Source organism: Labrus bergylta, chromosome 11, assembly GCF_963930695.1.
Source record: "Labrus bergylta chromosome 11, fLabBer1.1, whole genome shotgun sequence".
NCBI classification, from domain to species: domain Eukaryota; kingdom Metazoa; phylum Chordata; class Actinopteri; order Labriformes; family Labridae; genus Labrus; species Labrus bergylta.
In genome coordinates this window covers 2,995,314-3,215,808 of record NC_089205.1, presented here as the reverse complement: position 1 = coordinate 3,215,808, position 220,495 = coordinate 2,995,314, and the positions used below count along the sequence as shown (strand labels likewise).

Genomic DNA, 220,495 nt, shown 5'->3' with positions numbered 1-220,495 from the left:
TAATTATATCAGGTTTCAGATTTATAAAACTTGTAATAAAAGCCCATCTCAATTAAAGGCTCAGTCCCTTTCACTAGCTTTGTGTTGCTGCACATTTAGAATAAATGCAGGTCTCAACTAGAGACAGCTATTTATCATATTATTTTGAAATGCATCAGGTCGTGAATGAATCCATGATCATTTATTTAACTTTTATATAAAGTTCTACACCACTGGCTCCTCAATCTTCATCATCCTCTTCTTCTTACCACCAATCTTTGTTTGTCCTCGGATAAAAGCCTTATGTGTTAATATTTGTTTCTGCAGACTGTTTTAAAATCAATTGTACTTTATTTCAGGGTTGGTTGGATGATATTTGCCATGTAGAAACAGACCTTTGGCGTCTCTGCAGCTCAGCAGTGAACAGATTTTGGTAAAAAAAAAAAAAAAAAAAAAAATCAATATTCAGCTCCCCTTCAGCACCGAGCCGCTGCACCCGTCAGCAGATATCTGACTCCTCCACCACCCTGCAACTTCAGTAATGTCGGGTCCGACATAGGCAATTTGAATGCATTAATCTTCCATCATGCCTCAGGCGCCTCACTCAGAGGGATGCAGCTACTGAGCATGTGCAGAAAGCATCAGCAGCAGAGGAGTTAAATAAGGATAGAAAGTGACAGCAGAGACAGAGGAGGCATACAAAAAATGTAAACACAGTTCAAGTTTGTATCATGATAACAGAAAGTCACACAGAGGAGGCTGCAACTTTTAATTATAGAACTATTGATACATAAGAACATATAAAACCTTTGAAATTAGCCAAAATGTGAAATCTAGAGAGACTTTATTATTCATGTGTGGGGTGTTTTTCTACATGAGGAATGGTTTTGTTAATTATGTGTCAAAACATCATGTTCAAAGTCTTATTGTATCTTTACAATGTGTGACTTTTTAGTGTTTTAAACCACAGCAGTGAGAGAATGTGATCACTTTACTCTTTACTGTTTGACTTAATAGTTCCAGGATAACACGTTAGATGTGACTTATTACACTCTTTCTTCAACAGTTGATCAAATTAACATTTTAATGTATGTGCACCCTGCATGTTCAAATGTGATTTTAATCCAGAGTGTGAGATCAATTTGAGTTTGTTAAAGAAAACTTTCAACAGAAGTTCAGAAAATTAAAAACAATGTTTTATTGACATTTTAACTTTTTTTACAGTGTGAAAAGATCCACCAGTCACATGATAAAATAAAATATACAGGTTTTTTTTTCCTGATTAAAGGAGCACTAAGAGATCAGTAAATTTAATCAATTATAAAGTATGACATCGTTGAAGCTAAACACCCCTGGCACGAAAAACGGTGATATATTGCTCTCAAAAAAAGTACATAATTCATTGTTTTCATTGATAAAGATCCAACACAGTAAGCACATACTTTTCTTACCATAAGACCTTTATATATCCAGGATGTGTCATGAATTTTGTAAATAAGTGCAAATCTAATTTTGACAACCTCAAAGCGCCCCCCCGAGATCTTTGCTACAAAATGTTCCAAAGTTTAAGCGAGCAGCTTGAATCAGATATAAATACCTTCAGACACCGAGTCAGTCTGACTCAGTTTAGACTAAAAATAACGATTTAAAAATGGGTAAACAATCAGCTGTTTTCATGAAGCTTCATTTAAAACTTGGACTCTATTATTTCATTTCTCTCAAATGTCTGATTTTCAACCCTGACCTCTAATATTTGAGTCTAACCCTGAACTCTGTGTTTATGTTTAAAGGGTGTGGACTCATTGAACAGCCTGCAGAGAAAACGTTGTCTCAGACACTTTAAAACCACGTCAGCTGTTTTAAATGAATGACTTAAAGTCAAAACAGAGGATTTAAACATGTTCATTTCTGCTGTAAAAAAAATTGGCATTTTTGAATGTGATGTGTATATGTGTCTTCTGGGGCTCTTGGAGGTGTCAAAAAGCTCAAGCAACCCTTTAGGTGTTAGGTTTAGATCCAACTTGTTAATAAAGTTGATCTTCATACTACAAGTTTTGCTGGAGCTTTTTGACCTCGTCTAGTTTTCACTCTCCATGCACCTCGGTTGGTGAAGTCGACAAACTGCAGGATCTTGCACTTTGGCATTGGCTTTATTTTTCAACACCTAAGGTTGCCACTTGTTTTCTACAATGATACATAGTCATTGCTAATCTAATGCTAGTTTTAGCTGCACCTGCTAACCAAAAATTTGCTGCAATTTTTGATAATTAAAATCAAAGAATTACCCAATAGTGGGTTCCTAGGACTTCTATTTCCGTTGCTACTTTCTTTCAAACAGGTATCAATATCATTTGATGTTTACTAGAATCATATTGAACATTAAAATTCTGGTATTATGAAGTTGGTTTGTTGTTGAAGTGTTAGTTATAAAGATGTTTCTGTAAAAGAAAGTGAAGAATCTCTTTAAAACATCACTTAGTGCTCCTTCAATAGGCTACATCTTTTTTGTTTATCTTTCACAGCATCTATATTTAAATATGCACAATCATCATCAGCATCTTCATCATTTTTACCAGCAGCAGTTTCTCAGTCTTCATTATCAGAACATTCCTCCCAAATCAAAGCATCATTTTAATACTGGATCATAAATGTCATGCACATTCTGCAGCAGCGTGTCAGCTCTGCAGCAGCGTGTCAGCTCTGCAGAGCGAGCTGCACCCGCTGCTTTTACTAAGATAAACTGGATAAAAAGAGTTTTATTCACAGGTGTTCAGGAAGCTTTTAGCTGTCGTGTTGACGTGATTGGGATGAAATGCATAGAGAGATTCTCATCATTACTAAGATTCAAACTTTACTAAGATAGTTACCTGTAAACTGCATAAGTACACTGTCAGCCGGCTGCAGAGACAATTGTGCTTTTAGATGCCATCAAGAGTGTTTGATGACTTCATGTTTGGCCTAAGAACTGAAATATCTCATAGATACAAAGTTTACTAGAACTGAAGGTGTGTTCAAATTGAATCTGAAGCACTTATATAAAATATTCCTCCTGCAGAAAGTGAACACACCATGAAGCTGCATCATCAGCTGATGAGTCACCTTCAGAGTGGAACTTATTAATAACAAACCGTTAACCCACCACAGCCTTCTTTCAGCCTGTTTTTCTTTTGTTTTTTGGTAGAATCTCTTGAAATGAACATAAATCAGGCACTAATGGAGACGTCCATTAGACATTTGAGGCATCGACAGATAACAAAGTGAAGGTTCATCATGCTGCAGTGCATTAATTCACAATCATCATAAAAAAGACAAAAAACTGTTCTAAAGTGAAGCTTTAAAAACATTTGGTGCACAGTGTTCATTACTAATACACAAACCCAGCAGGACTCCATCACATTATACTGTAGTCATTCATCTGTCCGTGCCCAACACTTTGTAAGACATCTCGCCAAACAGGAGACACCCTGAGGTGAACAAACATCATCACAGGTTTGAGTACAGGGCTCAGTTTGGTTTTTAGAAGTTATCAGAAATTATTGGAGCAGGGATGTCTCGACCATGTTCACCGATCTGAGTCCTCGTTCATACAGCTGCAGTGTACAAAATGTAAGTGCATTACAGTTATTAAAAACAGTCTTATGTATATATTTAAAAAAAAACATTTTTATGCATTTTTGAGTTTCCTTCAGTGATCACTGCTTTGGTGCAGATTTGGTGTTTGATTGAACTGTATTCTATGGAAGCCCTAAGCGGACATACACCTTGTTTTTTTTTTCACTCTCCCCTGATATCAAATTAAGTTTTCACTGTTTTCTTGAGATCTCTAGAAATGAACTTGTTATCACATAAACTAGCATTGTTATCCCGTGATAACGGTAAAAATACATTGGGATCTCAGAAAAGCAACTAAAATGAATTCGTCTTCACAGGGAAACTGATGAGTAAACGTATTCTCTACCGATCAGAGAGAATATTTCCTAATGGGAAACCTATACTCACAGTTCGGGATATCCCTTCCTCAGTATTAAAGCAGGTTAAGATCAGAGAACAGAAATCAAAGCTTCAAAATGAGAGTGTAAAGCAGGTCCCTAAAGGCTGAGATCTTCATGTCTTGAACATGTCTCCTGGCTCCACATAGGGACCTTTCAAGGAACCAAAGAACCTTCATAAGAAATCACAAACTTCTTCTGCAGTTTGACCAGAGGAGATCGATTCTCAGTCTTGTTTTCCTGGTCTCATTATGAGCCTTCCTCTGGAGGCACCAGGTAGACTCAAGAACTTTTAGGGGCAGTTAGCATCGTTGCTTCATCAAGGGAGCACTGGAACCACGCGGTGTCAGTGTTTGCACGAGGACTAAAAACTTTAATGTTCAAAAAGTTGTGTCAATTGACAAGACATTGCCAGATTTAATTAACATAAAAAAAAAACGATTTAGTAGTTAGTAGTTGGTGCAACTACACTGGACTTTTCAAATATGTGTTAACATAGTAGTCTGACAGAAATAATCAAACTTCTTGAAGATAATGTGTTTAGGGGTCGATTTACTCTTGAGTGTAAACACCTCAATAAAATTAGCCTATATGCTTGTTGAGCATGCTCCACAGTTCCTGTACCGGGCTTTGACCTTGAAATCCAACCGCATAGATGCATAGAAGAAAACAGGATGAAGGTATCAACATGGAGTTGAGAACGCATGAAATGAACAGTTTGCTGCTTGCTAGCTTGTTTGTCGATTGTTTGGTTTGTGACGTGATGGGTCAACATGAAGAAGGTCTAATGGGGGCATATCACCACCTATAGTAGAGGAGTCAGACAGACTTCTGTCAATAAATGGATTCTCCCTGGGTCATCGAATACTGGGACATGTACAGAAATCCAATCCATGGAATGGACTGTCAAGTGTCTGACTTCCAGGCAAACAGGATTACATTCATCTCATTGATTCTGGTTCTGTTGAAGTGTTTCAGATGTGATACAAAAGCAAATAGAAAAGAATGAACGGGACATTAGTTCCTGATTTCTTCTCTGGTTCCTTGGTTCCTGAACTCTTTGGTTGAAATGGGGAAATAGAGAACATTTACTATCCTTGGAGTCTGAACAGAAGTGCAACTTAAATAAAAAGTTTTAAAAACAACATAAGAGAAAAGATCAAAGAGTGTGACCTGATTTCAAGCAGGATGTTTATATCAGATCATTCTGCATCACATCAGATCACATTCAATGAAAGCATGAATTAATCCAAACTGATTTTTTTTTTACGTTTCTTTATCAAAACTTGCATCTAATTTTCCGTCTGTATATCACCTTGCACAGCGTCACTCCAGCTTCATGTGTTTGATCTCACTGTTGGCACTGAATGTAAACTGTGAGCTGCAGAAACTCATGTTAAATATCAGAGTAGTAGGTGAACGTGCTCAGTACATTTAATAACAATCTGATGGTATAGGATTCTCACAGTTTTGGGAGTATTCAGTGTAGGAAGTGTCAGGACTCATTTCACAAACAGAGTCTACATCTGCTGCTGTGAACTTCAGTAACAGACAAACACATCTTCAGGTGTTTCAGCTCCATGGAATCTTTTTTCACAGACTTTCATCCCCTGAAGCCGACTATTGCTTATTTTGTTCTGTTGGCATTTTTCTCTTCACTCTGTCAGGGGAAAATTAATCTAACGTTCAACCTGCGCAAACCGAGCTGAGAAAAGTTTGAGGCATAGAAAGAGAAAAAAACACATTTAAGATACTCTTTATAAAACAGTCAGATTATAATGTAGAACTGAGGAGCCTTCAGTTAAATGAATGGCACTCAATAAAGAACACAAAGTGTATTTATCTTCCTCTCTTCACTCGCTCTGCAGACTGTTCATGACTTCTGCCCCTCAGGTGAGCAGTCAGAGGAGGAAGATGAAGAAGGAGGATAAACACACAGAGAGTCAAAGAGACTCTCCCTTCAGCTGCTCGTTGTTGTTCAGTCCTCGGGAGGGTTTGCTCTTCATGGCCTCGGTGCCCCCCCTCGACGTCTCCTGGAAGAACAGGTGAGGCATCCACACGGACATGACGATCCGCTTGTACTCCCTGCGGAAGTTCTGGTTGAGCAGGCCGTAGATGATGGCGTTAAGGCAACTGTTGAAGTACGCCATGAAGTAGCTGACCACAAACAGCCACTCGGGGATAAGCGGGGCCACGGCGTCCGGGTTGATCGCCACGGCGAGCCCGATGAAGTTCAAGGGCGCCCAGCATATCGCGAAGAGCACGAACACCACGAACATGGTGATGAAGTTCCTCAGGTCGCTGGGCTTGAGGCGGGGGCGGACCTCGGACTTCACCCGACGCCGCACCTGGATGACCAAGATCCAGATCCGAAGGTAGCAGAAGGTTACCACGGCGATGGGCACGAAAAAGTGAACGACGACCACGGTGATGGTATAGGAGGTGCTGACGGTCTGGGCAAAGGTGCAGGAGTAGACGCGGGGGTCATACTGCAGCGAGCCCACAAAGAAGTTTGGCACGATGGCGACGACGGTGAGCAGCCAGATGAGCGCCACCAGCAGCAGCGTGTTCCTGTAGCTGTACAGCTTGTCGTAGCTGAAGCTGTGGCAGATGTAGCAGTAGCGGTTGATGGCGATGCCTGTGATGTTGAAGATGGAACCAATGACACTGAGGCCCATCAGGAAGCCGCTCACCTGGTGGAGGAAGGGAAGGGGGGAGACAGAGAGAGGAAGACGGGGGGGGGGGGGGGCAGGTCAGTGTGTTATTAATGAAACCACAGAATAAGAAGTGGATTATTTAAAGGATAATGCTCAAAGTGTTCCACATTATCAGCAGTTATTGAACCCAAGAGGGCCTGCAGAGTCCATTTGGAGAAAAAGAGGATTTTCTGGCACAAACTTCATCAACTGAGAAGGTGCATGAAGAGTGAAAGGCTTAGAAGAGGTCAAAATGCTCCAGCAACACTTGTAGTAAGAAGATCAACTTTATTAACAATTTAGACTAAATTGTTCATTGTCTAAATGGTCTAAATTGTTAATAAAGTTGATCTTCTTACTACAAGTGTTGCTGGAGCATTTTGACCTCTTCAGAGTCCTGAAAACAGACATGCTAAAGGCAGTGTTGTAGTGCTCCAGTTCCGGATTTGAACTCAAGTCTTATAAACTATCTTATAGTGTAATTAGCTTCAGTTTAATTTTAAATTTTAAATTTTTAAATTTTTGTATTTTACATTTTTAAATTATATTTTATATATTGTAATATCTTCTTATACTGTATTATTTAAGTTGTTGCTAGTTCTGCTTTATTTCCTTGTTAATTGTTTAGCACCAATACACCAAGTCAAATTCCTTGTTTGTGTAAATGTACTTGACAATAAACCCAGATTCTGATTCTGATTCTGATTTAAGAGGAGCTTACTCTGCAGCTAAAAAAAAGGGAAGAAAAGGGTAAAAGTTTCTGAACCCTGAAGACATTAACAAATCAATGAGTAATTATCTTGGCAGCCAATAAGGAGGTCAATCAGTGAAGATTTCATTTTCGTCTCCATGATGATGAACTGTGTTTCTGTCACCGAGGGAGAAAACTTGAATTTAAGTCTGACATGATTTTCTGAACTTGTGACTCAACCTGGATTCATGCCCTGTGTGTGCCGTCTAGTTCAGCCACAGTTTGTGTGTTGTGGTGACATGGATTACTATGATATGATCATAAAATCATTTGATTGGGCAAACGGTGTCATAAAACGTTAAATTCTGATTATTAATAATGGGTGTGTTGCTGGTATTTTTGGACTTTACACCTGAAATGATCCCACCAGCAGAGAAGATCCATGAGTCTCCTTAAGAGGGGCACGCTGCACATTGTTGCACGATGCACAACGCTGTAACTTCCTTCATACTTTAAATCTCCACACACACCTACAAGATCATTAAATATCTTAAATTGATACATTTGTTTTCTATACATCCAAAAGGTCCCACAGTTGAGGTTCAGTGATTTTGTTAGCTAATACCAGGTGATAACAACACAAAGTAACAAGACATGTTATACAGAGAGAACTTGCACTATGCTATTGGTGTGATAGATTGAAATATTAAAAACAAGACAACTTAAATTTTATAGTTGACGTACGTAGCAGCCATGTTGGCTTTTTAGCTTGGGCTGAAGTACCACCAAGTTTCAGAGTCAGAGTTCTGACTTAAGGGGTTGTTCCTGATGACGTTATCCAACTGGCAACTCAGAATTATTCCTACTTCCGAGGTCAAATGGGACGCACCGAGGGATCTGAATGGTCAGCCATGTTTACTTTGGTCAGTCTGGAGCAGAGAGTTCAACAGTGAATAGGATGTGAGATGAGGCTGATGTGTTCCCCTGTATAACTGCGTATAGAGGGGCAGTTACTTCCTGCAGAATCCCTCATGTGGTCATTCAGAGGTACTGCAGGACGACGCTCTCTTCCCATTTTAGTTTCTCTCTCCTCATCAGAGCTGTCATTTTCTACAAACAGGTTAAAGAAAGTCACTCACATTTCAAATCAGATGTGAGCTTGTGTGCACGCTTCATTAATAAAACATGGAGGCTTCAACTGCATCCCTGTTTCAATAATTAGTCACTTTAGATACAGACCAATGAATAGTTGGACCATGATTCAGAGACTACTTACAACTACTAAGTGTCCATTGTCAAGAATTATTGATATGCTGCAACCAATTAGAAGTTAGTATCCCAGACCAGAGTGAACAATGGATGTTCCCTGATTGGTTAAAAAGGATTGAGCTGTTTTTTCTGACAACAGCCTGCAGTTCAGTGCTGCTGTGTTTAACAGCTTCCATTATAGACTAGCTTTTAGCATCATTAGCTTCAGTTTAAGAGGAGCTTACTCTGCAGCTAAATAAGGAAGAGGGAGGGTAAAGGTTTCTGAACCCTGAAGACATTAACAAATCAATGAGTAATTATCTCGGCAGCTAATCAGGAGGTCAATCAGTGAAGATTTCCTTTTCGCCTGCAAGATGAGGAACTGTGTTTCTGTCACCGAGGGAGAAAACAAGAAGCAAAAGGCAGATTTAAATCTATAAAGAAATACACAGTGATATTTCTAACATCAGTGTAAAGCTGAGGTCAGACATAAAGCAGTATAAGTTAGTTTGTTTAACGTGATTATTAATTCTGTCTGCTCTTTAAATCTGCATTTTCTATAAAGAAGGATCCTTACTGAGATTCTTACACATTTGAATGTTTCTAGCTTTTTGAGGTTTTCTTCATCTGATCTGAATGTATGACTTTCTTCTAAAACGTGACTTTCACATCACTGCATACAACCAGTATTCTTATAATATCTTTTAAACAGAGTCATCATCAGGTTTTACATTTCTAACTCACTTTGCACTGTGTGTCGCCCAGGGACCAGCCGTCGTGGAAGATGGCGTACAACACCAAAGGGTAGGGATAGAATGCGACCACCAGGTCAGCGAAGGCCAAGCTCACCACAAAGACGTTCCCTAAGAAGGACACAAGGAGAGGAGACAAGAGGAGAAATGTGAGGATTGACATTAAAACATGCTGAGTGCAGCAGCAGCTAGACATGTGTGCATGGACACACTTGAGCTACCTCAGATCCAAAAGAAACACACACACACACACACACACACACACACACACACACACACACACACACACACACACACACACACACACACACACACACACACACACACACACACACACACACACACACACACACACACACACACACACACACACACACACACACACACACACACACACACACACACACACACACACACAGAGCTCATTACACTGTATTCATCTGTGGATTTTGGCGCCCTCCGGTGGACAAAGTATGTATACTGTGAAGTCTCTGTAATATCCAAAAGGGGTAATTAATTAATGCTTGCAATATAAGATTTTACCCACAAATCTGAACAGGTGAGCAGGACTAATTGCCGTTGGTGGCTTCTGATTGGCTGAAATAACAGTCACCCTGTTTTCAAACGTTTCTATTGGGTGAAAATACGACAACGAATATTTGATTTAAACAAATATAAAAATATAAAATACACAATAGAAATATTTTATTTCACACCATTTCTTAAGTAGAATTATTAGGGTATAATAATTCAAAATGTAATAGTCTGTTTTTCTCAATATGTAGTCCTTTATCCTACATGTGTTCCATCTCCTTTAAAGCTTGTGATCCGATTAAGGAATCCTTATGAAATATGAAATGTCTGTACCTGGACCAAGGTGATCCTATCTGTTTTTTCTTTGAACAACTCAGACAAAAGTGATCTGAATAAATCTGTCTTTCATTTGGATTACATTTTTGAACATCCAGGCCCTGATGATCTTTATTTCTAATGAAACTTTAACACCTCGTGTCAATAGGACAAAGAGAGAAATTACAATAAAAATGAAATAATGGAACATCACGTGATGTTTCAGGCCCTATATCTTTTCATAGAAATGTCACATGTGGTGTTTGTTGTGGTTCTGGATGGCAGACAGTGTGAGTGGAAAAAATAAGCAACAACCAGGTTGCAGATTTCTCAGTGGAAAGAGAAATTGATTCCGACTGGCCACATACACAAAAACATCATGTAAAAACACTTCTTTCCTTTAGCAAACGTCCTCTGCAGACAAAAACAAGAAAAGTTGGGCAATCAGAGAAAACCGGCCCTCCACACAGCCTTCTCAAAACTGACACACATTGACCTTTCTGCTGTTCTCACACACATTAAATCCCCTGATACCTGTCCTCTTGGACCAATCAGAGACGAGCTCAGTAATCAGTACCAGATTGACTGCAAGTGTAATCAACCTCACCTGCCCTGAAGTGAGTAAGAAAAAAAAAATCCCAAACTTCCCTTCTTAAGTCCAAACAAAGCGCACATTTCAATGAAATATACACCGTAAACATTCAGTTTTATTTTACTTTAAACTGAAAAAAAAGTTTCATTCATTAATTAGTTTAGTCATTTTAATGTTGTGATAACCAAATACTTTTAGAGAACAGAACTATTTAAACATAGACTCTTGAGCTAGAGGAATGTACACCTTCCTCTCGGCCTAGACGTCAACATTTATCCATGTAATCTACATTTTAGCAGGGGAGACAGTATGCTCCATGACATTTCATCAAATGTGAATTGGAGCAGCTTCTGGTGTGCAGACTCACTCTTCTTCTTGTCTATTTCTTGTCCAGCACCCAGTTCTCATAGCTTTAGATGTGCATGCTGTTTGATATGTTTTATTGGGCCCAGAAATCCTGCACAGGTGACACTACTGCCTGTTAAAGCTCGCTAAGACATTAAACATGATGATGGTTTCTTTCTAAAGGTCAGAAGTCTTCCTCTCTCTCTGTCCTCAGGTGTACAGCTAAAAGCTCCATCTTTGTCCTTCAGGTTTCACTTTATGCTCCTCCAGAACTTTCCTCCGTCCTGTGACCTGCTCAGAGGACTCTCTCTCTCCTGCTCGATGTGACCTCCATCTATCATCAGACTGATGAGGAACCACTCGCTCGCCCCGAACATGAAAAGCAGCTAAAGATAGAAAACAGCTCAGTAATCTCTCATCTCTAATCTAGTTTCAGGTGTCACAGAGAGACTCTGTACTCTGACCTGAAATCTTCACATCAAGCTGGATGTGGAGGGGGGAGGGGGGTGTAGGTGGGCAGAATCATAGCCTGAAGGTCAGTACGTGTTTTCTGTTTTGTGTAATATTCCTCGTCACTTCTTCTGTGTTTTTTTAATCTTCCTGAAACCCACTGTGAACCAATCCCCGATTGGTTGCACAGGAGATTCAGCCCATGCCCTCCCCCAAATGAGCCACAGTGCCAAGAGAGGCTTATAGGCTGTGGGTGGCACAGTGCCGTGTGTGAAATGTAAACTTTGGAGCATGTTTTGAAGGGCTGGGTTTTTGTCAATGGCAAACTCCTAGTGTCAAGAATATATATCACAGATTTGAGTTATGAATGGCACTTTGCCATTTTGCCCCCGCGGTTGCCTCAATGACCTCCCATCTGATTTGTTCTGACGCTGGCTCTGGCACAGACTTAGTTGTCTCTTTCTTTGACTTTAAGAACACTTCTAAAGCTGCAGGTGTGTTCATGATGAAGTTTCTCTCTCTCTTCAGACGTCCTCTAAAAAAACAAAAACATCAGATTTGGGCACACTTTCTGTCCTTTCATCATGATATTAAGTCAAAGTATACTGATAATTACAAAAACAAGTGTTGTTTATTGCATTTTTTTCCTCCAAGCATTGCGTTCCCATACGGCAGGGCCCGGCAACCTTTTCTATCAAAACAGCCATTTCTGCCGGCAGCTGCCCCCAAAAAATGACATCTCTCCAGCCGGAATTTCATCCATGACACGCCTTACATTTGTAAATCAGGGGTGAGTTGAGTTGACTTACAGGTGTGTGTGTGTTGTAACTGTTTGTCAGGAGGCTTAAGGCCCGCCTCAGCTTGTTGGGTTGTGTTGAACGTTAAATGCTTGGGCAACCATTTTGTTTCTTTTAATTAACAGGCAAAGATTTGAATGACACTTTGATGTCATGGAAACAGATTGTTGGAAAAAAATAAATAAACCAATCAAGACACTGATTCAACTTAGAACAGCAATGGAACAATCCCAGAGCTGGGGAGATGTCATGGAGAAGGAGATGGGAGATGAGGAGGTTAGAGCTGATTCAGATTCAGATTTTTTTTTTTTTGTCCCAGTTGTTTCCCACAAGGGGAAATTTGCATTGCAACAGGAGCACACAGAAGTCAAGAAACACAAGAACAACATCACCATAAAACAGTGGTTCTCAAACTTTTTAGACTGCGTACCACCTCCGAAAATATTTGGCTCTCCAAGTACCACCATTATGGTCGATGTTAAAATACACTGTAGGCCTATTTCTACACACATTTTACACAAGAGGCAAATATATTCATAAAAAGAATATTGTTTATTATTGACAGCTGGCAGCCACACTGTAGGTCGACTAAGGGCTAGTGTTAGAACTTGCACACACAAAAGTGCAGCACAATAAAAATGACAACTTTATACCAACAACCTGTTTGGAAATATTTAGTCTCCAGTGTTTCCCACACAAACACGATACCTAAGTATATTTCCAACCTGTTCTCAATTAATTTTTCATTTATTCATAAAATTGCTGCATGCCTGAGAGAGCGAGCAGTGGAGAGAGAGAGAGTGCAGGTGCGCGCTCAGCAGGCTCTGTGCAACCAGAGCCGCTTCATTATAAATCTCTGCATTCAACATAGCAAAACTGCCTTTTTTAAAAAATCCCTCTCAACTCCTGCGGAGTGTTAAGACCGCAAAAGAGAGCAGAATCACATCAGCTTCAGAGCGAGAGAGAGATAGAGAGATAGAGGGAGGGGGAGCGATAAGGTCCACTGTCCGTACATACATCAAAACTGAAGCTTCTCCTGGCTCCGTTTTAAAAATGTTAATGTAAAGCTGCCTGCTGCGGATTGTGTGCTGAACTCCAATAAATGACAGAATATCTGTTAATGTAGGCCTACATTAACAGATATTATGTTAATGTAGGCCTACAATGTAATGATAAGCTTAACAGATATTATGTTGCTGTTGTTTCAGTACTGAGCTATAACGGAATATCGAGTGGAACTTTTCAAAACGTGAGGTCTACTCATAGGGCGGCTGTGGTTCAGTTGGTCGCCTCTCAACCGGAAGGTCGTGGGTTCGATCCCCAGCTGAGCAACATGTCTGTTGTGTCCTTGGGCAAGACACTTAACCCTGAATTGCTCCCACTGCTTCAGTGGTGGTGTATGAATGGATTAGTTACTTCTGATGGATGATACTACATAGCAATCACTACCATCAGTGTGTGAAAGGGTGTGAATGGGTGGGTGTGACATGTGGTGTAAAAGCGCTTTGAGTAGTCGGAAGACTAGAAAAGCGCTATATAAGCTCAAGTCCATTTACCATTTACTCCTGTTGTTGTTTATGTCTGTGCGCGAGCATAAATTGAGCAGATTAAAGTTGTTTGTTGAAAAAACTAGATTAATTTAGAGGGGAAAACACATTTGATATTAATACAGCCCAATAGATACAAGACAGATAAGATAAGAGTATGACAAAAAAAAGTGTTGTTTTATGCTGAACAGGTTTTTTTTTTATATTGTGGAGATTTCTTTGCGTACCACCACAGGGAGCCCGCGTACCACCGGTTTGACACAGTACCACAGTTTGAGAACCACTGCCATAAAACATGAACCAAAATGAATTTAAAAAAAATCAGACAACACAGCAAAATATGTGCACAGCAAGTGCAAAAAGAGCAACAAATAGCTCATTGTTGTTTAACATATTAATTGCACTTGGTAAAAGACCTGAGACCTGAGGAGTTTAAATACCCCATGCAAGGAGCCAACCGCAGGAACCGCCACCAAAACAACAATAAGCAGCTTCTTCTCAGCCAGAAGGTCAAACTTTCGCCCGAAGGAGGGAGGAAGGAGGGAGGAAGCCTACGGACAGCACCACTGGAACCAGGATGTACGAGATCGCGCACTGCCCAATGGAAGGTAGTTGCAGATCTCAGAAATGATCTGGAGGGAGTGGAGGTTCTTCTGAAACAGGAGAAAAATCTGAGAAAGGTGAGCGATACGCCATTAGCGAGACAAAGATCCAGGAGACAGAAGAAAGGTGGAGGGTGGAGCGAGAAGAGAGACTCCAATGCAATCAGGAGATCAGGATGCTCAAAGAAGAACTGAAGCAACTGAACGTCATAAAACAGGACATGTCTGGTTATTCCCTCAAAACCAAAGACGAGCTTATAGGTGTCATTTCAGCGCTAAACGAGAAGCTCCAGGAGACAGCCTAAAGTGACCCAAAGCTGTAAGAAACTGTAAGAGCTGAAAAGGACGCCCTGCTGGAAAAGATTAAGGTCAAGAAGAAAGCTGGCTTCAGCAGGGACCTCAAGACCGCCAAGCAGACCATCGCCTTAATGTGTACAGGTTTAACCAAGAGTAACTTGATAGTTTAAAGAACCAGTTTGAAGAAATGGCCAGCAGCAGACTGGAGCCGGCCTCCCAACTCAAAGCTCAGGAGGAGGCCAATCTGGTGCTGCAGAAGGAGTTGAGAGACTCCAAAAAGAAAAGGCAGCACCATAAAACGATGGCTGACAACCTCCAGAGAGAAATGGAGTTAGTCAGGCATCACCACCTGGAGTCACCCAACAAGGACCTGATGCTGGTAGAGAGACTGACAGAGGAGAAAGAGTCCCTGGAGCAGGAGGTGAAGGTCTTGCAGAGACAGCTCCAAGGAAAGACCAGCAGCAGCCTCAAGCTCGTCTCCAAACTGGAAAGACAGGAGGAGATCAATTATGCTCTGCAGAAGGAGACGGAGGAGCTTCAAAAGGACAAAGGGTACCAAACGTTGAGGGCTGACCGCCTTCAGAAACAGCTGGAGGAAGTGTGCTACCAGTGAGCAGATCACTATGTTGAGGAAGGCTGAGAAGTTCTGCGCTTCAGAAAGTCACCACTGATACAAGCGGCAGAGGACGCAGAACCTGGACCAAAAGTGACGGCCCCAGCCCCTCCTCACACGATTTATTTAACAAAATGAGACTGGAGAAAAAGTATGAGATGACTGAAAAAGAGTCCTTTAATTTTTTCATGAAAATACCAAGGCACCTCGTAATCTCTTTGGCTCTTGCAATCGTTTGGGCGAGCGGGGCTGCAAACCCACTGATCAGTGGAGTTTGGCCTTGGTGTCGACTAAATGCTGCATCATGTTGTTTGTGCTATTTGTGTCGTTCCCTGTCTTCTTGCAATATTTGCACACAGTTTTTGTCTTGTCTGTTATCTTCTCACTTCTTTCCTTTTCTGTCTTGGGGAAGCCAAAATGCTTCCACACCTCCGATTTAAAAAACGGTGGTGCGTCCTCGATTTCAAAATCTTGTTCTGCAGCTGCCAACCCCCACTGCTCTAAAGCTGCTGACGCTCATGATGTTATTGTGATTCTTTTTTCAGAGTACTGATGTGAACCTTTACTCCTTTGAATCAATTTTTAACTGCCTCACGATTAATCTTTACATCCCTACTTATTGTTGTTTGCACACTGGATATGTTAATCACATTGGATATCTTTTATTTATAATTTTTAAATCTAAAGTCTGTGTTAAAAACTGATTCGACTCATTTTGATGTCTTGTTTTTATGTGTTTGAATGTTCTTATGGCATACGGGAAAAATGTCTACATTGGTTGTGTGTAATGAGGTTGATGAGTTTTTCATCAGAGTATTGAAGTCATTTTGAGAAAAGCAAAGTGTACAGATAAGTCATGCTGCCCTTGACTGGGTGTAAACTTCTGTTCAATCAAAGTTGAAAACGACGCCTCAATCTTCAAAGACTTTACTGACCAAATCTTTATTGTTCTGCATAAGTACACATAATCTGTAAGTGCAAGACCAGGTCATGATATTTTAAAAGCCACATTAAGTCAATTACAAAGTAATCCTACCATCACTTGAAGAATATATCAAGAATTAGAGGACTTATATCCCAGCAGGACGTGGAAAAACTTGTCCATGCCTTTATCTTCAGTCGTCTTGATTACTGTAACAGTGTCTTTACAGGTCTGCCTAAAAAAATCAGTCAGACAAATGCAGCTGATCCCAGTCAGTCAGAGAATAGATCTTAAAATCCTGCTGCTGGTTTATAAAGCGCTTAATGGTTTAGTGACCTCCTGATTAACTATGAACCATCCAGACAGGTCTGCTCTCTGTCTCAAGAGTCACCATGTTTGGTTCTACTTTCACAGTTTTTCTTTCAGTTTTCTGGGACAGAACAGTTTTTTTTTCACTCTTTTCTGTGGGTCAGGCAGGTGGAGAGGATCCTGGACTGTATCCAGAGGTCTGACCTGTCTGACTATGTGAGGACATTTACCCAACAGCTCTGATGAGCAGGAAAGCTGCACACATCCGCTTCTGTTCTTCCTTAATGCATCTAAAATGTGGTGTATGCTCAGGTTCAGTTTTCAGCCGGTCACAGGAGGAAACAGAGACTGTGCACCTCCTGATATCAATCTTCCGTTTCAGAACTGAGAGAAAAAGTTCTTCGTCAGCTCAGTCCCTGAGAGAGGTCAGCCCTATTATGTCTTCACTGCCATACTGTATCTGTAAAACTGATGTGAGCTCTTTAAATCACTCAAATGCAGTGTTGCCAGATGAACGATAACTATCATATTTGTACCATAATTTTGCCTTCTGTACGATCAATAATTGCAGAAAAGGCTAAATGTATGATAATTTGGCAATTTCAATGTCCCCATAACAAAACACTGTATGTGATTTGAGAGCAACCAATCAGCATGACTGAGGCAGCCATCATATGCACCATTCAGCACCTTACCGGCACGCCCGCCGTTCTGCTGCCAGGCTCTAACTGCCAATCAGATCATCACCTGATGCCCTGCTAACGCCTGTGGTTCATTATGGCAGACTTTAGATAAACACACGTCACAACAACTTAAGATGCTAACTAACTCAGCTACACAGCGGCTGGAGGCAGAGCAGTTTGCAAACAATTTACACTTCAAAGTTTTTTCTTTGTTTATTTAAATTAATGTGGTATGCAGGGCATAGTTTTGCCATTCAGTGTGGTATTTAGGCCCCGTCTGTTTTTTTTAATATGTACGATAGTTTTTAGTAAAATACAATAATTTTTAAAGCTGCAGTACAATATTGCTGTATTTTCGATCTGGCAACACTGCTCATATGGACACACATGGTCCTCTGTCCTTTCTGTCCACTCCATAATCTGTATACAATATGGCTATAGTCTACATGACATCACCCATTGGTTTCTGATGGGCAGTTTTGAAGTCACATACACATGAAAGGCAAATTAACATGTTTATAGTCTGGTACAACAAAAAAGGTCGGATTAGTTATTGTCATATTGACATTTAAAAAGAAGAGAAACTGAAGAAGAAAAACTTTGACACATCCTCTACATTGTTTCACATAAATCTAATGTTTTACACACTGCTCAGTGCAACAGATCTGCTTTAAAAACACGATTAGATCTTTTGAAAAACACAAACATGAATCCAAATTTACAGGTAAAATATAAAGGCACTAGATAAAATTCAGAGCAGATATTCATTTTCTCATTAGAGACGCATCAAGTGGACGACACATGTAATCATCTTCCCCCTGAAAGGAGCCAACACTCCCACAGGGCGAGCATTAATAATGTAGCTGCACGATGCTCTGGCTCCATATTCAACCATCTGTCTTCACTGTGCATAGCAATCTTTTTCCTTTCAGTTAGTTTAATAATATCATAATCAAAGTGCACACATTGTTCACTGTGCATGGCCATCTTTATCTTTACACCTGGTTGAATAATACCATCATCATTGTGTGAGGATCAGAAGCTGTTCAGCACTTTTACCTCTAAAAATCACTGAGAAATCACGTTAAATATTTGTGATGCTCAGAGAGCACAGCCTGCTGCTTATAAAGTTTTCAGGTTATATTGTGTAACGTTTTATATAAAATTGATGCTGTGACATCAGTGGTGATATCATTGACGTGTCCGCTGAGTGAATGGGTTGATCTCAGGGAAACCTCTCACTCAGAACTTCCACAATAGATGTGTGGAAGGTCCGTTAAGGCTCAGTGCACCCTCGTCCGAGACAAAAGGAATTCTGGCGGTATTTTAAAGATTAACTCACTACAGCGCAAGATAATGGAACGCATCTGGTGGAATTTGGCCGTCAGCAGCTCACAGAGACGTGAACTTCAGAGATAAACTGGAACTGTCTCAGAGAACATCACTTTCACTCTGTGTGGATAAATAAATGTATAAACTCACAACATTAAGTGAATTATAATGAGGCCAATGCAGAAGTGCAAAAAAACAGAATTTCTTCCAGTGTCACAACTTACCAATGTGCCAGTTTTTACATAAGAGGGGGGGGTTTGGGTACTACTAGCAAATGTATTTGTATTATTTCTGAATTTCCTGATATGATCAAATGATCCAAATGATCTGTGACCTAAACCTGTGATTTGATTTAAAGGAACAAAATACCATAATAACTCAATTTAATGTGCTGAAACGAATGTGAAAGAAAACAATTTATTATTTTGTAGGAAGTCAAAGCAAAGGAGCAAAGATTTCCAGATTTAATTGGGGTTTTATTTACTCAAGGAAAATTGCAATTTTGTTTATAAAAAGGTCAAAAATAACAAAATGCAGAGATTTCTGTCACATAGGTTAACACAGACTCATAGACTATAAGACGCGGGTTGAATGCTTACTATAGTGCATATTGATTACCAACACTACTCAACAAGCTCCACAAGCAAAACGGTTAGCCAGCCTCTCTTCTTCTTCTTCTTCTGCTGATTTGAGTTTTGATGTTGCCTCTGCTTTTTCAGAGGGAGGGGGGGGGGGCACAGTGGCTGAATGTAGCCCCCCCCCCCCCCCAATGCCAGGGAGGTTTAATTGAAGTCATTCATCAGAGAGCGTGGAGCTATTAAAATCCCCAGAGGCTGCACACATGCACACATGCACACGCACGCACACACATACACACACACACACACACACGCAAGCACACACACACACACAGGTCTGAAGTACACAGACTGCCCCCTACCGCTCATAAAAGTCACTGTGACCTACGGTAACCTTCAAACCCCCCCTCCTTCACTGTTATAAATCACCTTCTCCCCTTTTCCCCTGATTACCTGACATTCATCCCCTATTCCATCATCTCATCTGTCTCCCCCTTCCCTTTGTTCCCTCTGCTTTCACATTCTGTATTAAAGCCTCCCCTCCTCTCCCTACCTCTTCCTCCCCTGTTCAGAGGGAGCCGCTTCTGAAATGGGGGCCAGTTGTTGGGAGAAGAATCTCTCCTTCAATCCTTCAACACCTCAGCTGGCAGGACGAGCTGGGATGACGAAACTCGCTGCTGATGGATGGTGACAGTCAAGAACAAGGAAGGAGAAGGGGAGGACACACACATGCACACACTCTCCTGGGCCTCTTTGACGTTAAACATTTTTAAATGAAATTAATGCTTTTTATCTTGTGCAAAAAATGCTTTTAATGTTCTCAGTTATTGAAATTATTTTCAAAACACATTGAGCCATTGTTGGTTTCCACCCTGTTGAGCTCCTTTCCAACCTGTAAGTTCGATCTGCTTTTTAATAAATAAATACATTATGTAACAACTACTGGTATGTACATTTTTTGTGTATATCTTTTTATTTATTTTTATTTGCTATTTTGTATCTATTTTTATTTTTTGTCTTTGTTTGTTTGTTCTCGCTTTAGTTGTCATGTCTATGTCATGTCTATATATTCTTTCATTTTGTTCACCTTATCACCATTTTTTGTGTGTGTATCTAAATTTGTGGAGTTATTGTTTATCATTCTGGTTTAATGGGAGCAAAAATGTGACATTTATAAATAAGTAATGTTCTACTGAATATTTTTGGTTTGTTATAATTCTAAGTAAAAAAAAAAAGCTTGCATGATTGATTAAGGGGCACAAAAAGGTTAGAAAAGCTAAGTGGCCTATTAGTGAATCTTTGCAGTATTATACCCACAGTGTGGAACTCTCCCACAGTCTGAACAAGTTGCCCGTGATTTATTATCGAGGGTTAAATGTGTATTTAAATTTCATCTGAAAATCTCAATTAAGTATTATTTTTTTCTTCAAAAGCATGCTCAGAGAGTCCCCCAAAAAAGTGCGGCTGCCTGCTGCTGCGAACGCTCTACTCATTGGAAACAATTGAAAAAAGGCGATGACGCTCAGAAAAAAACGAGTTGGACACAAGGCCTTAATTATTTATTGTTGTTATTTGAGTTCCTAACATGTGTTTGTTGTTTTTTAAATGTTGTTTACCTTAGAATGCTGATCTGCCTGTGGGTGGAGTACTGAAGTTCACAGTCTCATAAACCTGAATCTGATTTGAATCATCTGCAGCTGTTTGAAGGTCGACTTTTCAGGTTTGAAAACATTTAACAAAAATGTCCACAGAATTCTCCTCTTGGTCTGAACAGGGGCTTGCAGTCCACTGGGCACCTGCAACAGACCACCTGTACAGTGCGTTTGGACCAGCCAAAGAAGGTCTGTATAAGAATTTAACAGATCTACAGCTTCATCACACACAGCTGCAGACAATGTATACAGTCCTGAAGATGGACATGGATGATGTGGAGAAAGAGAACAGGGGGCTCAACAATAAGTTGTCAGATTTCAAGAAAAGTGACGAAGAGAAAAGACGAGAGATCGGACAGCTTCAAAAAGAGAAAGATGCTCTGGAGAAAGAGAGGAAAGAATACAGACTTTTAAACTCTCAGTTACTCAAAGTCAAGGCAGAGTGCAAACATCTGCGAGACAGAGTCAGAGAGAAAGAGGACGAGCTGGTGAAGACGAAACCTGTGCTTCAAGAGAAGGTCAGAGCAAATGCCGTCCTGCAAGAAACTATCACACAGATGGAGGGGAAACTTAAGGAGAGCCAGGGATACACCAAGAAGATGAAGGAAGAAGTGGACAAACGGCGGACCTATGAGATGCGTTTAAAGGATGACCTGAAGACATGCATTGACGTCATCGATGATCCAGGTGCACTGAGAAGCAGAGTGCTCAAACTAAGAAGATTCTACATCCAGGGCGAGCTCGAGCAGACCAACCAGAAGATCCCGCGGCTGCCTACTAATCCTAAGGCCGAGAGGAAGAAACAGAGAATGTTTGTTCCCGATTATGAAATACAGAATCCTGAGCATGATCAGAAGTTCAGGCTTGAACTTCAGCAAAAGCGTGCAAGTGATCGTGGTAATCAAGTTAAGATGAACATCAAGCTGAAGGAGGATATGCACATCCGGAACAAGATGGAGAGAGAGTACAAGCGTGCACATGTGTGGAGGAATGAGCCCACATACAGAAATTTAATTGGCGAAAATGAAGACGACACAGAGGAAGAAGAGCCACTTTTCTACAATGAGCAGCAAACAGGCCTGCAGGAGGACGACGTGTCAACCGTGCCTCACCTTGGGGATGCCATGACGTCATCACCTAAGCAGCCTCCCACCTCGCTCAGCAAGGGTGAGACCGACGTGAATCGATGTTCTTCAACGCAGTGGAACACACACCGCCGGCACACCGTTCTGAAAGAAGACGCTGTGAAAGGCTACATCCTCACCCCACCCCCTCGTGAAGAACCAAGAGTCGGTGACAAGGTCATCAAAACCCGTTGGGCCAAGATTACCTCTAATTTGACGCACTCCCCGTCACTCCTGGTGGTTGGCGAGCAGAAAGGCAGGAATCAGAAACAAACCGGCTGGGCGCTCAGGCGAGACGCTCCAGGAAATAGCTCTCTCCCGTCTTTTAACCAGCTGATCAAGATGGCCGAAACCACCAACAAATTCCCCTTAAGACCAAAACAAGTTCACTTCCCCCCCAACAACGCACGCCACACCAACTAAACACAGCATCTCGTCCAGGTTCACCTGAGCCACCATCACCGTCCCCTATTTCAACCAGTCACAGCAGGTCCTTCACCTCCATACTCCCCTGATCTCGACCTATGGGCTCTGGTTCCCTCACTGCCCCTCAAATATGAATGTGTCATCAAAATAAAAGAATGAAAATGAATAAAAACATCTGGTCATCATATTTGCTTTTTAATTATATGATTAATTCTCATACCCATCTCACAGGGCTACTGGCCAACATTTATTCACCTCCTTAAAAGGGATACTTCACCCATTTGCATTAAGCTTTGTATCATTAGAAACCTGGTAGTATTTTTGAATGGTCATGCATCCCGCCCTCATTTTCCCCTGAGATGGGAAATCTTTGTATTTCTAAGTCTGAAAAGGAGCTTCCAGTGATGCAAAAATCGTCATTTTGCATCATCGCCAGCTGTTGCGATTAGCGGGGTGAAACTACAATGCTCGTTCCTCATATTTTCCACCACTGAAGCTACAGACCAATCACAGATCAGTTGGGTGGGAACTCACTCCCAGAATCAAAACTTTTAACGTCCGCCATGAAATGTCTTTAAATAGAGCAACCTAGCTTCAGCGGGAGTGGCCTGCGGTGCTGTGCATTCTGGGAGTTTTTCATCCACATGACCCAAAAAGACACTTTCTGCCTTTTCTCGGTCAAGAAGGCACCAACTTCTAAATTTATTTCACATTTCTACTACATATATGACCCAATGTCAATACAGATTCATGTTTCTATGGGTGACGTATCCCTTTAATAAAATAAGTATATCTGTCCTTTATATCGTCACAAAGAGTTGAAAAATAGAAGGACTATAGGACTTTTAATCAATCTTGTTTCATCAATCTAAAGTTTAATGTTTTTGACATCTGTTTGTAATATCCTGTCAGTTTCTGTTCATTAGAAGTTATTCAGTTTGGTTATGAAGCCATAAGCTCCACCCCTCGTACTCTGATGACCGCTGTCAGTGCTCAGTTTCCTTTTTTACTTTATTGTAATCGATGTTATATCGGTACATTTATGAACACACATACATACCAGAGGTTGACAAAGAATACCATTAAGTAAAACTTAAAGAGGAGTAAAAAAAAAAAAAAACAAGGATCAGCAGTTAATACAATGAAACCCGTTACACATTTTAGATATTTTGGGGTTTTTAGATTGTTTAATTTTTTTCTTATCAGACACCAGTAAGAGGGCTAAAATGTTTTTGTCACCCACATATTTCTACATGTTCAAAATTAACAAAAAACAAGAAGAGAGTAAAAAAAAAGAGAAAACTTATTAATATGGAATATTACTGTGAATTGTTGAAACTGAAAAGGTTTTCTGCTGGAAAATGAACTTTTATGGATGAGAAATTTCACCAATATTATGAAAAGATTGAAAATATGGTATTATTTAGTTCTGTGTTGCAGAAAGTTTTTAGGTTTTGCAAAGAATAAACAAAATATTTTTTTCAAACCAATTTGGAATTATTCTGTTTTTTCTTGAACAAGATATCACAGTGGGTTCAGATAAAGCCTGGCTCACATTGTGCAATTTTTCTACCCATTGTTTAAAAGTCGGGGTGGCATGTCAGCTCACACTGTACGACTGAATCGTTTACAACGCCCGACCAAACCTTGAGATTTACAATAGGATCTCACACTGTACGACCCAATTGAGCGTTGACAATTGTTAATAAAGTTTAATTTGTAAAACTCCAACGGACAGCGGTTGGTGAAAGAGAAGGAAGTGAAACTTGTTGTAGGATATAGAAAGTTGATGCAATCGTAGCTATATGGATACCAGTTTCAGAAAAGTGCTGCACTGATGATGTGTGCCGTCCTGTGTACTGAAACCTAAATAAAAAAGAAACACCGGCCTGTATGGACTCGCAGCAGACGAGGACTTTACGGTTTGTGAGTTTTGCAGAGAGAATTGAGTATATCATAGTCGTGCGTGACTTCCACCAGATGTTTTCATGGCGTAATCGTGAAGATTTTAGATCCTAAATATCAAACATAAATAAATCGGTGCTTCCCCGACGGTCGCAGAGCAGATCGGGGACGTTAAGATTGGAACTTTATGCCACTCGCACTACAAGATAATCTGAGCAGATAATCGGTTCAGAGCTGCCTTGAGTCGGGAGCGACCCTGCAATTGTCGGGAAGGAAGAATCGGAGCTCAAATCAGCCAGATTATCCCGCAGTGTGAGCCAGGCTGAAGGTATTTGTGAAGAGAGAAACAGTAATTGACCAAGCTAAGAGCATTTGTTTGTGGAGCTAATTTAATTGGTCATTTTTCAATAGGCTACATTTAAGCACCAAAGATTTTGAAATAAAGTTCCAGGTTGATCCCATGGGTTAATTAGAAATGTACTTATCCAGTTTGACTTTAAAAGTGTTGTTTAAAGTTGTGAAATTCTTCAGATCCCAAGAGTCAATAGCATTCATTATCACAATATTCTTTATAAGGGGAGTTTTGTTTTTCCATAAAAATGTATAAAGAATCCTTTCAATACTTTTACACACAGAGGAATCAACATTGATGGCAAGTCTGTAGATACCTTCTGCTTAAAGTCAGATCTCTCTTAAGCCACAGATCGAAGCTTTCTTTAACTTCATCAATGATTGGGTTAAAGTTCAAACATCAACAATCATCTTCATTTATTTTTATTGTCATAATTAAATATTTTACTTGGGATTTTACAGTTATTTCAACTGAGACTGTATGTTGAGCTCACGTTTACTTATAATTAAACTGAATCCTGAGGCAGCAGAAAATGTTTGAATGAGTTTATTGGCAACTGTAATTTAGTCTATATCCTTTGAAAACAGTGTAGTGTCATCAGCCACCTGTATTAAGGTCATTTGTCTGACAGAGTGTCGTCTTTCAGAGTATGTGCTGTGAGAAACAACATATGAACCTTGTCCCCACGATAAACCACGATCCACCCAGAAAGGTGTGCATGTATAACAGTCTCATGTTCTACCCCTCTACACACCCACATTCAACAACAAGTGGTCAATGCAAAGCAACTCATGGATTACATTGCAGAGCTGCAACCTCCATTGTTGAAAAAATTAAGCAGATGCGGAAATGCAAAATCCTGCAGTTCGTTGGCTGCAGAAGCACCAGAAGTCACATACACACCACAGCCAAAAAAGTCTGTTTTCACAGCAGAAATTAACATGTTTACAGCCTGGTACAAACAACAAAAAAGGTGTGATTAGTTACAGTCCTCATGGGCACAAACTGTACCCAGGTGATTTTTTTTTTAGAATGCATTCTTTTCGATTTCATGAACGATGTGCGTTAGGCGTGTAGCTGACCTGATTGACCGGTGGGCGTGATTTAGCTGTTAGTCAAGAGACTTAAAACCCGCTCTTAGCTTTTCATAAGGTTGACTGAAAGTTAAGTTGAGACAGCATGATTAGTGAATTCCCTCTTCTTTCATTCCATTTACATCGTAATTTGGCCCATAGGTTAGAGCATGTGGCATATTTGTATTAATTTGCATAGTCATTAATGAGAGGAGAACCCAGGTGTATCAAACATGTTACCTGCATTCATGATGGTTAAATTCATATGGTGCAGGCAGTCTCTCCCTCTGCTCTCTCTCTTTTTGTTTAACTAAAGTTCTTTGTATCTCAGTAAATAAAGATATTTCAGGTGACAGCTCCTGTGAGGTCTCTGCTGAGACAGGTGTGACCCAGGTGAACTTTACCTCTGTCCCTCTGTGCTCCTGTTGTTCTCTGTGCTGACCTTTATCAAAACGCTGTTCTGAATAGAAATAAAAGTTTGAACTTCATGTTGGAGAAATGAAAGACTTAAGTTTATGTGATGGTCACAAACTTTGCTAAAAAAATAAACCAGGAGATCAACTGTTAGTCATCGAGATCATGGACTCTTAAGGAAAGCGGATTCTGTTCCTCAGTAGGATAATATATTCCAGGTAAATAAAAGTTATCAGGATTAAAAAGATATATCACATTGGGGCCAAGCAGCAACCTCTGGTGGAAAAAAAATGAAGCCAATTCATATAGAGCTCAACAGTGACCGCCCACTTTTTAAGTAAAGTAAATTTACCTATTCAAAACCTCCCTTGATTTTTCACAAAATCCTTATATCAAGAGATAGGCGCCTGGAACAAAGTCAGCTAACCGATAAACCTGATTATAGTACATTTAATTTAGCACCAAAACGGCTGTGTACATAACTTCCATCCAGAGTCAAACCCATCCCACAATCCATTGCGATTTATATTGTTTCTTCTTAAAAGTAACTTTTGTCGTTGTTATAGTGTTTATACTATCTTATAGTTTGTGTGGTGGAAAATTTAAACTACTTTCACTGCACCATGACAAAGTTATTATTACATTTCATGTTAGCTAAATAACTAGCTAGCCTGCTAGCAAAACTTATCTGTTTGTATACGGAGCAAAGGGGCGGGAAACATTGCCATGGTAACATCAAGCTCAACCAATCAGACGTCACTGTGACACTCTATGATTGTGGGGAACGTAGTTCTTTGTCTATACAATTTGGACTGAAAGAATGATCCAACTAAAAGGAAATATAAACAATATCACCTTTACTATAGATATGATGAATTAAACTAAACATAATATCAGTAGTACATGACAACCATCAACCATACAACCAAGAGGCACGTGCAGCTGCTCTCAATTTCACATTCATTGGGATGTATAAAGGAAAGGTGCGCAGGAACAGGTGTATGCATGGTTTTGTGCGTAAGAACTTTTTAACATTTTCTGAGTACGCCATTCTTCAGTATAAAAGCTGCAGTCTTTTATACATGAGGTCACAGGACAAAGAAAAACGTTCAATCTAGGCATTCCTTTTCAATTAAATCAATATGTAATGGTGAGGCTGGTTTTTCTCAAGCATATGTGAACATCCTCTGCTACAGACACAAGGTCACCTCTCTTTCAGTCTCTCTCAGACACACGACAAAAACTCTTCACTAAACATTTTAATGATTTTCTGGTGCTGAAAAGTCTCTGTTGACAGAAGAAGCACTTTGAAGACATAACAATCAATTAATCAATCTTTTTCCTCGAGACACTTCAAAAGCAGCAGGTCTAGTCTGAACATTTTCTCAGGGAAACGTTAATGAGGATATCACAGCTTTTTTTACTTCTAAAAGAATGAACGCTTAATAGATTAATCCAAAATGGGGCAGATTAATCAATAATAAAAAAGACTTATTTGTTGCAGCCACTCAAAGGGTGTACAAGGTTCATTCCTTTAAAACCTTTTTTTCGCTACTACCAATCAGAGTGCGTTTAACATTCAGTCCACAATATGCAGACAGAGAGCAGACCAAGGTCAGTGTGTTTTACAGAGCAGCTCTGCCTCCTGATGTCACCAATAAAAACATTTATCAGTCATCATTAACCAGAGAGGACTCACACACACACAGTTTCCCTCACAGGTGTGTTTCCAGCTTGGTGAGTGAAAACCTTTATGACAGTTTGAACAGGAGCTCAGAGGAGAAAACCTCTGACACAGACATAAACATGATGAGGAGTCTCTGTGGAGGAGCTCCATCACTCCTCTGTAAGGAGCTGAGGAGGAGACAGAGAGGCACGAGGAGCTCCATCACTCCTCTGCAAGAAGCTGAGGAGGAGACAGAGAGACACGAGGAGCTCCATCACTCCTCTGTATGAAGCTGAGGAGGAGACAGAGAGACACGAGGAGCTCCATCACTCCTCTGTATGAAGCTGAGGAGGAGACAGAGAGACACGAGGAGCTCCATCACTCCTCTGTATGAAGCTGAGGAGGAGACAGAGAGGCACGAGGAGCTCCATCACTCCTCTGTATGAAGCTGAGGAGGAGACAGAGAGACACGAGGAGCTCCATCACTCCTCTGTATGAAGCTGAGGAGGAGACAGAGAGGCACGAGGAGCTCCATCACTCCTCTGTATGAAGCTGAGGAGGAGACAGAGAGACACGAGGAGCTCCATCACTCCTCTGTATGAAGCTGAGGAGGAGACAGAGAGACACGAGGAGCTCCATCACTCCTCTGCAAGAAGCTGAGGAGGAGACAGAGAGACACGAGGAGCTCCATCACTCCTCTGTATGAAGCTGAGGAGGAGACAGAGAGACACGAGGAGCTCCATCACTCCTCTGTATGAAGCTGAGGAGGAGTGTTGTGGATTTTTCTGTTGGTAATAAAAGATCTCAAGTTAAAGTATTTTGTCTTTGTGTATTTTATTGCATATAGTAAAGAGTTCTTTTGCAAAAGGGGTAATCAGCTACAAAAGTAACATCAGTCACAACAAGTGCATCAAAGATTCCCTGGGCAGTCCCGGCTGCAGAGCATATTTATACTTTCACAGTGTGTAGGTATATTACATATACATGAGTAAAACATCATCATTGGTTTCATTTTGCCCTAGTGACTACGCCTTCTGCTAGTTTGCCTGATGATTTATCTATGCAAGCTTCTTTCTATAAGGTACCTGGTACGGAGGAACACCAACAGAAACTCCTTTGTCAGGAGGGCACTGATTTAGGATCATGCTGTACTCAGTTATAATATAGCTAATACAGTTCTGCTAACTTTATTCCTGTTGTTTCTTATCCATCATTGCACTACGGTCACTTTATTTATCTAATTTTTACCTTACAGTTATATTGTATATATTAGTTCTGTTGTTCCATTATTCACCATGCACCTTAATAACTTATCATTTAGTATTTGCCTACTTACACATAGCTCTGTATATACATATTTATTTCTCGTTTACTGCATATAGTTCTGTTTACATCTGGTCACTACTGCACATAGTACTGTATATATATATTTATTTCTCGTTTACTGCATATAGTTCTGTTTACATCTGGTCACTACTGCACATAGTACTGTATATATATATATATATATATATATATATATATATATATTTATTTCTCGTTTACTGCATATAGTTCTGTTTACATCTGGTCACTACTGCACATAGTACTGTATATATATATATATATATTTATTTCTCGTTTACTGCATATAGTTCTGTATATATATATATTTATTTCTCGTTACTGCACATAGTTCTGTTTACATCTGGTCACTACTGCACATAGTACTGTATATATATATATATATTTCTCGTTTACTGCATATAGTTCTGTTTACATCTGGTCAATACTGCACATAGTACTGTATATATATATATATATTTCTCGTTTACTGCATATAGTTCTGTTTACATCTGGTCACTACTGCACATAGTACTGTATATATATATATATATTTCTCATTTACTGCATATAGTTCTGTTTACATCTGGTCACTACTGCACATAGTACTGTATATATATATATATATTTCTCATTTACTGCATATAGTTTTGTTTACATCTGGTCACTACTGCACATAGTACTGTATATATATATATATATTTATTTCTCGTTTACTGCATATAGTTCTGTTTATATATATATATTTCTCGTTTACTGCACATAGTTCTGTTTACATCTGGTCACTACTGCACATAGTTCTGGTTACATCTGTTTACATCTGTTAGTCCGATCACTGTCCACTTATATCTACTCTTTTATATTTTGTATTTTTAAGTTAAGTTTAAGCTTTAAGTTGTATTTAAATTGACACTTTATATTTAGGTTAAAATGTTTTGTTTACTTGCACTGTTGTTAATTTACTGCTCTGTGTGCCTTTGAATTGCCCCCCGGGGACAAATAAAGTTTTTTGAATTGAATTGAATTGAATACTCAGATAATGAGGAGAGTTCCTGTTGGAGATACAGACCAAGGCCATACAGAGAAACAGTTTTTAATTGCTAAATGACACATGAACATATAAATCTTTTATGTTCAAACGAAGACGACAGACAGATAGTATTTTTCCACTACAGGAGACAGAGGGGGAGCTCCATGAGACAGGAAGGCCTCTCAGAGACTCCATGAGAATGAAAATCAGACTGAGAGTGCACTCACACTAGACAAAGTCATCCCGTACCGTGAATTGTAGAATTGTGAAAGTAGTGTACAACCAAAGGTCAATGTCCAAGCAATAAATACCATCATGCATTGTGCTTTAAAGATCTTTATGAGCAGAAAGAGGCATTTAAGAAGAGCGATTAGTGTTAACACACAACACAAACAACAAAAAGTTCATATTTGGGAGCATCTAGAAGTTGTTTTACTAAAGACTAAAGGATTATCAACAGAGTTATGAAAGTTTTTACTAATGATGATGAACAAGACCAGAGTGTGTTAGCACAAATAGAGCTCTGGGAAAATACGTTTAATTATTTATTCACAATTCTGCCGAAAATACACTCAGTTAAATATAAGTTACCACTGAAATTCATGAAGTTATTTACTGTGAGTGATCTATTTATTTATTGTTATTATTCATCTAATCTGTCCGTGGCCTGCAAGTGAGTTTGTAGTGTCTGAAATGTTTTTTTTTAATGTTGCCAAATGAGTGTACTATGTAGTTAGTATCATATTACTCCCTTTAACTCTCAGGCATCAGTTTAATCTACTACTCTCTTAAGTCACTAAGGACAAAAATGTCCACTTCAAAGAAATGCTATAAAAATAGAACAGATTGATATTTTTTTCTGCATAAATCTCTTAAACAATTCCAGCCCTGCACAAAACTACCAAACATTCAATCATTTTTAGGAATTTAACCCTTTAAATGCCAGTTTGATTACATGATGTCACTGTTGTTATTTAAGAAAATAACACAAAAATGAGTTATTTTCCATATAACAAATATTTGGTGGCTGGGGGATTTTTTTTAAAATCAGTCTTAGATATGTCAAAGATTATCCAAAATATTGTCTTTGATGCATTTTTAGTTTTTGTGTAGCATCAGTTTTAAAATATAGTTCCCTGTTTGGACATTGGAGGGTGAAAATGTCCAAAAAACTGCTATAAAAATAGAACAGATTCATATTTTTTTTGCACAAATCTCTTAAAGAACTCCAGCCCTGCTCAAAACTATCAAATATTGAATAATTATCAGGAATTTAACCCTTTAAATGCCATAATCATATAATCAAACTGGCATTTAAAGGGTTAAATTCCTAAAAATGATTGAATGTTTGGTAGTTTTGAACAGGGCTGAAGTTGTTTAAGAGATGAGTGTGCAGAAAAAAATAATAGGTCGTAAACATGTTTCTCAGTGTTCTATTGATCTGTTAATAAAAATAAAATTGTCATTCCAAAATTTGTCAAGAGAGAGTCTTTATTACAAAAATGTGTGCCATATGCACTAACACATCCAAAATGATGGCCAGATGAAGAGGAAACATTTGCCCATATGGACAAAAATATCCATAACGATGAATGAGGGTTAAAGGGAGTATAGGGAATGCCGGACACAACCCTTTAGGAGACCCTGAGGAGAGAGGAGACTCTCCTTGTGGTCTGTCTGCTCTGTGTGAACATCACAGCTCAGTGTGAGTGTCACTCACAGTCAGCATCATCCATCAAACTCCTGAACACCTGAGCAGGTAAACCCTACAGACACACAGCATCATGTTAGCGCTGTCATTGTTAGCACGTTAGCATTGAGCTTAAAGCCCCTGAGCTACTAACTGTTTGGTCTGAGGCCGTTTTCCTAGTGTCAACATGAGCTTTGACTGATCCAATCGCAGGTGGACATCCGACAGGTGTAAACAAACGCAGGCTGCATTGACACTGATCACTCAGGACACATACAGAGAAGGTCTGGACGGCACTGAGGGAGCGTCTACTCTACTTTTACCCATGAAATGATAACATGCCGAGACAGAGCGGCTCTCATGCTGACACGTTCTGTTTTGTTCTCCTATACATGATGAGCTGGAAAGGGAGGGAGATGTCTTTTACTGTTTACTGTGAAGTTAAGACTCAACAGATGTGATGCAAGTTTTTTCTGGGTCCCATGAAAAGATATCACACTGTGCCGCTCCACCACAGCCTCAGCCAACCCTGACATATATTACCATAAGCACGCCTCCATTACACAATAACCAATTAAAGATTTAAATTAAGGTCAACAACACTTTACTCCTTCAATACTTGTTGATACCACACATTTTGAAGTGATAAAATCCCTTTATTTTAATTAATGATGACACTTGAAAAAAAATAACATCTATTTCACAAGACATGTGTCGGTGAAGAATTCAGTTCATCAAAATGTTCAACATACTAATCCTAACGTTACCGATGTGCAATTTACACAGTGTAGTGTTGCGATTTAAAAAAATTAAAAGCATGAAACTACCGTTGAATTAAACAGGTACTGATGGTGTTTAAACAATAACAATGAATTAGATGTTGTATTAGAGGCATCTTCTTGACATTAACCGTTTGAAAGCATCCTAAAGGTTTTTACTTTTAATTTGAAAAATGAGTAAAGAAAGAGTTTGATGTATTCGTCCAGTTTTCTCTTTTACTCCGACAAAAGAGAAACTACAAATCTATTTCAGGGCCATTTCCTCCATTGGGGCCCTGGGTAGTCAGCCCCACTCCCCCCCTCTACTAAGCCCATGCCTGTACTTAGCAGGCTGAGCAACTGGTTGAGCCCAGAAACCAGCGCTGGAAGGATTTTACAATAAATACAACGTCATATTTATGCACTTTATTTCCAGATCATGGTGGATTTGTGTTTTTCTGATCACTGGAAAGTTTGAATGTGTCATCTCTTATAATTACCACCAACTCTTAGCAGACGGTTATGTTTTTACTCTAACCGGGCGTGGCTGTTAGCGCAGGCGTTTGTGAATCAGAAGCACATTACTACCCGAGTTTCACAAAAAAATTTAAGTTTGTGTTTTGGTGAATTACACTGTGCTGTATAATCCCTCCGGGGAATGAGACCCTGAGTGTTTGCATTAAAGTGCACTCTGCATTACAGCTCAGGTCATATAATGCTGCTGTTTGATTAAGTGAGGGAGAGTGTGTGTTTGTTTTTCAATGACGGGAAAAGGGTGAAAGATGTGACTCAGCTGCTCATCATTATAACTAACACAAACAGATGTTAGGTCTCTGTTAACAGACTCAGTCTTCAGTTCAGACGGGAAGATTAAAAAGTTCAAAACCTCCCTCTATATCAAGTCTGTCTCTCTCTCTCCTTCCTCTCTCTCTGCCTCTGTGTTCATCAGTTTTTGAACTTGTTATGATGAAGCTAGTGAGGCCCAGTGTTTTTTTCTAAACAGAGTGAGGAAGCGAGATCTGATCACAGGTGACATGTTCCAAAACCAGGTGTGAACAGCTGCACTCAGAGCTGTTGGCATGTGATGGACACACATTAACACAAGGTGTAAACAGCCTCGGAGTGTTTTCACACCTTCCATGTTGAGTATGGATCATTGCAGTACAGGTGTGAAAACTGTAAACCGACTCTGATCCAGACAGAAACAATCAATTTCAGATTGTCACAGAGCACTGTATCTGTACAGTGTGAAACAAAAAGGAACCTTAATTTATGATGTTTGATTGAAGCAGGAGTTTAAATGAGAAACAGCTTTTGAATCTGTGAATCAGAAGTCGTCAACATGCAGGGGGGAGAGCACAGCTGTGTTTGTGTTCCTCTTCATTCACACACACATGAATTCTATTCATGAATTATACACAGCGTGTTATATAACTGTCTCATTATAGTCCAGCTGCACTGAGCTCCAGCTGTGACGTAACAGCTGATTAAGGGAACTCCAGTTAATGTCTGTGAGCCCCACAGCTGCTTTTAGCTCCGCGCTGCTAAAAATACTCTGCTGCTCTATTTTTAACTGAGACGCTGCAGAGAGAAGACGAGCGGGGGCGAAATCAGACACATCTTCTTAAATATAGATAGTTTTCGAACAAAACACCCTGTGCTGACGTATATTTGAACATACTAGGTAATATACTCAACCTTTAATGATGATGCTGTGATGGTAAAAGCAAAAAAGAAGGTAAGCAAAGTCAGTGAATCATGCATTAGAGATGGTTTATTCCTGAAATAATCATTTGGAGCTGCATTGAGAATGAAGTTCAGCCCATCAAGGTGATAAGAAATGAATGGTTGAATCTCAGTGTTTAAATATCTCAAAATAAATAAATGAGAAGCTTTACAGGACAACCACAGTGCTCACATAAATGAGAGGTTCGTAAGTCATTAAAAAGAGAACGATGCAACAAGATCGTTAAAGCAGAGTCTTTGTGATTTGCAGTTGATCAAGAGTCACAGACGTCATCACCAAACTGTCACTTCATGAGCTTTAGGTCCACTTTCAAAGACTGAAACACAAAGGTTACAGACCTGTTTGTATTCAAGCTGAAGTTTTGTTTTATGAATCAAACAGTTAGCAGACTTTCTGAAATCTTTTTATCATAAAACTTCAATTAGCAGCTAAGTCAAGTGCTCCAAAACTCAACCTGATTTTAATCCAGACAGGCATCTGAATAGGACAATCACATTCTTACACCAAACTGCAAAGATTCTACAATTCTACAATTCACTTAGCAGACGCTTTTATCCAAAGCGACGTACATCAGAGAGTAAGTACAACACAAGCAAGGATCTAGAAAAAGGGAACAATGTGAGTAAGAGCAAACGATCAGCTTTGAGTCTGATTGGACACACAGGTGCTGACAGGAAGTGACCAGAGACAAAGCACAACACTGACGGCAGTTCTTGAGAGCTCTAATCAGTATAGAAACCATCTTGTAAGTCATCGTTATCAAACAAAAACCATCGTCATTATCATCATCATCATCATCAATGATATGGAGACCATCATCATTAAGTTAGTAGGTATTCATGAAAGAGCTGGGTCTTTAGCTTTTTCTTAAAGGTGCAGAGGGACTCTGCAGATCCAATGGAGTTTGGAAGTTCATTCCACCACCGGGGGGCGACAGAGGAGAAGAGTCTAGTCAGAGACTTAGGACCCTGTTGAGAAGGTTGGATCAGACAAAGATGGATGAACACACAGTCTCACGTCTTCTACGGACAGAAGTTGAAGCTGAGCTTTGATTTATTCCCATTTATCTCTCAGTCTCTTCTGAACAACAGAAACATGTCTACCTGCCGCTTCTGCTGAAGAACCTCCAGTGTTCATGTGAACATATTTTACTTTTACAAGGATTAATTTGTCCACACATGCAGCAACTGGGCTGGTTAAAGAGAATCATGGTAATCTGAAACTAAAATGTCTCTTCTTTTTGCAATGCTCAGATTTATTCTGGTTATTGTGTAACAGCAGATGAAGCTGAGCACTGGGCTATGATGTGTGTGTAGATGAATTATTCAGGACAGGTTGGATTTACAGAGGTGTGATGAGTCAAAGACTGAGTTCTACCTGCATCATGGCAGGTGGTGTTTGATGCAACAGGTGCAGGTCACACTCTGCTGTTTGGATCTGCGTGTGTGTGTGGTCATCACAATGTGAAGATACAAACGGTGTGTGACCACAGCCTACACTGATTCAGATTAACGTTAAGGACTCAAAACAATAACAAACCAAAAAAATAAAAAACACTAAAAGCACACAAATACACACATACCAAGATCACCACATGCTTCAAAACACCAAAACACCATAATAAAAATAACTACCAAAAACAACAGACCGCCAGAGCATTAAGTCATCAAAAAATCTAATCTTCTAATCACACAAAGCCCTTCAAATCATCAAATCACCAAAACAACAAGAACATCAGATCATCAAATCACCAAAACTATCAAAAAATCTAATCTTATCCAAAGCCCTAAAATCATCAAATAAATCACCAAAACGCACGCACGCGCACACACACACACACACACACACACACACACACACACACACACACACTGAAGTAAAGCAGTGTAGTATATTAACTATCTACAATGTCATAAACAGTGCTGCATAGATGTGTGTGTGTGTGTGTGTGTGTGTGTGTGTGTGTGTGTGTGTGTGTGTGTGTGTGTGTGCTCTCAGTGAGTATATTTAGACTTAAGACTGAGATCCATCAGCCTGCAGACACACTGATCACATTTACCTTCAGAGGACTTGGTCTGCACTCACACACTCTCCTCTAATGGAGCTAACAGAACTCTGAAAGCATCAGACGGACGGCTGAGCATAAAGCCAGCAGAGGAGCAGGAGTCTCGCTGTGAGAATACAGACTGCATAAATAATGGACCTCGCCAACATTACATCACTTCGTTGCCTACCTTCTTCCACCATAGTTCAGTATTCAGTGTTTGTTTTCCTGCAGTCGTAATTGACTTTATTTTGAAGAACAGGGTGGAGCAGGAGAGGAGCGAGGGACTCTTGCTCCTCTCCTGCTCCACCCTCTTCGGTTGTCATTCTGTTGTTCTGTAATGACAAACAAAAAAAGGTCCTTAAATCCTTGAATAAAGACAAATTATACCACAGTCAGACTACCTCAAGAGGAAAATTAGCTCCAACCAAACCATATAAATTCAGTAAAGCAGACGAATGAGTGGATTCATCTTCTCCTTTGTAATGTAATGTACTGTTTCAGTCATAAAACAACTTCATGACTCAACTAAATCACCGTCTGAGCGTGGAGGGAGACAGGGGTGAGAAAGGGGGGGGGGGGGGGGGGAGGGTCACTGAGGAGTAGAGGAGGAATAAAAACAAGAAAAGAGAAATAAAAAAGATGAAGAACCTGCAGAGAGGGGAGTGGGAGAAATCAGGCGGGAAGAGGAGGAGGGGGGGCAGATACAGCACACTGAATGAGTAGATAGATTTAGGGGTCATCTGAGGCTCGTCTCTGTTTCTCGGGGGGGAACTCTGAATATAAACTCTCTCTCTCTCTCTCTCTCTCTCTCTCTCTCAGGGTGATCCAGAGGCAGATAAAGGTTATATAATCTGTCGTGGGTAAAGACTGAACGTTCCCCGAGCAGCAGGTTTTTAAAGCGTCAAGAGTGACCCGGAGACTAAACACTGAACTGAGTGTGAGAGCGACGCACGCAGCACGTTTATCAATTATACATACACACACCACCTCTCAGGTATTAATAGAAAGGAAGTCCGTCGTATCGTTTTGAATATAGAGCTGCTGGTCCTGTCTGTGTGTGAGTTAGGGTTGTCACAATACCAGAACGTCAAACCTATATATGATTATAGCAAAAATTAAATATATTGATACCTGTTTGTTATTCTTAAACGCCCAATATCAGGTTTTTTTTTTTTTTTTAATTATCAATCATGACGAGAGCCCGACCGATTTATCAGGTAGCCGATAATATCAGCCGATATTAGCACATCAAGTGACTATCTGTATCGTCTAATTTAATCGCAGATTTTCACCGATATTACCAGATTTATTCACCAGTTAAATAGCATTTCATCAGAGTTTCACTGTATTAAACAAGCAGTTCTCTTACATCTGCAGAGTGTGCTTTATGGATTATAACAAGTACTATCACTCTCCAGGGTGTCAGGCAGAGATGCAAGTACATGCGCAGTAACTTTCCAGTTGAGTGACCATCTTGTCTACGTCTTTTCCACGTGTTTGATAACTGCATTTTAGGGATAAACACAATAAATGTGTGTATATATATATATATGTATCTCTAAAGATCAAACATAGTTCAAAGAAAGGTATCTGCCGATATGATTTTTTTAGAGTTTGTGTTCCTCAGTCTGGGGGCGGGGCTTCTGTGTCTGGTGTTCTTCCATTGGTCAGATAAACTGTCAGTTACAGCAAAAAAATAAATAAAGGTCTTACAGAAAGTGGATGTTATTTATCATGCAGTCAGCATTAATGAGCCTTTATCACATTTCTGTTTTGAATTAGAGCAGGTGATTTGTGTTCAGTGTTTGAGGTGATGAGCAGGTGAGTAAACAGCTGTACAGATGTTTGACATGGAGGGACAGAGGAGCAGCTGAGGACACAGACACACACAGCCAGCACATTAAATTCATAATTCATAAGTCAGAGCTGCGCCATCTGAAAACGACAAACCCACAGGCTGATCTGAATCTGCAGACACAAGGACAAACTGTGTTTCTCATGTTTCACCTCTGTCTCTGTTATTAACTGCACATTATGTCAAATATAATCTATAAACCTACAATATATAATCCTGAAATATTACAGAGCATAAAATATATATAATACGTGAACTATCACAGAGAAAAAATATTTATTTAACAACACCTGTGATGGACCTTAGAGGTGCTTTAATGTGTGTGAATGTAAATGAATCACCTGCAGCACATTAGCTGTGTCACAACATCTAGTGGAAACTGTGTGTAATATGTCAACTACACAATTTAACCTCGTCCCACTCATAATTTCCGGTTGGTTAAACTTATTGTTAATATTTCAATGATGCAGACCAAGAATTCCAAATGTTGTTTCTAAGCTGTAATGCAGCCACCCTCCACTGGTGGGCGCTTTAGCTAATGTGCCTCCTTTCCCCCGGTTATAAACGAGCACAGTGAACAGATGACATCTCGTAGGAGCGCCAGGTAAACTGTCACATAACCAGTTAGTTTGAGAGAAGATCTCCAATGTGGTGACTGCCATCTTTGAGGGTAAAAACACCTCTTCAGAAACCAATGTGGGATGTCACTGACTGGAGGTTTTCAACAGGATCCAGGTCTGGCAGTGCGCATTCCCTACCCCAGCAGCTGGGCATATTGGTTCACAAGATGGCAGGTGAACTACAAGATCACGCTGGAAAAAAGACACAAACAACACATTACTTTTGTCTCTCCAAGGTGGATATGCTGTTCATTTGGTGCCTGTTTTGACATAATATTGATAAAGTGATAGGATATATGAACGACAGTCTGTATATTACTTTATGAAATTGACTGGATGCTCTGTGCGTTCCCTTGTCTGACTTCCTGACTAGGTCGATCTGCTCTGTTAAGCTTGTTGGAATGAGACTCAACGTGTATTTGGAGCGGTGCTGCTGGCACACACTGGATACAGTCCGCAGCGCATGCAGTGGAAATATGAGCATTGACTTGAGAGGGCACAATCAGCTCTGGTGTACAAGGATCCTGTGAAAACTGCCAAGTGACACTACTTCCATGTTTAATACAGTCTACGGTAAAACAGGTACATCACTGTTCAAATTTAATGTATAAATGTGTTTCTGAATGTTTGGCTGTGAGTTCACTTATTCAAACTCCACGAGGAGTAAAACATAAAGAAACTGAAGAAGGAAAAAGGAGAGAATCAGACAGAAACATACAAGAGGAGATATGAAGGTTCCCCCCCTCTCTCTCTCGCTCTCTGTGCCTTGTATTAAATCTCTCTCGCCCGTGTTGCCTCAGGAGTCCTATCTCTATCTCTTTAATTGGCTTGGTTTCATTATAGCTCAGGGATCTCTGGGACTGTTTGGTGCTATACCTGCATATCAATGAATCCCCGCCCCCCTGTGGTAAACCACCTGCACCACAGAGGGCACACCTTTATTATTCATGGTCTTTATGTAAAACCTGAATCAGAGGAGTCCCTCACAAAGGTACCTGAGTTTTAAACACTCACATGAACATACAGATTTTTCACCTCTATTCCAATAAAATAGTTTGATACCATGGCAACCAAATAGAAGTTCTAGACACCCAATTTGAGGTTTTTATTGCTAATGATGAACACAGATTGCAGGAAACTCCTGCAAACTGTCTTAAAAACACAAATACATAGGCATTGTTTTGGTACCAAGAATATCATACATGTTTGATATTTACGATTCCAGATTGGGCTTCCTCCTCCGACGGAGTACCCACAAAAGTCAATGAGAGCAAGCAGACCGGGAAGCATCACCAACTGGATGTTGTATACTAGTTCACAAACATGGCAGTTAACATAAACACAACCGTGCCCTGAGCCAAGTGGAATTTAGAAAAAGAAGACCAGCTTGTGGATTTATGACAACAACACAAGTACCTTCATAATGTCTCATTAGATTTTCTCCTGAAGGCATGTTTGATGACGATTTTCTTTGAGATCTTCACTGTGAAGTCGTTACTACGTAGACAAGTGTGTTATGTCTTGCGGTCTGGCCAAAATGCGTTCTTTTTGCGTTCGGTTGAAACCTTCCTTATATCTGTGGTCTCTGCATGTTTTTAAAATCGTTAAGATATGAAAATCGTCTAGTAGTGTGTAGCCAGAAATGTGTAATGGCTCTATACCTCTCTTATGCACCTTCCTCTAATACAAATGTAGTTTCTTTAAAGTCTTTATATGTGATTTTTTTGATCCAGCAGATGTCGCCCTTGAGCACCAGCATGAAACCAAAACAACTTGCGCTGCATTGTTGTGTTAGCATGCTAATGCTAGCAATCTTTATTATGCTCGTATCTTCACACTGCATGTAAATTTACTCGAAATGAGCGTGATCTAGAAACACAGTTAAGCAGTGAGTACAGTATGTTATTCTTCTTTTCTCTAGTCCCTCAATTAAACAACTTTGATACATGAGGGGAGGAGCTGGCCGGCCGTCCCGGCGATGTAAACAAACTGAAGATAGGACTCAGAAAACTCTGAAAACATCACAGACAGTGGGACTCGGGTGTTACACCCATTGTAGACAGTCATGACTCACAGAGTTATTTTCAGAGGATATACTTGATTTGTATTATATTTAAGTGTGAAAAATCACATATAAAGCCTTTAAAGGTTAAGAACTTTTGATGCTATGGATGATGGAAATAATGGAGCTTGTATCTTTTTTAAACATGTGGTATCAAAAAGTGTTGAATAGTTCAACAATTTTACTTAGATTTTTCAGACATGCAAACATCTGGTAGGTCATAAAGGGAGCAGGGGACCAAACTTCCCTCTCAGTGTTTTTCTGTTGCTAACAAAAAACATAATTTAAAGTCAATTCTGACTTTAGTCAAGGTTAGTATGTCAAGCAGTGACCAAACCTTTCAGTTTTATGCCCATTCATACACCAAATGCAGGTTTCAACAGTCCCTCTATCAGAATCGGCCAGCAGATGTGACCTTCATTTACTCAGTTTGTTCCCTCTTTGTGGTGCAGAGTGAAGCCAGTGTGTGTTTGGGGAATATAAAACTTCTGTTGGCAGGACTGTTGGGATATAGGACCTGTCTCTAAAAAACACTGAGATGAGACTTAATGTATGTGTTGTCACTCTATAAAGAAAAGACGATGCATCATGCGGTCCTCTGCAGCAGAATCACAACACACAGCTCGGCCACAGGAGAGCAACTCAACTGGGTCACAGAGAGGGTGTGAGGCAGATCTGAGAACAGCTACATGCTGACAGGGTGTGTGAGGATAGAGAGTCTAAGCAGGAAGATCACTGTAAGTCTCAACCTCCAGAACCCCCCCCCCACCTGTGGTTATTATACTCTTAACAAAGAGGAGTTGTCTCTGTTACAGAAACAGACGCAACACCTAAGTTAGAACGGTTTGTCTGGGTTGGTGTGAAAGCTGTCAATTGAACCCTGAACAACTTGAACAACTTTATTGAGACCGCTTGAAAAGGTGGGTCTCATGCGGTTAGTTTGTATCAAGAATATTAACCGACCTTGATATGACCTACCTGCAGGAAGCAAATACCATGCACCTTCTCTATTAATCATTGTGTTAAAGAGCACAGGCATACCTGACAGGAAAAACAATTTTGATGATTGAGCAGTTCATGGTTCAGGATCATTAACGTGCATCTTCTCCTGAACTGTCTGTTGATAAGCGCCCTCGGCAACTCCAGTACATCATCATAACATTTCTGAGCTGCAGTTGTGCCTTATTTTTCAAACTGTATTGTTTGCTAACAGTGGTAAATGCAAACAATATAAAACATTATTACCAGAGCCAACCATCAAGTCTTCTGTCCATTTTGAAAATGAAAAGTGGCTTTGGAGCTGCCACAGACAGGCCACAAGAAATTCCCAACAATTAGAGATCATTGTCCCCGCGCATCACACATGTTGGTCTGCTACAAATGTCCCAGTACAGACCAAACTAGAGGTCAATATAATGCAACAATGTTATTATTAGGTCTATGATTCTGACAAGAGCAAACAAACTACAGGTGTGAAAACACCCTTAGAGATTAAAAAATATGTTACTGTTTTTTTTTTAAATTTATTTTTGTGCTTCTTGTGCCTTTAATGGAAAGACAGGACAGTGGATAGAGCCGGAAATCAGGGAGAGAGATTGGGGGACGACATGCGGGAAAAGAGACACAGGTCGGATTAGATTGGAGGACCACAGCCTTCATAAAAAAAAAAATATGTTACTGTTATGTTGCCGATAGAGTACAGAATTATTACTGGGTGAGAAAATATGTCTTTGTCTTTTTTTGTTGACAAATGTATTTTCAGAGAAATTCTGTTTTTTAACATGCAGCTGTTTTGTTCAGTGTACATGTTTTTTTAATCACGGGGTCAGTTAGTTTTAAAGAGAAGTAGACTTCTGAGGATACTTCAGCTTCTGTTAAAACAGTCAGGAAAGATGCCCGGAAAAGGATCCTGACATGAAAACAAGCAGAGTGTCTAAAAACAAGCTAAGGTAGTGTAAGCAGCAGCTCAGCGTGCAGCCCCTCTGACGTGCTGTGTCTTTCATGTAAGTATCAGAGAGGAGAGACCTCTCAGGATAGTTTGACTTTGTTTAAAAGTTGAGGAACTCTGGGTAAAATAATTCAAACCTTAAATCAAACTAAGTATCACAAATATCTGATCCAGCATTTTATCAATGTGATGTTTGATTATTTGGCATTTAAATGCAGTTTGGATGTTGACATTAAAGTTGTTAATCTACCTAAACTGAATGGGTGTGGCATGTTGTGCAAAGAAGAGAAGCGTTTATCATGAACTGAGAGCAGTCTCGCTCTAAAACCAGCTGTTCCATTGTTAAAGAAAATTCGTACATTTTTTGCAGGTTACACATAACTGACTGCCATCGTCTCTAAAGCAACAGGCACTAAGGATTATGGGTAATGATGCTCTCAATCAATCAGTACTGACAGGGAAACCTTTTATTTTGAGGATTGGAGGAGAAAAACTGAACACTTATGCTTCTAACAAAATAAGCCCAGGCGAAGGGGGAACTATCATCATAAATATCATTAAATTAAAATACACAGAGAGGAGAAACATTCAGCAGCTCATTACAAATATGTTAATTAAACCATGAAGTTTGTACTGTTATGTAGTGACCTCTGGTAATAGAGCTGAGAGACCCCAACATTAACATAAATTGACCAAATAATGCTCCCTGGCTCCAGCAGCAGGATTTGTAGTCAGCTCAATAAACAGTTAAACTTGTTTGACTGAGTAAATGAACAGTGAATTTCTGGAGCATCAAACATGTAACGCACGTAGACTGTAAAGCCTGAGTGATGTCACCCATCTGTTACTGTAGGGGGCTTTGGAGTCCCATCGATGGCTGTCTCCCTGCTGTTAATGCTGTCTCATCCTAACTTTCAGTCAACCTAACAACAGGTTGAGAGCCGGAGCTGAGGCGGGATTTGCCTCTTGACAAACCGTTACACCGCGCCCACCTGTCAATAAGGTCATCTTCATCGCTTAATGTGAATAACACTTATCCTTCATAAAATCTAAATAGATGAGTTATCAAAAAATTCACCCCCCGTACAGTGTGTTCCAGCGGTGGAGTCAGAATTAATCAGATCAATTTTGATTTTAAAACCAGGACGTAAACATGTTCCTTTCTGCTTTAAAAAACGTATTTTTTTGGGGGTGCTGGTTGCGCAGTGGTTTGTGCATGTTCATAGGCTAATGTACTCCAAGTGGACAGCCCAGGTTCAAATCCGACCTGCAGGCTCCCTTCCCGCATGTCATTCCCCACTCTTTTCTATCTCTCCAATAAAGGCACAAAAAGCACATGAAAAACATGAATGGGTGTGTATGAGATTTCTAGTGCTTTCTAGCGTCTCAAGCAGGCACTTGACAAACTGCAAGTTTTTTTTTTACTTCCACATCATTTTTCAACACTGGAGGATGCCGCTTGAGTCCAAACACACAATTCCAAACATTGCATATTTATTTGTGCAATTTATACAGTAAATTTGCACTTTTGATATAAAAACAACACAAGAATTGACACTATATTGGTTGTCTATGACTTTTTTGTTGGTATCATAAAAGGTATCAATATTGTGTGATTTTTCCATGATCAAATCAATGTTTTAAATTTTGTTTAAAATGAAAACATTAATTTAGGATTACACTTAAAAAACTATTTTGTTGTTAGGCCTCCTTTGGGGCTTCTTGGTGGTCGGCCCACCTTCACCCCCAAATAGTATACGGCCATGGTGGACAGTCAGACCTTCGTTAACCTCATCATCATTATCACAGAGGAACAAACAGAAGCAGCTCTTCAGATGTTTTAATAAGAAAATCCAGATGAGATATGCTGCATGAACAGGCATCCCTCTGTGAGCTCACTGCTCTGACAGAAACACAGAGGAGTCTGACAGCACACGGTAAACTGTCCCATTCATCTGCTGCACCACCTGCCCCACCTTAAGCACCTGCACACCCTACACTCATTCCCAAATGTAGTATTCACAGGGTTGGCTTTTAATTCAGCTGCAAGCTCATACTGAAAGGACGAGGGGGAAAAATCCACAAACCAGACGCTGACAACATGGAATAATAACAGAAATGAAATGAAATACCAATATGAGCTGCACTGAACAGTCATACAGATGATAATCCTGTTTGTTATCCCTAATTATACTAAGTAGAGAACTTGTATGAGCCACTGATTATATTCAAGCCATCTGATCGTGCACTATCATATAAATGTTCAGAGATCTGACAAAATGAAACTCTGACATTCAGGACACAAAAAGGGATCCAGCTACAAGCTACACAGAACTGACGGATGGATGGATGCAGGGATGATGGATAATGAGGATGGATTTAGGCATGATGGATGTATGAGGATGGATGCAGGGATGATGGATGGATGAGGATGGATGCAGGGATGATGGATGATATTTGGATGATTGATGGATGATCATGGATGATTGATGTATGAGGATGGATGTAGGGATGATGGATAATGAGGATGGATGTAGGGATGATGGATGGATGAGGATGGATGTAGGGATGATGGATGTATGAGGATGGATGTAGGGATGATGGATGGATGAGGATGGATGTAGGGATGATGGATGTATGAGGATGGATGTAGGGATGATGGATGTATGAGGATGGATGTAGGGATGATGGATGTATGAGGATGGATGTAGGGATGATGGATGGGTGTATGATGAGTGGATGATGTATGATCTGAAGTAGAGACAGCAATGATTGAGGAGGAAACATTGATTCATAAATCAGAGAATAAATGAATGAAGTTATTTTTAACCATCTTCGCACACGTGCAGCAGCATTCATTCACACAGTCTGGCTCGTTCACGTGCACACATTCACATTTGTTTCAGACAGCACGTGAGCGTGTTTATGATCAGACGGACACGCCCCCTCTGTGACGTATGATCGATCATATCAATAACAGATCAGCTACATCGCACAAATCATCATGTATGATCAACTCTGTTTGTACACACACACACACACACACACATACGCACACGCACGCACACACACACACACACACACACACACACACACACACACACACACACACACACACACACACACACACACACACTACCTGCGTTCCGTAGTTTCTTGTTCTTGAGCACGGACATGATGACCAGCAGGTTTCCCAGCACGTCCACCACCGTGGTGAAGATCAGCACGCTGGCCAGCGCCGTCACTGCCCAGGTAGGGCGCGCTGCTCCCGGGCTCGGCTCCGGCCCATGCCCGGTCCAGTTCTCCAGCACAGCCTCCTCCGCCGGCGGGTCCATCCCACCCGGTGTTCCCTGTTCACACCCCGCGGTGTGTGTGAGGGCTTCCCCGCATGCTGTCACGGCCCTGTCACGGATCTCTATGTGGTTCAGCCTCCTCTGCTCTCTTGTGTCCTGAGTCCGGAGCCGCTCTGCTCCGCTCCGCTGCTGGTCCCCACGGAGCGGCCCGCGGGTCGACCCATACACCGTCAGGAGCCTGATGTTGGACCTCCTCCTCCTCCCGCTCCTCCTAGTCCTCCTCCTGCTCTGCCTCTCCAGAGCTCCTGCTCCTCATCGCTCCTTTTTCTGCCTCACACACACACACACACACACACACACACACACACACACACACACACACACACACACTACCTCTCCTTCCCCCTCCTCTGTTGTCTCTGGGACTGGATGAAACTCTGAGAGCCTGCGCTGCATCCTAATGTGTCTCTACGCTATCTGAGATGTGATGTCTCTTCACTAGAAGGATTTTTTTTCAATGCGCTGATACTATTTTAGACATCACAAAATAAATAAATTAAATGTTTGAGGTCTGTTTTTCTTATTATGTTATTGTAGTTATGAATGTTAAAACAAAGAGTTTTGAAAACATAATATCTGGTTCAGGTTCACATTAGAAAATAAAACACATGTCTGTCCCTCAAAACCAAAAGTGAGTTCTAAAATAATCACAGCCATGATCTTAGGGAGAGGATGCTCCGCCCACTGCGTGTGTGTGTGTGTGTGTGTGTGTGTGTGTGACATTGGATCTAATTAGGAGTGTCTTTTAAACATCAGCAGTGCCCTGTGCAGAGTCACACCACAAAATCCACAAATATGAAGAAAAAGAGATAAATAAAGAAAACAAAAACAGTCACAGGAAAAGAGATTGATGGCGGCCCTTAAGGTCAACCAAAAAAACATTGAAATTAAATTTAAAAAATTGGTCAGAAAAACATTTCATGAAACTCAAAAACATTTATTGAAACACAAATACATTTCCCTAAAGGCAATTTTGTGAAATGAAACAACAGCTGTATTGAACGTTTTTGAGTTTTATGGAATGTTTTTTCCATTTTATGAAAATACGTTTTTCATTCAGTGAAATATTTTTGCAGTTGACCTTCAGGGCCACCAGAGCGACCAGATTATTATAAATTACCACGATTGGATCTATTTACAGGGTTATTTACAGAGGTCTTATGTCCAGTAAAGGAAAACATCAGCCATGTGACTTTCATAAATCATCCAAAGAGTTCTTAAACATTAAGTATGTATATATTTCAGTCAGACAACTCACATTTGCGTTTGATGTGACTAGAGATGGGACAACATCTTAAAGCTTCAGTTGGAGTCTTCATGTGGATGCTGGGGCGCTGGTGGGGCTGAGCTGTAGAGTGCAGTACTGGTGCAGGTCAGAGGAGGTAATCAAAGAGCTTTTAGGAAGGAGGGGTTGTCAGGTGATTGTGGATAATGATGCATGTCAAAGTGTGAAATCAGTGCAGCTCGAGTTAACTGTCTGAACTAGCTTGCAGGGCGCTTGCAGGATCTTATCATTCAAACATTTGGGGGATAAAGTTTGTAGAGTATCCAGAATACTTCCCTTTTATTGAGAATGTGCTCATTGTTACTGTCTCTTTAAAACAGAGCTTACATTGAATTAAGCTATCTCTCTCTCTGTAGTTGTGTTCTGCTCATTCACATCTTTTTGCTCTCTGTTAATTGTTTGGTTTTATCCCACAGTATTCGCTCCTGTTTTATAAGCCTGTTTTATCATTGTTTCTTCACTTTATTGCCAACCTCTTGGAGCTTCTCTCCTGTGTTGAAGGTGCCACAGAAATAAAGTTTTATTGTTATTTTTAAGACCTACAATAAAGAAAGGATGTTATGAAGACAAAAAAGACAGATAACACAGATAAACAAAAAGCGGATCAGCTGGTTCTAAATAAAGATGTTCATTCAGTAAATTAGGGTCCCATGTAGAGTCAATTAGAGAAGAAAAGAAGGGAGGAGTTAAGCGGGGCAACCTTGGAGCGAAAGGTCAAGATGAACTCTGACCTTACACAAAGCAACATTTCAAGTGGTTACGGACAAATTTCAGAAGTTAGAATAAAATCCTGAGGTATCAACTAGAGGTGGATGCGTTCCTGTGATCTTGGTCGTTTGGCGTCAGGCGGTCATAAAACTCAATCCGATCTGTTTTAAGGAAGTCTTTTTCTCATTTAGGCGTTTTTTTTGGTTGCACGTAATGAAATGGCTTCATTTAGTTTTCTGTTCACCAGTACAGAAAGTAAGTCTGTTGATATTGTGAATATGTTTAACGTCACATTTCATTGATATAAAATGATGACGGACTCTCTTGCCTTTGCCACTTTGTCGTTCTTTTCACGTCATGTCCTGCCTCATGGGACTCCCCTCCATCAAACAGGGGAAAAGGGGTGCACGTGTAAATAAACACCTCAGGGAGATTTCAGGAGCTGCCTGCCAGAAATTCTAGAAATTTTCAGGAATGCATGTGAGTCCCACACAGGCTGCAGGTTTACAGTGGCGCACACACACACACACACACACACACACACACACACACACACACACACACACACACACACACACACACACACACACACACACACACACACACACACACACACACACACACACACACACACACACACACACACACACACACACACACACACACACACACACACACACACACACACACACACACACACCCCTGTTTGGGAAAACACCACCTGACAACTTGGCTTTTGGCAGGTATGCAACCCAGCTTCCTCTAACGGTCAATATGAGCTCCTCTCTCCTCGTCTCATCATTGCCTCCTCAAAAACGTACAAAGCACACACACAAACACACACAACACACACACACACACACACACACACACACACACAGTCTGGACATGAGCCAGTTTAATTCATTTACAGCGAAATTGGTCGCTCTCTGTGGAGCTGCTGAGTGTGCAAGGCTTCTGCTGCTGAAGACACGAGGGTGTGTGTGTGTGTGTGTGTGTGTGTGTGTGTGTGTGTGTGTGTGTGTGTGTGTGTGTGTGTGTGTGTAAGTGAGTGAGTGAGTGAGTGAGTGTGTGTGTGTTACACAGGTGTGTGAGTAATCCAGCAGGTAACAGTGGGTTGGCGTGCTTCCTCTGTGATTTAACACCATGTGTTCTGTAACAGATGACAGCATTAAATTATTTAAATCTAAAAGAAAGAACAAAGACTCCTGATGATCAGACATCTGCTCTCTGTCCATGATGCTGAAATAAACAACAAACTCAAACTAAACAAAAGCAAGTCTGTTGGTCCCGTTGTGTTCTGCTTAACATACAAACGTTGTCAATATGACAGGGAGGTTTATGTCTGAGTCATTACCCTGATGTCACAATACCATACCTTAGCTTTAACTGAAGTATATCCTGTTTGCACTCAGGTTACAGATTTCATCAAACAGTTACTAACAAAGCTCATTTAAAAAAAGAACAACTTGACACAATCTGGTGGTTCCAAACTGTTAACAAGCTTGTTGTATCTGGCATCAATCAATGATCAATTCTATTAAAGGCAGGGAAAAATAGACCTTATAAGGTATGACAGAATGATGCCTGCCAGCCGGTTCTGCTCTACCTCTACCTGTGCTTCACTCTTTACACACCTGACATGTGTCCAGGGGCATTTTCAGGATTTCTAGGCCCATGAAAAGATTTCACATTGGTACCCTCCACCACAGCCGCAGTCATCCCTGAAATATATAACCATACGTCCATAACACAAATGATGAAAAGATTTAAATGAATTCATCAACACTTGGCACATCTACAAGAAAAGGTGCAATGTGAGAAGAAGAGCCCAACAGTAATCGTATTGAAACTCCTACACACCCACTCAATTGCAGAAAAACCATTGGCACTGTGGGATTTATGTGTTGGACTGTGTGAACACACGTGCAGTCCAAAAGGCATAAATCCCAGAGTGGCCATGTTGCCAATGTCTGACACATAAATCCCTAAGTTTTTGTGTAATCTAGAGAGTGCGCAAGATTCATTGCATGCAATTGTATCAATCAAAAACCATAAATTACTCTTCCTCCATTGGGGCCCTTGTTAGTCACTACTTCGCCTATGCAGGTCTCACCCTCTCCACAGTACCCCTAAAAACACACCCTCCCAGTTTGGAGGTGATGGATAGCTGAAACAGTGAATGTGCCATAACTCCCTCTGCTGCCCTACAACAGTACTGCACTGATACTTTCACTTTAAGATTCAAGATTTGTATTTGTCACATGCTCATACAGATGTGCAGTGACTGTTCCGTAAGGCCATGCAATAAACACTCAAATTACTAAAACACATAAATACATTAATATATAAATATAATGTAAAATTAAAAAATAAATATTTGAATATACAAAATATAGAATAATGTAAACAGTGTAAAGTGTCAAAGTGCAACGTGCAGATTGGAGTGTGTGGTGTGTGTGCATCATGTAGTCTCAATTCTGTTTTTTATTCATGAGGTGTTTTTAACTGAGGAGAGTGGAGTTAACAGTCCGGACAGCCTGAGGAAAGAAGCTCTTCCTGAGTTCACCTTGATGTACAGTATTGCTTCCACCACTACACCCAGCATCCACCTGCAGGCTGGAGGTTTACTCCTCAGATTTCTGCATGTGTGGTTCATTTTTATAAATAAATCAATGTTGATAGGTCTCTGGAAAAGTTTGTGTCCTCAAAATGTGCAGACTTTTAAACAGATATTCATACGCTGACCTTCCTGCTGTGTTGCCCATTAATGTGCTCATAAACACTCCTACATGTCCCAACCCCCTTCTCCTCCTCCTCCACCACTTTGTTCCTGGTAGCTGCAGAGGGTAACTCCTGCAGGGGTCGATCCTTGAGGCATCTCTGTGCCGGTCCGTGTTTGTATCATGTCAAAGAGTTCACACAGCTCTTTGTGTTTTGTGCATCTGTGGCATATTTTCCTCAACCTCTTGACTAACTCTTACTTCTCTCCTGCTCCTGTCTGTTCTGTCTGTCTTTTGTCAGTGTTTGGTTTAACATCATCTGCTTTGCATCCGTATTGTCTATTTTGTATTTTTGTATTTTATTTGTCATTTTAAACATCATTTAAATCTGTGTTGCAATATGTTCCTGATATTAAGAGGGTGTATTAAAAAGATAAGCAGACAGGACTTCCTCTCTGCCTTTAAGAAACACAGAGACGCTTAGCGCTCCTTCAGCTCAGTTAATCATATTTTCACATTTTCTGTTACAAGATTCAAGTTTATTCATGTTGCACCCAAAACACACCCTGTATGTGCAGCCTCTTTGCACAATGTGCTTAATTTAGCATCCAGATTTTGCACATCGTTAATAGAAGAATGTAGTCTGACATGCACCAAATCACTTTGCACTCGGTCAGAACATGGCCGGAAATATTTTATTGATTTCTCATCAACAGGGTGAAGTGTTAAAGTCTAAAAGGTATCAGCTTAAAATAACTGGACTGAAAAGTGATTCCTTTTCTCCTAAATCCTTTGCTGAGTGGTGCTTTTATAATCTTGATTCTGACTCTGGATCCGGGTCTTGTATTGAGAGTGTCTCAGTGTGATCACTTTAGATCTGCTGCAGCACAAACACCTTGAAGGTGAGCAGGAGGCAGCAGCTTTATGAATATATATGAGAGTGCTCTAATGATAACGCTGCATTATTCACCAAGTCATCTCCATAAATCACTCTAATGACATCATTACACCACACACACTCTGCTAATGCACATGTCTAATCTCTCTGTGTGTGTGTGTGTGTGTGTGTGTGTGTGTGTGTGTGTGTGTGTGTGTGTGTATATGTGTGTGCGTGTGTGTGTGTTACACCCTCAGTATTAACCTGTGACAGTCTGCAGGTGAAACATGGTCACCCGCAGGTTCCAGGCAGCACAGGCTCATTAACACTTGACATGATGCCATTAATGCTGATTAAAATGCAGGTGACCTTTGACCTGCTCCATCAGGTTAGTATTAACCTTGGGGAGCTTTTGCTTCTACATTAGCATACTGTTTTTTTAATCTCTTAAACATTCAGCGAACTGTTAATATAAACACAAACATCAACTCAACAGACACAAACATCAGTCTGGTTCTTCACATGTAACAAACTCTGCTCAAAGCAAAAGAAGGATTTATGAAAACCTAATGAATCCATGTACATGTACCAAAGGTTTTTATGACACTAGAATGTTAAATTATGATGTGACTCTAGTAAATCAAACTGTATCAATACCTGTTTGAAACCACTGCAACAAAAGCTTTAAGTTAAAATATAACTTGAAGATCTATAAGAACCAGAGAAACACAGACACCTGAGAATGCAGACTCACATGAGTTCAGTAAAAAGCAGAGTTTTCATTAAAACAGTCCAGGTCGGTACACAGGTAGGCAAAAAGCGGTGCAAACAAATCCAAAAGGGCAGGAGAAATCACTCCAAGACTCACAGGTAGAACAGGCTGAAACAAGGGAACACACAATAAATGAATAACAACAGGGAGGACACAAGGGGATCGTATACAAAGACAATTAGGGGGTAATGAGACACAGGTGAGCACAATCAGGGTGGGGGAGCACAAGGGGGTGAAAACAGGGGAAAGGATCTGAAAGACAGTGGCCCTTTCTGAATTGTCACAGTTCAGTATACAGTACGTACTATTCAGTATGGAGTTTCAGTATACTGAACATTTCAGTATGGATACTAACTTCCTGGTTTCATGCAGTATGGATCGGATGCGTGCTTTCAGGAAATGAATTGTATTTTACCACCCACAATGCTGTACGAAATTAAATGTAAATCGTCATTTCACGTGCGCCTCCAAATCAAAACAAACGAGCGTGGATTAATTTAGTCAATTTTTAATCTAGAGTTAAAGTCCCGACTGAAATCACTACTTTTAATTAACAACAGAAAATATAACAAATATCTGCATTATTATAAAACCTTTCCCACTCTATTTAAATAATGATTTCACTATTTAAATGTGTCTTTATTGGTTTATTTTATATTCTGTATATTACTGTCTTTCATTTGTTCTTTTCTTTATGTACTGTATGTTATTTAGTTATTTAATCTGCCTTTTACTTGATTTACATTGTGATATTGTTTTGTTTGACTGTGACTGACTGACTGTATATGCACATTACTCTTCTTGAATAAAGCTAAGCAAAAAAAAATGGGTGAATGTGGCCAGTTCGGGAAACGTAAATGATGTCACTTCCATACAGAATGAATCAGACGAAGTATTGAGTATGTACTTGGCAATTCGGATACAGCCCCTGGCCGTATCCAAATTGCCAAGTACATACTCAATCTTTCAGTAGGCAGTAGGCAGTATGCAGTACGTACTACCCGTGCTGCATACTGTTAGTACCTACTATTCAGTATGCACACACAGTAGGCAGATATTTGTGCCTACTTCGTCTGATTCATTCAGTATGGAAGTGACGTCATTAGCCCACCCCATGTTATTGACACTCCAACTCAGATGAGGGCACTAATGATCCCTCTGGCCAAATCATGAATGGCCCCATGGCTGACAGAATAAAAGTCAGCTGTCAACATCCGAATTCTGAGTTGCATTCACCATGTGGACACCGCAGCGTGTTGCTATGGAGTTAGTGCTAGGGAGAAGAAGGCGAGCCAGGAGAAGAGCTCGGAGAAGACACTTTTTTCTCCTCCTGGCCTTGATGGAAGAGGTGAGTTCATGTCATTTTACAGGTAGTAGTGAAAAGTCAGGTTAATCATTGAATTGGCGCTTTGGTCACTGTGTGAAGGTGCAATACAATGAGTTTACATAAGAATGAATATAAATAAAGTATCATGAAGCTAACCACACGTAAAACACTGGAGCAGGGTAACTTTAGCTATATAGTCAGCTGATTAAAGTTTGTTATCTTATTATTAACCATAATGCAGTTAGTTATATAGTGTTCATCTTGTACTTGACCATACATACATGTAGCTACCGAAAACATTTCCATGTAATACACACCAAATGCATATTAAAACTGTGTGGCATTGGGAAAAACTGTTTCTAGTTATTAATAGTTTGCAATTGACAAAGAATGTAAAATAATGCAATGTGCAATTATTGTCTGAGTGAGTCCAGCTATGTAATGTTTCCAGTTATTTGGTTTTGCCGTTGATATGATCTACTTGCATTAACTGAACAGCCTATTGTAAACTGAATTACTACACAGATTCTAACTCAGAATCAGCGTTGCGCGTTGCGCCTCCTGTCAGTACCTGTCAACAGGGAAGCTAATGATCCAACACAATTAACATTGTATGTAAACAAAACAAAACATGGCTGGGTGATAATAAAGACTTTTCTTCAGGAAATTGCATGAATGGAGTGTTGTTTTTAATCATTTAAAGTTTATGGTCATTGAGTATTTTCAGTGTAACCTAATTTACAATTGTCATCTACCTCCTTCTCAAGGATGACATTTAACATGTGGAGTTTGCGTTCCACTTACCTTAACCTCAATCACAAGGACAACGGATTGACCTTTGTTTAGAGATTGAATCTAATTATGCTGATTGGGTTGTTGGGCAGCAGGAATTCTGTCTGTATTAAGAACATTGGTGATTTGCTTAGCTCTACAGCAAAAGCTCAACTTTTCATGTGCTATACACGAGGTGTTACTTCCTACATGAAGATTTTGTGAGGGGAGAAAGCCAACTTTAGTTCCCAAAATGATTTAAAGGGTCCTGACATATCTCCCAAATGAAACACAGTCCAGAAACACTGTTCAATCCATTGTTTAGAAATGTCATGCTAAGAATTAATGTGTCAGATGAATTGACACATTTGCTTTCATTACTGTAAATGGACAAAGGCCCCAGCAAAGATGAACAATGAGATTCACCATGAAGTCTAATACTGGCATGTCCTACATTTGTACAATATCTTTCATTATTGGAGATGTCATTTATAATATACAATGAAGACAAATACGAATAAAAATAAAATGTACAAAATAAATTCCTCAGTTTCACTGGATGAATAAATAACACAAAGTGGCTTTAAATGAAAAAATAACAAACAAACAAACTTGCCAACATAAACATTATTTCAGAAATCTAGACAAAATATTTAAGAAGCGCTCCTCACGGGCAGCCGCTTCTCGCACAAACCGCTCATCCCTCTCCCTGCTTTCTCTGTCCCTCCTCGCCTGCTCCTCTCTCCTCTCCCTCTCTAATCTCTCCTCCCTTTCCCTCATCTCATTGAGCAGCCTCTCCTCTCTCTCTTCTGCTTTCCTCTCCTTTTCCTCGTCCCTCCTCTCCAGCTGCTCAAACAGTCTCATCCACGGTGGTGGTCTCCTGCGTCTTTTGGCAGGTGGAGAGGAGGTGGAGGAGTGGGAGAAGGAGGAAAGAGAGGAGGTGCTGGGTTTGGGAGGAGAGCCAGTGGCAGGAGAGGAGATGGAGGCTGAGGTGGAGGTAGAGGTGGAGGCTGAGATGGAGGCAGAGTCAGAGGCAGAGGTGGAGGCAGAGGTGGACAAAGAGTCAGAGGTAGAGGTGGAGGCAGAGGTGGAGAAAGAGTCAGAGGCAGAGGTGGAGGCAGAGTCAGAGGCAGAGGTGGAGGCAGAGTCAGAGGCAGAGGTGGAGGCAGAGGTGGACAAAGAGTCAGAGGCAGAGGTGGAGGCAGAGGTGGAGGCAGAGTCAGAGGCAGAGGTGGAGGCTGGGGTGGAGGCAGAGGTGGAGGCAGAGTCGGAGGCAGAGGTGGAGGCTGGGGTGGAGGCAGAGGTGGAGGCTGAGGTGGAGGCAGAGGTGGAGGCAGAGTCAGAGGCAGAGGTGGAGGCAGAGTCAGAGGCAGAGGTGGAGGCAGAGGTGGAGAAAGAGTCAGAGGCAGAGGTGGAGGCAGAGTCGGAGGCTGAGGTGGAGGCAGAGTCAGAGTCAGAGGTGGAGGCTGAGGCAGCAACTCACTCTTCAGAGGGAAAGGACATGACAGCTGCTCCCTGGGAGGATGACAATGCCAGGGCCAGCGGGGTGATGATGTGGCCCCAAGCACCTCATCCATAAAACTGTACCACTTCCAGGAAGCAGCTGTCATCTCCCCTCCCTCTGTACTGACCCGTGTTTTAGGGGTCCTCAGCTCCTGAGGAAACATGAGAATACACAATATTTTAGTGAACAATATCCATTCAAATACACAACCACATGTTTCCATTGTAATGTTAAGCAATGAGGTATATTTTATGTTGTTCAGTTCAAATTCTATTGGCATATTGAATATTCTCAATGTTGCAGTGTGAAATGTGTCACAGGAATCCTGTGTGCCACAGTTGGCAGTGCCTCCTGGACCAGTAGCATGAATGGTCAAATAAACAGCATGTCAGTCTTGATCATGTAATGTGCAAGTTGTATGAGTTACATACTTTGTACTTCTGCTTCAAATTCTCCCACCTCTTCTTCAGGGCGAGGATGGGGACTATCCCCTCCACCCCCATCTCTTTTGCACATGCTCTAATGAGAAGTGTAGTGTAATTGTAATTGGTAAATACCAGGATACAATCACTGTTAAGCTTATCTTCGAGTTAGATCATCACACAACATAGCACTGACATCGACTTTTAAGGCAAAATGGTATAGATTGTGAGCCCATATAGCCTGTCGTAGCTCTCGACAGCACCTATCCATGAAATCTACAGATGCAAATGGTATAACTTACTTGAAACCCTTGCGGGCAGCGTTCCGCTGTCCGGTGAACAGATTGACGTTCTGGGCTCTCCACCGGATCAGCTGCCGCGTGTGGTCATCTGTCCCTGTACAGCAAAAGCACTTGTTTTCAACATCCATACAATAATCATGAGTAAATGTTTTTTAGCTTCTGATAACTCATTGCAGAGACTTTACGTGATATGCACTGTGGCTCAGTGAATAATACAAGACATCACATTGCATATAAACAATTTAACAACTTCACATTTGAAAGGCACGTTGCCTGAACCAGCTGCATCCATGGTCATTTGTTTTGCTTTGGAAGCGCACGTGAAGTGACCATAGGAAGTGACGTTTTATATTTACGTTTCTCACACAGCATTGTGGGAGTTAGTATACAATTCATTTCCTGAAAGCACGCATCCGATCCATACTGCATGAAACCCAGAAGTTAGTATCCATACTGAAATGTTCAGTATACTGCGCGGACCCAAAAAATGCATACTGAATGACCACGAAAGTTCAGTATACTAAAACTCCATACTGAATAGTACGTACTGCATACTGAACTGTGACAATTCAGAAAGGGCCCCGGTTTCCGGTCCTGGAATGCGGAAGTAAAAAACAGCCCATCTGGAGGCAATTAACATAATTAAAATAAAACAAGTCTACAATCTCTCATATATTCTGTCATTTATACACAATGCCCTGGGTTGAAATATGATTGGCATGCTATTAAAGTTGTAGTATACTTTTCAGACATGCAGGTTTAACTTTTACTCAGCTGTGAATAATATGAAGAGCAAGCCAAGGACCCTGTAACTGCAGCTGCTTGTCCAGCTGTGGCACATGCACTGTATAGTCTACAAAGCAAGGCAATCTGAGGTGGTAAGACTTATAAATATATGAACATGTCATATTTGTTATTGATTCATGCCCATAATGTCATTTTGGTCTCTGACCTGGCACTTTGCATTGTGGGAAACAGTACACGAGGTAGACTGGTCCAATGCATACTGTAAATTTTTCCCGAATCAGTATGACATCCTGGTATTTTTGGCATACTGCGGATCTTGCATTTGTTCGCATAATGCATACTGCATACTGCATACTGCATACTGCATACTGCATAGTATGCGGTTTTGAAAAACAGCCAGAGAAAAGGGTAAGTACAAAGTAAAACAGGAAATGATAAATAACTAAAATACCATAAATGACCTCAAGTAGCTTGACGTGTTGTGTCAAGATCTGAGTATGTTTTCTTTTTCTTCTAAAGCGTTGGTCCTTTTATGCTGTAGATCATTAAAAAAACAGATGGTGTCATATTAAACATGTGGTATAAAAATGATCAAAGTATTGAGACATTTGACAAACTTTTGTACAAAGACATAAATAAACTTGAAGCAATAGTTCAACACTTAATGTGCATTAATTCTTGTTTTTTTTAATATAATTACCCCTCGCTCTCTGTAGTTTTCTGCTGTGTGACAGAAGCAGCTCTTTGTTTTAAGGTCACTTCATCTCATGGTTTAATCAACATGTTAAATTTCTCTTTTACTTTCACATCTTCCATATTGAAAGTTGAGACATCTGCCTCTTTGTTTCAAACAAGCTCTTCAAATTAACATTACCATATCACCAGAGGGCGCTCACCTCATCATAGTCCACGCTGTAGTGGTTTCTTACTCCACTCTGTCCTCTCCATATCTGATAAACATGTTTAGGATAGATACAAAACATTTAGAAGTTGGTGTTGTATTGCATCAGACCCTTCAGGAATAAATAGTTCAGTAATAGCAGTTTGTGATGAAACACAGGACTCTGTCACATTTTGAGCCTTAAAACATGAAAGTTAATACTCACCTGGTGTTGTTGAGTGTGACACAAACAGCCGCACACACAGACACACAAACAGAGACCAAACCTGCAGGGATCAATGTGAGGGTCTTACAGAGATTAATGTGAAGACCCTACAGAGATTAATGTGGAGCTGTTTTTGCTGACACTGCACTTTATGCCCAGATGTATGCAAGGAGCTGCATCCAGATACACACACACACACACACACACACTGAAGATACATTCAAACTGAAGATAAGCACTGTTAGATATACAGATAAAAACATCTCACATTGGACCCCTCCACCACAGCCTCAGTCATTCCTGAGATATAACCATGACCACACCTCCATTACACAAACGACCAACCTAAATATTTAAATTAAGGTTGTGAAAATTTTACTCCTTCAATACTTTTTGACACCACTCTTTGATACCACACATTTTAAAGATAAGATCAGACAAGATAAGATAAGATCATTCTTTATTTATCCCACAATGGGGACATTTACAGTGTTACAGCAGCAAAGAGCAAAGATTGCAAACAAAAAGTGAACACAGTACACAATTTAAATAAAAAAAGAAAAATTAAAAATGTACAAAAAAAACAATCTCGCTATTTTGATGATTGATGGTATCAATAAGTACTGACGCTTTAATAAACGGTATGTATTTTATAAGACATGTTTAAGAGAAGAATGAGTCCATCAACAATTGTATTGGCAATGTTGTTATTTGTGCAGTCCAACACACAAATCCCAATGTTGCCAACGTACTTGTGCAATTTAGACTACAAAGTGTATATCTACAATTTTTGTAAATCAAAAACAATTTACCATCGATCATTAAAAATACAGAGATTGTATAAAAGTATTGGGGCGCCAGTAGCCGTTAGTGCGTGCACCCCAGGTACAGAGCGGCGCAGGTTTGAATCTGACCAGTTGCTGCTTTCCTGCATGTCATTCCCTTCTCTCTCTTGCCCCCGATTTCTGACTGTGTCCTATTTCTAAACAAAAGCAACAAAAAAGCCCAAAAATAAACCCTTTATTCATTTTTGACAACATTAAAGGTGTTAACGTGGGGTTTTGTGTGTGTCATTTATGAACAAACAGATCAGTGATCAGAGACACAGACTGAGCTGATTCTGTTTCTCTGTTCAATTCAATCTGAAAACTTTTTGATTCAGTTCTGCTCCAGAGCCTCACAGGCCATATGTACAGCAGGCAGATATGAACTGAATCCATGAACGCTCAGTTTCCATGGTAACCAGTACGCCTGGGTCCTCAGGTGTGCGTGCTCTGAATGTGAACGAGGTGAGGCAGAAGTCTGCGAGTTAGGACCAGTTTGAACCTTTACATCCTACAAGCTAAAGAGTGACATGTTTTCATGTTCCCAGGATGCACTGGGGTTACTGTACTTATTGTGGTGACCTGCTGTGTGTCACAGTCGTTCAGCTGTTTGAAAGTATAAGGTAAGCTGAGTGAGTCCTGCTCAGTCTGCTGCTCCTGATCTCAGCAGGTCCTCACCTGAGTGCACATGGTGTCACACCTGAACTCTTCCTCTCTCTCTCTGATGAGCTCAGTTCATGAAAGTCATCTGTTGTGTTTTCACAATCTTGTGTGTGTGTGTGTGTGTGTGTGTGTGTGACTGAATAAAGGGATTGGTCCCTTCATCATTAAGTTCACTAAGCATCCTTAGAGATAAAGCTTTTTTTTCTATTCAGTGGTGGTTCTAGACCACTTTTACTGAGGGGGCCAAACTGGGGCCAGTTGTTTTGTCAGAGAGGAACATTAAACCCAGGTGAAAAATAGACAAAGATGATCACTTTAAAAAATGTATATTATGCCAAATAATAGCGCACATCATTAAATACCATGATTTATATTTGTTTCAGTAAGAGTATTTAATACTAGATTGTGAGGGGGGGGGGGGCTCTTCCTTTTGGAGGCGTGGCCACATGGGGGACCAAGCTCAGTGTTTCAGGGGAACTGGCCCCTGTTGGCCCCTGCCTAAAACCGCCCATGTCTCAAAGTAAGAGATGTATTTCTTTTTTTTTTTAAGATTTGATTTTGGGCATTTTGTGCCTTTATTAGAGAGATAGGACAGAGGACAGAGTCAGAAATCAGGGAGAAAGAGAGTAGGGAATGACATGCGGGTAAGGAGCCACAGGCCGGATTTGAACCTGGGCTTGCCCGCCTGGAGGCCTACAGCCTCCACACATGGGGCACGCACTCTAACCACTGCGCCACCAGCGCCCCAAGAGATGTATTTCTGTTTAAGTGTTGATGACAGTCATTGGTTGCTGAGTGGATCCAGCTTGCAGTATAGTTGTTCTGACTGTGTTAATGTGAAGATCAGCAGGTTTCTGTTCAGCCTGAAGATGTTTCTCTGTCAGAGGAGCAGAATGAACTCAACAAGCTCCACACTGTTACAGGACAAACACCGGAGCATTTGTGCTGAGCTGAACAATAACCTTGGTGGGTTATGATTCATTATTCTACAGATTATCCAGCTGATCAGAAAAGTCTGTCACAGAAACACTTCAAACAGTCCCAGTATGAACCAGATATCGTGAAACTGTCCTGACTACTGCAGCTAGGATTCAGATACAGAGAGGGAGGGGCCTAAACGGTCAATGTAGAATTAATGTGATTACAGAAAAGGAGAGGGTCCAAACTACACAGAAAAGTGATCAATGTAGAAAGGCAGAAAATCAAGAGCACTGTAACCAGCACTGACAGGCGATGACGGACAGGCAAGAGGCCGACTCACACTGTCAGGAAACACGCAATGAAAAGAGTCAAAACTTTAAAAAAAACAAATGAAAACAAACATTAAGAAAAGAGGATTTCTGTCGGCTAATAGCAGAGATAAAACGGTGTCAGTGAAGAGAGGGAGGGACAGTTTTCTGTATCATGTTTACAAAGCTGCTGCTCAGCTCCTAACAGGAACACACAAGCGAGAGCACATCACTCCTGTCCTGGCCTCCATTCATTGGCTCCCTGTCAATTTTAGGATCCATTTTAAGATCTTGCTGTTTGCTTACAAAGCATTGAACGTGCTTGGTTCCATCCTCCCTCTCCGACCTTCTACAGCCGTGTGTCCCATCAAGGTCTTCGAAGTCTGCTGATCAGTCACTTCTGGTTGCACCTAACACTAGTGCTGAAGCATAGGGGAGACCGGTCCTTCTCAGCCGTAGCCTGAAAGCTAAAAAGCTAAAAGCTAAAAGCTGTATGCTTTGCCGTTCTGAGACCCAGTAAAAGGGTTTGTTTGTTTCTATGGTTTTTGTTTTGTCTATTGTTGTTTTTTCTTTTCTCTTTTAATGCATTTTATCTATTTGATGTAAAGCACTTTGGTCAACTCTGTTGTTTATCCTACAATTCTACAATTCACTTAGCAGATGTTTTTATCCAAAGCGATGTACATCAGAGAGTAAGTACAACACAAGCAAGGATCTAGAAGAAAGGGAACAATGTGAGTAAGAGCAAACGATCATCTTTGAGTCTGATTGGACACACAGGTGCTGACAGGAAGTGACCAGAGACAAAGCACAACATTGAGGGCAGTTCTTGAGAGCTCTAATCAGTATAGAAACCATCTTATAAGTCATCGTTATCAAACAAAAACCATCGTCATTACCATCATCATCATCAATAATATGGAGACCATCATCATTAAGTTAGTAGGTATTCATGAAAGAGCTGGGTCTTTAGCTTTTTCTGGTGCAGAGGGTTTATAAATGTGCTCTATAAATGAAGTTTGATTGGATTGGACACAAGGGGATAGTTCAGTATATATTTAAAGTGGGATTGTATGAGGTACTTGTCAATAGTGGGTGTGTTAAGCTACAGGAGATGTGGGTCAGCTCGTCCTCTTGAAGGTGAGACCGGTCAGAGTGCCAGTGTTCTGTTGAGATGTGTTGCCTTTTAGAAAAATGCTCCCATAGCACAAAACGATAGCAGAGGCTATCCGTATATCCCCTATCAAATGATGCTGCCGGAACAAAAGAACTTCATATGAATTCTCTACTCACTCACATATATGCACGTCAGAGTTTGGAGAGCAAGTTTTAGTGCTGCATTATTTAAGATTTCAGGGAAAGTGTGTCTCCATGGGCAAGTTACCCCACAGCCACGTGGTAGCACATGTCAATGAGTAGGACTTTTTGTTAGATCACTGGCACAGAAGCTATAACTGTTATATATCACTGCGGACGGGTCTGTTTGTACCACATCATTTTGATAATTTTACCTCAAACATACTTCATCATTGATTTTCAGACCTAAAAACCAATGATGACCAATTCATCAATGAAGCAAACCTATTTGTTGCAGCCCTATTTGTGCTAACATATACGTGTTCATCCACCTTACTGGTTCATTGACAAACTCTTAGAGGGGCCGAGCTGACCCACATCTCCTGAGGTGGCTGTGGATCAGTGGTCAGTCATCTCTCAACTGTTCAACCAGAAGGTTGGGGGTTTGATCCCCAGCTCCAGCAGTCAAATGTTGAGGTGTCCTTGGGCAAGAAACTGAACCGCAAAATGCTCCTGCTGCTGCGTTAGCAGCGTGTGAATGTGAATAAATGGATTTTATTTAACAAAAAACTGACACTTTGCATAGCATCAATCAAATGTGTGAATATGGTGTGGAGGGGTAAGTGTGATCTGCTGTGTTAAAAAGCACTTTTTTTGTAAGAAACCTCTAAAAGAACTATACAAGCTCAAGTCCTTTTACTGTTTACTACTCAAGTGCCTCATACAACCTCACTTACCCAACTGTCCCTTTAAGTGCTCTCTTTTATAAGATGTGTAACTTTGTAAAGCTGTGCCTCTTAGTGTCGCCCTTTAAAGATTTGAACCTGAGAGGACTTCCTGATTAAACAAAGAAAAAAAAATAGATAGGTCTATACCCTCTCTTTAATTCTTCTCTGATGTTTAAAAGCTACTGCTGGTAAAATCACAGTTTTTCTTAATGAAGTCTTAAAAACATCTTCCTCTTGAACAAAAGGGTCTACCTCTGTAGGGATCCTTTCTGTAATGTTGTCCGACAGTTAGACTCACAATCTGAGTCTGTCAGTGACAAAAAGCACTTTGATCCATGAAGGATTATGTAGCAGACGTACAGTAACAGCCTGTTTCACTGCTGCAGGGTGAACTGAGCGACTGGAGACATCTTTGTACCTATTTGTCATTTAGTAGTAGTAGTAGTAGAATCATGTTCATTTAGAGCCAGAGTGGATAAACACAGAAGCTCTGTGACATGGCAGCCGACATGATGATTCATCAGGGTAGAGTTTATTAAAAAAATAAAAATAAAGACGGTGACTCTGTGAGCAAGAACCTTTTTTATTGTCTGCACTGTGTTGAAAAACAGCACTCCCTTTGTGCAGTCAGTCTGCAGGTAGATGGCATACAGGTGACACTGCCTAATGCTGGAACATTAGGAATTCATTGAAACATTCCTGGTGAAATAAAAATGTACAAAAAGATCCCTCATGACCTGAAAAAAGTTTAACAAAAGGAAATAATAATAAAAAAAAAAGTCTGGATTTAATACTGTGCAAAACGTATCTCTAATATAGACATGGTATTCAGTCGGTCAGTGGGAGAGAGGAATGATGTGATAATAAATCAAGTCTCTTTGCGTCCACATTCACATCAAACAGTACAACTAAACAAAAAGAAATAACAAAGGCAGTTCAGATTGCATTTCAGTATCTACAAAATCAGCATTTTAACAACCTAGCTATGTACACTGTACAGGTTTAACACAAACATACATCTTTACAAAGAGCAGGAGCTGTGTGCAGATATCACAGGACTTCCCAGAGGACGTGCTGATCAGTGACCTGCAGTAAGGTTCCTCTTTGATACCAAAGATACAATCTGTAATTGCAATGATGGATAGCATGGAAAGTACCGAAGCTTTAAAAAAGAAAACTACATCTATTTCATAAGACCGATGTGTAGGAGAGGAATCAGTCCATCAAACATCACAGACAAACTCCTGCACACTCTCTAAATGTGTTGGCAATGTTCTGTACTGACATGCAGGAGTTTGTCTGCAATTTTTTGTTAAAATCAAGAAATGACCCAATGTTGGGTGATTAGGACATCTGTTGTTGTTGCCATGGTATCAAACAGTTGATTTTTTACTAGAATCATATCCAAGTTAATAAATTTGGTATCTTGACAACCCTAGTTTGCATACATGTTGAAGATGCTACAGAGGAACAGGAAACTGTGGATGCACGTGTTTGCTCCTCATGGCTTTAGAGACGTGGCGTGCCAGCATTAAACACATCAGCTGATCAAATTAAAGATCAAATATGGACTCAGGCTCTCAGAGCAGTGCAGCTGGTGCTGGCCAATTATTTTTGGCAAAATATTTTAAACCTGCAGTCTCATCGTGTGCTTTACAAAGTCTCTCCCCCATGACACACTGCCACCTGCAGGCTGTTAGTGATATGGCACAAAATTTAATTAAAAAGAAAAAACATTGTTTAAAAAAAACAACAACAAACCAAATGTAACCAGTGCAACAAACACAAAACAAACGCTGAAGCCAAGAGCAGCTGCTGTTACTCAGTTTTATCTTAATATTATTTTAATTCTTTTAGATCTTAGCGCAGCTTTTGATACTGTTGATCACACAATTTTAACTGATCGTCTCAGACATTGGGTTGGTTTAAAGGATACTGCACTTAGCTGGTTTTACTCTTATCTTTTAGAAAGAACCTTCGCGGTCACCATCGGTAACTACTCCTCCTCTACCTCTAACATTACCTGTGGTGTACCGCAAGGTTCGGTTTTAGGTCAGGTTTTAGACAGGAAACATTATGAGGAGAGAGTGGAGGATGACGTGCATCAAAGGGCCCAAGAAGTGCAAGACAACTGCTCGGCTATCTGGCGCCCCAAATATTATTACTATTAATCAATTTGTTTTCTATACAGGATCAGGTAATCCAGATCACTTTAGTCCTGGTTCTGTAAAGAAAAAGTCGATACGATCACCATGATCCAGGTACTGACTTTTAAGGATTTCTAAATCCAGATCACCAGCTTTAAAGGAGACACTACATATTTTGTCCACAGGGGGAGCCAAAGTCCACATGAAGAGGATGATACTCACAGATGCTTGAAAATGTTTGATATTTATGCTGTTTGGTGAAATATTTCATGTTTACTCTGCTAATGTGCACCTTAACTACTTTGTCCCTGAAGAAAAAAAAACATTTTAGCCCAAAATATGTTTAAAAAATATCTGAGTATATCAACTACACTCAATATGTTGTCTTGGTTGTCCAATACATTGATTTTCTTCTTCTTTTTCGTCTGAATCAGCCCTCTGCTGCGGTCAGGGTGATCCTGATTTTTTTTGAGGAGGTTTGATCAGGATAAAAAAAACAAAAAACTGAACACTCGATTACATAATCCTTTTTTTCTGTTGAAAAACAAGTTCACAATACTGGATCCAATCTGATATGTTAAATCATAAACACTTGGTCTCTGAATGTTCACTGATTTTTTGATGACAACATGATGATGTCAGTTTTCTGGATCAAATCTGTTGGTGTGCTGCTCAGATTTATTTCCAGGACTTCCTGTTATCTATTGATGGATGAAGCATTCAGACCCTTTACTTTAGTAAAAAATTATAAAGTCAATCCAAACCTTATGTGTGTAAACATGATTTAGTTTTCATTTTACATTATGATTCATTTTTAACCAAGGATCATAGTCTTCAAATATTAAATTAAGAGTATTGTGTATGTTTTTTTAATGTATTCTTGGTCTGATGAGAACATCCTTAAAGCAGACTAAAAACAACAGCAGCTCTTGACTTCTGCACAAACGTGGTACAAACATACCAGTGGAAGCTCACTGAACATTATGATGGCTGATGTTTCATGGCTTTGCGGGAACTTTATCTTTTTTTTTCTTTTTTGGACAGGAGCGAGCACATTCCACATTAAACACATACATGGCTCTCTGAAATGTGTCCAGAACACACTTTTTTCATCAGTAAGCTCGTTCTATTTTACAAAGTCTGTACAATCTGGAAGTGCTACAAAAATGTACAAATCCAAGAGGAGGGAACAGAAAAGGAGGATTTAGTTTTTTCTTATTTTTTTTAGAAAGAGGAGGTGTGATGGACGTTTGAAGGAGCAGGGAACATTACAAACTGTTTCACTTTCATGATTGTCCTTCTCTTTCCTTCACTTTACCACATCTGTACATGTCATCTCTAAAGATCAATCTGTCACATTCTCTAAACCGCTCTGAACACATGTCCATGACTCCCTACTGCAGCAGGGAGGACACTTCTGATTGGTCTGTACAGCGGGGGACACTGACATCACACAGACTGGTTTCATCATGGTGGATGTTGTGTGTACAGTGTTTGTTTTAGTTGGTGTAATGTCTCCCTCTGTGTTGACATTCATGTGTCCTGCCGTCTGCTCCATGTCATCCTCCTTCCTCCAATCATCTGTCTTACCATCACACCTCTGTCTGCTGCTGAGAGTCTGTGATGATGGTCACTCCTCGCCGCAGCTCATCCATACTGTCAAAGTCACTGCCGTGTTCCGAGTCGTCCAGCCCACAGGGGGCAGACATGTCTGAGGCCGACGACGCCCCGACAGACAGACGTATGTTCACAGACACAGAGTCCTCGGTGTCTCCCCCGTTTCCTGGGGTGACCCCGCCCCCTGACGCACCGAAGTCCCCGTGGGGCTGCTCACCCAAGGGCAGCTGGTGGGGGGGCAGGTACTGGCTCGGGTGGAAGTGCGGCCTGGCGTTCTGACGGCCTGCGCTGCCCGAGCTCAGGGTGCTGTCCTTGGACGCCGGGGGATTGGCGGCCAGCGGCATGTAGGCCTCGGGGTAGTCCTCAGCTGTGGGCAAGGGGGGCGGGAGCTGGTCCTGGGACAAGAACACCTCATCGTGGGGAGGCGGGTAGTCGCTGTCAATGTCGTAGCCCCCCAGATAGTAGTCTGACTCCAGTTCACGCGTGCTTCCTGTGAGGCGGGGGGCCGACCCTGCCGCCTCACCGCCGGGAGCCTCCTCGATGTCGGACAGCCGTGTGCTTGGCATCCAGTCCGACGTGTCCCAGTGATACGCTGCACGACAGAGAGTGGGGGGGTTAGTCATGATCAGGACTGTGACAGAAGACAGCGCCCCTGTGGGGGTGGGTGGGTCACACTATGTTCCATACATACATGCCTTCCTTTTAATAAAAAGGTTCTGCAGGTCAGCCACATGACAGGAACAACCTGAAACATGTTTATTTTGGGTGGGGGGGGAGGTCACATGCAAAGCAGGAGCCTCTGAGGGAGGGGGGTTAAAGGTCACAGCATGCTGAAGAATATCAGACCCATGATAACAAAACAGCAACATGTGACTCAGACGTTGTGCTGGATGTGGTGGATTGTCCCGCTGCTCAGTGATTACACAGACACACTCTGATGTGTTGTCATGGAGATGATGGCTCAGGTGTCCCCTGTCACCTCTGTGTCCCATTTTAGACACCACGGCAAGAACAGATCTTTCTCTGATTGCTACTACTGATTCGATACTACTGAATGATGCACCAAAGGGGATTTAGAATTGGAGACTGAAAAATAAGCAGCTATATGGCGTATAATACCTTTACTTCTTAGGTTCAACAGAAGTGGTATGAAAGTCGGGAACCAATCCCAAGTTTGGAAGATGTTATGACCCTACTTTTTCTGGCTTTACCCATTGATAAACTTCACCAAACTGTTACCATCAACGTTCGGATCATTTGGGGTTTTTAGAAACACAGACACAAACTATGACGGCATCTTTGGTGCCGAATCATGAAGATTCTCACATATTCTCATTTTGACCATAAAAGTGATGATGTGTGGGAAACAGCACTAAATATTAAATACTGTTTTATACACATAGGGTTGGTTATTAAGGATTAGCCCAGAGTACTGGCAACAGCAAATTGGACATTGGAATATTTATCTCCTACAACCAAAAGTCATACTTTATAGGAAATGAGTCAGAGCTTTTAAATCCTGAAGGCTTTAGGCATCGATGCATGGAGCATCAAACAACTCAATCAAAGTGAAACATTTTAGATTTTCAAGTTAAGAGCCACCCACTACCCTGGTCCTAATGAGGAATTACCTCCGACTCACTTCCTTTAAAGAATGTATATGAAGTGAAAAGTATCACAGTATCAAAGTATGTATATATATATTTGTGTGTAGGCTTCTATATTTCTGGTATGTGTGTATAGATATGTTTATATATACATATACACTTAGATTTTTCACTTTTAATTGTCTTTATTTGTACATAAACTTTATCTTAAGTGACTTTGAGTATCTTTTTGACCATTAAATTCATTTCTTTAGAAACTGCTCCTTGGGAGGGAGTCTCTTATTTGCAGGTGAAGGACTAATGGTGCATTTATGTGGTGTCAGACACATCGGAAAAACAAGTTTCCCAGTTGTATGCCTGCTCAAGTCAGAACAACAACTGGGAAACTCTGGAAATAATAAGGTGCCCGACTTGCCTACTTGACATCATATTTGTTGTCAAATATGTTCTGTTAAATTACTATCATTAATTCACATATTGCACATCAAAGTTTTTCTCAAATATGTATTGTAACACATACATGTACTTGTAACAGTGACATTCCACAGATTTTCTTCAGAGCATCCACGTTGTTTTTTGCTGGAAGAACGACTTCCCACCTTGTAAACTGGGACCATCTGAGGAGCACATGAATGCAGCATGAAGTGATCTCTTGCTGCATTCATGTGCTGCTCGGGTGGTCCAAGTTTCCGAGTTTGGAAATCGTTCTTCCGGCTTTAGTGTGTTCAAGTGATTTCAGTTTGGAAAATCGTAATGTTGTAACAACAGCAAAAAACAGCGTTGATGCTATGAAGAAGAAGATCCGTGAAATGTCTCTGTTAAAAGTGATATTTGAGCAAAAAGTTAATGTGCAATATGTGAATTAATAAAAAGTATGCTAAAATTAACAAAACATGTTATGCCCCTCGACGATGACGATTCTGACATCAAGTTGGGCACCTTATTATTTTCCGAGTTTCCGAGTTGTTGTTCCGAGTTGTTGTTGAGTCTGCATTTTACAACCCAGAAACTTGTTTTCCCGATGTTTCCGACACCACATGAATGCAGCATCTGTTACGGACTGATAGACTCTGATTGTTAAACGCTTACACCTGTTGATTCACTCGCCCTTCTGTTTCACCACTTGTTTCTGTAAGTTCCAAAAGAAGTTTTTTTTCTTTTTATTATCTCGTTCTACCTTTAGAACTTGTCAGTTTAATGAAGGCCTTTCAACATTTTTCTTGGTTTCTTTCCAGTTTTTAAGACCTTATTATGACCTTTACCAAAAAGCTCATTTTGTCTTGTATTATTACTAGTTCTACGAAGCTCCCTTGTTCCTGGATTTGTCTTAAAGTAGTGACTGGTGACTCTGGCATCATTCAGAAATACTCTGTATGTTGTCTCTTGTGACAAAAACACTTCACCAGTTGACTAAAACTGGCAGAGCATTTGGAACAAATCTGTCTCAAAAGGAAGATTTAAGACAGTGCACTTCTAAAATGGGACCATGCTAGTACTTGCTAAGGCGTTAGCATTGACCCCTTGGAGCCAATCATCTCCTGACCCATGATAGAAGATGATTCTCATCACTTCTGACCAACCAGCAGGACAATCCCACAAAACTCTGAAACACCATATTCAAAAGACAAAGTGAGTGGAGTTAAACAAAGCGATGACAAATCAAAGAAAGAGGCGTCCATGCATCGCAGCAGAACACAAACCATGATTCAGTGAAAACCTCATCAGAACAAACTGGAACAGAACATCAGCGAGCTGCAGATACAAATCATAACAGTGACGACATGGTGGGATGCAGGAACGGTGAGAGCAGGCAGAAAGCTGTTGGGGTTGTGGGAGCAGAGTGTCAGCCAATCAGCACAGCAGAACAATGAGCGTCCAACAAGCTGTGGGAGGGGCTTCACATCACATTATATGTGCACACAGAGCTCAGACTGGAGAAGGAGAGCAGAGACTTTTCATGGACAGAGAGTGGAGGAATGACGGCAGAGCCAGAGAGAGGGAGAGAGAGAGAGAGAGAGAGAGAGAGAGAGAGAGAGAGAGAGAGAGAGACAGAGAGACAGAAAGTCAGAGGCAGAGAGAGTAGACAGAATAACATCAGTCAGCAGAGACTGCTCTTAAAGTCTTTATATGTGATTTTTTGATCCAGTAGATGTCGCCCTTGAGCACCAGCATGAAACCAAAACAACTTGTGCTGCATTGTTGTGTTAGCATGCTAATGCTAGCGATCTTTATCATGCTCGTATCTTCACACTGCATGTAAATTTACCTGAAATGAGCGTGATCTAGAAACACAGTTAAGCAGTGAGTACAGTATGTTATTCTTCTTTTCTCTAGTCCCTCAATTAAACTACTTTTATACACGAGGGGAGGAGTCAGCCGGCCGTCCAGGCGATGTAAACAAAGTGAAGATAGGACTCTGAAAACTCTGAAAACATCACAGACAGTGGGACTCGGGTGTTACACCCATTGTAGACAGTCATGACTCACAGAGTTATTTTCAGAGGAGATACTTGATTTCTATTACAGTGTGAAAAATCACATATAAAGCCTTTAACAGGAAACGTTTTAATCTAAGATCTGCTTTGTTCTCTATCTTTGGGTGATGTCTGACTGTGGCTCTGATAGATGGTTAAACCAGCCGGTTGTAGAGTGTGTGCTTCAGGTTGAGGAGATCAGAGTTGTGTCTGAGTCTCTCTTTTCTTTTGCCGCAATCAAGACACACAATGTATTTTGTAGAGCAGAGAGGGGCCCCCCACCACTGCCAAGGGGGTTCTCAACTTCGGCAGCAAACAGCACCAGCAGGGTGCTGTGGCCTGTTTGTAATGTCACTGATTCCACCTCTTAGCACCCCCTTTGCTGGGCCCCCGCTGCTGTCTGGAGTTTTAAAAACCTAGTCGTCTGTCTGCTTTAATTCTGTTTACCTTGCAGTTTTTCATAACATTAAAAGTGTATAAAAACTAAATAAAAAATGTTTTCTCATTGACAACTCAACCCTCAACAACTCAACCTGGCAAGTCTCCTCCCGTTGCTAGCTCCACTAACCTAAACGCTACTAGCCAAGCAAATAAACATGTTAGGAGGAGCACCCAGCTAGCTGCAGGAGAGGAACAGTGCTGATGAAAACTTCATTGGTAAGTTGTTTCATCATTATTTGTGATTACGTTTAGATGCTGGTCTTTTGTTTGTGGGTGCATGTGTTGTAGACCGCCGCGTCTGCTTGGTTATCGTACTGTATGAACGGCAGGCCATTGCTGTCACACTGTTAACAAAGTTTGTTGTGGTGCGTGGGTTGATAATGTGTGGTTTCATTGTATTGTCTGTTTGGCTGGATGAACGTCCAACTTCACTGAATGTCAAACTGTAGTTGCCTTCTATTTTGGGTTTCCTGTCCGGCTAATGAAGTCTGCTTTACTTGTTTAATCGGTGGAATATGCGCACAGACATATCAGCACTTGTTCTGCTTAAACATCAGCAGGTCACTCACTGATAAGTCCCTGTCACTGTAATAGCACCCTTTGTAATCTGCAGCGACATTTCTCTTCGTCCCGCCATGTCTTGTATCTCCATACAGCCGATATTATACCATAAATGCTATACTATATTACTTTATAGGCTACAGCATATGCTATATAGCCTATAGACAGTTTAAGGGCCCACTATTGGTCCCCGCCCCCTCTGCAATGAGCCACAGGCTCCGCGCCTGGGCGTGATTGTTTTGTACTGTGCCTGAGCACAATTGTCCCCCACCCCCCCTCTACCCCACTGGCCTGCGTTCACATGACCGAGTAAACTTGCGTACGTACACATTCAGATGCAGCAGGTGGCAGTATGTACATAGTTGGTTTGCAAATCCGCCAAGAAGCAGAAAGAAGAAGCAACCATGGCAACCACTCACAGGCTAAGCCTATCCTCATAGCTGGATGTTTTTAAAATGTATTTCTGAGACGCCAACAAACAACCCTCTTCCTACTTCCACCTCCAGCCTGCAGCTCAGAGGACAAAATAGTCTCGTACTGTGCGTATATGATGGTTTTTAAAGCAACAGGAGCCTCATACTGTATAGAGGTACTCAAGCACTCCTGAATCATGCTCGAGTTCGACTGTACTCGGATCCTGGCCCGTGTCCCTAATGTTAAAACCACCCATAGTTATTTTGTCTACTCCCTGCATAGAGAGATGATAGAAGAAGAGACAGAGAGAGACAGGTGATAGAGGAACAGGTAGGTGGTGGGGGGGGGGTGAGGGTTGAAGTACCTCTGTTGTAGCTTTGACCGTGATCCATAACAGAGACTGTCAGATGAAGAACAACAGAACAAACAGTCTTTAGATTCAGATCATGACTAAATGTTCTCAAAGTGTTCTGACAGGACAGAAGAAGATTCACATGCTGGGGGAGTTAATGTGAGTCTCTCAGGTGTTCTGTGTTTAAGGTGTGTGTTTGTAACAAACTGCATGAATAAGCATGGTATACTCTCTGAATGTATCGTTTTAATAATCTAAACGAGTACAGTGTGTGCTAGTGATGACAAAAACTAATCAGACCTATTTCATTTTTTGTACCAGGCTGTAAACATGTTTATGTGTATTTGACTTCCTGGAGCCAGCCTCAAGTGGACACTCGACGAACTGCAGGATTTCTTAAAATACAAATGAGCTGTGTCTGACCACGCCCCCTCTCTTAAAGGGGACTCTACTCGGGCTTTCTCGCTCCATGTCCTATTGTTTACAGTGGGAAGGCAGACTCAGAGGGCAGAACAAACACCTAGCTTTGGGAGTGTCACCCACCTGGGGGAGGAGTTACTGCCCTTTGTGATGTCACAAAGGAAATATCACAATGATTATAATGAGTTAAAATGACAAGGTGTCTGATTTTATCTATACTGGGACCATATTAAACAACAGATATTTGACAGAAAGAACAACTGTCATGTCGGCCACTACCCTGAAGATCCAACAGTCTGCAGGTTCTTACTCTCACCTCAGACTCCCTCAGTGATCAACTCTGTGTAAGTAACACAGAGGAACTCTTGAGTGAAATCAGGTCATCGAGGTAGATCAATACCTGCAGACTGTGGGCTGTCAAGGGGGACGAGGCTTAGTCACCAACTGCTCCCTGAAGTCTGTGTGTACTGAGAGCTAATGAGAGAGGAGGTGTGATGGACTGAATGACCTCTGAGGAGTCATAATCTGTGGACATTAATCTCAACATGTCAAACTGTGAGAGAATGAAACTGTTCTACACACAGTGTCCCAGTATACAAGCACCGAGGGAGAATCTTTTTATTAACATAAGTATGTCTGACTCCTCTGTGGTAGGGGGTGCTATGACCCCCCTTTCTGCTAGTTACCATTGGACCTTCTTCTGGTTGACCTCGCTGTGGAACGCTGAAAACTTTAGGGCTGTACATTTCGTACATACGCTAACTTTTGGTTCTTTGTGATGCATGCTATCTCTTTAGTTTATGGTGATATCTGAAGGCAGACAACAACACAACTTCTGCTGTGCTCTGCATTTATGTCGTTAAACTTCCGGGTAAAGCCCGGGGCTGTAACTGTAGAGCATGCTCAGGACACAGAGGCCAGTTATGGTCTGATTGAAGGAGTGTACATGCAAGAATACATCCACCTTAACCTCATTGTGTTAGTCCAACTTTGAGAAATTTTACTTAGCATGATTTCAGTCAGACTAACATGTTTACATGCATCTTAAAAGTCCAGTTTTAGTCGCACTAACACAGAAAATCTTTTTTTTTCTAACTGCATGTAAATGTAATATATGCAAGTGTGTTCAGCTCTGTTAGAGGAGATTCTGCAGAGACAGAGTCAGATCAGAAGCGAGCAAGAGAGAGAGGGAGAGAGAGAGAGAGAGAGAGAGAGAGGGGATGAGACATGGTACCTTCACTCTCGATTGTGTCGACTGCATCATTGACCAGTCGAATGACAGTCACTATGGAGGCTTGTGGAGGGAAAAAAGGACACAAGTTTTCAAAAACAGTCAGTCAAAGTGAAAAAAAATCTCATCATGGCCGCCTGCTGCTGTCAGTCCTGTGTGCAGCAACCTGCTCCGCTCCTGACATAGGCAACGTTTCAGTCTGATGATAAGGGGCTGGTTTGCACAAAATATTCTTCAGTTTTAGTGAAAAACACTTAAAATCAGCAAAGAAAAAGACAAAGAAAATGACCTTCATAGATGCAAAGAAAGCCACATGAGAACAAAAACATATCAAAGCAAAACAACAACACATTCCTGCAGGTTTCTGACATTTTAGGCACAAAAAAAAATCAAATTTTTAATCAACATGATCGAAGGCAAAAAAGGGGATGTTTTAATTTACGACCATTCTGAAAATTAAAACATTAATGATTGTCATGGAATCGCAAATAAAGTCCAGAGCAAAGAGTATGATGTGATGATGAAAAAGATGAAACCACAAAAAAGCTCCTGCACGAAGACCACAAGCACCAACAGCACGACCGTGAATCAGCCAAAACCTCCAACAATGTAGCGGTGGAATCTAAACCATATCAGGCACAGAGGAGAGAGAGTTTGTTCAACTCTGGGGAAACATTTTTTTTAATTGTTGGGGCAGAAATAATAAGTAATTAGGTCATTCATGTTCAGGGGATTATTGTAGTAAAAACATAATTTGAGTCTCTGTGGTACAGTCAGATCTTTTCTATGTGACTTTATTAAACTTGTGAAGCTTTTAGAGTAAATAATGCAGATTATTTGAGGTGGTTCAATTACCCACAATGCACTAGCTCTTTAACCATCCGGTCTGAAGAAAAGCACCTGGATACTGAGAAGAAGAATTTTAAACCAATGAAGTGTGTCTTACCGTTATCGTCACACGAGTCAGACTGGAAGGAGCTCAGTGATTGGACCTCTGAGTTGCTGCCTTTGTTGCTCCCTGAGAAACAGGTCACTTCCTCTGCCATGTCGGCCATCTTACCTGTGTGTGTGTGTGTGTGTGTGTGTGTGTGGTGTGGGGGGGAGGGGGGGGGTGCACACATGTTACATGTTTTAAATTTTTTTTATTGCGAGACAAGAGACAATACACTTACGATACAACACAAGAGACAATTACAGTAAGCACAGGCCAGAAAAGAGGTATATTCATGTTTTACTTGAGTGTGTGTGTGTGTGTGTGTGTGTGTGTGTGTGTGTGTGTGTGTGTGTGTGTGTGTGTGTATGGAAAGTCAGCCTGTCTCCATTGATATCATAAAAATGCTATTTTGTTTTGTTGATGGTGGTGATGACAATGGTGGCAATAATTACGATGAATTCTGGATGAATATTGTTATAATTTCTATCATTACTTCTTTAATCATCTATTTTTTATTATTTTTTGTTTTGTTTTTTTGTTTCGTAGTGAATTTGTATTTGTTGTCCTCTTTTTTCTCACTCTGACTTTCCATCCACACATGTTTATATGCTTGGACACAGATCAGATGCTGCTTGTGTGAAGATAAAACAGACACTCACCCTCGTCGCTGTCCCAGGGACACTTGCGGAGGGAGTCGCAGTCGGAGCGGCAGGGGGACACCGCCGGCAGGTTTGGGGCCACGCTGCAGACCACCACCCCCCTCCTGGTGGTCCCCGACAAGATCCTGGGGGACTCTGGGTGGAAGGTGCTCATCTCTGTGTGCTCCACCCCCCGGCCGTCCACCATCTTCTCCAGCGTAGACCGCGGGTCGCCTTGGAAACAGGGTGTGTACGCCATGGGCCTCACGGGGACCTGCGGGGGTCCCAGCATCCCGCTGACCCCCACCATGGTGGGCTCTGAGTACAGGTTGAGGGGGTCTCCTGGTGAGCAGTGCAGGGTCTTGAACTGGACGCCGTTCGCCTTGTTGAGCAGCGCGGCGGTGGCGGGGTCCTGGACCAGCGACAGGTTGTTCCTGGAGTAGTTCTTCTGGAACACCTTCTTCCTGAAGGCGATGAAGAGGATGATGAGGGTGACGATGACGAAGAGCACCACAGCGATGCCGATCAGCTCCTCCTTGCCCACCACGGCGTGTCCCGCCTGCATGTCGGGGACGACGACGGGCCGCAGGCTGCAGCGCTGACCCACGAAGCCTGCCGTGCAGTTACAATAAAATGAGCCGTGGGTGTTGACGCACACGCCACCGTTCTCACACTCGCCCTCCGGGTTGCTGCGGTCACACTCGTTCACGTCCTCCTCACAGCTGGAGGGGGGAGGAGGGGAGAGATCAGAGTGAGAGAGAGTGAGGACAGTTTGAAGGAGTAGTTCCTGTGTGTCTGTCTTTAATCAGCTGCTTTAAGTTCAATATAAACTCTGTAGAGCTGCTAGCTCTAACACACTCAGAGAGAGAGAGAGAGGTATATATAACCTTGGTATATTCAAGGTTCTTCATGTCACAATACATGACTGGTTTGTTTGTAAGGTATTTGTATTCAATGTTTGATATCCTTAAAGAGAAACAAAAAAAAAACAATGTCTGAGTTTACTGTAATTGTACTTTTCTTCATTATTTAATTTCATATGTAAATGATTATAATGTGTATTGTATATTTTGCTTTGGCAACATGTTTAACCCAAACGTCATGCCAATAAATCCATTTGAATTTGAATATGAATTTGAGAGAAAGAAAGAGAGAGAGAGGGATAAAGCTTGTCGTTAGGGACTATGACCTGAGGTCGTGAAAATGTTGACTACTTTGATACTTTTTCAAACCTTGTGTTTTAGAATAATCAAACCGGTTGTTTAATTTATAATAATAATAATAATAATAATAATAAATTCAATTTATATAGCGCTTTTCTAAATACTCAAAGACGCTTTGACAGGAAACAACAAAAAACAAAGCAAAAACTAAGAGAACAATACAACATAGAAGTAGTGTAAAGGGATGAGGATGAGAGTCGGTGGTTGTAGGCGGTGATGAAAAGGTGAGTTTTGAGGGATTTCTTGAAGGAAGTGAGTGTGGGGGAGTCTCGGATGTTTATAAGGAGAGAGTTCTCTCTCCCTAAAAACATCCCAGATGGAGATGGAGATGGAGAAGGCCCTGTCCCCCCAGGACCGAATTTAGAATAGTACGGTATTTAAAAACCTATTTAACTAATAAATTCTTTTTAGCATCTCATAAGGAAGCATATTATGTTATGTTTATGTCTCTTACAAACAGACAGAGGAGAGGAGCAGACTCTTTTTAAATTGCAGAAATACGTTGGCAACAGTTCCGTACCAGGATTGCTGGCGACCTTATTTTATATAATAGGAGAGTAATAGAAGAATAACTCCAAATCCCAATGTTGCCAATGTATTCATTCGATTCAGACTGAGTAGTGTTGTAGTTTAGGTGATGATAAATAGGAAATTTCCTGATAGTAGGTGTCTATGACTTCTATTATTGATGCAGTGCTATCAAACAGGTGGTTCAAACTATGGTTGGATTTTTACTAAGATTATATTGAAGTTTAAAATTCAGGCATCGTGACAACCCCTACTTGGTCGAGCCCCTAGTCATGCTGCTTTAGGACGAAGATTTTTTTTTTCCCTAACGACAGAAAAGTTTTCTCTTCATCTCCTCTGATCACACTCAGCACAAATATAAATGTGTGATCATTGAATATAAAGTTGAATAAAGTTAAATTGATTTTCTGCAGCGTCCAATGACTGTCAGGCTGTTTGTTTGTGTCAGTGACTCAGAGCTGCAGAATGTGAGACACACACACACACACACACACACACACACACACACACACACACACACACACACACACACACACACACACACACACACACACACACACACACACACACACACACACACACACACACACACAGTGATTCATGTGTTTGATGGTTTTCAGATCTAAACTGCCCCCTGCTGAGAGTCCTTCACATTGAGAAAAAGAGGATTATAATTCAATTATAGAATTCTTCAGATGTGATTTCATAAAGAATCAGTCTTTGATGAAATCAGTTAATCAGCTGGTGTTTGTGTGTGTGTGTGTGTGTGTGTGTGTGTGTGTGTGTGTGTGTGTGTGTGTGTGAGTCGCCCCTGTAATAACCAGTTTGAGTTCATGTTTATGTGTGTCAGACTCACGTCAGGCCCTTGAATCCTCTCCTGCAGCTGCACAGGAAGGCGTTCCCGATGGTTTTGCATGCTCCTCCGTTCTGACACGGGTTAGGAACACATGCCGTTATCTCCATCTCACAGCGCCCCCCCGTGAACTGGGGGTTACAACTGCACGAGAAGCCTGCAGAAAGAGAAAAAGAGAGAGAGAGAGAGAGAGAGAGAGAGAGAGAGAGAGAGAGAGAGAGAGAGAGAGCGAGAGAAGCGATGTCAGACTTAAACCAACAAATGGATTCATCCAATGCAATGCAATGCACAAAATAGTCCCTGAAACTAGAGTGAGCTGTTTAAAAAGACTATTTTGAAAACACAACATTATATATTTCTGGTGTTTGTAAAGACTTCAGTAAAAACTTGGAATTTGAAGCTCAGAGAACATTTAGGATAAATGAAACCAGTCGCATATGTTTTAAACATTATTCTATTAAGACATTCAATTCAAGAAATTAAATAACCCATAATAAGAAAAAGAGTGTCTGAAAGTAATATCTTAACTTAGACGTTTGAACCCTTTGAAAACAAGTGTTTGTCCAAATGTCCTTTAATCTATTCATGATATAAACTATTATTTTAAATGTTTGGTTTTTATTGTGCAAATCTTTTAATAATTGGTACTTTCTTATGGTATACAATTTCTATCCTAAAAAGCTTTTAATAAATTATGACCTGACCATAATATTCATCTTATTACACTTTGATGGCGTTCCAATTTTTTCTTTGAGTTAACCTTTATTAAAACTAATCCCATTTCTAAATACACTCTGTATCAGTCTCAGAGATAAAGTCCTGCAGAGTACAGGTCCTGAGCTGACTGCTGTTGTCCCGATACTCACCACCAGAGGGCAGGCCTGTGCAGGTGGCTCCATTTCGACAGGGCTGCTGCAGACAGGCGTCTGGGTAAAGGATGCAGCCCAGCTTCATCTCGGTCAGCCCCACCACCTCAGCGTATCGGGAGCGTTTGTTCTGCAGCGGCAGCTCGTTGTTGTTGAGCATCACAGAGTCTAGACAGCCCTGAAACCCCTCCAGCACCCGCGGGTCCTTCTGAGACTCCATCAGGCTGCGAGAGTTTGGGTTCTGCACCTGAGGAGTGATGTCATCAAAGACAGAAGACTGTGTTCAGGTTTTGAAAGGTGGGCGAGAAAAAGTTTTAAATCATGTCATCAGAGCCCCCCCCACACACCCCCTCTGTGACCCCCCTGAACTGACCAGAGCTCCAAAGTAGATGGTTCTGTCGGGAGCCAGCGGCTGGATGAATGGTGGTCCGCGGCGTCGCTCCACGTAGCTGTCGTCGAGTGCTAGGCTGCTGTAGTTCCTGTTGATCTCCAGAGTGACCGTGTGCCAGCCGCCGTCATTTATCCTCCGACCAGAGATCCCCAACATGTCATCAGAGGGTCCGTCAGAGAGAGCGCAGGTCAGCTGGAACCACAGCTTCCCCTCCTCCAGCTGATCACACACACACACACACACACACACACACACACACACACACACACATTATGGTCTCTAAAGGTTCAACACTCTGACGTTGATGATTTGTTAACTTTCCTGCAGCCCCACACTGAAGCCTACATTTGTGTTTTTGTGTAAAACATTTTACTTTTGGAAGTTTGAAACAGAATATGACGAGTGATCCCTCGTTATGAATTCATAGACGACATGAGAACAGAACAGTCTGAGGCTGATAAATTCCAGATTACTGACACTTTCTGTTGTAGGATACTGATTTTAAAATGATAATAACATTATTAATGGTCTAATAACTTTTTAACCACCACTCACTCTGTTTCCCTGGCAACCCATAAGGGTATGACTAATACCTGAAACAATCATTCCACCTGCCATCCCAATATTCTTTATGTCCACTGAATCTTTAACTCAGCTGTTAGCCAGAAAGCTAACACTACGCTAACAAGATTCACTGACATGCATACAGTGAATACAAATTTGAAGAATATTGAACACAACATAAAACTAATTCAGGGTTACGAGTAGTTAAAAGTAGGTCAGGAAATATGTGACACTGCAGCCAATCAGAATCCAGGATTCACCCATCCATGGTAAACACGATGTTTTCTATCCTGCAAGTCAAATTCTGCTTTTGACTATTTCCACCTCAATTTCCCTCAGTGTTTATTTGATTATTCAGCCTGGAGAGAAAACAGTTTAGTTTAATACCACAATCACCATCTGAAATGTTCTAATAGTGTAAATGTCCCCTGAAAATGTGTGTGTGTGTGTGTGTGTGTGTGTACGTACGTGTTTACCTTGAGCACGGTGCAGGGCTCTGTGTGTGTGTGTGTGTGTGTGTGTGTGTGTGTGTGTGTGTGTGTTTACCTTGAGCACGGTGCAGGGTTCAGTGTGTGTGTGTGTGTGTGTGTGTGTGTGTGTGTGTGTGTGTTTACCTTGAGCACGGTGCAGGGCTCTGTGTGTGTGTGTGTGTCTGGTGTGTGTGTGTGTGTGTTTACCTTGAGCACGGTGCAGGGTTCAGTGTGTGTGTGTGTGTGTGTGTGTGTGTGTGTGTGTGTGTGTGTGTGTGTGTGTGTGTGTGTGTGTGTGTGTGTGTGTGTGTGTGTGTTTACCTTGAGCACGGTGCAGGGTTCAGTGTGTGTGTACATGATGATTCCTCGGCTCTGCAGCGTTCTGATCCTCAGGCTGAGCTTGAGCTCTGTCTGAAGGCGCTCGGAGAGACGGTACTTAATGTAGCTGTTACCTGAGAAACTCAGAGACGAGTGACCTGTATACACACACACACACACACACACACACACACACACACACACACACACACACACACACACACACGCACAGACAGACACGCACACACAAACACACACACAAGTTCATTAAACAATTCTTATATCACCTTAAGAGTTTGTATAAATGACACAGTCAGTCGTTGAAAAGACAGACACACAAACCTGCACACTCTCCCAGTTTTCCAGGGGGACACTGGCAGGCGTAGCGCCCTCTGCTGGCCTCGATGGAGACACACTGCATGTCTGCGGGACAGGGCTGGTCCTCACACTGTTCAGAGAGCACAGCACAGCTGGAGTCTGCTCACACACACACACACACACACACACACACACACACACACACACACACACACACACACACACACACACACACACACAGAGGAGGAGATATATTTTATATTTATATTTATATATATATTTTATATGAGAAAGTATTTTAAGTCTTTAATTTCATAATTCTGGTAAACACATTTATTTTATGACCCTTGAGGGTTTCCGTAGACCATGACTGAACTATGTAGAAAAACTACAAAAAACAGATTATCATTTTATTTTTTTTCTTCATAAACACTCAGTGGCCCCTCCCCTCTGTGACTCACCGGTGCAGGTGCAGCGCGAGGTGCGGTGGAAGCGCGGGGACACGAAGCTGATGCGTGGCGTGCTGTACGTTGCGAGGTTGTGCGAGTCCAGGATGATGCTCTGCTCGCACTGCGCGCCACGACACTCCAGCCCCGAGCAGTTCTTATCCAAGATGGCCGACACCCTGAGCACCTCCTCGAGCCGCCGCCGCGACGCGCTCAGCTTCTGCGTCAGGTAGGCCGCCTTGTAGTAACCCTCCCCTGCCGTTTCCACGGCGACCAGCATGTCCAACTGCTGGGTCCCGCCCACCGGCTGCAGACTGAGCATGTGCAGCTTGTCCTGCTGCTGCGAGGCGGCGGCCTGACGCAACACCTTCAACACACTCCGCATGTGCAGAGCCACAAAGTCCTGCGGCGCCACGCTCTCGAAACGCACGGTCACCGCTTCGCGCAGCATTTCCGGGGTCGCCTGCTCTACGTGCACGCTCACAGGCACGGGCACAGCAAAGCGGCCGTCACTCACGCTGGCGTTCAAGTTGTAGCGGCCAGCGTCCAGACCCCCCAGAGCAATGATCTTCCCATCGCGAGGATTGATCTTGAAGAGGCTGCGCTGGGCCGGGGGGGCGTGGCCAAAGGTCAGAGCGTCATAGGGATCAGCATCGGTGGCGTGCAGTTGGCCGATCACACCTCCAGGAAACTCGTCCTCCATGGTGACGATGTGAACCTCTAAAGGTAGAGCTACAGGGCGATGGAGCGACTCCTCAATCACTCTGACCGTCAGCATGGAGGATGAAGAGAGGCGGGGCTTACCCGAGTCTGACACCTGCGGGGGGTGGGGGGGGGACAGTTAAATATCTGTACATGGGGGCGCGCTGGTGGCACAATGGTTAGGGCGCACGTCCCATGTATTGAGACTCTCGTCTTGAGCGGGAGGCCCGGGTTCACTTTCACCCATGGCCCCCCTCCGCATGTCATTCCCCGCTCTCTCTCCCTGGTTTCCAACTCTATCCACTGTCCTCTCTCTGCATTAAATGCACGAAAAAGCCCCAAAAATAAATCTTAAAAAAATATATATATATCTCTACATGATCTTCAGTCTGACAGGAAGTCACCTGCAGAGGTGAATCTGATCAGGTTACATCCACTCCGTTTCATACCATTTAACTTGTTTAAGGTTTCAGCGTCTAGAGCAACAGTTTGTAAACTTTCAGACATAAAATTGGATTCAAAGTGGATCTAATAACTTTCAAAGGGAGAATGGCATCTCTCCTATGCACATGTCATTTTGGAACAGTACTCTTAAGCCTTCTGTGTGTTTTATGACAGTGCAGTTGCATGCATGGACCTTTGGTGGGCGCTAATGCACACTAAACCAGATTCCCACATATTGTTGCTTTAAAACGAAGAGAGCAGGCAATTACAACTCAACATGATTGAACCTCTGGATATATTAATAACAGCAAATTGATATTTACAGACTTTATTAAATGATAATTTTTTAAAGTCATACAGAAGTGGAATTATTTTTCTGATAATTTCACTGACATCTCTTATAAATACTGCCCTGCAGTTAACACCAACTCCCAGCAGACAGTACATTTTCACTACAACTGCGTGTAGCTGTTAGTTTGTAAATGAAGTGCTTTCTGCAATCAGGCTTATTTGCATTAAAAGGGGTCCCAAATTACTGCATATTGGTTCATTTAAATACACACAGCACCAGAGCACAGAGAATCTGTTTGCCCTGCAGCGCAGTTACGGCAGCATTTAACACTTTATCTGTTTCATAACATTAGAAGGTGTCTTACTGACTCTTTTGCAAAGGTTTTTAGTAATTTATTCTTACATGTACCTGTATCGGTGTATCACACCTGTACCTGTATCGTTATATCATTACCTGTATCTGGATGACATATTCAGTAGCCAGGTCTCTCCTGAACACCTGATTGGCCACCAGCGTCCCATCTTTCTCCAGAACAAACTCTCCTCCTGAGTTTCCTGACAGGATCTTGAACTCAAAGGGGGGGCCATTGTGGGAGGAGTCCTGGTCTGTCACCGACAGCTGGAGGATGGTGGTCCCAATAGGCTTGTTTTCCTGGGGGGGAGGGGCATGTTTGTCTTCACATTAGGATTGGTGTAAATTTCTACAATTTAAAAAGAGGATGCTTTTGTCCAAATTGACAAACATCTGAGAGTAAGCGCAACACAAGGAAGAATTTAGACTGAAGCAAACAGCGACAGTAAGAGATAACACACAGGTTGAAGACACAGGTGCTGACAGGCAGAGCACAGAACACATGTGCAGGGTATATAGAGGGGTGTATTATAAGTTTTAGTCAAGATGGTGCTTCTCACTCAGAAATATTTCCCATTTAATCACCATAAAATACTTTTAAAAAGCTATAAATGGCCGTCCTGACCATATAACTCAGTTAATGGTATCAATGATTCCTACATCATCAAATGTCTATAAAGACTTAATGTTATTAAAAGACAACATGGACTCATGATCTAAAACGGATGCATGATAAAGGTGAGATCTCTGAGCATGGAGGGGGGAGTTTTATGATTTTCTTCCTGTCCCGTAGGACTCTATGATGAAGTTCAGGCAGAGAGATGTGTTGCTTAGCAACAGCCGAAAAGGCACATGATCTGTGCCTCTAAAAGCTACAAATCATTACGTTTCCTGGTGTAACAGCGCCTCCTAGTGGGTGAAAGTGTAAGGATTTAAGAGCATTTTTTATTTAAAAAAAATCAGATCCTGTCCCAAATCTCACACAGTTTTTCATTTTCTGCACTTATAAAGTTTAAACTATTGGACTTAATGATGCGACAAACCATTGCACTATGACCTTTGACCCTTCTGCTCTCCAACACCCAGAGAAGAAAGGAAAAGATGATTAAAAAGTGGCACCAACATGTTTTGTGCAGCGGAGCGGCTGCTTGCATGCACAACAAATGGGGGCAAATTTGAATCGGGTGACGGTGAGTGCAATGTGTGATGGGAGTGGCTGCACTTGTGGTCATGACGGTGCGTGTCTCAGCCTTTTATACTGGTATATTAGTTACACCAGTAAATTGGACACAGCCAACTTTTTAGATGAAAAAAAACCAGGTATTAAAAGTTTGTCTCACACAACAATGTGACTGTAACTCACAGTGTTGTGTTAATCTAATCATAAACTCCATCATCATCCTCACCTGTATGACTGTAGACAAGTTGGCGGGGTAGAAGGTGGGCGGGTTGTCGTTGACGTCAGAGATGTCGATGTTGACCATCACAGTGGAGGACATGGGCGGGGCCCCGCTGTCCAGAGCCCGGACTGATAGAGAGTAACTGGGGACCTGGAGGGAGTCAGAGAAACAAGTCATGGACTCAGGTTTGATGGACAGACAGGAAGCGTTAATTAATCAGAGATATTTAAAGGAGATTAGAGAGAATTCAGCCAGCAGAGAGAGTCGTCTTACATTTTGAAACAACTCTGAAAACAGCAGAATTATAATTTTTTATTCTTTGACAGTGAAGTGTAAAGTTTATCCTGAGGGGGGCAGTAGAGATCAGTATGAAAGCCAGGTGTATAAAGGTTTTCCTGATGCCTACCTGTTATTTTGACTTCACTGTTAAAAAAAAAAAAATGGATCGATGTGTTTTGTCTTGAAGCTCAGACTGAATGACGAAGTATTCCGTGCATCGTCGCTCTGTTCTGTTCTGTTATTGGTATTTCTAATTTAAAGTGAGTAAGTCATTCTCCCAGAAACTATACATCAAGATTAAAAAAACCTTCAAAATATGTTCAAGAGATTCTGTTCTCTGATATTTTACTTGCTTTATTTATTTGCTGCATTTTCTGGTTTACAGAAGCTCATTGCTTTATGTATTATGACTGCCTGATTCTGTCTGTAAATGTCAACTACATTCTTCTCCTTCTTCTTCTTCTGGTGTTTATTTGCTGTTTGTAAACTATCCCAGAGGTGGGTTACTGCCTCTAAACATCCTGACTGGATTGATCAGGAGGAGAGGATTTAGAGCAGGCAGTTCAATTTGGGAAGAAATAATTCCAAGGGGAGCTGTCTGACTCGTACCAAAGAGCTGAAAACAATCAGATTACACACAGACTGAAACTATAAGACAGAGTAGAAGCAGAGAGAGAGTGACTCTTTAGGATGTTAATATTAACAGATGATTCTCTGTCTCTCTCTCTGTGTGCTCACAGTCAAACACAGAGCGGGCAGATAAAACGCTTCTTGATTGGTTTCCGCTCTTTCATGCTGCTCTGAGACGACACACACTCTCTGGATTATGAACTTTTTATCATATAGAGAAAGAAAGAGAACATTAGTGTATGTTCCTCTGCAGCAGGGCTGAGAGTGTGTTTCCTCTGCCGCAGGATATTTCTCTGTATGTATATTTGTGTCTGTATGTTACTGTGTGTTACGCAGAGAGCTAATGAGCAGCTTAGCAGGAACGCACAGAAAGCAAATAAAGTCGGCTCTGCTGCTGCTGAGACGTATATGAAGTACAGCTCTGCTATGAACAAGAGAGAGAGAGAGAGAGAGAGAGAGAGAGGAGAGAGAGGAGAGAGGGAGAGAGAGAGAGAGAGAGAGAGAGAGAGAGAAAGAGAGAGAGAGAACATTGAAATGAGGAGGAAACACACACACACACACACACACACACACTCTCTCTCTCTCTCACACACACAGCAAGGAGCTGCTGCTCTGTGTGATCACCCCAAACACACTTTCATCAGCCAAAGCTTTGATCCCCCACACGCCCCTGCACTCTTTCTGAGCGCGCTCAGACGGCTCATCTAGCTCTCATGAATACTTTATGACACGAATATGAACATTTCTGAAGTTTTGGAGCACTGCGGAGGAGAAGAGATGAGGAAGAAGATGAGGAGTACGGTGGAGCTCTCAGGGGGAGGAGGGCTTCATGCTGCCTGTTTCTCCTCCTGCTGCAGATTGAAGCTCTCACACTCACAGTGACTGTGGTTCCTGTTTAACCATCATTAGCAGCCATCTGGTCAGAAATCCTGCAAGAGCCGCTCCTCTGACCGGCTAACACGCTCCTGTGATACATTACAGATCCTAACACTGAGAGCTAACACTGAGAGCTAACACTGCAGGAATCTCTCAGTGCTAACACTGAGAGCGAACACTGCAGAGCTAACTCGCACAGGCTGCTCATATCTGCATGCAAAGTATCCTCTGATACAGCTGCATAAAACCAGGACTGCACCACTGATGGTGATGGAAACGTGAGGCAACAATCAGACAGATTAAACCCAGAGGTGATAGGTGATAGATTTATAGGTATTTTTTTTTTTATCTGGGGTATATCCGCTTCTCCTACTGAGTGAAATATCTCATGAAAACTTCATTCAAACATTCATCTTTTCCAGTTTCATTTATATCAAATATACAGCTATGCTCAACAACCAGCAACATGAACGACTACGTCCAGTGACAATTTTGAGACCTTTTTGGAAGGTTTTGCAACGTCAGTTTTAATAGCTTTGTGTGCTCAATATTTTGTTTTATTCATCACCAAGAAAACATGGAAATAATGTCAATGAATCGTGTCCTGGCATCAAGCAGCCCCTCTGGACCTGAAATTGTTCCCGAGTCAGATTAGCTTCTCCTCCATCATTGTTGATGAAAATGCTTCATGAGTTTGATTGGTCGCAGAGGGAGAGGTGACATTGACGAATGTGAAGGAGTTCCAAAAGTTCTCAACTGAGATCACTGACAGAGTTTTTGCACTCAAATATCAGACAAACAATCTCTCTTGCTGTTCGCTTCATCGTAATAACAGTCTGAGCTTCACTTCTGATAACCAGTCACATTCTAAATGTATTTTACTTACATTTATTTTAAAGGTGCACTATGTAGATTTGGTATTGAAATTTGAAAGTTGGAGAAGCGAAACAATTCTATGCTATAGTTTCTGAACTATATACACAAACTTTACTCTAAGAAAAAATGGGTCCCTGAACACAGTTTGGAGCTTAAAAGCTACCAGTAGAGTTACTGTTTCACTGTTGTGGACCCCCCACCATAACTTCTCACTCAGCATTGTATCTTCAAACAGTCTTACAGGGACCAAATTTTCCTCTGAGGACAGTTTGTGTATAGAGTTATTAATATATATCACAGAATCTGTGAATTTCTCCAATCTTCACATTTCTTTACCAAAACTCCAAAGTGCACCTTTAAGCAACAATTAGCATCTATCTTTGATTGTTAGCTCGTTAAAAAGCAATTTTTTCAGTAGCAGATTCAGAGTGTTTATATTTAATAACTTAGGCAGAAGTGACAATATTTGGAGAAGAGGGCGAAGCGAGCTTCAGAAGGCACTCCGCATGCACCAATAAATGACACCAAAGTGGTCGCCCTTCTTATAATAAGATGCTTCAATAAGAATCTTCAGGATTTGGATTAAGAAGTTGAATCCAAAATAATCTACAAATTTAGTTTTAATTTAATAATTCTAAATATTTAAAGTGAACATTTCCTCTACTGCTCATCTCAGACTCTGATTGATCGATTAACTCAGATATTAAATATTCAATGCTGCACTTCACTGCAGCAGTGTGAAGCTTTACTTTGTGTGTGTGTGTGTGTGTGTGTGTGTGTGTGTGTGTGTGTGTGTGTGTGTGTGTGTGTGTGTGTCTCCTCACTGTCTCTCGGTCCAGCTGCTTGTTGACCTTGACGATCCCTCGCAGTGGGTCGATGAAGAACGAGCTGTCCCGGTCTCCACTGATGATGGAGTAAAGGATGGCTCCATTCTGCTGACTGTCAACATCCTCTGCTAACAGCTGCACACACACGCACACACACACGCGCACACACACACACACACGCGCACACACACACACACGCACACACACACACACGCACGCACACACACAGAAGCAGAGTGTGTCATCACTAAACACTTTTCTCTATAAAAGCTAATGTGATGAAATATTTCCTCCATATCTCTGCACTTCCTAATAAGCAGCACAAATGTGAGGCTTGTCAGCCCATGCACCGGTTTCCATGGTAACAGGCTTTTTGATGTGTGACTGCACCGATTTGGACTCCATCATGGAGCTCAGTTTGTTCTGCTTCAAGTCGCTCCAAACTTCACCAGAGACCAGAGGAAACACACAGTGCTGAGTTCAAACATCCACTGACTGTCTGTCTCTGAATGTTGTCTTATTATGACATGTCTAAACTTGAAGACTGAGTGTATGATTTAAATAATGAGCAGAATCATAATCTATTGAAGGTGAAGTTCTTCAGTCACAGTCAGGCAGCGCAGTGATTGAATAACGAGAGAATATTTTAAACCAGCAGTGTTAGGAGGACATTAAAGATGAGCAAGCAGATTAATAATTGTTCATTATATAAATATAATTGTACAGTTTCCTCAAAGGGAGGGGTAAGGTTGTCAAAATGTCAATACTTCAATATTCATTGATACCAGGTGTTTTAAAAGCATGAGATCTGAGTAGAAGAGGAATGCATACATACAAAAATAATTCTAATAACTTTCTAAAAATTCTAAAAAAATAACTCCTGCACACCTTCTAAATTGCAGAAAAAACACTGGCCACATTTCAGTAACATTGCAAACATATTTGTATAGTTTTGTTTTTGTACAACAGTGTGCAGGAGTTTGCTGCTCCAAGAAATATACCCAATATTATCGAGGACTTCTATTTCTGTTGCTTTGGTATCAAACATGTCAATATTATTTGATTTTACTGGCCTCATATCAACGTGAACATAATGGTATGGTGACGACCCTCAGAGGGGGGTGACACAGATCAGAGCAGACACACTGTATCTGCTGGCTGTTCACAGAAAACCACCAACAGAAACTCTGTGGAGGCTTCTGGAAAATATTCAGCAAAGACGCTCTCATGTCACAAAGATTTAACTTCTCTGTGATTGAAGGTCGGTAAATAAAAGTAAATACAAACATGAAATCAAACTTTGAGGTTGTTTGCTTTTTATTATTAAATAAGGGTATGTCGGTATTATAACGACACAAACTAGTTAAAAGCGAAGATTTAAAGAGAGCCATGCGCTTATCAAACAGCCATGCACACATTATATTTTTTTAAGCGTCTTCACTCATGTGCAACATTTCTCCGTGCATTATTGCAGCCTGTGAGGAGAGAACGATGTTTTGAGCGTGTGCAGAATCGGACTCAGTCATAGATTGTGTTTGTTTTTAAAATGATTTGCTGTGCTAAATGCTACATAGCAGCGTTCAGTCATGGTGTTCATTATTTCCTAAACTACCACCAGTGCTCGCACAGTGCTTGTTTTCACTCATATGGGGGACGTGGACTTTTTAACAAATGGGAGGTGATGTATGGCTGCTCTCGTCTTCACTCGTAATGTCCAATCAGAAGAGAGGAGGACTGTATCACTTTAGCCAATCATATTCAGGGACACCATGTGACTAGGTTTTGTCCGAACCAAGAAATACTCCCATTCCCCGGGACTTCTGGTTCATGCTGCGATTTTAATTAGTTAATTACATGTGGGTCTGTTATTTCTAATGCAACGACAGTGTGCAATTTCTTTGTTAAATTGTCTGTGAGTTTTTTGTGCATGTTGTTCTGTTCAAACTGTTGTGTAGTTGTAAATTTGTTTTTTTTGTTATTACCTGCTTTAGGGCTACAAATAAATGTAGCTTTTGTGCTAATTCCGGCATATTTACATTGTTAATATTTGTTGATATGATGATAAATGTGCACTTTCCTAATTAAATAAATAATAATTATAATTAAAAAAATACTGTTACAGAGAAGGAAATTAAGAGCTGTAAGCAGAGGATTTTGGATTATTTTTCTATAGAAATTACCAATCACTCAATAATCCAAATAGTTTGAGATTAATTTGTTGATTCAAATATCATATATAATATAATAATAGTAAATTATTCCATAATCTTTGTTCATAAGGACATCAAGTTATTTTTCTAAACTGTGTTTGGCGACATGGACGAGACACAAACTGGAGTCTTAGATCTGAAGAATAGCAGAGTGAGATCTATCCTCTGGGGATCAGGAATATTCAGCCCAAAGCTAAGTGATCGTCAAAGGATTTCTTTGGACCATGAACACATCCCATACAGGTGTATCTGAGGACATACCTGGACCACAGGCTCTCCGATGGTGGCATCCTCTGACACCAAGGCCGTGTACAGGTCTCTGCTGAACATGGGTGCGTTGTCGTTGATGTCTGTCAGGTTTATGTTCACCGTGGTGATGGCGCTCAGCGGGGGCGTGCCACCGTCACGCGCCTCCACCGTCAGGAAGTAGTCTCTGCAGGTCTCGTAGTCCAGAGGATGGGCGACAAGAATCGCTCCTGAGGAGGACGAGGAGAGATGGGAAATGAGACTACATTTATAATCGAAGTGAAAAAAGGAAAATTTAAATCTGAATATCAGAAAAAGAGGGATAGATATTGGATTGATGGAAGTTTTATGTCTCCAGAGGCTAAGAGGCAGAAAGCACTGAAAGCTGGACAAAAAACAAAACAATCCTTTTTTCTAATTCAGATAAGTCCCTATCAGGATTTGTAGATTCCACCTGCCTGCACACACCTGAACCAAATCTAGTTATTCATGAGTGCAGAACAGGAAGACATTAAAGTGGGACAGGAAATGGCTGAGAGGAAAATGTGGTAAAAAACAGCCAGCAGAACCAGAGAGAGAGAAAAGAGCAGAGAGAGAGAATAAGAACGCTCTGAGGAGGGCTCGTAATGGAAATGATACATTTGGAGCTGAGAGGACTCCAACAGTTTCTGATATACAGAGCAGACGCTGCTCGTGATGAGAATCCACACAAACATGAAGGAGAGAGAGTTCAGCAGCAGATAGATTAACAGATCAGAGGACACGATTCCAGACAGACAGACAGACAGACAGACATGCTCTGACAGGATGAACTGATCTCAGGTGATCACCTGAACAGAATGATATCTTTAAATTCAGAGGTTTACAGCAGTGATCATCAACTGGCGGCCCGCAGGCCACACCCGGCCCCCCACAGCTTGCCATCCAAGAATAACTTCTATAATAATAAGAATGTTTGATGTGTCTAACAGAAATCCACCTGTTAGCTGTTATTGGCAAATATTCAACCAGGAGTAAGCTACAAGTTACTGCACACTTAATAGTGGTAAGGCCAAAAACAAATCCCCATAACACCTCTGTGTTAGTCTGTCTACATATAAGAATGAGGACATTCTTTTATTTTCTCACATGCTGTCCTTATCTAATGTTATTATTTTTTCCGCATGCTGTTTGTTGAACATTCGATTTTTTTTTATCTTAAGACAAACCTTCAACATAACAACCTTATCAGTCAAAATAAGGAAAAGAGGAAAAAGCATTGTAAATGCTCGTCTCTTGTTAATAGAATAGAAATGATTAAAAACATCACAGGCTTTAATTAGCCAGAAATCAAATGTTGCTCTGCACATCAAATAAAACGTTAAGAAGCCCAGACCTGTGATTAAAAAATAAAAATAAAAATAAAACTGCAAGGCTGAAATACTCACATTAGGTTATTGAAAAAAATTACATTTCCCTTCTGACACTTCTTTACAGTACATCGGGCTTGGATGTAGTTGATGAACCCTGTTTTAAAGGTTTTAAAGATACCCCCCCCCCCCCCCCCCCCCCCCCCCCAAAAAAAAAAACCCATGTTTTTTGGGGACCATTTTCACCTTTATTGGATCGGGCGGCTGAAGAGAGACAGGAAGTGCTGGGAGGAGAGAGTAGGGAATGACATGCAGCAAAGTGCTGTGTTGGATTTAAACCCATATTTGTGTTGAGGTCTAAAGCCTACATACTGTACATGGGCCACACGAAATAACTGCTAGGCTATCCGGCGACCCCGGTTTTAAAGATTTTTACGCATGAAACAGTATCTATATGGATGAATATAGAGAGCCAAGAGGGTATAATAAGTTGAAGGATGAGGGGATATCCAGGCCACGCCCCCTTTTCTTTTTACCGATCATGTTTTATATGTTTTACATGTGTTACCTGAGATGTTAGATGTAAATCACCTGACACTTAATGAGCTGCAGTTATCGGATGATTTGAAGAGGATGTTAAATCACTGTAGCTGTAAATGTCTGATTGATCACTATTCCTCTCTTTTCCTACTGCACCTCCTTTAGTACACTTCCTGGTTTCTCATTCTCTCCCCTCCCCCTTGATTGGTTCTTGTTTGCAATCTGTCACTAATTAATTAGATTTAACTGCCTACTGCTTATTTAAGACTGCACTCATGTTTTCATCCTCATATGGGCCGGCAGTTCAGCAATGGTAAGGTGGCGTTTACTCCTATTTTAGTTACTATCTAGTCCATTTGAATTTGTCCTAAGTACTTTATTTATCTTTATTTCCTTCAGAAAGTAATCTAATTTGACTTGTGTTATTGTGCTAATATTATTTTATTTTGTCTTTCAGCATGGATGTTCAATCCCATGTGTGTCTTCTGTTACCCTCATGATTTACCTCATCTGAAGAAATAAAACTGTTACCTAAACTCAAGTCTTCCTGCATCCTGACCCGATGCCCCCATGGTGATAGCACCTCAACTTTGAACCCTTCTTAACAGCCCATTTTGACAAACATTTACTGTTTTCATTGCTGCTTATGTCTTTTAAGGTGTCTATGAATGTATGGCTTCTCATTGTTTGTCAGAAACTTTAGTAACTGTGCTGCTACCTGTCGGTGTCCACACAAGGAGATTTTGAATCCCAACAAGTTCCTGACTAATTAAAGGATAAATGAACATGGACACTCATAAAACAAATTAAATGGACATGAAGGGAAGATAAAACACGAGAAGTGATCATTAATTAGAGGTGAAATTGACCTGTCAGTGGGTGGATGTGGAACTTCCCGTGCTCGTTTCCTGACCGGATGCTGTAGTTGATCTCTGCGTTGGTGCCGATGTCTTTGCTGGCAGCGTGAACCCTCAGAACCTCCGTCCCCACGCCCACGTCCTCTGGCACCGTGGCCAGCTGGTCGCGGCGTTCAAAAACGGGCGGGTTGTCATTGATGTCGAGCACGGTGATGGTGACATTGACGAGCGAGGAGAGGGTCTGCGGGGAGCCCTGGTCCGAGGCGTGGACTGTGATCTGATAGGCCGGCTGCACCTCCCGGTCCAGAACGCGCTCCAGCACCACGATGCCCGACGACTTATCGATGGAGAAGGATCCTCCCGCAGAGTCGGCCAGAGAGTAGTCCACCACCCGACCCGGACCTGCTGCAGAGACACCAGAGGACGCGTCACTTAAAAATACACTGTCTAGTTGGACACTTTAATGCTAACATCACCCCTCCTTTTAATCGCACCTGTAATGTTAATGACTGTTATTTAATGTCTTCTTTTTAAACATTGCTGTACATATATAAACAACACAACTTCAGAGGGTCAACACTTTTTTTTTTTTTTTCTATTTTTGATTTTTTTTTTCCTCAACTGTTTAGAGGTTCTTGTTTAAATTGCACATATTTTTTCAGGTTTATATATGTATGGGATGGGGGCGTCTGTTTTGTGGTTAATTTGTAACAAATGTTTCATGTCATGTACGTCTTTGTAACCTGCTACTGGATGCTTTGAATTTCCCTCGGGATCAATAAAGTATCTATCTAATTCATAAATCGCACACAAAGGTTTAAATGCTCCCCTAACTGTGCTGCGGAGCAATAAGTGTCACTATGCTCCTCTGTATGACATCAAATGAAATCATCAAGTAAAGTCTGTAAGTTTACTTTGAAATGACTATTAAAAGAACCACACCGACTCCACACTTCAGACACACGGTCTGGATCCGTTACCATGACGAGGATGAGAGTGTGTTTTTTTTTGTTTGACTTGTTCTGTCTTGATTCATTCAGGGAGGAAGCTTTGTTTCAAACAGTGAAACTCAAAACACTTTTTTTAAAGTCTGGCTTCACAATAAGTTTTGAAAAAGTTTCCTCTCCCGTTCCAGAGAAAACTGCATGGATCAGTAGAGCTATATGCTCTGGGAATGTCACCTTGAGACGGAGCAGATCGAGGGAGCAGACGATGTGGAGATATTAGCGGCCGGTATCCATTCTCAGCGAATTAGGCTCTCAGATTTATGAAACACAGAGTTAGCAGCGATAGTCCAGCTGTGAGAAGAGCTGCAGGTAGAGCTTAGTTAGTCTCTTTTTACTGGGATTTGTATTCTTCTTTTAACTCAAACTAAAACTATGAATGTCTGCAGGACAGACTTTGCTACAAATGATTAAATGACCTCTACTGTAAGCAGTTTTCAGGAATATCTCCCGTTCATTTTTGTACACTGTGTGATTTGTTCATTATCCAGTCCTCCCATAAAAGAAACATAAAAGAAAAAAAAACATCAGCTGTTTTGTTTTTCTTCAGTTCTATATTATAGGACTCAATTAGAACTGTCTTAATACCAGAACGTTAAAGTTCAATATGATTCTAGTAAAAAAATCAAACGATATCGACCTGCAACAAAAACGGAAGTCCTAGACACCAACTATTGGGTAATGTATTGTTTTTACAGACAAACTCCTGCACACTGTCTACATTTTTAAAGGTCATTACTTTTTGATTCGGTTGATCATTTAAATAACAGAGATTGTATCGTTTTAAAATGTATTGAAGTACTGCATATTTTAACAACCTTAGATTAAAATCTCTCAAATATTTATGTTTTATTATGTCCTTAAATAATTATTTTAAGTATTTTTCAGAGCATTTTTCAGTTTAAAATAAACTGTACTTTGCTATGGGATGTTTACCGTGAAGCATGGCGTCCAATAATAAGTGATCAGATTATTTATAGAGCAGAAGTAGGTCTCTTTGCGTTTACTGCTGTTAGCTGTGCAGATGTTTCCCTGAGGACAGAACTCTTCATCCACAAACATGAAGCTTTACTTTCACACTGATGACTTCCTCTAGAGGCTGAGAGCAGATTTTATATACATGTTCCATGTTCCTCATGCTTCCTCCAGCACTACCTCCCTTTAGGTGAGAGAGTTTTACTTCTTTTTTTAAAGGTCATCTTAATGATCTGGAGGCAGAAACATCTGACTGTAGATGTTTTAACTAACTCGTATTGCCCTTTTTGATCGCTTTGTTGCTGATGACTTCTGACAGATTCTGATGAATGGTTCTTTTTGTGATTCCTGTATTTATGTTCATTCTTGTTCCGTGTTTTATGTCTGAAACCCTGTAATTGTGCTGCTGCCTGTCTTGGCCAGGACGCTCTTTTTCTTTTTTGAGACTTTTTCCTGGTTAAATAAAGGTTAAATAAAATAAATAAAATAAATAAAATAAATAAAATAAATAAAATAAATAAAATAAAACTTTAGAGTCCAGAGCTACACCTTCTTTAGTTTATGTTTTGAAGGTTGTTGCCCTTTCTTTTCTTTCAGTTTATGTGCACACTCGACCCTGCAGCCTCATGCATGTGTGCCAGGGATGGAGGGGAGTTTACTGGGAACTCACACAGATCAGAGCATTAAACATAAAATACCTGATTAAGTTGGGATCTTTCTCAGGAGCCCATTTAGGTAAAAACTTAAAAATAAACTGTTTGAATGAGACCTGATCAGTCGATAATTGAGTCTGCAGAGACATTAAGACACAAAGAATCAGGACAGAGAGGGTTGAGGGGAGCAGGGGCTTAGACTACGGTTAACCATGGGTTAACCCTAACCTGTCTAGATCTGCTTTCATGTAATGGTATTTTACTGTGTTTTACGCTTTCTAATTTTTTAATATTTTTATTGCAAAGCCCTTTGTGAGGTCTGTTCTTGAAAGGTGCTAAATGAATACATTTGACTTACTTTATTATTTGATTATTACAGAGGGGGATAATAATACTCTCATTTAATCTAATCTGTGTCTTTTCCTGCTTCCATTTTATTCCACTTCCGAGTCACATCATCTCTGTGGTTCAATAGTTCTCTCTTTAATGTGGAAAGTTTTTCATATCAATAAAACTGTCACAATAAAACTGTCACAGTGCTCATGTATTATAAGCACTGGTAAGCATTGATATAGAAGTAATTGTAATAGTGTTGTATAAAAACTTTTTGTGTTGTTGTGACCTTGGTCAGGGTCGATGGCCTGGATGCGGGTCAGCAGGGCCTTGGTGGCGGTGTCTTCGTACACGCTGGCGGTGTACTGTGATTGGGTGAAGATGGGCGGGTTGTCGTTCACGTCCGTCACCACCAGCTGAACCTCCGCACGGCACCACCTCCCGCCGCCGTCTGTCGCCTGGGCAACCAGCCGGTAACTGGGCGTCACCTCCCTGTCCAGGAGCACCGACGACTTGATCTCACCTGGGGGGTCGGAAACAACAGGTGAGGAGCCAATGAGTGGGGCGGGGTTAATGGAGCCTAAGTTGTTGTTCACTGTATTATTATTAACAAAAACTCAAACCTTACTGTAAAAGTATGAGTCTAATATCTGGTCAAAAATATCCCATTACACCTTTTATAATTAATATATTTATAGATAATTAAACAGTCTAATTTTATATTAAATGTAATTGGAAAATAATCAGTCTGTTTGTTTTTATATTTAATGTTTTTATGAATAAATGTATTTAATATATTTTATTGTCAGACTGATCTGTACCTGTGTCCGGCTCCATGATGAAGTCCTGAGATCCTGGACCATGGAGGGAGTACTGGATCCACGAGTTGATGCCCGCATCGGCGTCTGAAGCTCGGATCACCAGAAGGGGGCTGTGGAGGGGGAGGTCCTCAGAGACAGAGGCTAAATACACAGCCTACACACACACACACACACACACACACACACACACACACACACACACACACACACACACACACACACACACACACACACACACACACACACACACACACACACACACACACACACACACACACACACACACACACACACACAGAAATTGAGACAGTTTCTGACATGATTTTTGAGTCACACGACTGATTCTGAAGTTTCCAGCTTCCTCGTGCATCGTTAGTCTGGCATTGAACAAGAGGAACAGACAATTAGACTGTACAGTGTAAGCACAGAAATAACGAGCTTTGGTTGTGCATCATAAAAGATTCACTCGTACAGTGTGGGATAACTTTACATATAGTGTATATACTGACCTACACTATACTACTGTATGTATGCCAGTCGTAACAGAAGCTGAGCTGTAGATCTGACTGTGGGTCTTTCAAAACAGGACACTGTGGGGCGCTGGTGGCGCAGTGGTTAGTGCGCGCGCCCCATGTACGGAGGCCATAGTCTTATAAGCAGGCAGCCCAGGTTCAAATCCCTTTCCTGCATGTCATTCCCTACTCTCTCTCTCCCTGATTTCTAACTCTATCCACTGTCCTATCTCTCTATTAAAGGCACAAAAAGCCCAAAAAATAAATCTTTAAAAAAAAGAAACCAGCACACTGTGACTCGTCCCTCACCTGCTCACACACGGGGCTGTTGTCGTTGGTGTCGATCACCGTCACCTCAACAGTTGCCTGGGAAACAAAGAGTCCGTCGCTGGCAGTGACGTTAATGATGTAGAGGTTACACTCCTCCCGGTCAAGAGGCCACTTCACATACATCTTCCACTCACCCTGAACCAGGCCGAGAGCGAACACGCCACGATGGTTCCCACCTGGAGAGAAAGAGAGAAACACACAGGGAGTCAGACAGACATGGAGACAGGACCGCTGACGCCCAGGATCAGTACAGACATTTACAGAGTACCTTCATAGAGTATGTCCCTGATTTCACCAAAAATAAAGTAACACATGCAGCAATTCTAATTCATCAAAAAGCTGCAGTCTGAATGTCAAACCAAACCATTAAACATCTCATCAGTTCAAACAGAACTCCCCCCGTGTGCAGGGCTGAGATAGTGCGAGTCAGTGAGTCACACATCACCTTTAAGTCCTGACTCATGTCCAAGTCCTAAACTTAACCAGACGTTTCAAATATTCAAACAGAGTAATAGTTATTAGACTAAATGAAGTGTGCATTTAACACCTTCAAACTAAACAGAAGCTTTAAAAATCAATGCGTGCAAGCTTTCCGTCTCTCGTCCCTCCAATCAATTAAAAACTCAATTTGAATGTATCAGAAAGTGCACTGATGTTAAACTGTGGAGTAGGTGCACTGTTGTGCATCCTGTGTTGGTCGATTAAGTTCAGTGGACGTGTGTTAATAACTCGCCAATGTCTGCCCATCTTTCTAATGCGTCCTCTTAATATCTAAAATATACTGCGCTACAAACTTTAGACTTGAGAGTAAGACTAGGTTTTAGTTGATCTAAAGCGCAGTCGTCAAGATAGCAACATGCCAGCATTTGGCTTGACCACGCCTTATTTTAAAACCAACACACCCCTGGGTGCTCACAGGAGTGAAAGTTCAGTTGCTTATCATCATCATTATCATCGACCTTTATTTAAGTTCTCGACAACGAGAAATTAGATAAAGCTACTACAGAAAATATAATCAATAAAAGAGCAATAAGAACAATAAAATATATACACTAAAATAATTTAAAAGCTTGAAATTACTACAGTGATAAGTCAGTAATTAAAATCAAATAAAACAGTTACAGTCAGGTATTGGGTGGTTAATAATCATATTTCTAAAGTGTCCATAAGCTCGCCCAATATTAAACAACTTGGGTGAGCTCTGGGTTAAAATGAAAGGAAAATAGGAATGCCAAGACGCTGTGCAGAGAGGGTATGATAAGGGCCAATAGACAAACTGAATCTTTTACTGTATATACTCTGAATGATTTCTTTTTAGGTTTTATTGAATGAAGGCCCTAATGTGAAATGAAATGTGATTTCTGCTGATTACAGAGATTCGATTAGTGGTGTAGTAGAATATATTCCACCTTGCAGATGTTTGAACATGTGTCAGGCTGCAGCTAAACATGGTGCTGCAGGCGTTAGTGTGTGTTCACACACACTGTTTGTTAATGACTCTGCACACTAATGAGCTGCATGCAGACCTACATAGATATATGTATATATTTATACATATAAAGACACACCAACCTGTGTCAATAACTTAAATTCATAGTAATAACAATTTCAGTATTTACTCAAATTGACTGTGTTATTTACAAAGTGTGTGACATTGTAGGTGTGATGGTTGTCCAGCCTGTAGCAGCGTTACCATCAGATCAGAGCCTACGTTTCTGAGGAGAAGTCAAGGATATTCAGAAGGTTTAATCATATTCACTTGTATAACAAAGCTGTTTTTTTGTGTGAAAATCTATTCAGAATTCTGCGAGCTACAGCACATTTTTTAATCATATAACGACACAATCTGATGAGGAATTAATATTACCTTATTGAACACACTCAGCCCAAAGGGGAGTATTAATTAAGAAAAAAATGGTAATCTGTCTGTTTGATTGGAAAGATTTGCCAGTATAAAAAAAATCTAAAAAAGGTGTTTCAGCATGAGTCCATCTCTTGGAGACAGTGAAGGTCATCCTGACATAGACTGACAGACAGATGGACATTCAGACGGACCATCTGACAGCACTGTCATTCAGCCCATCAAGTCTTGTTGGAAACTTAAATAATGCATACATGTTAAAAAATAAATCTAAAATGCTGATATGGTCCAAACCTCCATGCAAGTAGCATGAAAAACAAAGCAGTCTTGATTTAGTTCAACTTTCTCGTCTGAGGAGTCTTATTAAATAATCAGCTCAGTACTGCTCAATATTTAAGTCCTCCAAATCAGATATCGTAAGCTTGGTGTCAAGTGCCATGCTTTCCTGGTAAACAGACATGCAGAGTTTGGTGGAGCTGGAAATTGGCCAGTAAAAAAAATCGCACAGCCAACTAGCGTTCTTAGGCGGAGTATTGCAGAGCTACACAGACATACCAGAGCTAAAGCATGTGGTGCTTATGACACCGTAGACCACTACAGTGTAGCTAGGTCAAGGATTTGAAGCTATAGGTCAACGGATCGACGCTGAAGTACAAATTAGGCTTAATTCCCATTACGCTCTAACACACAAAGAAGAAATCAACTCCTCTTTCTCTTATGTTTACAGTGAAAACCAACCACATAAACTGAGACCTTTCAGAAAGTAACTGTGTCAAAGATTGTGAAAACAAAATGAGATACATCCTGTCTGATGTGGAAAAATACTAGTCCAGAATCAGAATCAGAATCAGCTTTATTGGCCATGTATGCTTACACACACACATGGAAATTGTCTTCAGTAACTGTGCTCTCAATGTAAAAAGTTAAACATTAAACATAATATAAGCAAAAAAAAGCCACTAATATATACAAGGCTAAATAAAAATATTGTTATGTAACAGATGGTTAATATATATGCATCCATGCATTCGTTACCTATAGATTTGATAACACTCTTTTATCAGGCTACCCTTAAAAGTCTCTAAAGACTCTTCAGCCAGTCCAAAATGTAGCAGCTAGTGTACCGACTACATCTAGTAAAAGAGAACACATTTCTCCTATATTAGCTTCTCTGCACTGAATGCAGGCCTGCTCGTGGTACCTACAGTCTCTAAAAGTAGTATGGGAGGTGGCACCTTCAGTTATCAGGCCCTTCACCTTTAAGTCCTGACTCATGTCCAAGTCCTAAACTTAACCAGACGTTTCAAATATTCAAACAGAGTAATAGTTATTAGACTAAATGAAGTGTGCATTTAACACCTTCAAACTAAACAGAAGCCTTAAAAATCAATGCGTGCAAGCTTTCCGTCTCTCGTCCCTCCAATCAATTAAAAACTCAATTTGAATGTATCAGAAAGTGCACTGATGTTAAACTGTGGAGTAGGTGCACTGTTGTGCATCCTGTGTTGGTCGATTAAGTTCAGTGGACGTGTGTTAATAACTCGCCAATGTCTGCCCATCTTTCTAATGCGTCCTCTTATTATCTGAAATATACTGCGCTACAAACTTTAGACTTGAGAGTAAGACTAGGTTTTAGTTTGTCTCCTTTGGAATCATCTGCCAGTCAGGATCCAGGATGCAGACAACCTCTCTACCTTTAAGAGTAGGTTTAAAACTTTCCTTTTTGATACAGTTTATATAAGGCTGGCTCAGGCTTGGACCACCTCCGAGTTACGCTGCTATAGGCTTTAGACTGCTGGGGGACCTGGCACACTGAGCTCTTTGTAACACCAGATAAGAACACACTCTAGACTCACTCATGTCTTCCTATCAGTCTCCATTTGCGGACGAGAATGCAGAATCACCACACCTTTACTTTGACAGACAACTGTCGGTCTGAGTGGCGTCATGTTCATGAGGCTGTGTGTTAAAGGCCAAGCTCATTGAACTAGACAATAAATATATCCACAGACCTTAGGTGCACTTCATCAGTCCTTTATGAGGTTAGCGTTTATCCTACCAGCTTTTCTGTGGTATGGTATATGATAACAACACAACATTATTTAGTATTTTATGTATCTTGGTGTTTAGATCATATATTGTTATCTCGATCTATGAAAAATGTACATGCAGACACACAAACACAAACCAATCGCATTATAAGCCTCCAGGATTGTCAGACTGTTAGAGCCAGGAGAGATATCCCTATATTACTGATTTTCTTCGAGCTGCTGAGTCCAAAATAAACCTGACAGAAAATAACACTGGGACAGTCCACATGAATCTTCCTGTCTGTCAGGCTTCATCAGTATCACTGAACACAGAGGATGTGTTTCTCTGTGTTCTGTCTTTATCTGCTGAAGCTCTTTTATTCTAAGTAACATCGAGTGCTCCTCTGTTGGAAGACAGAAAGGTCACATTTGTCAGTTTTTGCGACAGCTCATTTGCTTAGTTTTATTCTTTAAGCTCCGTCGCCTTGCCTCCTTCCTCTCTAGCTGTCAGCTATAAGGTCACATCACTCACACGTCTCTCAGTCACTCCTGCTGACTGCCTGACGCTCATTAAAATGCTAATAGAGGAAGGATTTCTTTCCCATTAAAAGTCCTTTATTAGCTCTCTATCCCTGTGTGGTAGTCCTAGCTTCTTGGGAGTCCTGACTCTATTATGAGCTTCTGGAGTTTCAGCGAGTGCACAGATAATCAGTCATGTCAGTACTTTGATCAGCATCCGTATTCTTAAAGTAACTCCGGCATCACCCTGTTTTGAATTCCTCTTCATGTTCTCACGTTTCCCTCCATTGACTATAATATACAATGTTTCATGCCATGGGCCCTGTGTTTATTATGTCAGGAAAACAGCCTGGTATCTCCACATTTTAAACAAGGCTAAGAACAAAACATAGAACAGCGACTCACATTGATTTCCTTGTTTAACTTGTACAGTAACAGTAAAGACCAAAATGGCCATGACTAGCACAAGAGGTACCACCTGAAGCTGAAAATAAAAAGAATCATGTTCAGGTGAGTGTACTTTAACACTATTTACTACCTATTTTACCTCTGGAGAACTGTTACTGTCACAGTCTGCTGAATGCTATCCTACCATGAAAATGTTATCCCATTAAATCCTGTTTCTCAGTCAGACCTGGAAAGCTGACACTCATGCACGTGTTCTCTGGGAGGAAGTGTGGAGAAAAAAAGTGAATTATGTTCTGAATCACAACTCCTCTCTTCATGTTTATTCATGGCTGTAGCAGTGGAAAGGAGATGCAGAATATGAACACAACATACCCGCCTTTATCTTTAGCCAACAACTAGGTCAAAACAGAAACGCACACAATGCTTTCAGCGACCTTTTCTTTTTACCGACAGAGGAGCAGCAATACAAATCCAATCACAGTCGATAGTGACATTGCAGGAGTGCTCCCAGAAAAATACATCTTTTTAAAAACATAAATTTAAAATGGACTTGAGCTTGTATAGCGCTTTTCTAGTCTTCTGAATACTCAAAGCACTTTTACACTGCAGGTCACAGCTACTCATTCACACACTGATGGCAGAGTCTGCTATGTAAAGGGTCCATCAGTATTAACTCTTCCAATTCATACACATTCACACGTTGCCGATGGACACATTGGACATGTAACTGCAGGAGCTGGAGATGAAATCCCTGACCTTCAGATAGAGAGACGGCCGACTCTACCATTGAGTCAAAGCCTGCCTAAATATTCTTGGAGAAAACAATGGTAGAATCTGTGCACTTTTTTGCTTCGACCTGTTGTAAAGACAAATGCAAAAACAACAGCATGGCAGATTGTAAACTTTACAATCAAAGGTTCAAATGACTATTCAATATTTATCCTTCACAAGGTTTACCCGCAGAGTTCTCCTCCTCTCTAACAAACAGACCAGGGGAGTACAACCAACAATGAAAAAACACACTAGGTTTGTGTCCCATCAAAGATCTATACATAGTTAACCTCTTTAGATAACCTGTGACCATAGGCTTTCTAGTGTCAGCAGGTGCATTTCACTTTTTTAGAATCACAAAATATTAAAGATACAGTTTTAGACATTTCCAGTGTTACTCACCAGTGATGTGGTAGCTGACTTGTCGGTTCACAGCTGAGCTGTCATCATCTCTGGTGTTCAGCACAGCCACCACCTCCCCCGGCGGGTCGCTCTCCTGAACTGAGCCAACATAATTTTTCTCCAGAAACTTGGGAGGGTTGTCGTTGATGTCTGAGACGGCTACAGTCACTGTGGTGATGCTGGAAAGAGACACAGTCTCTCCAAGATCTGAGGCCACCACTGTGAAAGTGTACGATGGATTGGTCTCATGGTCCAGGTCTTTGCGTGTGGAGATCCAGCCTGTGTTGCTGTCAATGCTAAAAGTGTCAGCTAATGCATCGGAGTCCTCTTCTGACTGGATCAATGCCCCCAGGCTGTATGTCACCTGACCATTAGCTCCAGAGTCAGGGTCTGTTGCTTGGACCTGTATGATCCTAGTTCCGACTGACATTCCTTCCATCACTGTGGCTTCATAGGAGAAAGCCTCAAAGGCTGGTTTGTTGTCATTTAGATCCAACACTTTGAGTTCAACATCCACAAAAGTCACAGAATCCAGTTTGGCCTGTTGTATAGTTGCCAAGACTTTAAAGTGGTATCCTTTAATCACCTCGTGGTCCAAAGGCTTATCAAGCTTGATCACACCTGTGTCCTTCTCCACCACAAACACCCAATCCTGGTTGTTTTCTCCAGTCTCTCCGTTAATCACAGCAAAGGATGCAGTAAAAGAGGCATGTCCAGGAGGGGGGTTGAGGCGCACTGTGCCTATGGCTGAACCTAAAGGGGTGTCCTCTGGCATGCGAAATATGTATTGATGTTGGCTGAAGGAGGGAATGAAGGTGTCTGGAGAAAGAACATGGATGTAGACGGACACAAGAGAGTGTCGAACTGGATTTCCTCCATCCACAGCCTTCACAAAAAAAGATAAAACAGAATTCCTCAAGTGGCTGAAGCTACCTTTGGTCACCATCCAGCCATTGTCTGGGTCTATTTCCAAAATGTCTACCACAGGGACGTGGGCCTCACTGTACAGAGAATATGTCACTTTGGCATTAGTGCTGTCGTCAGGATCATAAGCCTGAATCTGTGTCACCAAATAACCTTTAGCCACATCTGACTTGACTGAAGCTCTGTACTCTGTGGCTCGGAACAGAGGTACATTGTCATTATCATCCAACAAGGTAACTTGTACTGTACAATAGGAGACACGTCCACCTGAGTCCTGTGCCGCTACTGTCAGAACAATGTCCTTATTAGCCGGGTCTTCACGGTCAAGCTTCTCCACTGTGCTGATCTGACCACTTGCATCGATGCTGAATTGGTCTTTGCCGACATCATTAACAAAGGAATAAGCAACGTTTCCGAAGACTCCAGGATCTGCATCTGTAGCCTTCACCTGAAATGAAACAAATGTCACATCATACAGACACGATTATTTCATTTTCTGTACTATATTATCAATGTTTATTCTTAGATTTGATACAAAGGAACTTTATAGTTCAATGTATTTCAGAAGCACTTACCTGTATAACTTTGGTCCCCACGGCAGAGTTCTCTCGTATCTCTGCCTCATACATACTCTGTCCAAAGACAGGACTGTACAGGTTGGCCCCCAGCACCTTTACATGAACCTGTGCTGTGCTGGTGAACACCCCATCAGATACTGAAACATTAAGGCTGTAGGTAGACTCCATTCTTTGCTTACGGTGGCCGGACAACGTGATGATTCCTGTCCTCTTGTCCATCACAAAGTTCATTCTTTCATTTCCTGACAAAATGCTGTACTCTAACTTGTCAAAGTCAGAACTGTCAGCATCTGAGGCCTGGACACAGGTTACAAAGTGTCCTCTGGGTGCTAACTCATTCACGTATGCCTCATAGAGAAGCTGGTTGAAAACTGGAGGATTGTCGTTCATGTCATTCACCACAACTATGACTGACACTTCACTGCTCAGTGGTGGGAAGCCGTTATCCGTGGCCCTAACAGTGAAGTCATACTTCTGGACTAGTTCATGGTCTAGCATTCGAGCTGTGAGGATTAATCCACTGCTGCTATCAATGTGAAAGTAGTCTGTGCTGTTATGAACATCTGAAAAGATCTGGTAGCGGACAACATTGTTTTTCTCTGAGTCTTTGTCATTGGCAATAACTTGAAGAGCTGGAGTCCCAATCATAACAGTTTCAGACAAAACAACCCCGTAAGACATTTTCTGGAAGACGGGCAAGTTATCATTAACATCAAGGACTACCACATCTACATCCACCTCAGCACGAGCTCCGGTCAGGTAGTCAGTGGCTCTGATGGTTAGGTGGTAGGATGAAGATGTTTCATAGTCCAAAGAATGGATGACACTAATGACTCCGGTATCAAAACCAATGTCAAACTGAAGGGAAGGGTCTCCGTCAACAATGGTGTAGATGATGTTTTGGCCTTCAGGACTGGTAGCATTGATACCAAGGATGGGCGTGTGTACAGCCACGTCCTCATTCACAGTGACAGAATAAAATGATTTGTCAAAAACAGGCATAGCTTTGTTGACTACAGTTATAGGGAACTCTGTAGTAGAAGAGAGAGGAGGATATCCTCCATCTCTGGCATATATCACCATCTGGTATTCCACATTAGACAAATCGGACTCAAAGGCCCGCTTAAGGCTGATACTGCCTGTCTGCTTGTCAATCTCAAAGTGACTGTGGTCATCCTTGAGATAATAAGACACCTCTCCATTAATGCCTTTGTCGCGGTCTACTGCCATGACCCGGAAAATATGTGAATCTGGCTCAGCTTCTACTTGAACAGCTGCATAATAAGGAAGTCCAACAAACACAGGAGCATTATCATTTATGTCCTCCACTTGGACTTTAACCAGAACTCTGGCCACGTGTAAACGGTCATGCTCCCTTCTGGCCTCAACGACCAGTTCATAGAACTCTTGCTCTTCACGATCAAATGGTATACCTGTGGTTTGGATCACACCTGAAGTTGGACGGATTTTGAAGCGTGTACCTGCATTCAACAAGGTGTACTTCAATGGTTCATTGAGACGATTTCCCACTGCATTGACCACAGCCACTTTGGTGATGTTTGATACGTTCTCTTCAATAGATGAGGAATAAAGACTGTGGGTGAAGCTGAGACCAGAATCCAGAGCTTCTCTGACAAGAATGGTTACCAGAGCTGAGCTCGAAAATTTCCCATCTGAAACTTTGACACTGAAGCGAAACCGTTCCTTTGAAAAGTTGTTGTTTTTGACTATGATGACTCCACTGGAAGGTTGGATGGCAAAGTGCTCCAGTACTCCATCAGTCAGAGAGTATGTAAGCTCCGTAGAGACTTCTTTGTCAGGGTCTATGGCTGAAACCTTCAAAGCTTCCACTCCCACATAGGTGGGGAGTAGCAGGACCGTTTCGTAGGCATTCTGGATGAAGCGAGGGGGAGAATCATTAGTGTCAATCACTTGTATTGTGACCTCAGTAGGACTGTCTGCCGTAAGCTGTGGCCTGCCATTATCCCTGACATGAACATGGAAGTGGAAGCTGGCAAATGTCTCATGGTCCAGATTAGCAATGGTTCTGATGGAGCCAGTTCCTGAATCCACTGTGAAGAACATTTTGGCAGTGTCCTCAACAATCTGGTAAACCAACAGAGCATTTTGGTTGCGGTCAGCATCAGTGGCTTTGATTACAAGAGGTGAGTCATCTGAGTTTAGGACCACACTGTTGACTGGTGCTGCCTCGCTGATGCTGCCACGATAGTGAAGCTGCTGGAACATAGGTGGGTTATCATTCTCATCCACTACCTGGATTATCAGAGTAGCATTAGAGGCCATGCCAGCCATGTTTGAGGCCTGGACTATCAGTGTGTAAGAAGCTGTAGTCTCATAGTCTAGAGGTTTCTGACTTGTAATCACTCCGCTGTACTGATTTATCTGGAAAACACGGTTTGTGTTTCCCTGCTTGATGTCATAGGTGAGGGTGGACTGACTGACTGCACTGACTGTGGTGACAGAGGTCCCGACCGCTGCATTCTCTGTGATCTCAGCTTGGTACTCGGGCTGAGGGAACTTTGGGCCGGCATTGTCAGAGAGGGTTACAGCGATACGCACTATGGTGGTGGTGGAGAGGGGAGGGGATCCACTGTCAGTCGCTCTGACTGTGAGAACGTAATGGCCTATGCTAGATAAGTCCAGGTCACGTGCAATTGTGATGATTCCCAAAACTGGTTCAATGAGAAATGCATTTCCAGTGTTCCCTGTTGGAAAAAAAAGCAAAGATGAATCTTTTTGTCACTTTAACAGTTCTTCTTAGGTAAATAATGGATATGTTCAGACCAAAGGATATAACATTTTCACCTTGCTTTACTTTGGCAATTTTGACTGCAGAATCATTTATTATTTGCATTGTTAAACACAAATGTCTGCCTTTCAGAAATTAAAAACCCAGAGAACACTGTCACGTCTGTCTTTATATCATCACCTGTTCTCTCTTACAGCTGGGTTAATCTCCCCTCCTCCTCCAAGAACTGTCTCTGGATGACTTTCCCTGATACTTCTAGCTACCTGTGGCTGACCTGTTAGCTAGGATCAGTTCAAGGATTTCTCTTATGGACACCAACTAACATTGTTCTGTTTAACCTGCGGAGTTCCTGTCCATCTGTCTCATTAAGTGAAAGTTTCACTGTATCTAACAAGTCACACTAAAGTTGGCTGAAATCTTTCTTACTACAGCACTATAAACCCAAAATAAGCAGATTTTACTGTGATTTAATTAAAATTCAGGGTGCAGATTTGTAAAGATTTGGAGATCATTCTTTGCCAGGTCTGACTGCATAACAAAGCCAACAACTTTTAAAATGTTATGGAATGGAGTTTGCATTAAGCATTTCTCCTGCAACATCAGGATTTCAGGAGGATGCCAAAACTGATAGACTGTAAATGGACCGTGGGATGTAAACTCCTCACTGATCTACTTGAAGAGATGCTTTTTGCATTGTACTGTATTTATGCTCTTCCTCTGAACACACCTTAAGACATGTCAACATACAGGAGTAGGTATTTAGTTTTCAGATGTGTGTACCTGCTTCAATAGAGTATCGTAGCTCTGCGTTCTCGCCTTTGTCTTTGTCCAGAGCGGTGACCTGGACTACAGCTGACCCCATTGCTGCTGACTCGTAGACTAAGCCTTCATACAGAGCACTGGTAAAGATGGGCACGTGGTCATTTATATCCTCCACTTCTATGAGCACACGAGCCAAGTTCTTCCTGTATGGGAACTCTTGGTCCTTTACCTAGGAATACAAATACAAAATAATAAGTCAACATTTATTCTTGACATAATCTCACTGCAATCTATAATCCAACAACTGAAAAATATCAAATGTGCCACTGTCCAAGGTAAAAGAAAAAAGTACTGCAAGAATCACACTCTTTAACTTTCCTTTGCTGTAGTCTTTATAATCACAGTTCACTATTGGATACACAAATCAGTACTATGATGTGCGCTGACTCTCTGTGGTGAGGTGTAAACACAAGCCTGCTCTTTCATATTCAGCTTGATTGTTAAATAATGAGCTCAGGTAGAATGAAAGCAGAGACGTGTAGATTGCCTCTGGCTCTCCTGCTGCTCTTTATATCAGACACAGGAAAACAGGGAAATTATTACCATCTGAGAAATTTGTGCTTTCAAAGAGTCTTGTTGCTTTTACTACTTGAGGTCGACAACCAAAAACGGTTGCAGATATTTGACCTGTGCCCTGGTTAATAAAGTTTACTTTGAAATGGAAATGTAATTGACCTCAGAGCATTGTTTCCATGTTTATTTTAAGAAGGTCAATATCTTTGTTCACCACTAGAAGCTACATGTTTTCCACAATACATTTGGTACATTTCCACAATTTCCCAGTTTGGGATCAATAATTTAAATCTATCTATCTATCTATCATAAAATAAAACATTTATCTTGATACATTTGACAGTAGGATCATTGTTTTGCGCCTCAAGAATATACAGGTTAGTCTTTAATAGTTATCATGACAGTAATGATAAAACAGTAATGACATTGGGTTACTTATTTTCCTTCTGTAACAGTTTTTTTTTAATTTAAAAAAGAGGACTTACGATGACGGTGAGAATGTGCTGGGCGCAGGCCTCATGGTCCAGCCTCTGAGCCGTGTGGATGGTGCCCAGGTGTGGATGGATGCGGAACAGACGCATGCTGTTGGGGTCGATGGAGCTCTGCAGAGAGTACGTCAGCTTGTGGTGCTCATCACGGTCTGAAGCCAGAACCTGGACCACCTCAGTGTCAGGGGGCGTGTCCTCAGAAATGGTGACATCATAGGTTGGTTGGGAGAAGATGGGAGCGTTGTCATTGTTGTCGATGACGGTGATGTGAACCTGGATAGTAAGAAAAGAAAAAGAGAAGGGGATAAATAAGGACATTATGTACTGAGTTTCATTATCAAGAGCTGCTGATTATTTGATTATTTATTATCAAACCCCCCACACCGAAACATGTTCTCCTTGCAGTTCTGACTATATGTTGATTTTATCGTGGAAATGTGACTAGACTTTTATTTTTTCAACCCTATTCATATAGTATTTTAACTTTATTTAGACATTTTAGCTTTCCAACATGCTGAGTCTGTTCTAAAGATTCCAAAATAAAATAATATAAAAAAATCCTCTTCTGTTGTGTTTTTGTTTGACATCTACTCAAAGTCTGGACTCTGTAGGGAAATAGATTTATCATGACTGAGAGCTTATCAGAAATAAAACACTGGACAGTCATTTGACTTTCTGTAGTTTCTACTTCAACATGACATCGCAGCACCAACAGCTGGTGACATTTGGTAAAGTGGTTTCCAATGTTTCTGTACAGTAACATGAATCAGCAAGAAGAAGCTTCTGTCTCGTCTGTCACTACAGATCACTGTGACTGCTTTCTCTTTCAGCACTGTGAACGCTGACATGTATCATGTCCAAAGACTAAATGTAAGTTGCATGAAAATAATTTCATTTTCAGATTAAAATCAATTAATTGTGAAAAAAAAGTGAATTCCTTCAATCAGCTGGCAGAGGTTAAATATCTATAATTATTAAAGCTTCATGCAGACTTTGATGAACTTTAACAGATAAAGTAAAGGTGTTAAGAGATCTCGATGACAGCTCTTTCTTCCCCTATCGCTCTGTTGTGTTGTTGGAGTTGTTTAACGCAGTGATGATCACAGCTCAGTGTGTAGGTTTCAAAGGAGGTGTGTTTTTTGTGTCATGACTCATGGAAAGTTCCTGAGTCACTGATGATAGAGCCTCGAATGAGTCAGGACAGACGGACAGACAGACATGAGAGGGACAGACAGACAGGTAAGAGAGACAGATGGAAAAGATATACTAGAGAGGCAGACATGTAGAAAGGACAGACAAAGCAGACAGAGAGAATGGGGGGGGGGGGTGAAAGAGACAGACATGTAGAGAGATTAACAGGAGAGAACAAAACAGGAGAGAGACAGACAGTTCGAGAGGCAGACAGGAAATGGACAGACAGAGAAGCAGAGACAGGAAAGAGACAGACAGGTAGGGAGGGAAACTAGGAGACAAGTCAGAGAGGCAGACAGAAGAGAGACAGAAAGGACTCAGAGAGAGACAGACAGTTGAAGAGTCACACACTAGAGAGACAGACAGGTGAAGAGTCAAACAATAGAGAGAGAGAGACAGACAGGTGAAGAGTCACCCACAGACAGTTAGTCACACATGAGAGAGACAGACAAGTGAAGAGTCACCCACAGACAGTCACACATGAGAGAGACAGACAGGTATAGAGGCAGACTGAACGGAAATGAAAGCTGTGGGAGTAGATTTAATTTTACAAATCACAGCAGGAGTGTGTTCTACAGCTCCGTGATGAGATAAGAGGACAGTAAATGAAGGTGTGTGTGTGTGTGTGTGTGTGTGTGTGTGTGTGTGTGTGTGTGTGTGTGTGTGTATGTGTGTGTGTGTGTGTGTGTGTGTGTGTACCTGTGTGCGTCTGGTGGGTGTATGGACGATCACGCTGAGTTATTGATGGCTAAAAATATATTAAGCTTAAAGTTAAGCTGCCTTGTAATAACCAACATTTATCAGCAGGGGGTGAGTGGACGGTGACTCACTGAGCTCGGCAGTATTAATAATGAACTGTTACTGTCTGCACTCTGAAGAGGTGAAGAACAAGTAGGAGCTATAGCAGAACTGGTTCAGGTACAGATCAGGTGCAGGATGTGAGGGAATAGGAGGAGGAGGAGGAGGTGAGGATGGTACTGAGGAAGAGGGGAAGGTCTGGGTGGAGGGATGGACAAGTTGTTACAGAGACAGGTAAAAAACAAATTAAATCTCAGATGGAGAAAACCTGAAACAAAGGGATGACCAGTGGTGTGGAATTGTTTTTCATGTCACTATGATACTTGTCAGAGATGTGTGATAACTTCCTCATGGTGTCTTCACTTACATCCCAAAGCTATATTTAGATGAGGTTTTTTTTTTTCTTTCTGAGCAGCAACACCTTTTGTTCCCAGTGAGCCGTGTGTGTGTGTGTGTGTATGCCTCCTGCTGAAGTACAGCTCCCAGCATCTTTTTTTTGTAGCACTCTGCCCTTTTTATGAGGCTGCTCAGAGTGATTCAAGCTGAAAGTCTGAACTTTTCACAAAGTTGCTGGTGTCAACACTGCTCTTTTTTTCAGCCAACCAACAGAAAAGAGCAATACTTGTCTACCTGGTTAACAAAGGTGTACAGGAGAAGCTTGATGTAGCTGTGTCCATCTGTCCAGAGCTGTTCAATATGTCAGAGAGAGAGAGGAGCATGTAGGAGCAGCTCCATTTATGACAAGATGAGGATATTCAGTGAGATATTGTAGATAGAGGTGTGCAACACAGAGGGGCTGCACACCCTGACCCCCCAGCATGATGTCATGTTTGGCTGTGGTTTCAGCTGGTGTTAAACTGTAGCTGATGGGTCAGGATTTTTCAAAATACAAAAGGGGTGAAATGATAGAGATGACAGGATGTTTTGAGTGTGAGGTCTGCCTCATGTTAATGAGATTCAAATCTGTTCTCTGAGCCAGGACATGAAGCTTCTAATGGACATGCTGGTCCAGATAAGAGACCAAAACCGGGCGCAGGGGGTAAACTGTGGTTACTGAGCAGGCGGAGGGGGTTCATTTTTATTTAGTGTGAATGGACTGCAGAAAGAGACTGTGGTCTACACATCATCAAACATGTTCAGTATTTACTATCTGATCTCCTGTTGTGTGGCTGTGTTTTCGATGCCAATAAAGCCCTTTTGAACCCTGAGGACAGCCCAGCGCACACACTCATGAGGATTATCACAATAAACTAAATATTTCTCTCAACCTCTAAAGTCTTATTTGATGGTGAGAGAAATAGTGCAATTTCCAGTTTTTAGAGTCAGGACTCTGATTGTTGGTAATGAATCTGATGTGCTGTGTTAGTCATACGGTTTGCTCTCCACACACACAGGAACAAAACTGTTTAATCCCTCATTTGTCCTCATGTGTGGGGCTGTCTCACATTTGTTAAGATCTTATATCTTCTTTTAGTGTGGGCCAGACTAAGACAGGCATGTTAAATGGTCACAGACTATAAATGTTGTAATTTTGAGCATCATTTTGTATATGTCCCATTACAAATCAGTCTTGTAAAAACATACACAGCTGCAGAAATGTGCAGATGAGAATATTCAAATCCCATGCGTGCAGCTTTTGTGGAAACAGAAAGTACAATTTGAGCTTTATGTAGCGTTGAACCTGTTCTCGGTTAGTGTGGGTGAAAAGAGACAAAAATAGAGGATAAAAGATCCAAACCCTGAGAGAAAACACCACATGAAGGCTGGATTCAAACCGTCTCTGTGAGGTGACAGAGCTAACCACCAGACTGCACCCCACCAACACACACCAACCAAGTTTGTGACGATTACAAAGTACAAAATAGCAGCAGGAGCGGGCCTCAGCGGGGGAGGAGAGAGACGTCGTGCACTCTGCTCACATCCAAAGATTTGTCCTGATTCGTTTCCAGAGAAACATAAAGAGAAGCTGAGGGAGACGGAGACAGTCGAGTCGAGTGCTGCCAGGCGGAGAGTCTAAATTTAAACCCTGCTGCAGCAGTCTGCAGCCTTCTGCTGCTCACTGAGGAGACTTTCCCCGCGGCACGCCGCCATGCTGACTCTCCATCTGGGAGAGCTTCTTCCCATCTTACAGGTGTGTGTGTGTGTGTGTGTGTGTGTGTGTGTGTGTGTGTGTGTGTGTGTGTGTGTGTGTGTGTGTGTGTGTGTGTGTGTGTGGGAGAAATACACAGAAACTAAGAAAACATGAAAACCAATAGGCCAATGTGAAGAACTATGACTTAGTATAAAAACACTAAGTCTATATCAACAATCTTAATATCCAAAGAAACTGGGCCTGAGAGAAGTTTGTATTTGAAAAGTTTTATCAGCTAGCCTATATTCAATGATTATTAATGACTGTTCCAGTAAAACTTCATTACCATTGCCTTTAAGAGAACTACAGAGTAACATCTTAAACTCTAGAGGTGGGAGGAGAGGAATGATACAGCATAGTATCAAGATATTTTATGTGGCGATATTATATCCTGTCATGGCGGCCAAGCTGGGGATCAGACACTCAACCGGAGGCGACGACTCTGAGCCACAGCCGCAAGAATTGTCCAGTGCTTTGTTAAATTGGCTAATGTTGGATAAAACTGTTCAGTGTGAGTAGTCCCATCTCCTTTTCACTGCACTGATGTTGTTACAGTATGCAGACCTCATTTCCAGCCCAATGAGAGATTCAATCCAAATAAAGTGTTTTCTTTAATGAGGACTTACTGTTGGTTTGAGTCCAGTCTGTCGGATAATGTTGTTGTTGTTATCAGAGTCACCACGACGACAGAATCAGCATGTGTGTTTGTTTTTAAACTGTGCTTACATCAGAGCTTTGATGTCAGAAATGGAATGTGATGATGTCACAGAATTAAGGTCACAGAACAGATCATCTGAACTCAGGCTCATTATCTCGGATTTTATCAGAATCATCTGCAGCTGTTCCAGGTAGACGTTTTCAGGTTTGAAAACATTTAACAAAAATGTCCACAGATAGTGATAGCGATAGTGAGAGAGAATTCTCCTCTAGGTCTGAACAGGGGCTTGCAGTCCACTGGGCACCTGCAACAGACCACCTGTACAGTGCGTTTGGATCAACCAAAGAAGGTCTGTATAAGAATTTAACAGATCTACAGCTTCATCACACACAGCTGCAGACAATGTATACAGATCTGAAGATGGACATGGATGATGTGGAGAAAGAGAACAGGGGGCTCAACAATAAGTTGTCAGATTTAAAGCACACAGTCAATGAAGACAGAAGACAAATCAAAGAGATTCAGAGAGAGAAAGATGCTCTGGAGAAAGAGAGGAAAGAATACAGACTTTTAAACTCTCAGTTACTCAAAGTCAAGGCAGAGTGCAAACATCTGCGAGACAGAGTCAGAGAGAAAGAGGACGAGCTGGTGAAGACGAAACCTGTGCTTCAAGAGACGGTCAGAGCAAATGCCGTCCTGCAAGAAACCATCACACAGATGGAGGGGAAACTGCATCAGAGCCAGGGATACTCACAGAGGTTGAGGGCCGAAGTAGACATACTGCTGATCAATGAGCTGCGCTTCAAGAATGATCTTAAGACATGTTTTGACGTCATTGATAACCCACATGCACTGAAAAGCCGATTGTTTGAGCTGGGAAAATTCTACATCTGCGACAATTTCAAGCAGACTGACGAGAAGATTCTGCCTCCAGTTTCTATGGCTGAGAGAAAGAGACAGAGACAAAATGTCACTCAGTATGAATTTAAGAATCCTGAGCATGTTGAGATGGTCAAGACTGAGCTTCAGCAAAAGCGTGCAAGTGATCATGGTAATCAAGTTAAGATGAACCACAACCTTAAGAAGGACATGTACGTCCAGAATCTGAGAGAGAGAGAGAACAAGACGGAAAATAAAAAAGGCTCGGAACAGCCACGGTGCTCTGTTGTCCTGCAGGAGGACGGCAAGTCATCATCACCTGAACAGCATCACACCTCGCTGAGAACAGGTGAGGCCAATGTGAATCGATGTTCTTCAACACAGTGGAACGCACACCCCCGGCCCACCATTCTGAAAAACGACGCTGTGAAAGCCTACATCCTCACCCCACACCCTCCTGACAAACCCAGAGTCTGTGACAAAGTCATGACAACGGCGTGGAGTAAGATTTCCTCGAGGCGCACCTGGACACTCCTAACGGATGCAGAAGACCTGGACTGTCATCGGAGAGAAATCATGCAATCAGGCCAGGCAGTCAGGCTCCCACCAATCAAAGCAGCCAGTTCAGGAAAAAGTTCTCTACCGTCATTCGACCAGCTGATCAAGCAGGCCAACAACATCACCAAAATCCCCATTAGAACAAAGGAAGTTCAATTCCCCCCACGCCACGCCCAATAAACACAGAAGCCCATCCAGTTTGGCCTAAACCACCATCATTGTCCCCTACTCCGACCAATCACAACGCGTCCTCTACTTCTGCTCTCCACCTCTGACCTACACCCCTGAGCTCAACTTATAGATAGTGTTTTACTGGCTTTTCTCCGAGCGCTCCGGTTTACCAGTTCACCCACTATCTAACATACATCATAGACTGTATCAAGATATACATATACACACACGAACACACACACACATAGGTCAAATAAAAAAGAAAACAATTAACTTCAAATTAAATGGATTAAACTAATAAAATATCGTCTTAATATTTGCTTTAACTATTTGATTCATTTTCATAGCTGACTCAAAAGGCTTCTGGTCAACACTTTTTCATCTCTTAAATAAAATCTGTTTATTTTTCCTTTATATTGTCACAGAGAGAACTAGAAGACATTGAATCAAGTCAAACTAAACTTAATGTTTTGGACAGCCACCTCTGTATCGTTTTTACTGACCAGCCTGTTTTCATTTTTTCTGTTTGCAGGTTTTTTATTTTTTCATTGTGAGTCTGAACCTGAGGCTCCACCCTTTGTACTCTGAATGGATGAGTTTAATGTCGACCACTGTCAGTACTTAGAGCAGAGGATGGGCAGTGAGAGACGACATATGAACGGAACTGAAGTTGGATAGAGCTGTTTGTGCTGCAGGGTGGAGAGTCCTGGTCAATGTGAGCTCTTGTCTGAAAAGAGGGACGGTGACGGCACCAGCGCCTTTTGATAGATATTTTTTTAGCTATGAGAGCTCGGAGCGCCTGCACCAAAAAGGCAGAGCGCTTTGAAAAAAGAAGATGCTGGACATTGCACTTTTCCTCCTGGCGTCTGCAAACACGCTCTGCTTTAAGTAAGAACTGGAAAAAGACACTGGTGCTCAGAAAGAAACACTTTGTGGACACAAGCCCTTAAGGTTCCTGTGTAAATATGAGTTTATATAAGACGGAATCTAGGTCACTTTAAATGTGCATTAAGTAAATATTCAACATTTTAGGAAGGTTTTAGAAGACGGATCTGAATTAGTGCATAGGTACGGAGCCCCTAAAGGGACATAGGCAGAATAAATAAAAATATATGTTTCTCATGCGCACCAGAAACTAACCGGTGCTCATGTGAAAATTTCACATGCTCACGTGGAAGTTTTGGTAATAAAATATGTAATAACTGTACTGTAACATGTTGTAGTACCATCAAAATCACAACACACATAAACCATGTCCTCTTGAGTGCATAAATGTAATTTTAGTGATTTTTTAATCATTAAATTTGGTAATAAAATAAGTAATAACTATACTATAACATGTTGTAGTGCCATCAAACACATCACGTGTGTATGTGAAACTTTCTCGTGAGCACAAGAAATTTTCACGTGAGAACCGGTTAGTTTCTGGTGCGCACGAGAAACATGTATTTTTATTTTTTCTGCCTGTGTCCCTTTAGGGGCTCCGTATCTATGCCTATAAAAGAGTTAGCTGTAGTTAAAACATAGTGATCCAAGCCTCACGGTGGCCCTCACTTATCAATGTGGTGTAGAAACCAGCACAGATTTAGGTGTTGAAATCATTGTACAACAGGGTCCACATCAGACCTATGAAATGTGCGTATCTGGCTGATCACAGCGTACACATAAGTGTGGCGGCTGGAAACGGTAGTCATTTAAATACCACGCCCCTATATTTTCACGGTTAAGCTGTCCTCGCCCCCAGAGTTTACGTCATGGAAATACGTAATACGTGAGAGAGTATGATTGTGTATGTGAGAGAGTATGATTGTGTATGCGAGAGAGTATGATAGTGTATGTGAGAGAGTATGATTGTGTATGTGAGAGAGTATGATAGAGTGTGTGAGAGAGTATGATAGAGTGTGTGAGAGAGTATGATAGTGTATGTGAGAGAGTATGATTATGTATGTGAGAGAGTATGATAGAGTGTGTGAGAGAGTATGATAGAGTGTGTGAGAGAGTATGATAGAGTGTGTGAGAGAGTATGATTGTGTATGTGAGAGAGTATGATAGAGTGTGTGAGAGAGTATGATTGTGTATGTGAGAGAGTATGATAGAGTGTGTGAGAGAGTATGATTGTGTATGTGAGAGAGTATGATAGAGTGTGTGAGAGAGTATGATTGTGTATGTGAGAGAGTATGATAGAGTGTGTGAGAGAGTATGATTGTGTATGTGAGAGAGTATGATAGAGTGTGTGAGAGAGTATGATTGTGTATGTGAGAGAGTATGATAGAGTGTGTGAGAGAGTATGATTGTGTATGTGAGAGAGTATGATAGAGTGTGTGAGAGAGTATGATTGTGTATGTGAGAGAGTATGATTGTGTATGTAAAACATTTAGCCTAATCTTGGTGAGTAAAGGTTTTTCAAGTTATAACTAAATATTTATTGATTCTTAAATGCATAATGTAGACAGAGTATAGGCTAACGTTGGCATTATTCTTTTATTAAATTTGGAAAGAAAGACTCATTTTTATTGGCGCATTGGCCTGTTTATATTCGTATTGGTGATTGTGGAGAGAGGCGGCCGCAGGCAAGTCCCGTTTCCGTTTGTCTTTGGCCTAATCTCAATTTTATGTAACTTTTCGTTTTATTTCGTTATTGCCAAATACCCATCTTGGTTTAGAATTTATCTTGATTTAATTTGTTAAGAAAGACTTATTTTCATGTAGGCCTATTTAGAGTGCTGAGATGTTATAGAGGACTTATTTTATTTCTTTGTTCCAACTTCCAAGTGGCCTATAGCCTACGTTGATCATGAATAAATGATGTTCAAAAATGTATAAATGACTCATTCTTGACAAAAGGCAAAAGAACTGTGTGCGTGCGCACATTTGAATAATGTCGGGCTGTAAACGGGTTCGGGCTTTTAAAAAGCTGCCAATCAAAATGTACTTGTCGGGCTCGGGCTTTGTTGGGTCTAACTTTTAAGGCCCGATTACAGCTCTACCCCAGTTGCTAGCACCGTTATGTGGGGGAACACGGGCTGAAAAGTTTAGTAACCCCTGTATTATAGTGTGTGAGAGAGTATGATTGGGTATGTAAGAAAGTATATTAGAGTGTGTGAGAGTATGATTGGATATGTAAGAGTATAGTTATGTCTGCATGAATTGTTAATTGATAAGTGCCGAACTTTGCGTGGAAATGACCATACACCCATTTTTCTGTCGTGCGTTCGTTTGATAAGTGAGGGCCAACCCTTTTTAATCGTTTTATGACTGTACTGTGTTTCTCATGATTTCAGATTTCAGTCCTGGTTGTTTCATTTGCTATATTACCCCTGTCCTCTTTGGATTGAGTATGTGTGTTACCATGTGAAGGGAAAAGTGATGCTGACTACCCAGGTCCCCAATGGAGGAAGAGGCCGTTATTGTTCCTGAAATAAATCCTTGGTTGTTATCTTTACAATCTTAAAGCCCTTACTCACCATTGCTCCTTGCATGCTCGGGTTGGTTGGTCTGCCTTGTCAGCCCGTTGACTAAACCACTGACATATAACTTATTTATAAGGGTATTCTCGCTCCAAGGATTTATACCTTTTAACTATCCCTAAATCCCGTATTGAATTGGGAAAAGAGTGTTGAGGTATGCTGCTCCCTCTTCTTGGAATCGGTTGCAAGATACTCTAAATCTTCGGGTGCTGGTTTCCTTGCATGTTTTTAACGGTCTTCTTAATGATCTGGCTGTAGATGTTTTAACTAATCATATTGGCCCTTTTTGATCCCTTGTTGATGATTTACCGGTATGACAAATGTTTATGAATGTTTCTTGTATTTTGTGATTCCTTTATTTATGTTCATTGTTGTTAAGTGTTTTATGTCTGAAACCCTGTAATTGTGCTGCTGCCTGTCTTGGCCAGGATGCTCTCGAAAAAGATTCTTAATCTCAATGAGACTTTTCCTGGTTAAATAAAGGGTAAACAAATAAATTCATTATTTAACAGTTTATTTTATTATTTTTTCATGAGTGAACCTGAACCTGAGAAGTAAGAAGACTTCAAGAAAATAGTTATCATGTGTGAAGTTTAACAATGAAACAGTTGAAGACTGTGGAGATACCTGGCTGAGTTAAAGGTGTTAGAGATAAAGGGCTGTGATACCTTAAATAAAAGTGTGTGTTAAGGCCCTGACACACCAAGCAGATGGCAAAGAACTAAAGGCAATGAAGCACCTGTGGCGTCAGCGCACAAAGCCTTTTGTCTTGGCCAAAAAGTTGCACAAGAACACACCGCAAAGACTACAGCCGACGGCCAACCACCACGTGCATTCTGCGCATGCGTATGAGGCAATAACTCTCCATGCCAGCAGGTGGCGGTAGTCTGTAATTGTCATTCCTAAAAGGGAGAACCTGAAGAGGACGAGGAAGAACGCGGATAAATAAACCGTTTTTGTGAAACGAGAAGACAATTTTATCACCGCTGTTGCTCAACACTCGTAAAACAGATTCTTCTAATCGAGAATAATGTCTGATAAAAAGTTGAAAATGGCACTGGCGTTGTTCAGCCCTTGGTCTTTTATTAGTGGAACAAGAATAGAAGAGGCGCTTCTGGTGTGTGTAGGTGGTGTCTCAGGTGTGTAGGTGATGTTTGTTTAGGGTGTGTGCTACCTGTGTGTATGTTTTTTGGGGGGTTTGTTAACTTAGATGATGTCTTTGGTGTGTGTAAGGGGCGTCTCAGGGATGTGTTACCTGAGATAATGGTGTTTGAGTGAAGGCAGTGTTTCGGGTGTGTGTTACACATTTGTAGGTGGTGTATTAGGTGTGTGTGTTACCTGTGTGTAGGCTGTGTTTGTTCCGTCGGTCGCCTGCACCGACAGGTTGTAGAATCCGCGCTGTTCAGCGTCCAGAGGTTTCGCAATGACGATGGTGCCCACAGCTTTCTCCACGTCAAACACGGTGTCTGTGTTCCCACCTGCTCAGGAGGGAGGAGGAGCACAGTGTGAGACACACACAAACAAACACACACACACACACACACACACACACACACACACACAGTGAAGCAATAGAATCAGGATGACTATGTAAACACACATACACACACACACACAGCAGATAGGTGTATGGTGGAGTTTTCAGTGTGTTTAATACCTGCTGAATGTCCTAACAGATATTTAAATAAGGCAAAGAATTCTCTAGACCTTTTAACCCTTTGTGACGTCGCTTTGTGAGACAGATGAGAAAATATCTCATCTGTCATAAAAATACTTAATGGGGGGAAAAAAACTACTCAATACTCAAGTTTGTATGCAAATCAAACATTCTGCTTGTTGTTGTGCTGAATAATTTGGGATAACATTAAGATGTAAAACTTTTCGCTATCGGCTGGTCTCATGTGACTCCAAGACCTAATCAACAGCAGCCATAGAAACATTTAGCATTGAAAATCTAAATATTTAATTTACATTCTCATTGTAAATGTATTTTTATTTTCTGATCAAGCAGGTTTTTGATGCATGTTCTGTTTGCTAAGAAAATATACACAAAAGACACACCTGTGTGTCCCAATCTGCATGGGAATGGAGACACACCCAACCACACACACAATATAACATACAGAAACAAAAAAGATCACGACAACACAATGAAGCACGAGCATGAGCCATGCAAGCAGCAAGAACAACCCAACCCCTGTGTGTATGTGTGTGTGTGTGTATGTGTGTGTTTGTGTGCGCAACAGACTCAGACTATGTGTTGTCTCTTTCTAATAACTAAGCCCCCAGTACTTGTGTTAATGTTTCTGTTTGTGTGTTACATTCCCCTTACCCCCTCCCCCCCCATCTCCGCACTGACAGCTTAACTCATCCTCCATGAGAGTTCATCATGGTTTTGAGCAGCCTGGTTAAAGTTTCCAACCTTTAGCTTCACCTTTAGCTTCAGCCTGAGATAGTTTCAGTCAATCATACATCTGTAGAACATTTCAGGCAGACTGCTCCTGGGTTAGTTGTTCACACATGCAACCTTGAACCAAGTGACTTTCCCTGTCGGACAGGAGGAGGAGCGGGGCGCTCAGGAGGCAGGACAAGAGGTAAAAAGAACGACAGGGAAGTGATGTATGAATCAAAATACACTATGATGACAGTTTTGCCTTTATATCTAGTTTGACACATTTACAATATCAACTAAAAGAGTGGAGAAGAAAATACTGGTGAACAGAAATACCATAAAGTGGGTGGTACATTAGATGAGATCACACTGGTCGCTCACCATTTGCGTAGTATAAAACATCGTCCACCACCCAAATATTCCTGAAGATTTCCTCCTGTGTTCAAACCCGTCTTATGCACATGATGAGACCAGGCTCTCAATGAGGCTTGGTGAACTCACTGTGAATCCAAGTCAAGAAGTCGTAAGATATAAGACCCTTTTTTTTTTTTTTATATCGAGATGCTGACTCGACTCCTGGGTTTCAGGAGCAGATGTTTTTTTTCTGGCAAAAGGAAAGGGACTACTTTTTGTATTTATATAGTTGAATTATCTGATGAGGAGAGATGGAGATAGTGAGTGGAGTGAGCTCAGTAGTATTCTGATTGATAAACAGAGGAGTGTGTGTGTTTACAGTGTGTGTGCAGTGTGTGTTGTGGTTTCTGGCTGAGCTGTCCGAAACATTAATGAGCCGATGATGACAGAAACACTCTGAGATCATAGTCAGCTTCAAACAGCTTTGTCCCGATCGTTCCTCGTTTAGGAAGAGAGAAGAAGACAACGGTTTGAAAGACTCCTCGTAAAGGACGGAAACAGCTCCTCCACCGCGCCAAATTACAGAGAGAGAAACCAACTATGTGCATGACAAACACACATCTGATCTATTTCTGCACGTCTGAATCTGCAGCTCACATCGCAGAGCTGAGACGGGTATGGATTCATGTGATCACACCTGTTCCGATCCTCCAACAGGAAAAGTTCAAATTATTATCATTATCACTTCAATCCATAAAAATATGCAACCTACAGAGAACCCTCACAGACATTACCTTTAAAGAGACAGCATACATTCTTCTACCCTCACCTGTTCAGCCAATCAGAATCAAGTATTCTCTGCGTCTATTATCTAAGAGTCAATGATTATTGTTGTGCCGAAAGAATAAATACATCCGGGCAGAAAAACTAATAATATAAAAACATGAAGGAAGGTTGTTCTCTTTATCATAAATGTGAAACACACAACTGAGCACATGTTTCACCCTTTAGTGTCATCCATGCAGAAAGTTCTTCACAATGAGAACTTTGTTGCAACCCTTTGTTGCAAAGCATATATGAGTGTTTTTGTGTTACCGTAACTGTAACAAGATTAAACAGAAGGTACACACAAAAAACTTGTAAAAAGCTAGCTTTTCATCATGTGTTCATCATGATCCTAAACATAAAAACCTGTATCAGGTATGAGCCTGTTCAGCCTCTGTAATTACCACGAGTCTAATACTGATTATGTGGAGTGTAATGCATTTACCTCCTGGTAGAGTTTTTATATCATTACTGCGTGATAACAAAAACAACAACAACAACAATTATAGTAATAATAGGAACTGTTAATGTGTGTTATAGAAGATAAGACAATTTTATGCTTCATGAAAGGTTTATGTGTTCAACTTCAGCAAACCATTCACACTGTGTGTGTGTGTGTGTGTGTGTGTGTGTGTGTGTGTGTGTGTGTGTGTGTGTGTGTGTGCGTGCGTGCATGCATGTGTGTGTGTCTCAGTCTGCAGGGTGGAGCACCTTAAGTTATAGTTAGAGCTCTGCTGTGGGTTTAGAGGATGTGGTGTGTGCATGTCTTTATGGATTCTACACATTTAAGTGTGTGTTTGTTTGTGTGTGTGTGTGTGTGTGTGTGTGTGTGTGTGTGTGTGTGTGTGTGTAATTTGGAGATATGAAATTGAAACCTGGTTGATTAAAAATGAAAAAAAAAAAAAATTAAACACCATGCGTAAAGAGATCAACTTTTCACTGTTCTTAATTTCGGTCTACTTTGTGATCATATTGTTTTTCTGTTTCTTTCTTTCCTTCCTGCCGCGTGGCCTGCAGGCTGTGTTTTCCTCTCAGTCTGCTTTATCTTTCAGTGTGTTTAATGGGTCAGGTGAAAGTGGGCGATTTATGTGCATGTCTGAACCTGCTTTGTTAAAGTGCTACATGAAGGTGTGTGTTAACATAAGGAATGTGTGTACAGGTGCTGCTAACAGCAGGTCATTAGACAGAGCTGTCACCGTGGTAACCTTGGGGGTGTTGCCATGGGAGCAGATATAGAGGTTGTGATGCTTGGTTACCAAACCTCCATCCCTTCAATTAACCTCTGCTACAGTGTGGCCTGTTCATGTGTAACACACTAACACGCACAGGTACGCCCACACACACACACACACACACACACACACACACACACACACACACACACACACACACACACACACACACACACACACACACACACACACACACACACACACACACACACACACACACACACACACACATTCACACAGTGTGGTTTATTCCCCTCAGCTGACCAATCACAGGAGGACATCAGCAGCACTGATGAGACGAGTGACGATGAGCTTCAACAGAAAGGAAAAAAAGGAAAGGAAAGGGGGGAGGACACAGAGCAGGAGGAAGTAGGAAGCGGGATACCTTCTGAGGAACAGTTCCTGCCACACGTCTGCAGAATATAGAACATCTCACGGAAAGACCTGGAACCTTCCAGGAGAGAAGCATTAAGGAGAGAGAGGAGAGACAGGTGAGACAGGAGAGGCAGAAAGAGAGAGACCGACAGATAGATTGACAGACAGACAGACAGACACACAGGTTGAGGACGAGGACAGGTGCAGGAGGTGATGAAGAGGACACAGATTATGATGAAGGTTGGTGTAGTTTAGTAGTTAAAATGTAGATGATGCTGTCTGGTAGTTGTAGTTCTACTGATCTGTAGTCAGTTTATAATTGTGTTCAAACGTAACATCTGACTGTAAACTGTTCAGCATGGCTTGATACTGTTTATTTATGTCATATACAAAGACTTACATGTCATGACGGTTTATCATTATTAAATACTGATGTATGAATCAATATATTTCCTATTCTCTATCTATGATCTCTGAACAAACACACGTGCTGATTGTTCTGCATCATAATAGAAACTGAGCGGATCCCCACCATGCTCTGTTATTATTTCACATAATCATATTTATGATACTGCTGTAAATACTTTTTTTAGATTATTTTTGTCACTGTCTCTTTAAACTTTTTTCCTACTGTTTTGTTGTTCCACAGATTTTTTCTGTGATGAAGTTCAAGTTTGACAAGAGTCTGAGCTGCTGATTCATTCTGTCTCGTTAATGACAGACTTAATGAAAATGTTTCAGAGGAAGGGATTAAGACTGTGTAAAAACAAGAAGAAGAAGAAGAAGATGAAGGGAGCAATAGTTTACAGAGATTAAAGCCACACTCCAGTGGTTTTGTTTTTTTTATGGTATTTTATACATTTCAGAGTCATTTCCCCCAAAACATTTGTTAAATATAAGTAATTAGAAACTCGAAGTCAATATGAATGAATTCTTATAAAATAAGAAACAGTTATATTAGTGGGAGATAAATTAAATCAAATGTCCAAACAGGTAAGAAACTCACTCAAGTCCGGTTTTCTGTTTAACATGAAAAAATATCATCGGAACATTTATCTTCCGGTAAATTTGGTGAATGTTAAGGTTATTTTCATTGTTTGAATGCACTTTGGACAACTGGAGTCGAGAAAGAGATGAGACGAGACTGCTGACCCTGCTCTCCTTTTTTTAAACGGACACATCTCTATTATGTGTAATGATAGTCATTGATGAAAGTCATTGAATTTGTACAGAGAGAAAAGTTGACCAACTGCTGAAATTTTGAAGCAATCCATGAAGCAAAGTTTATGGATGTAATGTGTTTGGATTCAATCTTTTACTGCAGGCCTGTTAATATCATGAGGACCCTTGTGCCGATGCAGCAGGATGGTTTTTGTATGAATATTATGACAGGAAGAGTACAGTAGACCTTCAGCGGGTAAGATAAATGAATCAGACAGTTACAGAGTTTAGCATCATGTTTGTGTATAAGACCCCCCCACACACCACTACGCCGACTGAGACAAGTATACAGAGACATAAAAAGAGGGATAGAGAGATGGGTGGAGTCATAAAAGAGAAAGAAAAGATAAACAGAGACATGACAGAAAAAAGATGGACAGAGTCAGAGTCAGGAGCAGAAGGTATCTCCAGCTGGATTCACACTGACTGTCACTGTTCAGCAAAAAACAAAAGGAGAGATGGAGGTGCATTGTGGGAGCTGTAGTTCTTCCTGGTCTGTGGTTGCGTGCATCCTGCTGGAGATGTGTCAGTGAGCATGTTTTATTAAAAACTAATAGAATTAAATCAGGCGTCTGATAATTAGACTTATAAATGTCTTTGAGCAGCAGACTCGTCAGTGCACTAAAAGCGCAAAAACGGGGCTTAAAGCGTCGGGCGCCACATAATCTTGGCTAATCCTTTGAGGAGGGTGAAAGTGAACTTTGACAGATCAAAGGGATTTAAGTGAATGTCACAGTGAATAACACAGAAATAACACTAAACCTCTTACAGAATAACACACAGGAGCTACGTCTGTTAGCATCACTGCTGCTCCTCACCGAGGACACACACACCTGATGGCAGCCGAAGCTGTCGCCATGGTGACAGGGATGGGCGGAGCAGAACAGATCATGCAGCGAGGCCACAGTACCTGAGCTGCATCCCACAAAACACACAACAACACACACCATGCATAAGGCCTGCACACACACACTGCACACACACTCACACGCTACACACTCCTCAACCCACAGAGGGAGTTTACCTGTGATGTCAAACCACAAGGGGGCGGAGCCCTGCTGCAGGGAGACCACGCCCACGATCTCGGCAACCTTATCGTTCTCCATGACGGTGAAATTATAAAACTGCTCATCAAAGAGCAGGGGGAGAGGGAAGGGGGACGGACGACGGATCCACTCGATGTGAAGACGAGCGGTGGACGCCTTCTGAGGACGCCCGTTATCTGTCGCTTTAATCTGAGGAGAGACGCAGGAGATGGAGAGAGAGAGGGTTACAGAGCGATCACAGGGACGTGACCTGAAGGAAATCATAAAATATTCCTAAGAGATTAGGGTCTTGTTCACAGATGTTAAGGAAACCTGGCAGCAGACACAGTCCCTCAGTAATATTTTTGACTTTAAGTCAAATCAATCATAGCCAACAGTATTTTTTAAAGCTTTATGAATCCACAGTATCTACATATGAGAGCTGCAGTGAGGGGTATTCTGGTGAGTGGTCCATATTAGAAACTCTATCTTTAGGCTCCTGACTGTCACTGTCTTGTTCATTCTTTAAACGTTCTGCTCTGACTCTGAATGTTCCTGTGATGTTCTTTATAAGACATCTGCTTTATTCAAACAAAGCTTTAAGAGTATTCAAACTAAAACTATTTATTTATGTAACATGCAGCAGGTTATTGCTGTTTGTGTCTCAACCCCAGTTCATCCTCTCTGTGTACAGAAGGTTTTAGATACTGGAATAATTCTCAGTACAAGGTTGGGTCTAAATTCATTAGCTTGAAAATATGTAATGAAAATGTTCAAGTTGTAAAAAACGTAAATGACAAAGCTCTGGGTCCTGCTTTGGCTCTGCAGGTACTAAAGAAGTACACCTGCAGCTTTCAGAGTACATCCTGGGTTTTAGTCATGGTCCAAGACCTGACCCATGCACGTTCAAAAATAAACAGCTGAATGTAAATCTATTAAAATTTAATAATTTCAGTGATTTTTAAATGTTGTATTTTAATGTTTCTTTTCTTTCCTCTGTCATGATGCTTTTTTATGTCTTGTGTGAAGCACTTTGAATTGCCTTGTTGTTGAAATGTGCTATAGAAATAAACTGGCCTTGCCTAAAATAAGGGGAAATAAATCTCAATCCATTACAATCTCAGAAAAAAATGGAATAGTAATAATAGCTGCTAACACACAAACAGAGCTTTAGCAGAGTTAAATTCATGTGAAGTCATGAAATCAGGAAATGTTCTCAAATGAACTGATCCATTTGAGGACAAATGTAAAGTAACAAAGCGCAGGATCTACAGGCCTTTAGGATTTACTTATCACTGCTGTCCTTCACCCTGCGCCTCCAAGCCTAAAGGAGAAGCTGCGACGGCTACAAAACTAGTAAAACTACTTTTGTTTGTCCACTCCGGGCTTTTGTAGAAGAGAAGCAGAATGACATACAGTGTGGATGAGGACCTGCTCATTTGGTAGATATAAAGAATTCTGTCTTACTTTCTGAAATAACAAAAAGTCAACACATCTTATTTTCATTGTATTTGTTACGTCTAGCACACTGGAAGTCTGAAACTCAAACCAAAAAATCAACCATGATGAAGACTTTGAGTCCAGAGAATTCAACTAACCCTGTCCTAAAGGTGTCAGCAGACGTGAGGTTAGGGTTAGGTTTCCAGTAAATAACAAAGTTACATACAGTTAGGATGTCATAGCTCCCCGCCGTGAAGGCCTTGCGTGACGACACGACAGCCGTCTTTGGGTCGATGAAGAACTTCCCGTCCTCGTTCCCGTCCACGATGCTGTAGGAGAGGTCGCTGTTGGGCCCATCATCACGGTCGTAGGCGAACACTCGATAGATGGGCTCGCTCTTCTTCCTCCTCTCTCGCTCGGGGAGTTTGACCTGGAACACCTTCTCCGGAAACGTGGGCTTGTTGTCGTTCTCATCCAGAACCTGAACCATGACCCAGACCGTGCTCTGCCGGGGACTGGGACCGCCGTCCGACACAAGAACCTGCAGGGTGACACAAAGGTACAATACTAATTAATACACACAGGGTTTTTTTTATATATAATCAGCTGAATATCTTTTAAATTATCTGAAGTCAACCTTTAAAATAAAACCTTGATGGACTTGTGTCTCTCCTAAATGGTTAGGTGTTGAATAGACCAAATAATTGATGAGGAAACGAGATGAATCTAAAATGATTTGTTGGTTGCAGCCTTACAGATGTTTCCTCTGTGAGAGTCTGAATCTGAATGAATAAGATGTATGAAAGTGATTGATTTGTAAACCATGTGCAGCGTCTGTCTGTTTTTCTCTCTCTCTGAATAACCGAATGAAAAGATGCAGAATGTGTCTCGGTGCTTTGGCAGCAGGTAATTAAGCTCCTGCGCTGGTGAAATGATGAATAAGGTGATCACGGAGGGGCGGGGTCAGCTCAAAAAAGAAAAAAAAGAAGAAGGAATTTATTCTCATTTAGCTGAAGTGTGCGATCAGTCCTCAGCCATCAGATTCAGCAGCAGCTCATTTCCTCTGAGCTTCATATAAGAAAACCATCTGTCACGTTCTGAGAACCAGACACGACTGAGAGAGAGAGAGACAGTTTAAATAATCGGAGGGCTCAGCAGACTGTGGAGGGAATTTAATGATGAGAGAGAAGGAGAAACACACGTCATAAAGAGTTGAAATCTAAAGGTTTTGGACATTTAATTTAAACTTAGACTTTTGAACCTGTTCAACGTTTAGACACACCGGAGAGCAGCCTTGTGAGGTGAGCTCTACCTGCAGAGAATAATCATTAAATCTATAATTTTCACCATTTCATAGAGAGCTCAAAGTTTGACCAGGCTGCTCTTTAAGAACTCACACAGAGGAAACAACAGCTGTGAGCACTTTTATTCACAGATTTATGATTGACAACTAATTTATAAAACAGTCAACACTTTTTTAAAAGCTCTTTTTGACGGCAATTTCTTGCCTTTAATCAATAGGACAGCTGAAATGAAATGAGACATGAAATGTTGGGAGGAGAGCTAGGGGGATGACATGCAGCAAAGGACCATTGGATGGAATCAAACCCACAGCCGCTGCGGCAAGGACTACCGCCTCTGTACATGGGGCACGCAAAATAACCACTAGGCTATCTGGCACCCCAATCAGTCAACACTTGGACTGTGAAATCAATTGTTTCATCTCCTCAGATTAAAGAAAGATGACACCAGCATTTTAAACTTTAATATGATTCTAATGATAATAAGTGTTTTCAGACCAAACAGTTCTGGGGACTTTATAAAGAGAGAAACTATCCAGCAGGTACTTCACTGAGAACAACACACCATGGGGACTTTTTTTCTGTTTGCATTTACACCGCCATGGTACCTACTCTGTAGCAGGAGCTAAAAAAAAGTTTTTTACTCTAAATGGGATTCTAGGAAGTAAAATAGTTCACAGTTCCTGCGGTGCGGAATCAATAAAAAAGGGGGAGGGTTTTAACAAAACGTTACGTTAAAAAAAACGGCAAAAGTTACTGCAGTCTGAAAACAGCTATTGACACCTGTTTGATTTCACAGCAGCAACAAAACAGAAGTTCTAGACATCCAATATTGGGTCATTTTTAGTTTGCAGGCACTGTCTGCACACCGTCTGAATTGAACAAAACCCTGGCAGCAGTTTGGTACAGATACATTCACTTACACACAAACACAGTTAAGGCAACGTTTGTGTCAGTGTTTCTGTGTGCCTACTCTGCATCACACAGCTGATCATAGACTTTACAGAAGAAGTTGTAGTTTTTTTTCTTCTTTCTTTCTTCTTCTGTAGACAAGAGGTGACCATATATGGATGAGAGGGTGGGGCTTAAGAGGTAGGGAGATTTAATAAACACTGTCTGTACAGAAATGTTGCCAGTATATTTGTACAATTAAGACAGTGTGGAGAGTTTGACTGCAATTCTTGATGGACTCATACCTCTCCAACACACCTGTCTTATGAAATACATGTTGCCAAATGTGTGGAGCTGAATTGTTGTCATCTAAATCCTGCTAGCTGAAGGCTTGGAGCACAGATTAATAATTCAACAGAGGACGTTATAACCTCAGCCAGTTCACTTACACACTAAGAGTGCAGTTTGCACATGTGTGTGTGTGTGTGTGTGTGTGTGTGTGTGTGTGTGTGTGTGTGTGTGTGTGTGTGTGTGTGTGTGTGTGTATGTGTGTGTGTGTGTGTCCTCTGCTGAGACACACAGCTGATCATAGACTGTATACTGAAATGTTGCCAATGTTTTTGTTTGATGCATACAGTTTGCCAGACTTGGTATGCTTTTTTTTATTATTAAAAATTGGGTGTCTAGGACTTCTGTTTTTGTTGCCATGGTAACATACAGGTATCAATATAACTATATTTTTTACTACAGTCTTGTTAAAGTTTAAAACTCACCTCTAAGACGTGCTCTGTTTGTTGTTCTCGGTCAAGTTTCCTCGAGGTCGTCGTGATCAGACCTGAGAAAGAAGCAGCAGAGAAAACTGTTAAGACACCGTGCGCACACACACACACACACACACACACACACACACACACACACACACACACACACACACACACACACACACACACACACACACACACACACACGGTTTAGGCTGTCAGACTTGATGGCTAAGATTACAAAAAGGAAGAGAGAGGAGGAGGACAAGTGTGTGTTTATGTTCTGTCACACTCTGATTATTTAATATTTACCTGTCCCCTCATCTTGTTATCTGTTATCAGACGAGCTGGCTTTGTGTTAAAAGCTCCAGTGTGTCCATCCTGCAGAAGTCTGAATCTAACACTGTTGTGTAAACAAGTGTGACACATTAAAATACAGTGTGACACTAAGAGCTGTTCTCCTCAGTTTTTTAACCTTGTCACAGCCCCTCCTCTCCATCACGCCTGATTTTCAAATTGAATTATTCACAATATAAAGATGAAAATGTTTTCAGGCTGCGTGATTCACTCACACAGGAATGAGAGGAGAGCTGCCAATAAACTGTATGATAGATTTGATTCTTTGTTAACTTCACATTAGTCACACTGCATGACTAAAACACGCTCACTCTGGAGTCAATACCAGCTGTGAAAAACTTAAAACGCTATCAACAATGATGCAGTTTAAAGCTCCAAACAGCACCATGTGTTTTTGACACATTTGGATCCGCACATCATTTAGTTTCTGAAATATAAAACAAACAAAAACCCCATAAGTGACACTGGATCTTTGTGTGTCTGTTCCTCTGAGGATAGTACAGAGTTTCTCTATAACCTCGAGATATCTGCAGGAATATACTTGCCAGCCATCACTTCTGCTTTTCACATGATTCTCCCGTATATCCAAGCCATCTCGCTGCACTTACCTCTTTTGTTATTTCTTCCCTGAAACTTAAATTACGTTCACCTCCTTGCAACCTTATATATAATCCATAAACACCGGGCTGTATATTTTGTATGTTTGTCTGAAAATAACGTATCATTCTTTGAATTATGACGCACACACACAATCCACAACTACACACAACAACTACATCTAATATCAACACCTCTGTCCCTGTCACCTGGCAACCCACAGCAAGAATCAAGGGCTATGTACATGGCAGCAGGGAGGTTAAACAAAAGCTGGATAAAAGAGCAAGCTAGCTGAAAATATCAGGACAGGACAGGACAGCCCTGTACAAAAAAAAAAACAACACACACAAGGAAGCAAGTAAATGTGAGAATAGCTGAACTGAATTATTGAAGATTATTACCTGGATAGTAGGCATGAATTCTGCAGAGTTTTTATTATTTTAAAGAAAAGCACAGAGGCTAAAATTAAAAGACTTCTTTTTCAGACCTCATCAGCCTATAGACAAGAGCATGGTACAGAAGGGCACCTTGAGGCAAGCTCTCAACATCCGACCACCCCTCCTACCCCACCTTCCTGTACTTTAAAGCTAAATGTTGACAGGTATGAAAAAACAAAAAGTTTATTTTGATAATGAAGGTGGAGAAGGAGAGATCCAAAACAACAGACGGATAGATGTGAGAGAGAGAGGAGACACAGCCAGGTGTGACATGGAGACAGGTATGAAAGAGTCTTCACAGGTGGTATAGTGTTTCTTTATGTTAATATGTTAAATGTAAGAAGGGTACATTAACATCCTTTAAAGCAGTGGTTCTCAACTGGTGGGTCGGGACCCAGAGGTGAGTCGCTGAGCCATTGTCAGTGGGTCTGGAATGTGTTCGTGGAAAAAAACTTGTGTGGAAAAAGTCTATGAAGCGCTTTTTAAAACATGTTTGTTCTGTTTAGTTTCTTGCTTCTGTCACATGTTTTGTACTGAATGAGGTTCAACCTGCACAATCTTTCAGTAAACAAATCTGACTGGTCGAAAAATATCAGAAATGTGGGTCTTTTATTTTCACAGAGGAGTTGATGATGGGTCCTGAAGCCAAACAAGTTGAGAACGTCAGCTTTAAAGCATGTGAGTCTATCTGTCAGAGAACAACAGTTTGGATTAATGAGAACACTGCTGTTAGCTACTTGCTACATTAGCATGTCACACTGACACCCTATAACAAGCTACTAACAGCGCCACTTCCTGTTTCTGCTGGAGACAGTGTGTGTGTATGTGTGTGTGTGTGTGTGTGTGTGTGTGTGTGTGTGTGTGTGTGTGTGTGTGTGTGTGTGTGTGTGTGTGTGTGCTTAACAAGGAAGAGATGTGACAGCTACACACACTGCAGGTATCCAGCTGTTATTTTCCCAGTGTCAAAGTTACACAGAATCTAACACACACACACCCACACACAAAGGCATGTATAGCTATAATTAGGAACTTTCAACACACACACACACACACACACACACACACACACACACACACACACCATCTGCTGTTAAATTGTAAGAAGACAGAAACTTAATGAAAAAGAACAACTACATGACCGTCCGTTAACAAACACACTGCAGGGCACTTGTGCATGTTTTGTTTCTGTGTGTTCATGAAGGCTGTGTTAGTGTTCTGTGTGTGTCTGAGTCAGCATCACACCTTCACACCTTCACACACACACACACACACACACACACACACACACACACACACACACACACACACACACACACACACACACACACACACACACACACACACACACACACACACACACACACACACACACACACACACACACACACACACACACACACACACACACACACACACAGAGGTGATCCATCACACTGCAGAGGACACACTATAACACAGACACTCACTTGATGTATGAGGTATGATGTAATTTATTCATGGGGGGGTTAGGACCGCTTCATTCTGTCAGAAATGATAATCAGGATTATTCTAATCAATATTAAGATTAGGATTATTACACAGGATTTCATCTGTTTAATCTGGTTAAACATCATAACCCTCAACATCCTGTATTAGAGATATTAGAAGTCAATCATTGGGAAGTCATTACTTTACACCACAAGGTGTCAGTTCTTTACATTAGAGGTATCATTTATGAGGTTATGAGTAAATTAAGAAGGAGAATGAAAAGGACGTTTTGTAGAGATCATTATTTTATCATGACTGAGAGGTAAACGATACAACCAGAGTCTGTTTAAAATAAACTTCACACACGGTCACTTAAAGTGAAGCCAAAACATTTAGAGCTCCCCCTGCTGACTGGCTGCAGTATAGCTCTTAAGCTCCGCCTCCTCCATGTTAACAGATAGAACATCATTGTGAAACTATAAAACAAAAGCATACATCAGATACATTTTTCTCAAACCTGCTTTCTGTCGTTTTAATTAGTTCTTAGCGTGTTGATTTATGTCCAAGTGTTCATTTCATCTGAGAAGTTCAGTGTTGTTTAGTTATGCCATGCTATAAAAAGGGGTATAACTCCATGATTGGCAGCGCTGTCGACAAATGAGGCTCCTGCAGTGCTTTGTGCAACGAGAGTAGAGGAGGATGGGGGTTGTCTTGATTATCAGTACGTTGATGTAAACCATGAGATTTGTCAGTGGATCTGTCACAGGTGTACCCAGCTTGATGCTGTGGTTATAAAATGAAATGGTTCTGTCCCGTTCACGTTTACAGGCCTTTTTTTTTGTAGAAAGCTGTCCTGTCCTGACATTTTCAGCTAGCTTGCTCTTTCATCCAGCTTTGCAACGCTGTGGATTTCCAGGAGGCAGGGACAGAGGGATGAAATCTGATTTAGTAGTGGATTTAATGTGTCTGGGTGTGTGTGCGTGACAGAAACTAATGGATCAGTAAGCATGAAATGACTTAATTTGATTAATTAAGTTCATTAAAAATGTCTCCTGGATCGGTCGATGCACGTTTTGTTCACAGGTGTTTAACCATCGACCATTTCATTATATACAGGAATTTCCAGCAGGTAAATCTGATGAGTCTAAACACGAAGAAGTAGTTTTCATGAAGAGATCACATCATCATGCTGGTCATTTAGTGACGACAAGTTACTCCTCTTTACATCTCCATGTTTAAAGCTTTCATTGTGTGTGTGTGTGTGTGTGTGTTACAATTAATGGATGAAGCCTGAGTGATGTCACCCATCTGTTACAGCGAGGGGCTCCGGAGACTCCTCGTCGGCGTCTGTATGCTGCCTCAGCTCCAGCTCTAGGCAGGTTTTAAAGAGGGTGAATCCATTTATTGACAGAAGTCTGACTCCTCTACAGTCGGCGGCAAAATGCTCCCTTCCTTCTAGCTACCACTGACCCTTCATCGTGTTGACTTATTCAACACAAACCAAACAATCAAACAAACGAGTTAGCAAGAAGCCTTGTTTCTGTATGGACAACTTTACAGCTCTGTACATTTCATACACTATACCATGTTGATACCTTTGTCCTGTTTTCTTCTACACATTTGTGCTGTTTTACTTCCGGGTCAAAGCCTGGAAGGGGCTCAGAACGCCTAGGCCAGTTCGGTGTATACTACCAACAAACCGTTAAATCACGCCCACCTAACAATCAGGACAGTTACACGCCTAACTATAGGTAAAACGTATCTTTCATGAAATAAAATGGATATGTTTTATAAAAATAATTGTATTGTATGCCAATGAGGGCAATAACTCCTCAAACCACTATGAGGTCCAGGGCCTTCAGCCGCTCTGCCCCCCACCTCTGTAACTCCCTCCCACCACAAATCCGTAATATTGACTCTCTCTCCATTTTCAAATCTCATCTCAAAACACGTCTTTTAAACATTCAGTCTGCGCATTCTCCACCCGGTCTCATAACTCCTTTACATCCTGTACATTTGTTTTTTGTGTTTTTAATGTTAGTTTTATCATTGTCTTGTTACCAGGGTCGCTGGTTCAAGTCCCGGCACGGACCAAGTCCAGAAAGTGGCCTGGTAGCCACGCCACTGGTGCCAGTCCACTTCCTGAGCACTGCCGAGGTGCCCTTGAGCAAGGCACCTAACCCCCCCACCAGCTCAGGAGCGCCCACTGCGGGCAGCCCCCTCACTCTGAGACCTCTCCATTAGTGCATGTCCATAGGATCCTGTTTGTGCATGTGTGTGTATTACAGCCTATGTTTGTGTAGCATGTTCACTAGACAGAGTGTAAAAACAAATTTCCCCTCGCGGGATCAATAAAGTATACATTATTATTATTATTATTATTATTATTTTTATCTCTGCTCTGTAAGGTGACCTTGAGAGTTTTGAAAGGCAGGCGCTTTTAAATAAAATGTATTGTTATTATTATTATCTTTTTTATACCAGGCTGTAAACATGATCACTTCTGCTGTAAAAACTGGCATTTTGACTGGGCTGTGTATGGACTGGGACCCTCAACCAACTGCAGAATTTTGCACTTCCGCACGGGCTTCATTGATCAACCCCGGAGGTAGCTGCTTGGTGTGCATGTGTGTGTGTGTCATGTTTTATAAAGAAATCAAATATTCAGCATCTGACAGAGAGACACTATATGAAGTATGTTTGTCCTTAATACACAGAACATCTGACAAATCTCAGTATTCAAACAAGTCCAACATTACACTTACTCGAACGTAAGTACTTCATTAAACAATATTCCGCTAAAAAAAAAAAAACCTCTCTGTTCCAGTTTCCAAATAGCTGCATGTTAGCACCCCATTCACCAGTGCAGGTTAAGAAATAGATAACCTAATCAATGTTGATAAAATCAACACTGAAGGATATACAGATTTTGAAGCATTCTTTCATACATGGTAATAATCACTTAATCTTTAAAGTCCTGATTTTTTTGTTATGTATCTTTATATTTAAGCTGTTAGAAACATCTGAATCTAGAGGAAAATCCTGGAAAGTGTTGGAATAGATTAATTAATAGGTTTTGGAACATCTGTTCTCACAGCAGTGTGGACCCTGCATGAAGGTCTTCATCAGTTTCAGCTGATTAACTCGGTTTAAAAATCATCTAATGGGAAGGTATGAGTTCCATCTGCTCTCATCTGATTGATACATGACTTACACATCAACTACACACACCTGAGTTATACCTGGTGATGATCAAACCAACTACACACACCTGACTGATACATGATGTTGACATTAATAATTGTTACTATTTGGCTTTGATGAAACAATTTTGAAGAACGGGGACAAAGCACAGCATCTTCAACAGACCTGTGCAGCTTGTTAATAAATAATTGTAATGTGTATCTTGCACAGAGCAGGAAGGACAGACTGATGAAAATGCTCAGAGCTTTGTTTGGAAATGAGAGAATAGGAGGTCAAACACAGATCCACAGTCAACTATTAGGTGTATCAAAGTGGTTTCTGTGGGCCATATGGTGGTTTTATTTTACAGGGCATCTACGATGATATCAAAAACAGACCAAAGCACACGACATTCAATGGGAAAAAGGTCATAGGTCATAGGTCTTAAATTACACACGTCTATCAATTTAAAAACATGTGTTATCAGGCAGAGGAGAGTTGAAATCTCCGTAAGAATGTAGTAAGAGGTTTATTTACAGTTCAGAATTGTTTTATTCTATAATAATCTGAATCTTAACACGTGATATTTCAGTGATAAATCTAAGATTTAGGTTTGATATATCCACAGATGGTTCACTGTGGTCTGACATAAAACTCCCTACGGACCCATCAACACGACATCTGCATCTGTGATTGGTCCGCTTGGTAGAAACTGCACTGAAATGACTGACTGTGCTGTGAATGATGGTAAGTGTATACTGTGTGTGTGTGTGTGTGTGTGTGTGTGTGTGTGCATGTGTCAGAGTAAAATGATTCCACATGTACGACCTCCTGCATATTCTGCTCATTTTAATCTCCAGGTCTGAAGTACACAACAAAACATGAAAACTGTGAACACAGTGGCACAGAGACTACAGCACCATTTAGTGTGTTGGAGGTGTAACCGCAGAGTGAATTAGAATAACTAACACAAAGATATAAATACAGAAGCACAGGATCAATGCACAGGTGTAGATCCAGCTTCACAGGTAGTGTGGTATGAATCAGAGACTCGACTTCTCAATATTTTCAACAGTTATCAAAGCCACAGATATCCTTACTTTCATGGTTGTAGAGCTTTCATGTTTATCGTTGCCATGGAAACATGGCAAAGCCCGCTGCATAAGGAAGCGGGAGCTCCTACTTAAAGCAGCTGTACTGTTGCTGTATATGTGATGCTATGATGTGAAACATATTCTCTTCCTCTGGTCTGACTCGCCCGTTCGTCTTGACTACGGTGAAGACTTTATCCGAGGTGGGGGGATTGGTAGCAGAGAGAATCACTCCCATGATTCACCGCCAGCCTCAATGTCGTCTTTTGTTATTTTTTTGATTGATGAGCGCCCCCTGGCAGAGGAGTTTCATACTGCACGTTGCATTTATTGTGTTAAAACTGGACTTTTAAAATACATGTAAACATGTTAGCTTGACTGAAATTGAAAAAAAGATAATTTGTTTGTTGATCGATTTATTTTTGCATATACAGTATACACACATTAAGTCCCAAACTGGCCTAGTCCTTCTGAGGACGCAGTTCCCACTCCAGGCTTTGAACCGGAAGTTAAACACGTTAAATGCGTAGAAGAAAACAAGACGAAGGTATCAACATGGCGTAGTGAACGTATGACATGTACAGAGCTGTAAAGTTGTCCATGTTTTCACCGTTCCACATACAAACAGTTTGCCGCTTGCTGACTTGTTTGTCCATTGTTTGGTTTGTGACGTAATAAGTCAACACGATGAAGGTACAGTGATAGCTATAGCAGAAAGTGGGAATACTGCCACCTACTGTAGAGGAGGAGTGACAGACTTCTGTCAATAAATGGATTCACCCTCAATGCTCGTATACTGGGACAAGGACAGTAGAATAATTAAAATGACTAATGGAGCTCTAACTGTCGCTCCACTTAACTGGGCATGGAAACATACTGAGCCTGTTGTGTTGATGTGGTTGTGTAGCTGCAGCTCTGTTGCGTGTTTATTCAAATGTTTGAAAGAAGACATTTCCATTCAGTGTATCTCTGTAACTCGGTCCTTTTTAAAGGAGGTTTTCATATGTATAATGGCAGACAAGAAAACACACGTAGAGTGTGTTAATGAAACACATGTAGAATCTGTCAATGAGAAGAGACCAATATGAAGAAGAGAATAAAAAGATGAGAGAGAGCAGGAGATGAGAGGAGAATCCTGTGTGTGTGTGTGTGTGTGTGTGTGTGTGTGTGTGTGTGTGATTACCATATAGATAGGATTACTGAGGCCTGTGTGATAAATGAGGGTTTTAAGGCTTCAGTTTATTTACAGTGTGAACGTGCAAGAGAGAGAAAGAGAGCTGACAGCAGGATGAGAAAGGTCACACACACACACACACACACACACACACACACACACACACACACACACACACACACACACACACACACACACACACACACACACACACACACACACACACACACACACACACACACACACACACACACACACACACAAAGGCTGTTGTTGGGGAGGTGTGGACCAGTTCTCAGCTACACAAACTAAAGACTAGTTTGTTAAACGCTGACACAAAGTGGATCAATGGAACAGAGACATGATACCTTACCTTTATGTTCCACCTGTGTGTGTCTGATTTGAGTGTTTAGGAATATTTCTACCTGCTATGGAGGTGTGTAAAAACAGACAATTGAGAATAGGACCAACATTCAAAAAACATACTGGTCATGCGTGGGATTTATTTAGTGTGATGTCTGTACTGCTTCAACTAACACAGGGTCTTATTTTAATCCTGTGATTATCTGTTCAGAAATAAAGTGAACAGATCACTTTATGCAGAGTGTTTCAGAGAAGGTTGACATGGTGTGTCTTAAAAGATAAAATATCTGTTATTTGAATGACCCATAGTATAAAAAAATACTTGATCTAGACCTTCAGTCATATTTTTAACCAAAAGCTTCCATTCAAATTCACAGTTACATTTAAATGGACCATGTAAAAACTGAGGTTTCTCCAGTCCTTTTTGTACTTCATAAAGATGATGTGTTTCTTAAAAACACAGAGTAAAGGAGGGGGTTTAGGGTTAGGGGTTGCACAATTCTTTCAACAGTGTCAGCTCCATAACATTGCCAAAGTATTTGTGCCATTTAGACAGCGTGCAGGAGTTTGCCTGCATTTTATGAGGTATTTATTCCTCTCCTACACACCTGATTTATGAACTATCTCTGGTGTTATTTTTTAAGAGCTTTGCTTCTTTTTGATGCTATCGACCATTAAAGTAACAGAGATTGTCTCGTTTTAAAGCACGTGGTATCACAAAGTATCAGAGGATTGGACATTTTGACAACCTTATGAGCAGCTTCACAGCCCGGGTTTATTTCATGTGAACCTGTTTTTGGCCTGATTTCTGTTAAAAATGTAGAGGTGTTTGTCTGTCTGTCTCTGTGAAACAATGTTAATGAGAGGGATGTCATTATGCAGAACTTGTGTAAGCATGCAGGATAAATCAATGTCTGTGATCCACTGACCAGGGACCAGGTGTGAATTAAGATTACTGCAGAGAACAGACAGAAACACAGAACATGTAGAGCTGACACACGCACACGCACGCACACACACACACACGCGCACGCACACACACATACGCGCACGCACACACACACACACACACACACACACACACACACACACACACACACACACACACACACACACACACACACACACACACACACACACACACACACAAAACCAGACACCACAAATGAAGAAAACATGTTAGAATCACAGAGGAGGGGGTGAACACAGTGTCAACAAGACAAAAGAAACACACACAACAAATCACACAACAAACACAATAACGCAACACACACACAACACAACGACACACACAACAGACGTGTTAATCACTGAGAGAAATGGCTGCAGTCACTCATCAATGTTTTATAAAGGAATCAAATATTCAACATCTGACAGAGACACACACATGCACACGCACACGCACACGCACACGCACACGCACACACACATGCACACGCACACACACACACACACACCGGGGGGTTGGGTTTTGTATTCGCAGATCAGGCTACAGAGGAGATAAAAATAGAAACAGCCAATTATAACTGCAGTGTCTCCTACAGAGCACACTGTGTGTGTGTGTGTGTGTGTGTGTGTGTGTGTGTGTGTGTGTGTGTGTGTGTGTGTGTGTGTGTGTGTGTGTGTGTTCACAGCTACAAGTTGATCCTTTAAGAAAAGCTCTGAAACAACAAACACCTCTGTACAGGTATCACATGTACCATGTAGGAGTGTCATTAGTAAGCTGGGTGACTGTCGATGATGTCATACTGAGAGATGTGGGACATTATCAAACTTCATCAGAATAAAAGCCTCGAGTCACAGCACCATTAATCTTCATGTTTGTTTTGTTCTATTAGAGAAGAAGCGAGTCTGTTTTTTATTGAACTGTAGAGTTTAATATCTGTTCATAATAAACTCAATGAGCTGATTCTCCTTCAGGTTTTAAACTGACTTTAACATATCTGCTGACACAGGATGTGTGTGTTTCCTTACACTCACTCTGTGTTTGTAAAAGGTTTTTTCTTATGTCGAATTAGCTGGTGGCCGTGATAACATCAATCAGAAACTTTACTTTAGTAACATTACAGCCTGCTGTAGTCTGTAGCTGTAAACGCAGACAAACACAGAGTGCTGCTGTGTTTGCTCCAAACACTGAAGATATATATCCAGAAACACACGCTTCCTGTGTGCGGGAGCAGGAAGTGACACACACACACAGTTAATGAAAGGTGTGTGTATGTTATGTGTTCAAAGTTATCAAAGTTCATACAAGAAGAATAAAAAAAAGTGTTTTTGTAGATTAGAGAAAAGATGTTATTATTGATCTGTTTACAGTAAAGTTGTTGTTTCTGATGGAGGATAACGAATACTGTATAGCTTTCTGTATCCCAGTCTGTTGTACTCAGATGTTAAAGCAATTTCTAAAAAGGTCTTCTATTATTATTATTATTATTGTAGCATGAAGTGAAGAAAATGAAGAATGTGATTCTTTGTTAAGATTCTTCACTTTGATTTGTAGTGCTGTCATGGCTATCTAAGGAGATATTAAATATCCTTATCGATCTGATACTTCTCAAAAATCTGTGATCAGATCTGAAGCATGAGATGATCATCTAGGAGAAGATCTATGTGATAAACAGAGTTCATGAAGAGCTGCAGATCAGAGATAAAAACAGGTGACACAGGTGAGGAGAGATTCTCAGTTTTCTGCTCAAACGATCAGCAGCAGTGATATGTGAGAACACAGATTCATGATTAACACAAATTCAATCACTCAGAAACATGAAGGCTGTTTGTTTCTCACACACACAAACACACACTCTCTCTCTCTCTCTCTCTCTCTCTCTCTCTCTCTCTCTCTCTCTCTCTCTCTCACCTGTGCGCGTGTTGATGCTGAAGAAGTTCTGGGGGTTTCCGCTGATGATCTTGTAAGTGAGGCGGTCGGCCGGGGAGGACAGGGGTGTGGCGTCGGGGTCTTGGGCGTAGATCTGGATGACGGAGACGTCTCTGGGGGAGTTCTCTGGAACTGAAGGTCGGTACAGAGGCTCCGAGGTCAGAGGAGCGTTATCGTTCACATCCTCAACCTGAACGAACACCTCGATCGACGCAAACTGAGGGACCACGCCGTGGTCACTGGCGTACACAGTCAGCCAATAGGAGTCCTTGGTCTCGCGGTCCAACATGTCAGTGGTGTAGATCATACCTGATGGAGGAAGGGTAATAATGTATTCAATTATTGGTGCCAAGAAATCATTTTTTGTCAATCAAGCATGTATTTATATCATCAGATTTTTACTAGATTCTTGTTGATGTTTAAACTTTTGGTATCGTATCAACAGTAATGCAAAAATCTTTCACGTCATTGGTCGTTTTTTGGAGGACTGAATTATTTTATTCTGAGTAATCAAAGAGAATCAACTACAATCTACAATAACACTCCCACACCTGATAGTTAACGTGTTAAATATACCTGAAGACACAGCTGTTTAACACAGCAGGCAGACAATGTGTGTGTGTGTGTGTGTCTGTGTGTGTGTGTGTGTGTGTGTGTGTGTGTGTGTGTGTGTGCGTGCGTGCGTGCGTGGTGCGTGCGTGTGTGTGTGTAGTGCTCTTTATTAGCCATCTTAAGCAGTAACATTGTTTCTGCTTATTAGACCTAGAGGCTGATTCCTCTCGTCAAAAAGCACTTGTGTCCATGTGGACACACACACACACACACACACACACACACACACACACACACACACACACACACACACACACACACACGCGTGCAGACACAGGAGTATCTTAAGCATGTAAGTGTAGCTGTTAGCCGCTCCATTTGCTCTGCTGCTCTAATGGAGACCATCATGAAATATTCACTGACCGGCTCACAGAGGAGCTACACAGCTATTACTGTCACACACACACACACACACACACACACACACACACACACACACACACACACACACACACACACACACACACACACACACACACACACACACACACACACACACACACACACACACACACACACACACACACCAGTCTGTTAGTGTGATTGGGTTCCTAAGGTGTAGTCTCTGCTGATGAAAAAATAATTCACCTTTATTCTCAAAGTAATGTTTTAGTTCATCTGTATATCAGTTTTAATTAAACTGTAAATGATTCTCTCTCTCTCTCTCTCTCTCTCTCTCTCTCTCTGAAGTGATCTGGAGTAGCTGAAGTATCTGACTGTAGTAGTAGTAGTATTAACAGAATTATTAGTATTATTGTTCTAGAGTAGACTGATGTTCAAGCAGCTTTGTATGAATGTGGGAAAACTGTTCATTCAGAGGGCAGAAGAGGAGTAACATAATCTGCTGTGATTTCATTATTGATCCTATCTAACAATGCTGTTAAAGGTTTCTGCCTGTTAGTGCAGCAACACACAAACATTTTGGCCAAAAGTCCTTTAACAGGATAGCTGCAAGCTACACCCAAAGCTCCTTAAAATTGGACACTGTCTCCTGAGGAAACATCTCGAAAAACATATCAAAAATAATTTAAAAAAGGACATACAATAACACGTTTTAAACCAAAAACAGAAACTGTAGAGTTCACAAATCAATGTTTGGTGGATTAATCCTGGTTTTTAATTCCCCCCGCCCTCCAAGGTGTGACTGAGTGTCTGGCCTGAGGCCTCTGCAGGTATCTGGGGAAGAGCTCTTCAGTGAAACAAAGTGAGTCTCAGGCCTCATGTTGAATTAGGAGGAGATTAATTAGAGCAGTAATTAGTGTTCTCTCTAATCCAGCTGCAGGAGAACATCTCCTCTCTGCGTTACTACAGGAGAACACCTCCTCTCTGTGTTACTACAGGAGAACACCTCCTCTCTGTGTTACTACAGGAGAACACCTCCTCTCTGTGTTACTACAGGAGAACACCTCCTCTCTGTGTTACTACAGGAGAACACCTCCTCTCTCTCTGTGTTACTACAGGAGAACACCTCCTCTCTGTGTTACTACAGGAGAACACCTCCTCTCTCTCTGTGTTACTACAGGAGAACACCTCCTCTCTGTGTTACTACAGGAGAACACCTCCTCTCTGTGTGTTACTACAGGAGAACACCTCCTCTCTGTGTGTTACTACAGGAGAACACCTCCTCTCTGTGTGTTACTACAGGAGAACACCTCCTCTCTGTGTTACTACAGGAGAACACCTCCTCTCTCTCTGTGTTACTACAGGAGAACACCTCCTCTCTCTGTGTGTTACTACAGGAGAACACCTCCTCTCTGTGTTACTACAGGAGAACACCTCCTCTCTCTGTGTTACTACAGGAGAACACCTCCTCTCTCTCTGTGTTACTACAGGAGAACACCTCCTCTCTGTGTGTTACTACAGGAGAACATCTCCTCTCTGTGTTACTACAGGAGAACACCTCCTCTCTGTGTTACTACAGGAGAACACCTCCTCTCTCTCTGTGTTACTACAGGAGAACACCTCCTCTCTGTGTGTTACTACAGGAGAACACCTCCTCTCTCTCTGTGTGTTACTACAGGAGAACACCTCCTCTCTCTCTGTGTTACTACAGGAGAACACCTCCTCTCTGTGTGTTACTACAGGAGAACACCTCCTCTCTGTGTTACTACAGGAGAACACCTCCTCTCTGTGTGTTACTACAGGAGAACACCTCCTCTCTGTGTGTTACTACAGGAGAACACCTCCTCTCTCTGTGTGTTACTACAGGAGAACACCTCCTCTCTGTGTGTTACTACAGGAGAACACCTCCTCTCTCTCTGTGTTACTACAGGAGAACACCTCCTCTCTGTGTGTTACTACAGGAGAACAAATTGGACACTGTCTCCTGAGGAAACATCTCGAAAAACATATCAAAAATAATTTAAAAAAGGACATACAATAACACGTTTTAAACCAAAAACAGAAACTGTAGAGTTCACAAATCAATGTTTGGTGGATTAATCCTGGTTTTTAATTCCCCCCGCCCTCCAAGGTGTGACTGAGTGTCTGGCCTGAGGCCTCTGCAGGTATCTGGGGAAGAGCTCTTCAGTGAAACAAAGTGAGTCTCAGGCCTCATGTTGAATTAGGAGGAGATTAATTAGAGCAGTAATTAGTGTTCTCTCTAATCCAGCTGCAGGAGAACATCTCCTCTCTGCGTTACTACAGGAGAACACCTCCTCTCTGTGTTACTACAGGAGAACACCTCCTCTCTCTCTGTGTTACTACAGGAGAACACCTCCTCTCTGTGTTACTACAGGAGAACACCTCCTCTCTGTGTTACTACAGGAGAACACCTCCTCTCTCTCTGTGTTACTACAGGAGAACACCTCCTCTCTGTGTGTTACTACAGGAGAACATCTCCTCTCTGTGTTACTACAGGAGAACACCTCCTCTCTGTGTTACTACAGGAGAACACCTCCTCTCTCTCTGTGTTACTACAGGAGAACACCTCCTCTCTGTGTGTTACTACAGGAGAACACCTCCTCTCTCTCTGTGTGTTACTACAGGAGAACACCTCCTCTCTCTCTGTGTTACTACAGGAGAACACCTCCTCTCTGTGTGTTACTACAGGAGAACACCTCCTCTCTGTGTTACTACAGGAGAACACCTCCTCTCTGTGTGTTACTACAGGAGAACACCTCCTCTCTGTGTTACTACAGGAGAACACCTCCTCTCTGTGTTACTACAGGAGAACACCTCCTCTCTCTGTGTGTTACTACAGGAGAACACCTCCTCTCTGTGTGTTACTACAGGAGAACACCTCCTCTCTCTCTGTGTTACTACAGGAGAACACCTCCTCTCTGTGTGTTACTACAGGAGAACACCTCCTCTCTGTGTTACTACAGGAGAACACCTCCTCTCTGTGTGTGTTACTACAGGAGAACACCTCCTCTCTCTGTGTGTTACTACAGGAGAACACCTCCTCTCTGTGTGTTACTACAGGAGAACACCTCCTCTCTCTCTGTGTTACTACAGGAGAACACCTCCTCTCTGTGTGTGTTACTACAGGAGAACACCTCCTCTCTCTCTGTGTTACTACAGGAGAACACCTCCTCTCTGTGTTACTACAGGAGAACACCTCCTCTCTGTGTGTTACTACAGGAGAACACCTCCTCTCTCTCTGTGTGTTACTACAGGAGAACACCTCCTCTCTGTGTTACTACAGGAGAACACCTCCTCTCTGTGTTACTACAGGAGAACACCTCCTCTCTGTGTGTTACTACAGGAGAACACCTCCTCTCTGTGTTACTACAGGAGAACACCTCCTCTCTGTGTTACTACAGGAGAACACCTCCTCTCTGTGTTACTACAGGAGAACACCTCCTCTCTCTGTGTTACTACAGGAGAACACCTCCTCTCTCTCTGTGTTACTACAGGAGAACACCTCCTCTCTGTGTGTTACTACAGGAGAACATCTCCTCTCTGTGTTACTACAGGAGAACACCTCCTCTCTGTGTTACTACAGGAGAACACCTCCTCTCTCTCTGTGTTACTACAGGAGAACACCTCCTCTCTGTGTGTTACTACAGGAGAACACCTCCTCTCTCTGTGTTACTACAGGAGAACACCTCCTCTCTGTGTGTTACTACAGAAGAACACCTCCTCTCTCTCTGTGTTACTACAGGAGAACACCTCCTCTCTGTGTTACTACAGGAGAACACCTCCTCTCTGTGTGTTACTACAGGAGAACACCTCCTCTCTGTGTGTTACTACAGAAGAACACCTCCTCTCTCTCTGTGTTACTACAGGAGAACACCTCCTCTCTGTGTGTTACTACAGGAGAACACCTCCTCTCTGTGTTACTACAGGAGAACACCTCCTCTCTGTGTGTGTTACTACAGGAGAACACCTCCTCTCTCTGTGTTACTACAGGAGAACACCTCCTCTCTGTGTGTTACTACAGGAGAACACCTCCTCTCTGTGTGTTACTACAGGAGAACACCTCCTCTCTGTGTTACTACAGGAGAACACCTCCTCTCTGTGTGTTACTACAGGAGAACACCTCCTCTCTGTGTTACTACAGGAGAACACCTCCTCTCTCTGTGTTACTACAGGAGAACACCTCCTCTCTGTGTTACTACAGGAGAACACCTCCTCTCTGTGTTACTACAGGAGAACATCTCCTCTCTGTGTTACTACAGGAGAACACCTCCTCTCTGTGTGTTACTACAGGAGAACACCTCCTCTCTGTGTGTTACTACAGGAGAACATCTCCTCTCTGTGTGTTACTACAGGAGAACACCTCCTCTCTCTGTGTGTTACTACAGGAGAACACCTCCTCTCTGTGTGTTACTACAGGAGAACACCTCCTCTCTCTCTGTGTGTTACTACAGGAGAACACCTCCTCTCTGTGTTACTACAGGAGAACACCTCCTCTCTCTCTGTGTTACTACAGGAGAACACCTCCTCTCTCTGTGTTACTACAGGAGAACACCTCCTCTCTGTGTGTTACTACAGGAGAACACCTCCTCTCTCTGTGTGTTACTACAGGAGAACACCTCCTCTCTCTCTGTGTTACTACAGGAGAACACCTCCTCTCTGTGTTACTACAGGAGAACACCTCCTCTCTCTCTGTGTTACTACAGGAGAACACCTCCTCTCTCTCTGTGTTACTACAGGAGAACACCTCCTCTCTCTCTGTGTTACTACAGGAGAACACCTCCTCTCTGTGTTACTACAGGAGAACACCTCCTCTCTCTCTGTGTTACTACAGGAGAACACCTCCTCTCTCTGTGTGTTACTACAGGAGAACACCTCCTCTCTCTCTGTGTTACTACAGGAGAACACCTCCTCTCTGTGTTACTACAGGAGAACACCTCCTCTCTCTCTGTGTTACTACAGGAGAACACCTCCTCTCTCTGTGTGTTACTACAGGAGAACACCTCCTCTCTGTGTGTTACTACAGGAGAACACCTCCTCTCTGTGTGTTACTACAGGAGAACACCTCCTCTCTCTGTGTGTTACTACAGGAGAACACCTCCTCTCTGTGTTACTACAGGAGAACACCTCCTCTCTCTGTGTTACTACAGGAGAACACCTCCTCTCTGTGTTACTACAGGAGAACACCTCCTCTCTGTGTGTGTTACTACAGGAGAACACCTCCTCTCTGTGTGTTACTACAGGAGAACACCTCCTCTCTGTGTGTTACTACAGGAGAACACCTCCTCTCTCTGTGTGTTACTACAGGAGAACACCTCCTCTCTGTGTGTTACTACAGGAGAACACCTCCTCTCTCTGTGTGTTACTACAGGAGAACACCTCCTCTCTGTGTTACTACAGGAGAACACCTCCTCTCTCTGTGTTACTACAGGAGAACACCTCCTCTCTGTGTTACTACAGGAGAACACCTCCTCTCTGTGTGTGTTACTACAGGAGAACACCTCCTCTCTCTGTGTGTTACTACAGGAGAACACCTCCTCTCTCTCTGTGTTACTACAGGAGAACACCTCCTCTCTGTGTTACTACAGGAGAACACCTCCTCTCTCTCTGTGTGTTACTACAGGAGAACACCTCCTCTCTGTGTGTGTTACTACAGGAGAACACCTCCTCTCTCTCTGTGTTACTACAGGAGAACACCTCCTCTCTGTGTTACTACAGGAGAACACCTCCTCTCTGTGTTACTACAGGAGAACACCTCCTCTCTCTGTGTGTTACTACAGGAGAACACCTCCTCTCTGTGTTACTACAGGAGAACACCTCCTCTCTCTGTGTTACTACAGGAGAACACCTCCTCTCTGTGTTACTACAGGAGAACACCTCCTCTCTGTGTTACTACAGGAGAACACCTCCTCTCTCTGTGTGTGTTACTGCTGCAGGACACACTACCTTATTTCACCACATTCACACACTGATGGCTGCTATGTAAAGTGTCCATCAGTATTAACTCATCCATTCATGCAACATTCACATTTCACTGAGGGTTCTCCGCTGCCTCTACCACTGAGTGCTATACCCGACAGCTTTTCTGCCAGCTTCCTGTCTTTCTCTTTATTTTCATCCTCATTAAAATGTCTGTATATACAGTATGTCCTTAGTTTGAAGACTGAAATAAACAAGTGTATAATGGCTCAAAAAGGACAGAATCTATGCAACATGAAGATTACATTACCTCAAAGATTACATCAAAAGAAACAGGCTGCAAAAATCCACAATAAGCACAAAACTCCAAAATAATAAAATTCATACAGAGCAAATATGCTGCAAATTTTCGAACAATGCAAAGTCAGAAACGAACCCACAGAACTAATGCAACAGAAATCACACTGAATGTCATCCGAGCAGAATATGGTGAAGGCCAGTGTGTGAGCCGGAGAGCGAGCTAAGATTATCTCTGATTCTTTTATTCACTCAGCCTGAAGGGCTGCACGCTGCTCATTTCTCAGATACTCACAGAATCAGTGAGCTTCAACATTTCTGACCTTCACTTCTACTTCTTCACTCTGCTGAGCAGGTCAAACTGTTTCCCTGACACAGACATACAACTCTCCAGAGTACACACAAAACACACACACACACACACTAAGAGTTAAAGTGAAAATCTGTGAGAGCAGCAGAACGAAGGTTGCTTTCAAGAATTCTGCTTCAGTACACAGACAAGAGGCGCTGACAGGCTGATAAATTAACAAACACCGACTCCAACAATATACCATCCCTGTGCAAAGAAACCTTCATTATGTACACACCTGTATGTGACAAAAGGAGAGGAACACGAACACACACACACTCACACACACACACACACACACACACACACACACACACACACACACACACACACACACACACACACACACACACACACACACACACACACACACACACACACACACACACACACACACACACACTGACAGTCCTGTGAGTCTGAAACAAACAGGTTCAGGTTTCTCTGAGCTGCTTTCAGCTCTGTGATAAAATATAGTGAGAGTGAGTCAGAGAGAGTGAAACACAACACACACACACACACACACACACACACACACACACACACACACACACACACACACATAGATTTTTTTAAATTATTCTATCAAAAACCTGAAGATGAATTGTCTTTAACACACTAAAACATGTGGTCATTTGTGTATTTAATTTGTAAAGGAAAACTGCATTCAGTTTGAGTTATTTTTCATTTATTATCTATACGGCTTTTCACATTCGGGGTCAATCAATCAATCAATCATTATTTGTATAGCGCCAATTCATAACAAGTGTTATCTCGAGACGCTTTACAAAAGAACGGGTAAAAATGTAAATAAGAATGGGATGGGGGAGATGGGATAATATGAAGGAAGGATTTCTACATTGTATTTCTTGAGTTCCTGTTGACCACACTTAAAGATCGCAGGGGGGCTGGAGGCAATCCCAGCTGTCATAGGGCAAGACGCAGGGTACACTGGTTGCCAGTCAATCCCAGGGCTGACATATAAACCCTTCTCACACATACGGAAATCTCCTGACAAACTCCGGAGAGTAGGCTACCCGGAGGGGCTACAGGCTATGTGTGAACGGAAATAGCCAAATTTTTCAAGCCGACCCGTAATTTCTTTCCGTAGAATATCCGAGTGAGCTGATGTCTGAACGCTGCCGCATATATTCCGGAGATTTCACCTCGAGCCAATGGAAAGAGAATGACGTTTATATAGTGACCGGCTAAAGTGTCTGCACGCGACCTCTACATCTCTGTGCACGTAATTAAATGTCTGCATTCTGTTTTCTGTTGGTCAGTATGTTGTTCTCCTCTCTTTTGTGGATGTTGTCATTCCATTGGATTACACATAGCATTTATATAAAGACAAATATTCTCATTATAACGTCGTGTAGCGGACTCTGTTGCTACGGTTGCTACTTCCACGTTGTTTATTTACGTCACGTCTTATGTCGGGAAATCCCCCCGACCCCCCCTCCCCTCTGACAGGGAAAGTCCCCCGCTGTGAGGAGCATATGTGAACAGCTAGGTCAGGAGAATCTCCAGAGAAGTCCTCCTGTAATTATCTAGATATTATCCGGAGTGCATATGTCCGGCTTATGAGACAGACAAAGAGCATTCTAGTGTAATAACATTATAAAAAATCATTGTCCTCATGTGTAATATGGGATTTTACATTTGTATTGCTGATTGTGAAATGAAATAAAATATTGTAATGTTTGACAACAAAGCATCAGTACCCAAACATACAGTTTACAAGACAGTAATTTTTCATCAAATAAGGGGGCTGCTTCCTATGTTCTGGTAGAACACATATATACTAGTGTAAAATGCTGATAGATGCGCTGTCACTAGAAGCTCAGCTGCCACTATCACCTACTGCATGCTACATGATGCTATAAAAAATTCATTGTGTATTGCAAGCAGCTGCTTCACTGGATAAATAATGCTGGGTTACACAGAGATGTGGACCAGTCTGCTGGCTCCACGTTTTCCCATCTTTTCTCCTTCATGAGGTCATAATGGTGCAAGTAAAGAAAATGGCGGTATACTGTTCAGTAAATAAAGACTCCTTAAAATAAGACAAGTGACCAGAAGAGAGCTACTCGAAGGCTGTGGGTCTGTACTTCACAACTCTCAGTGTTAATGGAGGCTGAGAGCTCAACTAGAGGATAGGAAGCTAGCAGGATTACAAACTCCACATGGTGAAAACAAATGGTACTAAAAGAGCTTTACAGCTTCACAGGAACTGCACAACATGGACTTCAATGAACACAAATGAAATCATCACACAGGAAGACCTTTTAAACATTTTTTCTCCCTTAGAGACGCATAAAAACTGACTGTCTTATATACCGGGGAGACTTATATTACAGATTTACAGTATACTGTGTCTATATCTTTGTGAATAGATATTCTTTTGTATATCAGATTTGAGAGGGTATATTTTCTCTTTCAGACTCTGCCTGCAGGGTCCTGCATCAGTCACACATTCTCCCAATCTGTGCATGTGTGTGGGTGTATGTGTGTGTGTGTGTGTGTGTGTGCGTGTGTGTGTGTGTGTGTGTGTGTGTTTTAGGGGGCTGCAGGGATGTTCAGGTTGTCCTTCCCCTGCAGCAGGATTATCACCTGAGATCCCCTGCTAGCATTAGAGAGATAAAGTGAGGTTTGTGTGTGTGTGTGTGTGTGTGTGTGTGTGTGTGTGTGTGTGTGTGTGTGTGTGTGTGTGTGTGTGTGTGTGTGTGTGTGTGTGTGTGCGCCTGTGTGTGTGCGCCTGTGTGCGTGCCCCTGTGTGAGAAGTGAGAAAGTGAAGTGATGAGGGTATGGTAGGTAATAAAGAGGCTTCTTGTGGTATAATGATGTCAGGATGATTTAAAGGCATAGAGCTGCTTTTATTTTTTATTTTAAGGGAATCCGAAATATTTTTTGTCTCTAAAGCCAGGCATACACTTTGTGATTGTAAAAAAGTTATCTCACACTGTGTCAGTGAATTGTTTAAGACACACAACCATAGCTCAGGTTCAATTGGCTGGTGGCTCTGTGCTCACTGGGTGAGTGTGTGCAGTCGTGACTAGTTGGGAGCAGCTGAGATGGTCATGATCAGCAGTCATTCCCCTCTGTACACTACACACTACATCTGGCTGCTATTCAGCAGACTAAAGGCCCTGACACACAAAGGAGATCGTCGGTGAGCGGTCATCGCCCTAGTTTTTGCGGTGTGTCAAGCGCTGTTGTTACCCGTTGGCTGATCTCTCTAATTGGCTGTTCCTCTGCCTATTCTTTTATTTTTCCACTAAAGTGGAACTTTTTATCAGACATTATTCTTTATTAGAAGTACCTAGAGTGATCAAGAGACAGCGGTGTGAAAATGGCCTGCTCGTATAACATGAGGCGCAGCCTCAGTTGACCTTCGTATATATATCAGGGCCTTTAAGAATCAGTCTTGTGATTAAAAAATATGGTCTACATCGTTCTGAAATCTTACTATAATTGCCCGGCTCAACCTGAAACACATGAGTCAGAGGAGAAAGTGATTCTCAAATACAGGTATACACAGGTATGTATATAGGTATACACAGGTATGTAAAGAACATATAAAACCTGCTGCTCTCTGTTCTCCTTAATAAGAGACTAACATGATGAAGAGACAATGTGCATCTCAATTATCTGTTCAGATTTGTATCAGCTGGTTTGGAACAGAGTTTGGTGGATCTGACAGAGACAGGTGTGGAGAGAGACTGGTACAAGGTGAAGCAGGAGAACATGAAACAGAGTGCAGGTTTACAGCTGGGACATGTCACATGATGGGGATGAAGACTGTGAGGAGGAGAGGAGGAGGAGGAGGGAGACTCGAGATATTTCATCATCTTTATTTCTTCTTCATGCCCTCTGATTCTCAGAAACAGGAAGTGAGGTCGCCTCAGGTGTGATGATGTAACTGGCTGCAGTCTGAAGGTCTCTCTGAGGATTTTTGATTTCTGCTTCACAGTCAGATGTTCTTTTTCATGTCACTTCACTTTTGTTGTCTGATCAAAAAAAGAACTTTTATGAGCAGAATGAAGGAACCACTCATCTCTCTATGGACATGTCTCAGCCAATCAGAGTGCAGAAGCTGCCTTTTCATCTTTATCCCCTTTACCCCCCCTCCTCATCCTCTCTTGTCCTCACCATCCTCCTCCTGTGCATCCATGGGCATATGTTGGGGGAGTGGGACTGACCACCCAGGCCCCCAATGGAGACGTGGGCTCTTGACTCTGGTCTTGACTCAAACTTATAAAAGATGTAAATAGGACATTGTTTAATTTGTTGTTATTGTTTGATTTACAATTGTTTTTAAACCTGTAACACAGTTATAGTTATTTAAATATATAATAAAATCCAACATTATTGATACCTCTTTGATACCATGGCAACAACAATACAAGTCCGAGACACCCAATATACGGACGTTTTATTTCTTGTTTTAAATGAAAAATATTGCAACACCATAATGTCAAAATTGCAAAGTGTCGATGATTAAAAAATAGAGTTTTCATTTTTAAATAATAAAGGAGCATAATGTTAACGGCCTTGATTTAAATCACCTGACATCACTCTGATACCTCACCTTTCCCAAAATCACTTCATGGTTATAAATGAAGCGTGTGTGTGTGACTCTGTGTGTGTGTGTGTGTGTGTGTGTGTGTGTGTATGTGTGTGTAATGAAGTGTGTATAATTATGCAACACACACACTCACAGGCTGACCTGAACTGCACTAACACACATTCATAACCACATGTTAACACTTATCTTCATCAGCTCTATCATGTTGTTGTTTTGTAGCTTCAGGCCCCACACACACACACTCACACCATATACACACACACAAACACACACGCTCACGCACACCGTTTGTGTTGTAGTTTGTAGTTACATAACAAACTGACTCAATGTGTCTGTTGTTTTCATTGAGATTCATTGTGTGCGTGTGTGTGTGTGTGTGTGTGTGTGTGTGTGTGTGTCTCAGTGACTCATAGCAGCAGTGTGTTCCCTGCACATGCTCAGATTCATCCTGACTTTGTGGAGATGAAAATCATCAGTGATGTCTCTCGACCTGCCGGGACATCTACCTGTTGTCTTGATCATAATACACAACACGTGGTTATCTCTGTTTCTTAATGTGGCCCAGGACACATGAGCGTTTACATTATCAAACCAAAATAGACAAATGAGTTCCAGACCCCCTCAGTCAGTGGTCTCAGGATGCTTTGGGGTGCGGCGGTTCACCTGTGATCTGAACATCCAGGAGGGATGTTAAAGACAAACAGTAAACCTTCGTCAGCTGTTTTACACACTGTCTGACACATGGTTCTGTTTATCATTGTTTGACTTTGGAGTGCTCATTCTGCTCATTCTGCTGCATCAGCATCAAACAGCAGCACGACCAAAGCTGAGGAGGAAGAGTCTGCATGCTGCAGCAGCAATAACACAAACTAAGAAAAACTACAACCACAGAGACTACTGAACAGTCTTATGTTAGCCTGACTTTACATTGAATCCTGCTTTAATGATCTGCTAAAGATGTCCTGGAGTCAATCAGCTGCATTCAGCAATTAATTACTTTTTTGGGGGGGGGGGGGAAACATCAAATTTAAAGTTAATCACACCAACAGAGAAATATTAAATCATCCAAAAGCCCATTGGTGTTCATCCCAGGACGATGAGCAACGAAGCATCCAAAAATCAGTACACACACACACACACACACACACGCTCGCACACACACTCACATAGAGCCAGAGCCGGCCGGAACCCTCTTAGTTCCCTAGGCAAGATTTAGCTGGCGCCCCTTGTATTGCAACCAACTCTACAACCAATCACAATGTTCATACACTTAAAAGAAAACTGGCATTCAGTATTATGTTTTACAGATTATCTTCATTTAAACCTGATATTTATCAGGTATGGTCAGTGTCTCTCACTTGTGATAACTCGTCTGCCCTCCTCCCCCACAATGAGCAGGAAGCGTGCAGCGGTGTTGTGATGCATCAGATTGAGCAGGGAGCAAGTAAACAGGGCCTTTTAGGTGATGCAGTTATGTTGTCTTGTCTTGTGTTGGAATATTACTCAAAAATAGCATGACAATGATATAAGATAACAAAAAAACATTTAGTGATATTTATACCTATTTTTCCCTCTTTTCCTTCTCATCATCTTTAACTGTTCTTCCTCACTCATTTTGGGTTCCAGGGCGCCCCCAATAGACAGCCAGCGCCTATGCCACGTGCCGGCCCTGCATAGAGCAGAGCAGACACTGCTACTCATTGGCAGTCTGTAATTATGATAAATGCAGTCATTAATTCTCCTAATTATGATAATAGAAGGAGGTGTGTGTGTGTGTAATATGCAGCGTGTGTTATTAGTGTGTCCTGATGGTCAAACATGCTATCATTACAGAAACAGAGAGAGAGAGAGAGAGAGAGAGAGAGAGAGAGGAGAGAGAGAGAGAGAGAGAGAGAGAGAGAGAGAGAGAGAGAGAGAGAGAGAGAGAGAGAGAGCTCTGTGGAGTCACTTCAGTTCATGAGAGTGTCTAAGATGAAGAAAACAAGACCTCTACATGTTAACATGTTTACGAGTTAGCATCCATTACAGGAGACACATGTTTAAACTGTTTGTTCTCTCAGGCTAACAGATTTACAACATGCTCCGTGTTACCTCAACAACATAAAGGTGCTGTGCTTCCTTTGATTATTCTGAATGTGACACTAGAATCTGTCTTCATGCTTACAAACAGCCAGCGAGCAGATGTTGCTGTTCACATCAGGAAAAATCTTTTTTTTCAAAATATATTTCATAATCAACATTATCCTGTTGTCACACGTGCACCTAGCTCCTGAAATGAGTGAGTTACATGTGTGAACACAAACTGCAGAATTTTTATACTTCAGTTTTACTTTCCTGAAGCCTCCTGGTAACATTTCAATGTGAGGTCATGGTGAGCTGGTAAGCGAATGCAGCAGGAAATATTCCGAAAAATACATTGCAAGCATGCACACAAGGGTGGTGACGTTTATAGCCTGCGATTGGTGTTCTCTTAAAGGCTTTATATGAGATTTTTTGATCCAGCAGATGTCGCCCTTGAGCACCAGCATGAAACCAAAACAACTTGCGCTGCATTGTTGTGTTAGCATGCTAATGCTAGCGATCTTTATTATGCTCGTATCTTCACACTGCATGTAAATTTACCTGAAATGAGCGTGATCTAGAAACACAGTTAAGCAGTGAGTACAATATGTTATTCTTCTTTTCTCTAGTCCCTCAATTAAACAACTTTTATACACGAGGGGAGGAGTCAGCCGGCTGTCCGGGCGATGTAAACAAACTGAAGATAGGACTCTGAAAACATCACAGACAGTGGGACTCGGGTGTTACACCCATTGTAGACAGTCATGACTCACAGAGTTATTTTCAGAGGATATATTTGATTTCTACATTTAAGTGAGAAAAATCACATATAAAGTCTTTAAAGCTATTTTTTTCCGATTGTGAATAAGTCAAATCACACTAAGCATTCATAGAAAGGCAAAAACTGTCGATATATAGAATCAGACTTTGTTGCTTCACTGCTATTTCCAAGGCGTCCTTTTTTTTTTTTGTACATCATGTCATGCCACAGGAAGCGGGAAAATCTCCTGCTTTGATTGACATGAGAACAACAACTCAGGAAGATTTCAGAACCAGACTGTCTCAATTCTCATCATGATTGCATGTGTGAGACGTCGCCATTCGTGCAATTTGAACAGGAAGAGTTGTATTTATATCTGACCTCCTTGAACAGTGAGCTGCAGTGTACAGTTTACCCTCTTATTCACGGTCCATACACAATTCTTCTTCATGCTTTGTTGTTTCTAAGAGGATTTATGAACACACACCAGAGGAGCTGCTATCACTACAAAGACTTCAGTCTACATAAATCACCTCTATAAAAACACAAACCGCTCTGATAACACAACTTCACAAATACACAAGCAGACATGTTTCTGTACCACAGAAGAAGAAGACATGTGTGCCTGATATCATCTCTTTAGGTTGACCACCCAAGCAGCGCTGAAACATAACTGGGTCAGCACTTTTCATGTTTGGATTTCTCTAATGAGCTCACTGTATATGTCAGTTATTAAGTGTGTGACTGCGAGTGTGTTTACCCACGTCTCGCTGCCTCTACGTTAACTCCTGGCTGCTCATTCAAGCCTCTGCACAAAGCTGGTTTTGTAAGGAAACAAAGCTGCGGGCCTCCCCGCCTGTTAGAAATTAATCACTGCAGAAAAGGGGAGCCATGAATTCTCCTTCACCTCCTCCTCTTTTCTCTCATTCTCTTGTCAGAGCTCGGCGTTCCCAGGGAGAGCCGACGCCGAGGCTGCGAGTCTGCAGCGAGGAGCTTCCTGCAGAACAGAGGGGGCCGAGGATGACTAGGAGAAGGTTAGCCTTCCTCCGTGATGAAGTGTGAGAAAGTATCTGTGTGTTTGTGGGAAGTGAAGCCAATCCAGTTACTGCAGCTCCTGGCAGACTGCAGCACGTCGATGTTAACACATAACAACAGGAAGAAGAGGCTGCGTTCCCTCTCTGCAGCACGAAGCCGCCCACAAACTCATGATTTAGGTCGAGAGACATGTGAGGAAGAAACACCTACACTCCAACTGTCAGGAAGAAAAAGAACTAAATACACAGTGAATAAAGAGCTCTTCAGACGAGGAGACAGACGATCTACAGAGAGATGATGAGGGCAGGTCAAGTGTTCTGAGGGCTGACAGTGGCTATGTTAACATGTGACAAATATCTGCTATCCTATTCAAATCATTCAGCTTGGGGATTCAAACTACACTGTTAACAATAACACTAAATAAAGTGATCCAATTATGATGTGCGTGTACATGCATCAAGCATTTAATCAGACCTGTCCTGCCAATCTTATCTGCCCGAAATAGCAGCAAAATAGGCCTCTTCTGCCTATTAACATAGATAAAAATGTGCTCTAAATTAAGAGAAATAGATCTCTATTCTTACGTTCAGCAGGTATGTGTTGCTGTCAATGGTCGTATGTCGATAAAGTTTTTCTCAGGAGTAAGATATTGAGATATGAGATATACGAGAGGAACTCAAGCCCTGCTGTGTGTTTTGTTTTTTTGCTCCGTTACTATTTTCGGTTTAGTTTTTGGTAAGCGTGCCAGAGTCAAAGTGCATGTCGCCTCCACCTGTGTTGTAAACAAACACTGCTGTCGCTGCACGTGTCCAGATGTTGCTCCTTCACTCCCCCCCTCTCCCCTGCTGCAACAGATATTTCATTCTCCTCCTCTCTCATATCTGTGACTTTGGGTGTTTGTATCATAATTCACCATTTTCTTACTTTTCTTCTTGTCTACCTAATGAAGCTTCAAAATTACAAGTACATAGTCAGCCTGCTGGAATCTGTAAACAGGGGAGAAGTAAAGTTCAGTCTCTTCTGAGTGACGCGTTAACATGAAGCACTTGTATTCTGATCTGACTTTTCTTCTGATTATATGTGTCCATGTAAACACAGCTACTGGGAGATGTACACAGCTGCTGCTGCAAATAATGTTCACTATCTGCAAACAGTTCTCAGATTCTGGTACCATCTATCACTCATATGTAGCAGTGTTAGTAATATTGAGCAAAGTAACATAAAAAATGGCTTTAACAGGCAAAAACCTGTTAGAAACCAGATTCATTAGATCAGAAAACTTTATGAAGCCTTAGCGGGGAAACTCATTTGCCACATGGTCACTCGTAAAAAACAAAAAACAATATCGACAGCACAATCACAAAATACAAAAAGTTAATAAATAAAAAAACACCACTGAGACCATTTGAGACATAATTTACAGCCATGAATCATAAAAATATTCATTGAAATATCACACTGCTGCTGGAACAAAGGACCTTCAGTACACACTTCGGAGGCCATTAAAAACACTTTTGCAAAGGAGTGCCTTCAAAGATCAAAACAGTGTTTAGTCTGATCCTCGCTCTTTTCTCAAAGGTAACCTCAAGTGAGTCTGGGGTAATGCCAATCACAGAGCCAGCCATTTTGATCAGCTTATGATCCTATTTTTATGCCCCCCCCCCCCACACACACACACACACACACACAGCACAGCATATTAGAGAGGACACATGCCAAGATTCCCTGATGAAAATTGAAAAAAGTTTTTCCCTAATGTCACAGGATCATGTTGAATAGCGATCTGCTGAAACTTATGAAATGGATGATCTTAAGAGTACTAACTTAGTTAATAAAATGTTCTTAACATCTCTCCAGTCTGTAACCCTACAGGTGTGTCATTGATCAGTCAGTTAGCTAAAGGGCAGTTTTAAGTTAACACATATACTTCCTGTGTGAAGGGTGTCAGTACCCAAACATTGCATACTGTGGCAGTTTTTGATGTCTGTACAATAAAGACAGTGTTCAGGAGTTCAATTTTTATTAATAAAAACAAGAAACTGTCCAACATTTGCCGTCTAGAACTTCTATTTTTTCTATTTTTTGTTGTTGTTTCCTGTCAAAGCGTCTTTGAGTATTTAGAAAAGCGCTATATAAATCTAATTTATTATTATTATTATTATTTCTGCTGCTGTGGTATCAAACAGGTATTGATATCGTTTGACGTTTAAAATTCTGGTATCCCGGCGGTTGTGAACAGCTGAAGCAGGCTGAATCTGGTGGACTGAGTCCTGCTCAGACTGCTAACAGAAACCAGAACGCTTTAGACACCAGAGATGTCTTCCTCTGTATAAGTGTTCAGAGTGTTTTATGGAGATCAGAGACAGGTTAACTAAAAGCAGGAACAAAAACACCAACCAGGAAAAGCAGCCTTTAGTCGGTGAAAAAGAAGCTTCCTGAACAGCAGGGGGTCTGTTCAGGCCCGTCAGCGTTTTCTAATCAGGGCTCAAACCTTTAATGTTAACCGCGGCTTCATAATAAATCAGATTCCTTCTTTTTAAAAGTTCACTTTCTGTTTTATTTCTCCTAAAATGTAAATTGAATGTTTTCTGAATGTCTTGTTTTGAATGTATGTGGTGAAACACTTTGTTAGCCTTGTGTCTAAAAGATGGGTGCTTCATTAAGCAACTTCTCTGCAGCAACAAGGTCAAAACATTCTCAGGATATTGCTGTAAAAAAAAGCTTTTTAAATAATACGGATTTTACTGCATCGACCTTCAGTCAAAGAATTTATTTAAAACAACTAAAGCCCTGTGTGTCTTGGGTCGGAGATAAACTTGCTTTTAACTACACGTGCACATGCTGGCTGCCTCCCGTTCCCTTCATCTGTTTTTAGAGCGCCAGCAGTGCATGTCCTCAAAAATGAACAGTAGGGGGCAGTGTGGAGTCAGATACGTTTAACGTGCACAGAGGAATATGTTGGAGAAATATTATGCATGGTGGTATTATTTTACATCTGATCTTTGAATTATTATATTATTAACCTTAAATGTCTCCATGTCTGTAGTTTACATCCTGGCTCCAGTTGTTCAAAAGTTATCCAATGATGTTTTTTCCCCAAAAAAGCGACATTATCAAACATGAAATATCCAATTCAAAGTAGCTGTGAGGATGAGCGAGAATTTTGGCTCCCCCTGTGGACAAAGTATGTACTGTGAAGAACCCTTTAAAGCACTGGTAATCCAGATTTGGTGATCCTAAAAAGTCTGTACATGGATCAGGGCGATCCCTTCCAGTTTTTCTTTGAACAACCAGGATTAAAGTGATCTGGATTACTTTAAACCCTGTAGAAAAAAAATGTGGATTACCAAATCCGGATCATTTCTTTCCGGATTAACCTTTTGAACAAATGGGCCCTGAACGTACGGCCCGAGCTCTCTAGAGCAGTAGTTCTCAAATGGTGGGTCGCGGAGCCGTTTAAAAAAGTCTATGAAGAGCTATAAAAACAAGTTGATTTTGTTCCTTCTCTTTATTCCATCATGTTTGGTACCATCGGAGGTCAAAATGGCACTATTTTTCATTCAATAAATCTGATTGGTTGAAAAAAATATCAGAAATATGGGTCACGATTTTCATGAAGTTATTGGTGGTGGGTCTTTAGGCTGGACCAGTTGAGAACCACTGCTCTATGTATCCTCCAGTAACACATGTAGCACATGTTCAAGTATAAATATACAGTTATGTTCATGATGCAGCTGGTGGTGCATGGGAACAAATTGTACAGAAAGTGAATCTATGGCCTTAGGTGTGTTTGTACCTGTACCACTGTGTACGCCCAAGCCTCACCCCCCTGACCACATTAGGATTCTCTAATTAAAATTAACCTTCAACATTACGGTTTACAGGGGTGGTCAGTGTGTCTCTGTGTGAGTGTGTTTGCAGTGTTTGCAGCTTGGGGCTGATTTATGAGGCTTGCCAACACTCGGCTAACAAGGGCCATAAATCGTCCCTCCACTCCTGCTCCTGTTCATCACCTGGGAACAACCAGACCAGGTTAACAACCGTGTGTGTGTGTGTAAGAGAGAGTGTGCCTGTGTGTGAGTGTGTGTTGGACAAATAATAAGTGAAAGTCGTGCTCTCAGCCACCTTCAGTCCCTCAGGTGGAGGCTTGTTGAGGTGCAAAGTATTTTATTCACAGCTTATTTCACCGTCCGAGAGTGAGCCTCTGCAGCGTCCTCGGTCAGGGTGATGCAACAGGCTGAAAGTGAGAAGCCGCTACAGTGCTACTTTCCAATTAAAAATCCTGCACTCTATATGCACTTTATATCACATGTCAGTAAAAATGTAAAACAGTGAAATCAACTGTCAGGCTTGTTGTTAAGGTTTCAGGTTCTTGTTGATTGCATTAACTCACACCATCTCCGTCAAAGCTTCTCTCAGATAAACCTCACAGATGTTTGAGGATATACAGATTAAGATGAAGGTAAACAGAGGTGTTTCCCCTTCTGGTGCAAGACTCTGTAAGGTGGATAAGCAGCCCTACAGGTGGATGTGTAGCGGTGATAAGGTGTTAATGCTGTTTGTAGCAGTGATGAGGTGTCAATACTGTCTGAGAGCTCGAAGCATAGACAGCTTTGACCAAAAAACACAGATACACCTGCAAGCAAACCAGCAAATCTAAGACAGTTGAACTGGCTAACTTTCTTTACCATAGGTTACCCAAACACACATTTCCAACACGTATAGCCTCTATATGATCGTGATCAAAGTTCATTTTGTCATGTTATTTTAAAACAAAATTGACTCTTGATATCAAAATTGATGCCTTCCACTATGTGCTTTTCCTCAGAGAAACAATATCCCGACTTTTTTTACATAATGATTCAAACAATTTTACTTTATTCTGGTTAAACAACAGTCGCACAAAAAAATCAAGCTCTCTGGGAGAAAGAAGGTGACCAAAAAGCTGTTTTCAAACATGCGCTACTAAAAAATTGGAGGACATTTCAAACATTCTGCCCCTGAAATCCAAAAAGGTTGGTTGGTCACACAAAGCCCTCACAGCCAGAGACTATCCCTGTCAGACTGGAGGGGTGGTGTGGGGTGAGGGGGGTCTCAGGAGGAAAACATGACGTAGAAATAACAACGTGTAGTTCACATTCACAATATCAACAAAAGAGCTGTTTAGAACGCACAAGTGAACATAAAACATAATGAAGCAGCTTCATTACATGCACTGAGATCACTGGTCAGGTGCGTTCAGTCTATGGACGTGAGCCATAGGTCCACTCTGACGTTACACGGAAATTTTACAAGGGGGCAGAGTGAAAGGTCAGTGTAAAGTCGGAGTTAAAAATTTGACTGTTGGCTGCCATACATACAGCTCACAATGAAATTTGACCAGTTTTCAATAAGTCAAGTCTCCATCAGATAAGTGTTGGGCCACGCAGGCTTAGGACAGTCAAACAATGGACTTGGGCCTGCACCTCTGTTTGAAGCCTCATTTGAGTTATTCACTGAGATCACAAAGAGGCCTAAAAGGACTCTTAATCCCAGAATCCCCTGCAGTACTTCACACCTACGTCCCCCCTTACTTCATGTAAGGGGGGACCGGAACCTCTCTCTCCTCATTGGAGGGGACCTGAGGTAGACCCCCCATGGAGCAGGCCAGGCTACAAGACTCCAAGACTTCCATTGCTCTCTCTCTTTCCACGCGCTGACTTCTAGTGTTCGGAGACACAAGCTGGTCCTGTTTTCTGCAACCATCTTCCTTTGTTTTAAGTTTTTGGCGTGCAGGTAATCCGCATCTCAGTTTCTTGGAGAGCGTCAGACTATAACAGATTATCAGAAAGATAACGGTCTTATTCCGTCCTGCAACGAAAGGACATCAACGGACATCTTTCCACTCGACGGAGAATCAACGATGCCGCTCTCGCCGTAAGGGACCCTTGCGGCCATCAAACGCCTCTGCACCAGGACGGACAGAAGATCTGCTCCATCGCCGGACTCTTTTCCTTTCACCAATCGCGGGCAAAGCGATTCACAAGTGAGGCTTAATTAGGTCTGGGCAGAATTAGCTTTAGAGAGTGTTTTTAACAATTGTTTGATTGAAGCAGAAACTGTCATTTTTATCTTTGTTGGACCGCTGCGTCCTGAGTTTTACCTGTTTAATACTCTTTCTGTTCCCGTTTCGGACCGCTGCGTCATATATGTGTTTAGCGTAACAGCGTTATAACCAGGTATTACTCTTCTGATCAGAAAGGCCAGTGTAAGCCGTATTAACTTGAATTCGGCCATTGGTTTGTTTCTATGAATGAAGGGAATTACTCCAAGTTGTGGCGCGGGATTCAGACTGTGATCCGGCCTCTTCAGGCACGCATTTCTCTTTTATCTTCTTCTATCCTCTTTTATCCCCCTTCTGCGAACAGACACCACACATATTCCCGTGTAAACGTACATCTGGAGACTAACTCCACCACCACACCATTACGCACATAGGCCACACACACACACACAGAGATCTATACACTCGCAGCCATCCAGAGACACAGATCGTGTAGGGCCGAACTCGGTCTCTTTTAGACATTAAGGCCACATTAGGTCTTTGTTAGGTGTGCGCCTTCTCTCTCTCTTTCATCCACAGACACACACACACACACACCTTCCACAAGCCTTGCTTGATAATGTTTGTTGCTTAGATTAGTTTATAATAGTTATTTGTTTAATTAAGTTCATTGATTTTGGATTGATGTTGCTTTGTTTAAATAAATTCTGTTATAATTTAAGAGAGCAGTTGTTTGTGGTTACTGGTGTATTTGCATTGTGATATAAGCTGGGTGCGAAGGCTTTGTGTACGGATTTCACACCTTCAATTTATTAAATATAGTTATTAATTATTAATAATATTAGTAATTAAATAACTAATTTGACACTGATTTTAGGGATATTTTGGTTATATTTACCTGATTACAGGTTGGTGCCCCAAAACGAGATTAAACATAGTTTAATGATATTTTATTTATATTATTAATAATTAAGTATAATTATTAAAGAATATAATCAAAGTTGACTTGATACAACCCCAACATAAGTTAAATGGTAAATGGACTTGAGCTTGTATTGTTCTTTTCTAGTCTTCTGACTATTCAAAGCGCTTTTACACCGCATGTCACACCCACCAATTCCCCCCCCCCCATTTACACTTTGCTATCCAGTGAGACCATCAGTATTCACTAATTCCATTCATATGCCGCAGAAGAAGCAGTGGGGGTAGTTCGGGGTTAAGTGTCTTGCCCAAGGACACATCGGACATGTTGCTGCAGGAACTGGGGATCGACCATCGACCTTCCGGTTGAGAGCCACGGCCACCCAAGTTGAGGTACAGCTTCAAGGAGTCTCTCCATCTAATGCTAAACCTGTCACTTTTATGACGCATTAGCTGAACACACCATGTAGAGCAGTGTGTCGAAATGACTAGATCACATCTTACCTTCAGAAAGAAAGAAATTGGCGACACAACAGCTCAGGCAGCATGAGTCTAAATGTGTGTTGGACATAGCCACTTATATATCGTCCAAACTTAACATCAATCAATAATATGATTAAACAGAACACCTTTAAAAGCTCCATCTTCATAACCAAGCAGCCTATTTTTACAGTCTTCAACAGCAGGTCGACAAAAAAAAAAAAACATTATCTGAATGAAGTCTGTTGTTTCAATCTTTTCCAGTTTTATACACTTTCAATTTAGGATTAAAGATTAAGAACCAAGAGGAAGAATACATCATATCAATAATAGGAAGGAAACTCACCTGTCTCTTCATCAATGGAGAAGCGTCCGAGTCCGTTCCCGTCCCTGATGGAGTACTGGATTTCTCCGTCTCTGCCGGTGTCGTCATCGTTGGCGGTCACCTGCAGGAGGGTAGTTCCAATACGAGCGTTTTCTTTGATTAATCCTGTCAGTGCAAAGTGGGAAAAGTACGGGGCATAGAGGTTTTCATTGACATCCACAACCTCAATCTCCACAAAGGTGACGGAGAGAAGAGACACTGGCCTCCCCTTGTCTTTGGCCTTCACCGTCAGGTTGTAAAACTGCTGCGTCTCGTAGTCCAGCTCCTTTGTGAGTCGAATAGCTCCGCTGGTCCGGTCGACGTCAAACCATCCGTTGTAGTCATTTGCTAAAGAGTACCTCACCTGGCCTCCCAGACCCAAATCTGGGTCCTGGGTTTCTAACCAGGCCACTACAGTCCCTACGGGGAGATCCTCCAGAGCACGGGCTCTGTACACACTGGGGATGAACAGCGGGGGGCAGTCGTTCACATCCTCCAGAATGATTTTCAAACTGGTCACAGAAAACTTCTGGCTCCCCCTCTCTGCCTTATCCCTTGCTTCGATCTTCAAGTTGAAAGCTGGAACAAACTCTCTATCCAGCTGGCCGGCGACATACACAATCCCATTGGAGGAGTTGATACCAAACTGGGAGGTGCTGGTCAGAATGGAGTACGCGATCTCACCGTTAGGTCCCATATCTTTGTCAGTAGCCTCGACCTGGATGACGTCTGTTCCAATGGCGGTGTTTTCAGGTATGATAACCTTATAGCCTCCATCTTGCAGAAACTGGGGAGCGTTGTCATTGCCATCCTCTATGTAAACGGTGAGCAGGCGCCAGGCGGATCTCTGAGGGAGGCCGAGGTCGTAGATGGTGAGATTGAGGAGGTAGCGATCCCTCTTTTCTCTGTCCATCGGCAGGAAGACACTGATGAGGCCAGAGTCCATGTGGATGGTGAAACAGCTGTCGGTGTTTCCATCCGAGATGGAGTACAGGATCTGACCGTTGAAGCCCGTGTCACCGTCGTAGGCGTTCACCTTGAAAACGCTCGAGCCAACGTTCAGGTCTTCCCGAACAGCAATGTCCGTGGGGAAAGCTTTGTCGAACTGAGGCGTCTGCCGATTGACCGAGAAAAGGTCGATGAAACCTTCCTCCATTTTGGGCTTAGTGCCAGCTTTGGATTTTTTCAGTAACTTCTCAGCTAACTTTTGGGCTACTCTGGTCTCTTTGCAGTTAAAACTTTTTGGAGGAGCCTTCCCGTGAACCACCGAGATGTTGACGAACATGGGGTCAGAGAAGCTTTCGCCGTCTGTGGCGGTTATCTTCAGACTAAAGATGCCGTTCTTTGGGCTGGCTGCGGAAAGGGAACGCTGCAGTGACAGGACCCCCGAATCTGGGTTCAGGTCAAAGTACCCCCACTCGTTCCCAGAGATAATCTTATACTTCACCAACTCTAACTCGTCGATATCAATGGCGGACATCGTGGTGATCACTTCATCTACAGGGAAATCTCTGGCGATGACCCCCTGACATCCCACCCTCTCAAACAGAGGCTGGTTGTCGTTAATGTTTTCCAGGTGGACGGTGACGTTGACTTCACTCTCTCTCCTGTAAGGTGAGCCCCAGTCTGATGCCCGGACTACAAACACATAGCTCTCCGAGGAGGATTCAAAGTCCAGTTCTTTAGTGGTGCTGATGACACCGGAGAACTGGTTGATCTTAAAAGGCAGCGGCTGCAGGCTGGAGATGCTGTAGGTTATATATCCATTCTCACCTTTATCCTCATCCACTGCCGACACTGTGAACACATTTGTCCCGACTGGAACACTTTCATTCACCAGAACCTCATAAGAGGACTGATCAAACGTCGGCGTGTTGTCATTGGCGTCGTCGACGGTTACCCGCACTTTCACTTTAAGCTCGCTGTCTATTTCCAACACCTCCAGGTTGTAGACATCCCGGCTCACCTGAGTGAACCAGCGGGCGGTGGAGATGACACCAGTCAGGGTGTTCATTTGAAAGAAAGCAGAGTCTGCAGAAGGAGTCAGGATATACTCTGCGTCGTCAGGCTCTGGTTTGAGTTTAACAGCAGCTACGATCGTGCCCGGTGGCGAGATTTCGTTCAGACTGACGTCGTACACCTCCTTCTCAAATCTAGTATCTGCCGTCTGCCGTTTATTCACCTTAATGTGGACCACCTTCACAGAGGAGAACTTCTGAGGGGTCCCCCGGTCTTTAGCCTGCAGAGTCAGGTTACAGCCTTGAGGATAAGCCTCCCAGTTCACGGACTCAGACGCTTTTATGGCAAACTCGCCTTCATCAGATCGTTCTACAAAGAACTGCTCTGACGGGTCTCCCCCTACAATAACCACCGAGTCAATCTCTCCGTTCAAACCTTCGTCCAGGTCCTCCACGGTGACCATGGCATACACAGCGTTTTTATCCAGCCATGAGGGGCTGTGACTCACCAAGTTCATGAAGGGGGCGTGCTCGTTCATGCGCTCTACATGCACGAAAAGCTTGGCCGTGCTGCTGACGCCGTTATTCCCGTACAGCTTCATGCCGCGGTCCACGGCCAGGATTTCCAAGTCGTAGCGGTTCTGCTCGTCTGTGTTGAGCTTTCCGCTGAGGGAGACCACGCCGCTGGTCGGATGGACGGCAAACAGCTCCATCTTCTCCTTAAAAAAATAGTAAAACTCCCCGTTGGAGCCTATGTCTGCGTCCGTGGCAGTGACTTGTGCTATGCTAGTCCTGAGGGGGGTGCTCTCGGCGATGGTGACGGAGTAGGTGGTGGGCGAGAAGAGCGGTCGCAGGTCGTTCATATCCAGGACCTGGATGCTGACTTTAGTCCAGGTCTCGAGGAGGGCCTCCCCCTTCACATAGGCCTTCACCGTCAGGACATAGTTATCCTGAATCTCTCGGTTTAGGATGGCGGCGTTACCACCTTTAGTCCTTATGCGCAGGAAGCAGAAGTCTCCCAGCACGTACTCCTCGGCCTTGAAGAAGCCCTCATCGTCTCCCGACGTGACCCTGTAGCGGATCTCCCAGGAGCGTTGGGACAGGTGGATCCCCATTTTAACTTTACTGTTGGCGTAGGTGCGTGCCGCAGAGTTCTCATAGACTGTGGCGTGGTAGACCGCCCGAGTGAAGCCGAAGTGGGGGCCATTCTGAGGGGCCGTCTGGATGTTCTGGCCCCTGCAGGGAGGAGGCTGGAAGAGAAGCAACGGCAGCAGCAGCAGGGCCAGGCCGAGGAGAGGGGCTTGCATGCCTGCCCACCGGCCCATGTTCAAATCCATCCCATCATCATCATCACTCCATCCTGAAACAGAGACACACACACAGACAGAGAGGTTAGTACGGGGTAGGAAATGACAGACCTCACAGCTCTCTAATTATCCATGGGACTGCACATATTAATTGGAAGTGAAGAGGGGAGGGACCATGCCCTGTTACCCAGCAACCGTAATGAAGGCTGACATCATCCCTGTGTGTGCTCTCTGGACACTGGCAGCCAATTGCAAGTTTCAGAAAAACCAGAGGTGGTTTGAGAAGGAACAAAATAATTGTACGGCTATGAAAGAGAAGAGCAACATCACCAAAACAAACTGAAAAAGAAAATAACCAAATGATGGGCTGCCTCAGCCTGACCCTATCATAACCCTTTCCTGAAATACACAGAGCTGCACGCCTGCCTTCTAAAAACATGTTATAGCTCCAGGAGCTGACCAGAGACGGTTTGAAACCCAGTCAAGTGGCTGCTGTGCACACATTTTGTGTTCTGAAGAAAGAAAATCCACAAATATGAGCCGGTCTGGGTTCTGGGAGAAAAGCCTGATCCGGTTAAAAAGCCGGGCTGTGGCCTGAGGAGGGCCACAGCGGTCTGCACTCTCATGACTCGGCACTTTCCACCACAGAGGGGCTGTTAAAGCGAGACCTAGTCCAAGTGCACTGATAATAACACACTGCAGAGGCTATATTTACACACTCATGTATGCACACACACACACACACACACACACACACACACACACACACACACACACACACACACACACACACACACACACACACACACACACACACACACACACACAGCCTATGAGACCTCAAACTTTTCTTGTATAAAACAGGAAAAGAATCCAGTGTTTGAAAGAGAAAAAAAACTCTGCGTCTCTGTGAGTGTTACCACCAAAACCTTGTGAGAAACAATGCAGACCGAAATGAGCCGAGTTAAAACACAAACAGCATCATTCAGGGCGAAAAGAAGCCAAAAACTACATTTCAGTTTCCATCTGACCTTAAACTGTCATCTCTGTGTCAGCTTCACTCAGAGAGGCTGTGAGGGAGAGGAGGGGGGAGGAGGAGGGGGGGACATCAGCTTTACTGGGTCAGTACATCCCTCCTTTAAAAAGTAGAGCTGCGGGGGACACAGGAACCAGCCTGCATTAACCCTTCAAACCCCGGATTGCATCCTCATTATTCTGTCAGCTATTATATGACATATGTGTGCAGAAAATGTATGCGTGTGTGTTAAAGTGATCCAAAATGTGAAGAACCATGTTGACATAACAAAATTGTAACTTGACTATTTTAATTTTTTTAATTTAAGGTTTGTGTCAAAATAAAAATGTGATTTTCTGATGCTGGTGAAAACAGGCTGCGTGTGGAACATTCTGCTTCTTCTGCTGCCGCTGGTGGCTGTGCTCCGGCTTTCTATTGTTACAAACCCACAAAACCAGAGAGGCTGTACACACACACACACACACAGTGTTGCTGCGAGGACAGAGTGGTGGGGGAGCGGTGTTTTCTCCCTGTGGATAACAGTGATGAGCACAGAGTTCACATGAATCTGTCTGCAGGCTGAGTGTGTGTGTGTGTGTGTGTGTGTGTGTGTGTGTGTGTGTGTGTGTGTGTGTGTGTGTGTGTGTGTGTGTGTGTGTGTGTGTGGAGAGGGACATGTAGTCCTCATTTTCTGTATTTCTGGTGCCATACACCTCACAGTGGGAGACTTTCCCTGGCGGAAGTGAAGGGGCCAGGAGGTCTCCTGAGGCAAGACAAGACGTAAAAGAAACAAGGTGGAAGTGGTGGACGAAGCGACTGAGTCCACTACACAGCGCCATGAGAAGATTTGCCCTTATTACACTGCTAGCTGTAGTGCGACACTATCATAATATCATCAAATGAGCTGAGAAGAACACAGCACACTGACTGGAGGATAGAAAACACCGCGTGCAGACAGTCTGTGGTCATGCACAGATCACAGGGAATAAAAGTCACCGCCCCCTCACACTCACTCCAGGTGAGTTCTCCTGATTATATCCTGCTGTGTGTCTTCACTTCCACTTCAGCTCACTCAGACTTCATGCAAAGAAATGACCAGGGGGCCTGGCTGGAGACACTCTGGATAAAGTCTGAGTGAAAAATGTGTCTGTTTGCAGCTCAACCACAAAAAGTGCAGGAGTTTTTCAGCAATTTTGTTCGTGTGACCAAGGCTTTAGACTTTTTGTATCACATTAGAAGATAAAGCTGACACGAGGTTACCATTACAAATGTTTTATCACAGTGTGAGCTGTGTGACTGCTGCACATCTTTAATATCTGTAAATAAGACCTGATGATCAAGAAGTAAAATCATGTCCACCCTCTGAGGACAGGAGAGCAGCAGCATTGTGTGAGGTTTAAAACGCCCACACCTACCCACCCAAAGACACACACACAAAGACACACACACACCTTTTGTTGATCTGTGTATAAAATGGGACTCTTATAGGTCTTTAAACGCAGTGTGCTGCCCTGACTTTTTATTTTTCCTCAAACAGGAACACAGCCTGCCAGCGTGAGATTATTTAATTGGTTCTCTATAAAACATAGACAGTTTTATTTACTCTGGTTTTCCTGCTTAGACTTTTATTATAGTCTTAAAATGCTGAAATCAGAAACAGTGAGCTAAAAACACTTTCCAGCACATTCCAGCTTTAAGAGCAAATATAGGCATTTGCCCAGATTTTCATTAAAAAAGAGAACAACCTCAGCGCTCATAATGCTGATAACAAGCTGTGTTTAAAACCCCAGGTTGAGTTTACCTCTAAAAAAGATGCAGGAATGACTTACAGAAGTTTTATTGAATCTGTCCTGAGTTTCTGTTTTGTTGAATGGTCTGGAAACCAATAACAGTTAAAATGGAAGTCTTGTCAAATGGCCAGAAACATCTCAGGGAGAAGTCAGAATGGGCCTCCTGGTCATTATCACAGACAGGTCCATAAGAGTGCTGATGGTGTACAGGACTGACAGAATCATCCACAACAGAGTGGGTGTGATTTTGACCACACAATCTGATGGAAACCTCAACTTCTTCTTTTCTTGCACTTCTAATGCACATTTACACACATCCACATTGCACTTTTTACATATTTGGGGGCGGCAGTAGCTCAGTCTGTAGGGACTTGAGTCCCAGCACAGACCAAGTCTGGAAATTGGTCTGGTAGCTGGAGAGGTGCCAGTCCACTTCCTGAACACTGCCGAGGTGCCCTTGAGCAAGGCACCCAACCCCTCCACCAGCTCACAAGCACCCACTGTGGGCAGCCCCCTCACTCTGAGACCTCTCCATTAGTGCATGTCCATAGGATCCTGTTTGTGCAGGTGTGTGTATTTCAGCCTATGTTTGTGTAGCATGTTCACTAGACAGAGTGTAAAAACAAATTTCCCCTCAAAGGATCAATAAAGTATAAATGTCAATTTCTGGATGAGTTTTGATTTCACAGTCGTTGTTCTTGTGTATTGTGTCAATCTGTTACCTCCATATTGGGAACATTGGGAAAGGTTGCCCCCCCCCCTGTCATTTAATCGTTACTCTTTGATGTCAAACTGCAGTTTTCCCATCTTAACCTCCTCTTCTCCCTCACTTCTCTTCCTTATAATAAACCGTTCTACAGGTCTGGAGCTCTAACGTTGCAGAGTGGATCTGAAGCGATCATCTAATATCAGATTCTTCTGAATATGTTTTTGATTTTGAACTGTTCATGTGCAGTGCGTTTGATGTAAATGCATTTGTTTGGGTTTGAAGCATCTCATCTGTTTTGTCCTTTTGCATGTGTTCATGAATTTACATTGTTCCTGAATTTGCTGCAATTTGTTTTCCTAATGTAAGTCGTCACGGCCGACACTCAGAATTAATGCATAAATGATGGAAAATGTGAAATGCTGGTTTAACACAATAAATACCTGATAGAAAAAAGAGAGCAAGAGGAGTGAGAGGGAGAGAGAGACTGTATGCTTTCAATGTATGCACGTGTAAGGAATCATAGAAAAACATCTGGACTGATGAGATCCAATCAGCAGTGGATGTGTGTATGAAATAATCTGTTCACACAGGAGCACATCCAGAGTTTTCAAACACAAAGCGGGTCAGAGTCAGTTAATCACGTCTCATTTTAAGGTTGATAAAGAACAGAGAAGTGTGGACGCCGGAAGAGAACTCAGATAAAGTGATGTGTGTAAAAGAAGACGCGGTTTGGTGGATGTTGAGTTTATGTCAACCACAGTGAGCGATCATAAAGTTCAACCCGAGAGACTCCAGACGGATCAATGAGATCGAGAGCTCAGACGGTGTTTAAAGGTTGAAAAATATAATCTTCTTTTAATAAACTTATCTCAGAGCAGCAGAGAGAAAGACAACCGGACAAAATAAGAACACACGGCATGAAGTATAAGTCAATAAAATAGTGACAATAAAAAGCCTGCTTTGAACTTCAATGTGATGCTAGTGAAAAACAAATGACATTAATACCTGCTGGTTACCAAGGCAACAAAAACACAAGTCCTAGTTGCCAAATAATGGGTAATTTCTTGTTTGCATTATCAAAATTTGCAGGCAAACTCCTGCACACTGTGTGCTTGCACTTTTTTCTTTAAGAAAAAACACAATGTTAGATTATTAGGTTTTTTCTTGGAAAGCTTTGACACTTTTCGATAACATGGCTTATTAAAATGACAGAGATCGTATCATTCTAGATGACTGTTAAAGTTTTGGTTTAGGAGTAAAACAGACGATGAATTTATTCAAGTAACACACTCAGGTTTGTTGTAGAAGACGACAACAGGAAATTCTAGAGCAATGATAAGCCAGATTTTGTGTGCGTGTGTGTGTGTGTGTGTGTGTGTGTGTGTGTGTGTGTGTGTGTGTGTGTGATGTTAGACTCACTGAAGGTGAAATGTTCCTTCTTCAAACTTTGTGTTTGAAAGTGCACACACACTGAAAATCTTCAAATGAGTCTGCTGCTCTGAAGAGTATAATTACAGTTTCTATACAAGGAAACCCCACAAGGCTGAGTCTGCTAAATGTCTGCCTCATACACACAAACACACACACACACACACACACACACACACACACACACACACACACACACACACACACACACACACACACAGAAACCCCTCATACTGTCAGCTCTAAACAGCCTCTCATTAGCGTTTCATTACACACTAATTGGCCTCGAATTGTGCAGCAACCAGCAGCTACACACACAACCAAACACACACAGACACACACACCCAAACACACACGCACACACACACAACCAAAAACACACACACAGGAATTCAAGTAATGTTCAGATATTTTGACATGGTTTCAGTTGTTGTTCAGTAAAAACTTTGTTAAAAGTGAAAATATTTCCCCTCGCTCGCTGACAGGAAACATCACTTTGGTCTTTAGGAAACATTTATCCACTTTACTTGAACATTTTCTGACATTTAAAAGACCAAGCACCTAATTTAGTGATCGAGAAAATAATAATCAATGAAAATATTCATTAGGTTTAACCTTTCTTCACTAGTGACTCACAAAGAGACAAAGAGAACGGTACAGAGCTTGACATCGTCTCTTTAATAGATGATCTAACAGGATCTGTTGTGATATTATTTTGTTGAATGTAGTAAATTTGTGTATTATTCTGTTATTATTATGTATGTGTGTGTGTTAGTCTGAGTTTTACAGCAGATTGGTCACACTTGCAGAAATATCTTGAAAAACTCAGGATAGGTGCATAATGTGAACAGCCAGGTCAGGAGAATCTCCAGAGCGGTCCTATGTGAAAACAGCTTATGAGATGTTTTTGAAAGTGTGAAGCTGTGATTGGTTCCTCTGCATGTTCTCATCTGACTGTCACTGTGGATATGTTTCAGCTGATTAATAAAGAGAACAATAAATAAAGAGAACTTTTAATCTACACGAGCACATATCTGAACTCGCACTAACTTTATTTTCATTGATATTCAACCGTCCCACACTGACAACCTTCACTGATCATCAGTCCTGCTGCTGCTAGTGTAGCTTAGCTTCCTTTAACATGTCTTCAGCAGAAATAGTACACACTTCTGTTGTGGAAATATAAACAACGTTGATGCTTTTTATTGCAATTTGACAGATCAAACAGAGAAGAAAAATGTGAATCTTCTATTTTCTCCAAAAAGATCATATTAAACTCAGAACTAAGAAGTCAGAAACACCTGACTCAGCAGAAAGTGACTCTTTCAAAGAGCAAAGTTTACAACACAAAGCTTCTCTTCTGCACAAGAATGTGACTTTTATTGTGTTTCTACAACCGTTTGTGTGACCGCACATGACGAACACACCCTTCATTACACACAACATACAGACGTTTATGAGAGCCAAGGCTACACTCAGAAGACTGAATATAGACTGTTTGTTTGTTTTTCTGTTTTTGTTTGGTGTTAAATCTGATTTATCCTCAGCTCACACCCAAACAGACTCTGAAAGAAAGAAGAGATTTTTCTGAAGAGACTTTCTGGAAGAAACACCGAGAACGGCGAATGTAACCCGCTGTGATAATTACACACTGAGAGAGAGAGAGAGAGGAGACACACAAGACAACAACACAGAAGGAGGAACAACAGAGAGGAGGAGGAAGAGGAGAAAAAAGATGGGGGGAAAACATCGACGACAACAAAAAAGACAGGCGGTGGAGGGAGAGGTGCCACAAAAAGCATAACAACACAGCAGGAGCACACTGAAGAGGGGCGATCAAGGAGTCAGAGGAGTGGGGAGGAGGAGAGGAGGGAGGGGAGGATGATGAGGACGGGGAGTATTATCTCACCCGTCCAGACACTACAGCACACTGACTCCTCTGGTTAACACATCACTCAGCTCAGAGCTTCCACTGAGCCAGAAAAAAACTCTATTACCCATCATCCATCACTCCTCTCTCCAACACTTCAGCACACAGCAGAGCAGAAAACAACACCTGTCCAGGTGAGCAGAAGAGGTGTGTTAGTGTGTCTGACTCGGAACTCTGCATGTGTATTTGGTTATTGAGCATATAAGTCTTTTATGTGTACATCCTGTATTTTAGAACTGCTGCTACTGGGACGCTGGTGGCGCAGTGGTTAGTGCACGCGCCCCCTGTATGGAGGCTGTAGTCCTCCAAGCTGGCGGCCCGGGTTCGAGCTCCACATGTGGCTCCTTTCCCGCATTTCATACCCTACTCTCACCCTGATTTCCAACTCTATCCACTGTCCTAGCTCTACATTAAAGGCACAAAAAGCCCAAAAACAAATCTTTAAAAAAATAATAATAATAACTGCAGCTACTTATATACTAATATTACTAATAATAATAATACTCACATTAATAATCATAATATGGCTGTAAAGGCACTGACACATGCATGTGTTCAATATAAAGACATTAATGTAACTATTCTTTAGTCCAAATGTATACGACTTTCCCGCTTCATACCTTATTTACACAGAGTGTCATTCACCTTAATAAACTTATAAGTCATTCAATTATCAACAAATTGGGGCGCTGATGGCCTAGCGGTTAGGTCATGCCCCATGTACTGAGGCTACAGTTTAGTCCTCCAAGCAGGCACACAGCTCTCTCCCTCTCTCTCTCCCTCTCTCCCTCTCTCCCTCTCTCTCTCCCTCTCTCTCTCCCTCTCTCCCTCTCTCTCTCTCCCTCTTTCCCCCTCTCTCTCTCTCTCTCTCTCACTCTCTTTCTCTCCTTCTCTCCCTCTCTCCCTCTCTCTCTCTCCCCCTCTCTCTCTCTCCCTCTCTCCTTCTCTCCCTCTCTCTCTCCCTCTCTCTCTCTCCCTCTTTCCCTCTCTCTCTCTCTCTCTCTCCCTCTCTCCCCCTCTCCCTCTCTCCCTCTCTCTCTGGTTTCCTATTTTACCGACTGCCCTATCAGCCTCCCAAAAATAAATCTTTCAATTATCAACAAACTGTGACGCAGACTCAGCAGAGGAAGAGAGACCTGCACTTATATTACCGAGCAGCAGACATGCAGCTACCAAGCGGGTCATTACAGACGGGAAGTTATGCATAAAAGGCGCCTCAGTGTGTTTAGTGGTGAGTGTGATGAGCAGGATGGGCTCGGGCAATTTTGGCCGGGTGGCAGGGGAGGATCCAGGGGAAAGTATGGGTGGCCTGGGCCCCACTTGAAGTCTGATTGGCCACCCCAAGTGCCAATCAATTATACTTATAAAACACTTACATAAAGGAAAATCAGAAGTGAGAGTGCTTCAATCCTAGGAAAGATCAAGGCCTTTTTTCTATTCTTCAAACTCATATTCAGCTCTCTTCAGTCAGGTGTTTTTTCCGTGCGCCTTGAGGGCTGCTGTTATTAAACCACTTTTAAAAACCTTACCTTTTATAGGAAAGGTAATTGTAAAGGTTGCCTATCAGCCACTTAACACTTTCTTAGGCCAAAAAATTTATTTTTACACCTTTCAGTCTGGATTTCAACCACACGCCAGACTTCTTAAAGTCTTAAATTACATTCACCTAAGCAGTGGTGTGTCAAAAGTCTCAGTGTTATTCTCTAGATCTCAGTGGTACTTTTGACCCAGTTGAGCACAACATACTGCTCGGAATTTCTGGTACTTCACTGGATTGGTTTAAAACATCCTGACAAGACAGGGACTACTTTGAGTTTAGTGGTAATTATGAATCTGAGCGTAGAAAGATCATAGTGGTGGGGTTTCCAGGGCGCCTTAGGGCTGATCCCCACACAGACGGAACAAAATGTGAGACTACATGCTTGAGAAGAAGTTCTAGGGTGGATTGTTAAACATGATCCATTTCAATTCAGCAAAACCAGTATGTCAATCTGAATTTAAGGTTACTTATTTATTTATTTTGTACTTTAGTTTCTTATTTTTGCTTCATGTCTTATTTCTTTTTGATCTTATTTGTTAGTTTCATAATAAATCTTCTATGTGACTGTTATAAAGTGCCACAGGAATGAGTCCTAAAACCAGGAAGTAAGTTAGCGTTTGAGCACCATGGGGTCTAACGTCTAAAAGTCAATGGGGATTATGAAAGGGTTTGTGGTTAGACTCCTGAAATAAGGTCTGTGGTTAAAAAGAGCTGTAGAGATGTTGGTGTTTTGTTAGACCACATAAACTACGTTAGGTAATACCCCCACTTGTGAAGTTTGAAGTTTTTACTCGTCTTTAAAAAGGCGGTTGCTAACAAGAGACTAAATGTGACTACAGTGGTTGTCGGGGACATTAAACGTCATCACGCCGGACACAGAGGAAAGGAACTCTCTCACTAGTCGGAGATGTCTCCTGTAGGTTTAATCTTTAGGTTAAGGTGAATATTATGTTAGTAAACTATTTATTAAGATACGTGGATTAGTTTATCGGAGATCGTCTGAAGCATAACGCTAGTGACGTCACAATCATCCGACCGTGGTGTAGTTAGCTTTAGCATAACGTTAGCTTTTTACTTCTGTCGGCCACATTAACTCTTCAAACATCATAAAAATGGTGTTCATCTGTGAAGATTATCCTGCTGAACAAAACGCCTACGCTTCAGAAACGTGTGTTTACCACAGATTATTTTCTGCAATGATCCAAAATCCAATGAAAAAATCCCATAGGTGAATCCTCGTTAGACCCCATGGAGATGCTACTTCAGGGTTGGCCTACAAAAATACATCATATGGTTTGTTCTCTGTTGGTTGTTTTAGGGGAATATAAAAACAATGCTTTTCATGTCTTACGTCAAGCACTTTGAATTGCCGTGTTGCTGAAACGTGCGATAGAAATAAACCTGGCACACACGCTGGCATTCAAACACACACACACACACACACACACAAACAGCTGTTGATGTGTCCAGTGCTGATGTCCTTGAAGTGAAAGTAATTGAGCTCAGAGTAATGAATGAACGGTTAACAGAGCGCAATGGTGATGGATTACATGGCTCATGATTAACACACGTACACTCTGCAGCTCTCGGTGCCTCTGTAGCTCATTTTTCAGCGCCATCATCACACACACCTTCACCGTCAGCTTCACTCTCTCTCCTGAACTTCACAGCAGACTCGACCTGATCATCAAACAAACTACTGCACACCTCTGATCTCATCCATGTACACACCATGAGCTAGATAAAAACACAGACTCAATAAAGTCACTCGTTGGTTTCTGAAGAAGAGTTATGAAGCCAAGCAAGAGTGGTTGCCATGTTGCCTCTATTTAATGTTAGATCTATAGAAACAGACAAAGAGGAGGAGCTTAAGCCTCCTGACAAACAGCTACAACACACCCACCTGTAAATCAACTCAGTCACATACCAATACATACCACATACAATTTATATTTTACATTTTTAAATTATGTTACTATGTTATATATTGTAATATCTTCTTATTCTGTATTATTCAAGTTGTTGCTAGTTCTGCTTTATTTCCTTGTTAATTGTTTAGCACCAATACACCAAGTCAAATTCCAAATGTGTAAATGTACATGGCAATAAACCCTGATTCTGATTCTGATTCCGAAAATATACAGAACTGATTAAAACAAGCCTGATTAAAACAGGTGAGTTATAAAAACACAGTACAGCGTGTAACATTAAATAACTCAGTTCTTGAGAGAGTTCTTAAACCAGGCTGTAAACATTTATAATTCTGCTGTTTACATGTTTAGAACTGCTGTAAAAATTGACATTTTAATATAGGTGTTAATGGGACTTCTTTGGCTCTACAGGAAGGCAGGAAGGCAGACAGGAAGTAGACAGTGGTCGTCAACATGCAGCAAAGGGCCGAGGTCAGATTCAAATCACTGAGGACTATAGCCTCTGAACATTGGGCCCATGACATAACTGCTAGGCTATCTGCGACCCCCAGAAACAAAAAAAAAAGCTGATTCAGTCTGCAAAACAAAACTCAGAATCTGGACTACAAAATTCAGCATTTGGACTACAAAACTCAGGATCTAAACTACAAAAACCTAAACATGGACAATTGACCAAAAATCTGGACTACAAAAGCCCGCATGTGGACTACAGAGGTTCAAACACAGTCTGGTTTTCTGTTAGAGATCCGTTAGAGGGCTGAAACTCATCATCCAATCACATTCAACAATGCTTAATTTAATTCAGTAACAGCCAATAGAGAGGTGCCACACACACACACACACACACACACACACACACACACACACACACACACACACACACACACACACACACACTGCTCTCATCTGTGTCACATCAGTCTTCCCTCAGTCTCCTCCTCCCCCTCCTCCCTCCTCCTCTCACCATTTCTCTCCCCGACCTTTCCTTTCCTTTTCCCTTTCCTCAGCTCCTCTTCATCTCCTTTCCCTTACATGGCCTGATTGGCTTCATTCTTTTCTTCTATCCTTCATTCAACCTTTCCTCTTCTCTGCTGCCTTTTCTGCTTCCTCATCCTTCATTCATGTCTCCTTTCTCTCCTCCTCCTCCCCCCCACTTCACCTCCTTTCACTTTCTCCTCTCTCCTTTTTTCCCACTTACCCTCTCTGCTCATCTTTCTCCTCCCCCCGTCACCCACTTAAGTGTGTGTGTGTGTGTGTGTGTGTGTGTGTGTGTGTGTGTGTGTGTGTGTGTGTGTGTGTGTGTGTGTGTGGGTGTGTGTGTGTGTGTGTGTGTGTGGTATTAACCCTTCTTTCTCCAGCACAGAGTACGGGTTTCCCTTAAGACCCTGATTTTTTTCTTTCAGCGTTAATGATTTTAATTGGAAGTTCTCTCCTCACTTATCTGCACACGCACTGTTGAGTTGTGTATGTGTGTGTTTGTTCATCATTAGTAAAGGGTTTCTCCCCCCTGTGGGTGAGGTTACAGTATAGAAGATGACCAGTGTAGATGTCACAAAAGTGTAATGGTGGGACAGGCGGAGTGGTACAAAAATTCAAATCTTGCTAAGTCTAATTTCTAGTTAAAATACTAACATGTTATTTCAAGATTAAAACACAAAAATATGACCTAAAATTGCTTTTAATAAGTCAATATTTCTACCGGTGCTGCAATCAAATCTACTCGTTAAGTGTCTTGTAATTAAATGTACTGAGTGATTTTAGATATCTTCTTTACAGTGATTTACACACTGCTACAAGGACGCCCCCTCCTGCCCCATCCTCCACCCTCATTTCCATCCAGCTGCTGTGAAACATGAAGCTCCAGTTTACCCAGTGCAGCTGAGAGGGAGAGCAGGAGGAGGAGGGGGAGGAGGAGGAGGAGTAGGTGTAAGGACTGAGTGGAGGTCTGTTAAATCACTTACCTGCAGCTCAACAACAAGAGGGTAGGGAGGAGGGAGAGAGGGGAGGAAAGACGAAGAGAGGCGCGAGAAGGTGGGGGAGTTCTCTGGTTACCTGCTCTCAGTCTGAACACACACACACACACACACACACACACACACACACACACACACACACACACACACACACACACACTCACACACACACTCACACACACACTCACACACACACACACACACATTCAGTCTGAAGCAGAAATAATCAGTTATTAGAGAAATATTTTGTATTATCTGATGATGTTTCATCTAAAGATTCAGTCAGCAATCTTTCAGAGAGCTCATTGGAGCTGATAATAATAAAATGTGATTTTAACACAAACTGCACTTGCTAATGGAGGGAAGCCTGCAGAGTGGGGTCCTCCATCTGTTACCTCAGGGGGCTTTGGAAGCCCATTGCTGGCTGTTGCCATGCCTGAAATGCTGTCTCAACCCTCAACGACAGGCTGAAAGCTGCGGCAGCCTCTTGAAAAACCATTTCATCCCGCCCTCCTGTTGGACTGTAACCACCTGAGGGACCTTTGACCTTTTATCAGTGCCAGGAAGTTAAATGTGTTTTTTGGGATAGAGGAAGGGGCGGGATGCCAATACTCTTCCAGTCGATTTCTACAGCACAGAATCTGGCTCCAAATTCTCAATATGTGAGTGCCCGGTACAGGGATATTTTGGCTTCATCTTTGGACAGCATAAGGAGGCTGAGGCACGCTGTCCTTGTATATATAGTCAATGGTCCTAATACACACTAACAACAACACGTCTTTCTCATGTCTTTATTTATTCATGCTGAAATACTCATTAACGTATATGTTCATATGTTCACTTTACATGTGTCCTATTAATCAGCTTGGAGACACTTCCTCTCATCTCGCTCCCAAAGACACTGCTGCTATCTCTGCTCACACACAGTTTAAAGGGCCTGAAGTACACACATACACACACACACACACACACACTACAGCAGCTCTGACCTTGACGTCGCCTCAGGAGCTGCTATCTGAGCTCACGGTCATCTGACAGCTGGATAACAGCACACACACACACACACACACACACACACACACACACACACACACACACACACACACACACACACACACACACACACACACACACACACACACACACACACACACACACACACACACACACACACACACACACAGATTTGTGATCCATACATGTGCAGTATGAGCTCATACATATTCATACACACACTCTGTGTGTTCCAGCCGTGCAGAAAGCTTCCATATTTCACTCGAGAGGCGTGGGAGATACCCTCTATCTCTCTCTCTCACACACACACACACACACACACACACACACACACACACACACACACACACACACACACACACACACACACACACACACACACACACACACACACACACACACACACACACACACACACACACACACACACACAGATAGCAGATATAATTGCATAATTCGACTCTGACTCCTCGCTCTACAGCTCAGAAAAGACTGTTTCACTGCTCCAGCTCCACCCAGGAAACTCAATCCAATCAACCTGTGTATGTGCGTGCGTGCATGCTTGTGCGCATATGTGTGTTTCTATGTGTGTGTGTGTGTCACACTGTAAGCGTGAGAGCTGCAGCTTGGTCCAGACCTCTCCTGCACTCTGCTTCTGTTCCTACTGGGCCCATTTGTTCTGCTCTCACAGCCACCATCCATTTAAGGCTTATGTACCAGTGTGTGTGTGTGTGTGTGTGTGTGTGTGTGTGTGTGTGTGTGTGTGTGTGTGTGTGTGTGTGTGTGTGTGTGTGGCAGTTGCGGTTCAGTTTCTGGTTTTGTGCCGTGTAACGTTATCCTCAGCGTGTCCCTGCAGGCGTCCACAGAGGACTCAGACAGCAGACACACAGAACAAGATGGAGAGGAGGTGAAACATGAGCAGGGAGGAGGAGGAGGAGGAGGAGGTACGGGAGGAAATGTCTGATAAAGCGTTTAGTTCAGAACAAAAGAAGGTTTCAGAGTGGACAGGGAGTTTGGAGCTCCTCTGATGAGCAACAGAGCTCCACTTTTTTTATGTTCATGATCAATAAAAAAAATCTTTTTTTGCTTTTGTAAATCTCTGCTACACATCATGATAAAGTTATACAGTAGTAACAGTAGGGATGCAACCATACAGTCAAACCCACGATTCAACGCGTACCTCGGTTTTCAGTATATTGAGATTTGTTAAAGAGCACATTCAGCTGCAGCCTTCATTAAACACAAAATTCATATTTGTGTGTGTGTGTGTGTGTGTGTGTGTGTGTGTGTGTGTGTGTGTGTGTGTGTGTGTGTGTGTGTGTGTGTGTGTGTGTGTGTTTTCGAGTCATTGGATTACTTTACAGGAGCATGTGTTGCCTCCTCCTGTGTATGGCTGACATTTTAAACACACACACACTTGCAAGCGCACACACACACAGGTCAAAAGTTCAGCTCAAATCTAATTAGCTCTAAATTCTTCTTGCTGACATTCCAATATGGCAGCAAAGTTATTAAATCATGACGGACACCCACAAAGTGTGTCTGGTGTGTGTGTGTGTGTGTGTGTGTGTGTGTGTGTGTGTGTGTGTGTGTGTGTGTGTGTGTGTGTGTGTGTGTGTGTGTGTGTGTGTGTGTGTGTGTGTGTGTGTGTACACTGACTGGGTGACGTCCTTTACAAACTTTGAAAACTTTTCTAAACTCTGTCATAGTGAGTGATGAATCTAAAAACAGCTTCAGGAAGTGCAGAGTCAAACAGAGAGAGAGACTGAAGGAGGACTCACTGAAGAATGATCAGCTCCAGGCACACACTTCAAACACACACAGACATGCTCCCTCACACACTCACACACTACTGCAGCACGAACAGCCAATCAGAGCCCTGGAAAAGATGAGTGCACAGAGCTTCATAAAAACTGCACTGTGTGTAGAGCTGCTGTTATACTGTCTACACACACCTGTGACATTAGTCTGTATTAAAATGTATTAATAAACATTTACAAATATGGATTAAAATTAATATATTTATTTATGTTAATATTGTTTGCTTTATCTGGAGAGGGAAAAAGAATCAATAAAATCTGTTTATCTCACTTCAATAGAAGATTGTTCAACAGATAATAAAAGTCTGACAAACTGAACATTTATAAAATCTGTAAGTCTAATAAAAACTGAGCTTGTGCAGATATTTAGTTTACAGAGTCTGTTCATGAAAACCAAACCACTGATTATATACATATAAATTATGTTTCTGTCATGATTAATCAAAGATTTGTTCTGCTTGTTTCTATCATTTAAATACCAACCAGGTAATTTATAATTGAAAATAAAGTCTTACAGTGTAAAACATAAAGAGTTAATAAAAACCTGACTGATCAAAGCAGTAGTTTCCATCACTGAGACTGATTGAGATGGCGAGAGAAGAGCAGATTAATCACACATTAAATTATTGTTATTTTACTAATAATAGTTTTTTGTTTATCTCGTCGTGTCCTGAAGAGGAACGTTTACTTTCATCTTTTCTGGGTCACATGATGCAGTATGAGCTCATATTAAATATTCATTTGTTTACTGCTGACTGAGCCTGCAGACACACACACACACACACACACACACACACACACACACACACACACACACACACACACACACACACACACACACACACACACACACACACACACACACACACGCACAATTAGTGAACCAGCACAAAGACCGGCCAATGGAACATAACTGGCTGTCAATAGCAACAGAACGTCGATGCAGCCTGAGGCTTATTCACATGCTAATAGAGCATGCTAACAAGGCACACACACACTGTCATGATACATACACACAAGCACACACACAAGAACCTCGTCTAATTGGCCAACATAGATTTTCATTCAGTCAGTGTTCAATCAAAGAGATGAGGAAGGACTTTTTCACAAGTTTTTGTTTCCAGCCGTAGAGATAAAAAGCTGCAGTTCCTATAGTGTCCTCTAGAGTCTGTCTCCTGCAGTGAGTCAATCTCCATAGAGCCCCATGTTTAAATGTCACACTTTAAAGAAGAGATAAACATGTGTACAGACTGGTTTGGTCTCTAATTTCTCTTGATAGCTGTACAGGTACAATTAGTAGCGAGGCCTCTGAGTGACAGCAGCTAGCTGCTAGCTGTCTGCTGCAGTAATAGCATTTGCTAGCCTCCACATCAGAACACTCCATATAGAAATGATCAAAAAGGAGTGTGTCCTCGATCTGAGGAAGACTGAGGACTGTCAGCTTATATTTAGCCTGCCTCTCTGAGACTTTGTGCTCAAATGTTTTTAGAATATCACATAATGTAAGAACAAAAGCGAACAGCCTGCTATCAAGGAAAAGACCAAAAACGTGTAATGTGTTATGTGTAATCGGCCAATCAGAATCAAGTATTAAACATAGATGTGTAGTATGTTCTGAATGAGACTGATTCAAACAGCCAGCTGATCTTTGTATTCACAATGTGTTTCCATCAGCTGCAGTTTGATCCCAGATTGTGGACATCCATCCAGACTATGTAACAGTTTGTGTGTGTGTGTGTGTGTGTGTGTGTGTGTGTGTGTGTGTGTGTGTGTGTGTGTGTGTGTGTGTGTGTGTGTGTGTGTGTGTGTGTCGAAGGGGATTCATTCACCATGACTCCATTTGCATGTCAGTGTTATCTCATTACATGAATAATGCATTGTAGGAGTCTGTCACTGTGCTGTTGGGATGATACGCAATCACAATCACAATCACACACACACACACACACACACACACACACACACACACACACACACACACACACACACACACACACACACACACACACACACACACACACACACACACACACACACACACACACACACACACACAGTCATGTGTTTCCTGTATGAATATAATGACTAAATAATAAAACACACACAAACATGTTGGAATGATAACACTGATAATAAAAATTAACATACATATAGAAACACACACACACACACACACACACACATACACACACACACACACACACAATTTCACTAGATTAGCCAATATGCAAAAATAACAAATAACCATTTCAAAAATGAAAAACAACATCACAGCTGTTAGCCTCTATTTAAAACCAGCTTCCATCAAGCTAACAGCAGAAGCTAACAATAGCTAGTTAATTGATTAGCTTATGAGCTACCTGACATTCAGAGCTAAGGATTTAATTAACACACCAAAATAATCAAAAAAATCAACAAAACAATAATAAAATAAAGATATATATAATACACAGATAACAGTAATTGTCCCTTATTGTCATGGTGGTTCAATCATATAACAAATACATCTAAGTGGAGAGACAAAAAGCAGTCGCACATCGCAGTATTCACATCCCAGTAGAGGTGGCGCTAATGCTGGTAACTGTTTGCCAACCGCTATTGTCACGTTCCCCAGTGGCTAGGGGATAAGGGAGTAACAATTAAATTGAAACCCAGGGAAAAGAAGGAGGAACTAAGTATAAGCACATTTTAAGAAATGTATTAAAAATCAAAGGGTAAAATGTACAACTCAAAACAAGCTTCTGTCAAAAACATGAACAAAAGACAAGCTTTTATATTTTTAATTACCTCCAAACACTATTAGATAAAACTACAACAGAAAAGAGCCCACTAAGGCCTCAATACACCCTTGTTCCACAGAAAGAGTAAACAGTAGAAAGCTCCATAACACAGACTCAGCCCGATGGCTTACTGGCAACTGGCTGCCTGTTATCTGCTGCTCTTTATACTGTGGCTCTGATTGTTAAGGTGGCACAGGTGTGCTCTATCACTGGATGCTCCAAGGGATGAGCAGTAGAAGCACACACAGGAGAGAGAGAGGGAGGGAGACAGCACAACAACGAAAAACACACAGCAACCACATCACTTAACAGGTAATAAACAGTGAACGCAGAAGAAGAAGCAGACACAACTAAACACAGAAGAAGAAGAAAAAGTTAAGGAAGCAGATTTAGAAGACCCAACTGGTTCTTTAAATCAGATGTGTGGGGTTCACAGTGCTGTATGTCATTGGAAACATGTCAAACATGTTCATGAATATTAGGCGACATCACCCAGAGGAGCCAATCACAGGAGCTCGACAAACGAAATGCGTCCTATAGGGTGCTGGTAGCCTAGTGGTTATTGTGATAGCACCCCATGTAAGGATGCTGTTACATTCCTCGATGTGGGCAGCACGGGTTTGAATCCGACCTGTGGCTACTTTCCCACATGTCGTACCTCCTTCTGATTTCTGACTCCTATCCACTGTCCTGTCTCTACAATAAAGGTTTCAAAAGTCCCCAAAAATAAACCTTTTAAAAAAAGGAAGGTGTCCAAAAATGTATCCCCTGTTTTTAAAAAGTATCTGGGTGTGAAAGCAGAGAGTGTCACAGACAAGGCTATGAGCCCATACGCAGTAGTAAAGGGCGGGTGTGTATTGAAAAGGCTCAAACCTCATTACAATGTCCCATCCCGTGTTCACATAAAGAGAGGTGTAATCATTTCTGTGTTGTTTTTTTTCCCTGTTGAGCTGAAATGGTACAAAACCATGACCGCCTCTCCTAGTAACAGATACATGTCCTCACTGTATTCAAAAGTTGTCACTCCTCTACGTGCTGCTGTAAACACTAACACACACATCCCCAGGTCGTCATAGGTGGATATAGTGTTTCACTAAAACTTTCAGAAAAAATAAAGGTATCTGACCTGAAAACACTTTTCTCATGACATTGTCAGATACTTTGAGTGAATTTTTCATGAGTACATGAACTTCAAAGTACTTCACAGTGTTTTTATGTTTTTTCTTTCTAAGTGCTGATTCTGTCCCTAAAGGTTGTTCTGGATCCTGAAGGGACCTGATGTTTGCTCTCGTCTGGATGAGTTCAGCTCCGTGAAACTGCTCTGTACGAACACGAGGAGTTAAAAACGCTCCTGATTGTGTTGTTGTAGTCGATGTGTATTCTACCTGAATGATGGTGTTTGAAATCAGTGCTGGCAGAGATAAACCGAACACGAAACCTGCATTAAAATCCCCAAAACGACGGAACAGAGAAAACTAAGTGGACACATGTTACACTGTTCACTTGAATGTTTAACAATTTTTATGAAGAAACAGCTGGAGGAAACCCTGAGGACACACCGAGGACACACAGAGGAGACACCGAGGACACACCGAGGACCAATGGAGGACACAGTGAGGACAAACCCAGAGACACCGAGGACCAACGAAGGACACTGAAGACCAATGGAGGAAACCCGAGGACACACCAAGGACCAAGGACACAGCAAGGAGACACCGAGGACCAATGGAGGACACACTGAGGACAAACGTAGGACACATGGAGAACATACCAAGGACAAACGAAGGACACACCAAGGACACAAGGAGGGCCAATGTAGGACACACCGAGAACAAACAAAGGGCACATGGAGGACACACTGAGGACACAAGGAGGACCAAGAGAGGACACACCGAGGACAAACGAAGGACACATGGAGGACACATCATGGACACGACTCCGTCCCATCCCCTCTGACTCTGCACAGCCCCCTACTGGTCATGTAAAAACTGCAGCTTGAGATCACTTTGTGTTGGACGCTCCAAACAGAGCTAAACTACAGCGGCGAGTTGGATATGAACATGTTTCTGTGTTCCTGTTTCATGTTGGTGATGGAGAGGTCAGGGTTATGAATACTGTACATGTTACAAACATAGAATATATGTAATGCTATATAGTATTCATGTTATACATATCTAATGCTGTATCATATAACTACTCCTCCCTTGCTTCTCCTTCTCCTCCTCATTCTTTTCATCCTCCCCCTCCAGTCACACAGAGTCCTGCTGACCTCCTCTTCCCATCTCATCACTTTGATTTGATTTTATACTTTCCACTTTGCTCGATACCCCCCACCCTCGGCACACAAAACTCAGGGTTCAGGTCTAAAACTCATTAGTTCCGGCGCCTGATAATCCGTTACAAACAAACAGGCACACATCAGATTAATGGCAGCTCAGTGACAGAGAAACTCTCTCACACACTCACACACACACACACACACACACACACACACACACACACACACACACACACACACTGACCGTTACTTTACCTCTGTGTGTGTGTGTGTGTGTGTCACTCTTTGTTTAGTCTTTCACCTTCTCCCTTGACTGTGAGGAGAGCTAGGGGGGTAAACTGTGTGTGTGTGTGTGTGTGTGTGTGTGTGTGTGTGTGTGTGTGTGTGTGTGGGGGGGGGGGGGGGGGGGGGGGGGTTACTATGGCAGCGAATGCCAGGGGCTTTTCTGGCTGATGCCCACTGTCGGCATTCCAACACCCCCTACCTCCCTCTCCAACTGAAATAACAGTCAGTAACAAAGACTGACTGGAGCCCTCCTTCCCAGTTTAACGATGACATCATCATTCCAGTTCACATGAGTCACTGTGAGTGTGTTTCTGTGTGTTTCTTTGAGTTCGTCCCAAACACAGTCCATTCACCTTTCTTTAGATTAAGATTCTGTTCATGTTTTAAAACAGGGATTACACTCGTGGCTTTACAGCAAAACATTAAATTAAGTGTAAAGCAATAAAAAAATATGCATTTTATGTTTGTTATGCAACTACAGAAAAATTAAAATCTATTAAAAAAAAAGCTTCAAGATCATGAAAAATGAAGCAGTAATCTGTATTCTGAGCTGAGGTGTGTCCTTGAATGCGTCAATATCACGACCGCTCACAGAGAAAGACACACCTCTCTCTGTAACAAAACGTCCTGACAAGTAAGGGTTTAGCATGCCTGAGCCACCAGAGCCCGGATCAGATTCAGAAATTGAGGACACTGACCTCTGACCTCCTTATACTGAGGACACCGACCTCATCATCCTAAGGACACTGACATTCACATCCTGAGGACACTCACCTCTATTCTCATCATCCAGAGGACTCTGACCATCTGACATCCTCATCCTGGAGACACTGACCTTCGAGTCCCGGTGCAGACCAAAATATGGAAGTTGGTCTGGTAGAGAGAGGTGTCAATCCACTTCCTGAGCACTGCCAAGGTGCCCTTGAGCAAGGCACAGAACCCCGCCCCCCCACCACCATCAGCTCAGGAGCGCCCGCTGTGGGCTGCTCCGTCACTCTGACATCTCTCCATGAGTGCGTGTCCATAGGATCCTGTTTGTGTGCATGTGTGTGTTGCATGACTTACAGAGTGCAAAAACAGAATATCCCCTTGTGGGATCAATAAAGTAAATCTTAATCTTAATCATCCTAAGGACTCTGACCTTCATATCCTGGAGACACTGACCTCCTCATCCTAAGGACTCTTTATCCTGAGGACACTGACATCTCCTCTCTGTGTCTCCTTTAAGAGTCTCTAAATCACTTAGTTTGAAATGTAACAGGACGAGGTGGGTGGGGGGCAATATTCATGCACAGCTGAGTGAGCTGACATATAAACAGACTGAACTGTTCAAGCCGAACTATCAAATAGAACATATAGCATGGGGAGGATTTAAGGCGGGGCTACCTTTGATTGACAAGATGCTATCGTTGCAACCTGTGAACCAGTACAGAGCAAATGGTATCCATCCTGATGTCCAAATATGGTCACTTTTGATTCCAAAAGACAAGATGGTGATAGGCATGTTAATCCTCACACACACACGCACTGATGTGATGCAGCAGCTGTGTGTTCATGACTGACAGGCAGCAGGTGGAGAAACAACAACAGACTCTCTGCTCGTCTTTATCTGATCACACTGAAGTTTAACTACACAGCACGCGAGTGAAAAAAATACCACACGTTGACTTCACACATCTGTGTGTGTGTGTGTCCAGTGATTTCATATATGGTTCTTTGTGTGTGCAGATTGTTTAACATGAGGTCAGATATCTGTCAGCCCGGACACAACAACAGCAGACACAACAGAAAAAAGCAGTAAAATGAGAGATGCACAAAATTGGGAAAAAATGTATACCAGTTAAAAACAGTTTTTATACTTCAATTCAAATGGAAATTGTATTGTCTTATTTTGTTTTTTAAGTCTTTTTTCTGAATTCAAACCCAGTTGTTGGGCACTGCGGGGTGTTAGGGGTTAACTTGACCATGTTCGTGAGATGATTTAAGGGGGTATGAACGTTTCTAACAGCTGCTGCAGACATAACACTGAGTCCTTTATAATACTCTTTATGAGCACAGCAGACTTCCTGTCTGTCTACAGAGGGATCTGTAAAAGTAAACCTGATCCAGGTACACCCATTACATCATGATACGGACACGTTCAGGGCAGTATCCATCAGACAGAATCACGTTCCCATCATTCAATCTGCTGCTCTCAGAACCAGCTGAGAGTCCATCTGCACGCCTCTCTGAGCTCTCATCATGTAAACCTGATCAGAGCTGCTCGTTCTCAGCAGGATGAAACGTTTTCACATTCCGAGCCGCAGATGCAAGAAACGTATCACTGTACACGTCCAGAGATGCAGAAACTACCCTTCTTCACGTTTAAGGCCATTGCACACTGAGTCCGTTTTCTTTGTCGGAAATTGACGCATGTTAGAAAAGGAATGCGATGTTCTGTCATCCATGTATGCACACTCACTCTCTCACACTTTTTCAGTCATCATTATTTATGACAGGTTCGATTTGTTGGCTGTTCATGATTAGTTGCTTGGCGAAAATTGGTGGGGTTCTTTTTCAATTTGTGGTTCCATTATAGAGAGCAGTGTATCAAACTGGACCACTGCCATCCTAAAACAGGGAGCGATCGGGATAATTCTGCAGCTCCTTATCAATAGGAAAAACTCAACTTTCTTCACAGGTGAAACTCTCGCTCTCACATGTTTTCATGTTGAAGGACAACGTTGTTTTTTTGTTATTTTTTCAAGGAGTGAAAGAACCGCAAAATCATCTTCACTGATAGAGCACTCTGGGTGAAGAGTATGAGATATCTTGTCTCATACTAAGTATTTTCGCAATAATTATTCAAAAATAAATGTAGCAAACTCAGTGTGCACGGTCTCTGTGCGTAATTTTTTTTTTTTTTTCAGATTACAGATTTTAAAAAATGCATCCGAAAAAAAAGCCTTTAGAGTTGCAAAAAAGGTATCGCTCTTGAAATTGAAAGCTGCAGGAAAGTATTATCTTCACATAAAGAACTGCAGAAAAGTATCATCTCTACATAATAGAGCTGAAGAATAGTATCATCTTTATATAATAGAGCTTCTGTAAAGTATCATCTTCACATATAGAGCTGCAGAAAAGTCTTCACATGTATAGCTGCAGGAGCAGTTGGTACAGAGCTGCTGATTAGCACAGCAGGCTGCACACACAATCTTAATTCTACAGAGCAGAACTACAACTTTAAACACAGAATGTGACTGTGTATTATCTCTGCACTCATTCCTCTCAGAGACATTTTCCTACTGGGAACATTGAAATTCGCATTACTAAAGCACCATTTCAGCCGTATGCGTGTGTGCTCTCAGGTTTAAGAAAACGGGAGTTCAGAGCCACGACGTGTGAATGCAGGTCCTGCTGCTGCTGCAGACTGAGCTAATGATGCTAACATTAGCCTGAGGCCTGAGTCGGCTGACCTGTGCTGACTGATGCAGTGAGGAGGAGGAGGAGGAGGAGGAGGAAGAGTTTAGTATTCAGCTCCATGCTCTGACTGAAGCAGGCAGCAGATCCAGATTCACATCAAAGCTCCTCTTCATCACTACAGGGTCTTCATCGTGCACTCTCTGCTGCCCCTTGTTTCTCTCTCTACTCCTATTTCTCCCTCTGCATCGTGTGAAGCAGATTTTTCTCTTCAGTCTTCACAGTTTCTGACGGGGGGAGTCGGAGTGAAGCTGCTGCAGAGAGCCAGGCTGCGGTAGAGAGGCTGTGAGGCTGCACGTCTGCAGGCCGGGCAAACACGAGGTCACCTGGTTCTGCCGACGACCAGACACGACACAGAGCAGGTACATAAGTGGGGGGAGGGGGGGGGGGAAGGGTCCCTCGGGCAATTCCTCTCATATTATCTCTGTAAACACATACCTGCATATGAATCACAGTCTGTGACTGAGGGACACGTTTTATTATTCACAGTGTTCTTAGTTTAGAGCACAAAGAAGAAGAAGACGATATCTATCCCTACTTCACTGAAGGAGAAGACAGACTACTCAATGGATCTTATTCTCTGTTTTCAAAAAGAACAAGAAGAAGAAGCTGTGAACCACGACATTCTGTACATATCATCCATCCTTTCTCTAAATAAGGTCACTTCTGATTTATAAAACAACAACCTAATGCCGAGTTCAGAGTTTAGTCCAAGAAAAAAAGATTGTTGATATCTGTCAGCTTCACCTGAAAACAGACGACACTGTGGTGGTCACTGTGGTCAGATAATAGATATCGGGTTCTGAGGTTGTTTGCGGTTACATAGACAGAAAGCAGTGCTGAAATCAAAACAACCACTGTTGGCTCAAACCAGACGTGTCACTTCAATAATATTTAAAATCTCAATCTGTTCTTACGTTAAGAAGACTTTTTTCTGCAGCTCTCTGTTAAAAACAAGCTCTCTGTAATCGGAAACATTAAGGGTGAGCGAGTGGGCGATGAACAATGATGTCGTTAATAGTGGGCGGCGTTTGTCTGCTCTTTACTGTCTGTTTAATGTCTGTTAGTCCCCGTGTAAACCACACAGAGCACTGACTGTCACAGAGGAGAGAAATGTCTGATGGACTGCTCTTATAAAGTGCTTTTTTAGTTTCTGACCACTCAAAGCACTTTACACTTCCTGTCACTTTCACACTCACTCTCGCACACGCACACGCACACGCACACACACACACACTCTTCTGAGAGCATCAATACTAACCTAATTCCTTTCACAGCCTTCAGGAGCAGTCTGGGGTTCAGGGTGGACCATAAGAGCCAAGATCAAACCGACAATGTACTGATTTAAAGATGACTCGAAGTCTTTTAATGAGTTAACACAGCGTCTTTCATGTTACATGCTGGTTAGCATGCTAAGCTAGGCTAATGTTTATTATGCAATGTCATAGTACTGTGAGAAAAAAATCTATTAATGACCCATTACAAAAAAAATCAAATGCAACGACTCACAGCTAACACACACACACACACACTATAAACACTCAGTAAGTAGACATGATGTTGTTGATGTTTATTGTGTAAGTCTGACTAAAACTGGATTTTTTTAAATCTATGTAAACATGTTAGTTTGACTGAAATCTTACATAAGTTGAACTTCTCAAAGTCGGACTAACACATGATGTTGGTGGAGGTCGAGTTACTCCTGCAATGCAGACACCTCAATCAGACCCAAACTGGACTAGACGTTCTGAGTGTGCTCCACAGTTCCCGAGCCGGGCTTTGACCCCGGAAGTCGCATGACATAAATGTGTAGAAGAAAAAACAAGTTTGAGCGAGTAGAGTGTCGAGGAAATAGCACAGGTTGTGTCAAGTTCAACATACAAATAGTTTGAAGCTTGCTAACTTATTTGTCGATGGTTTTTGGTTTGTGACGTAATGGGTCAACTTAGAAGCTCCAATATTAATGAGTCCAAAAACCAGGAAGTAAGTTAGCATTTGAGCACCATGGGGTCTAACGTCTAAAAGTCAATGGGGATTATGAATGTGTTTGTGGTTAGACTCCTGAAATAAGGTCTGTGGTTAAAAAGAGCTGTAGAGATGTTGGTGTTTTGTTAGACCACATAAACTACATTAGGTAATACCCCCACTTGTGAATTTTGAAGTTTTTACTCGTCTTTAAAAAGGTGGTTGCTAACAAGAGACTAAATGTGACTACAGTGGTTGTCAGGGACATTAAACGTCATCACGCCGGACACAGAGGAAAGGAACTCTCTCACTAGTCGGAGATGTCTCCTGTAGGTTTAATCTTTAGATTAAGGTGAATATTATGTTAGTAAACTATTTATTAAGATACGTGGATTAGTTTATCGGAGATCGTCTGAAGCATAACGCTAGTGACGTCACAATCATCTGACCGTGGTGTAGTTAGCTTTAGCATAACGTTAGCTTTTTACTTCTGTCGGCCACATTAACTCTTCAAACATCATAAAAATGGTGTTCATCTGTGAAGATTATCCTGCTGAACAAAACGCCTACGCTTCAGAAACGTGTGTTTGCCACAGAGCTTATTTTCTGCAATGATCCTATGAGTTTCCTCTCTCTGCGTCTCCTCTATGAGTCGCTTAGTTTGTGTTTTAAAAGGACGGGGTTGGGGGGGGTGTCAATATTCATGCACTGCTGAATGAGCTGACATTTATAATGTGAGCAAACATAAAAGAAGAGAGAACACAAACACACACACACACACACACAACTTTCTTGCTTCAGAAACAGAAAAGCTGCTCGTTCTCCACCACATTAGAGGAGGAGGACTTCAAAATCCCAGCTCCTCTTCACCAGAGACACCAGACTCCTCCTCCTCCACAGCGCAACACATTGTTAGTGTCCGATCAGATCATTGAGCAGACCTCACTGTCTCCACGAACACAAAGATGGCGATAACTCTTCAGAGGTCAATGGGCCAGTTTGGCTAACAAGCTAAAGAACACTTTAGACCAATCGATACGACAGCTCACACTAACAATGTGCTTTCAGAGGCACTCTCTGTACGAGGGATGTTCTGAGGCGACTAATATGTGCTAGTCGGTTAAACGAACATTTAAATTCTAAAGGATAGAAAACACTCAGAAAACAGACAAGATTGAGAATCATTTCATTAGAACGATGCAATTTGGTTTGCCAGGTGTGGCTAACATTAGCAATGCTAGCCTTCAGTCCTCATGTTAAAATGGAGTGTGTCCTGCAGGTTAACATCCACATACATGTGCTTAAAGTAGTTACATATTGCTCTGGTCGATATCAAAAATACTGAAAATCCGTGCAGCTGATATCTGTCAGCCCGGACACAACAAGAAATTGAGCTGCACAAAATTGGAAAAAATGTATACCAGATAAAAACAGTTTTTATACTTCAATTAAAATTGAAATAGTCTTATTTTGGTTTTTAAGTCTATTTTCTGAATTCAAATCTAGTTGTGGGGCACTGCGGGGTGACAAAATGCTATTTGTTCATTATGCTCGTTTACATCCAGGTTGTAGAACAAAGAGAGCCGGCCCATTACCCAAAGCTTCAACCAGTCTATGCCCCCAGCGCCAGTGAGCGGCTGTGCTATACAGTTTGAGCTTTGAGGACCAAAAATATGAATAATTTGTTAAACCAACTAGTAATTCTGGTGCCGATAGCCAAGGGGCAGTAAATCAGGCACATAGTGTTCAACTCACCACATGTCTATCTTTCCCCCAAACACACACACACACACACACACACACACACACACACACACACACACACACACACACACACACACACACACACACACACACACACACACACACACACACACACACACACACACACACACACACACACACACACACACACACACACACACACACACAGACCACAGCCTGCATCCTCGGACATCATGCTAGCTGGACTTGACAGCCTAAATTTACAAATCGCATCTCCAAATCAAACTTTCCTCCAGAGAGAGAAGCCAGGTCGAGACGCTCGCTTGCTGAGGAGAAGCAGCCAATCACAGACTCCAAACACACTTTCATTGTCGGCATATGTTCTTCAATGAGTTCCTTAATATGTTCTTCAATAAGTCGTCCACTTCACTGGATAAGCCAACATGACTCCAGCACAACCTCGGCTAACAAATTACCAATTTATCCAATCAGGCTCCACTCTACTTCCAATATCTTCTTCTTCTGCTACTACCACACACACACACACACACACACACACACACACACACACACACACACACACACACACACACACACACACACACACACACACACACACACACACACACACACACACACACACACACACACACACACACACACACACACACACACACACACACACCCCTTTCAGTTCAGTGTTTGTGTTCATGATATTCAGTCAGAGTCAGTTAGCAGCACTGACACACTGATGAAATGGGAACACTAGCATGCTAATAAACTGTACTGGTCAGAAATTGTACTAGGAGGCTTGCAGGAAAGATTCCAGGTAAAGTCGGGTAAAAACTTGTTGGGTGAAAAGAGGGGGGTTCATCCGAAGATTTCAAGAAGTTTTCAGAGATTTTGTGCAAGAATGAAAACACCAAGAGAGATCCAATCGAGTCAACGGCCCTTACATCTGAATTTATTTCACTTTAAAGTGTTACACGGCCTCACTTTCAACTACACGAAAAGATGATTGAACCTTTATATGTGTAGCTCAGCTGATTGTCCTCAGATCATCCCGAGTTAAAGCTGACCTGATCAAACCCTCAGACTGAGACACTCTGAAAAAAGTAGGGATCGACACTTTCATTTATCATACTTACGTACTCGCTAAACAAGACGGCACAGCCTTTTCTTCAAACTGAATAAATAGTTAGAGCCTTTTAAAACAGAAACTAATAAAAACATTCACTCAGTCTTTAATAGTAAATATGTCGGACTCCTCCTCTCCAACTACCGAGTTCAAAGGCGGTAAATGCTCAAGTCGGAGTCCAATCAGAGTCATGTCTGAGTCAAGTTGGACCCCAGTCTAAGGGCTGGATTCAAGTACTGACTCTAAAAACTGGAAATCTCACACTCTCTCATGTCAAACTGGACTTTAGAGTAAACAAAAATGGAGGACAACGGGCAGGAAGAATTGTCGATATTATTTGTACTTTAAACTGAAAAATATTGAGGAAAGAAGTTAAACTACAGATGAAGGTGTGAACATGCACTGTATTCAATTCAATTCAATTTATTTGTATAGCGTCAACTCATAACAAGTGTTATCTCAAGACACTTTACAAAAAGCAGGTAAAAGACCTCACTCATTGTTATATTACAAAGTCCACTGTACATTTTACAAAGCGAGCTGGAGGAGATTCTTTACATGCTGTGGCTGTGGACAATCTACAGAGTGTATGCTCAGCCTCCTCAAGGTTTCCCCCCCTCAGGAGATCACATTTGAAAACGGGGCGGGCCCAATGTTCTTCAAATCAGTTCACTCCTGACACACCTCCCACCACAGGAACACAAACAAAAAAAAACTTTGCTCTAGATGTCAAAAGGGGAGAATCTGCCCCTGAAATCGGTCTGATTATGTTGGAGTGTGTACCGCGCTGATCCTGATGTGTGTGAACATGCACGCAGGCTGGAACACTCGGCAGTCATTGGTTCGTGTTTGTGTTGCCATGATGTCTGCATGTTTGTTGTTTGATTTGCAAGCAGCAGCACAAACAATAAAAAGGTCATTTTGTGTGTTTTTTTTAATGTATGACATTATTCTCTGTGACCTGCTCGTTAATGGCCTGCAAGCTGCAGCTGACGGGGTTTTTTTCTCAAAATATTTAGTTTTTAATGAAGTTATTATTTCACAAGGTCAGGAACAGGACCAATTATCTCCCCTGAGCATAACCATCTCTTTCACCTGTGACATAACATGTGTGTGTGTGAGTGTATAACACCCTTTCTCCCCCTTATGTCTCCACCCGCCTCAGACCCCCATTCCTCAGCTATTCTCACTACACAGGAACCAACGGGGGGACGCAAAAGCAGAAGCGTAGCGAGACGTACCCCCACCCTAAGTCTCGACTTCCCACCCTTCCTGAACCCCACTCATGTACCAGACTCAACCCACCCTTCCTAGACCCCGTCTCATCCCTCCCTTCCTAGACCCCGTCTCATCCCTCCCTTCCTAGACCCTTCAGCAAATTTCAAGCAAACAGTTTTATACCGTCCGATGGCGTGGTCTGCTGAAGAATTACAAAGAGAAACTCTGATCTGATCTTTGGATTCACTGTGAACACAGAGAGGAGGGGGACACCACCACCATGGTTACCATCGGGCCTCGTATGCGAATGTGTGTGTGTGTGTGTGTGTGTGTGTGTGTGTGTATTAAAAAGAGCGGGAGGGGGCAGTGAAATGTTAATGAGGGCAGTGGGATGTGAACAAACAGCTTCCAGCCTGATGAATCCATTCAGACACTCAGAGTGTGTGTGTGTGTGTGTGTGTGTGTGTGTGTGTGTGTGTGTGTGTGTGTGTGTGTGTGTGTGTGTGTGTGTGTGTGTGTGTGTGTGTGTGAATCAAAATATAAGTGGACATCGATGACCCAGCAGGTTTGTCCGGGTGACCATAATATCATGTGGTTTTATTTTCCACATGAAGACACAGAGAGGATGGTTTGAGTGTAACACTTTAATGTGATCTCATTCATCATATTTATAAATCATCATCTCTTTAGTATGAGAAGTCATTATTTTATTTATCGCTTAATGTTGGTGCATTTGTTTTGTTTATTAGAGTTCATCCTCAATATGTGCAGAGGCCTGAACTAGGGCTGGGCACCGGTAGCCTAGTGGTTAGTGTGTCCTCCCCATGCACGGAGAATGCTGTCCGCCAAGTTGGCAGTCCGGGTTCAAATCCGACCTGGGGCTCCCTTCCCCTATGCCATCCCACTTTCTCTCCCTCTCTTATTTCTGACTCATTTCTGATGTCATACCCAAGTTATCTTTTGGTGACCTGTCTTCACTAAAGATTTTGCTAAGTAGCCACATGAAGCTAGTTATCAACCTGATGAGTAAAACTAGATTTTCTATGAACGCCTTCATGAGGCAGGCTTAGCAGCTTACAGCCAATTACACACATGAACCAGTCTGCTGTCAGAAGATTATCAGATTTTTTTATAAACTCTTCTGGTATGAAAAAATATATAGAAGATACACATACTCAGAACATATATCACACAGCTGCAGAGACAAACGCAGGAAGAATTGTGAGTGTGAGCGTGTAAATTAAGTTTATAATATCACTTTATCATCATTAACAAAAGCGATCTGAATATATAACTCCTGTTTCCTCCCTTGAATTAATTGTTTTCTCATGTGTGGCCTGCGTGTGACGGTTAAAGTTATATTGTTATATTTCAGCTGCAGTCCTGAGGGTGTGCAGAGCTAATAAAAAATAATATAAAGACATAACTGAAAGCGATGTAGCCAACACTTAGATTTATGTCTTCTCTGCACAACAGAAGGTGTCAGTGCTTTGTTTAGGCTCTGTTGTAGGATAATAACTGGAATGCATTATGAACATCTTTTTTTGTTTGTTTTTAATTTCCCTCTGGATCAATAAAGTATCTTATGGAAAGTATCTTATGGAAGCAAATAAGAGACATAATTATTTGAATTTTAACAGCCACTGAATGTAAAATATTGAAATTTAAACACCACTGAATTTATAGAATTGAAATATTTAACTTTGAAAACAATGTATCTGAATTTATTTGTCCTGAATTCAACAATTTATAATTCAGATCCAAAAATTCAAGTGTCATAATTTCAACATTAAAAAGATTCAGTGGTGGTTAAGTTTTAATATTTAACATTCAGTGGCTGTTAAAATTCAAATAATTATGTCTCTTATTTGCTTATCTATCTATCATCTTTCACCGTCATATAATTTATATTAAAAATCCTATGGGAAGGTGTTTGTCTCTCTCCCTCCTCCTTACTCACCATCAGTTCACAGACCTCTGTGATCAAGAGCTCTGATTGGTCAGTAGGCGGAGTTTAATCTAGGTGTTCTCTTATCCTGAACATAAACTGCTCTGGAGCAGATGAGGAGTTCAGCAAACACATGTTACCATGGCGAGTCCTGAAAGGCCAGAGTTAACACTGAAGTTACCACGGTAACTGAATATCCTGCTGCAGAGAACAGGCACCTGGTCTCACACATTTAACACCTTTACAGTTTGTATCAGCAACGACAACAAAATGCTGCAGAGCTACACTATAGTAGAAATCAACAACAACAACAACGACAGTGACAGAAACAAAAACTACTCTAAAGCCAGTGTTTAAGGGTGTTTGTCAGTTCACATGACGTGATCTGTTTGTCCCTTTTATGATCTGATGTCTCGTACTCTGAGTCTCTGTGCTGCGCTCATTGGGGACAGATGGTTGTCGAGGTTAAATATTGAAAAAGTCAGCGTGTTCTGTGTGTGTGTGCGCTTCAGGCTAACTCTGATTCATTCAATATTTAACCATTACTTCAGAGTCTCCTCAACATTCAAACACAGAAAATACAGCAGACAGGAGAGAAACAGGATGGGATGAAACATTTTTTTAATGTTTCATACACAAACCTTTGAGAATCACTGAAGGGGAAGTGAATTCATGTTCACCTGTCTGTGGATCAGCTGTTTGTGTCACAACACATTTTTTTTTATCCAATAGTCTTTTAAATGTTCCCTACATAAACACAGGACTTAAACACAGAAATAAGAAATAAAATAAATGTAAATCTCCATTCACTGACTATCCTTTACTCTAGTGTTGTACTACTTGAAACCGGTCTTGGTCTCAAGAGACCACTTTATGAAGGTCTCGTCTCAGAATCAAAAGCATTTTTACTCGGTCTTGTTTCGGTGTCAGACTGGACGGACTCCAGATTTTAAATCAAGACCGGTCAAGACCACCACTTCTTGGCTATTTTTCCACATCATGACTGTGAGTAGAAGGAAAATCCCCCCTTTTCAAAAACAATGAGAAACCTCAATTCATTTATAATTACATTTTTATCACCGGTTACGGCCGCAACCTTCCCGGTAGTAGGGTCTGCGTGACACGCCCGCTGCACACAAGAAGATGATTTTTCATTGATATTTATGGTCTTGTCTCGGTCTCGCCCTTTTCCTTGTCTTGGTCTCAGAGCACTCTGGTCTCTGTTAGTTCGAGCTTGACTACAACACTACTTGACCAATACCCTCTCAAAGTTCCAACAGCTCCTCAAGATGAGACATAACATAAAAAGAACCACACAGAAGAGGCGGACAAAGTCCAACACTATGAGAGTTTAGCCTTTATATCGATGCCATGTTTAGTTTGACATAGTCATCATATCATCAAAACAGCAGAGAGGTACATACTGAAACTCGAAAAACCCAATGAAGCAGTTTCATTACGTCCACAGAGAAAACAGCGGCTCCGAGCATACATCCTAAGGTCGTGCATCAGTAGAGGGATATAAACGTCATCACCCCTTACTGCTGGCACACGGGGAATTGTCCTGAGAATTTCCTGCTGCGCTCTCAGGTCATCCTGACTTCACACAGAGATTTAACAAGGAGCCTGGCAGGAAAAATTCTGGGTAAAGTTGACGTGTAAATGATGGCTGTTCAGCTCACCCTGAAAACTGCAGGTGTTTTCCAGGAGTTTTGTGTATGTGTGAGTACAGCACACACGCACGCACGCACGCACGCACACAGAGGATAAAGTGATATATTTCTATCCAAAGACATTAAATGTCAGACGCTCAAAGGACAACTGTTTCTGAATACCTCCCACCCTTGTTTTGTGACTCTTATCTCTGCTGCGCACACACACACACACACACACACACACACACACACACACACACACACACACACACACACACACACACACACACACACACACACACACACACACACACACACACACACACACACACACACACACACACACACACACACACACACACAGTGAGCATGAATGTAAAGGTGTGAGGTCTGTTCAGGTGTCTTTGTCCTCTGAAGAGCACTCGAGCAGAGACTGAACCTCTTCACTTTTTCTTTATAAATCACATCTTTGTGCTGAAATCATGACGAGCAGATCAGCTTTAATTACAGCTGAATAAGAAAAGTCCTTCAGTTTCCTGGAAGTGAGCAGAGCTGTTTTCTGTCTGTGTTTCTCTGTAAATCGTCTCCGGAGACGAGTATTCAAACGCAGAGTCTGCTTAACATGTTAGACACAGTTAATCAGTTCAACCCTCAGGGATAAATAAAGTAATCAATCTCTGTAAAAGAACCAGAAAAGACCATGACACTACTTTTACTGCTCATACAAGATACAGCCCTTCTCTAGGTTGTGCTGTGTTTGTACACAAGTATCTGAACTTCTACACGAGTAAAGAGTGAGTTCACCTTTTCCTCCTCTGGAAGTCAGAGCCAGCTGTAATAACTTGTGAACCTGTGTCTGACCTGTGCTGAAGGTGTCTGATCAGAATTATAATCTGTTTCTTTAATAACACAAGTTTTAGGTGCAGCACTGGGGATATGTCAGGGAGTCAGGGAACCTTGTTTTTACTGCTTTAGTTCCTTAATATCTCTGAGGAATGTACTTCTTTAAAGCTCAGTAACTATCAGTGCTGAAAATCTGTGATTTTCAAACCCAAACACTTCAAAGCGGTTTAATAAATCAGTGAATCAGACTGAATACGAGTGAGAGTGAGGGAGGAAGTAATTCTCCTTCCTGACTAATCCCAGCAGTGAGTGTGTGAGAACAAACTGGAGTTAATTTGTTCATTTATTCATTGTGTTGAAGGAGCAGAAAGAAGTAAACATGACAGTCTGGGCAGATCCTCCTGAAACAGCAATTTCATTCTGTGTCAGCCAGGCACTAACCAGGCCTGATTCAACGGCACACACACTTTAAAGGTCACATATTGTACTTCTTTTAAACAAGGTTATATAACTCTCAGAGGTCCCCAAAATATGTCAGGGGAAAACTCCTCTCTGATCTTGTATTTTAACATGTCTATAAACCCCTCTATTTCAGCCCTACTCAGAACAGGCTGTTTCTGTGTCTGTACCTTTAAATATGCAAATGAGCTGTGTTCGACCACGCGCAAAAGAAACACCTAGCTTTGGGAGTGTGACCCACCTAGGGGAGGGTTTTTACTATTAACCTTGTTTGTGAATAACCTGGAAGTATTTAATTTATCTGTAATTTGACTTCTGTCCCTTATCCTTGAAGACCAACTGATTCCTTCACATAATGTTTTACTCTGTGCAGCATTCACCTCATGTTTACAACAAAACTTTAACTTTCTTTTAAAACTGATGATTTCCTCTTTTATTCTAACATCTTCCTTCAACAACACAAACAAACCATACTCCCACATCAACCCAAAAAATCAAAAAGAAAAGAAACAACAAACGAACACACCAACTGACCAAAAGAACAACTCAACAACAAGCGAAACAACAACCTGACAAACCAAGAAACCAAATGTCTCACTGTTTGGGGAATGAGATGTTTGTAAAAAAAAAAATACAAAAAATAAAAAAGAATGGGAAGGTGTTTAAGAGCAGGTAAATGGAAGTGGCTCCTCCCTGAAATGTCTTTTAAAGCGGTGGTTCTCAACTGGTCTAGCTTTTGGACCCACAACCAACATATTGATGAAAAATCGCAAACTGAATTTCAGATATTTTTCAACCAATCAGATTTCTTCAATGAAAAATGGTGCAGTTCTGAACTCAGTAAGTACAAAACATGATGGAACAAAGAAACAAAACAAAACAAATATGTTGAAAAAGCACCTCATGGACTTTTTGACATTATTTTTTTTTCCAGGCACACATCAGTGACCCACTGAAAATGGCTCTGCGACCCACTTTTGGGTCCTGACCCACCTTTTGAAAAAAACACTATTTTAGAGGCACATACTAGTGTCCACTAATCTGGTTTCTTTTGCTCTGTGGCACAGGCTGGTCTGTGTTGGCTTTCCTCCCTCCTGTTAAATATCCAACCCTCTTAGTAGATTTCTACTGGGACAGGTTACATTCAGGCCTACTCTCCACAGACAGTTCTTTCAGAGTCTGCTCCCTGGGCCAACAGAACAGGTGTGGAGGCCGCTGTCTGCTTTCTGCCGCAGTTTGGTGAGCTGAAACTGAGCTCATTTATGGTTTTAACAGATTTAAAGAAAGACATGTGCTCTCTGTCTGGATTTAATGAGAATGTTTTTACAGTGTGGACTCTAATAAACAACCTGAGAGAGCTTGGACCAACTCTGCCTGATATGTTCTACAAACAACAATTCAATCTACAACGCTGAGAGAAAATGAACAGCAGGAAAATCAGTTGTTCTTTTTTTTAGTGCGTGTGTGTGTGTGTGTGTGTGTGTGTGTGTGTGTGTGTGTGTGTGTGTGTGTGTGTGTGTGTGTGTGTGACTGCCTGCAGGCTCTGTGTTCACGATGTAATTTAAGCTGCTTCTCTCTCTCAGACTTTGCTGCTAGAGTTTTGGCTCCTGAAACACAGCGAGCAGCCCCTGATTAAACCTGATTAACACCACCCACCCACGCACGCACACACACACACACACGCACGCACGCACGCAAACGTAAACGCACACACACAGTTATTTGGATGTTTGACATTTGCAGAAATTGTTCTGTGTATCTCGTTACCTCAGCCAGGTTCTGTTTACATCCTGTCTGCTCCTGCAGAGTCGACCAGAGAAACCCCTTCAACATGTTCAGTCTGCTGCATATAGAGCTCCAATTAGAATTCTGCAGGTTAGCTAGCTGCTTGTTTGTGTCGCAACTAAATATACAAAATCAAAGACAATGAGACCTGAGGTTTATGTTTGTTGTGTGTCAGGGGCTTTATGATACCAAAACAGATTGATCAAAACAAGTGACTTTACCTTCACTGTCTCTGCGGTAGTCTGAGGGGTGGACAAGGGGAGGAGCTTAGGAGGGAGGGAGGAGTTATAAAAAGCCAAGCTATCAGAGCTAAACAGTCTGTATCTGTAGCTAATCCATTCAGGAGGACTGCTCCGGAGATTCTCCCGACCTGGCTGTTCACATCGCACATCGCATCTCACAGCTGGAAGATTTCGCTGTCAGACTGGAGGGAGGGCGGGGGGGGGGGGTCTCCTGAGGTAAGACGACGCGGAAGTAGCGCTACATGACACTATAATGACAAAATTTGCCTTTATATCAATGCTATGTGTAGTCAAACGGAATCACAACATAAACAAAAAAGTGGAGAAGAACAAAATTTGCGAACAGAAAACCATTTTTTAACTGTTTAAAAACGTGCATGGAGATCGTAGTGGTCACATGCAGACACTCTATGCACTGTGCAGCAGTCACTGTATAGAAACGTCACTCCCCCTCCTATTGGCTCGAGCTGAATTCTCCGGTGAATATCCTGCGGCGTTCTCACATCAGCCCACTCGGACTTGGTGTGGAAAAAATACTAGGGGTCTGTCTGAGCAAACATTTTGGCCAGCTCCTCCTGGATATATCCTGAGTTTTTCAGGAGATTTCTGCAACTGTGAAAGCCTTATTACAGAGTACTGACTGCATCAATCACCAGCTCTGCACCAACCCTAGCACCAGCCCCTGGTTCACTTTGGTGGAAAAGGGGTAAAAAATAATGTGAAAGTATGACCATTATACCTAGGCCTCCATCTAACACCAAACCTGATTCTGTACAAGCCTGTGAGTCGGACATTTTAACATGGGGCTCTATAGGGATCGACTCACTGCAGGAGACAGCCTCTAGTGGACTACACACTAGAGGAAGGAACTACAATTGTTCTGAGGTCTGAGGTTGGTGTTGGTACTGATCAGCAGGTCTCCCTCTGGTCCCCTCTCTCCTGCTTTAATAATGACTCCACATTAAATCAGCAGCACAACAATTATTCCCTGTTATGACTCGTGTCACAGTGAGTCGAGGACTGGGATCTTTAATGGATGCTAAGTGCTCTCAGAGTCTGTTGAGAGCTGTGTGTGTGTGTGTGTGTGTGTGTGTGTGTGTGTGTGTGTGTGTGTGTGTGTGTGTGTGTGTGTGTGTGTGTGTGTGTGTGTGTGTAGGTTACAGACTCAAGATTTAAGCAGACACACAGCTGAATCATTCTGCTGATACAAAGACGCTCTGAAGATGTGATTAATTAAAAACAGCTGGAATCAGAGCAGCATATTTAGACTCCCAACACTATGAGAGCAGAGGAGGATGATGATGATGATGATGATGAAGATGTGAGAAACAACAAGCACGTTAGCAAAACTCTGTTCACATCATTAACACCTTCAGAAGGGGGGGGCATTTGTCTGTCATTTCAACATAAGAATACTCTAATTACCTTACGATCAATTATCAGCAAATCAGATTTCTTTACCAGAAAAAAAGACATCGGTGGTCCTGTGTGTTGTCTGCGTTGTGTTTGGCTCATCAGTATTGCTCAACTGTAGGACAGCGGTCGTTCTTAATGCAATTAACAGCTATGGTGACATATGACTGTGTGAAGAGCTGTCCACGAGTCTGTAACATCCACTTTGCTGACACATGGAGAATCAGCCCTCAGCTCAGTCCTGCTGCTATTTCCTCATCCATCTTTTCCACTCCCCTAGCTGCTGTTTTTCTCTGACATGGTGGCTCGTACTCTGGCTTCACTAGCCCCATCGGCTCTCTGAAGCCTTCCCCTTGCATGAAACTTAATGGGAGCATAACTCCAGTCACTATTTTTGTCATTAGCAGGCTAATCTTTTTCGCTCTCGTTCATCACAACGATGTGCGCTAACAGGGCTAGCACATGAGGTGATGTGACTGCCTGTTTTTTGTCTGTTGGTTTCTTCTTGAACTTTAAAGTCTTTCTATGTGATTTTTCACTCTTAAATATAATAAAAATCAAGTATCTCCTCTGAAAATAACTCTGTGAGTCATGACTGTCTACAATGGGTGTAACACCCGAGTCCCACTGTCTGTGATGCTTTCAGAGTCCTATCTTCACTTTGTTTACATCGCCAGGACAGACGGCTGACTCCTCCCCTCATGTATAAAAGTTATTTAATTGAGGGACTAGAGAAAAGAAGAATAACATACTGTACTCACTGCTTAACTGTGTTTCTAGATCACGCTCATTTCAGGTAAATTTACATGCAGTGTGACGATACGAGCATAATAAAGATCGCTAGCATTAGCATGCTAACACAACAATGCAGCGCAAGTTGTTTTGGTTTCATGGGGTGACATCTGCTGGATTAAAAAATTGCATATAAAGCCTTTAATGACATGTGGCAAATGAGGTTAAACATGGAACTAGTATTTCTATGATATGCACGTTTAACACTTCATATTCGTCACTGCATGTTATCGTTGTTGTTTGTCAAAGTACTTCCAGACATCACTTTAACATGCTCACAGCTCAAATGGCGCATGTATCGCTTAGTGAACTGAACTAGTGTAGACTCAAACAACGCGTGCCCAGGTGAGTGAGTTGTGAAATGTTACTGACAACCACAACGATAACTCAATACTCGAGTAATCGTAGCCATCCCTAGTTCACGAACAGGGAAAAAGACACATGACTCAATGATTTTCATTCTCTGTTTTCAGAAAGCAGGAGAAGAGTGTAAACTAGGACTGTCATGTCAAAACAACTTTGGCTACAACACACCTTTAATAGCTGCAGGTCTCACCTGTGTGTGTGTGTTTTCACCTGTTTGAACAGTTTTTTTCCTGCTCATTAAAACATCCTAAACAGAACCGAGAGACACTCACAACGACGACAGGTTGTTATACTTTAAAAAGATTAGCATGTGGATTTTATTTAATGACTTCTGTCGTTCTTCATCATCTGTTTTCAGTTTGACCTGTGAATAAGCTGAGGTCTCATCTGAACACCTTCATTTGATCCTCTGATCTGTTCGAGTTTACCTTTGTGTCTGAGGTCCAGCTTGAGTCCATCAGCTCTGGGCTCACTGCCTCCAACCCCCCACCCCGGTGTCTCACACACTCTGCTGTGCTCAGTCTGCTAACATGCTAACAGCTCCATTCAACACAATGAATTCACGCTAATGACTCACTGATGCTTACCTGACACACACACACAAACACACACACAAACAGGCTGCAGAGCTTAAGATTAGCCTTACAGATGCTAAATTGTGTGTGTGTGTGTGTGTGTGTGTGTGTGTGTGTGTGTGTGTGTGTGTGTGTGTGTGTGCGTGCGTGTGTGAGTGCTGCAGAAACACAAAGACACACACATCAGCAGCAGAGAGACCAACAAAGGCACAAAACACAGCCAGGAACACCAGCACATCCAACGGCATTCCTGCATATACTGAACAATAGCGCGCACACACACAAGCACGCACACACACACACAGTGAGCAAGCACCAGCACACAACAAGCAGCCCCCCCCCCCCCCCCCCCCCCCCAGCTTTCTTGAAAAGGGGCACCATAAAATCCTCCAACTCTCTCCTTCTCTCTCTCTCTCTCTCTGTCTCTCTCACACACACACACACACACACACACACACACACACAGGGAGGGGGGGGGGGGACTGGCATTTTGGCACGAACAGACGCTCACAAAGCCCACGGGACCCCGAGATGAAGGAGGGAGGAGGGGTAGGGGGGGTCCGTTTCCAGCAGAAGCCTGTGGAGCTAGGAGGTGGGCGGGGGGGGGGGGGCAGTGTGCTCTGCAGGGAGGTCACACACACACACACACACACACACACACGTTACTGCAGAAACACACTCTGAATACTGAGAGGCTGACAGCAGCACTGTTACACACATCACACCAATACACTGACTGCAGAAACACTCACAGGGACGTGCAGAGGATTTCAGAGGGCCGGGGACTGAAACTCATAACATTCATATTTCAATTCAGAATTTTCAAAAGAATTGGGCTAATACATGCCAGATATGAAACACTTTGTGACACTGTTAAAGGAGCAATAAAAAGTATATATGTATATATATATATATATATATATATATATTTAGAACCAACTCATGACTGAGGGTAGCTCAAACAATGATACATACAGTCAATTAATTACACATGCAGTGATGCAAAACCCTTCTAGGAGCCGTTTCTGGATTCAAGATGTGAAGGACTTTTGTACTGTGGTTATCTGACAACACAATGTAGAAACCCTCTCCATGAAGACAGGGAGGTGCTATAGGGTTTTAACTGCAACATGAGCACCACATCAAGTAGACGCTGTAGTTGTATCTATTAGCCTGCCTACACAGCCCCTCAGTGGCTTCAGGCTTCAGGCCTAACCAATACACATATTGTATTGCAATAAGTATTTCCCTGTCAATTAACATGAAGCATTTCATTATGCCCATCACTATGAAACCAAAATGAACAACCGTTATGATCGTACTTTGTCTACATACTTGATGTCTGCCTCGGCCTCAGAGTAACTCATCATCACACTACCCGAGTGTGTATGCATGTTGGGGCTTGTGCATGCAGACGCAGCAGAGAGGGCACCGCGCTGGCCTTGATCACATATCACCCGACCTGATGTTCTTTTTTGACCAAAAGGGCAATCTGTTAGGCTGTGTGCAGGAAAACAGGAAATATTTATTCAAATGAAGGACTCTTTCTCTAAAGAGGGCTAAACGGCAGGTGCTCAAGCCCCTTTTTTGTCTATGTGTACACACACACATTATCTCTCTCACACACACACACACACACACACACACACACACACACACACACACACACATTATCTCTCTCACACACACACACACACACACACACACACACACGCACACACACACACGCACACACACACACACACGCACACACACACACACACACGTCTCATGTTAGCCAGATCTTTATTTAAACAGAACAGACCTTTCAAACATTTTACATGTGTTCTAAATATAAAATATAAATGATCATCATTTCACACGTCGGAGTTTAAACACTGCAGAATTATAGCTTAGCATCTGCTAATACAATTCACTCAGCTTTACATTCATTCAGCTTCAGTCTAGAGCTGACACACACACACACACACACACACACACACACACACACACACACACACACACACACACACACACACACACACACACACACACACACACACACACACACACACACACACACACACACACACACACACAGAGAGAGAGAGATTTATCATCAAACTACACAAAGAAAGATGGCCAAACAATTCAACTGACCCAGAGAAAAAAAAGCTAATTAGCCTAGCTTAGCACAAAACCTGGAGACAGGCAGAACTGTTAGCTTTCCTGCATTAGTATGAAATGAATTAATAAGAACAGAAAGAAAGGTTACCACCTCTGTAGCATAACCTAACCCAGCCTTAATGATGGAGGCTCTGCAGCACATTTTCTACTTGCTGGTTTTGGTGAATTTGTGATGTTTGTATGTCCGAGGTAAAGTTGTTAAATTACGTGTTTCAAAACAATAAAATCTCTGTTATTTCACTGACCGATAGTATCAAGGAGTAACAAAGCTTCAAAAAACGACATCTGCTTCATAAGTCAGGTGTAGAAGAGGGATCAATCCATCCACATTTGCAAACTCCTGCACACTGTCTGCACAAAAACCGCGGCAATGTTTACGAAAACGTGTTCAGGTGTTTCCTGCAATTTCTGTAAGCCAAATTATGCAATTAAGGGTGTCTATAGGACATTACTATTTGTGTTATGGTATCAAACAGGTTTTGATATTGTTTGAATTTATTGACTCGTATCAAAGTTAAAAATTCAAACAACCCTAGTCCGAGTCAGAACATCCAACTGACAGACTTAGATGATGAATAAATGTCTTCCTCTGGACGCAGGTGATCACTACACAATCATTTTAACTTCTAACCCAAACATACATTTCTATTTCTGTGGAGTTAAGATGAGTTTATGGGATAAATCAGTTATTTAGTTCAAAGAACAAACCAAAGAGCTCAGCGTGCTCACGTTAACATCTATATGATACCAGATCCTATGATGTTCATCTGGTACTGATGAGGTTAGACAGAATGATCCTTTTGGACAGCAGCAGGCAGATCTGGTGATTTTGACTGCAGTGAATCATCTTCATCATCTTCATCAATACAGGGCTGATCTCAGATCAGACTAACAGGTTAAAGAAGGTGAGGAGGAGGAGGAAGATAAACAGCTGTGTGCATGTTTATCTGAGGAATAGAATAGGAGGAAGCACACACACACACACACACACACACACACACTCTCACACATACACACACACACACACACACACACACACACACACACACACACACACACACACACACTTGTTCTCCCTGTGGGACAGCAGCGTCCATCTGTCTGTCAGACTCAGAAACATTCACCTGCAGAGGATCAGAAGATGAAGATTCCCCAAGTGTGTGTCTCTGTGTGTGTGTGTGTGTGTGTGTGTGTGTGTGTGTGTGTGTCTGTGTGTGTGTGTGTGTGTGTGTGTGTGTGTGTGTGTGTGTGTGTGTGTCTCTGTGTGTGTGTGTGTGTGTGTGTGTGTGTGTGTGTCTCTGTGTGTGTGTGTGTGTGTGTGTGTGTGTGTGTGTGTGTGAGGCCTGCTCTGCTGTCTGAGGCTGCAGCAGATTTGGAAGTTAATCGATTAGATCAGTAATCGATCACACACTCACGGTGCTCCTATAGAAGGTAAATGAGCAGATTTACCATCAATATTCAACACACAAACACACACACACACACACACACACACACACACACACACACACACACACACACACACACACACACACACACACACACACACACACTCCGCAGCCTGCAACGCACCACAGCCTCACAGAGAGCCGGACCGGACCCCGAGCTGTCCCGGATCAGATCTAACCCGCAGTCTGACGCGGGTCATCTGTTCTCCCGCCGCAGCGCGTGCAGCCCCGCAGCGCGTGCAGCCCCGCAGCTGCAACAGCGGCAGCAGCACGGATCGAAACCGGAGATTTAGAGCAGATCCAACCTGATCAGGTCCTCTCTGTCTGCAGACACACATTCAAACAGAGACGTACCCGGGCTGCGGAGCCCCGTTCCCCCCGTTCCCCCCGTTCTGCACTTTCTCCTCCCCTGGTGTGTGAGCGGCAAAGCCCGCGGGACTCACCCGGCTCTACTGCAGAAGATCCCGGTTAGAAAGTCCGTCTGTGTGTCGGTACCATCCACAGCTCCAGTCCCGCTCTCTCACTCTCTCTAACTGTCCGCTCGTGTCTCCGCTGCTGCTCGAGCCGCGCGCCACCGACAGACCGCCTCACGCGCGGGAGAGCGCGAGCACAGCGCAGCCTACCGGCGAGTGCGCGTGGTGTGGCCATATAGATCTGCATAGTTTATGTAAAATAACGAGATTCAGTGTGTAGTTTGATCGCAGACAGAAACACCCTTTAATGTTTGGTTAATGTTACCATAAATGTATAAATATATTATAATATAAACCTACATTAGCCTATAGATGTTTTATTTCCTACTGCAACCTGAAGGGGGGGGGGGGGTAATTGGGACTGTTTTAGAATTTCAACATTGTGTATCCTATCCCATATAAACAAGTAGGCTATTATTTATTCCAAAAATACTGCAAATAATTGAAATCGTATTTTTTTTCTCTGTGTTTAATCAGAGCATGCACATATGGGGCACTGTCATGTAAAGGATTATTTTATTCATTAATAAAGGCTTCAGCTGTGTAAAAACATGATGTCACAGAGGATGAGAAACATAAAGCAGCCTGAAGCAGCAGAAACATATTCATATTACTTCTGATGTCTCATCAGTTTCATGTTTCCATCTAATTCTGTCTGACATGTTGTCCCTGATGCTTTGATTCCTTCTGATAAAACAGCTAAAGTCTGTCCTTTTTCTTACCTCATGCTTCACAGAGATAACTTCCTGTTTGATGCTTGCCCCGCCCCTGTCACACCAATGACAGGAGCGGTTTGATTTGTGGTCTCAGTTCAATCTCGGAAAAAAAAAAGTAAAACATTTTCCCTTCTGGAGAGAGTATAAACAGTTTACTTACAAAGATCAATTTGTTTACATGATCATTAAAGGTGCACTATGCAGTTTTGGTACAGGAATGTGAAAGTTGGAGAAGTGTACATATTCTGTGGTATATGTTAATAACTCTATACACAGGAAAATTTGGTCCCTGGAACACTGTTTGAAGATAAAATGCTATGCGAGAAGTTATAGTGAGGGGTCCGCAACAGTGAAACCGTAACTCTCCTGGTAGCTTTTAAGCTCCAAACAGTGTTCCAGAGACCTATTTATTTTCTTTGAGTAAAGTTTGTGTATTCAGTTCAGAAAAACTAGCATAGAATTAATTGTTTCATGCAGACCTGTAGGGACAGGGACGGGTAGCTGTTTGTACTTCAGTCAGTGTTCAAATTATAAAAAGAAAAGAAGAACAAATCTTCATTGTCCACATGAAGCTGCAGCTTTGCACAGAAGCATCCAACTTGTTTCACACCCCCTCTAGAATTTCAAACACTGAACATCAAAAATTGGACATGATGAATCATCTGTGTTTTCATCAGGATTCAGTCAGAGTTTGAAGTCAGAGAAAAGGTCAAATGTCAGAGCTGCAGACCTCAAAAACCCACTGAAGACTCTGTATTTAGAACAAACTAAATCACAAAGTTAAGCTTCATCGTTCAGGATTTATCTGATACATACTCAAAAGGATGGCCATTTAAATCAAGGCCATGCAATACAAACATTATGACTGTGAAAGATACATTTCTAAAGACAAATGTAGAAAAAATAAATAATTTATAAATCCACAAAAAGGAAGAAGATATCGTGCAATGAGCAGTGTGTGTATGCGTGTGTGTGTGTGTGTGTGCATCGTATATATGTTCCAGCTCCACAGTGTGTTGTGAAGATGAGGTAACACAGACCTGAGGGGGGGGCGGAATTTACAGTCCTGACGGGGTGATAGAAGAAGCTCCTCTTGAGTCCTTCTGTGTCTTCTTGATGTTGGGCGTGGGTCTAAGTGTAGCCTCTCAAACAGTCCATCATAACTACATCAAACAACAACAGTAATGACAAAGACAACAACATTTACAACAACAGTCCAAACAGTACTTTAATGAGGTGATGGAAATTCTTCATGTAACTGTCTGTCCTGGTTGTGCTCCTCATTGTGAAGAAGTCCTGGAGGGTGGGGGAAGTGTTTTACCCATGGTTCCCCTCTGCTGTCTTCAGGACTTGTGGAACTTGGTTAATGAGTCCGTCAGTCATCTTCACAGTCCATGCAATTGGCTGGGTATAGAGACGTCATAATAGGATCAGACTCAACTCAAGTTCTCATTGGCTATTGTAGGAGGAACAGTAAACTGAAGGTCAGAATTGGCCAAATGGTAACTTGTAAATGGGCTTGTATATTTCTTCTCTAATCTTCTGACTACTCAAAGCACTTTTACACCGCATGTCACACCTACACATTCACACACTGATGACAGAGGTTTCTATGTAAAGTGACCATCACAAGTAACTAATTCATACACACTCAAACACCAAAGACGAACAGAGGTGTCAAGTAACAAAGTACAAATACTTTGTTACCTTACTTAAGTAGAAGTCTATACTTTACTGGAGTAATTATTTTTCAGCTGACTTTTTACTTCAACTCCTTACATTTTCACACAATTATCTGTACTTTCTACTCCTTACATTTTAAAAATAGCCTCGTTACTACTATTTCATGCCGCCTTGTCATCGGTTTATTATAGTCATTATGTCCTTTAGAAATGTTTTTTTTGGGGAGGTGGGGTAGAGCACTATAGACCCCTATGGCTCAGCCTAAGCTTTTGTCCTTAATGGCATTTTTTCCCCCTTACATTACTTTTACTTTTATACTTGAAGTAGTTTTGAAACCAGTACTTTTACACTTTTACTTGAGTAAAAAGCTTGAGTTGATACTTCAACTTCTACAGAAGTCTTTTTAAACCCTAGTATCTATACTTCTACCTGAGTAATGAATGTCAATACTTTTGACACCTCTGCAGACGAAGCATCATGAGCAATTCGATGTTAAGTTAAATCATCGTTTTTTTTGTCAGTGGTCTAACAGATGGGTTGGTTGTGGCTGCTGTGGTTGTTGGATCTTGAAATGGTTGACATAGTCGTTCTCACAGAAACCGTAGCTTTCTAACAACGTATGGCATCATGAGCAATATCTATAAAAAGCAGAAGTGGTTTTCAGATATTTAAAAAAAAAAGGATTTTTACAGTTTTATATTTTCAGAGCTTTAGAATTATATTTTAAAGCTTCAAACTATTTTTTTTTAAAACAAATGGTCTGTACTGAGGTTCTTAAATATCCACTCAGTCTTTTCAAAGTATTAACCCTCTGTGATCTAATGTCAGCACTAAACGTCTCCCACACACTCGTGTTCACATTTTACACGCAGCTCTGTACAGTAGATTTATAGAGTCTGCCAACAAATCCCTAACAGCTGATTGGCTGACCGTTTAAATGTCCTGATTTCACGCCTGCAGATCATTCTAATTACTGCAGTCTGAATGTGAACACGAGATTATAACGAGGAAATTTAATTAATATTCAGCAATAAACTATTTCTGTTCATCTACAGGGCAGGGTGAAGGAAGAGGAGGAGGGGGGGTGAGTGTGTGTGTGTGAGTGTGTGTGCTCTGTTATCGATCCAATAAGATGTTGTCCTTGTTTCTGAAGGTTGCCTGCTTGACACCACAGAGCAGTAAATCTCAGTAGGGGGAGTGGTATCTCCTTCATTGTCTCCTTTTCTTTTTCATTGTCTCCTCATCTCCTTTATTTGCACCCTCTCTCTTTTGTCTACTCCTCTCCTTCACCGTTACCTCCACTTCTTCATTGTCTCCTTCTCTCCTTCATCAATTCCTCCTCTCCTTTATCATCTTTTCATCTCCTTCCTCTCTTCCTCTCTTTCTTCATTGCCATTTCTTTTTCTTTGTCACTTCCTTTCCTTCATCATCTCATTTTCTTCATTATCTCCTCTCCTTTATTATCTCATTTTCTTCTCCTTTATCGTCTCCTCCTTTCCCTTATTGTTTGCTCCCCTTATTCTTGTCTTTCTCTTCTTGAGTTTGTCCTCTCCTTCATTGTCTCCTCTTTCTATTTGTGTCATTTCTTTCATCATCTCCTCTTCTCCCTCATTGTCTCCTCCTTTCCTAAATCATATCCTCCTTTCCTTCATTGTCTCCTCCTCTCCTACATCGTATCCTCCTTTCCTTTATTGTTTCCTTATTTTACTTATCCTCCCCTCCTCTCCTTCATGACTGCTTGTTGTGGGCTTGTGTGCCCTGCTCTTTGTCTGACAGAACTGAGAGGTTATAAATCTCTCCTCTTCTGTATTCAAATCTAAAATCAGGACCTTTCTTTCTTTTTCACCAACAGTCTCAGCACAATAAACAGCTGGTCTAACTGTGTAAAGTTAACCTGTAAATGTGAGCACACACAAAGGTGAAGCTGATTGGTTGTGCTGTATAGTTACTTTACTAAGTCAAACCGAAATTAAGCCTTTCACACTATTAACCGCAGTTCAAAATGTCATGGTGAGTTATTTTTAAAGCCTCCGCTACACTGGGTGTTTCTGTTCTCATGCCCAAAAAGGGGTGGAATGTTATTTTTGGTGCAATCTGCACAGAACAAAGTGACACCACCCTACCAGTTATTTATACGGTCCTTCAAAGACAGGTTACAATTAGATTTACTACAGGGAGGCTGCAGTGAAGCCTTTTATCCACCAAAGACACGAGTGAAGTCAGAATGTGTGGGAGGGATTTCAGATGCACCAAGAAGGATAGGGACTTATTCGAGACCTGTCTTCAAAAGTTGCACCTTAAACTTGATACAGCATCTTTGAAATCAGATCACCACCCAGCATACACGCCACAGTTAAGGTATGATAACTGAGTGATACACACATACAGCTCCTCCTGATAATATTTGGAGTTTTTCAGGAGTTTTCTGCGTGTGAAATCCCAAAAAGTGAACAATCAACATCACTCACATCAAACATCAAACATTATTTAGTAATGTCCAGAGAAAATTAAGTAAATAGATAACATCATGATCTTAAAATACCAGCGCAAACCTGCAAAGTAACAAAGTAACGCAGTAACGCGGCACTATGAAAGAATAAAAAAGTCCTCTGCAGGACTTCAGTCAATGATCATTGAAGGTTTCTTCCTCCAGTCTGTG

The 220,495-nt window shown here is 41.9% G+C and overlaps 2 protein-coding genes across 2 annotated transcripts; both read right to left on the bottom strand.

Moving 5' to 3' along the window:
- Positions 1-5,708: 5,708 nt before the first annotated feature.
- LOC109999021 (melatonin receptor type 1B-like) lies at positions 5,709-47,053 on the bottom strand. The gene is made up of 3 exons (XM_029281196.2): positions 46,103-47,053; positions 9,348-9,466; positions 5,709-6,661 (listed from the first exon to the last, which is right to left on the bottom strand). Exons 1-3 carry the CDS (start codon positions 46,296-46,298, stop codon positions 5,912-5,914), a joined length of 1,065 nt encoding a protein of 354 aa, XP_029137029.1. The 5' UTR covers positions 46,299-47,053; the 3' UTR covers positions 5,709-5,911.
- Positions 47,054-64,163: 17,110 nt separating this feature from the next.
- Positions 64,164-215,533, bottom strand: fat3a (FAT atypical cadherin 3a). Its single transcript, XM_065959912.1, has 28 exons — positions 215,408-215,533; positions 167,992-171,327; positions 144,203-144,529; positions 132,689-132,750; positions 129,950-130,264; positions 128,283-128,493; positions 122,198-122,337; positions 111,004-111,279; positions 109,964-110,174; positions 106,411-109,139; positions 104,912-106,283; positions 98,900-99,096; positions 98,079-98,232; positions 97,547-97,780; positions 94,305-94,694; positions 91,562-91,776; positions 89,088-89,225; positions 85,609-85,752; positions 84,305-84,502; positions 82,429-83,230; positions 81,992-82,126; positions 81,653-81,807; positions 80,280-80,516; positions 79,907-80,153; positions 79,044-79,197; positions 76,458-77,158; positions 75,811-75,924; positions 64,164-67,956 (listed from the first exon to the last, which is right to left on the bottom strand). Exons 2-28 carry the CDS (start codon positions 171,302-171,304, stop codon positions 67,340-67,342), a joined length of 13,788 nt encoding a protein of 4,595 aa, XP_065815984.1. The 5' UTR covers positions 171,305-171,327; positions 215,408-215,533; the 3' UTR covers positions 64,164-67,339.
- Between the last annotated feature and the right edge of the window lie 4,962 nt (positions 215,534-220,495).

Bases quoted from the DNA above. Each gene is read 5' to 3' on its own strand.
- LOC109999021 (XM_029281196.2), bottom strand. From the start codon at position 46,298: ATGGACCCGCCGGCGGAGGAGGCTGTGCTGGAGAACTGGACCGGGCAT. The intron at 9,467-46,102 runs GTAGTGTGTGTG...TGTCCTTCTTAG, and splicing joins CAAGAAACTACGGAACGCAG to GGAACGTCTTTGTGGTGAGC. The intron at 6,662-9,347 runs GTGAGTTAGAAA...TTCCTCCACCAG, and splicing joins TGGGCGACACACAGTGCAAA to GTGAGCGGCTTCCTGATGGG.
- fat3a (XM_065959912.1), bottom strand. From the start codon at position 171,304: ATGGATTTGAACATGGGCCGGTGGGCAGGCATGCAAGCCCCTCTCCTC. The intron at 106,284-106,410 runs GTAAGTGCTTCT...GTTTCATTTCAG, and splicing joins TGGGGACCAAAGTTATACAG to GTGAAGGCTACAGATGCAGA. The intron at 89,226-91,561 runs GTATGTCCTCAG...GTGTGTGTGCAG, and splicing joins TCGGAGAGCCTGTGGTCCAG to CTGTTAGCAGAGGATGTTGA.